General features: G+C 43.1%; 1 protein-coding gene and 1 pseudogene across 2 annotated transcripts; one reads left to right on the top strand and one right to left on the bottom strand.

Moving 5' to 3' along the window:
- Positions 1-94,696: 94,696 nt before the first annotated feature.
- On the bottom strand, positions 94,697-216,696 carry LOC147464293 (uncharacterized). Of its 2 annotated transcripts, XM_086513868.1 has the most exons (7): positions 216,515-216,688; positions 188,250-188,323; positions 114,760-114,864; positions 101,065-101,133; positions 95,243-95,396; positions 95,031-95,150; positions 94,697-94,882 (listed from the first exon to the last, which is right to left on the bottom strand). In XM_086513868.1, the coding sequence occupies exons 1-7, from the start codon at positions 216,647-216,649 to the stop codon at positions 94,835-94,837; spliced, it is 705 nt and encodes a 234-aa protein (XP_086369994.1). In that variant the 5' UTR covers positions 216,650-216,688; the 3' UTR covers positions 94,697-94,834. The 2 variants fall into 2 exon arrangements, with proteins under 2 accessions (XP_086369994.1, XP_086369997.1); XM_086513871.1 differs by lacking the exon at positions 114,760-114,864 and having other exon boundaries at positions 216,515-216,696.
- On the top strand, positions 171,749-187,144 carry LOC147464294 (uncharacterized; annotated as a pseudogene).
- Positions 216,697-279,688: the final 62,992 nt, after the last annotated feature.

Raw genomic sequence — 279,688 nt, 5'->3', positions numbered from 1 at the left:
TGTGCTTATGTATCTTGTAAACCTCTATATATGATGCAAAACCTGCCATATTCAAGAACACGATCATGGATAGGTCACAAAAAAATTAAGAGAGTTTTGATAGTAGATGGACAATATCTTATCCAAATATTGATTGAGAAAAAGGCTTAAACCAATAGTCAAAATTATGGTCAAGAGAAATAAATAAAAATCCGATAGAGTTTCAATATTAAACATACCTTATGTCAACCAAAAATTGTGATAAAGAGATGGACAAATCAAATAGAAATTTATGGTAAAAGATCCAACAAAATTTCAGTAGTATCTCATCATAGATCTCAAATTATATCAATCATAAATATTGAGCAGGTAGGGCTACAAAATTTGGGCATAAACTAAATTTAATTGAATTCATAATAATACAAGTCAACTTGGCTATTGAGCACATAACACCATCTATACATGTGCTATGGCGAGGTTGTGATAGGTGAGCCCTAGCGACCTAATTCACCTCACATTAGGTAGGTCCTCAATGACTCGGCTTTAGAAAACCTCACCATGACACAAAAGGCTATGCAAGACATGAGTCAAGATGATTGCCATATAATGCTACAATCTGCACCACACATAAATACAAGGTAGTATCCCCAAACTCGGTACATAAAACATGAGATATATAGAACAAAAGTGTTCTTAACAAGTAGTAGATGCACACAAACATATGCCAAATCAAGCAAGAAGCTAAACACTTCTAAAAGATCTGTCAAGCTCCCACCTCAACCAAACTTGGCTAAATCATGCATGAGAGGCATCACACTACCCAAAGTGCATCAAAGCTACTGTAATGCGGTATCATCGACCATAAAATGTCTAACTCGGCAACAATATCAAATAGGCCCAAAACAGCTTCAATCGACATAGTCATCTCCACAAAACTCACATTAAGAGGAAATACTCTTATACACAAGCCCAACATCTGTAAAGTATGAGCTTTGTCCTAAGGTGTGAGTCAAGGAGAGGAGAGTGGATTTATCCCACATACTGTGGAGCAAGGCTGTAGAGCTACTTAAAGCTCATTTCTTGAATGAATAAACAACAAATTCATTTTGCACTATATGCTTGTCCATGGTGAGCTTGTGCTAAGCTAAGTCAATACTCAAGATTGTGTTTATGAGTCCAAGCTAATTCTATCTTGGAACCTAATTTACTTGAGTGATAACCTTGCTTACACACTTGCACCATGTTTCTCTTACACGCACTCACACACTTGCACCATGTTTCTCTTTCATCCACCATAGCTAGCACGATCCAAGGGAGATCCCACCAAGGCGCGCACCTTTTGGCTTCGCCCGTCTGCCCGCGCTCCTGCCCGTCTGCTCACGTTCCTGCCCGCTTGCCCTCGCCTTGCCCGGCTTACCCGACGCCTGTTGGGTCCCCCCTTCCCACGGCGCTGCCTCAAGAGCCTCAAAGGCCTTCAAATTGATAAGCCTACCCCCCTCACAGGGGCGCATTCCCACGGGCCTCAAAGCTCCAAGGAAAGGCTTTTTAAGCCCCTGCTCCCACCGAACTGCAGCAAGATCCTTAAGCCTAAGGCATGCTACCGCAGCTAGCGAGCAACAGGAATTGAAGAAAAGCTAAGGGCTCTTTCTCGCAGCTGATGAGCCTTGAATACATCCTTTCCAAAAGCTGTCAAGGCTAGTCAAAGAAAATCTTCAAAGCATCACCAAGCATCCAAAGGAGCATTACCTCATTGTGAAGAGGGGCTTCACATTGAAGCAAAAATCCAAAGTACAAATTGAAATCTTGCAGCCAAGCACAACAATTTCTTGCAATGTATGTAATTATATTTGTCTACATGGATGACATTATGTGCTTTCGTAATGGGATAGACAGTGGCATTGGAGAGTCTCCAAATTGCTAAAACCTTCCATGTGTGAAGAATTTGTGACAAAGTGTATGAGAAACACCTCATGCTTGGGCTCTCGGAGAATGACCAAGATGGAAGAGAGAATTAATTTTTGCATAAACCTTTTCATAGGATATTTTAGCATATTGTTGGATGTCATTATGACGTATGGAATAAAGTCTGATTGTACCACAAAAAGGGGGACAGAAGTACTCATTCGAGGGGAGGGATGATATTTTAGTTTATGTCACACACACACACACACACACACACACACACACACACACACACACAGAGAGAGAGAGAGAGAGAGAGAGAGAGAGAGAGAGAGAGAGAGAGAGAGAGAGAGAGAGAGAGAGAGAGAGAGAGAGAGAGTGGGCTTCTCCGACATCGAGCTCTCCGGTTTTCACTTTTTTGTCATCGTCCTCTCCGACATCAGACTCTCCATCATAGATTTTCTTCAACATCACTGTTTTTGAACAGCTTTGGAGTGCTGAATATTCAGCCATAGACAGGTCCATGTATAAATGTGTGGGCAGTCTGACTAGTGGTCGGTACACACGACGAGTGGGAGGCTTGTTGCAAGCCATATGCAGGTGTTCTTTCCAAGTTATTTTCCGCTCTACATAGCTGAGAATTGAGGGCATTTATAGCCATGTTTTGCATGCGGAAGCGGTCCATGTGCGGGTTGAGATTGACACTTAGATGCATACCCATGTACATCTGTGGTAGTGGAGACATTTGAGGAGGTTTTGCAGGAATTTTGTGCATGATATTTTCAGCTTTGCCTTGCTGAAATTTTACAAATTTTGCAGCCATTTTATGCTTATGTACGACGCCCAAATGCGGCTCAAGATATAGCTAGTTTTGTACCTATGCGTATGCACATGCTTCGTGCATTGTTTGGGCACTTCTAGTGCGGCAATTGTGCAATTATCTCGTCTTTGATGATTAGATACAAGCACACTGATAGGTACATGTTTGTTGGTGCATGTGAGGGCAGCTCGTAGGCTCGCCATTGCACAACATATGATTGCGAACACTTATCCCTATGTATGATCTATGTGGATACCCAGAGAGGACAATAGCACATGCTTTGTGCGGATTTATGCCATGTATGGTCATGCGGATATAGTTAGAGCTTTTGATAGCGCCTAGGTGAGATGGCTTGTCTCCGGATCTTTTATGTTAAGATTTGGTTGTGATTTTGCTTACTTTGCAGAGGAAACTTTGTCCGATTTTCCCCATATTTCTCGCCATAAAATACGTATTTGCAAAAAATCCGTCTCTTTGATGGTTTAGTGATCGAGTGTGACTTCCACGTGCGTGCAATTTGATGGTCGGGCGTTTCTCTCACTTTGTTACTCTGTTTGATAGTTGATCTCATTTTTTGGACTTCTATTTTGGCATGCAACTCAGTTTATGCGCATAGATGTACTCTTTTCTCTGATGGTTTCAGAGATTCTTGGCAGTCATTGTGACATGGTCTTGATATGTGGTCTTTGTGGCTTCTGAGTGTGGATTGCTATTGCAGTGCTAGTCTTTCAAAGAGTTTTGTGGTGAAGGCCTTACTTCCACACTGCCATATACTACGCTTTGACAGTGATGGAGTGTTTACTCTCACTTGGACACAAGTTTTGTGTTATATCCACTCTCACGGAGGAGTGAGATTTGCGGTACGCTCGCAGTGGCTACAAGTGGATCCATCGTATGCCGATCTTGAGCCTATTGCATACAGTTTACAGGTAGTCATTGGATACAGGTTCTACAGGGACATGTACATGTTTACGTATTTTTGATAGAGCTTGGTAGAGCTATTGGTGCATTTGCCATAACATTCCCGTTGTGGTCGAGGTTCACTCCCACATTGACACATTTTTAGTGATTGAGAGTATGTGTGACAGAGAGTCATTGGAGATGGCTCATGATAGACGGAGGTCTCACAGATGTAGAGATGTTGTATGTTGGCATTGTGGCACACAAGGCACATTTGACGTCACTGTTTTAGACGTATGAGACAACGACGACAACCTATGCATGATGTAGAGAAGATTTTGACACATGCTAGAGAGGAGTCTTCTTATGCTAGTGATAGTGTTGTCACATTTACTTCTAGTGTTTCTCTTGATTTCATGTTTAGCAAAGATCTTGTAGGTCCCAGATGGCTAGTAAATGAGTCTACAACATTTCACATCACATCGTGTCGTTATTGGTTTAGCACTTTTGCTAGTGGGAGTCTTGGATATGTGCAGCTTGTTGATAGGTGAGTGTATGACATTAAGGGTGCAGGAGATGTATGCTTCTTATTACCCAATGGTACATTGTATATGCTATAACATGTGCGATATGTTTCTGAGATACTGAGACAGAGTTTGATCTTAGTCAGATGTTTCAGAGACAGTGGATGTCACGAACTGCTTTGAGAGTGGTCTTTCCAGGTACAATTGGGTTGCCTAAACCTTGTGCGAGGAGCTAGGTCCTTCATTGTCTATCCACTACAGTTTTCTTAGGTGCGAGACGACAGAGTCTCCGTGGCAACACTGACATGTGAGGAGCAACAGACGAGACGTGTCTCCTTCGCGAGCTCCAATATGCTCATAAGACAGAGCATTTAGTTGTGCAAGACATGTCAATGGACTCTGCAAAGGCAGAGATTGAGTGTGCTTGCTCTAGTGAGACAACACGTATCATCCGACTTCATCTAGACAGAGGTAGAGTGGGTTTTTTGCCTAGAGGCACAGATAGTGATGAGGAACATGGAGTTCCTTGGTATTCTCATAGAGGCTGATCAGGATTTGCGAGGACATAGGGTTGCACCTTTGGATGATAGGGACGTAGCCATCCTAGTGTCGACATTGACACATCCATGTGTGATGAGTAGTCCTGATGATGCAGTGCATGTATATAGCGCAGAGGTGGCGGGGACAACCAAGATTGCGCAGATATCGTCAGCGTTTGGGTGTCTCATATACGACTTATTAGAGTTGAGGCCCTACTTAGCAGCTGCAGTGGGAGAATTTGCAACAAGCATTATCAGTCAGTTAGTGGCTAATGCTAGCATGAAGCTTCATGGAGATCTGCAGAACATACAGAGTTTTCTACGAGACTTGCATGTAGGTTCTATAGTAGATACACACGCTCTTCTATCACTAGGGCCAATGTGGCTGCATGTAGATCATATGAGCAAGCTAGTGGGTGTAGGTTACGAGAGTCTCTCACCTATCTTTCTTGTACACTAGTAGCTTGACTAGTAGGACCCATTTATAGGCACATTTGCCTTTAAGTGGAAGATTGTTGGGGGTTAAAGGTGGCTGTGCCTTTGCCTTGTGTCGGACGTCAGTGTTCGGCCATCCACTGACTTACTAACCTATTCCTTATATACATAGTCAATAAGAAGATAGGTGATGACTGCTCCATTATCCACCCACACATTGCGTGTATTTGTCTCTCTCCCTTTCCCGTACACCTGGACGCTCTGTGCATGCGCATTCTTTAGACTTTGCCTTTGCCTTTGTCTTTGCTATCTTTGCTGCTATTGTGGCATTTTTGTCGATGGACGACCTTTGATGTTGCATTTGCTACAAAACTTATTCTTGTAGCAATCTTTAGAAAAATGCCCTAATTTTTCACTCTCATAGCACTTTTTGTTATCGTTCTACTTGATAAAGAAGCACCTAGATGATCATACGATAAAAAGCCCCTACATTGGTTGAAGTCTTCTTTGTTTGCTTTTCCTCCTCTTTAATTAATGCATTGATCACATGTTGCAAAGTGGGTGTAGGATCCTTATGTTCTAGCATTGTGACAAGATTGTCAGTAAGAGCACAACAACCTTATCTTCCTCGGAAATTTGACACTTAATGTAAGTTAATCGAGTGACGATACTCATTAACCTATTCACAAGGATTGAAATGTCCTCCCCTTGATTCATTGTTAGTTTGTAAAGGTTACTTTTAAGGCTTATCTTGCTCATTTTTTGCTTAGCACCAAATTTTTCCTCTAAAATGGTTCATGCTTGGATGGCCATGGTGCAATCAATGAAGTACACATAATTATCGTGCAGGAAGTGATAATTATGCAAAGAGTCTGTTCATCTTTGGCTTGGATTTGTGCAATATGGGCTCTGGTGATTGTACTTTCAGTTGTGGATGGTTCAACTGCTCGTGGTTTGACTACATACGATAATTGTTTGTGCATGAGGTAACCTTGCAGCTTGGTTTGCTAGGTATGAAAACACTTGCCATTAAATTTCTCAATTCTCTTTTCTCCCATAGTGCCAGTAGTAGAGGGGTCTTAACACTTGGCAGTGTGACAAGGTCAATGTCTGCCTCTTTGCAAGGAATTGTGTGAATGTGGGTGCACAAATGCGGGAACAAAAAAAATGGCCAAATGTGAAGCTACTCTTCATAAATAATTTGTGAGGTACGTCTTCACCAGTCACAATATCAAATTCACCTTGAAAAATTAGATAGTCGATCACAAATTGAAGCTCACCTTTTGAAAGTACAATCACCAGAGCCCATATTGCACAAATCCAAGCCAAAGATGAACATTTGTGCAATATGGGCTCTGATGATTGTACTTTCACCATTAGACAGTCAATCAAAAATTGAATCAAAGCAAGACAAAGAAGGATCAAGAGCACTTCTTAGCTTACACCTCAAAAAATGAAGATTTTTAGGTCAAATGGACCTTTTAGAAGAGTTCGATCTATTCACACATGGACGTCCACAGTGGTCGGTCATTGCAAAACTACTGTAAAAATAAGATAAGTGGTGCGCTTCTCACCGGCGATCATGTACACACCTATTGGACCAACAAGACCGGTCCATGACTCAATCAAATAAATAATATGCGTTTGTCGAAGATGATAGGGTGTCCGTGAGGGTTAACATGCCCCCTTCTTGATGTAGATTCCGTCCTCGAAAGCTATTGAGATGAAGCCCGTTTGTCGAGGTGGAAGAGAATCCGAGATTGAATGTTCTTAATCTTCTTCATCACTGCAAAATCAACCAGAATTGACACAGTAATTGCATTCTCATATACAATTAAAAAGCATATGCAACTGTAGGCACACATATTGATTGGTAACAGAATATTAAACAATTTATTAGTAGTAAAACATTAAATTATAATATAATCAAAGGCATGAGCAGTTGTAAAGGTAAAAAATAAACCAATGTGGGGTCACTAATTTAACAATCGAGGGGCACTAGAGGTCAACTATTAATACCATGGACAAGCCTCTTAATTTTCTCTGGTCAATAAAGTTGTTTAATCGCGAGAGCAAAGTATTTCATGTTTGAGGGCCGACTAGAGGCTTTACCTAGAAGACCTTATAGTTAAGCTACGATAAAAGGAATTACTCATGAAATCATCGCTTGACTTATTCCCTTTTCTTTGACACCCCAAAGTCTTTTCACATTGATTCAATTTTGATGTGTATGCTTATTTTGTATGCCTTGGGTTTTTTGATTTTCAAGAAAAAGCGCCCATAGTGGGAATCTCTAGGGCAAAGTCATCATCCATGAGACCATACGTGCCATTTGTGTAATCATGTAACTCTTCCTCATCATTAGAGGCACAAATGTTCACTAAGAACATCACTAGGCGTCTATAGTCATCTTGGTCAAGAGGGTAAGCTTGTGCAATCGAACAGACGTCCTCTACTAAGTATGGATCAATCGTGGTCAAGAGACGTATCAGCCATTCTAACTCCTCGAAATTCCTCTCACACACTAGCATATCTACCAAATCCCATTCACATGCAAGCACCATGTAGACTATGTGAAACACTTGTGAAAAGTAAAGAGGGTACCTCTCACCCAAGGTAGGAGTGGATGACTCTAGCGTACTAGCCATATCTGTACACATAGATAGATGATGGTTAGAGTGAAAATAGTATAAGGTCATGTAAAAAGGTCGTGACTTGTGCATAATGTGTTTTTATGATTTTGGTCATGTACTAGAACTTGTAGGTTTTCAGATTTTTGTTTGGTGGCTCTTCCTCTTTTACTTTTTATTTTTGTTTTTGTGAGTATAACGCTATATATATACATTCCCTAAGATTGGGAGATTGAGAGGTCAGGGAGGAAGGTTAAGAGGGGAGCAAGTGAATGATGGATGTCAGCAAAGACTCCCCCTTCCTTGGATAGATCATACCTTTTGGAATGATGTCATCACCTTTTGAAACCAATTGTTCCAAGTTGTTATGGGTGAAAACTTTGACCAATAGTTTTCGACCGCCCTAGGCTTTTCATCTAGTTGCAAGGGCGGTAAGGTACTCTCCCATGATTTTATTTGCAACATTGTTGTAGGTGGTGAACTTACAATGGGAGGTGCAAACTATTTCTTCGTTGTATGGATATGTACAATGGTAGGTGGAGGTTGTGTCGAAGCTTCTATTTCCATATATGAACTATATGAAGAGCAAGAAGCTTCATTTGTTTTTTCTATGGTTAAGTTGAGTGAAACAAGTCTTTCTTGCTTGGATACCCAAAATAGCCCTGGATCAGTTGTCCAGTATTCTGTGATCTTTCTCTTTCCGCGATCTTCAATTGGCTTTATCGTTACTGGATTTGACTCACATGGGTAAGGTGACAGGTAAGATCAAAATTTACATTTTGGCACCCAGATTTGATCATTTCCTTGATAGTAGCCTTGGGCTCCCAATAGTCGTTTAGGAATCCAACGCAACACTTTCTTACATTTTTAGGAGCAAGTGGGGCGTTTCTTACAAGGCTCCTATTTTTTTAGCATCAGCCATGGTCGCCAAAGAAGCTTTAGGGACTCACTTGTATGTTTTCTTAGTTATATTGCGATGGGTCTTGTGTGTCTCATTTTTTGTTTCAACTACAGAAGTTGAAGCTTTAGAGAGTTGGGCTATAGGGACATATGGTTCAACCTCCTAGACATGCAATGTTTTGGGTTTTATTTCCTCAAGAGGTAATATCTTAGGGACTATGGTTTGAGTGACAGAGCTAAGCGTTGGTTTCTACGTTGTGACACTCCCTGTCCCCCAATCAATAGTACATTTGGTCGCTATCGTCCACGTGTGTCCTAGGTTTATATTACCCTTTTCATAGTTCGAGCACGCATGACCAAAAAGTCTTGAGCTACAACCTCATTGTCATAACTAACAGAAACGTGCGAGATCTTCCAAAAATCGCACTTTTTTTCTTGTTGACACCCTTGACTTGGATAGTACTCTCAAATAGAGATGGCTTTCCCAACTGACATCACACTCCATATGACAACATATTATATTTAGCACCCGTGTTTAATAAGGCATTATATATCACTTTCCCATAGGCGCTACTTAGCTCAATAGGGTATCGTAGAGGTGTGTCAGAGTCCAACCAATCATCCTCTGTTTCAACGTGGAATGCATCTGGAGTATACTTATGGTGAGCTATCATGAAGTCTGTTGTGAGTTCCTTTATCAATCTATTTATAAAATGAGTACCATTGTTACTCACAATCTCAAAGGGACAACCAAATATTAAAATAATGTTCTCAAAGAGAAACTTGGCAGTTGACCTTGCATCAGCCTTCCGTGTCACCATGGATTTTGCCCATTTTGTCACATAGTCAGTGGCAATGATAATATATCGAGATTGAGTGTTATGAACTACTGGACTAATTGGGCCTACAAAGTCTAAACCCCATTTTTCAAATGGTTGAGTCACTTTAATAGGATGTAAGGGTATCTTATCCTTTCATTGTGTGATCTTGTAAAGTTGGCATTCATCACATCCTTTTGCAAAAAGTGATGCATCCTTGAATAAGGTAGGCCACCAATAGCCTGATTGCAGGACCTTTCTAGCAGTTAGTTCCCCTGAGAAATGTCCTCCGACTATTCCCATGTGGGCTTCTTGCAGTATGTATAAATACTCATCCTCACGAGCACAATGTCTAAGAATATTATCCTTCCTTAGCTTGTAGAGATTTCGTGTAATTAGAGAATAATGTTCACATTCCTTTAACAGTTTTTGAGCTATATCCTTATGAAGCTCTTTGGGTGGAAAACCATTAACTAGAAAGTTCACAATCTTCTCACTCCATTCAGGCATGGTCTCGACTAGAAATAGAGAAGTATCGGGCAATTCATCATCGACTCCAGTAGAGGCTTCACCATTGGGTATGCGTGACAAATGATCCACTATGACATGTTTCTTACCAGGTCTCACTACGACAGTAAAATCAAACTCAAGAAGAATAAACAACCATCATGTAATTCTTCCCGTGGAATAAGGTTTATTTACCAGATACAACAATGCTTGATGATCAACATAGAGAACAAACTTGTTGGCAAAAAGGTAGTAGCAAAATTTCTTTACTGCATAAATCATAGCTAAACCTTCCTGCTCTGTAGTAGAGTAGTTTCTCTCAGCATCATTTACTTGAGGACTTGCAAAGATAATGGGGTGGTCCAATTTATGTTCTCCTGGTTGAGCTAGAACACACGCAATACCAAAGTTTGATACATCAAAATGCACATGGAAAATTACATTCCAATCGGGTACTCATAGAATGGGAGTGCTTGTTAAGGTCTTTTTCAATGACTCATAAGCATGGTCAAATAAACCGCCCCCAACATGGCACATGAACCTTTGAACTCCTTTATAGTTTTTAGGTGGTGGCAATTCAGCAATGGCCTTAATTTTGCTCTCATCTGTGGAAATCCCATTTTTGGACTATATGCCCTAAAATGACTCCATGTTTAACCCGAAATTGGCATTTGAAAGGGTTTAAGGAGATGCGATACAATCTGCACTTCTCAAACACTTTCTGTAAGCATGATAGATGTTCTTTCCAAGAGGAATAAACACAAAGGTCATCTAAGAAAGCTTTGCAAAACTCCCTCAAATATTCTCTAAAAGCAGTGTTTATTAATCTTTGGAAGGTAGCAGGGGCATTGGTTAAGCCAAAAGCCATAACACAAAATAAAAACACTCCAAATTCAGTTACAAAAGAAGTTTTAGCTTGGTTCTCTAGTGCAATTGTGATTTGATTGTAGGCAGAGTACCCATCTAAAAAGCTATAAGCTTCCTTCCCTGCGACTCTTTCAAGCACATGTTCTGAATATGGCAAGGGGTAATGGTCCCTCCTAGTGGCGGCATTGACCTTCTTGAGATCCACACACACTCTGAGTTTCCCATTCTTTTTTGGCACAATAACTATTGGAGACACCCATTCTGAGTGCTCAATAGGGTATATGAATCCGCATTTGACAAGCTTTTCAATCTTTGCATACTTAGGATTCATTGGGTAGGGTCGTTGCTGGATTGGTCTATCCATCCTATCTATGGGAATCATGTGTTGCACCATGGAAGGTGAAACACCTTTCATATCATGATATGTCCAAGAAAATATATCCTTGAATTTCTTGAGACGTTTTTTAGTACATACTCCTCAGCTCTGTCATATCTTGGGCAATGAAAACGGGTTTGGACTCCTCACCAGGGTCTGCTAACTCTATTTCCTTAACTATTGTTGGACCATCATAGACTCCATTACTTCTATCGATAGGTGTCCTTTGTGCTTTTGTATACACAATCTTACGTTCCTTTGTGGTATAGATTAAAAATTTTCAGGTGCAGGGTGTAAGTCTGTGGGGTCTTGTTGTTCTATGGACTATGATTTCTCTTCCGCTTCCTTTTGTTGTTGGCCTAACTCTCAATTTTGTCATCTCCTTACGGTACGGCTCAACTTTGGCTTCTCTATAGCCTCTAGCTGTGTGATGTCAATGGGTTGTTGACTACACCACATAACGCTTTGAGGTATTCACCCCAATTATCTACCAGCTTACAATGAGCATCACATGCCCCTATATAATTAAGCCATTCTGTGCTAGATTTATTTTCATTTATTCTAGCACACACATTTTCTCGATAACGTTGCCTCTTATATCTCTTACTCTTCTTGTCTAATTTTCAATTACGATCGATCTCTAGTGAAGAGTCACTAGATGAATTGCTACTTGTGTCTTCTGCTCTCTTGGATAGATTGTCATCTAGGATACCACTGGGCCCTGAATGGTTTGTCCCCACATTTTCACCAAGGTTTAACTCAGATTCTTGGTCTTCAGAGTCAACCCCAATTGATGATTCTGACTCCGAATTGTGTGGGCTATGGTCTTGTGAAATGCTACTGGTTCCAATGTCAGTCAAGCCTTCATCTTGTAGGTAATGAGAAGCTATATGCATTGCTCCTATCATGTTTAAGGGTATGAATTGTGGCATTTCATCCCCCTCAGTTGTTACCCATGTCGTCCCCCTATTTCCCCAAGTGTCTATGGTTGCTGCTAGGTGGACCCCAATCCACATTGTCAGACTCAGTCATCCTAGGTAGAACATCCATATAAAGAGAATCTTCCCCAACATCAGTGTATACTGCAATGAGGCCGAGTGAATTGTGGTGTCAGAGCTATGATAAATTATAAATCTGTTTCCTAGAGGATGTGCTCGACTAGTTACAAGATCAACTTGAATGACAGAGTCTTGGAACTGTAAGTAGACATGGTTTTTAGACCAGCCATGCACCATTTTTGCTTCCCTCATGAAAGAACGTCCTAAGATCATCTCAAATGACATAGTTTACTTGGAAAAATCCTAACAATGAAGGTATTTCTTATTTTGTGTCCAAAAACCTTGATCTTGAGATCTTATAGCATGCCAATAGGCGTAACAATAGTCCCATTGGCCATGTTTACCACTATGTTTGTGGTCCCAAGGTGAGGTCTTCCCATAGTTTCCCAACGCCAACGCCACCATCAAGGATTTCCTTCACACAGTTAATCCCTTGGTAGTGATTGGTATGGTCGCATTGGATTCATCGCCTTCAAAGTATTGTCCCAACTTGTTAATAGGTATTTCAACAACAGAGTTCTCATCTAGGTTGGGTTGTGGATCTAAGTGTTCCTCCTCTATTGGCAGCTCCCTAGCTCCATCCATCTGTGAAAATTGTGGTAGCCCAACTTTTAGTTCTCCATTGAGGAAAGCTCAAAGAGCTAAGAATAGCTTGGGGTCTCCATATAATTTGGACATGATGGTGGTTCTAACTTTTAAGGCCATGAAATGCATCAATTTGTCAATATTTGATGGCACCTTTTGGGCGTCAATCCCTTGACGTGGGAAAGATGGGATCTCTATTTCTGCGATAGGGTCAGGTACTTCCTCTGTAAACATTCTCTCCAACAAGAAGTGAATACGTCCACTTTCTTCCCATGACTTTAAGTCACTTTCTTCTTAGATGACACTAGGTATAGCTAGGGGTCTATGGACTTTGTGAGGTTGCTGTTGCATAGGGAACAACGTGTCTGTAATCTGGATCTGCCTAGGTGTTGGCTCTAGATCCCTTTGGGTCTCTTCTACCAAACTCCTTAATTGCTTGACTCGCTCGATCTCCTCTATAGGGTTTGGGTAAGTTCCTATCTTCTTCTCAGGTCTTGGCCATTGTGGCTCATGACAATCTTTCTTGTTTGTTTTTTTCCTAGTGGTCATTTTAGTCTCCATGGTTTCACTTGAATCAGAATCCTCTTTAGCGTCATTCAAATATACGGGGTCGTCACCAGTCCCTATGCTGGTCTTTGAACTGGGGTCGGACTTTGCTTCTTTTTGTGATCTCTTCCTTAGTGTTTCTTTGAACTGGGGTTGGACTTCGCTTCTTTTTGTGATCTCTTCCTTAGTGTTTCTTTGAACTGGGGTTGGACTTCGCTTCTTTTTGTGATCATCGTCTTCTTCTGAGATTGGGCAATTGATGATGTGTCTCTTTCTTCAAGAATATAATTTTGGTTTTGGAGCATTAATCGTGTGAGTACATTTACTAGTACCACATGCGTAATTTGTGTTGGCTCCTTAGCAACCTCAATTAAATTCAATGGCATTATCTTTGGTGCATTTGGATTATTAGGACATTGGGAAATCAAATAATCTATGCCATATCGATTACACATGGTTATCGGCATTGTGGACATGCTTGCTTGATTGGTTTGCATTAGTGTGACATTCTTTTGTAGCCTAATAGGACACTCGGCTACACGATGTGGACCTCCACACTCATAGCGTTGAAGAGGTGGTCTCTTGACATTGTAATTAATATTTTGGCCTCTTGCAGCAAGGGCAGCTACTTGATAGACAGGTTTGACTTGTCCCCAATAGTCCTCCATGTAGGATTGTGGACTTTCTTCAAGTGCATGAATCCCATAGACAATATTAGGGTCTATATCTTCCTCACAGCCTTCCAAACAAGCAATAGATGACTCACAACCCACTTGATTCACAAAAGTGATTTTCGGATGTGGTGGTTGCGGTCCTAGCACTGAAGGTGGTAAAGGGTGTTGTTTGAACAACATTTTGGGCCCTAGGGACCATGTGTTGTGATGTTTGTTCAAGAGGTGGGGCCGACATCAATGCAGGCACTTGAGGTGTGTTTGTCCATGCTAAGGTTGGTCTATTGGCCATCGCGCGCTTAAATACTATGCAATCCTTAGTTTGATGTCCATACCTCCTACAGGCATTGCAATTCCAATTGAATTTTACTCTAAATGTAGGGCATTCATTAGTACTATGAGAACCATAGAAAACTGAGCACCATTGTTGCTCCCTTCTTGGATACATATGATTGTTTTGTGAAGCACGATTGTCTAGAAGACTCTCTTGAATAGACTTGGTGAGATTTGCTAAAGTCATCTCATATATCTTTGGCTCCTCAGCAATAGGCTTTAGGGTCATTGGCTGATGCCCCGATGCTTGCGAGCTAGTAGATTTAGGCTCAATGGACACTCTTTCTCCTTGAATCATTAAATTATCCTCCAATTGGATCGCATTGGTGGTGACTGCTTCCCAAGTGGTGATACCTCTAATGACTAGGCCATTATAGATATCCTCATGTCTTAGTCCCCTAATGAATCTATCAAGCAATTGGTTATTATTGAAGCACTCATTTGGATTACAACGAGACTTCAAATGCTTCAAGCGACTAATAAAGTCTCTCACTGACTCTCCTTCCTCTCATTGGGATTTCTGGAGCTAAGATGCTACACCCCAGAGTACTCCCTCTTGTATGTACTCTTTCAAGATCAGTCTCCTAAGAGTAGGGTAAATCATTTTTTCTTCCACCCTTAGGGTTCTATACCAATTCCTAGCCTTCCCACTTAAGGTTAGGTTCAAAGCATTACTCCTATGCAGGTCATTGTGTTCTCCTAGGGAATCACATATTTGTTCAAATACTTCGATATGATTTCTCACATCCCCGTCTCCACTAAATTTTTGTGTGAGCTTGGCTATTTGCACTGCCTTACTTCTAGGCTCTCTATCCGGCGTGTTACGCATATTGTCTGCAATGGATCGATCAATAGCTTGAGCAAAGGTTGCCAAGTCACCTAAGTGAGCAGGTATAGTGGGGACAGGAGCTCTTGAGACTGCATGTGAAATGGGGGTTGGCATTGGGCTTGGTGGATAGAAAGCCCTTGGGTTCCAAGTTTGGTACGGTGTTCTGCCATGTGGTGGCCCAAAGTTCATATGTGCAGCCCTAGGCATAACAGAACATTGGATGTGACATGCTAATGCTAACCGGTATGGTCTCATTGAAATAAGAGCTTAGGTGTTGTGGTTGTGGAGCATAAGTTGTTGAGACAATGGGAGGGTAGGAGCTACATGAGCATGAGGATCCATAGGTGCATATGATTGATACACACTTGTAGGTACTATTGCAGGCATTGGGCTACCATGTAGTGGTGCTTTACTAACAAATGAGATCCATGGAGTGTTTTTTTTCATGCTTATCACTGGGGTAGGCATGGTATCATCAAGCGAAAGATGAGCTAGACTTGGAAAGGTAAAGCTATCACTTGTGGCTCAGATTGTAGTGAGACCCCTGGTGAAACAACATATGGAGGATCCATCGGGCTTACCAAAGGAGTCTCCATTTTTGATAAAGTTGGTTGCTTAGCCCTACCTGTATCCAAGAATCTGAGGAGACCCGTCGAAGGCAGGTGGATCCCTTTGTTCTATCTCTCTAGCTCAATACACTTTAGGGTAGTGTCCTTTCGGTGTGTAGAGGTCATCCCTTGAGTTTCGTGATCATTCGACAATTGTAGGTCTTGTTTTGGAGAGCATAGCCATCACAGGTAAGATAGCTTTTGTGAATACATAGTGTGCTTTGAGTTGGTTTTCCTTGTTAGTGATTGTCCATAGAAGGTTGATTAGATGATTGACACCCATCTATTTGTTTCCATGTGCCTAGGGGTCAAGCTCCGTCCTTGGTTGACATTTTATTTGTTGGCCTAGTTCTCACTTTGCTAGCAACTACGAGCAACGAATCTTCCCGACAACATTGGTGCTGTTGTCGGGGACGAGAGCCCTAGTTAGGTGACCTTAGACTAGTCCTACGAGGTGAGAGTTTCTCTCGTTTGATGGAGTTCTGATGTTTTACTCTAGGTAGGATCCGGGAGTAGGACTCGAGATTTTAGAGAGGTTTTAGGGAGCGTGTGTCTCACCTGGGTCTTAAGTGGGTGGTAGACAGTTTTAGTTAGTTTTGTATAGTTGTGATTGTTCGTGTTTGAGTGGTTGTGGTGGAGTGAAAGTGTTTACTAGTTTGTGTGTGGCAGTAAAGTGTGTTTCTACCCACGATTGCAAAACCCCACATGATGAGTAGGAGTAGTTGTAGATAGGACTTGTGATTGTGATCTAGAGCTATCCATCATGGATATTATTTTCTTGTATGCTTGCTTGCTTAAGTAATCTCTGAAAAGTTGTTTTTTAGATATAACTTGTATTAAACAAGATTTGGTAGATATTTAAGCATGGTTGAGTGTTGCTGAGACTAAAACAACACATATACAAGAGATCTGGATGATGAATCTGCAAATTTTCATCAACAGACATCATACGTGTATGATGTCTTAGGGACTAGCAGGAGACCTAATTTGACAAAACAGACTGCACTAGAGTGCTCTAAAGGGGTGTTTAACCCTAAGTATACCTTGGGACTAAAGTTTTGACCAACATTTTGTCCCCAAAAGACAAAAGACGTGTGAAAATGGAAAAAAATAGGAAACTTGTGATTCAGTTCATATTGTTGTATTGAAAATTTGTAAGAGTGCTTTGGAAGCAGTACTAAAGACTTGGGAAAACCTGTGCTTGAGTTCTGGACCAAATCTCCCCAGCAGACATCCTCCGGTGGTGCACTATGTTATCATGTTAATGTATAACGTGAGTTCAAAAGGAGGGGTTTTAAAATGCAAAAAATTTAGGTAACTTAAAAGAGATACACTAAAATAAGGGATTTTTATATTCAAATTTTGAAAAAAATCCTAAAATAAGGGGTCATTTTATTCATTTAGAAATGTTAAAAGAAGGGTTTTTTAATACCCCAGGAACGTACGTTAAATAGGGGGGTACTGGACGGTGAACCCCCTGAGCAGACATCATATGTGTATGATGTCTCAAGAGTAGATTTGACAGCAAAAATGGGCATTTGACTTGACACCTATAGTCTGCATATTATATAGAGCACATACACCAATTTTCATCTCATTTGGGCATATCAACTGAGTATTGGGAAAGTCTTACTCATTTCGGGAAGTTTTTGGTAAAGAGTGGTAATAAGTTGCAATCTTGATATCTAAATTTTTGCGTGAGCATTTGTGCATTCTGTACACATCAAGGGCACCTAGGAAAGAAACAAAAATGCATTTTGACAACTTAGACATCATACACGTATGATGTGCGGGAGGCCAAATTTTGGGCTAAAAGGCACCTTTGTGTGAACCATTGTGTTTAAGAGCATCTAAGGAGTAAATAGGCCAAGTCCCATTGACTTTGAAGAAATTTAAGACTAATAGAGACTAAGAAACAATTTTAAGAAAATTGAATGCTTGATTTCACCATATCTACCACAATAGGTGTTGAAATTACATTATGCAAGTGGGAGTGAGTTTCTTGTGTGGTGATCCTCTGAAATGAAATTCACTCCATGGGACTAGATAGACATCATACATGTATGATGTCTCAAGGGAATATTTAGTGACGAGAACTACCAGCAGAGATTACTAAGGTGTTAAACATATCAAGGCAAGCCTAAGGACCAAGTTTCACCCAATTTGGATCAATTATGACCTAGTTAACCTCTTGGATAAGCCGGCAGCGACCAAGGACTACATAGGAGAGATTAACCTACCTACAGGGGTTAGAACTTCAAAGTGATCCTAGGTTTGGATTAAAAACATCAAGGAGATTGCATGGTTCAAGTTTTGTTTCAATTTTGAGAGACTAGACATCATACGCGTATAATGTCTATTGACCAATTTTAGAGCTCAAAGTGAGAATCCACTGCTCCAAAAGCATTTGCTGATATCCTATCATTCCATTTGTCTTATCAAATCAGGGTTGGGAGCTCATATAAGGATCTTGTCTTTTTATAAAGGAATAAGTGAGAATTAATGCTTTGACAAAGAAGTGTAGAGTCAAAGTTTTGTACAGATAGCTGGAACTAAGGATTTTGCAATTTGGTATTCTATTGAAACTGCAAATTACTCTACTAGTTTGAAAAATGACTTGGAAGCAAACGAAGACAAAGGAACAACTGCAAGAAGACTTCTAATGTAAGAGGTTGGGTTGATGGTTGTTTGTATAAATAATTTGATGAATTTGAGGTCCAGAAGGTGTATTCAAAGAGAATAGAGAGTGGTGGGAGATCAAGTTACCTTAGTTTCAACAGAAGAGAGCGTAAACCAAGCAGTCATAGATCCCTCAGAAGAGGCCAGTGATATAGACACCTCTTTTCCAAAGGATCATATCATTGGATGGCTAACCGACAACTTGGAGGTTTCCAACAACAAGGGACCATGGGGGATAGCGCCTCTCAAAAACTCTTAAACATGCCTAAATACACTGCAATTTTTCTTAAGGGAACCAATGAGACCATGGGGCCTGAAGGTATGTTGATTTTCTAGGACGTCAATGCATATGTATTGAAGAATGACCAGCAAGAGGATTATCAGTAATCACGGTAACTGAGGATGGTGATAGGCTTCACGATGAGGAGGGGAACCACTATCTCATTGTCAAAGACCCTGAAAATTACAATCAATATGGAGACAACATAGAAAAAGGGAATATGGTCATGGAGAATCAAGATATACCTCCTAAACTCTCTCTTTTCAGAGCGTACTGCTCCATTCATGACAAAAGAGTGGAGAGAATGGTGATGATTCATGAAAATATTGGGATTTATTTACAAGCACGAGAAAGGAAGAGTAACCTCTTACTACCGGTGCATGGAACCCCATGTGAATGAGTTAAGCATGGACAAAGTCTTGTACTTGTTTTCATATAAGTTGATAACAGGAAACCATATTATTTTTGTCAATAAGTACAGACGAGAATACAAGCCAATTCACCCAGACGATGTAGGGAGAGTGATAACGCCAGAATTGATGGCACAAGCTTCGATAGGGAAGAAAAAACCCATAGAAACCCCAAGAAAATCTACAAATCCCTTCTCAAATGATTACGACACCACAACACAATCAAATAAACAACCAGTGCCTAACCCTCAAAACTCACAAGCATTGCCACTATTATTTCAAGCGTGGCTTGAACAGTTTGCAACACTAGACGCGAACACAAAAGGGGGAGGACATCAAGCCGTGTCATGGCTAGAAGCACCACCAAAACCACCACTCCATTGGTAATACCAAGATGAGAGTAGGATGATGTTACCATATACACCACCAAAACCACCTCTCCATTGGTAATACCAAGATGAGAGTTGGATGATGTTACCATATACATGTGGTAGTGATGTGTGTGAACACACTAGGACTGGTGGGGCATTTTTTCCCTCTTTAGGAGGTTTTTCCCTCGAGCATTGTATAAACGCCCATCACTCTAGGGCTATCTATCTTTCCATTGCATACCAAGTAACACACTCTATATTGTGTGCCTTGAGCTTCCTTCGTCTTCTCCAAGATGTGTGTGTTTCTCTGTAACCCTAATTCCAACAATTGGTATCAGAGCAGGTTGCGTCCTCCCGGGCTTAGTCGCCAGCTGCTCCAGTGCACGCCTGCTCACTTTCTCCGATTTCAGTGAGCTTTTGCAAGCGATTGCAGGTCGACAAAAATTGCGGGGGAGCTCGTAGAGCTTAGTCTACTCAAATTTTTTAATCGGGCTCATTTCGACCTCTGTTTCCACTACAGGCAGTACTGCACAGGCTATTTCGTCATTTTGTGCAAAATTTCTGTCAGTGCCGTTTTCTGCATAACAGGTGCCTCATAGTCTTCTACGGTTTGTGCTATATAGCACGTGTTGTTCTCGTTCCATTTCTCCTATTTTTTGGTAGTTTTCACATGAGGTGCAACATTTACCATGGCTGACAACAACACAGATGTGTTCAAGATGTTTGCTGCTGAGGACAGGTTGGATGCGGACAACTACCCTATGTGGGCTTATATGATGCAACATGTTCTTGTGTCAAAGGGCATTTGGAACATAGTGAGGGGCATTGATGTACGTCCTGGTTCTGAGGATGTAGGCGATGTTGAGGATGTTGCAGGTCTTGCTGCAAGGATTGCTGCTATTAGAGTTGTTTTGCATACGGCAGAACAAGCTCGTTGGGATGTAAAGGATGCGCAGGATCATGCATTGATTGCGTTGTCTATGAAGCGCACCATTGTTCCTCACATTCGTTCAACAAAATCTGCAAAACAGGCTTGGGATATTCTAGCAGGTCTTTATGCAAGTCGCAATGAGGCTAAAATTGCTTTGCTGTGTAAAGAGCTGGAGTCAAAGATTATGCATGAGGAAGATGATATGGACACTTTCCTTGCTGGTATCAAGGATATTAATGAGAAACTTATTTCTGCAGGTGAAGTCATTTCAGACAGTTCCCTTGTGCAGACTGTTCTTGATGCCTTACCAAATTCCTACCAGATCTTTGCTAGTACTTGGAGATTGATGACCCAAGGAAATCCTGAGGTTGTCAAGTTTGATGCATTATGCACATTGCTGTTGCAAGAGTCACTTTCCAAATTTGAGTTGCACAATCTCTAACAGACTCACCATGTTTCTGTTTAAAACTGTAGATTTGAGCTACCATATTATGTTTAATCCCCGTTTTAGAACAAGCAGCTACAAATCCTTGAGCTAATGTGTTCAAGTCCATGATCAACAACCTTGGTGGAATGTTTTGGAACCGTGTCAAAGCTTTTCCTTCTAATTTCATTCCAAACCCCTCGAATTGAGTATGGAAATCGAATATACACTCTGCTCTTAGCACTTACTTAAAGCTTGCTAAGTGGTCATATGGATCCCCTGATCCACTGTATTTTCTGACTCATTTTTGAAAATCGGTTGGTATAACACGTCTGTTTGGTTCAACTCCACGTCTTCTGGGAGTTGGTCCTGTTCCGAGTCCTTCAAACCAGTCTGTCAAAAATAGTGACTCATGTAGCCCTGGACTGGCCTTAGTGTCACCCGGTTTTCTACGTGATGAGGTGGTTTCTGGTTTCTTCACATTACTCTCAGATGATCTCTCACGATGTTCGTCTCTTGGAGTGGTTTTTGGTCCTTGACCCAATATCCAATCCCGTGTGGAATACCCCTGGTATTTCGTTTGTTCTACCTCCTCATGAGTCATCATAACAAAGTTGTTGTTATAACAATCCCTAAACAAGTAAGTTGGTAGATCTGCAGATCCCTTATCTTTGATCTTGAAGATATAGATGATCTTCATGGCCGTTAATTGTCCCGGTCTAGCATGAGAAGTCCACAAAAGATCCTTTATATTTCTGTCTTCCCAACAATAGACTCCGATCCTAGGATTATGTGCACTAAGCCGTTTCAAAGGCTTCAAGTCTACTTGATCGTATCCCTCGAATTCTAGGTTAGTCATCCTTCTTTTGCTGACATATCTGGGATTGTAGTGTTTACTTCTATTCCCCATTTGTCTACCACATCAGGATTTTTGACTTGTACATATTGAGTTCCGTTTCGATCCATGTACATTTTTCCTTGTTTGTTTGTCCTCACCTCTTCTTCGGACTCAATACAATGGTCATCAATGCGAATAGCATACTCTTCGTTAGGATCCAAGTAAACCTGGACTCCATGACAGTTAGTCTTGTAAAAAGAGAGTATATGTTTATAGCGCATTGTCGTTCCGGTTTCCGAGTGAGTCAAGTAAGAAGACATTTTGGATGTTGAATCTGAAAAAGTATCTGAGACTTCTTCAGGAATTGTGTGCAAGGAATTTCCTTGATTCACACTTTCTTCGGTGGATACTCTACTGGTGTTCCCTCCTAATAGGCCTTGATTTCCTATTACACAACCAGATCTAAGGTTCATATAGACTTATGAAGCCCTGGATAGAGTACTCACCTTGGATTGACTTGTCGTCAATTTCCACTCGATTCAATTGCAACTTTCTATCAAGCCACTGATTTCTCGTCTGCAACTTGATTCCTGTACAAAATTAATCAAATCAGCTATTTTTCTATGAGGACAGTAGAGCTCTTGAGAACTCTCGTGATTGGTCTCCGTATATCACTTCAAATCGTGCTATGGAAGTCAAAATTTTGACTTTCAGATTCAGCTTAGCAAAATCAAAGGTCTAATCTGCAACCTGTAAACTGAGTGTATCTGTACCAATTTTGATCCGATTGAACCCAAAATTGTCCTGTGGCCTTATTTTATGTTGGTCTAACCCTGTATGAGCCCAAAAGTCAAAATTGAAGTCTCTGGATAGCAGAAGTAAATAATCACGATTATTTACTTTTGTCAAGTTTTTGCACTTTTTTGATAGGTTTGGTAAGTATACAACTTGTTAAAGACCTTGGACAAGTTTCAACAAGTTTGTACAAAATTTGATCAAGGTTACCCACTGTTCCGTGGCCGCAGACTCTGATTTCGAGAATCTGGCTTAAGTCTCACTTTTGTGGTTCAAATTTCACCAAAATTGATTTGTGGGGTCTACTTGATGTGCTTGACCTTGTGGTCTACTCAAATTTACAAAATCACCAAATATTGAAGCAAAAGTAAATAATCGTGATTATTTACTCCAACTATAATTTTACAAGTTTTTGCCCCAACTTTGACACAGATATGTCAAGCACCTTAAGTTAAGGTCACTGGCCAATTTGCATCAAGTTTGGACAATTTTTGGTCAAATGGTCATCAATTATAGGTCCACAGACTAACTTTGCAATTTTTGTCACAATTTTTAATCCAGTGATCCAAATCTTATCAAATTTGGTTTGTGGGCTTATTATAACATGGTAAAGCTAGTGGTATGCCAACTTGGTCAAAACAGTTCAAAAACAGGACAGAAGTAAATAATCGTGATTATTTACTTTTGCCAAAATTTTACAAGTTTTTGGTCAAGTAAGCATGTATACATGTTTATCACATCAATATAAGCCTATGGATCAATTTTTAACAAGTTTGGATAAAATTTTCCTCAATTCACACTCAAGATTTAAAAAGTCAGTACAAACTTTAGTTTTTACCCAGATTCTTGCCAGTTTAGTGATCCAGATCTCTTGGGCATTTACAAAATTTGTTTGCACACATGCAATGAGTCAATGGTATGAATCTTGGCCAATTTAGAGCAAAAGATTAATAATCGCGATTATTAACTTGAGGCTTGAAATGAGCACTTTTTTGCAATTTTCTCAAAGACGGTCTTTTTATGATGTTCTTTAAGCCTATAAATCAAGTCAAAACTTAATTTGGTCTAAACTGTCAAGAAAAAGTAAATAATCTGAGTTTTGGTCAACTTCTTGAAATTTTTACCTCGAAGTGTTTTTGAGCTTACCCACTGGTTCGGACAACTCTTAGGCTTACTTTTCAGTCGGATTGAGTGAATTCGAGTCTTTTCAAGCTATTTCTAGCCGTAGACCTGAAATTCTGCAGCTTCACATAACAACTCACACTTGATTCTTTCAGAGAGAGCAATGTTATGAAATCCACCTCGGATCCTACTTACCCTACTTCTAGTTTCTCATGCAATGGGGTTGTGGAAAGTGTCCACAAATACTCGTATTCTTGTGTTTTTTTCCGTTTTTCAGAGTCTTGATCTTAAGACTTGTCTCGTCTATCAATCATACTCCAAATCCTAATCTAAATCTATAGTCCTACAGTCGTAAAGGTACTCAGCAAGTACGATTACTTCCAAGCTACCTCTACACAGCCAAAGACGACAATCTTAAGCTATGCGGTTTCTAAAAGAAAGTTTTGAACTCTAGGCGAACCTACAGGAAGTTAAAGGACAATTGCACAAGAGGCTCATGTTTTTCCCTAGTTTAGGTCTCTTCGATCCCCGACAGCGGTGCCAAATGTGGGACGCATGTCTAACCTCACCATCTATCTTATTGCAGTATTAGCGAGAACCACGATCAATTCGTCAAACCATGGGACGAAGCTGACTCAACTAGTGCATAGAGGCTACAAGCGGTTGTCAATCTCTTGGAAAACAACTAATAACTTGCATCTAAATCAAGTTACACTCAAGTGACTGAAATCACCAAAAGCCAATCGCTCATCGGCAAGCAAATCACATCCATTACAGCATCAAATGACATCCAAACGTAACGAAACTTCTAGGACAAGTTTATAAGACCTAAGCACACCTATGGCCTCAAACTCCACTTTAGGTCAAGTTCCAAAATCGCGATTAGTAACAGCAGTGGATTTTTGACCCAGTCATTTTCGACGCAGAATGCATCTAAATGCTTAGCAATAATGCCCCAATACCCCGCCTATGCTTAGTTTTTTTTAAAAAAAGTGTAAATTCCTAGTTATGATGAAATTAGGCCACGGGTCAGCTGCGGGTTGGCGACGCCAAAAGCTACGAAATACTGTGAATGGCTTATGTCAATGAGTAGAGCTCTTACCTGCGGTTGCAATGCAACAAACGCATTCGCAATGTGACAACCGAGGAGGGAGTAGGAAGCACGAGAAGGAGAGAAGTGAGCGCCGTTAGCTCACGCTGTGTATTTCTTATCCAAAAACTTACAAAAATTGGCTTTTATACCTTAGCCAATTGGCTTTTATACCTTAGCCAAGGTTTTTGAGTGGTCAAAAGTAATAATCTGGAGTTCTACCAAAGTTGGGAATTGACTGGCTGATACAATCTGGAAGCTGGTAGCCCCGGCTCATTAATTACAAATTTTACCAAGAAAATAGGAGTTATAATATTCCCGATTTATCAAAATAATAATTGTTTTACAAGGAGAACTCCAAAAAATGGTGTCCGTGTTAGCTTGCTGCTAACAATACACTTAACAGCCTTATCATCCAATTTTCTGCGCTATGTTTGTGGCACCAAAGCATATGCCAAATAGCCAAAAACATGCCCGTGCTCAATAGAAGGCTTTATGTCATGCCATGCTTCATATGGAGTAATAGACTGCAAAGCTTTGGTAGGACACCTGTTAAGTACATAAGTGGCACACATGATGGCCTCAAGCCAAAAAGAATGCGGCAAAGCTTGACTTTTGACCATACATCGTGCCATTACCGTCAGTGACCTGTTTTTCCTCTCAGCAATACCATTTTGCTGAGGTGTATAAGGAACTGTACATTGGTGTTTTATCCCACGACTAGACAGAAATGCATTAAATTCATGAGACATATACTCCCCCCCTCGATCGAACAGAGGGTGCCCATAGTACATTTCAAGACATTTTCAGCCATAGCCAGAAATTGTTTGAAGCACATAAAAAAATCAAAATTCGCTTTAAGAGGAAATACCCATGCATGCCTGAAGTAATCATTAATGAAAGTCATGAAGTAAAGGTAATTGCCCAAGGACGGAGTTTGCATGGGCCCACAAACATCACTATGCACAAGCTGCAACCTCCATGTGGCCCGAACTGAACCATCCTTTGGAAACTTAGAACGCTGCATCTTACCCAAAATACAGCCTTCACAAACATGTTTGACAGGTGCTTCAAGAGGCGGAAAAGAAGCAACCATATCAGATTTTTGCAAATGCAGCAAACTGGCAAAATTCAGATGATCAAAACATGCATGCCAAAGTTTTGCATCTGAGATAGCCCTTAAATCTGCAACAGGATTTGCAAAATTTTGTCCACACTTGTCATATAAAGTGAGCTTATACAGCCCACGACACAAAAGGCCAGATACAACAATTTCATCACCAAAATTGAGATCATGAACTGTACATCTGTCATCCACAAATTTTTGACTACAAGTCCAAGTCTAGCAAGTGCGGATATAGACAAGAGATTCTTCTTGATCCCAGGTACGTAAAGTGCATCAACAAGTGTGAAGGAACTTCCATTTGCAGCAGTAAGCACAATCTTTCCAACTCCCTGAACCGGATAAGAGGCATTGTTGGCACAAGTGACTGAATTCCCATGAGGGACACTCGAGAGAGGTAAACAATTCACGATGTGAGGTAATGTGCTTTGTAGCACCACTGTCGAAATACCACACATGTGAATCTGCAGCAAACTGACAAGCATGCATCATGGACAACAGGATTGTAAGTGCACTCTGTGCTAAAAGCCTATTCTGCATCAACATCAGCAACACAGTCTCCTTTCACAGAAGACTTAACAATGGCTGCATTTGTAGTGGAACCAGCATTTGCAGTGGAACCACCCTCTTTCTTCTTAGCCTCTTTGGCCTTCAACTTAGGACACGACTTGATCAAGTAATCATTAGCTTTACAATAATGGCAACGCATCTTCTTTTTGCCCTTATCACCAAAATTTCCAGACAAATTGCTGCCAGCGGAAGCATTAGGAACAAAAGTTTTGCCACTTGCAGCAGAACCATAAGAAGTGGCCGCATTGCTGTTACCACCTTTTCTTTAAGAAGCAATAAAATCATGTTCAACTGCACGCTGTCTAGTTCTATTTTTGAAACAATACATTTCCAGATGCCCAGAGATGGAGATACCTGCAGAAGAACGACTTGTATCATTGTTTCTGGAGGGTCTGCTAAACAAAGAACTTCATTCTATACTCTATAGTAAAAAGCATACAACCCTAGAGGCGTGTGTGTCTGATGCTATTGACCTAGGAGACAATTGTGAGATCTTCAATGAGGATGTCCCTAAGGATAATCAAAGCGAGAAGACAACATCCACAAAACCAACACAAGTGGGAATGGCTACTGCGGCACCACTCTCAGCCATAGAAGATATGTTAAAAAGGATGAATGACATGATGAACAATATGCAAAAAGCACCTATGAGAGAACCAGGACAGTGGATACCCCCACAGGGACAACCAATTAGGCCACAAAAATGGTGTGCAATCAAGGATAAATAGACCAACCACGAGACCCACGAGTGCTACTTCAGACCAAAGTATGATGGGAATGTTCAGTACGTGCCCATGAGGCCCCATGGACAACCCATGTGTAGATATTAGCCTAATATGACCCAAGCTCAAAGACCACAAATGGGTATGGAAAGACCTCAACCTGTGTTGGGACAACAACTTCCATATCTAGGACATAATGCGGTGCCTGTAAAGTACATGCACTCAGAAGGAGTCATAGATGAATAAGCATTAATGCCTATTACACCCTATGCAGAGCCTATTCCATCTACAGTAATGGTAGAGGGAGATTGGTATAGTCCACATCCACCACCAATGGAGGAAACCATGACTTATGCTCCACCAGAGCTCGCACCAATGTACTATGTAGCTAATCAAGGTGTCAGACCTCCCATGGGAAGACCCATGATGAAGCCCATAATAGGAAACTATCATAATTGTGGTACTGATGACCATTGGAAGAACGAATGTCCAGAGCCTGACAAAAACCTCAAACCAATTGAAGCCTATTGCATACAATGTTGCAAAAAGGGAGGACACTTTTCGGAAGATTGTCCTAAGAATCCTTTGAACAAGGGAAAAAGTGCAGTAAACGTAGTCCAAGTGATGCCTAGTAGCTCATCAGAGAGTGAACTGATTGTTCCAATCAAGGTAATCACTAGAGCCCATGCAAAGAAAAAGAAACACAATTCCTCTGATGATTCGGAGAACACGAAAGTTTCTTCTCAAAGAATCAAAAGGAGCAGAAGCAAAAGATATGAGATGAGAAAACAGAAACAACGGGTTGAAAAAGAAGAGAAAGCAAAAATTCTAGCCTAGGACAAGTTGAAAGAAACTGGCAGTGAATTCAAGGAAACAACCGTGAAATCTGGAGGATCCATTCTGGTTGATAAAAATTTTGAGCCTATTAATGCTGCCTTGGAAGCCTACCAAGCAGGACTTAAAGCAGGCCAAAATATGAAAACATATGAAAAAACTATCCATCTTCAGACATGGAAGCAGCCAAGCTCGAAGCTTATCAAAACTTGGTAAGAATCACGCAAGAAATGCTGGATAAACAAAAACCCAAGCTTGAAAGTATTGCAAAACCGGAAGAGCTTGCGGTAGAAGAAACGAAAGCGAAATCCGATGTGGTGGCAGAACCCCACCTTGAAACAAATGAACCAAAGCTTATAGTGCCGGAAAACGAAGATGCCTTAGAAGGAATTCCATTCGTAGAGGAAGACTGGCCAGGACACTTATGGGAAAAAGTAAGAGAGATCAATGATGGGAGCCTAACTTTAAGGTTAGCTCCTATAGAGGAAGTTTGGTTAGATAACCTACCATCTGATATGAACATGGATTTACAATCCTTGTATGGGGATTGTGGATAGGAGGCTTCAGGAATATCTATACCAATGACATTAAAGACATTACCTTCTTACTTGGGATATAATGAAGATGAATCTATCATTTGCAAGACCACTCAAGTAAAAAGAGCCAAATAGATCCTAGAAGTAGACAACATTCACTCGATCATGTCTACACCTCTTCAATGCACTCTTACTTTGGGAAAACTGTTGAAACTCAGGCCATACTTATGGAGCGATTTACAGAAAACTCTAGAGAAGGTGGGGATAACGGGGTTAATCTCTAAGAATCTGGGCAAGTTGAAAAATGAAATGGAAAACAAAGATATTCGATCAGTTTCTATGAACAAGGTTGGAGAATATTATGAAGGGGAAGAAGGAAACACTACCCTCACAGTGAAATATAATGACATTGAAACCATGGCAATACTAGATAGTGGGGCTGGCATGGCCATAGCCACTAAAGCAGTATGAGAATCCTGGGGACAGCGAGCCATTAGATAAACGTGAATGAAATTACAGTTGGCTGACGGACACATTGAGAGACCACTAGGGCTACTAGAAAAAGTGATAGTCAACTCCTATGGAATTGAATATCAACACACTTTTGCCATAGTAGACTTTGGAAAAAAACTCAACAATGAAATCATATTGGGAAGACCTTTTATGCGACAGGTACAACTTATCCAAGATTGGGAAAACGACTATCTGTACTTGAAGCAGGTGGGATCTATCACAAGAGTCAATCTAAAAGATCACACCTATAGAGATGTCTTGAAAACACCCATCCAAGAGTTTGATTCAGTCTCTTCAGATGAAACTAAACTCCCATCTTGGTTAAACAAAGACACTCCTATTTGGATGTGCGGAGCTTCAGAAAATGGAAGCTTAAGAGGAGAGGAATGTATCCTAGAAAGGGAATGTACAGATGAAGCCTATATACCTGAACCCTTTCCAAAACATTTATTCGAACATTCGAGTGGACTCAAATCTTAGCGACAATGGATGTATGTGTGAATACGTCTATGCCTATTCAATTTTGCAATGAGGATGGCTACGACATAATTCCCATCCAAATGATGTCAATCCTTAATATTGAAAACAAAGATGAGAAAACAAAGGACTTGATGCAAGCTCAACAAGTCTTTTTTGACCTCTATTACGATGCAACTGATGAGTTAGATGAACACTCAGCTACCTCAAAAGATTCGGGGTCAGAAAAAGAGCATACGAGAGCTCAGCTACTCTTAAAGGGAGGGGAGGAAAAGTTTTTTGACTTTCCAAACCAGAAATCAAGAAGACAAAAATGGTATAGAAGAAAGAGAGACACCAAAATCGAGAAAACACGACCTATGCCATCAGTCTCCAGTAAAACACAATTCCTGATGCAGATAGATGCTAATGATTGTGTCAAGGACAAAATAACACGCAGGTATCCTTCAAACAGAAACTCAGAAATGTCTCAGACATCGAGAAAACCAAGGAAGGATACTCATAAAAATCTCAGAATAAAAAACCACTCATGACCAGAGTCGAGCGGAAAAAAAAATATCAAGAGTTGAAAAAAGCTCTAAAGGAGATATACACCACCGAAATGGAAACCACAAAAGAGGATGGTAAGGATGTAATGCATGCTCCATCCCATTACAAAAAGTATACTCTCCAAGATCGGAAAATCATAATTGAACAACCTGTTAGGGAACTACGGAAACAAGGCGAGTCTTACAAAGGACCTGAACACGCTAAAAGGGTAGACTTAGTTGAACTAGGAGAAGATCCTATACCGGCTTACATTGCAAATGACCTAACAGAAGAAGAAGAAAAGATTTTGCTGAGCTTGTTAAAGGAATACCGGGAGATATTTGCTTGGTCTTACAAGGATCTCAAGGGTGTCGATCCAAAAATCTGTCAACATACTATATCCATGAGAGACCATGCAAAACCAAGTAGACAGAGACCATACACTTATAACAAAACATTTTTCAGAAAGATCAAAGAAGAGATTGAAAAACTGAAAGAAGCCGAATTCATTTACGAAATTGAACACACAGATTGGGTGTCTCCAATTGTGGTAGTACCTAAGAAGAATGGGAAACTACGAGTGTGTGTTAATCTCAAAAAAGTGAATGCAGCTACCATTAGAGACAACTTTCCTCTTCCGATAACTTAGCATGTTTAAGAACAAGTGGGAGGAAAAGAAGCCTACAACTTCTTAGATGGTTTTTCAGGATACAACCAACTTTTGGTTGACCCAAAAGATCAACATAAAACTGCTTTTGCAACAGAATGGGGTATATTTGCCTATCGGGTTATGCCGTTTGGGCTAACTAATGCTCCAGCCACATTTCAGAGATTGATGAGACATGCTTTCAAAGAGTATCTTCGGAAATTCTTGGAAGTATACATGGATGATCTATGCGTACATTCGTCAATCCGGGCTGATCATTTTGAACACCTCAAAAAGGTATTCGAGAAATATAGACTTTATAGGATTTTCTTAAATCCTGAAAAGTGCACATTCATGGGAAGATAAGGAAAAATTCTTGGACATATAGTGTCTAAAAATGGCATAGCTACCAATATTGAAAAGATTCAAGTCATTGCTGATTTGCTGAGACCAACAACAGTCAAGGGGGTACAAGCCTTCATGGGACATTGTGGATATTACCGACGGTTCATCTACATGTACGCTATAAGTGAAAAACCCATGTATAGCTTGATTACGCACTTTGAATGGACCGAGGCATGTGAAGAATCCTTCATGAAGCTTAAGCAAGCTCTCACCTCAGCTCCAATACTGAAAGCACCCGATTGGGATAAAGTATTCCATGTACATGTAGATGCTTCAAACTTTGCTATTGGTTGTATACTAGCCCAACCAGGAGATGGAAAAATTGACTTTCCTATTTCTTATGCTATACGACAATTGAACATGGCAGAAAAGAATTACACCACCACTGAAAGATAAGGACTAGGAATGATCTATGCTGTTAAAAAGTATAGACATTACCTATTAGCCAACAAGTTTGTGTTCTTTGTGGACCACCAAGCCTTGTTATATTTGGTCCACAAGCCATGCATCACAGGAAGAAAAGTGAGATGGTTTATCATTCTTGAATTTAATTTCACCGTGTTTGTAAAAAAAGGCACTACACACCAAAGAGCAGATCATTTGTCAAGGATTGTTTCAAGGGATTCACCTAAAGGGGTAGGCGATGATCTACCAAATGCCTATTTGTTCTCCATGGAAATGATACCTAGATGGTCAGAAAACATTGTGTCATTGATGACAATAGCTCAAGTGGATTCACCACTTCCTATCACAATTGATTTAATTGAGAAATCGGCTATGTATCAATTACTAGATGGAAGGTTATATAAGAGAAATCGAGACGGGATATTGCTTTTATGCATTAACCCTGAAGAAAAGGATCAATACCTAGGTCAAGCACATGTTACCATAGTAGGACTTCACTTTACGGAAGACCAAACTATGCAATGAATCTTAAGACTTGGAGTATTTTGGCCGACTATGAGAAGAGAGTGTTAGATCTTTTGTAAAAGATTTCCCTCAGGGTCAAAACAACCACCCATTCCTCATGTAACATTATTTCAAATGTCACCTGTCCCTAAGTGGAGTAACTATCTGGTTACTTACTTATCGAACAGAACGTTTCCTGAAGATATGAGTAAACGCCGTCAAAGAGCAATTGAAACTGAAGCAAGAGACTATGCTCTTATTGGGAACCAATTGTATCGGAGAGGTAAAGATCAACATTTGCGTCTTTGTGAAAATGAACACGAGTATATTCCGATTATAGAACAAGCACATGCTGGATTAGCTGGAGGTCACTTTTCTAGTGAGACCACCGCAAGAGCAATCTTGATGGTAGGCATATGGTGGCCAACAGTTTTTGCAAATGCCAAAGAATATGTTCAAAGGTGTGATGCTTGTCAACAAGCAAAAATGCCAACACCAGTAGACAACATGCCCTTAAGACCAATGATGGAGGCTAGAGCCATCGCAAAATGGGGTATAGCTTTTGTTGGACCGATACAGCCACCTGCTTATAGAACCCAAGCTCAATATATCATTGTAGCTATGGACTATTTAACCAAGTGGGCCGAGGCTAAAGCGACTCAAAAGAATGATGCCAAAACCACTGCTGCATTCTTATATGAGTATGTATTCACAAGGTACAGACCGCCAATAGAGATTGTCAGTGATCGAGGAACTCATTTCCTCAACCAGGTAATAGGGTATTTGCTTAATGAGTTTATGGTTATCCATAACAAATTAGCTCCCTATCATCCACAAGCAAACGGACGAGATGAGCATACGAATAAAATTCTTAGCTCGGTACTGACCAAAGTGGTTAGTTCAGGAAGGACAAACTGGGAAATGAATCTCCATGCTGCTCTATGGGCTTATCGAGTTTCATTCAAAATAGCTCTAAATGCTACACCCTTTCACCTTGTTTATGGTCTTGATGCCATACTACCAATAGAGTTTCTATTGCCGACATTAAGGGTAGCACAGAATCTTGAGTGGACTGGACATGAATTGTCAGAAAGATTTGAAGATTTGAAAAAGCTAGACGAGCAAAGGCTAACTGTTGTAGCTCATATCTATGCACAAAAGCGGAAACAAAAACACTTTTTTGATTCCCACTTAATCACCAAAATCTTCAAAAAAGGAGACTTAGTTTTAGTCTATTCCTTTAAGCAACACATTTCTAAGTTTAAGAAAAAGGAAAATGGAACATTTATCACTGAAGATGTATCTCCAAGTGGAGCAGTAAAATTGTCCACCCTAGATGGTGAACGAATGGCTAATTGGATTACTGGATGTCGTTTAAAGAAATACAATTTTCCACTAACCAATGAATTGCTAGAGAGAATGCATGTAGCCAAACAAAGGAAGATCAAGCGACAACAGGTTATTGATGAAGCCCAAGAGGAAGGTAGACTTCAGGTACTCAAGCGTAAAGCTGTTCTCAAGAATCAACAGATACCGATTCCCATCAACACTTTGGAAATAGACGATCGACAATTGGAATTACCTAAAGACATAGTTTCAACAAATGACGACTGGTTAGATGGAATGGATCTGCGCATCAAAGTACAACTCAACAATCATAGCACCAATGCTTTGGTAGACACAGGAGCTAGAGTGAATGCAGTTAGTTATTCCACATACAAGAAGGCAACAAGTCAAGCATTGATTGCAAGAATAACGACAATTAAAGGATGCAACAAGAATCCAACTCTAACATTGGCATTCCTTGGATGTGTACATACAAAGCAGTACGAGATTGGGATACGAATAAGCTAAAGCTATCACTTAAAGGAGGGCAACTCATTGTTTCTATTACACCAAGCAAGGAGGAATGGAAAAGATGAAATTAGAAGACCATTCCACTAAGAAAATCTTCTCCATCTCCTCGACAATCAAATGCTACAAGTAGCATGCAAGGAGTCAGGAAAATTTGGGTACCAAAAGCACAACTTGTGGATAAACCAAATCAGATATGGGTGTCTAAAACTTCACCAAAGAAACAGAAGACGGTTTTAAGGATTTGAGCACAAAATCGAGCATCTATGAACAAGGAACCGAACATGAAAAAGGTTTGGAAGAAAAAGGAGCACTTATCTTCTCCACACACCAACGAAACCAAACAAACAGTGGCGAGTGAAGTCTCAACAGGCTCTAAAACACTATACAGCACCAAGCCAACTGAGCTACCAATGGCGAGAAAAAGCTCGACAACCGTCTAACGTGCTACCAACAGCTCAAGCAATCAGTGTGCTAAAACACCCTGATGGTACTATCAAAGAGAGAGCACATAAGCTACAAGATTTGCTCTTTGGAAGACATCAACAGCAAACCTCGACATCGAAAACCCTTGAGTTATTTACTCAAGACCCAGCTCTTGCACAGCATATTGAGTTAAATTGCATTGATCTTCATATCATGGTAGAGTCAATCATGGTGATGCATAGACACAATTGTTCAACCCATGCACGCAGTCGTCTCGGAGTACGCCATCTAGGAGGGGTGGAAGGGCACTAAGTACTAAGTAATTAAGGGCAATGTTTGAAGAGGGAGGAAAAAGTTCCATGTTAACGTGTGATTTTTTGCAAAATTACCTAATAATGGCCTTATAATTCATCAACTTGGGAAAATTCACTGAAAATATCTTCTCGATGACTGTAAATAGTGTATATACTATCAAAAAATCATAAAAAATGGTCCTTTTTTGTTGATAAGGAGGCTTAAAAATGGAGAAATCCAACAAAAAGCAATAAAGCTGTGTTTTTCAAGGTATTTTCTTAATCATTGGATTTTCACTTTACTTTTTTAATGAATTTTGCTATTTTCTTTGATTTTTTCGAATAAAAAGGTCAAAAATTAATAATAAATAGCAAGGAAGCTCAGATGGAAAAACGGAAGACACGATGGTGATCAGAAAGACAATGCGGACAAGCACAAAAATCTTCAACGAAATCAAAAGATGGAAGCGAGAAGCCTAAATTAGGCGGCCATGCCTACTTCTGCAAAATTCCCACATAATAAGCTACAGGAATCCGATTTTGGAAATTTTTGAGCCTAATATAGATTTCACGGCCTAGTAGGACTAACGGGGGAATTTGGGAAAATTTGGTTCGGGAAGTCCAGATATAGATATCCAGGGTAGGCTAAAACTACCTCATTTCCACTTGGAGCCTTTGTAGAGAGAGTTTTTCGGCTTCTTTTGCGTGTCATTTCCGGAGCCCACAGTTGACCTTTTTCAGCGCCGTGTCACACGAGACATGAGGGGTAAGTTCTTTACTCGTTAAAATGATCCATTTTGTACGGCCGGTAGATAGTCTAAAGCCCTAGAAAAAACCCTAGAAATCGAGCAGTGCACGAAGACCTACAACCTAAAACTAACCATAGCGGCCTGCCAGCCTGACCAAATCGGATGGGATTTGAACCATAGCATGCCCTAACATAATAGAACCTTTCTATACCATCAGATGATCATTCGCTGGGGTTAAGGGGGTCCCCAGTAGAGAAATTAGGGTTTTTAGAAAATGCCAGAATTCCGACCTGACTCCACATATGGCTTGCTAATGAGGTCCATATACGATGTATATGATTGGTTTGGTGAAATCCATCAAGCAAAGTGCTCGGAAAGCAGAAAACGGCTCGAAGGTTACAAAGTGTCAAATTCGACATACGAAGCCAAACTGACTCCAAATGAGCCAGAATTGAACAGATAGCTTCATGACTATGTTACGGACAAGTCCAAAGCCTCAAAGGTGATCGACCAACCCAGCAGACAGAGTAATCACAAAAAATGGTGATTTTAGAGTCGACAGAGCACAAAGTGATGCCAACATGACCAAACTTGACCAAAATCAATTTAGGACTTGTATTAGGTGTATGAAACATGTTTAGGTCAAAATTTGTGAGATTTGCAAAGTTTTTGTCAATGTTGTAAATAATCGTGATTATTTACTTTTACATGATTTTTTCTTGGAAATTGTTAATTCACCTCACCTATCATGTGTACACACCTATTACATGCCAAAAATCAAGTATGAGCCAAAATGACCATCCATTACTTGCAAAATTGTCAAAAAAGGCAAAGAAGTGTTTGCAAACCAAAATCTGGGTTATGAACAACTTTTCTTGATCCAAATCACCTCATATTTCATATCCAAGGTCTATACCATGCTTAGAACCAATCTATGCAAAAAATTGTCAATTTTGGAAGAAAAGTTAATAATCGCGATTATTTACTTTTTGGTCAAAATTGGAGAATTTGGATATTTTGTCATCATACATCCAAAGTACATGTTATGGTAAGCTCACTAGCCAATTTTGAGTCAATTTGGATTTCAAAATCTCAAATTTCCTTTATATCTACTATCAAAGTCCTAAAACCAAAATCTAGTACCATTTTCACCCTATGCATCCAAATGAGCCCATATTTCACTCAGAGCATGTAATTGGCATATACTTCAAGCCTATAAAGCCAAGTTTACAAAATTTGAAAATTTTCCTCAGTTGTAAATAATCACGATTATTTACTTTGGTTGCAAAATTTTGTTTTGACCATACAATTTTGTTCCTTGCATGATTTTATGCATCTTTGCTTGTTCAAAAATTGCTTTGAAGCAATTTGGACCAGATTATTAGCATTTCAGTCTAAAAGGACATTCCAGAGAAAAACCCAACAACTCTACTAACTTTGCACTCTATTCACTGAACAAGAGCAATGCAAGCCGCGGAGAAGGCCAAGAAGAAGCTAAACCAAAAAGAGAAACTACAAGAATTGCTTGCGTATCAACTGGACCCCGAGTCAGTCAAGGCGGCAAAAGCATCCTATCTTTCTAAAGAATAGCTGGAAGAACACCACACCATGGTCTTCACTGGCAGGTTCAAGAGTGAAGAAGGGCATCCGGTGGAGTTGCAGCTCTTGCCTAAAGAGGTCTATGATGTAGCTGCAAAGCCAGAAACCAAAGAGGCTAACCGCAGGTTGGGGCTCCGACATTTCTACGAACAAGAGCCTTGCGGAGTGGACTTTCAGAAAGCTTAACGAGCTTCTGTCCACAATCAAAGAAGACGGAACCGCCCAAATATCAGACAACCAAGGAAACAAGGTCGAGGTTGTAATTACAAAAGAAATAGTGGCATAGGCACTTAGACTGCCCACTGAAGGGATGACCATGCGGGCAAGAGACAGGAAATGGAGGAGTTAGGTGACCTCCTTACTAAATTATCTGATGCGTGCAAAGTGAAAGATGAGCAGCTGACAGAAGTGACAAAAAAACTTTATACCACCTCTCTGTCAGCTCAAAAAATTCAAGTGTAGTTAGATGTAGCCAATGCGTCTCTCCAATATTCCGAACAGAGAATCAATGATCAGGCCACTTTCTTGTGGCAAATAAGAGAAAATCCAGCCGTGGCCTGGATCAAGGGAACAAATGAAGTGTACAAGGCACTTGAAAAGAAAAACAGAGATTCAGATTTGGAGTTGAAGCTTGAACAGTCACAACGAAGAGACCTAGCACTGATGCGGGTCCAGAGAGAGGAGGAGCTCCTAAAGGAGATTGCAGAACTGAAGCGAATGAATCAACTCCTCAGAGATGGAAAGCCAAATACACCGGAAGAGGCAGGCACTTCAAAGCCGCCCCTAATTGACATCCCCTCGGTCTCATTTACTGAATTTGTCACGCAGTCTACAACAGACCCGAGTGGTGACGAAGACTTTCAAGTCCAAATCACAGATGAAGATACAGTGCCAACGGTCCAGCCGTCAAAACCTGAAGAAGACGCACTGAAGGAGAAGATCACGTTAGAGGTGGATAAGTAGTGGAAGGCCGCTATGGATTGGGAGTTGAGAGTTTTACACTCTGTCAACGTCACTCAACTCTCTCCCAATCAAATCAACGCTCAATGGCACCAACAATCCCTACCATACCCTCTCATCAAGGGAGAACTTTTACAGGTAAAAGAAAGGTTATACAAGGATATGCAAGAGGATGGCGCAGATAAAGACCACTTGAAGTGGAGGTTAAGTTGGATGAACAAGAATCCAAGATACCCGATTCTGTTCACAAGAGCACCTGCGACCTTACAGAAAGATCCAACATTCTGTCTTGTACCTAGAGTAAGGACATGGCAAGTGCATGAAGCATTGCAGAAGAAGAGGCCAACATGGATCAATTTCCCCAGGCTGCCAGCTCCAGAGAGAGGCCAAGTGACATAAGAATACATGGTGAAAACCCTAACGGGCTCCATGACATTCTTCAAAATTCTGCCAGATCTCTCCTGTGCAATGCTATATGAGATGTGCACGATGCTACTCACATGCATACAGGTTTTTAATGAGCCTGAGCAGACAGGAGCCCCATGGCTCTCATTCTTGGAAGGGAACAAAGGCCTATGCTACGATCTGAGTGGGCAACCTTCGGAACAAATCCTTTATGGATTCTATGCCAGATGCATGTTCCTGCCCTCGCATAATATGCTAACCTTTGAAGAGGCATTCTACACTGCCTTCTCCACCTGGCGAACGAAGATATTTGCACCAGTAATAAGCAACCTCACATCAAGATTTGTAGGATACTCGATCAACGGTGGAACTGGAAAACCGAGTCACCATGCAATTTTTGCAAGTGACAAAAAAAGAACGCAAAATTAGATACCAAAAAGCACTGGAAGCATTGAAAGACCGCCTCGCCCACCGTCAAACCCGAAGACTACTTCAGCCCATAAAGCTGTGTGAAGGGACAAGACAAGCGAGGAGGGGGGGAATGTTAGCAGCAAGCTAACGCGAACACCGTTTTTCGGAGTTTTCCTTGTAAAACTATTATTATTTTGATAAATCGGGAATATTGTAACTCCTATTTTCTTGGTAAACTTTGTAATTAATGAGCCGGGGCTACAAGCTTCCAGATTGTATCAGTCAGTAAATTCCCAGCTTTGGTAGAACTCCAGATTATTACTTTTGATCACTCAAAAACCTTGGCTAAGGTATAAAAGCCAACTTTTGTAAGTTTTTGGATAAGAAATACACAGCGTGAGCTAATGGCGCTCACTTCTCTCCTTCTTGCGCTTCCTACACCCTCCCCGGTTGTCACATTGCGAATGTGTTTGTTGCATTGCAACCGCAGGTAAGAGCTCTACACATTGACGTAAGCCATTCACAGTAGTTCGTAGGTTTCGGAGTCGGCGACCCGCGGACCCGCGGCCTAATTTCATCATAACTAGGAATTTACACTTTTAAAATGAAAACTAAGCACAGGAGGGGTATTGGGGCATCATTGCTAAGCATTTAGATGCATTCTGGGTCAAAAACGACTAGGTAAAAAATCCACTGCTGTTAATAATCGTGTTTTGGAACTTGACCTAAAGTGGGGTTTGAGACCATAGGCATGTGTGCTTAGGTCTTATAAACTTGTCCTAGAAGTTTTATTACATTTGGATGTCATTTGATGCTGTAACGGATGTGATTTGCTTGTCGATGAGGAATTGGCTTTTGGTGATTTCAGTCACTTGAGTGTAGCTTGAGTTAGATGCGAGTTGTTAGTTGTTTTTCAAGAGATTGACAACCTCTTGTAGCCTCTATGCACTAGTCGAGTTAGCTTTGTCCCATGGTTTGACAAATTAATCGTGGTTCTCGCTAATACTACAATAAGATAGGATCGTGAGGTTAGACATGCGTCCCACATGTATTTTTGTTGGTTATAGTGCTGAAAGAAAAGGTTATATCATCCGCAAACAAAGCGTATTCTGGTTTCATGGGATGTAGTATTTGTGGAAGATTTTGTTCATCCCTTGTTGTCATGTACTAGAGATAGTAATGTAAGCTCACAGGACATTTATGACACTTTGTTGCCTCTTTTCAGTGGTGGAAATATGAATGTAATTTCCAATGAGGCAAATGTATAGCCTATGGGGGTTTCTGAAAATGTTACAAATCAGCCTATTACTGATGCAGATGTACATGATGTACTTGATGAGAAAAGGGCTGAAAATGAGCAGGCTAGAGGTATGACAAAATGGATGGTGCACACTTTGGATGACAGTAAATTGGATGCACCTTTGTCTAGTCGTACTCGTTCAGACTCTCGCCATGCATCTTATGTATCATATTGTTATGCTTTGGATGTGTCTAGCTTACATGATGTTGAGGAGCCTCTGTCTTTTGATGAAGCATAGAATTCAGAAAATTGGATGGCTGCCATGCAATTAGAATATGATGCACTTATAGAAAATGACACATGGACTTCATGTGATTTGCCTCCTGGAAAAAAAACCATTGATACGAAGTGGGTCTACAAGTTGAAACGCAAGCCGGATGGTGAGATCGATCGCCATAAGGCTCGACTTGTTGCAACGGGTTATGCATAACAAAAAGGCATAGATTATGAAGAGACTTTTGCTCCGCTCCCACTTGTCGTATGACTACTGTGCGTTTTCTATGTGCATTGGCAGCTCATTTTGGTTGGGATGTACATCAATCAGACATTGTTATTGCTTTCTTGAATGGTGACATATTTGAGGAAGTTTATGTAATGCAGCCTCGTGGTTTTGTCATAAAAGGACAAGAGGACAAAGTGTGCAGATGTAAGAAGGCTTTGTATGGGTTGAAGCAATCTCATCGTGCTTGGTATGAGAAAGCTGACACTCATTTGGTTAAACGAGGCTTTCGTAACAGTCCAACAGAAAGCACATTGTATGTAAAGCGTGAGGGTGATGTACTTCTCATTGTGGTTCTTTATGTCAATGATTTGCTAATCACTAAACCAAATGAGAGACATATTGCTGAATTTAAGGCTGATTTGAATGCTACTTTCAAGATGAAAGATTTGGGGCTATCATTACTTGGGTATACAGTTTAAGCAGTGTGATGGTGGTATTGCCTTGTGTCAGAAAGGTTACATAGAGACATTGCTATGTAAGGTTGGACTTGAGGATTGCAAACCTATTGCCACTCCCATGGAAACAGGTTTTAAGTTGAGTCTACAACACGAGGCTAGATATTCAGTTTGCAATCTCATAGGTCATCAGATTTATGCATAGCTCAGGGTCTAAGCATTGGCAGGCTATCAAGAGGATTTTTCGCTACCTTAGTGACACTTTACATCTTGGCTTGTTTTATCCCAAGGGGGGATCATTTCCGCGAGACTTACATGTTTTTTCGGACTTAGATTGGGCTGGTTGTTTTGACACGTGAGTGTCCACAAGTGGTTTTTGTTTCATGCTTGGCAGTTCATGTATATCATGGTTGAGCAAGAAGCAACCTACTGTGGACACTTCAAGTTGTGAGGCTGAGTACAGGGCAGTCTTCACAGCTACGGTTGAGTGTGTATGGCTCAGACGCCTTATGGCTGATTTGGGTGTTGGACAGGACACTGCCAACACTATCTACACTGACAGTTAGAGCACATTGGTAGTTACGAGGAACCCAGTTTTTCATGCTCGCACAAAGCACATTGAGGTGCATTACCACTATGTCAGGGAGAGGCTCTCAGCAAGAGAGATCGGCTTGGCTTATGTACCAACACAGGACAACCTTGCAAATCTTTTCACAAGGGCATTGTCTCGTGAGAAGCTTGAAGCTTTCCGAAAAGCTTTGGGCTTACTCCCCTTTGTGGATTGATCATGTCCTCAGGGCATGTCACTTCCCTTTACTCATGTGCCAGCTCTCGTTCACCACATCACTCCAGGGGGGATTTGTTACCATATACACGTGGTAGTGATGTGTCTGAACACACTAGGACCGCCAGGGCATTTTTTCCCTCTTTAGGAGGTTTTTTCCCTCGAGCATTGTATATACGCCCATCACTCTAGGGCTATCTATATTTCCATTGCATACTAAGTAACACACTCTCTATTGTGTGCCTTGAGCTTCCTTCGTCTTCTCCAAGCTGTGTGCATTTCTCTGCAACCCTAATTCCAATAGATGAGAACATTAGATCCAATTAGGATGGAAGCATCACCACAAGAACAAGAAGAAAGAAGCCAAGCAGAAGAACTTGCCAGACCAGTCAGGAACTATGGATTAGAAGCACCCCTAGGCCAGAAAAGAGTTATAGAGGATCCTATGTTTAGGATGGTTAATCACCTGAGGATTAGACCCTCGCAGGTCCAAAAATGGGTGAACAAGAAATATTCAAGAAATAGAGACCCAAGGGACCACGTGGTAGCCTTTGTGTGTTTCATCAAGGTTGAGAAAGTACTGGACTTTTCCACATAGTTCACAAGATTTGGGTTAACCACAGAGGAGGATGCCACCACCTAGTTTGACTCAGTTGAGTGTAGAGATTTTGAATCAATGGAGGAGGTATTTGATGAGTTTATTGAAGAATTCTCTCAAAGAGGGGTAGCTCATAATACAGTCTCACAAATCCATAAGTTCAAGCAGAAAGAGGGAGAATTTGTTAGAAAGGCAGCCTTAAGGTTGAAATGCTATGTAAAATTCTACCACGTGGAAGAATTACCAACTCAATCCCAAATCACATTGGTATTTATCCAAGGACTGAGAAATGCAGATCTTTAGAAGGATTTGCATATGAAGAAGAGCTCAACTCTAAACGAGTTGACCAAGGAGGCTCTATACCTAGTATAGAAAATTGTGTTGACTACAAGGAAGGCGACTACAAAGACTTAGATGAATCATCATCATCATCATAACAAAGTGGAGCTAAGTCTATAAAGTCAGCACAAAAGAGAGCGGTAACAATGAATCAAGAGAAACTTGTTGAGGAAGTTCTCAAAAGGATAAGCCCATTTGCTAAGCCACATGCTAAGCAACCTAAGTGGTGTGCCATTGAGCCAAAAAGGAAAAATCATGTTATGGAAGAGTGTTACTACAACAAGGGGTATGTGAGAGAGAGACAGTATGCCCCACCATCCCAAGTAACACCTCCTGCTATAGGAATTTTCTAGGATCAAGAGGGGTTGAATGATCACAGCTAGTTTTAGTTATAGGGCAACAACCACCTCTTCTAGGAATGTGACCAATGGGCATCATATATATACACACTATAGAGGAATTAGAGGAACAAGCTTTAGTGCCCGTGCCTATGTATGACAAAGAGCCAAGTGAATATGGGGCTAGTTCAACATACTATCCACCCAAAGAGACAAAAGCACCTGAACCTTGGAGCATGATTGGGAATGTTGGACTACCAATAGCAACTAATGTTGTGAGAGAAGGTAGATACAATTTGGATGAACACACATTTGTGGTCATAGCCTATGGGAGGTTAACAAGACCAAGACCTACCAAAGAGCGCCTCCTAGAGCACCCTGCCAACCCTTAGGATCGTGCTACAAGTGTGGTTGTGACCACCTTATGAAATACTATCCTAACACAAAGATCATGAGAGTGAATGTGTATTGTCCAGATTGCAGATTACTCATTTGATCAACGACTGTCCAAAAAACCCAAATAAAATATTAAAAACTACATTAAACATAGTGGGGGCGATCCCATCAAGAAGCGGTTCAAAAAATGAAACAGTGATACACATACACGTCGTCACAAGAGCGCAATCTCAGCAAGCAAGGGAAGAATTTATAATTGAGGAACCTAAAACAAATATGCCTAGTTTATGAACAAAAAGGTCAATAAAACACCTGGAAATCTAGGAAGGCACGTATGAAAGCTAGAAAGAAGCCTGAACAGACAACCCTAATGGAGGAGTTAAAACAAACTAGGGATAGGTTAGAGAGATTAGAGAGTCAAACTAACCTTGAGTTGGAACTCCCTAAGACCAGAGAATCTAATAAGAAAAAGAGACCAAAGAGTGCAAGTAGCGGTTCAGAAAATGAAACGGTGATACCCATACAGGTCATCACAAGAGCGCAAGCTCAAAAAGCAAGGGAATAATTGATAATCGAGGAACCTAAAATAGATTTCCTGGTAGGGAAGAATTGATAATTGAGGAACCTAAAATAGACTTCCTGGTTATGAAAAAAAGGGTCAACAAAACACCTGGAAAGCTAGGAAGGCACGTATGAAATCTAGGAAGGAGCGTGAACAGACAACCCTAGTGGAGGAGTTAAAACAAACCAGGGATGGGTTAGAGAGATTAGATAGTCAAAATAATCTTGAGTTGGAACTACCTGAGACTAGAGAACCTAATGAGAAAACAAGACCAAAGAGTGCAAGTTTTGGAGGATCAATACTAATTGAAAAAGTGAATGAATCTCTAGATGCACTTATGAAAGCCTACGAAGCACAACTTCAGACTAAGCAAAACCAAGAACAAAAATGGATGACATATCCTTATGAAAAGTGAGAAAAGAAAAGGTTGGAGATGTGTCAAAAAATGATCCAAACTACGCAAGCTTTGCTAGAGCCACCTGCAAGTAATCTAAAGAGTTGGATCAAAATTCTAGCTCCAACATTGATAATCTCATTGAGGCATGAAACTAAAGGGACCATCGTGAATTCCACAATTGAAATAGAAAATCCCAGAGTAGTGATGCATACCATAGATCAGGCGTCTGAGGATCTCCATCCTATGATACCAGAGGCTTACAGAGAGGATGATGGCCTAGACAAGCTTTGGAGACACATACAAGAAGAAAACAATGCGAAAGAATTGAGTCAGAGAGTCAACCAAACCAGTAAGGGGAGGGTTGTTTTTCTTCCACCTATTGATGAGATCAAGGCGGGATCTGAAGCTAATCTAGACCTTTGCTCATACTGGGGGGGACAAGGGATTGATATGCTCTTTAGAGAGTCAACCTCAATCATTGAAAACCTTACCCTCATACATGGGAGAGTATGAAGCCAAATCAAATGAAAAGGCAGTGCCATCATAGATGCTCTCATAAAAAAAGGCTATGGACCCTAAAGGGTTGATATACATATTGTCTATGCTTGTGACTTACAATACTATTACACTAGCAGAGCTCCTCTGAACAAGACTAAACATGTGGGCGACTGTTGGAAAATGCTTGGAGAAATTTGAGATAAAAGATCTAACATCACAGCTTCAACCGAGAACTGGAAAAAACTCATTGAACACAAGGCATGTACATTAAACAAGGTTGGTAAGTATTTTGAGGGTGAAGATGGGAATAATATACTTCTAGTAGAATAGTGGAGCTGGTGTTGCTATCGCCACCAAGGCAGCTAGCAGATGGGTACACGAAAAAACTCCTGGGACTTCTAGAGAAAATGATTGTTACTTCTTGCGGCATTGAGTATGAGCATATCTTTGCCATAGTTGAATTTGACAAGAAGAACAACTACAACATCATACTTGGACGGCCATTTATAAGACAACTCAAGATGGTTCAAGACTGGGGATATGATCATATATACCCCAGACACATGGAAACTATGACATGCATAAACCTTAAAGACCATAGCTTCAAAGACGTGAAATGGACCTCAATGGAGGAATTTGATTCAGCTACTATAGCAGAATTGGAGCATCTAGCTTGGTTAGGCAAGCCCAAAGAGTTATGGATGTGCAGTGCATCACATTATTGTGGGAGTTTAAAACGAGAAGAGTGTATCTTGGAAAGGGTGCTTGAAGGTAAGAAATATGTTCCTGAACCTTTTCCTAAAGAAGCTCTTGAGCCATTAGAATGAACTCATATCTGAGCAACCCTAGATGTATGTTCTATTTTAGATGGCCCCACAACAAAAATTTGTGACAAAGATGGTTACGATGTGGTTCCATACTATATGGTCAGTATAGTAAATGCAAGTGATGAGACATTATCCTTAGAGGGACCCAAAGATGATCTATTGGCAAGTGCCAAAGGAGAGGGAGAAGAGTTTTATGACTCCCTATAACATTTTGAACAAGAGGATGATGCAGATAACGAATGCTCCAACAACCCAAGTGGGCAGGAAGAACGATAGCAGATGTCAGATTTTATGATTTTTCAAATAAAAACCCTAGAAGTCAAGAGCGCTACAAAAGAGCCATAGAAATAGAGGTTTGAGACTTTTTACTAATTGAACATCAACTGTATAAGAGAGGAAAGGAAAATCAACTCAGGATATGTGCGATCGAAAGCATGTATTTACGAATCCTAGAGCAGGCACATGAAGGACTCAGTGGAGGCCATTTCTCAAGGGATAAGACGGCCAAAATTGTCTTAACCGCTAGAATATGGAGGCCTACATTGCACATGGACGCTGACAAATATGTTAAGATATGTGATGCGTGTCAGCGTACCAAAGTACCAAAGTACCAATGAAAAGAGATGAGATGCCTTTAAGTCAATGATGGGATCTAGAGCTTTTGCTAAGTGGGGTATAGATTATGTGGGACTAATCTCACACCCCACTTACAGAACTCATGCCCAATATATCATTGTGGCTATAGACGATCTCACAAAGTGGGTTGAAGCTAAGGTCACACAGAAAGAAGATGCAAGGACCACTGCACATTTTCTATACAAAAATATCTTTGTTAGATATGGCTTACCCATAGAGATTGTCACTGATCATGGCACACATTTTCGTAATGAAGTTCTCAAAAATATTTTGAACGAATTCATGGTAGTTCACAGGAAGTCCGTTTCATACCACCCACAAGCTAATGGACAGGCTGAAGCTACCAAAATACGATTCTATGCACGATTTTGACCAAAAAAGTATATGACTCAAGAGCAGATTGGGACCAACAGTTACACGCCACATTGTGGGCTTATAGGGTAGTATACAAAACCTCGATTGGGAAAACACCATACAACATGGTGTTTGGCATTAATGCGATCTTGCCATTGGAGTTCTTGAATCCCACTCTCAGAGTAGCTAAACAACTTGGATGGACAAGCCATGAATTTTCTTCCAAAGTCGATGACCTTGAAAAACTAGATGAGCTTTGCTTGAAGGCCATAGCCTCTATCTATACTCAAAAAAGGCGACAAAAGGAGTAATTTTTATAAGCATGTATGCTCAAAAGAGTTTAAAATAGGAGACTATGTACTGATTTACACATTGAAACAACATGCAAAAAAACTTAAAAAGCGAGATATGGGACCTTGGTGATCACCGATACATCACCAAGTGGAGCCGTCAAGCTTGCTACATTGGAGGGTGAAGAAATGTCAAATTGGATTAGTGGTTGTCGCATTAAAAAGTATCATCTACCACTAACACACAGCATGCTTCAACAAATTCATGTATCAACGCACAACTAAAAAACAAGTAGTTCCATTTGCAACAAAAACAATCGACAAACCATTGGTAACAAACCTACAAGCTAAGGGCAACCAACACTTACGTACAATAGATAAGAAATGGCTTCCAAAGAGCAAATCAAAGGACATTACTACTGCAGAGCCAAGCAACAAGAATACTCAAGGGGTTCACTATTCAGTACCCCTCTATATAACGTGCGTTCGTAGGGTATTAAAAAAATCCCTCTTTTAACATGTATGAATGAATAAAATAACCCCTTATTTTTTCAAAATTGAATATAAAAACCCCTTATTTTATTGTATCTTTGTTAAATTTCCTAATTTTTTTGCATTGTAAAACCCCTCCAATCGAACTCACGTTATACATTAACATGATTGCATAGTGTGCCCCACGAGTGAGAATAATCCACAAATCTATTCAACAAAACCACCAAACAATGGCCACCACGGCAGTCACCAATAGCACCGAAGCAAGTTTGGGTAAAAAATAAAGCGGTTGCACAAGTTAAGATGACCCAGCAACAAGATACCTCGACAAAGACAAATGACAAACTATGACAACAAACCCGAAGGTATAATCAGGTATGGGTGCCGAAGAAATTGATTGCTGCCCAAGGTGATCAAGAGCAAATATGGATTCCAAAGTGGCACAAAAGGAACCAAAGTCATATGATCCACAACCATAGGTGCAACAAATTTGGGTACCCAAGAAATTATGAAAAGCTCAAAAGAACCAAACAATAATTTGGTACTTAAACAAAGACCAATACAAAAGCCACATGCGGATTACGGATTCAAACAAGACTTTCAACAACATTGCCAACACATACTAGAAGTACCAAAGCAACCATTGTCAATCAAACAACAAGAAGCACACTTAGAACGATTGTTATTTCACCTCTATCTTCTTGGTACTAACTTAACAGGAAACCTCAACATCGAATTCCAATAAGCACATCGCTGATACCCTCCTCTTGCACATCATTAACTTTTCTTATGCACTGACCGAGTATGCATATAGGGCCACATAACATGGCTTGCATTAGCACCAATTGGTAACCTATGCACAACACATAACCTTGAGCAATACACTGTCGTCCAGGAGGACTCCGACTACGAAGGGGGAAGGCATTCTCAATGTGAACCCAAGAATAATACTAAAAGGGCACTGTTTTCTATGATTTTGGGTTTTGATTGTGTTTGATCGAAAATATTTGGTGAACTCAAGTATATATGCCCTTATCTAATGTGATTCTATAGAGACATGAGGACAAACGCCAGTAATGAGCCTCTAAGTGTGTATATATATATGTAAAAATAGTAGTTTTCATGCGTAAAAGTGAGAAAAATGGAGCAATCAACCAAAAATATTACGGATAATTGTACATAATGGTTCATTCTATTGTTTTTTATTTAGTTTGATTTATTGGCATTTTTTGAGTTACTTTAGATATTTTCCTTTTATTTTTGCTAATTTCTTGGAAAAAATAAAGAAAAATAAAAAAAGCAGGTGAGATGGAGTCGGAACAACAAAATAAAAATATAAGAATGATCAGTAAGCAAAGAACATCATATGATGAAGTCTGGGCACAATTATGGAACAAAGTTGCGGAAGCCCAATTCGGCCAGTCTTTAGGCGAAAGGTAAATTATCCAAAAATGGGTCAAACGGAGTCCAAATGGGAAATTTTTTGAGCCTAAAGTGCATTCCATGAAAGGATAAGATCACAAGTCAAATTTCATGTCAAGTGGTTCGGGGACACCTAATATAAGATATTTTGGCCTCTCTTATTCTCTCATTTCTACTATTCACAAGTTAGAGAAAGCTAGAGAGAACTACATCGCACGGACTTTCTACGAAATTCATATGACGCACACAAGACACCAGTCAGTCCCAGATTTGGGAGGTACGATCCTCACCATGTCCTCTCCTTGCTCTACACTAACTTCATCGCGAAAACCTACGAAAACGGCAATGGGGCATCGCTGAGAAGAGACCGAAATGGGGCCGCAATGCAACAACGACTGACCCATTAGCTATGAGACTTAATAGGGGGTTAACCCTAGGCTAGAGGAACACATCTATGACCTCCTATGCTGATTTAGACCAGTCCCAAAAACCCTAGCTTCTTGGAGCCTACAAAAGATGACCCGGAAGGAAGTTGTAAGAATACTACCAAAATTCAGGAATAGGTGCTCCTCGAGGGTGCCTACAAGCATATGTAATTGGCTCTAGATTCAAATGGTAGGATTTTGTCAAAACATCAAACTAGGCTTTGGACACGCAAGGCATCATTTGGCTTTCACGGCCCGTCCGTTTGCCACCAAACTTCACGAGCATCATTGACATATCACCAACACCCAACACCTATGGTGTGTCAGAAAGAAAAATTGTCACCGACCATCTCCTCCCAAAAAGATGCTATTTGAATGACAAATTGCCAAAAGGGATATTCGTAAGGCCAAATGCTACATTGAATCCATGGGAAGGTGCCCTTTTGCATCCACAAGCATGGGAGATTGAGCTCAAGAGGAATCATCGTAGGAAGTTGTCTTCAAATGAAGAAATCCATTTCACAGACTGAAATGACGATCATAGAGTTTCTAAGCTAAACATATGACTTTTTAAGCTGAAAACTAGCAAGTAGGGCTTAGGGCACAAGCCCAAAACACCCCAAGGCATCAAATTCATTTTTTGTCAAGATAGACATCATAATTGTATGATGTCTCACAGTCAATTTTTGCACAAAAATCACTAACTTGACTTCACACATTGTACATACCCTAAACAAAAAGCACACAAGATTTCATAAGATTTGGGGCATACTAAGGTACTCAAGACCCAAAAAATGTAAAATCTCAGCCTAATCCCATAATTTGGCTTTGGACCTATCAAAAGTGCTCCAAATCAAGTGAACTTTTACACAAAGCAAGCACAAAGCCTATACATCATGTTTCAATGCTCAAATATCCAGTTTGCAAGATGAGACATCATACGTGTATGATGTCTAGATATGTCCTAGAAGGATTCTATCAACAAGGTGAATATTCAGATCTGTATAGCATGACACACACAACCTCTAAACCAAGTTTGGGCACCATTGGGCATGGTCTGATCATCATACCCATCATTTTTCTCTTCAAAGGGTAAAAACCACCTTCAATGGTCCTGGGCACATGAACCTTCATCCATATTCATTTCTAATCACACCTGAGAAATGCACACATCATCATTTAGCTACACACCAAGTTTGAGAAAAAAACAGGGTAGATATACATCATACGTGTATGATGTCTAGACCCCTAGAAATAACATGCTGTTGGGATTTTGGCAAGTCCAACACTTTGACCACATCATTCTGAGCCCATCAAATTTCCACCACATTTGGATATCATTTGACCCATAATCACCCACAAAGTAGAAATCTAGATGCACAAACCCATTCAAGCCCTTTGACACCCATTCACAAGCTCAATTTCAAATCTGAGACTATGGGCACCATGCACATGCTATACACAACTTACCCAATGAGTTTCAAGCATTTTTGCATCAACAGACATCATATGTGTATGATTTCTATTCTCTCATAACAGAAGCCAAACTCCATATTTTTCATCATGACAACATTCTCTACATAGTTTGAAGGCCATGCATTGAATTTGGACAAGTTTGGACAAGGTTGTGACCACTTGGAGTTTAGAGACTGAAAATCTTGGCCTACGACACTATCTATGGCCCCAACAACATGAACCACCTCCAAATCAACATATGAAATCATCAGAAGGTTACCCATCACCTGAGGATGCTACAGATCAAGTTTGGGCCAAAAATCTCACTAGAGACATCATACGTGTATGATGTCTCCAAATGCCAAAATAAACAATCAAGGGAGATTTCTCACATCCAATGCCATTGTCCCATTTATATCAGCCCCTAGCCCAAGTCTCATTAAGTTTTGATTCTTTCTACCCATCTAAACCCAAGTTTCAAACTATGCCTAATTTTTGGCTTCAAACACATGAGAAGAAACCTAAATCAAAGTTCTATATCACAGAAGGCTATGGCATTCTAAAATAAAGCTTTGCTATAAGTTTGAGCCCTTTTTACCAAAGAATACATCATACGCGTATGATGTATTCTTATGCCTAAAAAAGCACCTGGCAACTAACTTGACCAAATCTCTACCATCATCCCATGATTGTGAAGCAGCTACCAAGTTTCACCCCATTTGAACCTCATCTACTCAGAACAAAGCCAGAGTCCAATGTCAAAGCCTGAGAAAAGTTATAATGGTCACAATCTATCCAAATGACATCCAAATTGAAATTCATGCATATATCCATGATGTACATGCTATTAGCTATGCACATATGAAAAATCACTCAATTTTGAGCACTTAGACATCATATGCATATAATGTCTCACAACATGAATCTACACCCAAAATACACTTTTAACCACATGGATAGCACCCTTAACCACATGCGTATAACGTCTCATAGCATGAATCTACACCCAAAATACACTTTTAACCACATGAATAGCACCCTTAAGCCCTAATTAGTTTTTGTTCCAAATTTGAAGTCATTTGGATAGCTAAAAACTGAGAAAATGCCAAATTTTGTGGACAACACTAACTTTTGCACTTGGAGTGCCCGCAGGATCAATGGAAGCTAGCAAATCACTAGCAAATAAGAAGAGGTTGTCCTTGAAAGACATCATTGCAGCAGTAGAACCGTACAATATCCTTGACGAAACACTAAAATTGACCAAAGCTTCGATAGATGAAGCCACACTAGAAGTTGAAGGAATTAGACTTTACCAAGGTGCATTCAGAGATCCGCAGGGCAATACAATAGATGTGCCCATGATCCCCAGAGAGCTCAGTGAGTATGCTAGCAAGGAAGGCATCCTCAACCACCTAGAGAGGGCGAATCTGCATAAATTTTTTTGCAGCAAGACCAACAAGTGTGGATATGCAGAGGGTCTACAAGCTAGCCAGCTCCATTCAGAAAGACAAAAAAATAGTGATTACTACTCTGGATGGCCAAAAGATTGAGGTGCTAATTACCCCTCAAATCATTGCAGATGCTCTAGAACTCCACAATAAGGGCACCTCTGTCAGAAAACAAAGAGATGATGTGAAGGTCTATGCTCACAAGAAGAAAAATCCCATCTTGAAGACCTAGGATCCAAGGGCTGCAAAAGTCTTACAAGATTTACAGCTAATACTTTCATGTTTGCAGCAAACTACTACAAAAGTATACCACACCACCACATGTAGTAGCCACCACGATCACATTGGCACTAAGAAGCAGTGTGCCCAAAGATATAAACTTTGTCCAGTATCTGCATGAGCAAGTGGTTGGAATGGGAACAAATAACCGGAAGTACATTGGTGGGGCAGAAGTTCTCAGAAGGATTGCCTATGAAGCAATAGGAGAAAGAGGAAGATGGCAAAAACAACCCACACAAAATGAGTGGTTGAGATTGAAAGAGGATCTTGAAGAGACTCCAGTAGCAGTAGCCCCACCTGTCTCTACACGGCTCAAGCAAAAGTTCGAGACCGTGCAGAAGGATACATAAGAGGAGCCACCAAAGAAAAAGGGAAAAACAACCATGATCGAAGAAGAACAATTGAAAGAGACTGCTAGCCAAAAAGCCACCCGAATTGAAGGCCTTATAGGACAGTTCAAGGTAGAGAGGGCATTAAAGGGTGATTTTGAAGAATATTGGGTACCAGACCCTACAAAGGTGGGTGGTAGCTCCTCTCGACCCCTCAAAGATCAATTTGATAATTATATTAGGGCATACAAAGAGACATAGCGAGTATTAGGGAAACAAAATCTTGAGATATTCACCACTGATGGGGTGCAGACTATAAAAAAGAAATTACAAGAGCAACCTAAAGTTCAAGAAGAGAAGAAAGAGATAGATGATGTCAAGACCTAAGAACAAAGTGCAGCCCCACCAGCATCTTCCCCTGCATACATCCGACCACCAAGCCCTATACCATCAACATCTCAACAGTGGGACTTACCAAAGAAGAAAACAAAGTCTGAATTGATGCCATAACAAAAAGAAAGAGCAGAGAGATGCACCTATGAAGAAAAAGAAGGCTGAAGAAAATATTAAGGACCAACACACACAAAGGAGACCACCGGCAGTGCAGTCACCAAAACTTGAATTACAATGGTTGGTACAGATTCCACCTGTACAACAATGGAGATTGATGGACAACCCTTGGAGACCTCCTCCGGCAGGAGCATTACTAAGCATGGGACATCAAATTCCATTTTTTGGCCCACTCCCTAGACCATCTGCAAGAAGCATAGTAGTAGCTGCAAATGAATAAGATATGAGAGACGTCCATCAAATACTTGACAAGATCAAGACACTGTCTCTCACACTTGCCGAAGAAAATAGCATGCTATACACCAGAGAAGGCAATATGCAGAAAGATTATGAGAGCACCACAAGGGCTCTCCAAATAGCAAGTCAAAGAGCTGAGATGGTAGAAAAGAGAGCTTGAAACTCTCATTAAAATGCTAAGGGATGTAGAGAGTTAACGAGATACAGTAACACTATAGATGGCATAGATCTCGAGCAAAGTCAAGAGTTTATAGGAAGAAAAGGAAAGGAGAGAAGATGAGTTGGAAGCAGCAAAAGATGAAGTAATGGATCTAAAAAGCCAAATTAGAGCTCCAAGATGTGACAATCCAAAGTCTTAGAGCAACCAGAGTGCAAGAGCAGACAGCAAGGTTATACAAGCCTTAGAGGCCTAGGTTGCAGGACTTTAAATGTAATCACAACTAGAACAACGTCAAAGACTGCACATGGTAGAAGGTTCCCTAGCCGCTGAAGAGAGATTGATGGCCCGCCAACAAGATCTACAAAAAGAAAATGAACAACTCAAATTCCAATTAGAGATTTTGCAAGAGCTATTATTTGATCAAGTATAGGAGACCACAAGAAGGGATAGTCTTGCACAACAACAATTGTTGGATCTCCAACAAGAAATAGATGAGGCAAGAACACAAGAGACGAAGCAAGGGCTTGGAAGCTTGGGCATCAATGCACAAAGTGAGCCCATGGAGATCCCCAAAGGTGCAAAAGACCTACACCACCTAGAAGAACAATTACACTCACAAGGAGAAGGAGAATGACCATTGACAACAAAAGAGGAGGCATGCCTCCAGACTTTAATTGAACAACGGAGGGGGGAGTCTTAACCAGTGAACACAAGAAAAGCCCAATTTTGTATTATTTATTTTATCTAAATCAATGTAATCATTTTTTGAGACTGGATTGAATTTCTAGATTGTAATATACTAAATATACGGATTAGCCAAATCCATGGTAGAAAGTAGGAGAAAATTTTGACAAGTTAGAACCTCCAAGATTGAGGTATAAAGGCCAATTTTTGTAACTTTTGAGCTCAACTAAGTGTGCCGTGAGTTTTGTGTGGGAGAGTGAGTGATTTCCTTCTACTCTCTGTGCACGCTACAAATTCTACATTGCAAAGGAGTCTTAACCATCATGTTAGCAACAGCAAGAGCTACACGCCAACTCCAAGATTGCATGGTTTTGGTCTCTTCACGGCTCTCCCACGAGCTTTGAGGTGAGTTTTCTCTCTAACCGTGTATCCGATTAGAGATTGCTATATGTCATTGTGTTCAAAGTGAGTAGAACTACACATTATGCTTAAACACGTTTAGAATCGATGACCTGTAATTTTTGGCATGTCTTCATATATGCAATTTTTGCACCAAGTGTTTAGAGGTAGCGAGTTGGTTAGAGACTTTAAGGTAGCGTCCTTTAGGTGTGTAGAGGTCATCCCTTGAGTTTCGTGATGATTTGACAACATTAGGTCTTGTTTTAGAGAGTGTAGCTGTCGTAGATAAGATAGCTTTTGTGCATACATAGTGTGCTTTGAGTTTATTTTCCTTGTTAGTGACTGTCCATAGAAGGTTGAGTAGATGATTGACACCAATCTGTTTGTTTCCATGCACCTACGGGTCAAGCTCCATCCTTGGTTGACATCTTGTTTGCTGGCCTAGTTCTCACTTTGCTAGCAAGTGCAAGCTGCGAATCTATCCGACGACAAATCCATGAACTATAGACACAAACATAATCAATGAATCCTCTAAGACACTTCTCACAAAACAATGAGAACACCTACCTTTCTTGCATAAGCACTTGGGCCATTAGTGAGCCCAAAAAAAACACAATAGCAAAAACATCCCCAAGGAGTGATGAATGTAGTCTTCCTTTGATCATGCAATAGCAACTTGAAAATATCTTGAATATTATTAGAAATACTATAACACCCATACCCTGTAGTAAAATCCAAAACTTAATCAATGAAAGGCAACGGATAAGTGTCCTTCTTAGTGATTGTATTCAAAATCTTGTAGTCAGCACGAGCTCTCCATCAACCATCCTTCTTTGGAGTAACCACAATAGGAATTAACAATTCAACATTTCCATTAGATAAATAAAGCTTGATTCAAATAGCTTTTCTACATCCTCTCATAGTGCAACCATTTGCTTCCTGCTTCTTCCCTAGACTTCTTAGGCTTTGCCTCACTAGTTGTGCTCCTTCCTTTAGTTCAATCCTTGTCAATGGAACTCCTCATCTCTTGATATAGTTTAATAAAGAGAGTAGGATACATCTTCAAAAAACACATACACTCCTCCTCTTCACCTTTAGTAAGATCTGCACATAACACTTTTTGGATGATCTCCTCCTATATTGATGATTCAACTTTAGGCTACATTAATTCCTTTAATTTCTCAAAGTAGCTTGAAGTACCTTCATTATCCACCAAAACCTATATCCAAACCTCTTTATTTTACTTCCTTTCTTCTTCAAGAAGTAAAAAGGACACCACCCTCATTGTCAAAACTAGAGATAGTGGTGCTATCTTCATACTATGAATGTGCATCACTAGTGGACTCTTCATACTCCTCATCCTCATCCATATCTTCAATCTCCAAAAGTTTCTTACTAGCCATATCAAATGTTATTCTACCTCCTTTCCTATTATACAAGGTGATGGTACCACTCCCCCACTCTTTAATAACATCATTAGGTTTAGAGGGGCCTATTTATTTTTTATGAGATTATGGAGGTGATTAACATGCTAACAAATAGATGCATGCCATGTGTATAGTAATGATGGGTGTGTAAGAGAGCTCTAAGAGTGGTCAAAGGATACACTTTTTCCCCCAAAAGTGGGGGTGGATAACTTTATGATTTTTGGCCTTCCATAACTCCTACATATGATCTCCAGTATTAGCAAAGATTATGATCTACACATCAAGATCATTTTGTAGATATGTTAAATGATATGATTTTGCCCACTAGATTTTAAATTTCATTTTAGGGGGAAATTTGAATTCAAATAAACTAGATATTTTGCATGCTTGAATTCAATAGTTGTCCTTTGATTGACTCCATTCTCTTACTAATGTCTGTAGTTTGTAGCCATAGTCTTCCAAAAATAAGAAGGAAATCTCCAAGTCCAACAAGCATCACATGGAAATCCATAGATTTTTTCACCTCTACTTCTATATCCTTGATTTCACCTAAACATTTTAATTTTGCATGGTTGGCAAGATGGATCCTAAAACTTGAACTTCCACAAGTAACAACGCCCAATCTTCCAATATGCAAGACTATGTGATGATACAAACTTGAGATCCTTTATCAATGTAGGCCTCTTCCATAACTTGTCCTTTATGCCAGGCATCCACCACTGGACATATATCTACTAGAATATCACTAAGAGACAAAACTCCCACAAAACTATGTTTAGTCTCCTTCTCAATAGGGTTAAAAAGTGACTTCCATTGTCTTTTTGGTTTGAAAACCATATTTACAAGTTGTTGAAAGGTTACATTTTCTTCCCTTCCAATGAGATCATCCTTGAGATTATATGTTATTTGGCCTTCTTCTAGTGGGAGATCCTTCACCACAAAACACCTTTGTAATTCCTCTTCCTCTTTTCCTTGGCATCTTCACCCTCGGTCTCTTTTCCTTTCTTCTTGATTGGACTAGCACCATTATCTTCTTACTCTCTATGATCAGATGCATCATATTTTCTTCTTTTGTTTAAACTTGAATAATGCACACATGGTCACCACCTCCTACCTATGCTTGGTTCTCTTAACTGGCACCTTGCTTTCCCCTAATATCCATATCTTAATCATTTCCTCTGATTGGAGCAATTTTTGGAAGTGGATACATGTCACCTCCCATCCTTAGTGTTCTATCACATTATGTTCTAATATTACCATGCTCTCCATAATTGTAACAAGTTGGAATGAACCTCTGTCAATTGTACATTCCTTGTCCACAACCATGATTTTCAATTACAAGAGCCTCATATGGTTGACCTCCTCTACCTAGTAGTGGTTTCATACATCTACCATAAGTAACCTCATCCTTGTCCACCTTAATAACATTTACTAGAAACTCTTGCATCACATTTAGCATTTCTTGCATATTGCATTGCATTTGTTCTCCATCCATCGGCCCTTGAGCTATCTATTATCCATTTTCTCCATAAGATCAGGCATCCCTCTCATCTCCTCCTCTATCCACTTGACCGATGGCTATCCAACCATATTCATTAAGTCATTGTGGTTTCCATTCCTTCACCCCAATGATGGTTATTGCATCTTCAAATGTTTCAAGCCTCTTCAACTCCATTTTAGACTCAAGTCTTTCCTTGATTTTGGACACAAAATGATCCTTCTTCATCATAGTAGGTGGAACCTCCTCTTGCAAATTATAGTAGGTGGAACCTCCTCTTGAAAATTCCTACCTACAATGAACTACATGAGGTAATCATTCACACTTTGATTTCCTTTCTATATATGATTACATATTTCATGCGATAATACTACATTGGGTTCAACATTCCTCTATTGGCTCAAAAATGCATGCTTCACCATCTTATAAAAAAGAACAACATCTAGATTTTGAGTTGGATCTTGCTCTTCAAATGTTCACAACCATGTTCTTACTTCATCTTACTCCGTATTCCAATAATCATAGAAAACCAGCCTAGTCTTGTATGCCGCACATCAAGAAATACACTTACAATCATTCTAAGAAAGCATTTAGCATTCTCTTGGGGAAGCCCACAAAAATTTGGAACAGTTTGAGCCATAACTTTATCTCCAACTATTCAACTACAAATGTAGGAACCAAGAGTACTTTCCCTTATTAAACTAAAGTCTAATAGGTCTTTTATTTATGGTTTGGTGTTTGTAGATTTCCAGTAATTGGTCAGGGCTTGTAATGAAAAATGGGCATACCTCTTCATGGGAAGTAAGAGCGTTGTGCATGATGTCTTTTGGGGTATGTAACGATGGGGGAACAAAAAAGAATGGTCATTTTTACTATGTTTCCATGATGTTCTCTCTATTCTATGTTTTCAATTCCTGTTTAGTATATTAATTATTATGTACTAAACCACATCTATACTGCATGTCGATTTACTTCCCTAAACTTGAGAAGCATTAGGAAAAATATGAACCCTCTAGGGGCCCTTTGGGATTAAGGTTAATTAGAGGCCAACCAATGAGAAGAGGGTGGTGGACACACTCTATGCCCTCAAAAATGTAGGGGGACAAAGTAATCTTACACTTCTTAAATGGGCTCTTACCTAGTGAGAAGGTGGGGGGGGGGGGGGGGGGGGGTAGGGGGTGGGCCATATGGAACCTCCAACTTCCCTCTTTTTTGATCCGGTTATGAAAAAATCCCAAAAATTTCAATTTTTAAAAAATTTTCAAAACTCAAATTTTATCTTCGTAAAACCCCCCTAAATTTATTTTATGGTCAAAAAAGCATTTTTTGACTTCAAAAAGTCAAAACGTACACCCAAAAACCCTAAAATTCAGATTTTTTAAAAAACTTTTGAAAAATCTTTTATTACTTTCCAGAGCTCCCCCAAAAGTAGTCCTTAGGCAAAAAGTGATTTCTCTCTCTAGAACCCCTTTTTCAACCCCTCCTTGGTTGCAACCATCACACTCATCCTCTACTCCAACACTCTCTCTCTACACCATCTCCATTACTACAGCAAGGAAGCTCCTCTCTTCTCCCCTACCACCTTCCATTGCCACACCAAGCAAGGGTTATCCACCTTCTCCTTCCATTGCCACACCAAGCAAGGGTTAACCACCTTCTCCTATCACTTTATCCCACCTACATTGTAGCAAAAATCAAGGTCTTTCTCCTCCTAATTTTCTTTGCTCAACCATGGCCAACTCTACTTCGCAAAGGCGGCCAAAGGATGAGTTCACAACACTTGCATGCTACAACACTAGAGGTATAGATGATGAGTGGGTGCCACAAGAGTTCATAAAAGGTGCTTGGGTATACATGCAACCATCTGCTATTGGCCCTCATCGTGTGCGGAATCGTGCAAACTTGGATCATCATTGGAAAGGAAAGCTCCTTGGCTTCAAGAACCGCAAAGACAAGGGGACCGTAGCCATTGTGCAACATGTTTTCTCAATGTCAAGCATGCAATTGCAACAACCACCTCGATTTCCAACACATTGTAAGTACATGTTTTGAGAATACAAAGGTAGGTGTGAAATAACAGTGTAATGTTATTATGGATTCATACTTAATATTTGCCATGCATTTATAGTCATATTTCCATCCACGTTGGTGGAGGAGCAGCCACTACATAGTCTCTCCGGCACATTCAATGCTATACATGCGGATATTGGAGCAACAATGTTCGCACATCTTTGCCCAACCAAAGTGATTCAAAGAAGGATTTTCTTCTATTCTCACTCCTATATTGTGTCTACTTCTATACAAGAGTTTGGAACGTTTGAACCCATCAAAGTAACTTCCTTATTAAGTATGGAGTGGCCGGTGCCAGATTTGTGGTCAGTAGCATCTTTCAAGCAAAAGATGATAATAGATGTCCAAAACACTTTGAAATACTCTAAAGCTTCTAGGTCTGTGGGCTTGAGTTGGTGTTTGCTATTCATTGTTTTGTGCACATTTTTAAAGAGTTTGGATTTGTGGAGACTACCACAATGCTTGTATGTAAAGATGTGCATTATGAGTAATTAGGAAGGCTTTTAGAAGAGGACTCGGGTTTTGTGGAGGGCATGCACAATGGGGACCGGTACCGTTGTAAGGTTGGAGCTTCAGGTATTGGAATGCGCTATTTGAAATCTTGCACCTCCTTGTACATTCGATTTCACTATGATCGTTGGATGTGCAAGCTTGGAGTATGGACTCCCTTATATTGTGTAGACGGTGCTATGACAAGCTTTGACATTGCAGTGAAGATGTCCAACGATGCTTTGGAGGCAGTCCAAGTGAACAAGCATTGGACTCTCAGTAATGTGCGAGAACATTTGGTTATTATGGGTTTTGAGGCCCTTCAACAAGCACAATTTCGTTTACAAGGTCACAAGGTGAGAATCCTTCCACCACATTTTCAATACATCATAGTTTGTCGATCATTGGATGCTTATTGTATTGTAATGAATATCCGCAGATTGGGAAGAGAATGGAAGACAAATTGAAGGTCGAGGAGGATTGGGGGATGGATGGAACTATGCTATCGCTCTTATAACTTTGTAACTCTTGCAATTTTGAAAACGATCCCCGATGTAATCAACATGATTTGCTTCGGCAAATCATGTCTTTGAATATACTTTTTCGCATTGAGATGAGAGATCATTTTTTGGTGAAAGTGCCTCCTTTTTTTTAATGTCTTTAAAAAAGGAACCATTATAAAAGGGGGGCCTCATAACTCATTCACTATTTTCACTTTTGCAACTCTTGAGCTCCTCCACTCTCTATCTACACCCCAGGATAGACATGGACGCTTCCATAGCCTCTGCATCTGCACCCACATCCACCCCTTTGTCACGCTTCATTCTCTTCCTTGAGGACACCAAATACAAAGGGAACTTGGACCTCCACACATTTTTTACTCGTCTCCTTGACCTTGACGCCACAATTGCCCTTCACATGGATGCATTTGTGGAGATTTTTGCGTTCATGGAGGAGCACATCATAAAATATTCCGTATCTATCTCCCTACATGCAGGGATCTGGGTGGCTTGAGATCTTTTGTGCTACAGACACAAAGGTGATCGCCCATTCTCCAAGCGGTTGCAACTATTCCAAGAAATTGCTACCGACGCAGGCCATTTCTTGGACGAGCAAGCCCTAGGGGTGTCAGCACTCAAGAAGCGCAAGTTGGGGGTGGAGTACCTTTCTCGGATAGCAACATTTATCTTCTTGGTGAGCGAGGAACCTGATTTGGAGGATCTCTGCTTACCACACCTTCAGGTTGGGTCCTTTGTCAAGGACACCAAGGAGCAGGAGGTTATCCCCATGAACCTTGCAGTGGAAGGAAAGACACTTCGGCTCGAGTACCCCACGGGGCTCGAGGAAGTTGTTGAGAAATTCATAATTGTGGCTGGCCCTAGTGACACTCCAGTGCCACTACCATTGACGGATGTGGCTATCCCAGAGGTAGAAATCAACCGCTTCTCCTCAGTGGTAGTGGATGGAGAGGAATATGTGTTTATGCATGATTTAGAGAAAGCATTTGGCTTGCACATGGATGAATGCTTGAGCGTGCTATGCAACAGCATCAAATGTCCCTTAGACAATACACCAGATGCCCTAGAAAGCAAGCTCTTGCCATGTGGGGACTCTGTTGCTGACACTATTGCAGTTATATGTGCGGAGGTCTTGGCAGTAGAGCAGTTGCATGCGACTGAGGAATAATTCCAAGCCATGCAAGCCAAGGTTGAGGCTGCTAGGATGCCTATGCCATTATGCAACGTCCCATCTGATGATCCAAAGCTCGTAGCTGCGGTGCATGGGAGCATTGACTTGGATGCAAAGGGCAACAGGGAGGAGGACGACAAGGAGCAGGAGGTAAACTCTATCCTTATTTTCATGTTATTATTTTATCCTTCATTGTCTTTTTTCTCAACCTTCATATGTTTATGACAGGACGTCGTGGAGGTTGATGATTTTGCTACAAGGATGGGTGGCAAGCGGACGGGCTTTGGACCTCAGTCTTCCCTTGCGTATTACCTAGGACAACTCCCCCCTGGCAATGTGGCCATTATCCATAATGAATTTACTCCCCAAGCCCATTTTATGACTTGGTCATTGAAAGCTTTGAGCAAGTTTTTGTGTTTGAGCACCATTGCTCAAACTGCGCATCTTGTGTTCCTAGTGCGTAGATCCCTTGTATGCACAACGTTTGGCGCTGGCTTCCGTGGTAAAGTGCTTGCCGAGATAGGAATACATGCTTCCATTGGCTCAATTGATGCAAAGGCCATAGCTCAATCCCTCTTGACTGGGGAGTTGCCTTACGCGCAAGATAGGCGCCAAGAAATGGTCAAGAAAATTATGAACTCCTCAGATACATGATGTAAACTCACCTTTTTGGAAGTAATAAAAAAATTTTAGAATTGTCTCTCTAACTTGTAAATTCTTCTAAATGTGTTTTGTCAATCTTGAAAATTGTTGAAATTGGTGATATGTTTCAATAAGCTGTGTCTTTTTTGCTTGAAGTAACAACACAACGAAAGTTGGATGCACATGACACTAGGGAAAGTATAAAACACAATTGAGTGAGAAGAAGTGATTTCTCTAAAGTAATGATGCAAAACTAATTGCTTTCAGTTAATTTATGCTTTTTAAGTATCCTAAGGGGTAGAGAAGCCTACCAGGTACCAAAAAAAGGGTGGCCACAAGGGCGCGCAAATGGCCCATCCATAACTGATGGATGGGCCATTTGCGCGCCCTTGTGGCCACCCTTTTTTTGGCACATGGTAGGATTCTCTACCCCCTAGGATACTTAAAAAACATAAATTAACTCAACGGAATTGGTTTTGCATCATTACTTTAGATGGAGCCTTGTGGCCACCCTTTTTTTGGCATATGGAGCATATGTTTGCACTCAAGGACACTAGAAAAGGTGAAATCAACTTTGAATTTAAGTTTTCAAGCACATACTCTGAATTTAAGTTTTCAAGCACACTATCACCTGCTTTAGCTCTACCTAATACACCCCTGCACCAAAAGGCCCAATTACATTGGACATTTGAAAAATCTAAATTAATGTTGCATAGACACTTGGTTTCACAATATGTTAACTTTTTTGATATCCTATGGGGTAGTCAAAGCTTGAAATTGCCAAAAAAAGGGTGCCCACAAGACTTGATCTAAAGTAATGATGCAAAACCAATTGCTTTCAGTAAATTTATGTTTTTAAGTATCTTGGGGGGTAGAGAAGCCTACCAGGTGCCAAAAAAAGGGTGGCCACAAGGGTGCGCAAATGGGCCATCCAAAACTGATGGATGGGCCATTTGCGCGCCCTTATGGCCACCCTTTTTTTGGCACCTGGTAGGCTTCTCTACCCCCTAGGATACTTAAAAAACATAAATTAACTGAAAGCAATTCATTACTTCAGAGAAACCACTTCTTTTTACTACCTAATATATCCCTGCACCAAAAGGCCCAATTACATTGGACATTTGAAAAACTTTATCTAATGTTGCATCGACACCTGGTTTCACAATATGTTAACTTTTTTAATATCCTATGGGTAAACAGAACTTGAAATTGCAGAACAAAGGGTGGCCACAAGGGCCACACATGGATAATAGACACAGTAGACACAACTGTTGATCATATTGTCATTGCAAAGTCATCTCATTACAAAGATAAGGGTGTACAATACAAAAAGAGGGGTAACATCGGCTAATGCTCGAAGTCTCCTCGAAATCAACGTGCAAGCTGCATATCTTTTGGCTGTATTGTCACTCGCTTTGCATGAATGGCGCATAGATTGGTATCTTCCAACACCGAAATGATATGGGCCTCTGCAACTTCTTGAATAGCCTCCAGGGCTATTGCTTGCATTCTATACTGATTTCCATAGCTTTGAAGCACCTCCTTCACTGTGCGAGCAAAGGGGGTGCGTCGAATCAAAAGCTCTGTAGTTTTTTGGTAGTGGTGGATTTCTGCGAATGCCCTTGCTATTTTTCGGCACTGTTGCGGTTGTCTTGGGGACACTTGCACATTTGCTGGCTGGCGGCGTTTAGGCTTCTTGAAAAACTTAGACTTGCACCTGTTTACATGCTTAGGGGTTGGATCTGCAGCCTCTCTGATTCATCCTCTTCCCTTGGCTCCTGATCTTGCGCTGTGGGGAGAGCTCCCTAGCCTCGAGGCAGTGTCTTCCCCTCAACGGGCACCCGGTGTGTGTGTGTGCGGTATATTAGCTCGCAGCCATGGTGGCTCACTCTCTGATTCAATGTCTGTATGGACCACACGAGTCTTGGATGGTCCTGCTTGTGATTGGTGGCGTGACGGCTCCTCCCTATCGGACTCTGTTGTTTGCTGGGCCTCTTCTTCTCTCAGCGCTGGGCACGTTGCTTCATTATTTTTCTAGGTGTTTGTTCTTGTGGAGGTGGAGATTCAATAGCCCTCGATGACTCTCATGCCCTACTACCATGGCCACTGTCAGAAGAGTTCCTGGAATGGCCAGGTGTTCGTGGCCGTTTTCTTGTGCCTTTAAGCCATGCCAGCTTCTCACATCCTTGGAGGGTGTTTTTGTTGGCAGGCGGATGCTCTTTCGCGGTTTGTTTGGTGCGCGCCATTTTGTATGGTAAGAGCTCACCTGTTCTTAAGAAATTAGTGGTTTATGAGAGAATGCAATATTTATAAGGGCCCATTTAAAAATGGCCCTGTTCACACTAATTTTGAAAAAAAACTATTATTTTTTAAATGAACATGTCATTAAGAGTTGGACCCTGCGTTCACGTGTAGTGACTCGTACAGAATCCACTTTGATCCTTGTCGCACTCTGCATCGCCGCCATGCAGCATGCTTGGCGAGACATTGCGACATTTGCCACTTGTTGCTATGCTCTTAACGACCCTATTTTCGCACTTCAATAGCAATCTTGGATTGTTGTGCACGCTCCATTGTGAGCTTACGAGCAAATGTTGTGCGAAAAAACTAGTTGAACATCTCCTCCAAATAATTGGATTGCACCATTCCACCACCATGTCGAGTATTTTTGAAGTACACTCCCCTTGCTTGATAATGGGACTTCTCCATGCCTTGAGTGCTAAAAATTTCACCATGCGCAAACAAGATATGATGTTCACATGAGTAAACGATCCACATTATTTAATAAAAACAATCCCTTGTAATAAATTCACCATGTAACATGGCTTACCATGTCATGTGTGATGTTATTTTCACCCCAAGAAAGGGTGAAGACCTTGGTAAAATCCGCCAAGACTTCTTGAAATGATTGGCGTTGTTCTTCTGTTGTGCTGCTAAGGCCCATAATCTTGACCATTTTATCAAAATGTGCCCAAACTTGCTTGCACTTGTTTGCAAGCTCGCCATTTGAATCATTGTCAGTAGTAGCTTTGCATAACTCCTTCCAAAGCTCCCAAAGGTTACCTGATTGCTGGTTGGAGCTGTTTTGAGCAGTATATTGACTTGGCTTTCCTTGGGAAACTTTCTTCAAAAAGTGTCTAGATTTTTGTCCACTCATTGACACTTGTTGAGAAATTTCATGGGCCTCCCCTGTGTTCTTTGCAGCAACGATAGACACATTTCCACCGTGACAGCCAATGAAATTCAAGAGTACCTCCACTCTTTCGATCGCTTCCTGGGACTTTTCCAATGGTTTCATTGTGAAAGAATAGTCAATGTGGAGCTTCAATAGCCTATCAAAAATGCGCATGAAAGCGTGTAATGTACAAAAATGTACATTCGATAGAGGAAATGGAAATATTGGATTCCAAGCATGGTCCTTTTGATCACGGTCTGGGGCATTGAGCATGGGACATCTCAAAATAGACGCTTCCCATTCTCTACCTTCATCTTTGACATCACGACAATCTAACCCTTGTTCTCCATGCCCTTTCCATGGAAGCATGGAACCGACCTTTGCAGTGCTCTTATGTGATTTTTGTCCATTAGGTTTGTACCCTCGAGTGCAAAATGGACAAGGCATGAGGGAAGAAGCCCCTTGTTTGTAGACAAGCAAACACTTGATGGTCTTCAAGTCCCCACCTAAGTGCCACTCCACATCATAACTACCAAAACCCTCAACCTCCAACTTCTGACCTTCAACTTGGGAGTGTAATACTTTTGTGATCCATGGATTTCTCTCAAAAATCCATGAAAGTATTCCATTGGTCTCTTTGGGCACCTCAATAGCACCCAACCACCAAATGTCTTTCTCTGATTGCATGCTAAAAGACAGGGTGGGAGATGGCTCGACTGAATCCCTTCGCTTGGTTTGCAAAAGGGCCTCGTTCATTAAAGTGACACTTAGCCTCTCTAACCTTCATCCTTTCAATATTTGACACTCATCGAGTTTCAGCACAAAAGCAGCCTTTGTGCCAAGCACTACAAAATAAATAGTGTCAAGACCTTAAACTTCAAAGTCTATGATAAGAACAATACCAAAGAAAAAAGTAAAGTGTGTCACCTTCTTCAGGTAACTCGTAAAATCTAAGCATGGATTGTTGAAGCCTTCTAAGTTCCACAAAAATATTGTTCCACATTGTGTAAGAGAAGACTTTCTCCGACGGTCTTATGGATTGTTTCTTACCTTTTTCCCTTATCTTTGTTGCGCACGAAGCATAAAGGGAAGTTGGCATTGTGTCCTCAATGTGTAGGTATGTCCCAATGCAGGAGAACACATCTTCGTTTGTGGCCTTCTTTGCGAGGTTGACCTTGTGAGGGACGGGAAATATCTTTTCCACAATGCCATGCTCTTTGAGGGCATCCTTTAGGAGTGGAAAAATAGCCTTATAGGCTTTGGTGCTGATTCCAGCCTCACCACAAGCTTGTTGCACGTCATCATCATTAACCACATTTCTCAATTTACGCAAGTCCTTGGTGGCTGCATCCTGAATGTGATTACCTCGAGGTGATTGTAAGATAGAAAGTACATCCTGGGTATTGAGACAACTAGTGAGAAGGTTGACTCGATCATCTGGGCTTGTTCCACCGCATGCCTCCTGGATGAAGTTTCTAGCAACCAATAAAAATAAATGCCAGAAAATAGTGTGAAGTAAGAATACATCATACAAGTAAAGACCAAATCACCTTGTGGATGTCACTCGTTGTTTGAGTGCTCCTCCCGAATGTGCAAGAGTTTCAATGGATGAATACGTGCGTTTGCGTTCCCTTGCACCAAGGGGTGTTTCTTTCAAGTATGTGATGGTGTTGGCAAGCTTCTTAACGTGGGACTCCTTTTCTTGCATTTGTTGTTGAAGAGTTTCAACCACCCTCTCCAGAGAGGCAACACTCTCTTGTAATGCCGTTGTCTTGAGGTGAAGAGCTTGACATATGCAAAGAAGCACCTGCACCCATACACAACCGCTTGCAATAGCCTAACAAGCCTGCTTCTCCCCTGCCAATAAATTGAAGAAATGTCAAAAGGCTATTAAAGGATGGATGGAAACGGATTATAGGATCTTAAGGGTACAAATGGCCGTCCACTCAAATGTCAACATTGGTCTCACAAGTGGTGCGACGTTCCTGTGATGACCTTTGATCACCCTCACTACCGGTCTTCGGTGCAAAGGCTGTGGGTAAGCGAATATGTATGCTTTTAGTGTGCGGAGTACGTGGTGGTGGAAGCAAACCATTTGTGATGTCCGTGAGCACCATGGAAGCTATTGCATGAGGAAGCAAATGATGAAAAGATAGAGGAGGAGGGGTAGGGAGATTGAGGAAGATGGGAGGAGAGAAGGAGGGGGGGGGGGGGGGGGGGGGGGGGGGGGGGGGGGGGGGAGGGAGAGATTAGGGAGTAGGAGGAAGGTAGGGGCAGGGAGGGAGAGGAGAGGGAGAGAGGAGGGAGGAGGAGGAGAGAAAAAAGTGTTTTTTACTTTTTGGGGGAAAAGATTTTTGAAAAAATGGACTTTCTAAGTTTGTGGGTTAAAAAATGATTTCTGGATATGTATATATGTTGGGAGGGATTTTTAAGTAAAAATGATTCTTTTTTTTAAAGTCAAATTTTGACTCTTAGTGACCCACGTTTTTACTGATGTGGTCACACCCCTATGCTTCCTTCACTTTAAAAAAGCTAGAGAGAGAAAGTAACCCCTTAGGTCCACATCCTACATTTGTCTTAAAAAAAGGCTAGAAAAGCCTACTCAAAACTACCTTCTTCAATGCCCTTGCCCCCTTAACCCCACATAACATTATCCTTAATCCCTAAAAATTAGGATTCCTTACAAGGCCCATGCAAGGTTCATATTTCTTCTTTTTACTACAGAAAATGGTGAATTTAAGTAGTAATATGTCCTAGTAATTCCATATTGTAAAGCCCCATAACACATGGTGATCCTACTAATTGCAAAGCACATGTTTTGGGCAATGGAACTGATTGGGGATGATGGAGGCTAAACCTCATGAATTTTTGAGGGGATTTGCTAATGGGGTCACTAAAGAAGAAGAAAGGGAGGAATATAGTAGGGTCTTCTTGGGCACATATTTTGACTCGCTTCCATATGATTTAAGATTGAACATAGCCTTGAGGATACATCAGTACCAAGATAAATTATTTGACTTTTGAATGCTCCAGAGTTCTTATCCTTGTTTTGCAAAAGGAAGGTTATTCAATTTTTAAGACTCCATAGAAGAAGAAGAAGAAATGCAAGAGTGATTCAAGGGAGCAACCATCAATAACAATTGTAGAGATCAAGTGGGGAGTCAGTGGATGACATCCCTGAAGTAGCAATGGTCATAGCTTTGCCACCAGTTGTTGAGGGGATAGAGTCCATACAAGGGGGAACCTAGAACACAAAAGAGAGGAGAGTTCTTCACCTAATCCAAAAGAGCAAGGAGAAACAACACAAGCTCTTGAAACGATTATCCACCAATTGGTTGGGGTCCAGGTAGGCCACCAACTCTTGAGAGCAAGAAGACAATTACAATTCCAACGACCCCCACTCCAATTACCACCATTATCACCACTTGAAATTAAACCCATTGGGAGGTCCACTACCCCCTCAATGACCACCAATGGCTCAACTACCACCATCAAACCCTAAAGTAGGAGCAAAAAATTTTAGTGGGAAAGAATGTCAATATGCTAATAGTCATGTGGAGAAATTTAAGACTAGGTCATCTGCAAGTGAGTATGATGTGTTGCACAATAGTGCAATTAAAAAGGAGTACTTTGCAACAACACTCTAGGGAAAATCTATGACATAGCTCATGCAGTATGGCATTACAACTTTTCCAAATTATGAGGACAAGTTGAAAATATAATTTTTTGTCAGATTCAGGGCAGAAAAGACACCTGAACATGTATTGAAGAAGATCAAAAAAATCAAACAAAAGGATCTATTGGTAGAATATTACGCATAGCAATTCAAGAACTTGATGAAAAAATTCAAAGAAAATCAAAGACCATCCTAGGAGCAATTGGATGATTACGTTTATAGGGGATTGAGAAAGAAACTCAAAAGTGACGTTGCACGGCATGCACCTCTCACCCAACATCAAGACTTTGGTACATTAGTGGATACATCATTGAGGATTAAAAGAAGCTATGGGACAAGTGAGCGGAAGAAAATCAAGAAGAAGAAATCCAAGCTGCAAGATTTTGATTATGAAGAGGAGGAATCTGATGAGGATGAAAATGAAAATTCAAATATTGATTCAAATGAAGAATCAGATACTGATGAATATGAAGAAGACACATGGAATGCAAAGAAGAAAAAGAAGACAGAGAAGAAGACAAATGTCAAATCAAAGAAATAAAAGAGCAATGGAAAGAATAAAAGTGGAAAATCACATCTTGAAGATGTTTCTAGTATTAAACAACAAACCAATTAAATGGACAAGCTAAAGGAGATTCAACCTTCACCATTTGAAAATCCTTCCAAATGACCATTTTTCCAGGCATGCCAAAGACTTGGGAATGATTATGATAGTTTTTATTATAATCCTAATTTCACGGAGGTGAAAATACTTTACATTCTTTTCAGTGTGACAGAATGCATTGAGAATGAAGAAACTTTGGAGAAACCCTTGGAGGTGAAGAGCTTAGATGTCAAAGGAAAAATTGAAGGGGAAGCAAGTGGAACAAGGAAATATGCATGAAGGATCCATGGATTGAAAAGCTTAGGATAAGATCAAAATGGGGGTATTGAAAGAAATTCAATTAAACTGAGACACTTTAGAGAGTGAAAGCCCATGGTCAGTAGGGAAGAATGCAGACAATGTTGAAAGATCAACGGAAGAGAGATTCAAAAATTGGAAAACCAAATTTCTCAAAGAAAGAAGATAGATGGAAGGATTTACTTGATAAAAGACTAGTAGATGATCTCTTTGAATCTTTGTTGGAAGCACCTATTTCAATGAAGGTTGGTCAACTACTGAAATTAGTCCTTGATTTTACCCAACAATTTTTCAGGAGAGTGACAAGCCAAATCAAAGATAAGGATGAAAAACAAAAGGCGAAAGACATCCAAATTGACTTAGCTTAGATGGGTTGTGGAGCATTAGCTCCAATTGATGTAGATTATAAAGTTTTGATGATCAACATATCCATTGGCAAAGTTTATCTTTCAAGTGTATTGGTAGATGGGGGTTCAAGAGTCAACATCCTTCTTGAATCAGCTTGTAGGAAACTAAATCCAATGAAGTGGAAATCAACAACTTTCCAAGTCAAAATGGCTGACCAAAGGAAAGTCAAACATTTGCGGATTCTCAAAAATCAAACAATAAGAGTATTAGGATTGACTTTTGTGGTCAATTTTGTTATTTTGAAGTTAGAAGAGTGAACATGTTCTTATCCCCAATGATTTTGGGTAGACCATGGCCAAGAGCATCCAAGGTAAAAAAAACATATGGGATGCAGATACAATTGTGATCAAACAAAGGAAAAACAAGGTAAGGATGCAGATGGTGCCAAAGAAGAGCATTCCACCTAGATCTAGGCCTTTGGATGAAGAAGGGATCAACATGGGAGAAGCCATTGAATAAGATGAGGAGCTCCCTCAGAGAAATGAAATAGTGGTCCCAAATTTTAAAGTGGATGTGCAAAACATTGTAGATTTAGTAGAAAATCATACACAATTACTTGAATCAAACCTGAAAATGGACAGAAAGAAATCAAGCATGATAGTTAAAAAGCAAAGATTGGAAGAAGAGAGGGAAGCATCTAAGTCAATCATTCATGCATAGAAAATGTTTGAAGAACAAATGTCCAAAATCTCTAGAGTGAGAGAAGTTGAACTGGAAGACATGAATTTAGGAGATGAAGATAATCCCAAAGTAGTGATATTATCTATTGAATTGGATACCAAATTTAAAAGGGAATTTAAATCTTTGCTAATATAATTCAAGAATGTGTTTTCTTGGTCATACACTGATATGAAAGGAGCATATCCAATTGTATGCCAACACACCATTAGCTTGAAAATAGATGTAGTGCCAGTGAAGCAACAGAGATATAGGATGAACCCCAATTATTCCAAACAAGTGAAAGAAGAGACTGACAAATTTTTGGAGGTTAGTTTCATTTACCCAGTGGACAAAGTAGTATGGCTATCACCAATTGTGGTAGTCCCAAAGAAGAATGGGAAAATAAGGGTGTGTTTAGATTATAGGAAATTGAATGCTACATCTGTTATACTGACCCATTTCCTCTACCATATAATGATAAATGTTGGATGCAGTAGCTAGGGAAGCGATATATAATTCTCTTGATAGTTTTAGTGGATATAAACAGATCACTATGTGCTTGAAGGATGGAGACAAAATTGCATTTATACTAAATGGGGAGTCTATGCTTCCATAGTGAGAACTTTTCTTTGAAGAATGCACCACCTACTTTTCAAAAGTGGGTCTAGGAGGTCTTTGGTCCTTACTTGAAAACCTTCATGAAGGTATTTTTAGATGAATTCAATGTGTCAAGAAAGACAGAGGATAACTGAAGCATTTGCGATAGTGCTTTGAGAAATACAGAGAATCTAGATTAGCGTTGAACACTACAAAATGTGCCTTTGCTATGAAGAGGGGCGTTTTATTAGGACATATCATTAGTGATGAGGGAATAATAGTACTCAAGGAAATTGGAGGCCATCTTGAAGGATTTTTTGGAAATAGGGTTGTAAGGAAACACACATAGCTTGGAGAAGATGAAGAAACTCAAGGCACACAATAGAGTGTATGAATTGCTTAGTGCGCAATGGAAAGATAAGTTAGCCCTAGAGTGATGGGCGTGTATATAACGCACGAGGGTAGAAAACCTTCTAGAGAGAGAAAAATACCTCGTTTGTCCTAGGTGTGTTCACATACATCACTACCACATATACGTGGTAACAAATCTCCCTTGGAAGTGATGCGGTGAACAAGAGATCTCACATACTGTATAGGGAAGTGCGAGGCCCTGAGGACATGATCAATCTACAAAGGGGAGTAAGCCTAAAGCTTTGTGGAAAGCTTCAAACTTCTCACAAGGCAATTCCTTTGTGAAAAAATCTGCAAGGTTATCGTGTGTTGGCACATAAGCCAAGACAATCTCTCCTAATGAGAGTCACTTTGGGTGAAAGTGTGGTTTGGTGGTACAAAAAAAGGACCTATTTTACTTCTACCAATGAAAAAGTGGGGATTGGTAAAATTTTTGTAATTTAGGTCAAAACTTTTTGGACCTTGTGTTTTTAGATTCTCCTTTTGAAGATCTATGCATTGATATATAGTATGATAGGTGGTTTTTCATGTGACATGTATAAATTGTAACTCAAAGGTTTGCAAAGGTGCTGTCAAGGACAGTCCTTTTTGTTCCACCAAAGCGTGCTATTAGCCCTCTATCATATAGTGATAATACACCTCAATGTGCTTTGTGCAAGCATGAAAAGTTGGGTTCCTTGCAAGTGCCAATGCTCTCTGACTGTCAGTGTAGATGATGTTGGAAGTGTCCTGTGCAACACCCAAATTAGCCATAAGGCGTATGAGCCATACACACTCAATTGTAGCTATGAACATTGTCTTGTACTCAAAATGGCCATAGTAGGTTTCTTCTTGCTCAACCATGGTATGCATGAGCTACCACGAAAAATCCACTTGTGGATACTCACGTGTCCAATCTAAGTCCAAAAAAGCATGTAAATTTGGCAGCAATGATCTCCACTTGAGTAGTGAAAGATCCTCTTGATAACCTGCCAATGATTAGACCCTGGTCTATGCATAAATTTGTTGACCTGTGAGACTACAAAGTGAGTATCCAACCTCATATTTCATACACAAATAAGGCATTGGAAGGATCACCAACATCATGAAGACTCAATTTCAAACCTCTTTCCATGGGAGTAGCAATAGGTTTGCAATTGTCAAGTCCAAACTTACTTAGTAATGTCTCTACGTAGCTTGTTTGACACAAGGGAATACCACCATCACACTTCTTAAACTGTATGTTTTTAGGGGTACCTTCATAGCATAGCTCCAATGACCAACAATAATTGTCAATCCGAAGAGATGAGCTACCCAGCTAGGGCATGGAAACACTCACCGATTAGTGAGCTAATCGTGGCAACACGAATGGTGACTCTAAGAGGTGAGCTTCTTGGTCTATGGAGGAGCTAAGCCATGATGTCTAAAAATCTCCACATCCACTTCTTTTCCCCTCAAATCAATCCAATCACACACACTAACAATTGCAAAGATACATACATCACTAATCCTATCATGCAACACAATAATCACAAGTGTACACACATAGATCTATTAAGCATTTACTCCAATTAGACCTACATGCACACACAAAGAATAGAGAGCAATCACACAAGGATAATAGTGGAATTAATCACTAGGTTAATTATACAATCTAACTAATCAAGCATCATTAGAAATCAAAGAGAATATGAGAGAGGCACATTCAAAGAGAATTTAGCATTGATTAGTGTTAATCAAGTCACATGAGCAAGGATAAGCTTCAGGAATCCATACACACACACACACACACACACACACACACATACCCCTCATGGGATCTCACTAAAGAGTGGTCTCAACAAATGAGGCTGAGAATCCTAATTTCATTTACACACTGCTGAAAAATACCTAGGGTAAATATATGCATTGTCCGAGAACCCAAGGTTTTTAGGGCTCCACAATTTATTGAATTTGTAGCCTAGGCACATTAACTAACCTATTCTTCATATCTTGGAACTCTCATTGAGCGCATACCCCGTTACAAATATTACGATGGCTTAAAATAAATCGAGAATTTACAATGCATGGCCATTTTGGAAAAATGTAACAAATATAACTATAATATTTAATGCTTCTTTGTATTTGTCTTTGATGTTCCTTTGTAAGGCTTGGGCCTTTAGCAACTACTGTTAGCTGACATCAACTCAGTTAACATATGTCCAAGTAATGATGCAATAGCCCCAAGTCTTAGAAACTAGCATCAAATCAGCCTTGAATTTAGCAATGCCTATCTCAGTTTAGTTACAATCTAGCTAATTAAGCATCATTAGCAATCAAAGAGAGTATGAGAGATGCATAGTGAAAGAGAAATAATCATTGATTAGTGTTAATCAAATCACATGAGCAAGGAGAAGCTCAAGGACTCCATAGCCACACACCTCATGAGCTCTCACTAAAGAGTGGTCTCAACAAATGACGTTGAGAATCCTAATTCCATTTACACATTGTCTTATATACCTAGGGTAAAAATATGTATTTTTTAAGTGCCAAGGTCTTTAGGGCTCCACAACTTACTGAATCTGCAACCTAAACACACTAACTAACCTATTCTTCACAACTTGGAACTCTCATTGAGCGCGTAACCCATTAAAAATATTACAATGGCTTAAAATAAATTGAGAATTTACAATACATGGCCATTTTGAAAAAATGTAAAGAATGTGTAACTCCAATTACTACTTCTCTGTATTTGTCTTTGATGTTCCTTTGTAAGGCTTGGGCCTTAAGCTGCTTTCGCTAATTGACATCGGTTCAGCTAGCATATGCCCAAGTAATGATGCAACAACCCCAAGTCTTTGAAATAGCATTCAAATCAGCTTTGAATTTAGCAATGGCTATCTCATTCAGACCAATAATCAACAAATCATCTACATATAGAACGACGATGAGAAATACATCACCCTCACACTTTACATACAAATTTCTTTCTATTGGACTATTACAAAAGCCTTGTTTAACCAAATGAGTGCCAACTTTCTCATACCAAGCACCAGGAGACTGATTCAACTTATACAAAGCTTTCTTACATATCCACACTTTATCTTCTTGTACTTTCTTGACAAAATTGTGAGGCTATGTTACATGACTTTCTCAAATATATCACCATTCAAAAAAGCGGCAACAATTTCTAATTGATGTACATCCCATCCAAAATGAGTTGCCGCTAAACATAGAAAACAAACAGTAGTCATACGATATGTGGGAGTATAAGTCTCTTCATAATCTATGCCTTTCTGTTGTGCATAACCTTTTGCAACAACAAGCTGAGCCTTGTAGAAATCAATCTCACCATTTGGCTTATGTTTCAATTTTTAACTCCACTTTGTACCAATGGACTTTTTTCAAGGAGGCAAATCACATAAAGTCCATCTATCATTTTCTACAAGTGCAACATATTATAATTTCATGGTAGCCATCTAATTTTTTGAACTCTATGCTTCAACAAAAGACACAGGTTCCTCCGCATCACATAAAGTAGAAACATCCAAAGCATAAAAATTTGACGCATAAGATGCATGGCAAGAACCTAAATGAGTACAACTAGGCAAACGTGCATCCAGTTTACTGTCACGCAAAGTATTCACAAGCCATTTTGGCATACATGTATCTTCCTAACTTTTTGGATTTTAGATGTGCCTATCGCGTGCAATTGACAGAATTTCAACATGACACTTGGATATAGAGAAATGCCACCAAAAATTTTGTAGAGGTAGATGCTCAGTGTTCGTGCAATGCTTATAAGGTAAGGATCCACACATAGAGCTTGACAAGACAAACACAATGGTGCCCTCTAAATTCTGTTGTGACAATCGTGCGTGGTGCAGTGTGAACAATTGAAAACACAGTAGAGAAGAGATGACACTTGACGTACAGAGAAAACCTTATCCGCTCATTCGTTCATAAAAATTGATTCTACAAAAAACCTTACAATGTGGACTTTTATACCCTGGCTTCGGGTTTTATGGTTCAAAAGCTAGCTTTCCCGTAATAGCATCAAAAATTGCTTCAAAAGTACATACAGGTAGCAGATACAGGTTTTGAAAAAGATGTCACTATCAATTGGAGTTACAATTACAATTTCAAGAGTGATGAAATAGATTGGACCTTTTGTTGGAATCTTCCGATAATATGGTTCAATCAAACTCGCTTTTTATATTTAAAAAAAGTCACCGATAACTCAAATAAGTTGTTAGGGGGCCCTCCATTGTGAACTTGTCAAAGCACTTGTCAACACCGTCTATCACCTCTCACTTGTTTTTTTCCTACTTGAGGTGATTTATAGAGTCTTTAGGTTCGTTTATTGATTACAACTAACATTTTTTTCTCCAACCATGTTGTTGTAGAGCCTAGTCTCACACTTCGGAGTTAGTATTTATATTAGTAACCTCTCTGATTGTGTAGACCACACCATCAAAATGCAAGAAGAGTTTAGGGCTTAGGAACCTGATTCTGGTTGTGCAGACCTTCGTGCCATACTACAAGGGTTGCATTAATGTTTATGTTTGCTTCTAAAATTTTAATTTCATACATTTCTAGCCATGGTAGAAACAAAGCTATCACGTGCTCATCATAAGGTCATCATTGATGCTCTTGTCCTTTACCAATATCATCCTATTGAGGATCATATACGACGAGAATTTAATCCCCTTGCGTCAAAGTTTAAGGACTTCATTGTAGAGGTTGTGAGACCCTGTTTCAGCAAGCTAGAACCCTCATTTTCTTCAACATCATTTGAACAAATCCTTCTAACAAATGGAGTCATGCATGTAGAAATCAAGAAACTCTTAGGACACATTGTCATGACATTTGAGAGCATCTAGCATCCTTAGATAAAGAACGTTCTATGGATTTTAGATCAAATGAATCTTATTTCATAGCTACATTCAAATCTCAAGGACAAAAACAAACATGAAGACTTCCTCCTATTGTCCAAGTATTGAAGAGGAAGTACACATTGCTCCTGCAAATGTGCAGCCTATAGCCCAAGTTTCAGAAGCCTTGTCAGTAGTAGCTGCATCATCTACATACCCCTCTATCACAGAGGCAATTGATTTGGATGAAAGTTTGAGCCTCCCTCTCCTTCACTTGCTTGGTAAAATATCAGGTTTTCACCTATAAGATCCCCAACTTGGTGAAGTCTCAAAGGCAAGATCACAATAAGAGAAAGATTATCCATAGGCACCTCCCAAGTTTGAGATTTCACTATATACATGATGAGAAATCACCTAATCTATATCTATATAGATTAGCCTCCAAGTGTGAGTAAACTCTACACATGACAAGCAAACCTACCATGCATAGAGGGGGAGTGATCTATATCTATACATGACGAGAAATCACCTAATCTATATCTATATAGCCTCGAAGTGTGAGTAAACTCTACACATGATAATCAAACCTACCATGCATAGAGGGGGGGGGAGTGTTCTAGGTGAGGCACGATGCCAAGTCTACAAATCAAGGGAAAGGAATCTAGTTTGGTCAATGCATGAGCATGAATCCTGCAAGCTTCACGATAGATGTGTGTTGTCCAGTGCCATAGAAACCTAATTCCTACAAGTATCTCGACAACTGAATAGATTTACAAGATGTAGTAAAAGATTTGTATTCAGCCTTTGGTGAGGAACAAAAAACGTTTTTTTGCTTCTTATAGCTCCACGAAATGGCCCCAGAACATAGAAGAAAAGCATCACCACTCATGCTCTTTCTATCCATCACCAAATGTGGTGCATAATGTGAATCACTATATTCATGGAGATTGAGCATATATCCTCCATATAAAATACCTAAAGAGGGAGTACCTTTCAAGTACCTTAGTACCCTCTTGGTTGAATTCCAATGAGAGACCTTTGATGCTTGGATGTATTGAGAAAGTGACTTGACTCCAAAAAAAACGCCACAGACCTAGTGATTGTCAAGTAGATGAGAGATCCCATGAGCTGCTTATAAAGTGTAACATCATAGGGAACACCATGCCCATCCTTCGTGAGATTAAGGGTGGACTCCATGGGTGTAGAAACTAGCTTGGAGTTGCTAATGCCAAACCTATCAAGAATAGAGTGGAGGTACTCTTGTTGAGAGATAAAGATGTTTCCCTTCTTTAACCTAAAGACTTCAATGCCAAGAATGTAGTATAATTTACCAAGGTCATTCATGTCAAACTCCTTGGAGAATTTGGATTGGAAATCCTTCACTATAGCTTCATTTATTCATGTCCTAGAGCTTTACCAAGGTCATTCATCTCAAACTCCTTGGAGAGTTTGAATTGAACATCCTTCACCATAGCTTCATTTCTTCATTTCTTCCTGTCAAAATAAGATCATTCACATAGAGAATAGCTAGAACAATATCTTTGTCGTGAATCTTGTTTTAAGAGTGTGATTAGCATGGCTTCTTTGGATCCTTGGGAGTCAATTACCAATCTCTTGAATCTTGCTTCAACTCGTATAAACTCTTGTCAACTTTGCATACCAGGTCTTCTTGACCTGCAAAGAACATATCCTTTTGGGCTCTTCAAGTAGCCCATTGAAGAAAGCATTGTTAATATCCATTTTTTTAAGCTTACATCTAAAGATAGATGCTAAAGAAAGCAATGAAGTAATGGAACTCATATTGGCTACAGGAGGATATGTCTCATCATTGTCCAACCCATATTGTTAAGCAAAACCTTTGGCTACTAACCTTGCTTTGAGCCTATCAATCTTCCCTTCCTTTTTTAAGTTGAGCTTGTAAAGCCATTTTCACCCTATGTATTTATTGTTGGGAGGTAGTGGACATAACTCCCATGTCTCATTCTTGTAGAGACCTGCCATCTCCTTGTCCATGGCTTCTTACCATACTTGCCTCCTTGTATACGTAGTAGGCTCTTCATACTTCAAAATAGAGCTAACAAGTGCAATATTGCATTGCTAAAATTTTGATACATTGCCTCTTTGAGATGTCAACCTCTGAGGTTGTGCTCTAGTCCTTGAATACCTTCTAAGGGCTCCTTGACGCTCCTAATCTACTTCCACCAATTCTTATGTCCTCTTCTCTTGTATTGTTGATGGTACTTTTACCTTGACTGGTGATGGAAAGCTTGTATCTAAATCTAAATGTGGGACTGATTTGAAACTTGCATTCTTGTCAAATATGCTACTCCTTGAGATGAACAACTCCTTATTTATTGGATCATATAGCTTGTAAGCTTTTTTCACGTCACTATATCCAACAAATATGAATCTCCTCGACTTGTCAATAAGCTTCTTCCTCTTCATCAAGTGGCATATTGTGTTGATAGCTTTAGCACAATAGCTCCTTTGTCTTTGAGCATACACTAGGCTACTTCAAAGAGTGTCGTGTATTTGCTCTTTGCTACTACATTTTGATGAGGAGCATGGATGCAAGTGATTTGTCTCTTGTGCCATGCTAAAGGAGGCATTGGTTGAATTATTCGGATAAGAATCCTCCTCCATTGTGTTACCTTAGAGCTTTGAGTTTTCTACTTGTCATCTTTTTAATCATCATGTGAAAGAGCTTGAAAGCTTCAAGTCCAATACATCTTCTTCAATAAGGTATAAACAAAGGGTCAAGGATGTTGGCATGGTAGTATGCCAGCCTGGTACCTTAGCATGATTCTTTGACATCATTTTGAATAGTCATGAACTCTATATCATAAGCTATACACAATGGATGACTCTACAATAACCGCTTAGAAGACTTAACTTTGCCCTTCTTCAAGCCCCAATTACTCCACCTTCAAGCATGCATTCAAGAGCCCATCTACGTGAGGAGAGTATCTTCAACAAAGGATTTACATTGAGCCATAGAGCTCAGAGAATTGACACCATTTCCCCCCTCAATTTTGTGACCAAAATTTGTGACAAATTCTTTGTTTCTCAGATTGTGCAAGGCTAAAGGTCTCTTGCTTAGAGGTTGGATCACACAAAGACACTTGGGCTTGTGGCTAGGGGGAGACACTATTTTGGGCACACACGGAAGTGTTTGAAACGTGATGGACACACTAATTTTAGTGTCAGATGGGCTCATGGACGGACTATATCCCGTGCGGTGAGCAATCGCTTTGGGGTCCACCGAAGACGTTACATGCATGCAAGTGCCTTTTTGGAGCAATAGCTAGATGACAAAAGCCATTCAAATTGAAGTTGTGACTCTTTTGGGTCCACTAGGGCTTGTTTCTCACAAGTGATGCTGTCAGCTTCTAAAGAGTACCAAAAGCTCTTCTCTTAACCAGCAAAACCTCTCCTCTTAAGAGAAGGTTCTTGCTAGGATCCAATGCCTAAAATTTTTCTACATAAAGGCTGTTCCTACTGGGCTGAAACAAAGACTGTTTAAGGCTACTAGGATTACACAAAGATTGAAGCAAGTTATCAACCATATCAAGGAGTTTCCAATCTAATTTTCAACATTTCAATGCAAGCATTCAAAAGGACTTCGAGGAGGTTAAAACAAATCAAAGAAGGTAATAAGGGCTCGGGAAGCATTTTTTGTGGACCTGGCTTTGGAACCTTTTCACATGCATATGAGGAGGCTAACTCTAAATTTGAGTAGGATAATCACACTAAAACTCTCATATTATAACTACAAGTTTCATAATTTAAACTAGCTTGAGAACCTTCTTGCCCAAATTTGAGCCGGCCATTTTTCATTTTGAACAGGCTTTTGGATAAAGCGAACCTATCTTTTCCGAAGCCCTGGAAGATATTCCTTAGTGTGAAGAGTGACTTCACTTTGAGTGAAGAAGTACTTCATATAGGAGAAAATCAAAACTCTCTCTTTCTCTCTCTTTGCTTCGTTGACTTCCGCAAAGCATTTGACACAGTACCTAGAGAGAGACTTTTCCGATGTTTGGCTGCGCTTGGGATTGGAGAGGAGATGGCATGGGGGATCTATGCATTGTATGAGCATGTATCTGGCAGAGTGAGATGCCCGGGTGGATTATCTGACACCCTTGTGAGCACCATTGGTGTGAAACAAGGTTGCCCCCTATCACCTACACTCTTTGGTCTATACATTGACGAGATTGTAGACTTCATCTTGCACCAGGAGATCCAGCATTCCAGAGATACCTGAGCAGGCCACCACCGATGTACCACATTCTCTACCCTACATATGTTGCTTGTTTTTAGATACCCTCCCTATCATCTCATGGTGGTATCACCTTGCAGCCCCTAGTTGAGCCTGATGATGCGTGAGCACACCTCGACACGAGGACCCACACTATACATTGTACACCACATGCACCACCCTACCACACCCTCTTGCATAGTATAGGCTCATTTCAGTTTGTACCCTTTTTTTATTTTCCGATGCCTAGAGCATCAACACATGTATATGATATTGTCTCATAGGTCGAGTTCGGCCTTTCGAAGACGTTAATAAAGCTAGCTCTCTCTCTCTCTCTCTCTCTCTCTCTCTCTCTCTCTCTCTCTCTCTCTCTCTTTGTCAAATTGACTAATATCAAAAAACTTGCGATCAACACACATGTACCTAATTGTAAACCAAATTGAAATATGTCAAAATTATCAGCAAGAATGAGTGTGTACATTTGTATGGAGTCAAGACACTAGCTTGGAGAGTCCACGTGAAAAGACCACTCCAACGCACATCGCGAGTAATGGCACAAAAAACCTAAGGAAAGATTTGCCTTTCAAGGGAAGGAGCACTAATAACAAATTTTTTTCTCTACATTAGTGTTATTTAGTTTGATTTCCATTCAATCAAGCTCATGAGAAAGCTAAGCAAGGTCATCAAGAACAAAAAACTAGTGAAGTCAAAAGACAAAGATGAAGTAGAAGGGTGGACAACCAATGGTAGTGACAAAAGAAGATCTCTCTTTCTCTTGTAGTAGAGTCACATTGGGATGAGCTTAGATTAGGTTGGTTTTGACCACCAACATTATTTGAGGGGAGATATTTTTGCGAGCTCTTGAATTAAAACCTTGTTGTAGCTCTTGGATTGGAGTGATATCTATATGTTTCTCTTGGATTGGGAATGTTTTCTTGTGTAGCACGGATAGTGTGTCGTGCTCTCTACAGTGGGTGCTCCTCAGTGCAATGTGCGTGACAATCTCACTCAAAATAAACTGAAAACAAAGGAACAAATAGACAACAATTGAGCTCACAGAGACACAACAGCATACCACAACATATGACTCGACTATCTCAAAGAACTGATACAGACTCTGGCGTGGCAGCACACTCAGCTCCAGCCCAGGACTCACACGTACAATGATGTGCACGGATGGTGAAGCAGTGCTGTGTGTATAGACTCTCTACTCTAGAAGACGACACTGGATCGTATATCTAGAAGATAATCTGATGACCCAACAACTACTACTCATATGTACAACCATAGAGAGAGACATCAATGGCTCATAAATGTCATCCATCTAAATCTATCCCCAAACTGAGTGGTGGTGACCTGGCCACGATGTCCACTAGACCACCGTTCGTATCCCTGCTGTGCCACGTCACTGCCTAGCCAAGAGAGTCCGTCTAGTGTGAACCAACCTAGACTAACTGTACTAACTGTGTGTCCTGTGAAAGTGACACTGTAGTTTGCAAAGAAACCATCACTGTCATTATAAAAAACTGCCCATTCACCCAAGAGAAAGATTAGTAGCCACACCACCCGAAACATCAGTCTCTGCAAGTGGAGCCATCGAATCAATGGTGGGGCCCTGTTGTATGTGAGCTCTCATGTCTGTAAATTGGGCCCCCTGGGAAGGGACCAACCACCTACTGTTGGGCAGATGGTAGCATCTCTCCTGTAGTGTACTGAGGACGTCGAGTAACATAGCCATGGCGGTGTGCTCCAGCAATTCCGTCGCAGCAAGTCACATTCTGCATCTGAGGCAATGGTGACGACTGAAACCCTTGAGGAGGATATTGTTGTTGTAGTACTGAACTGGAGTCTGTGGGTAAAGTCCCATAAATTGCTAAGAAGGACCCGTTGCTGCATTCTGCACTAGTGTACCTGCTCGAGTCCACCCATACCCCATATCCATCATCGTAGGCTGGGTTGTCCTATTTTCATGTAAGACCAGTTCTCTAAATCCTTGTACTTGATTTTCAAGGTCACTAATCACTTGAGACTTTAACTTCAAGGTCTGCTGGAGTGCGGAAATAGTAGCATCCTAATCGTTGATGGCGCTCTCAGCAACTCACAGAGATACCTCCATAGCTACGTAAGTAGCTGCGTGACGCTGGTGTGTAGCTGCTAACCGCTCAGCTCCAAGCTCAATGGTGGCAATGGCTTGGCTGGGCTCCTGCAATATATCCTCAGATAGCCGAAAAAGTGATGTAGAGTCCGACACTGTGGAAGGTCCTGTTAACAGTGTCAGGGTGAAGAGAGCTGGCAAGTGGTACAACTGGTGGCATTGGGGTGGCAAGTGGAACTACTCGCGGTGGTGGACTGGGAGCATGCCTCTCTGGCGGAGTAGAGACGGTGGGAGTAGTTACAGCAGGACTAGGCATAGGAGAAGAAGCAACTCTCACTGGGGCTTGGGAGCTAGTCACTGTGGTGGGAGTAAAAATAGCAGCAGTAGAGAGAGGAACACACACTGTAGAAGCCACGGCTGTGACATGCATAGTGTGATATGTAGCGCCTAAACTTACCATCGAACCAGTAGCGTAAGTATACGAGGAACATCGAACAGGTTGCTTCACTCGAAGCTCCTGGCTTTCCAAAACTGGCAGTGATATTAAAGATTCTACTATGTCCTTCACTACCTTTGAACTCTTTTTCTTAGGCTTCCCAGGTAGATCCAATTTCTGTTCAATATCTTTCTCTTTTGCCTGAGAGCTTCTATGCCGCATATCCGCATCCACATCCATAGGACGAACAGACATGTTAATGACCCAGGCCAACATGGGAGCTGCAAAGCATTGGAAGCTAGATTGCATAGATTGCACCTGAGCTCTGAATCTTTTTGCCCGCGACTGTAAAGAGGTAAATAGAATTTGATGAAAGCCACACGAGATGGTGTGGATGAGGCAGTATAGGCCTTCACAGTGCGAGAATATAATAGGGACGTCATATCTGTCCTTGCTTACTTTAGCAGCTCGGACCAAAAAGTAGTACTTGAAAATGGCCAAGAGCTTTTTATTCCTTGCATAGTCAACATGAATAGTACTAAGTAGCTCTTTGCATGCCTCGATGGTCACATCTTTCGAAAGTTCTGAATAGGTTCTCGTAGCCGGTTTTACTGCAAGAAAGGTTGTCATCCCCAAAGTGTGACCAATGCGTGTAGCAGTCACTGGGTGCCCTCTTACTTTGGGAAAAAACTTGAGAATCTCATGCACCATATCCATGGGAATATCAGAAGGCAGAATGGCCTCTGCTAATGCTGACATACCTAGAGTATGTAGCTGATCTTTTGATAAAACTTCTCAAAGAGACGAATGAGGCCGCTGCTGCAGATGGAAGTTCAAAGTGAATTTGGTTTGAGTTTTGGAAGGAGGCCGAGGAATTTGATGACTCAATACCTGCGTGATGGCCTTCCTCTTCTTTTTGTTTTTCACAGCATCTTCTTGTTCATCATCTTCCTCTTCCCGTTGGCTAGAAGACTCTGAGTCAGAGTCAAAGGCAGAGCCCGAGTCAGAAGCTTTGTAATTCTCATCACTGTGATTAGTGGAGGACAGATCGGTGAGGCCATGGCTGGAGGTATCCACATCTTCTTCCTCTGCAGAACTTTGGGATGTTTTAGTTGGTCTTTGTCGAGACAAAGCTTTCTTCCTAGATTGTTTGCTTGTACCAGACATTGTGAAGTGTGCTTGAAAATTTCAAACCTGAAAAGCGTTGCGTCAGAGATTACTGAATAGTTCCTGTCCAAAAAGCTAGCTACTTGAATCAGATCAGTATAGAAGAGCAAGCTGCAAGTGCGCTCCTCATAGATGTAGCGCTCTTTGGCCAGTGTGCAGGCTGAACTCTACTCCCGGATTCCCAGATGTAGTGCTACACTTGGTTTTTTAGGGAAACAGCTTGATTACGCAGGGAAGAAGAGGCAGGCGGCAGACACAGGAGGAGGGCGATATCAGGGAGGGATAAGGCTATCGGCGAGAGGTATTAGAGAGGGGATGATATAAGGTCGAGGGAGGGTTGGTGAGGGACGAGGTTAAAATTAGGGTGGGTAGGGGAGGCGAATATTCTGGGTAGGGGTGAGGGGTATGTTGGGTAGGGGTGAGGGGGATTGGTGAGGAGCGAGGGGTATGTTGGGTAGGGGCGAGGGGGTTGGTGGGTAGGGGCGAGGGGGATATGTTAGGTAGGGGCGAGGGAAGGTGGTTAGGGGTGAGGGGGATGAAAGAGGGTAGGGGCGAGGGGGAGAATTTGGGTAGGGCGAGGGGGTTTAGGGTAGGCGAGAGGGGGTTATTCTAGGGGGTAGGGGGAAGGAGGGGTCTAGAGGGTAGGGGCGAAGGGGTGTTTTTTAGAGGGTGGGTGCGAGGGGATTAGTTTGTAGGGGCGAGGGCAGTAGTGTAGGGCGAGAGGGGGTTTATAGGGTAAGGACGAGGAGAATTAGTGAGTAGGAGCTAGGGAAAAATTAGGTGGAATTGGAGGGTAGGGTGATTTGCAGCAAAAGTACGTATGATATATAGAGCACCAGAGAGAGAGAGAGAGAGAGAGAGAGAGAGAGAGAGAGAGAGAGAGAGAGAGAGGAAAGAATTGAAGTTATAATGTGAAGGAGAGAAATGAGAAAGGGAGAAAACAGAAGTTGTAAAGTGCTGCTAGTATAAAAATTTGCATCTAGAGCAACCATTCCCAGACCTAGCAAACTTGAATGTAAGTGTAAAGCAAAGCGATGATGAGCAATGAACTAGTAAGGCAGCAGTGAAGCTACGAAAAAGAGGTGGCACCAGAAGGGCAAGGAACTAGGCAAGAAACTAGATGTGTATGTGTGAGAGCTTACCACAAGAGAGAGGGGAAGGAAGATACAATAGAGCACGTTTGAATGTATTAGGAATAATACTAAAATCAAAGATCTATTGGCGAGACCTTCAACAAATCCATGAGAAGAGAGATGCAATAGAAACAAACAGAGCAATAACATTGGATCGTAGCAGGACTCTAAAAAGCCCAATCTATCAATGAGGAGAGAAAAATTTGATGCACTCAATCAAACGAGGAGAATTTTAAAGATAACACTGATTACAACTGAGATGCGACTGACATAAGGAAGACTTGAGAATAGGGAAAGCCGGAGAGAGCTGAGGCTGGGACAGTTCAAGGTTGTTGGTGGGATGGATAAAATACCAGATTTCTAAAGAGTCAGGGAAGTGAGTGATAACACTTAATTCTTGATCCATTTACCAGTGGCAAAGGAACGCCTGCCAGAGTGACTAACTGGACAGCCCCCTGTGGCAAAATCTCTTGTACCATGAATGGCCCTTGCCAGGCTGGGACCAACTTCTTAGCTTTCTTCAGATACTTCGCTTGATAGAGTAGCACCAAGGAACCCTGCGTTATTTTCGACTTTCGGAGATGGCGATCATGCCACGCTTTGCAATGAAGTTTCTCGGCTTGGAGAGCATGTGAAGCTAACCTCTTGCTTTCTTCTAACATTGAGAGACGAGAGAGATTTGATGAAGCAATCCTTGCTGTGACACGAACACTTCCCACTCTTGTTGAACCTGAGTTGAACTCATATGGTGCAATTGCTTCTAGACCGAAAGCTAGCTAGAATGGGGTGTAGTTAGTGGTTGCCTTGAAGGAGGTGCGATAAGCCCAAATTATGTCGAGGATAGCCTGAGCCCAAGATGTTGGATGCAGGTGACAAGCTTACTTGAGAAGCGCGATTAGCACTTTGTTAGTACTCTCAACCTGCCCATTTGCTCTAGGATAGTACGAGCAAGACTTGCGACGAAAAAGCTTGTAATTCGTGAGGAGTGTGGAGATCAGGTCGTTGACAAAATGACTACCTCGATCACTGGTGACTTCCAGAGGGCACCCAAACCTACAAATAAAATTTTCATACAAAAATTTTGCGGCAGTGGCGGCTGTACAGTCGATGGTAGCCACCACTTCGGCCCACTTTGTTGCATAATCCGTTGCTACCAAGAGATACTTATGATTGCCGGGTTGAGCAGATGGAGTAACTAGACCAACAAAGTCCAAGCCCCATCGCTCAAAGGGCAACCACGCTATAGATACCTGCAGAGGGCGATTTGATTGCTTGCTAGGCTTGGGCGCACATCACTAGCAGACATCACAAATCTTGACATGAGCAATAGCATCTCTAAATATATAGGGCCCCCACAAGCCCGTCTGTAAGATTTTTGCGTCGTGATGTGACAAGGGTAGTGGCCACCTGTAGGACCACTGTGTGCACCATCCAGAATGTGGTCTACCTCATGAGGGGAGACGCACCTGCGCAACACACCATCTGGCCCAGATTTGTAAAGTTGTCCGCCAATCAAAGAGAAGGGTCTAGACTTCAACAATAGTCTTCTTTTTTGCAAGCGAGAAGCATTCTCAGGATATAGGCCAATAGAGAGCAGATGTAACACATCTCCATACCACTCTGGAGTCGTGTCGACCTTAAAGAGATAACTATCTGGAAAGTTATCATTCACCCCAATATCAGGCTCACCTGTATGTATGCGAGAGAGATGGTCGGCCATGACATGCCGCTTGCCTGGACTCAAAATTACTTCGAAATCGAATTTCTGGAATATCAGTAGCCAGCTCCAGACTCTTCCTACAACTTGGGGTTGATTCAAAAGATAGCGTAGCGCATGATGATCCGTGATGATAGTGAAGTGAACCCCTAACAAGTAATGACGAAACTTCTGTAAAGAATACACCATAGCCAACCCTTCCCTTTCTGTGGTGCTGTAGTTGCGCTCTGCTTTGGTGAGCAGGCGACTTGCATAGTGAACAGGGCGATCGAGGTTGTACTCCTTACTAGGCTGAGTCAGCACAGCCCCCACAGCTAGTTGAAAGGCATCTGTATGCACATGAAAAGGGAGAGACCAATCTGGAGCCACTAAAATAGGTGCTTCAGTGAAGCTCTTTTTGAGGTATTCAAATGCTTCAGCCTCAGGTTTTCACTATTTAAAGGGTACAGTAGCACTAGTGAGTCGGGTCAATGGTTGAGCCACCTGTGCATACATTCGTATAAACCTGCGATGATAGCCTGTGTGGCCTACAAAGCTTTGAACACCTTTCGGGTTGATGGGAGGTGGTAACTTCAAGATGGCTACGATCTTCTCTGGGTCAGGTGCTAAACCTTTGGCAAACACCACATGGTCTATAAGTGTGCCCTCAGTGACCAAAAAGTGACATTTGTTAGGATTGAGCTTTAGTCTCTGCACCTGAGGAAGACAGCAGAGAGCTGAGCGAGGTGCTCCTCTAGATTTTACACTGGGGTTGAACATTGGGCACCTAAAAAGGTTGAAAAATCGTCCATGAAGATGCGAAGATGATCCGTAAGTAACGGATAGAATATAAGATATACTGCTCAATTGAAGGAAGGTGGAGCGTTTTTCAACCCAAATGACATCCTCGTGTAGATAAAAATACCCCAGGGAGTCACAAAGGCCATTTTAAGCTGATCACCAGGATGGATGCCGAACTAATTATATCCACTGAACCCATCCATGAAACTATACAATACATGCCGTGCTACATCTTCAAGTACACGCTCAGTGAAAGGTGTGGAAAAACCATCTGGGATAGTTACCTTGTTCAGAGCGCGGTAATCTACACACACAGATTTTATTGGACTGCTTCTAGGCGCTATCACCATGGGTGATAACCATTCAGAGTGCACAAGTACAATGATCTCTGCCTCTTCCATTTTTTCGAGCTCTAACTTGACAGCCTCTGCATACTTTGGGTTGAGCTTGTAAGCTCGGCCTCTGATAGGCTTAGCCCCTTCAACCAGAGGGATAGTGTGGAGACCCAATTTTGGTCGGATCCCTTCCAAATCCTTGCAGGACCAAGCAAAAACATCCTTAAAAGAGTGTATAAAAGAAACTACCTAATTAAGTAATGCGGGATGCTCCTATAACCAAGCTGCTAAGAGGACATGCTGAGGGTTGTCAGGGTTGCCTAGGTTGACTTTTTTGACCGTGTCAGGAGGTGAAACTATGGAGGGTACTCGGAAGTTGAGAAGTGAGCAGCCTCTTGGAGCTTCAAGACATCATGTGCTAGTGTCTGATCGATTGGAAACTCTCTATACTCTTCCTATAACCATCCTGGTGGAAGCTCCTCGAAGGATAAATCTTCAGACACAGACATAGCAGAGTGCTTTTGAGGGGGCGGGACGTCCGACTTGGGAGATGTTAGAGGAAGGGGGAATCATTGGCGAGTTCATGTAGAGGAGATTTGTTCCCCCTTCGGTGATGTGTTATAGGTTCACCAAGGCTGAAGGCTTCCATCATAGGAACATTTGAATCATGGGAATGAGGGACTAACACACTTACTTCTTCGACTGACAGTGTACACTTTCTGCTGTAGGGCTTGGGACATTGGTGTCCGCCTGAGGAGCTGGGAGAGAGAGTGTTAGTGGCACAGGTGGGTTTTGATAGAGACCACATAGCATGGCATCGAGGTGGTAGCTTCTAACCATTGCAGCAGGTCTTCGTCAGACCCGGCAGGTGGGATGGACTGCTCAGGGTTGGGGTTGGACTGTACTGACAATGAGCTGTAATGAACCACTGGATCCATACCTCCTTCGAGCCGAATTGGTTGCATGGGGGAACCAGGAGTATGTATCCACATGGCGTCGTTTCCCCAATCATGAAGTGCCTTAGTATACCGCAACCATGGTCTACCAATCTGCAAAGGAAATCCTCCCTCCACCTGAGGAAGACTGACCACCACAAAATCCAAGCTAAATGTGAAGTCTTGTACCATCAGAGGCACCTTCTCTACTATGCCCACAGGGTAGACTGTTCTCTGGTCTGCCAATGTAACAGTGAATGGAGCAGGGTGGGTAGGCTGCAGACCTAAGGCCAACATAGTAAATTCTGGCATCATATTGATCCCAAATCAACCATCTACTATGACGCCTGAGAATTGATGCCCAAGAATAGTCACAGTGAGATGAGGACTTTTGTAGTCGGTGAGGGGAGCAATTGGATATGAAATCATGTAGGACTCCAAGGGCTGCACAGGTAGGTGCTCGCCATTAGGCCCTGCACCAAGGTATAGAGACTGGATGATGGAAAGGGTGTCACTTCTAAAATTTGCATCAAGTCGAAGCATATCGTACAGTGACACTTACTGAAAGGTGTTTTTTAAGATAGACTCTGCTGTAGGCTTCTCTCTGTTGATTAGATCTTGCTCTGGTATCTTAAGCTTCAGCAACTCCTCTACTCCTTGCATGAAAGCACCATCAATATCTGAAAGAAGAGAGGTAGGTTGGCTCTTAACACTACCTGCTGGTTTGTCAGCTACTAAGGGAGTTTGACACATTTGTGTGACTAGAGATGAAAAAATTGGACTGCCAGGTAGGCTGAGGCCAAGAGCAGCTCTCTGTGCCCGTGTAAGCACACCAGCCGGCTCTTCCACCTGCTTCAACCCATCGCGAGAGGCAACTACAAGAGTGGAAGGCGGGGCCTATGGAATGGCCCTTACTGTGATGAGGTTAACCTTTGGGAATGTAAACTCCTGTTGGTTTTAGCTTGTGTTTGCAGATGTGGATGCCCATTGTTTTGGGCAGTCCTTAATATAGTGATCCTTAGCTTCAGGGCAGTGTCGACAAGGAGGAGACCCTTCTGGCAACGGAGATTTGCTCTGATAATGTCCATACTCCCCGCACCTGTAGCACAAAATTGGCCTATTGGAGGGGCGAGGTGGTCTCTGCCCTTGCTGCACGGGACCGGATGCTGACGTGTAGAAGCTTTGGGGAACTGAAGGAGTACTAGCATGATAAAAGCTGGGGGATGCAAAGTTGTTGTGCATATCTTACTGCATAGGAGGAGTTATCAGCAGAGGTGGCAACGGGTTTTGATGGCCATAGGGTGAGACCATGTTGGATGCAGGTGCTAGCCCTTGTTGGAGAGAGAGACCTAAACTTTGTTGTATTTTCTGCAATCCCTTGATATAGTAGCAATACTTGTCTTCATGCCCAGATTTTTCGCAGAAGTGGCAATAAGCCCGAAGGGGACAGTCCTGTGGAGGATGTCCTGGAGAGCAACAAGAGTTGCACCATACCATAGCTTTAGTCTCCTGCTGAGCCCGAAGCTCTTGTAGCTCTCTCTTGATTTGATCCAAAGCCTCAAGATGTGGTGGTTTCTCTTGTCTAAGAGAGATTGATTTCTCTTCTTGGAGAGCGCCTTGTAGTTTTAGGGCTTCAAGTTCTTTGCGCAAAGAAGTCAATGGATCAGCAGGACTTTCCGAAAACACAGAGGGAGTCTCTATGTGAGGAGTTGGTGAACAGCTTCCTAACCCCCTCTATCCTAGTAGCAGCTGCGATGAACTCCTCCAGAGTGGCGTCGGGTCGGAGATTCTCTCGGAGTTTTTGCTGAGAAGTTTTGGGAAGCGCCTTCTCTACCCACTTCTTAACCATAAATTCACCGGGTTGCTTGGGAAGCTTGGCAACCAGAGACTTGGTTTTCGTCATAAGTTCTGCAAAAGTCTCCTCTGGCTGGAGCACCATGTTGGCCAACTCATCCAAAACCTTCTCCTGATAGTCACCTGGCTTGAATGCTGCACAGAACTGTTGTCTTAAGGCTCCCCAAGTTGCAAAATGGTTCTTTGCAAACTGGCTGTACCATTTGTCTACTAAGCCATCCAAGGTAGATGGAAAGAGTACCAAATAAGCATCCTCTCTATTAAGACCATGACCCCTATAGAGAGTCCTTGCATGGTCGTCAGCATCTTCTGAAGAGAGTCCTTTGAAGGTAGGGAACTTGATGTTCACCTTGGCCAAAACAGTTGCCAAAGCCTCCATGGCCCCTAGCTCCGGAGCCCGTTGCTCAATAGCCTGCTGTAGTAGAATAGGAGAGAGCTTTACTGGAGAAGGTGATCTGGAAGATGTCGAACCGGATGGAGGAATGGGTGATGTCGTATGTGGAGGTATGGGTGATGAGGTTGATGGACTTCTACTAGGTACCACGGGTCGGCTTCTGTTGTAATACTTCAGAGGACTCAGTAGTGCGCTTTGACGCTCGACTGACCGCCTTGTATGTGTCATGCCGCGACCACCAATCCAACCAAGCATTGGGCAAGAAAACCTTGAACTGGTTGAAGACAGGTCTAGACTCTAATAGACCACGCAAGTGACTAGATCCAGGCTGGACCAGGGACGAGAAGGCTGGACCAAGGACGAGAAGGACTAGACCAGGGACGAGGGCTGGTTGGACCAGGGCGAGAGATGACTAGGGCGAGGGAGGACTAGACCAGTTGGACCATGGCGAGAGGAGAACAGCGCAAGGCAAGGTAGGCGAACCTAGATAGACCCAACTAGCTTCAAGATTTGTACCTCACAGAGAGTGAGACTTCAGTTGAGGTCCCACCGTGATCGCCAAAATGAGAGCACCTGTAGCGCGGATAGTTTGTCGTGCTCTCTACAGTGGGTGCTCCTTAGTGCAATGTGCGTGACAATCTCACTCAAAACAGACTGAAAACAAAGGAACAAATAGACAACAACTGAGCTCACAGAGACGCAACAATAGACCACAACATATGACTCGACTATCTCAAAGAACTAATACAAACTCTGGCGTGGCAACACACTCAACTCCAACCCAAGACTCACAATACAATGGGGTGTCGAGACGTAGATGTGCACAAATGGTGAAGCAACGCTATGTGTATAGACTCTCTACTCCAAAAGACGACACTCTGATGACCCAACAACTACTACTCATATGTACAACCATAAAGAGAGCCATCAACGGCTCATAACTGTCAACCATCTAAATCTATCCCCAAACAGAGTGGTGGTGACCAGGCCACGATGTCCACTAGACCATCGTCTGTATCCCTGCTGCCACGTCACTGCCCAGCCAAGAGAGTCCGTCTAGTGTGAACCAACCTAGACTAATTGTACTAACTGTGTCCGCTGAAAGTGACACTGTAGCCTGCTACATCTTGGTTTAGAGTGTCAGAGTTGTCAATTGTCATAGTTTAAACCAAGGGGAGGAGGGTTGCGATTCATGGGTTTTAACATTTGCTTGTGTATACCACCTCTTGTCTATTGGACGCTTAGGTGGCATGGAAACATGTGGTAGAATGTGAAAAAGACACCGTAAGGATGTAGGTACTCATGAGAGCCATTTCTAAAGGATGTGGACTCACCTAAACTGAGTTAAAAGGTCCCGAAAATAACTTAAAAGAGCACCCACGAGTTCACAAGTGGATTTGAATTCATTTGAAGCTCCATATGATGTCATACATGATGATAACTGAGATGCTTACACTAGCTCTACATAATTGATGGTATTAGTAATAGCAGGAGCATGTTCCCTAATCACAAATGGTGTAGCGTAAGCTATGGTGGATGTAGTCTTAGCTTAGCCATGGTGTTAGGGTTAGGGTTAAAGTGATTAGGATTAGGGTTAGACTATGCCAAGAGAAAAAGCATTAAGGTAGAACATAGACACAATGAAGTATATCCAAAGTGCAATGATTCATTAGAAAATAGCCTCTAATATAAGGTTGATAGATGTATTTACAACCATTGGCTAGAGAGGTTGCATCCTATTTTTTATTGGACCATGTCATCATCTCATCCATCCTAGTAGACAAAGGATCTCTTCCATGCGATGCCATAAGTGTGGGCTTACCCTAACAATAATGAGCCTCTTTGTACTCGGTGAGAATCTATCTAATATTCATTTTTGTGTCTATATTTTATTCCATTTCTATTGTGCATTTAAGCTTGCAATTTAGCATGTCATTACCATGAATGGTTCTCTATTTTTTCCTCCCTAATCTCTACATATACATCACATCATAAATGATATAAACTTGAATGTAGAATCATATGAGTAAATTGTGGTAAAGAAAGACTTATAACATGGTGTTTATTGGTCCAAATTCCCTCAGCTAATCTAGTTAGCCTTTTCTAAGAAGAGTATTACTTAACAAAAAACAATTCAGTTGAGCAGTATGCTATTACAGATTTAAGTACTACTCTAGTCTTGTAATCCGGTCCACAATGTCACTCTCACAAAAGTAAAACCAACACTACTATAATGCAATATGTGCATTCTTTATGCATATGCTTACGCGAGCCAGACACCATAAGAATGTCGAGGTCTAAATTTGATATAACCGCCTTACTGTTGATTTGGTAGCCTGGTGAGTTACATAGTGTAATACATGTTTTGTGCAGTTCCTGAACAAGACACCTACCATATAGCATGCGTCTTCCGAGTTACAAACTCATTGCTTTTTGTAGGACGACCTCAATAGTTGTTGCATCCTGCATCAATTGAGCACATGGTTAGAACAAACCTCTTTGATAACAGCCAAGTACATTTAACTTTTGGTCCACAGCCAAAACCATGTTTATGGATGAAATAACCAATGGCACCAGTAGCATACACTGTGCATGCATTGAAGTTTTATACCTGCGCTCCTGAAAATGAGTAAGAGCCATTGACTATGAAGAAAGGGACAGAATCAATCTTCCTCTCAGATTTTGCGGCCCTGTCTTGCTTAATCACCTGCTGCTTTCCTTCATCAGACATCTGCAAACAAGCATAAAGAAGCATATATACGCACAAGGTCATTGTAAACCAAAACTGGTTGTGCATAACAAAGAGCTAAACAAAATATTTACAAGATACTCTCTTGCTCCAGAAAGTCCGAGCTGGTTGGCGGCGGCACACAGCACCTCCAAATCAGAAATGTTTTGACCTTCTTCATACGTCAATCTGAAGAGCTCTTGTTTTGCTTCCCCACCTTTACCAACACTGTCCGCAAGGAGCACTAACCTGGCCATTGAAAACATTCCGCATCTTCGAAATTTCTCACCTGAACAAAGTCCAGAACCATGTACATGTACAAGACTCTTAACACATCTCATAAAAAACAGCGGAGGTCTTCTTTATCTTGCTTGCTCGGCATCAGCTTGCAAGCCCTTGCACATAATTCTATTGCTGATTCCTCGCGAGGCATCCAGCCATCTCAGTAGACCCAAGTGGGTGACAGAGTGGGCGTTCTTTGAGACAGTGGGACCCCGACATGGGCACGCCAGTGTCAGCCAATTGAGGAGGCCTGACGGGTCAGTTGCTTCAGAGCCAGAGGACATGGCGTGCAGTTGCTACTGACTTTTACCGTGACCTGTTGTCAGCAGAGCCTCAATCAGAGCGTCAGGATGCATGCAAAGAGCAGGTTTGGGCACAGATGCCTTGTCTTGTGACTAAGGAGATGCGCCAGAGGCTTGAGCTACCTCTTCAGCTAGAGGAGCTCCTGACGGGTCAATTGCTTCAGAGCCAGAGGACATGGGTGCAATCGCTACTGACTTTTACCGTGACATGTTGTCAGCAGAGCCTTAGTCAGAGCGTTAGGATGCATGCAAAGAGCAGGTTTGGGCACAGATGCCTTGTCTTGTGACTAAGGAGATGCGTCAGAGGCTTGAGCTACCTCTTCAGCTAGAGGAGCTCCTAACGGGTCAATTGCTTCAGAGCTAGAGGACATGGGTGCAATCGCTACTGACTTTTTACCGTGGCGTGTTGTCAGCAGAGCCTTAGTCAGAGCGTTAGGATGCATGCAAAGAGCAGGTTTGGGCACAGATGCCTTGTCTTGTGACTAAGGAGATGCGCTAGAGGCTTGAGCTACCTCTTCAGCTAGAGGAGCTCCACACGGCCCTCAGAGCACTTCCCCATGGTAGCTATCCCAGTGAAGATGGTTTGACTCCCAGTTTTTTCTTAGAGTACTGGGACTTGCTTGGCTCAGACCTCTGCAACGCTTTTCAGTACATCTTACACACAGGAGAGATGCCTGACAGCATGAGTGAGGGCTTGATCTACCTCATTCCCAAGGAGGGTGGTTCCTTGGATGAGATTCGGCAGTGGCGTCCTATCACCATACTCAATTCAGCCTACAAAACTCTTGCCAAGGCTCTGAGTTTGAGGATTCAGCCACTTCTAGAGAGCATTATACATGGGACCCATACAGGTTTTGTAAAGGAGCACAGTATGCTTGACAGCATCTTTACTTTTTGGGAGGCATCTGCCCTCGCACGCCTCCATGGTGAGGATCCGGTGATACTTCTTCTTGATTTTGAGAAGGCCTACGATAGAGTTGACTGGGACTTTTTGGAGGGCACTCTACGCAGGATGGGCTTCTCAGTTGCTTGGATCAGAGGAGTGTCAGTTCTTTACAGACGTGCACATAGTCAGGTGCTTTTGGCAAGAGCTAGAGGAGACCGTTTCATGCTCACACGTTCGCTCCGACATGGTTTCCCTCTTCCCCTCTTCCTCTTTCTGTTCTATGTTGAGGCGATGAGCGGATTTTTGGTTTCACAACAGGTTGGTTTACGTGGCTTAGCGCTCCCTATTCGGGGAGATGAGCTACTGAATGCTGAGTTTGCAGTCGACTCAGGCTCTTGAGACATTTTGTTGTGCATCAGGTGCACTGATCAATTGGAGGAAGACAGTGGCTTTCTCGGTTGGCAGTGCTCCTACACCTGATTGGCTACCAGGTGAGGGTTTTAGATGGATCCCCCGGGGGAGTGCAGTTCAATATTTGGGTTGTTAGGTTGGCTTGGACTTGTCTCCTGAGCAGCAGATTGCTCCCCTCCTGTCCATCAAGAGGAAGCTGTTACATTGGAGCTCAGCACGACTTTCTTTGGCAGGCAGAGTTGTAGTGGCCAACCAAGTGTTGCTGGCTACTATATGGTACATTACTTCTTGTTGGATCTTTTCGAGCTCCTACATCAGCCAGGTAGAGAGGTCGATCAAGAACTTCCTTTGGTCAGGGCGCGACACATAGATAGTCTGGGGCAAAGTGGCTTGGCAGGTCATCACTCTATCTTGTTCTCGGGGGGGTTGGGAATCATAGACCCGGCACAGCAAAGCAGAGCCCTTCTTGGGAAGTTTGTTGTCAGAGGACTGCTTCCAAGGGAGAAGCCTTGGAAGGAGTTTTTGATTCAATGGCTCAGAGCTAAGATGGATTCTCACAGAGGTGCGTAGAGTTGGCTTGAGCAAGAGATTGGAGGATCGTTTTGCTCTGAGCCTGCTTCGCTACTGGGAGCAGTTGCACAGAGGCCTGGAGCAACACCAGCCCACTCGCACGAAGGAGCGCCTGAGATAGCCCCTTGTTTGGAACCCCATGGTCAACACTTAGAGAGGCCACTTGGTTGGTAGTAGACCTCATGTTTCTTGGGGTCCCATGGCAAAGGGTTGAGCACGCACTTTAGGTGAATGCCTACAGTTCTTAGGTTTGTCAAAGGAGCTTTAGAGCATCCAACTACAGGGCATGAGAAGGGTGCAAAGCATATGTCAGGACATCACAGAGGTAGTACCAGCTGAGTGGCTTACACCTCTTGAGTGAGCAGCGCCCAAATGGATGGGGGCCTTCACACGACTGGAGGTCCTTATCGTATTTCGGGCTTGCTAAGAGACTATACCCTCCATGTTTTTTCGAGCAACAGGGTGAGGGTCGATTACACAGTCTCAATAGAGGCCCCATAGGTTACAGAGTGTGGTTTCAGAGGATCCGAGTTGTGGGCATTTGTGGGAGGACTTGTGTCATAGATCCTGACCTAGCAGCTCTTCAGACAGGCCACTGGAGGCTGTGGCCTTGGGAGAGCTGTCTACTAGCACGAGTGCAGTGGGATCCTGGAGAGTGGTTTTGGAGGGACCCTTTCTCCTCAGCCGATCATCCAAGGGTCCCTTTCTTTCGGTACACTGTTCGACTGGGACGTCACATACTGCAGCACGGAGAGGCTCGTCCTGCTGCAGCACCTCATTGGCAAGAGGAGGGGCTCACAGCTGAGTTCTTGTCAGATTTTGGGCGAGGTTGTGGGACGCCAGACATCCCCAGCGAGTCACTTTGTTCCAGTGGCTGGTTGCACATCGAGCTACAGTAGTGGGGAGTTGGCTTGTACATTGTGGTCTCTCGGCGGCATGCGTTGCTTGTGACCATCCTGTGGAGATTCAGCGTCATTGTCTTTGGGAATGTCCTTTAACACAACAAGTTTGGCTTCGTGTCCTTCGGCTGATGCCAGCTCTTCCACAGCACGGCAGTACACTTGGGGGGCAGCTGCTTGGTCCATAGTTACCCGGAACGCGGAACGGGAACGGCGACGGGATCCCCGCGGAACGGGGGAACGGCTAGGGGTCCGGAACAGGAACGGCGCGGAACGGGAGGTATAAAAAACACCCAAATAGTGCATTTTTTAGCTCCTTGTGTTTAAATACAAGGAGTATTAGAGTGCTTTGACTCTAATACTCACAAAAAACTCGTTTTGAAGACCATTCAACCTTGCTATGACTAGATGATGAGAGAGAGAGAGAGAGAGAGAGAGAGAGAGAGTGAAGAGGGAGAGACTCGAGAGAGTGAGAGGGAGAGGGAGAGATTTGAGAGAGTGGGAGGGAGAGGAAGAGAGCTTGAAGGCTTGAAGCCTTCAAGCTTGAGAGAGTGAGTCTTGAGAGAGAGAGATCTTGAGAGTGTGAGAGGGAGAGAGCTTGAGCCTTGAGGATTAGCTTGTGGAGAGAAAGGGGGAGGGGGGTGCATTTTATGAGTCCTTGAGGCCTTGCACACTTCAAACAGAAGCCCAAACATTTACTTCAATTTTTGCCAAATTTGTTTGTAGCCGTTGGCCGTTCCATGGGCATTCCGGAACGTTCCGGAACGGCCGTTCCGGTTTGCACTGGCCACCCGAAACGTCAAACGTTCCGGGACGTTTCGGAACGTTCGGGAAGGGAACTGCCCCCCGGAACGCCGGAACAGAGGCTAGGGGGCGTTCCTCGGTAACTCTGGCTTGGTCCACTGTCACCGGCCCTGCATTATAGTTTGAGCTATCCTCCACCAGCAGGATGATAGTGATACAGGGGGTCGACCTACACTCTAGCCTGCTACAGAGCTTACTCCATTGGAGTGGTGCATTGAGAGAGGTGTGTTAGGAGCTCGTCTGTGGCCTGACACTCTGGTTCATCTCACGGGCCCACTGCTTCCGCATCTTTGAGGCTCGCCTTGTGCCACCAGCGGAGACTATTCGAGATTTTTGGCTGGAGCTGATTCATACTCTCAAGGGACAGTTTGAGAGACTTCAAGGCAGCTCCGACCACATGCGGGAGCGTAGAGAGGCATTCCTTCGACTTTGGCGCCCTGGGCCTTTCTTCACCATGGTCCAGGGTGTGCTCAGATGGCACTACCGTCCACCTATGTGGCTATTCCCTCCTCCCATCTCCTGATTTAGCCCTCATTGTACATATGCTGTTTTTTCATTGGGAGAGTCTCCCCTTATGATTGTTGTAGCCCTCTCTAGTAGAGGTGGTTGTAGCCCTATTGGCAGTTTCAGTAACTAATAGAAAGATCTTTTCTCGGAAAAAAAAAAGAGTCGTTTTGTGTTATTCTATAGTTATTTCATCCTTACACTGAAGTTTCTAATTAGTTAATTCAACTTTTTTCACACCTTGATGTTGTATCATCCGACTAAACCTTCAGGGAACATTTAACAAAGTAACAATCTAACGTAGTTGATGCTCGAGGGTAAGGCCTTCACTAGCTCCCAAAACCTAGGAAACCGAACAATCACTGGCCTACCAACTTTTGCCATTCTCTTAACCATGCTTCTTTTCTTCCTCTTCTTTGCAGCCCAGTAGTTTCATAGACCCGTGTTGTGAAAAGGTTAATTGAGGAATAATCGAAGCACCTTCTGCACATGGGTAGAACCAAGTCACTAGGCTCATCATTAGTGAATCTTTTAAAAGGTGGAACTCTTATTGAGCCCCAAGGGTTTGTTAGAATCACGCTTTAAACAATTATAAAGATATTTTACAATTGAATGGAACTCTTATTGAGCCCCAAGGGTTTGTTCGAATCGCACTTAAAACAATTATAAAGATATTTTACAATTGAATGGGAATTTTAATGTCCACCTTGGCCAACAACTTTAATTACTCCCATCTTCTAGCCATCTTTGCATCCTTGCTCCAATTCGCTTCTCTTCTTGTCAAAAAGTGTTGTTATACAATGTTGCTTTTACAGAGTTAACATCATAACCCGTAACATTCGCTCCACCTGATCCAAGTGCCCACCCGTGGGCACTGTTGAGAAGTTTACGTGGCTAACTTTACGGTCTTGAAAAAAATGTGAAGATCTATTTCAAGCCACATCAACATTGTAAAACTCCAGAGTTTGGAAATAAAACCACTGACCGATTGGCTTTTTAAATCACATGCAAATGGATGAATGTCCCATAAAACTTCAGCTTATCGAGTACAAATTAGAACTGACAGAATTTTTGAAGACTCAAAAGCAATATAATACGACGTATCAGATTGAATCCAAAACAAGATATACAAAATCTTATGTGTTGCAGGTTGCTTTTAATAACAAGTCCGTACCTACATTATCAATACACAACCTAAAAGCTAACATGGTATGAAGCCAAAGTTCTGTTGCCTTCCCGGACAAAGGAATATAGTCTACCTGTGAGCATGTAAAGTATTGGGCCACCACTTCCAGTCTTTGAAACGAAGCCCATCCTTTGCTCCAGACCTACAACTTGCAGCATTTGTGCTGATTCATTACTAAAGAAAGAGTCCTGACAAATTCACTAGAAATAACTCGCACAGAACACATATCCACCATGTTGCCAGAGAGAATCACATTAAAACCGTAATGAAGCAAAGAATTAAAACACTCTGCTTACCGACATTCAATACTATGTGCGCAATATGCAACAGCATGTGGCTAATGGCCAATCACTTTTTCTGTTAGATTTCAGATATGACAAAAAGCTTGGAGAGCTAAAATTTCAGCTAGGTCAAGAGCTTCAAGAGCATACAAAAAGCACCAAATGCGATATACAAGAGTTAGAATATGTGTGTTATGTATGTAACACTGCAAAGCATTCACCATCTCATAAGAGGGGACGAGCTTTTTGATGCAGAGATACAGGACTTGTAAAGGTCCCCGCACATGATCAGTACTTGTTATTCTCATGACTTCTGGTCTCTCAATCTGTGTCCACCATGCAGCTATAAGTCCAATTGCCCAAACTGTTGCTGCATACATTATGGCAGGAGCTTTGTAACAAGTAACCCCTTTGTGCGGGGCTCTTGGAAGTGTGCATGGTGGCAACGACACTCTAGCATCACTAAGGCAGCATATGCTCTAGTGAGTCTGTCTCTAGTTGCACTCGCCATCAAGAAACGGCATGGGAAGGTAATCCTAAGGCATACATAAGAGTCTACCACCTCGACCCACCCTCTAGCTAGAGTGAATAGGGTTCTACTCCTGATCTCTATGGACGTATGACAAATCAGACCCTTGGTCTTTCCAAGATTCACTGTGAGTCCTCTCTGTTGGCAAAAATTGTCTGAAGGGAATCGGAGCCCCTCCCGTGACTCGGATACCAAGAAACTATCAACAGCATATTGCATAATATGAACTCAAGTACCTGCCGCATCCATGCCCGTGCCTCTTGCTGTAGCAGGGAAAGTATGTCGTGCTCTCTACTGTGGGTGCTCCTCAGTGCAGTATGCGTGAAACCTCACTCCAACGTGAAGAAAGCACAATAGAGCAATGGAACAACAACTTAAAGACACAACAACAGACTCAGGACTCAATGGATTCGACCAACTCATGGACCCAGTACAGACTCAAGCTGGCAGCACTCTCAGCTGCAAGCCCAGGACTCACAGGGACAATGGGGGTGTCGAGGCTCCAATGTGCAAGGAGCGTGCAGATGTGTGGTGCTAGACTGAGCACACGACTCCAGACTTCCGACTCATAGAACGTCTAGAAAAACATACAATGACTAAAACAAACTGAGCAAAGGGCAGCCAACGAAAAACTCAAATATCCCTGACAGTCCAGCTGCACCTATCTCCAAATTGTGGCCGGAATGAACTGGCCACGGTGTCCTCTAGAAGATCACTCCTGCCATGTGTCACTGTCTAGACGAGAGTCCACCCACTGTGAACCCACTACCAACTCTAATGTGGTGGTACTGTAGAAATCTGCAAGAGCACTACTGTGGTATGTAAACTGGAGTGGGTGAAGAGGCTAAGAGGCTGGCATCTACTGGTGCTCTGATGATGGTGGGGGCAGATAGAATGGCGGGTACGGGGATGGACACCCTACGTATGGTGGAGGGTAGTGGGCCATACCCTGGATGAGGGTACACCAGATATGGCACACGGCCCCGTGAGCAACAGGTGAAGAAGTGTAAGGAGAAGGTGTAGGGGATGGCAGATAGCTAGGAAACCCATCATAAAGCGAAGCATAATGTGACGAGGGTGGCTAGGAGAACGAGGCGACCGATGGTCTTTCAAACTGAGATGAAGCCGACGCACGATGTCAAGACTCTGTGAGCACGGCCTTCTCTGTGCCCTGTGAACCCACTCGATTATCTATCAATGCCCGCTCCTGGATTGCCACTGCAGCAACACTAATAGTATTTAAAGTGGCAGTAGTCTTTGATGTGGCTGATTGCGAGACTGCTATGGGGTGCGTGTGGGTGCAGGAGGGACACTTTGCATACTGTCATACACCGCATGATGCAAGCCATGAGTACCCCGCAAAGTAAGCGCTACATCTACAATACTTTACAGTGCTTTTCTATCTACATCCAGAAGTCTGTTGGCCTAGGCCAAAAAGTTGACATATGGGTGGGTCACCTTTTCATGAATTAGTTGCCTCTGCAGTAGTAGGTAAGCTAGTAGTAGGGGACATTGCAGGGGCAACTGGAATGTGCGTCTGTGCGACTGAAACACGGACAATGGACGGGGTGAATGTAGAGATGTAGCTGGGCTACAGTGTCACTGTGCACAGAAAGACGGTTACAGCTCGTGGTCGTGGGTTCACACTGGGTGGACTTGACACATGGTAGGAGTGGTGGTCTAGTGACACAGTGGCCAGTTCTTCTCCGCCACAGTTTGGAGATAGGTACATCTAGACTTCAGGATATTTGAGTATCGTTGACTGCCTTTTTGTATATATGCTCATGTTTGCTTAGTCTTGGTACGCTGTTCTAGGTGGTTTTAGGAACCTCGAGTCTAGTGTCGTGTGTTCAGTCTAGCACCACAAAGCTGCACTCTCCCTGCACATTTGAGCCGAGACACCCCCATTGTACCCGTGAGTTCTGGGCTTGGAGCTGAGTGTGCTGCCAGCCAGAGTCTGTACTGGTTCACATGAGTTAGTCGGTTGAGTTACATGAGTTTGCTTTGTTGTTTGTTGCTTACGGTGTTTTCTTTCTGTTGGAGTGAGGTTTGACGCACATTGCATTGAGGAGCACCCACAATAGAGAGCACGACACACTATTCTTGCTAAAGGTGCTCTCATTTTTGGCACGCGCGGTGGGACCTCAACTAAAATCTCACTCCGCTGCAGTAATGGTCCTGGTCGAAGGTCGAACTGGTTAATTGGTTAGTCTCTCGCCCTTGGTCAGTACACCCTGGACCTCGTCCAACTTGGCCGAGCTGGTTCTCGCCTCTGTCTAGCTGGTCTACTTGGTTTTCTCTAATCTCTCCCCTTTGGTCTGTACACCCCTCGCCCTCGTCCAACTTGCTGGCTCCTGGGTTTTGGTCTAGTCTCTCACCTTTAACTTGGTCTAATCAGCTGGTCTAACAGATCAGCTCGGCTGGTTTAACTGGTTCACGGGTCTGCTCCCCTGGGTTAGTCAGCAAGCCAGAGAACCAATTTACGACTTAAGTTGCATTACGACAGCAATCATGCGAAGCTTTCAGACAAGGTGACTTCTAAGAGAAGGTTCTGGATGAGTTGGCAAACCGAGTGCTCCAGCCACATGAGACTTTTGCAGAAGTCATGACAAGAACAAAGTCTTTGGTGACAAAGCTTCTCCAACAACTAGGAGAATTCATGGTCAAGAGATGGGTGGAGAAGGCTCTTCCCAAGACTTCTCAGCAAAAACGCCGAGAGAGTCTCCGACCTGAACCATTCCGGAGGAGTTTTTCGCGGCTGCTACTAGGATAGAAGGGGCAAGGAAAGCTATTCAACGACTCTCCTCGGGTAGAGACCACCTCAGTATTTTTGGAAAGTCCTTCTAACCCTTTGACTTCTTTACGCAAGGAACTCAGAGCATTGAAGTTACTGTTGGAAGGCAGGAGCTATGGAGGATGGGACCGCATGTTGATCTGTCGTTTGTTCTTTTTAAAATATTTATCCGAACAGTGATTGGTCTTTCCACAGTGGATGCAAGGATTTTTGCTAAAACAATCCTTAGTTTGATGATTGTTGCGACCACATATTGCACAAGGTCTAGTGTTCGTAGTAGGTCTGGTTGAAGTTGAAGTTCTGGTTGAAGTTGCAGTTGAAGTGCAACCACGAGCTACATATGCAGTAGGTATAGCAAAACTAACACGTGGTACTTGTTTCTCTTCTTCTTGCAATGAGTTAACAATACCATCCAAAGAAGGTAGCGGATCCTTCTCCTTTAAAATAGTTACAATTTGACGTAATGCTATAGGTAGGCTGTTAAGGAAAACAGCTATAAGATCTTCATCTGGCACAAGGGTTTCAATATAAATCAGTTGAGAGCGGATGCTTTTCAATCTATTAGCTAAAGCTGAAATATTCTCGTCATCACGCATAGAAAGAGAATACAGCTCCATTTTAAGGCTCATTTTGGAGTATTTGGCTTTAGGACCAAACACTTTCTCTAATTCTCCCAAGCAACATTTGAAGATTGTACATCATCCAGATAATGAATAAAATCATCTTTCAAAGATGTCAAAATAATACCTAATGCTTGCTCATCCTTGCGTTGTTGCTCGACAAATAGTTCTCTCGTAACAGCAACGGATGTACCTTCTTCGTCTGTTGATAGAGGCTTGACTACGCTCCAAAGATTCTTTCGCATCATATATCCCTTCACTTTGATTTACCACGTGTAGAAGCCAGATCCATTAAATTTATCCACCTTTGATGCCATGCTTGATATGCTTTGTGATATGCCACAAAAAACCCTTGTTGATCAACCTCTCAAGCGGTGTTTTGAAGTGCTTTGGTAATCCCACCAATTAATGTGCAGATGCCGGTAAAAATTCTTCGACGCGTTGCTCTACTGTCCGTCCACACCTTGGCCATGCAGCATAATATACATGCAAAAATTGCACACAATTGAAGTCCTTGCCGTCTAGAAGCATTTCAAGATGCACAGAGATGCTCATGCAGAATTTCACCTTCTTTGTTGCCTTGGCAGACCTTCTTCACGAGCAACTTTTCGATGTGCTTGCTATTTATAGGCGCTTTGAGGTGCTTTCGTAGTGACACTCCTAAAGACAGTGTTTTGATATGCTGTATGCTAAAAGAACCTTGCTAGCTTCTTTTGCAGTATGGAGAGAGAGAACTGCCTAGAATTCAAATGCGTTTTGAGATACTTGTCGAAACTCCCGACAACGCTTCACCAACCCACCGCCTCCTACACTACCTAGGAAACGACCACTTGGCTGCGTTTCGATATGCTGCTGCGCCTGGCTCAACAACGCTGCCTGGATTTCCTGCAGTGTTTTAGAACGCCCTATGCCTAGGACTACCCACAAGCACCACAGCATGCTCTGATACCAGTTGTTGGAAGGCAGCGGCTATGGAGGATGAAGCCGAAAGGCCATGGTGACCTGCTGGCAGCGTGCAGAAGATGAAAGAGAGAGAGAGAGAGAGAGAGAGAGAGAGAGAGAGCGAGAGAGAGCGCAGCAGACTTCGACACCAAAAAAAACACACGCTATATTATTATGAAGAAAACACCTTACATATAGATGAGCTATCTTTCCCATGCAAGTTTCTAAATGAAGTGAAGTTCACCTGCATGCCTTAGGAGGAGTTTCCCATAGGCTTTGACACACAAACTAGACCCGGGCTTGAATACCCAACCGTTACAACGAGCTCTTCAAGAGGAGAGATCATTCTCTCTTCGACAGGAGAAGCGTCCACATCAAGAAGCTTTGGACCAGATCAAGCGAGAGCTAGAGGAGCTCAAGGCTCAACAAGAGTCTAAGGCTATGGTCTCGTGTAGCTCTTGGCTGTTCTTCCAGGCATCCTCCCCAGGAATGCCTGCTTGGAGCTTGCTTTCACTTCTGTGAGAAAGAGTGCTACTATCTGAAGGGATTGCGGCAATTACCACAGAGCCTCGCTCCTACAACGAGTGATGACAAAGGGTGCTACTATATGAAGGGATAGCGGCAATTACAATAGAGCCTTACTCCTACGCTTCAACACGGCTTGGCTCCTGTCTCCCCCTATGGCCATCCAAACCACATGCCACTTTTGCTCACAACCCCTCCTATGCAAGCTATGCAAGGTATGCAAAGCGCTTCCCATCTCAAAGTTTTTATCATGCTAGTGATCCCTCAGCCCCTCAGAGCTTCTACACCTCAGCTTCCACCTCCATACAGCAAGAGCAGAGACCACCTCGCCCCTCGACTCATGCATCCTATCGCCCCATTTTGTGCTACAAGTGTGGGGAATATGGGCATTACCAAAGCAATGTCCCCTGCTCGAAGAGCCTCCGTCTTGTCGTCACTGCCCTGAGGCTAAGGATCGCTACATTAAGGATTGTCCCAAGCAACGGACATCCACACTGTCAAACCCGAGTCCGAACCAACAAGAGTTCACATTTCCAAAGATCAGCCTGATAGCGGTAAGCACCATTCCTCAACCGTCATCTGCTACACATGTGGTTACCCCTAAGGATAGGCTGCAGTAAGTGGAGGAGCCCGCTGGTGTCCTCACTCGCGCACAAAGAGCATCCCTTACCCTCAACCTTCCCGAAGGTCCAACTCTTCCATCTCCACGTCCATAATCTAATCCACCTGCAACAGCTGGCAAGCCACCCACTGGTGCCAATGGCCGATCGACCTCTCTGCTATCTGATATTGATGGCGCCTTCTTGAAAGCAATGGCAGACTTGCAACAAATAAAGTCCCAGAGAAAGCCTTGCTCAAAGGAGATAAGCCTACAACAAAGACTATCTTGAAGAACACCTTTCAACTAGTGTCCCTTTACGACATGCTAAAGCTGGATGCAAATTTTCGAAGCAACACCCTTACAGTCATTCAATCTCTGTACCCCGGTGTAGGGTCCAGTGGTAGCACCTCCCAGTGCAACCCTCCGAATCCTACATGATCTCCTATCCCACTGCTCCCCTCACTGATTACAAGATTCCTCGTCTAATTGTGTCTATTCGGGGGCAATAATTTCCAGGTGTTATAGTTGATGGTGGATCTGGCATCACCCTGATGCCTGAACTCACTATGTTGGGATTAGGTCTCTAGCTTACTAGGCCTTCCCCATTCACACTGACTTTGGCCAACTAGAAAACAGTTTACCCCTTGGGCATAGTCGACAAGGTGCCTTTGGATGTGCAAGACTTCACATATAGTCTGGATTTTGTGGTGGTTCGTCTTCCTCAGGTTGAGGCCATCTTTCCTTTGCTCATTGGCAGACCATGGTTGCGACACACTAAAGCACATACTCCCAACTCCCCAATGAAACCCATTCGACTTGAAGGAGGCATGGATCCAGTAGTGCATCATAGTTCTTTGTCAGTGGAGTCCAACCCCGACCTGGGACAACCTACCCCACTTGACGAGCCACACGAAGACCTTTTAGAGTGGTTGGAAGCCACCAAGTCTATGCCTTGCTATGTGGTCTCTATTCAATCCTTGCCAGAGGATACATCCTCTTCCAAGGTTCCTCCACTAGCTGAGCCCAGTGAGCCACATCATCCAGCAACAAGTATGGCAGTCACAACGTCTGATAATTCAGTTGCCCCCTTGGTGGAAGCCCTCGGCCTTGGAGAGCCTATAATGAACCATAGAATGGGGAAGAAATCTCCTTTGAAAGAGTTCACCCACGCATCAACCCTCCAATCAGCCTCCCCAATATCCGATTCTCCGACCACGCAAAAGTTGCTTGCTGTGCCTGATGAATTACCCTTCGACGAGCTTCCACAAGGGGATGGTTGCAAGAAGAATATGCTAATTTCCACATCGATCAGACACCAGCCCATGATGTCTCGAACCTCCAAGAGGTAGCACAATCTTCATCTTCGGATGCAGCCTCGCCAGCCACACCTCCTAACCCGATTAGAGAAGTCAACCTAGGCGACCCTAACAACCCTCAGCCCATCCTTTTAGCCGCTTGGTTATGGGATCACCCCGCGCTACTCAATCAGGTAGTCTCTTTTATGCACTCTTTTAAGGATGTTTTTGCCTGATCTTACAAGGATTTGGAAGGTATCCCACCAGAACTAGGTGTCCACACTATCCCTCTCGTCGAGGAGGCTAAGCCAGTCAGAGGTTGAGCTTACAAAATCAACCCCAAGTACACAAAATCTGTCCAACTGGAGCTCAAGAAAATGCAAGAGTACATGTGAAGCACTCAGAGTGGCAATCACCCATGGTCATAGCACCCAAGAAGCAATCCAATAAAATCCGCCTGTGCGTCGACTACCGCGCTTTGAACAAGGTAACAATCCCAGATGGTTTTTCCACACCCTTCACTGAAGAAGATGTGGCGGGGCACATACTTTACAGTTTTATGGATGGGTTCAGTGGCTACAATCGGTTGCACATCCATCCTCCTGATCAGATCAAAACTGCTTTTGTGATTCCATGGGGTTTTTTCTTTCCCGAAAAAAGATCCTTCCATTAGTTAAGAAGAAACTTCCCATGGGGCTACAAACCACCTCTTCTAGAGAGGGCTACATCAAAAGCATGCATGGGAAGACTCTCCCAGTGAGAAAACAAATTATGTACAATGGGGCTAAATCACAAAATGGGAGGAGGAAGAGCCACACAGGTGGCTAGTAGTGCCATCTGGGCACACCTTGGACCATGGTAAAGAAGAACCTTGGGCGCCAAAGTCGCAGGAAAGCCTCTCTGTGCTCCTGCATGCCGTCAAAGCTGCCCTGAAGTCTCTCGAAATGACCCTGAGAGTATGGATCAACTCCAACCAAAAGTCACGAATAGTCTCCGCCGGTGGGACAAGGTGAGCCTCGAAGATGCGGAAGCAACGGGCCCGCCAAATAAACCAGAGTGTCGGGCCACATACGAGCTCCCAACACACCTCTCTTACTACACCACTCTTGGGGGGGTAAGCTTTGTAGCAGGCTGAAGTGTAGGTCGACCTCCTTGGATCACTATCATCCTGCTGGTGGAAGATAGCTCAAACTGGAGCGCAGGGCCCGTAAGGGTGGACCAGGTAACTGCACCCCAAGTGAGCTATCGCGCTCTGGAAAGAGCTGGCATCAGCCGAAGAACCCGAAGCCAAACCTGATGTGCCATGGCGCAGTCCCACAAACAGTGATGCTGGCTCTCCAAAGGATGGTCACAAGTTGCACAGGCTGCCGAAAGGCCACTATGTACCAGCCAACTCCCCACTGCTATAGTTGTGTGTGCAACTAGCCACTAGAACAAAGTGACTCACCTCGGCTTCTGGAGTCCCACAACCGCTCCCAAAAACCTAACAAGAACTCAGCTGTGAGACCCTCCTCCTGCCAATGAAGTGACCCTCCTCCTGCCAATGAAGTGCTACAGCAAAAGGAGCCTCTCTCCGTGCTGCCAGTATCTAATGCCCCAATCGAACAGTGTATCGAAAGAAAGGAATCCTAGGGAGATCGGTTGAGGAGAAGGGGTCTCTCCAAAACCACTCTCCAGGGTCCCACTGCACTCGTGTCAAATGGCAACTCTCCCAAGCCCAAAGCCTCCAGTGGCATGTCTCAAGATCTGTTGGGTCAGGATCTCTGAAATAGGTCCTCCCATATATGCCCACTACACCTATCCTCTGAAAACGGCACTCTGCAACCTGTGGAGCCTACTAAGACTATGTGTAGTCGACCCTCGCCCTGGATCTCAAAAAACATGGGGGGCATGGACTCGGAGCAAGCACCAACTGCGATGAGGACCTCCACTCGCCTGAGGGCCCCCATCCATCTGAGAGCCGCTGTCTCTAGAGGGTTGAGCCACTCAGCTAGTTCCTGGCACATGCTCTGCACCCCTCTCATGCCTCGTAGCTAGATGCTTTGTACCTCCTTCAACAAAACATGAAAATTGAAGCCAGCTGCCAAGAGTGAGGGCTGGGCCCTTTGCCATGGGACCCCAAGAAACATGAGACCTACTACCAACCAAGTGGCCTCTCTGAGTGCTAACCATGAGGTTCCAAACAATGGGTTCAAGCGCTCCTCCATGCAAGCGGGTTGGTGTTGCTCGAGGCCACTCCGTAGCTGCTCCCAAGAGCGAAGCAAGCTTGCAGCAAATCGATCCTCCAGCCTCCTGCTCATCTCTGTAAATATCCACTTGATGGAAGGGCTCCAAGGGCCTCTTGTGGGTACCCAATAAGTTGGAACAATTTATATGTACATGCCACGTCATCATTTTGTGATAACTCAATTTTGTAAAAATCTGTTTTTTTCATGCTTTTTGGTGAAAAGAGAGTCCGTTTCCTAGTTCGGGTGGATGAGGAGAAGCCATGGTTCAAGTTTTAAAAAATTTGCTTTTCTTTACTTTTTACGCTATTTTTAGCTTTTCGTGCTTTTCACCGTTTCCAAATAGCAATGTGTTTTTTAAAATTGTCTAAACCTTAAAATGATATTTTAGTCACCGTTCAGGTGAAAAACGGACGTACGGTGAAGAAACAAGATTAAACGAAATATTTACGAGAATTATTTTCGTATAAGGTCAAACACTTTCTTTTGCATGTCATGTGTGCACCCAAAGATAGGAAAAAGTTGTTTTTCACCTACATGTGAAACTATGGCATATGCTGATCAAAGTGGTGGGGCTGTTTTGCATCATGATTGGATTGATGTGGTGATGTCATACGATGTATGGATAGATGCAAATGTCTCATGTGCATGCGTGTACCCTTCTAGGTCAAAAACTAGCTCTATGTGCAAGGAGGGTGAGGTGAGGTAATAGTGCATTACTCATGCATGGTTAAACATTATCAAAATGGGATTATGAGATTATGTTTGGTCACTGGTCAAACTTCTTTTATGCATAAAAATTCGTTCTTTAAGGAGCATGTGTGTTGGCTCGGTTTGACTATAGCATATATAGTCAAAACTCCCAAGTGTGGGAGTTCGTTCAGTGAGAATTATGGTTTATGATCAAGGGGCGAGGATCCCTCATGGTTATGATTGTGCTGCCGAAATTTTCGCAGCCATGTTATGTGCTAAAGTGGTCACCCAGAGTAGGGTGGAGTGCTCACCCATGTGATGGGATTGGATTATGAAGTGGTTTTGATGGATTATGGTAAGCATGTAAGGGTAGAGACCCTATACAGTCTAACTGCTTTGAAAAGAATTGTTTGTGTATATGCAAGAGGGTATTTTGGTTCGACTCATGTATTATGTTTCTCATGACAGTGTCCACACAAGATTAAAATCATCTACATCGCCTAGCCTTAAATGAAAGGATTGATGACTGGGGGCTTTGCTGGATCAAGAGTATTGCTTAGATCTTCTTTCTTTTATTAAGCTCATCTACACGGTTAGTGCGTCGCTGGTTGAATGACTTACACGGCTAACGTGTCGGGGACCTTGCCTTGGCTTTGCCTAAACACCCGCTGTAGCACCAAAGAGGCGTGGCGCCTAAAGTGGTATGGTTGGTGTTGATTTCTTACTACCTGCTGGTATTTCTAATCCTTTCAAAGGCCTAGCCGCCTCAATTTATGTCTGGCTCAGGTAAGTTGGAGATGTTCTAACGCACTCCCGACAAAGTGAAATTCTCTATATCCATTATAGGAGCGGATGTGGATGGGTGGACTAGTCAATCCCACACAAGGTCCAATGCTTCTACTTAGTCATATACAATTTTAAAGTTATGGTATACCCAAATTTTGTCATTGCATTAATTCATGGTTTGCCTGTTTCATTTAAATGGGGTATATAAAGACTCTCTTTAGTCATTCTCTTGTGTCTCTATGCACTCTATTTCACCCTCCACTCTCTCATATTGTACTTCATTTTCTTTTGTACACAGACACTATATTAGATCCCCCAAGATTGTATTACTTTGGTCTCATACGTCATTTTGGCCTCTTGAAGACGTTTAATATAGCATTTCATTTCATTTCACTTCTCTCTCTCTCTCTCTCTCTCTCTCTCTCTCTCTCTCTCTCTCTCTCTCTCTCTCTCTCTGCCTTCCCGCTTCCTACAATGCGGTGTACACATATATTCACCCTCCACTTGGTCATTTTCTTGAGTACGCTTTCATTTATACACTTTACGGGTAGCACTAGTCGCTAGGTACCTCTGGATGAAGTCCGGCTCATGGCTTAAACTCCATGCTAGGTCGGACACTAAGCAATCAATACAAATGCTTCCACAAATCTAATGTATATTGAAATTGTATGAAAGTGTAAATTTTATGATTCTCGCATAGACCCCTAGGGAGGGGTATCCCTCACTAGCGGAGCCGAAGGCGGACTGTACTCGACTAGCTAGACCGAACCAGTTAGACTTACTAACTAGACCAGGGCGAGGTACTAAGCACTAGACCAGGGCGAGGGATTAGGCTAAACCAGTTAGATCAGCTAAACCAAGCTGGACAAAGGAGGTGTACGAGACCAGGAAAGAGACTAACTAGTTAGACCTTCAACCATGTACCACATCGAAGTAAGATTTCAATTGAGGTCGCACCGGGCGTGCCAAAAATGAGAGCACCTGTAGGTAGCAGGGAAAGTGTGTCGTGCTCTTCATGTGGATGCTCCACAGTGCAATATGCGTGAAACCTCACTCCAACAGAAAGAAAACACAACACAACAATGGAAGAAGCAACTCAGAGACACAACAACAGACTCGGGACTACTCGACTAACTCATGGATCTAGTACAGACTCTGGCTGGCAACACACTCAGCTCCAAGCCCAAGAATCACTAGTACAATGGGGGTGTCAAGGCTCCAATGTGCAGGGAGAGTGCAGATGTGTGGTGCTAGACTAAGCACACGACTCCAGACTTCGTCTGGAAAAACAAACTGAGCATATGTACAGCCATAAAGGGCAACCAACGGATAACTCAAATATCCATGACAATCCAGCTGCACCTATCTCCAAACTGTGGCGGGGATGAACTGGCCACAGTGTCCTCTAGACCACCACTATTGCCACGTGTCACTGTCTAGACAAGAGTCCACCCAGTGTGAACCCACGACCAACGGTAATTGTCTTTCTTGTACAAGTGACATTGTAGCCCGCCGGCTACACTTGCATAAAGAATGTACTCTAATATCTCGTCGATGTGAATGCCAAATAGAGTTAGTGAGAGTGGGCACCCTTGATTCACACCAATAGTGCGAGCAATGGGCTCTGAGCTGCCTACTTGGCTTGTCACCTGCTTGTAGAGAGAGTAGATCCCCCAAATCATCTCTCATGACACACCACGTATCATGTAGGCGCGGGAACTTGGAAGAGCGTGTCACATGGGACTATGTCAAAGGCTTTACAGAAATCCACAAAGCAGTAGAACTATATGGTGGCATGTGGGGTGAATGTAGGTGATATGTGTGGTGGGGGTGTGTTGTCATAGGAGCGAGAGATGCCTTGCTGCTGTACTCGCTTTACCAGCACATATGGGTTGTCTTTCTCTAGACAAAAGAGAATCCTTTTGACCCGTTGTTGCAATCTCTTTACTGGGTTGTCTTCCTCGAATCCTTGAGTTTCTTCTAAATAACCCTCACATACTCTCAGTCCTCCACCATTCAAATTTCAGAGTTTCTCGCAAAGATTTGAAGGACCCCTGAAAGGTGACCGTTAACAAGACATCCCACTGCCCGCTGCTTGCGTCTACCCAAATTACAAAAAACAATCAATTCGCCAACACGTATAAAACCTTCACCAGGATCAATTGTGCAGATACAAAACAAAAGCACACTGTTAATAAAAATGATACAAAGTTTGTGTCTAGCTTGTAGCAAAGGTATGTGCAGGCAGGTGTGCTGGTTTTGAATTACCTGTAAGTAAAATGTTGCAATACAAGCAAACCAGATAAAGCACATATTGAAGTATTTTGCAGAATGAAAGAAATTCATTTTTTTCACGCGTGATTATGCAATTGTCAGATCCATTTGAGAAAGTTGTTGTGTTTAAAGCATTTCCATTATCGCATGCTTTAGCATGATGCTAAGAAAACATCCAACAGGGTTGTACTCAAGAACATCACCTCCTTAGTGACGATGTCCAACCATCAGAACCCCATCTGCGCTTGTTATAAGCCAAGTACTCCTCACCTGAACTTGTGGTATTGATGTCAATCATGTACGGATGCCTGTAACGATAAAGTTTCAGGCCTGAACTCAGAAGAAGGCAAGTTTTTAAGCTCATTCCAGAACATAGCCATTACAAACAGACCGACAGCTATGTTGATGCTACAAACAGGAAAATATGCGATGATGGCTTGTATTTTAATGATGCAGACCTTATATTGCAATCGGTTAGAGAAAATGGCCAACAGGAATCATCTCGCATGAATTGAAAGGTACAAGGGAGGTGGAGTCGTGAAGTAACGCTCAACGGTCGCTCGCTGCTGCTGCCCGCACCCCCCCTCGCCATCGCTGCCCCCCCCCCCCCCCCCCCCATTGCTGCCCTCCCCCCCCGCCCTCGCGTAACCCCTCCGCTCTTCCTCCTGCACGCAGCCCACCTGCCCACCCCCTGTGCGCTCTGCCCTGCCCACTGCCCCACCCGCTACCCAATGCCTGCCCCTCCCGCTGCCCATCGCCAGCCCCACCCGCTTCCTGTTCACCGCCCGCCCATCCCCCGTCCCTGCCCTGTCCGCCCGCCAGCCCACTACACTGCCCCACCCGCCTGCCTGCACATTGCCATTAGCCCACTGCCCAGCCAGCCTGCACTTTACCATTAACCACTCCTGCTTGTCGGGCCTCGCCAGCACCCTCGGCGTGCTTGGTCCAGCGGGAGCTTCCCCCCTCGTCGACGCTTCTCCGCCTTTTCTCCACCGCCTTTTCTCCACAGCAGCAGACACAAATGGAGGCTCAAGCTCCGCCACGGAGGAACTCCAATGAAGTCCCCTCGCCTGACCCCGCTAAGCCCACCATTCCACTTGCTCTTTCATCGACAGAGCAAGCGAGCCTAGCCGCAGAGGTGGAACGCCTGCAGGCGATCTCCGTCAACTTCAAGATTCTCGGCACCAGACCCAGCAGAGGAGAGCTGCGTGATCTTCTCCAGGCACGCCTTCTCGCAGAGGTGGGCAAGATCTTGGACGTTCAATCCCTCGGACACGGCTACTATCAGATAGAGTTTGAGACCTCCGAGATGGCATCCAAGGTCATCGCGATGAGCCCCTTGGCCATCCGAGCAGTTCGAGCCCACTTTGGACAGTGGAGACATGGTTTTGACCCAGCTTCAGATGTTTGGTAGAATGGGCAGACCTTCCCATCTCCGTCTGCTTTCCTGGTTTGAGGAGGGAGTACTTACCACTTTTGTCCAGGATAGGCTCAGAGATTGGGACAGTCCTGGAGACACCTCGCACGGCAACCTCAGTAGCTGCCAAGGTGGCCGGCATTAACTCAGTACGTGTTCTGGTTAGGGACACCCACACTCTCCCCAAGGTCATCCTACTTCCTCGAGTGAGTGGGGGTTGGTTCAGATAGAGCGTGGAGTATTCGGGCCTCTCGAATCAGTGTTTCATTTGTCGGCAGATGGGCCATCTTGCGAAGGCCTGTCCACGGAGGAGACCCCGACCCACACCACAGGCCAGCATCAGCAGGCAGAGTCATAGAGTACGCAGACAGAGCCACCCTCCGAGCCTGGGGTTCAAGCGGAGGACGGCTGGCAGCAGGTTCGTGGTCGACGTCGACAGGGACCACCGCGCTAGCCTGGCACTCTGAGTGGTCCTCAGGCTCTTGCCCAACAGCAGTGGGTTCCCACTGGTAACCGCTTCGACCCTGTTCAGCAAGACGAGGTTCCTACTCCACAGCCTCCACCTCAGCCTCACCCTCAACAGTCCCTCCTTCCCCCCTCTTCCGTCCCCCTCCCCCCTCCTCCCTCTATCTCTCCATCTCTCCCTCCTACCTTTGTCGATCCCCCTCTCCCCCTTCTTCCCTTGCTCCCTCACTCCCTCCCGCTCCAATCCCGCAACCGTCCCACGGGGCAGGGCCTTCTTCAACTGCTAGGAGATCTCTTGGCAGCGCCTTTGCCACGAGTCGCTTAGCGAGAGAGGGATAGCCTTTCTTGCGACCCCCTATTTTGGTGTAGACGTCTCCCTTTGCAACAGTTCCTTGTGGTCTGATGAGCTTCGACATTCGTCGCTGTTGGGATTTCTTTGCCTACAACTTTGCACGGTTTCTCGGCGACCCCTCACCATACCTTGAGGAAACCTGCTTCAGAGTTCACGTACTGTTCCTTACAACTAGGGGGATAGAGGCTTTGGACTCAGCGGTTGGCTTCCCTTTTCCCCTATGTGGCAGGGACCAAGCTAAGTGGACTATAGACTCAGTGTTGGAGTGGTTGCAAACACATGCCCTAGAGTTCTCTCATCACATGGGAGACCTAGGGGTTACAGACTTGCTTCAGACTCTTTGGCCATTGGCCAAGTTCTTTGTGACACCTCCAGACGCAGCAAGATGTAGACACATTGTGGTTCACTTTTTTCCTGACACGCAGAGCCCGCCATGATATGTACACATATATGAGGACTCTTGGACAAAGGAGGTTGCTTTACGCACGACTCGGTCTACTTGGGCTTGGGCTAGACACTCTTTGCAGTCACGCCTATCTCGAGGACGCTCGGATGCGGATTACTCCCCATCCAAGCCAACCTCAAAGATAGCACGGTTAGCTGTTGCAACAACATCAATTCTCTCTCGCTCCAGGGATTAGGTGGGCACCAGTTTCAGCGTTAGAGGGGCCGACTGCATCAAGAGCTTCAGCCATGCCTTGTGGGAGGAGAGATTGACCTTCTTATGCTACAGGAGCATCATCTGTGTGAGAGCCACATTAGACGTTGTGAAAAGCTTTTGCATAGACGATATGAGACTTTTTGGTCAGCTGCATTTGGACCTGGAGGCATCTAGGGCAGGGTATGTATGACTATTGCGGATTCTTTGCAGCCGGCCATTGTGGGCAGAGGGATTATTGTGCCAGGCAGAGCTCAATGGATCACTATGTAGGTTAAGGGTTGTCTCGTGGGCTTCCTGAACATCCATGCGCCCTATGTGGCGAGTGTACATGCAGAGTTTTGGTCTCAGATTGTTGAGTCTCTGCCGCAGACAGAGCAATGGTGCATAGGGGGTGCCTTCAACATGTTGAAGGAACCCTCTGACAGGATTGGTGGTGGCCATACTACTATGCATGAAGTTGAGCTGGCAGCTTCGGAGAGGTTATGTATGATTGCGTGTTTCAGATGTGTGGTAGCATTCCAGCTTTGTGAGGCCCCCAGACAGCTTGGCCTTCTCTCGTTCAGACCGCAGAGTGGGAGGCGTGAATCTATCTCGGACAGCTTGCTTCTACACTACTGACCACTTCTGTGACTTGGGTGGGACAGTTGGCATTCTGACATGGACTTCCTTTTTGGACCATGCTCCAATGATCCTTACAGTGACTGATAGGCACAGGAGGGGGAGCACGATGCTTCACATCCCAGAGAGGGTCTTGCTGGACTAAGTGCTTCATGAGCTAGTGGAAGCTCTTTGGACAGAGAGCTTAGACATGCAGGATTCTCCTGCTAACAGAGTGGCCTCAGACTTGCTCAGCTTAGTCGACTCTTCCTTATGGAGTCTTCGGCTCGCTTGGCTGCAACGAGAGAGGAGCAGCGTCTCCGACGGGGCGTTGCCTCCTTGGAGAGGATGCAGGAGCAGCATCCAAACAGCCATTGGTTGGAGGAGCAATTACAGCAGGCTCGCCAGGAGATCGTCAGCACAGAGGAGAGGCACCATGAGTTTCCTTTCCATCGACAGGCATCTCAATGGACCCAGGTGGGTGTCACTCTAGGTGGGTGACAGAGTGACAGGCGCTTTCTTTCAAGCAGTGGGACCTCGGCATACACATGCCAAGGTCAGTCAGTCGGCGAGGCCCGACGGGTCAGTTGCTTCAGAGCCAGAGGACATGCATACAATTGCTACTGACTTCTACCGTGATTTGCTATCTGCAGAGCCTCAGTCAGAGCGTCAGGATGCATGCAGAGAGCAAGTGTGGGCACAGATGCCTTGTCTTGTGACTGAGGAGATGCGCCAGAGGCTTGAGTTCCATCTTCAGCTTGAGGAGCTACACACGTCTCTTAGAGCACTCCCCCGTGGTAGCTGTCCAGGTGAGGATGGCTTGACTCCCAGCTTTTTCTTGGAGTACTGGGACTTGCTTGGCCCAGATCTTTGTAGTGCTTTTCAGTGTATTTTGCACACAGGAGTGATGCCTGACAGCATGAGTGAGGGCCTAATCTACCTCATTCCCAAGGAGGGTGGCTCCTTGGATGAGATTCGACAGTGGCACCCCATCACCATCCTCAACTCAGCCTACAAAATTCTTGCCAAGGCTCTGAGTTTGAGGATTCAGCCACTTTTAGAGAGCCTTATACATGGGACTCAGACAGGTTTTGTCAAGGAACGCAGTATCCTTGACAACATCTTTACTTTTTGGGAGGCTTCTGCCCTAGCACGGCTCCGTGGTGAGGACCTTGTGATTCTTCTTCTCGATTTTGAGAAGGCCTATGACCGAGTTGACTGGGACTTTCTAGAGGGCAGGATGGGCTTCTCAGATGCTTGGATCAGAGGAGTGTCAACTTTGTACAGACGGGCACACAATCACGTACTTTTGTCAGGAGATAGAGGTGATCGTTTCATGCTCACACGTTCGGTCAGACAAGGGTGCCCTCTTGCCCCCTTCCTATTTCTGTTCTATGCTGAGGCGATGAGCATGTTTTTGGTTTCAAAGCAGGTTGGTTTACGTGGCTTAGCGCTCCCTATTTGGGGAGAAGAGCTATTGGACGCTGAGTTTACAAGCGACCCAGCCTTGTACTTGGATGGCGAGGAGGCCAACCTTCACGGGTGTGAGCAGGCTCTTGAGACCTTTTGTTGTGCATATGGCGCACTGATCAACTGGAGAAAGACAGTGGCTTTCTCGGTTGGTGCTCCTACGCCTTTTTGGATGCTAGGTGAGGGTTTCAGGTGGATTCCCCTAGGGACTGCAGTTCAATACTTGGGCTGTCAGGTAGGTTTGGACTTGTCTCCCGAGCAGCAGATTGCTCCCCTCCTCCTGGAGGAAGTTGTTACATTGGAGCTCCGCACGACTTTCTCTCGCAAGCACAGTTGTAGTGGCCAGCCAGGTGTTGTTGGCTACTATGTGGTACATCACTTCTTGTTGGATCTTCTCGAGTTCTTGTATCAGCCAGGTAGAGAGGCTGATCAGGAACTTCCTTTGGTCAGGGCGTGACACTCAAATAGCCCGGGCCAAAGTGGCATGGCAGGTCATCACTCTTCCTTGTTCTCAGGGAGGGTTGGGGATCATAGACCGAGCACAGCAGAGCAGAGGCCTTCTTGGGAAGTTTATCGTCAGAGGACTTCTTCCAGGTGAGGAGCCCTGAAAGGAGTTCTTGCTTCAACGGCTTAGTGCTAGGGTGCCTCAGACGAGAGGCCCCTGGCGACCCTTGACTAGATGGATTTTCACAGAGATGCGCAGAGTTGGCTTGAGCAGGAGACTGGAGGACCCCTTCGCTGTGAGTCTAATCCGATCTTCGGAGCAACTGCGAAAGGCCTGGAGCAACGTCGGCCTACTTGCCATACTACTATACGCCAGGAACAGTTTTATACGCCAGGAACAGTGTTCGGGGGTGCTCAAACGATGATGCCTAACCCCATGTATGGTGTCACGGGCATGCTACCAGGGTTTCAGAGCACTCAGGGCCAATTTGGGATGCCACAGGCAAATTTTGGTATGGCTGGAATTACAAATCAGCAGCCAAATATGGCATTTCCAGGTCAACTTAATTGCGGTCAGGGAACACAGATGAACCCTAACAGTGTTCCCATGTTTCAGTCACTTCCATATGACAATTTAACGCCGCTGGAGAGGCCAACTCCGTACAAAGAAGGTGGCAAAGGTGTGACATTCACGACCTTTACAGGGTTTGATGACAAGAAGAAGGCTCTCTCATTCCTCCAGCAGTTTGACAAGGCCTATGCTGGGGGAAACTTTACAGAGGCTTCAAAGGTCCGCAAGGCAGCCACTTTCTTGACAGGGAATGCGGGACAATGGTGGACAACTTTATTGCTTCAAGGGCAAGCTCCGTCCACATGGATTTACTTCAAGCAGATTTTTGCAGCAGCATGGTTATCTGATGACTTTGAAGCAGATGTCATGACAGAATGGCACCAGCTTAATGCTGCCACTTGCAGAAATCTGGATGATTACAATCGGAAGTTTTGGAAAGCTCTACTTCCAGTAACTTCCTATAGGTTTGTGCCATTGACATAACAGATTGAAAAATACTGTTGTGGCCTACCTAAAGGATTGAGAAAGTACTGTACGAAGACAAAAGTCACTACTTTGACGCAACGCATCGAGGTAGCAAACACTGGCAATGGTTTGCTCAAGGGAGAAGATTGTGAATTTAACACTGGCGTCAAGGCAGGATCAGGCAAGAAAAATTCATCCAAGAAGCACGTTCCCAATGAGGCTCCTAAAGGGACTCAGGAGTCAGCCAACGCAGGGAAAGATAAAGCTACGGCTGAATCAGAAAAGGGACCAACGAAGAAATGGGAAAGACGTTTTCCTCGCAAGTCTGAAGAGCAAAACAAGGTCCTGAGGACAGAGAACAAATGCTTTATATGTGAGCAGCCTGGCCACATTGCTTACAATTGTCCTACAAAGAAAAGGCCAGCTGATTCTGATGACAAGGAAGACAAGAAAGGAAAGAAGCCCATGGCTGGTCTAGTGCCAGATATGGTGGGCGACAAGCCAAATTCAGATGCAAGTGAGCTTTGCAGAGCATGGGGAAAGGTCAGGGATCAAACAGTGCTTATCTTCTTTGATCCAGGTGCCAAAGACAACTTCATTTCCCCAGAATTGGCTTCAAAGTTGGGAATCAGACCTAAAGAGATGGGGTATACAGCAGAGGCAGGTTTGGCATGTCCTGGCCATACAGAGGCTGTGACACCCATCATTGGAAAATTGCGCCTACATATCCAGTCCTATGTAGATGCTGAAGAATTTTACATCATGCCGCTGGACGGATGTGATGTGTTGTTAGGTATTCCTTGGTTGTTTCGTGTACAGGGAATCTTGGATGCCTACAACAAAAAGATCACTGTACAGAGCAGGGGAAAGACTCACATTCTGGATGTAAAGCTTAAAGGGGAGTCTATTCCCACTGTATCAGCTTCTGCTATTACTTCTGTAATGAAAAAGCATCTTTCTGCGTACTTGGTTTTTGCACGTGAAGTGTCAGATTGTGATGAATCAAATTTATCTGTGCTAGATAAAGAAAGGTCAATGTTTTTACAACAGTATAGTGACTGCTTTTCCGATTCATTACCGTCTCAATTACCACCAGAGAGACCCGAGGACCATGCGATAGATTTGGTGCCAGGCGGTAGCCCACCAAATAAGCCTCCGTACAGGGTTAGTGCGGCTCAGCAGAAAGAGATAATGGGCCAAGTACAGGACTTGTTAGAAAAGGGGCTGATTCAGCCCAGTTCATCTCCATTCTGTTCTCCAGTGTTGTTGGTGCAGAAAAAGGATGGCTCATGGCGTATGTGCATCGACTACCGTGCACTGAACAAGAATACCATCAAGAATAGGTTCCCTATACCTAGAATTGATGATATTATGGACAAATTAGAAGGAGCAGCTATGTTTAGCAGGATAGATCTACAGAGTGGGTACCATCAGATCCGCATTAGATCAGAGGATGTGCACAAGACTGCTTTTAGAACGACGTTTGGCCTTTACGAATTTTTAGTGATGCCCTTTGGTCTTACAAATGCTCCTGCTACGTTCAATAGGATGATGGACAGAATTTTCCGTCCACACCAGCAGTTTGTTGGTACATTCTTTGATGACATGATAGTCTACTCAAAGAATGAAGAGGAGCATAGGCATCACTTGGCCATTGTGTTCAAAGAGCTACGCAGTCATAGGTTTCTCATCAATGCAAAGAAAAGTGAGTTTTTTCTAGAAGAGATCCACTTTCTGGGACACATTGTCTCAAAGGATGGTGTCAGAATGGATCCTGCAAAAGTTGAAGCTATCAAGTCATGGCCAGATTTGAAGACGGTGCATGATGTTCGAAGCTTCTTGGGACTATGCTCCTATTACAGAAGGTTTATCCGAAATTTCGCTGAGATTGCTTCACCTTTACATGCTCTTCAAAAGAAGACAGTCACCTTTAGATGGACACACAAAGAGATTTCAGCTTTTAATCTCTTAAAGGAAAAGATGACTTCAGATCCAGTCATTGTGTTGCCAGATCTTAGGAAGTCATTTGTGGTCCAGTGTGATGCCTGCGGTAGTAGCATTGGTGCAGTGCTAATGCAAGATGGCAGGGTAGTAGCCTATGAGAGCAGAATTTTGCAAGGGCCAGAGATGACCATGCAGGTCTATGAGAAAGAGTTACTCGCTGTGATTCATGCGCTCCTAAGTTGGAAAACACTACCTGCTAGGTGCAGACTTTGTTGTCCAAACGGACCATCAGACCTTGCGATACTTCTTGACACAGACAAAGTTATCTGAGAAGCATATGCGATGGGCAAATATCTTGTCCATGTTCCATTTTCAGATTGTGCATGTGGAAGGCAAGATGAACGTTGTGGCTGATGCCTTGTCAAGGAAGCCACAAATTTCAGCTGTGTCAATTCCTTATCATGAACTTGATGATATGAGAGAACAGTATGCAAATGATGAAGATTTTGCAAGGGTCTTCGAGCAGCTAATGCAAGGACAACGTCATGAACACTATCTTCTCAAAGATGGGTTCATGATGATGCATGGCAGATTGTGTGTCACAAAGCCATTGCGAAGCAAAGTTATGGAAGAGAGTCATGTCCCACCGTATGCAGGGCATCGTGGTATCGATGCTACAGTTAAAGCGGTTGAGACATTCTTCTATTGGCCTACATTGAGAAGAGATGTGGATGTCTTTGTGCGAGAATGCCTAATTTGCCAGAAGGTAAAGTTTAACAGGCAAAAGGCACCAGGGCTATTGCAACCACTACCTATTCTAGATAAACCATGGGAAAGTATTGCTATGGACTTTATATTTGATCTTCCAAGAACGCAGACAGGAAACGATGGTATTTGGACCATCATTTGCAGATTTAGCAAACAGGCTCATTTTATTCCTGTCAGGAAGAAGATAAAGCCAGATCAGATGGCACGTTTGTTTATGAGTAATATTTTCAAGTATCATGGCATGCCACAGTCGATTGTTAGCGACCGTGATCCACGCATGACAAGTTTGTTCTGGAGAGGCTTGTTTGAGAATATGGGCACAACGCTCAAATTCTCTTCGTCATTTCATCCTCAGACAGATGGGCAGTCAGAAGAGGCAAATTCTACTGTCCTAGATCTGCTGAAGTGTTATGTGTCAAAGCATAAAGGAAAGTGGGAGCAGTATTTGCCATTAGTGGAGTATGCCTACAATAATACTGTGCATTCATCAACTGGCAAGGCACCTTTTGAGATAGTTGAAGGTGGCAAGAAAGTTCCTCCCATACTGCATACAAAGGACAAGATATTTGAAGCAGATAAGCATGTTCAGGACATGGATGAAATGTACAAGAAGGTCAAAGTGGCCTTAGAGAAGACTCAGGCAAACCAAAAGAAAGCAGCTGATCGTCACCGTCGTGAAGTGGTATATTCACTTGGTGATTGGGTGCTTCTACGCTTTGAAAAGGCAAGGTTAAAGAAGATGAAGGGCAAAGAAAGACTGTTTCCAAAGCTCAGCATGCGTTACTATGGGCCTTTTCAAGTATGCGACATAATCAGTGATGTTGCATATAGGCTGAAATTGCCTGACAGTTGGAAGATTCACAATGCGTTTCATGTGAGTCTTCTAAGACCCTATGTGGGTGATGTGCCAGAAGATACGCCAGCTGAAGATCAGCCCGAAGTCAAGGAACTTGACGAGATCTTGGTCCCGGAACAGATTTTGGCACACAAAGAAAGGAAAGTGAAAGGCAAGGTTGCTAGGCGTTACTTGGTAAAGTTCAGAAACTATCCACCAATGGATGCTAAGTGGATGGAAGAAGGTGAACTTGCAGAGTCACCAACTGTGTTATCACTTTACCTTGAAGCCTTCGGTTTGCAACCTACCTTGACCCCATGAGTTTCAGAGCTACATGGATTGTCAGTGTGACAATGGCTTCTGAAACAAATGATGTACATGGTATTTAAAGTGAGCTCAAATGAAATACCTGTTACATGAATGTTAGAGCTTTACAGATTGTCAGTTTGGCAATTGCTCTTATGGAATGTCCAAAAGTTTGGTTAGTGCTATAGAAGTGAGTATTTCTTGTCAGTTTGTCAAGGATACAGTAGTTGCTTCTATTAAAGAGTACATGTGTAACTGCATTCTTAAACTGTCGGTTTGGGTATGCTCGAAAGTGTTACGGGATCCAACGTGTACTATAAGACAGTGGCAAAATGTGCAGCTACCATTTTGTCATTGGAAAGTTAGTGACTCAAAGCAATGGCAGAGTGCGCAGCTACCACTATGTCATTGGGACAGGGTTCACGCGCAGGCAATACATGTGTCGACGAGGTGTTGAATACACCAGGGTTGACAATGAGCATGTATGTGTCGTATATGTGTCGACAGGTGTTGAATACATCAGTGTTGACTAGGAGCATGTACGACATAGATGCAAACGAGGACGTTTGAGATTTCAAGAGGGGGGTATGTCACCGGCGTGTGACTACTATCTATCCTTTTTGTTGATTTCTTTCTTATTATTTATTTACTTTCACTTTTTGGAAACACCCCTCGGGAAATCTAACTGTCCTGCATTGCATAGCTAGTGTGGAACTGTCCAGAGGGAGTCCAGGCCTGAGGGCAAGAGAGCACTAAGGTTGGACAAGGACTATGGTTAGCCAAGTGGGGTCATTGACTAGCCAAAGTGGAATCCTTTGCTACAGAGGCTACATTTCAGTTCTGGATGTGGCCGCAATGTACAAAGAGGGTCGGATGACCTAGAAAGATACAATGGCAGCATCTCCTAAAATTTAGGGAACTGCTATTTTGGGACCTGAAAATGTGTTGGCGTCATTACCTCCGGAATGACAAGGGGAACATTTTCTTGCTCTGCTGCAAAGTCAACTGACGCACCAGTTGAGATATTTTTAGCTGGGAATGCCCAAAGTCGGAAAATGTGCCATGTGGCACTCTGTGAGCATTCTGCTACTCCTGGCCAGAGAGGGGGCGCCTAAAATAAAAGAGGAGGCTGATTTTCAGATTTTCTCACAGGTTAAGAGCTATGGAGTGCTTGCTTTCCCTCTTATGCACAGTGCGGTGCCAGGAGTGATGCCCTGCACGCTACGCACTGCCCTCTCTCTCCCCTTTGGCAGTATGTTATGCCCCTCTAGTGGGCTCTTCATTTGACCAATGTACAGTTGTGTGGGTTCATGCGCGATTGCCGAGGCAAGAGCCTCTTGCACAGGTACTGGATTAGCTAGCAGCTAATCCCCCCGCAGGTACAGGGGAATTCGGAGAGGTTTCATGCCAGAAATCTCGTCCGATTCAAAGGGCAAGTAGCCCTACAGGTGCGGGAGCTCGAGGACTTGCTACGGATGCGACCGGCACGCGAAACGGAGCCCGAAACAGTAAATTACAGCCTGCTGTGTATTTTTGCAGGTCTAGGGTTTTGGCCCTAAACGGACCCTAATACCCCCAGGAGGTTCGGGGACGCAAGGGGACCGCTGTACAGGCGATCTGGCGCATTTTCGGGGCTGAAAACAGAAAATTCAGCGTGCTGCAGATTCTCGCCAGGTCTTGCAAAGTGCCCGTATGCGTCGGGAAAGTCACTCAATGCGTGGGAATACTAACTGTGAAGGGTCCTAGTACAGTTATGCTGCCGAAATCGGGCCGGAACAGTTGAAATTCAGCCAAGTTTGTGCGGGGCAGCTTGTAGGGATCCACAGCGTTTATTCCCTCTTTGGAAGAATAAAGAAATACCGAAAGGGGCGCCTAAGCTAGGGGCCAATCTGATGTCGGTCTTCTCATACAGGTGCATTCTAGCATCTGTATCTCATTCCCCTCTCTTGTGTCACTATAGCGCAGGTATAATAGACGACTAATAATGGGTGAAAGCTAAATCAAGGTTTGAAGTAAAGTCTACCGCCCTTTTTGGATTGAACGGGCCGGTTACACTGGCAGCGCAGAGAGAGGCTCGTTCTATTGCAGCACCTCATTGGCAGGAGGAGGATCTCACAACTGAGTTCCTGGCAGCTTTTTGGGAGAGGTTGTGGGACTCCAGACAGCAGAGGCGAGTCACTTTGTTCCAGTGGCTGGTTGCACACCAAGCTACAGCAATTGGGAGCTGGCTTGTACATAGTGGTCTCTCGACCGCATGTGTAGCTTGTGGCCATCTTGTGGAGAGTCAGCGTCACTGTCTTTGGGACTGTCCTTTGGCACAGCAGGTATGGCTTCGTGTTCTTTGACTAATGTCGGCTCTTTCCACAGCTCGGCTGTACACATGGGGAGCAGCTGGTTGGTCTACTCTCACGGGCCCGGCACTTCAGTTTGAGCTATCCTCCACCAGCAGGATGATAGTGATGCAAGGGGGTCAACCTACACTCCAGCCTGCTACAGAGCTTACTCCACAAGAGTGGTGCAGTGCGAGAGAGGAGTGTTGGGAGCTCATTAGTGGCCTGACACTCTGGTTCATATGGCGGGCCCGCTGCTTCTGCATCTTTGAGGCTCGCTCTGTACCACCAGCAGAGACTGTTTGGGATCGTTGGCTAGAGCTGATCCATACTCTCAGAGGACAATTTGAGAGACTGCAGGAAAGCTCTAACCGCATGCCGGAACGTAGAGAGGCTTTCCTTCGACTCTGGCGTCCTAGGGCTTTCTTCATCACGGTCCATAGTGCATTACCGTCCACCTGTGTGGCTCTTCCCTCCTCCCATCTCTTGATTTAGCCTCATTGTACATATGCTGTTTTTTCATTGGGAGAGTCTCCATCATGATTGTTGTAGCCCTCTCTTGCAGAGGTGGTTGTAGCCCTATGGGCAGTTTTCATTAACTAATAGAAGGATCTTTTTCTCGGGAAACAAAAAAGGGAGGTGGAGTCGTAGCTACACACAACATAACCACGGGATATCGCACAAGACGGGTACAAAAAATGCAAAAAAGGGGGGCTGTACTGCCAGCAAATGGACCCAACTATAAACAGGCCCTTCATCATGTCTGAATGAAGGCCATGTATGACCTGTACTCTGTCAAACTTCCTCAAGCCACTCAAACTGCCCGTAAAGATTGTGAAGGTGCTCAACCCAACTGCCTTTGTTAAGGAGGGCACCGGTCTTCAAAGACTCGTGTACATCAAGCTCCTTGAAAGAACCAATCAGCCGCTTATCAAATTCCATCAGAGGGAGATTCCTGCAGACATGGCAAGCTATGGAATTGACCTACTGCAAAAATCCTCTTTTGACAAACTTGAATCAGTTAAACCGCTATCTCCAAGCCACCACCTCACATGTAGATTCCATCACTTGACCGATGTAAAGCCATTCAATCTCAAGCCTTTACCATCCTGCTGTGGGAGGTTCAAAAGCAATCGATACTTATACTCACTCTCTGAAAAACAAAGCGAAAGAAAGAGGCTGGCAGACCCCCACAAAATGCAAGCCAAACCCAAATTACAGCTCCTCCATCTCTATGCAATCATAGCCACATAGCCACCTTCCCTGGAAGTTAAAGCACCCCAAAATCTAATCCAGGGGTATAGAATGGAGCATTTGAAGATGCCAACGCTACCCTGAGGCAGATGTGGTCCTCTGCCCATTTTCAATCCCGCAGCTCAGTGTGAAAACAGCCCGTAGGGCGGTAGGCTTTGGCTTTCACCCGAAATTCTTTACTTTAGACACACACAAAGAGAACGTGGAAAGGTAACCTGCGACGGGAATGAACACTTAAGCACACACACGGCTCGGAAGCTAGAATGCTCCGAGCAGACGCCGACAACCTGTAGTCCCCAAAAGTGGCGCCCTTTTCGGTATTCCTTTATACTTTAAGAGGGTAAATTACAAAGTAGAGTCCTGGGAATTCTTTACCTGTATCCAACTAGATATCACTTGTTTTGGCAAAATTTCAGCAACATAACAGCCCCAAAACTTGCCCGAAACCAATTTCCCTGCGGGAACTCACTTCCATCGTCCACTAGCATAAACCCTCTGATTTCTACCCAAAAACAGTAAATTCAGCACGTTGTATTTACTGGTTGTTGCCCTGTTTTAAGCCCTAAACAGTCCCCGAACTGTCCTCTAACAGTGGGGCACTGTTCCCAAAGGTTCTATGTCCGTATGGTTGAAAAACAGTCAAAATTCAGCGCATAACCAGCGTTGAAAACGCACCTGTAGGTACGGTCAGGTTATCAACCTCACCGGTGCCCGCTTTTGGAGTAGCAGTTAGCTACTCCTGTTCCTGCTCAGAGAGGCTCTTGCCTCAGCAAAAACGCATGTAACCACACAACTGTACATGAGTCAAATGAAGAGCCCTCTTGTGGGGCATCACATTACTGCACATAGGGAAGAGAGAGAGCAGTGTGAGGTGTGCAGGACATAACTCCTTGCACCACACTCTACATCAGAGGGAAAGCTTGCAGTCAATAGCTCTTAACCTGTGAGACAGCTTGCACAATGAGGCCTCCCAGCTATAAATCGAGCGCTCCCTTTTGCTGCATGATGAAAGTCCACCAAAAGGTGGCACTTGGCACATCTACTCGCATTTTCCCGTTTTGGGCTTTCCGCTTAAAAATCTCCCAACTAGTTGCCTAGTTGACATTGCAGTAGAATTCTAAAATGTTCCCCTTGTCATTCCGGAGGTAATGACGCGAATAGATTTCATGGCCCAAAATAGCAATTTCATAATTTTTAGGAGATGCTTCCGTTGGGCTCCCACTGGTCTTCTGACCATCTATCCCCATTCGGACCGCATCCAAAAATGCAATGTGGCCCAACTATTGAGTACTTTTCTTTGGTGACCCCACCTTGGCTTTGTGCCTTTATTGAGTTCACCTCCTAGTATCCACCAACTTGCTAAGCACGACGGGGAGACCTACATGATCTTGAACTGAGCCTAGACATCCTCTTCCTATACGAATTCCAATGCTGACCAACTTCCCATCTGCGAGTGAAACTACCGTTCACATTGGCCATACAATGTCCGACCATTTGCAACTTCAAAAAGAGGGTCTCAAAAATAAAACAAAAATAATTGGAAAGAAACCAACAACTAAGGTTAGCAGTTGCCACGTCCTCGTGACATACCCCCCTCTTGAAATCACAAATGTCCTCGATTGCATACCATAAATACACGCCACTGATGATCTTGTGTTGTGAGCACTCTTTTATCATCGCATATATCCGCAAGAAAGGTTGTAACACGTAGATACAAATGACTTAATGAGACCTTCATACTTTTGTCATTTCCATCTATTACACCAAATTCATATGTACATTTGATGTACTAGCTCTATCATTACCCCTCCTTTGCACACGTAGGGTTGGGGCATAAGTAGGTTGCAACCCAAAGGCTTCAAGGTAAAGCTGCAATACAATTGGTGACTCTGAGAGTTCATGCTCTTCCATCCACTTTGCATCCATAGGCGGATAATTCTTAAACTTCACCAAATAACGTCTTGCATCCTTACGTGCCAAAACTTGCTCAAGTACCAGGATCTCATCAAGTTCCTCAACTTCTGGCTGATCCTCATGTTGCATATCTTCTGGCACATCACCCAAGAAGAGTCTTAAAAGACTCACGTGAAACGCATTATGAATCTTCCACGCATCAGGCAATTTCAGCCTGTAAGCCACATCGCTGATCTTGTCAAGCACTTGAAAAGGCCCATAATAACACATGCTGAGCTTAGGAAACAGTTGTTCCTTGCCCTTCATCTTCTCGACCCTTGCCTTTTTGAACCTTAACAGAACCCAATCACCACGTGATAACAGCAATTCACGACGGTGACGATCAACAGCCTTTTTCTATTTTGCCTAAGTCTTCTCCTAGGCAGCTTTAGATTTCTTATACATTTCATCCATGTTTTCAACATATCGATCTGCCTCGAAAATCTTGTCCTTTGTATGCAAAATGGGAGGAATCTTTTTGCCGCCTTCAACAATCTCAAAAGGTGCCTTGCCCGTCGACGAATGCACCGTATTATTGTATGCATACTCAAGCATAGGCAAATACTGTTCCCACTTGCCCTTATTATCTGACACACAACATTTCAACAGATCCAAGACAATAGAATTAGCCTCTTCTCACTGCCCATCAGTTCGTGGATGAAACGAAGAAGAGAACTTGAGCGTAGTGCCCATGTTCTCAAACAATCTTCTCCATAACAAACTGGTCATGCGAGGATCACGATCACTGACAATCGATTGTGGCATACCATGGTACTTAAACACATTGTACATGAACAAGCATGCCATTGGATCAGATTTCATCTTCTTCCTGACAGGGATAAAATGGGCCTCCTTGCTGAACCTGCAAATAATGGTCCATATACCATCATTTCCTGTTGGAGTTCTTGGAAGATCAAAGATAAAGTCCATAGCAATGCTTTCCCATGGCTTATCCGGAATCGATAGTGGTTGTAACAACCCTGGTGCCTTTTGCCTGTCAAACTTGACCTTTTGGCAAACTATGCATGCTCGCACAAAGGCATCCACATCTCTCTTCAAGGTAGGCCAATAGAAGAATGTCTCTACCGCTAACTGTCCCATCAATGCCACGATGCCCTGCATACGGTGGGACATGACGCTCTTCCATGACCTTATGTCGCAGTGGCCTAATGACACAGAGGAGGAAGTGCTCGTGATGTTGCCCCTCTTGTAACTGTTCAAAGATCCTTGCAAAATCTTTATCAACAGTATACTGCTCCTTCACGTCATCTAGCTCATGATGATAAGGAATTAACACAGCTAAAATTTGTGGCTTTCTTGATAACGCATCAGCCACGACATTCTTCTTGCCTTCCACATGCATAGTCTGGAAGTGGAACATAGAAAGAATGTGTGCCCATCGCATATGCTTTTCAAATAACTTTGACTATGTCAAGAAGTATCACAAGGTCAAATGGTATGTTTGAACAACAAAATCAATATCTATGACGTAGTGCTTCCAGCTAGAAAGCGCATGAATCATGGCCAAGAGCTCTTTCTCACAGACTTGCAAAATTGTAGCACCCTCTAAACGATCAAGAATATTATCAATCCTAGGAATAGGAAACCTATTCTTGATAGTATTCTTATTCAACGCACGGTAATCAATACATATGCGCCATGAGCAATCCTTTTTCTGCATATAGGAGAATTGGGGAGCAAAACGGTAAAGAACTAAGCTGAATCAGCCTCTTCTCTAATAACTCCTCAACCTGGTCCATAATCTCTTTCTGTTGCGGGGCACTAACCCTGTAGAGAGGTCTCTTTGGTGGGCTACACCCTAGCACCAAATCTATCCGATGATCCTCAAGTCTCTCTGGCGGAAATTGCGACGGTAATGAATCACAAAAACAGTTACTAAACTCTTACAAAAATGTTGACCTTTCTTTATCTAGCACAGATAAGTTTAATTGACTTTATGTGCAGACGTAGCTTTCCATTAATGGGAGTAACACACTTTGAGTGGCCAGGACATGCCAACCTTGCCTCTATCGTGTACCCCATCTCTTTAGCTCTGATGCCCAGCTTCATAGCTAACTCTGGTGCGATAAAGTTTGCTTTGGCACCTAGATCAAAGAAGATGAGTGCCATCTAATCTCTAACTTTACCCCATGCTCTGCATAACTCATTGGCATCTGTACTGGGACTGTCACCCACCATATCTGGCACCAAACCTACCGTGGGTTTAGGCTTCTTGCCATTTTGGTTCTCTTTATCATCTGAGCCAGCTCCTTTATGGACAATTTGTAGCAAAGTGACCAAGTTGCTCGCATATAAAGCATTTATTTTCAACCATTAGGACCTTCTTTTCCTTGAGTGTTCTTTGCCTACGCTCCAGAAGTCCCGGATGAATCCTTATCTTTGGTGGCCTTTTCGGACCCCGGTGACACTTCAGGAGCCGTTTTCACAAAAGGCTTCTTCCTTTAAATTTTTCTTCTGCTACCCTCCTTTTTCGTTGCTCAGAAATCCACTGTCCTCTCCTTTCAACAAGGCAAGACCAGTGTTAGCAACTTCCATGAGCTCGATGAGGGTAGCCACTCTGTTCTTGGTACAGTAGTCCCGAAGCCCTTTAGGCAACCCACAACAATACTTCTCTATCTGCTCTGTCAATGACACAAATTTGCAGGAGGTTACTGAAAGTAATCCTTTGCAAAACCTTCGACTGTACTCCTGTAGGCTCTTGCAAGCAACCGTAGTGAGTTGGTGCCAATCTGTCATGACGTCGGCTTCAAATTCATTTGACAGCCAAGCAGATGCAAACATTTGTTTGAAGTAGACCCAAGTGGCGAGTGCCTGTCCTTGCAATAATAGTTTGTCCACCATGTAAGCGCATTGTCCTTCAAGCAAGTGGCAGCCTTTCTGACCTTAGAAGCCTCTATAAAATTCCCTCCTGCATACGCTCTATCAAACTGCTAGAGGAAAGTGAGAGCCTTTGCCTTATCCTCGAAGCCGCTGAAAGTGCTAAACTTTATAGTTGCACCACTTTCTTTGTAAGCTTTCGGCTTTTCCAGTGTCCCCAAATTGTCATAAGGAATTGTCTACAACATGGGCACTGTAGTAGGATCATCGGCACATCTTGGCCATTGACATTTTGCATCATAGGTGCCATATCTGGCTGCTGTCTAGAAAAACCAGCCATGCCAAAATTACCATGTGGCACCCCAAATTCGTCCTGGGTGCTCTGAAAACCTTGCTGCATTGCCGATGCTACCATACATGGGGTTTGGCATCATGCCTTGCATACCCCCAAACACTGTTCTAGGCATGTACAACTGACTTCCAGGCGCATAACCAGCCTTACTCTGGAACACAGATCCACCCCCGAAATACCCAAGATGTACCGTGGGTGGTGAAAAAACAGGATGCATTGCCTGGTAACCAGTTTCCTGTCCATTCAAGACAGCATGCGGACTCTGAAAGGTGGCGGGCTGAACTGGCATAGCTTGTGAAATAGGCATCCTAACCACCTGTTCAAGGACGGGAGGAACCTATTTTAGAGCCCCTGACTCCGCAACATGCGACTGTTCCCTATCCTGTTGAGACGCATGAAGTACTTGGGCTTGAGCCTCAACAGCTCTGTTCACGGTGTAGGTTTCCTATTTTGTTGTGGCACTGGTGGCGCTTGCAAGAACTCCATAAACCTTGGGATCTACACCAATTGCGAAAACACATTCACCGCAGCAACTAATTGAGTCCTAAACGCATCATCCTCAAGTTGCCTAATCATAAAGCCATGTACTGCAAGGAAATTCACATCAACAACAAGTACAGACAGGCGTGGCCCTGAGCTCTCGCCAATCTCGAACACCATAGGAATTTCCTGTCTGTCCTTCGAAGAGGAACCCTCTTGCATAATGCCCTTTCCTTTGTCGGCCATAGTGTAATCCCGTGTTCCTGGACTCTGTGTCTTTACCCAAAACAACCGAGGCTCACTTCTTGAGGAAAAAGAGATTGATGTCCCGGCAACGGACCCTTGAAAACGGCCCGTAGGGCGGTAGGCTTTGGCTTTCACCCGAAATTCTTTACTTTAGACACACACAGAGAGAACGTGCAAAGGTAACCTGCGACGGTAATGAACACTTAAGCACACACATGTCTCGGAAGCTAGAATGCTCCGAGCAGACGCCGGCAACCTGTAGGCCCCAAAATTGGCACCCCTTTTGATACTTCTTTATATTTTAAGAGGATAAATTACAAAGTAGAGTCCTGGGAATTCTTTACCTATATCCAGCTAGATACCACTTGTTTTGGCAAAATTTCGGTAACATAACAGTCCCAAAACTTGCCCGAAACCAATTTCACTGCTGGAACTCACTTCCATAGTCCACTAGCATAAACCCTCTGAGTTCTACCCAAAAACAGTAAATTCAGCACGCTGTATTTACTGGTTTTTGCCCTGTTTTAGGGCCTAAACAGTCCCCGAACTCTCCTCTAACAGTGGGCACTATTCCCAAAGGTTTTGGTGTCCGTATGGTTGAAAAACAATCAAAATTTAGCGCATAACCAGCGCTGAAAACGCACCTATACGGTGAGGTTATCACCCTCACCGGTGCCTGCTTTTGGAGTAGCAGTTAGCTACTCCTGTTCCTGCTCAGAGAGACTCTTGCCTCAGCAAAAACGCATGTAACCACACACTTGTACATGAGTCAAATGAAGAGCCCTCTTGTGGGGCATCACATTACTGCATGTAGGGAAAAGAGAGAGCAGTGTGAGGTGTGCAAGACATGACTTCTTGCACCACACTGTACATGAGAGGAAAAGCTTGCAATCAATAGCTCTTAACTTGTGAACAGCTTGCAAAATGAGGCCTCCCAGCTAGAAATCGAGCGCTCCCTATTGTTGCATGAGGAAAGTCCACCAAGAGGTGGCATGTAACAGACTTGGACACTCCAAGTCAAGAATCAATCGCGACAGCACCAAATAACCACTTCAAAACAATTCACAGATCACAATAGATTTGCACTGGCCCAGCGGAGTTCCGTGCCTAGAGATATTGGCCCCAAAGACTCGCGCCCCTTTCGGTATTTCTTTATGTATTAAAATCAATGTCAGAGTACAAAGAGCGGTTAGGGTTTCACTCTCAAACTCTGCGTCCAGATGCTCCGAGAAGTGAGGCCCTCACTGCATATTTAAATGTTACAAGGGATGCCCAAAAGCAGAGCCCCAAAAGATTGAAAGGAAAAGCAGATTCTCTCTCTCTCTCAATCAGAGTAAAAATAAAGCATATTCTCTCTTTATCTCTCTTCCAATTTCATTGCAAAGCCAAAAAGCAGGGATTTGCGTCGCTAAAAAAAACCAATATATATATTTTTATTTATTTATTTTTTATTTTTATTTTTATTTTTTTCCACCTCCGCGATTTCCGGAAAGTAGGGTTTCTAGCAAAAATTAAGGTTTGTAGGAATTTTAGGGTTTCTGCTGTCGGTAGCCACGTCATCACTTTGTGACATACCCCCCTCTTGAAAGCATTGTAATCGACCGCGATTACACCTACAAAACCGACAAAAGCCATAAACCGTCTTAGCAGGCACTGACTATTAGTACCTACGTACTAGGGACACACATCTAGCACATGTACCAAATCGACAGTCACATCACAGGACATCACATGACATTCAACATTCATTCGGATCTTAGACCATGATTTATCGGTAACGTAGCTAGCAATCACATCTAGGTCCCAATCGGGACCTCATCGATGTCCGATTGACTAACCCATATTGCAACCATGTCTATTCGAGATCAATCAGACCAAAATGCTGCAATCATTTCATCTATCAATTCCTACACTCAAAAGAAGTCAAGAACAAATCAGTATCATTATCAGGAATTCCATTTCATAAAGTCATCCAGCAGAATACTGTCAGCTCTCAGTATCCTTGAAGCTCAAAGAGACATCGGTGACTTTAGTATCAAAATCAAGGCATCTGTTGACAAAGGAGTGGAGTGACTCCCCTCTTGTGCATCCCACTGCACCAGATCTTCGGCCAAGCTGAATTCTGGGTTCCTTATGGAGTAGACTATGCTAAACCAAAGCATCGAGGTAAAATTTCACAATCTGAGGAGTATCGGCTAGGTCCTCCTCCTCCATCAACTTTACATCAAATGCAGGAACGTTCTTGAACTTAACCAAGAACTGCCTTCCGACTTTACCTTTCTTCGTATCCCTATGTGCCAAAATCTGTTCAAGAACAAGGGTCTCCTCGTTTCTTCCACTTCAGGTTGCTCATCAAGCTCCCCATCATCAGGCACATCACCCTTAAAAGGTTTCAAGAGACCCACATGGAATGCATTGTGAATACTCCAAGTATCTGGCAGTTTCAATCGGAAGGAGACATCATTTATCTTTTCAGTAATCTGGAAAGGTCCGTAGTATCGCATACTAAGCTTTGGAAAAAGCCTCTTCTTTCCCTTTTCCTTTCTTAGGCGTGCCTTCTCAAAACGTAAGAGCACCCAATCATCCTCCTTCATATTCAGTCGCGACGATGGCGATCCGCTGCCTTTTTCTGTCGTTCTTGAGACTTCTGCAAAGTCTCGCGAACCTTGGCAAAAGCCGTATCCAAATCTCGCGAATATTCGTCCGCTTCAAATATCTAATCTTTCGTGCTCAGGAAGGATAGAACCTTCACAACACTTTCAACAATCTCAAATGGTGTCTTCCCAGTCGAAGAGTGTATCTTGTTATTGTAGGCAAATTCCACCAAAGGTAAGTTCTTTCCCATTGAGTCTTTTGATCCGAGATACAAGACTTCAATAAATCTAAAACCATTGAATTGGCAATCTCAGATTGCCTGTCAGTCTGCAAGTGGAACGATGACGACAACTGCAACTGTGTGCCAATGTTCTCCCAAATTGCCTTCCAAAACAAACTCATAAATCTGGGGTCTCTATCGGAGACAATCGTCTCAGACATGCCACGTTATCGAAAAATCATCGTGACCATTCTGTGTTCTCGGGAGATCAAAAATGAAATCCATTTCAATATTTTCCCAGGGGCGGGTGGGTATGGGTAAAGGCTGTAACAATTCCTGTGCCTTATGCCTGTCAAACTTGACCTTCTGGCATACTGCGCACAAACTCTTCCACATCCTTTTTGAGCCTCGGCCAATAGAAGTATCTCTCTACCCCCTTCATGGTGGTAGCAATGCCGCGGTGACCCGTAAAAGGTGGACAATGGCATTCAGTCATAACCTTTTCCCTCAACGGCTGTGTAACGCACAACATGGTTTTTCTCATCAAGTAGCCTTCCCAAAGGGAGTATCCGGCTACTCTCTCCCCATCCCGTATCCGTGTGAAAATAAATCTGCAAAATCTGTATCTTTCTCATAAATCTGTGCTGTCATTTCCGGCCTAGAGAACAATCGGCTCTCGTAAGCAATGACATGGCCTGCATTAAGACCGCACCCAAACTATGACCACAAGCATCACAAAATACTTCAAATGACTTCTGCAAGTCCGGCAAAGTCAAATCTGGTCCTGTAGTCAATTTCTCTTTCAATGTTTGAAAGGCAGTCACCTCTGTGGATCCCCACGAGAAAGGGACTCCTTTTTGTATCAAGAATATGCAAAGGGGAAGCAACCTCTGCAAACTTTCGAATGAACCGTCTGTAGGACGAACACAGTCCCAAGAAGCTTTCAACTTCATGGACATTCTTCAAATCGGGCCAATCACGGATAGTGTCTACCTTGGCCGGATCCATTTGCACTCCTGTTGCTGAGACAAAGTGTCCCAAAAAAATGTATCTCTAAAGCACATGATCTCTGTGTTCTGCTTCATTCTTGGAGAAAACAATGGTATCATCAAAGAAAGTGCCAACAAATAGCCTGTACTCTTGAAAAATCATGTCCATCATCCGGATTCAATGTCGCACGAGCATTGGTTAAGCCAAAAGGCATCACCAAAAACTCAAATAATCCAAAAAGTAATCGGGAAGGCTGTCTTGTAGACATCCCCCGTCGCAATTCGGATCTGATGATATCCACTCTTCAGATCCATCCTGCTAAAGCACGAGGATCCCTGTAACCTGTCGAGTATATCCTCGATCCTAGGAATCGGAAATCTGTTCTTGATGGTGATTTTGTTGAGAGCTCTATAATCGATGCACATTCTCCAAAATCCGTCTTTCTTCAAATCCAGCAACAATGGAGAGCAGTACGGTGAAGTACTAGGCTGGACAAGACCCTTTCCAAGAGGTCTTTCACTTGGTTCATAATCTTTTCAGTCTGTACTCGGCTCACACAGTAAGGTGGCCGGTTCGGTGATGTGCTTCTAGGTATCAGGTCAATGGTCTGATCTTCAGGCCCTCTAAAAAGCAATCGGCATGAGTGTGGAGAAAAATCTTGGCATTCTTTTGATCAGGTCAAAACATATTCAACCTTTATCCATCGTTCAGTTCTCTCCCAAATGAATGAGTAAAGAAACTTAGGTTCATCGAGTACAATTCTCTGAGCCCTTCATTTATCAAAGTCGCTTTCTCGGCCCGGTAGTCAACCACGGCGTAGTTCTTGTGGTGCCAAGGGATCCTGAGTAGAACGTCACTCGCGTGCCCTGAACACCCCTGTCATTGCAAACGAAGTTTGCCAATGCTCGGTGTAATGGCAACATCCCATCCGGGTGCCAGCCGAACTACCTCCGCCTGTGGCGTCAGTCTGTCGGGCGTAATTCCAAATCGAGCCGCCAATTCGAAGTGAAAAGAAGTTGGCCTTGGCTCCTTCAAAAGAGCTTTCTGATCCTTCACTTTGCCCCAAAAGCGGCAAAGTTTGTACTTTCATTCATTAGATTCGGTGCAGGTCCCACGCCATGTGATACCAGTTCTGCTTTTCTATCTGCCTGTTCTGCCACATTTCTCAGCTGCGCTCGAACTCTCAAGCCTGTCGTCGTCCTTATCATTCTGTTCTTTCTATGCCTTTTTAGGGCACTTCGTGGAGATATGTCCATGTTTCCCGCCTACAAAGCACTTCCCCTCTCTGAAGAAGCGAGCTCTCTCCTCAAGAGTAAGCTTGGGTCGTGCATCCTTTTCTCTGGGTTGCTCTTTTTCTTTCTACTTTCATTCCTAGAAGTCTGTTCGGCTCGCTGTGTCATGGCCTCATCTGTGGGGTAGCTCAGACTGCCGGAGTGAATAGCAAAGCCCCGCTTCGCATGACTCATCAACTCTTGAATAGAAGCTGACTTCTGTTCCAAGCAGTGATCTCGGATCTTAGTAGGTAGACCCAAGGTAAACCGCTCAATCTATTCTTTTAACGAGATCTTCCTGAATGAAGAGGCGGGTAGAAAAGATCTCCAGAATCTTTCACAGTAAGCATTGATTGTATCTTTCTTGGTCATCCGAGGATGGTTCCAAGCAGCTCGTACATCTCGTTCATATTCTTGTATCAACCAAGAAGAAATAAAAAGCTTCTTAAATTGCAGCCATTTAACTGGCGCAGTCTTGTTTAAAAGAAGCGTGGACCACCAAGTACGAGTATTCCCCTTAGAGTAAGAGGCAGCTCTCCGAATCTTGGAGTGCTCTGAATAGCGTCCTCCCGCGAAAGCGATGTCAAACTGTTGTACAAAAGACAAAGCCTTCGAAGCTTCTGAGTATCCTAAAAAAGTATTAAACTTGATCGAGTGGCCACCTTCCTTAAACTCTCGGACTTTCTTGCTTTTATCTTCGAGAAAGTCATACAGGTTGGCTTTGTAAAAATTCTTCTTGTTCGCATAAAAGTTTCCGTCATCCGAATATGAGCTGTCTGTAGACGAGTCCGCAAGAGAACTGTCAGTCTCTGGGCGAGATTTAGCCTTCTTTGCCTTTTTCTTGCCCTTTCCGAAGCTTTGTTTCTTGCTTCGCTTTTTACATTTTCTATCTTCTTCGCTCGAATCTGAAGAGCTAGAAGAACTGTCAGAAGAAGAAGAAGAAGAAGAAGAAGAAGAAGAAGAAGAACCGGGCACTCCTTCAAATCGAACACGCTTCTTCCGTTTCTTTGCTTTGTCAAAGTCGACTGACGACCCAAATATCTTGGGAAGTCAGTGCTTTTCTTTTGCTTTTTGCCGTGCTTTTTGGCTTTCTTTTGCGCGTCAAAAAAGCTGAGCAATCCATCAACCACCTCTTGTAATTCCTTCTCTGAGTACTGTTTGTGATCAGAAGGTTTCTTGAGAGCGGGTTTCAGGGGTGGTGTAGTGGTTTTTTGCCACTGCGCATGTACTTCCTGAAAATAAAAGCAGGGATTTGCGTCGCTCAAAAAAACAACAAAAAAGAATATTTTTTTTTCCACCTCTATGGTTTCCGGAAATTAGGGTTTTTGGCAGAAATTAGGGTTTACAGGAATTTTAGGGTTTCTGCTGTCTGTAGCCACGTCATCACTTTGTGACATGGCACTTGGCACATTTACTCGCATTTTCCTGTTTTGGGCTTTCCGCTTAAAAATCTCTCAACTGGTTACCCAGTTGACTTTGCAGTAGAGTTCTAAAATGTTCCCCTTGTCATTCCGGAGGTAATGACGCGAACAGATTTCATGGCCCAAAATAGCAGTTTCCTAATTTTTAGGAGATGCTTCCGTTAGGCTCCCACTGGTCTTCTGACCATCTATCCCCATTTGGACCACATCCAAAAATGCAATGTGGCCCAACTGTCGAATACTTTCCTTTGGTGACCCCACCTTGACTTTGTGCCTTTATTGAGTTCACTTCCTAGTATCCACCAACTTACGAAGTGCGACGGGGGGACCTACATGATCTTGAACTAAGCCTAGATATCCTTTTACTATATGAATTCCAGTGCCGACCAACTTCCCATCTGAGGGTGAAACTACTGTTCACATTGGCCATACAATGTACGACCATTTGCAACTTCAAAAAGAGGATCTCAAAAATAAAACAAAAATCATTGGAAAGAAACCAACAACTAAGGTTAGCAGTTGCCACGTCCTCGTGACACAGTATGCATAAATAAGGGTAGGTTTAGCCTGTAAAGAGGGGCAAAAAAATCCATCAAAACCACACACAAATTACTAGGCCACATGCAAGAGGCCACTTCTTTCAAGCCCAAAACTAGCCTCATTAAGCTGCATTAGCCAGCTCAAGGTCCACCCTTCAGTTTAACAAACTGCCAAAAACCTCAGAGCTTAGAGCAGTACGTGAAGTTTTCTGCCTCAGCCCACTCGAGCACAAGGGGTGATGTGTTGCTTCTCCTCCTACCCAATACAATCGCATACTCATCACTATCCTCTTTATCGGCACTATCTGAACAAGTCCCCCATCATTGCAAGCAACCTCAAAAACAGCCCCAGGGTGTAGCTTATAGAAACAAAAACACCATGGCCAATGAGCAATCCCATGCGCACTGAGGAGAACAAGACTTCTCTTTAGGGTTTGCCACTTATCTAAGTGACCTCTTTCATTTCCTCAATGAGCACAACAGTATGTCATTGGAGCTATCCGAAACCAAGCTAAGTCCATCAATGTACGATTTGGGCCTATGAACCTACCTCCACCACCCTAGAATAAGCATGTGCACAACAATAGGCTAAACTTGAGAATTCCATACAACAAACTGATAGAGGCAATCCTATATTGAGATTGGGGATCTTAGAGCTGATCACAAGCCCTTTGGAAAACAACTAACAAGTGTTTGTTTGAACAAGGCCTCATGACAAGGAGGTTTGATGCTAGAGTGCTTTTATTTGAGACTGCCATTCATGATACTATGTAAAAAAACGCTAGCCTAGAGATGTTGAAACGGATGTTTCTTCAAGGTTCCACGCTCATCGCTTAGGGAAGAGACCTGTTAGCAAAGACAATAGGGCTCCGAGCAAGAGGACAGGTAGGGCTTCAGCAACAATCTTGTACTATGTATCATATCTTTACAACTTTACCTTGCGGACACTTAGAGAGCACGTGAAGGGCAAGCATTTGATAGAGATTGACTGCCTCGAAGATTACAGCCGATTGGACTACCATCCATCATTTCAGAATGATCTACACACGCTGCATATACAATCATCTGATTTGGAGAGGAATCAGGTTATTAAATCTGATCTGATGCGCGATTACATGAGGCAGACAAAGATAAGTTCTACAAAGATCATTTTCTTACACATTACAGAGCACAGGCTCATCAAACATCAGGGTATTTGGACTCTTGAGAATACATGTCAGATGTATTCTCCTCATGACATGTCACGAGCAGCATTGGCTAGCTTAGAGTATCCTCACATAAACTCAAGGTCAAGACTAGGTGGGCAGCTAGCATTCCCAAACAAGACAGGACTTGCTGATTGTGCAAAGTAGAACTACAGATGAAGGAGCATGTTTTATATAGATACCTGTATACCACAAGATCAGATGGAGATATCATTGCCTCTTCAAGAAGGGCTTTGGACCGATCAGTTGCATCATGACATTTGAGGATCAGAGATGCCTCAGCCTCTTCTCGTTAGAGATGCACAGGCATCGGGACAGTCTTATAGCTACCATGAAGGCGCAACCACAACGACGTCGAGTTAGACAGAGACAACAGACCGCGACGACAATTGATCTGTCAGAGCCATGGCCAGCTAGAGCGATGCCTACTCAAGGTTTCACCTGAAGAGGAGCATAGGAGGCTCGGGCCTGATGGAGACTATGCTTGCTTGGCTCATGGTTGGACTCTCTGATGGGCAGCAGAGATTAATACTAGATACACAGCATAGGGAGAGGAGAGGTATTGCTAGACCCCTTTCTCAATTCAACTCAGAGCAGCCATTGCACCCTCTCCCATGTATTTAAACCTTAACCCTAGCATTTCCTCAAAAGGGGAGTAGTTTCTTCCATAGAAAAAACATTGCACACCTATCACATGCAAGGGTCAGAATGCATTTTGGAAGCCTCTATGTATCCACACTTTCAGCTGAGTACATCAGAGATTTATATGCGCTATCATCCAGTTTTCTTCACTGTTGTCATCTACTAGGATTTCTTTGTAGTTCATGCATGATACTATATATTAGTCCTGAATATTTGTACAACCAGGTCGTGACATTGTAGAATGTTAGGAAGTCTATTCCTTCTCCAATTATTGTATATTGTTTGTCTCATACGTCGGCATGGCCTTTCACAAATGTTAATCCTCTCTCTCTCTCTCTCTCTCTCTCTCTCTCTCTCTCTCTCTCTCTCTCTCTCTCTCTCTCTCATCAAGCGCAGTTTCAAGAGCCCCGCACGAAGGGGTGGCTATTCGACACATTAGTCACCCCAGCCCTGATGTATGCAGCAGCAGTGTCGGCACCCGGATTGACAGATAGCCAGTTTTTGACACGGATTGAGAGACCACAGATCTATATGATTTCTTGCATGTTTCTAGGCAAACACACAGTGCCACTGGACATCATCAGGGCAGAGCTTGCCACCCGTTCCATGGTAGTGGAGGCACTCTTCTAGACGGTCTGCTTCATCCGGAGAGTGAGCAAGCTCCCGATCGACAGACTCACACGGCAAGCATTTTAGTTAACCATACAAATATCAGAGGCTGGATACGACAGAGCATGGTACACACAGATTAGAGCATGGTTCGCAACACACGGCTTTGACTTGGAGAGTTTGTCACCTTTCCAGTGATAGCCGTTTTTTGGCTATCCGTATTTGCCATAGTGAGCTATCTCACTCTACCAAAATCACTTTAACACTATGGTTATCCTCACCTGTTCATATGTACATATGTGTGTGTGTAGTATGCGACCTATTATTCCATGAAAGAAACCTCAACTAATTAGTTACCTAGTTAGGGAGATAAAAAATATATAGATAACTATTACGGCCAAGTTTGTACATAATTTTCACCTAATTTTGACATAAATATAGTGTGTGTTTATGTAAGTATTTTAAAAATTTGTGTATATATCTATATTGAAGTGTGGGTTTTTAACGAGTCTACGTACGTCATTTTTTACAATTTTACCTATATAATAATTGTTATTTTTTCTTGTGCATACATGTTTATACTTGTATGGAAAGATTGCAAATAATAATATCAAAATGGCTATAACTTAGTCTTGGTGAAACCAGAGTTACCCGGAACGCGGAACGGGAACGGCGACGGGCCTCCCTGCGGAACGGGGGAACGGGAATGGGCCCGGAACGGAAACGGCGCGGAACGGCAGGCTAAAAAAACACCCAAATATTATTTTTTTTAGCGTTATGTGTTTGAATACAAGTAGTATTAGAGTCCTTTGACTCTAATACCCACAAAAAACACGATTCGAAGACCATTTAACCTTATTATGACTTGATTGGGATGTGAGGCGCCCAGAGTACATAGCCAGATGAACAACAATGAGCAAACACAATTTCCATAGTACATACACAATGCTCTCAAATAATTGCAAGAGTAGTAGTCAGAGATAACACTTTGGAATTAATTATGGCTAACATAGTAACAAGCCTCAAGGGCCGCCAGCGGCCAAGGTGCTACAAAAAAACCCAAGGGGGGCAAAGTTCAAACCAGACTTCAGTGACCACAATACCAAAAGACTCAAGGTGACAAATACCATAAAGATACTAGTAGCTACAAATGGCAAAGAGGGCAAGGCTCAAGCAGCCATACAAAAAGGTAAGGATAAATGGCAAAGACTCAAGACTCAAGAGCCACTAGCCTGAGAGGCCTCCCAATCCGTAGTAGCCGGCTGTAAATCATGCACATCCTCCCATTCCTCATCATCAAGGTCTAGGTCCGGCTCGATCTCAGCCACAGATGAAGTACCTGGTGTTGGTGGAGGTGCATCTCCATCCGCCTGAGAAGCCTCTTGCTCCATCTCCCACTGTGTAAAAGGATCTATCTGTTTGTCTATACTCTTGCAAAGCATTTTCAAATTTGCGCTGACGAAGACAAGATCATTAGCCTTCTCCACTCCAAGCCGATTCCTCTTCTTGGAAGCAATGTGGCTAAAGGTACTCCACAATTGCTCCAAGCATGAGGTACTAACTGACTGGCTGAGAATACGGATCGCCAATCTCTGAAGCTCAGGGCCATCATAGCCATAGTCCTCCCACCAAAGCACTGAACCTATTTTCCTGCGATCAATCTGAGCATCTGGACTGCTAAATGACCCCCGCATCTCTCTGTATTGTCTCAGCTGATCTCTGACAATGCGTCGCCCATCTCTGTCTAGAACCATCTTGTTTAAGATCTCTGTAAATTGGTTCATGACTTCCCTATCTGTCTCTTGCCCTGCACCTTGGAACTCTGGATCCACCATGTACGTTGCCCCATGTAAAGGAGAGGCATATGAATTCCACCTCGAGCTGCAAAGCGCATGGATCTCCTCATATCGCTCTGCGTTCGGCTCAAGCTGTGCAAGCTGCTCAATCATGCGGTCCATTGTCTCATAAATCTTGCCAATGCAAGGATCCATGCCATCCAGAACTCGAAGCAAATGAACCACCGGTTTTACCTGTGCATCTAGACTCTTGAGCTCCTTCCAGAACTCAAGATCCTCTGCCTTATCCTTGCACAAAATCCCTGCAACTGTCTTTGCATAGGGGGAGGTGGTGAACTCATCACTGATGAAGACCTGTCGGACCGCATTTTGACATTCAGACAGCCTGCGTACAAGAAGAAAGTTGAATGCGAAGCGGGTATCTGAATACTTTAGAAGCACTTTGCCGCCCGACCTCTTGAGGTACTCACTCCGAACCAAGTTGTGATTGTTGATGAAAGTAACCATCTTCACTGCATCAGCAATGACTGGAGCAATCCAGTCTAGCTTGCCGATGTCTTTTAGAAGGTTGTTCAAGCAGTGTGCCATGCAAAAGCATACTGTCACATGCGGATAGTGGCCCTCTATGATAGCTGCTGCTGCCCTGTTTGATGCCTCCCCATCTGTGACAAAGGCCACCACGTGTTGCTCACCGATGGTTTCTATGGCCGCTGTCCACTCTGCAGAGAGGACATCGGCGGACTTGCCACCCTCAGTGGCATCATGAGAGTGCACAAAGTACATCTCTCCACTGGAGTATGCGACGAGACCATGGATAGATCTCTTCCTTGTATCGCTCCACCCGTCGGCAATGAGGGAAACGCCATGTTTTGCCCAAAGACGCTGAATGTTGAGGGTTGCTTGCTCCACAATAGCCTTCTCTCGATCGAGCAAGGTGGTTCGGAGAGCCTCTGAAGATGGCGGCACATAGCCGGTGCCATACTCACCAATCCGTTGCACCATGACTTTCAATACTCCGACCTATTTCGATCAAACATAGAAGAGGTTAGTATCAAAAAAAGTGGAACCGACGATAACGAAAGAAATGAGAGAGAAGATTGATAAATCATAAAACAATGAACATACCTCGCTGCGACAAATGGGATATGGTCGTGATAGAAGAATCGGGCCACGGCCGCATCCACCTCTTCCTTCTTCTTTGGGTCCCAAGAGGTGGCAAGGGTCTTTTGGCGACGAATTGGACCTTGTGAAGATGCACCAACACCTACACCGGGTAGAGAGGAAGAAGGGAAAATGAGGGTCTTTGGATCAATACCTTTGCGTGCCGGCTTGGCTTTATGGTTAAATTGCCGATCCTTTTCCTCGAGCTCCTTCCTCTTCTCGATGGTTACGTTGGCACAAAATTTCACCTCATGTCCCGGCACTCGAAGAAAGTGTGCCCTCACTTTGTCATGCCCCCCTTTCCGTGTGTAAGAGCATAGCTTGCATCCCCATGCACGAGAACCTCCCGCCGCCGACAAGGTGCCCTCCGAGGTCACTTCATTCCACCACGACCATTCCTTCGCCTTTTGAGTGTTGCCCGCATGAACGGAGGGGGTTGAACGAGAAGAAGAGGCCATGGATTATCCGTGAAAGAGAGAGAGCTTGATCTTTGAGGATTTGAGAGAGAGAGATAGCTTGAGAGAGGGCTTGAGAGAGAGAGGCTTGATTCCGTTCTTGCTTGAGGCTTGAGCAATGAGAAGTTGAGATAGAGAGCTTGAGACTCGAGAGAGAGGCTTCACCTCTTGGAAGTTGAGACCGAGAGAGAGTTTGACCCTTGAGCCTTGAGGGTTAGCCCAAGAGAGAGAGAGGTTATGGCTTGAGAGCTAGAGGCTAGGCCCCTATGGCTTGAGAGTCGAGACTCGAGAGTTGAGAGCAAGGGAGAGATGGCCCCCTTCAAACTTCCTTGATGCTTTGGTGAAGAATGGGGAAGGGGGGATTTATATAGGGCTGTAAAATTTAAATGGCCGTTGGCTGCCCAAATCTCCCAAACAGCTATATTTTTAAAAGTTGAAAAACTGTCCGTTGTTGCCGTTCCGGCCGTTCCGCCCGTTCCGCCCCGTTCCAGCCGGTCCGTTCCGGTGATGGCCTACCTGTCGGAACGGCAGTCCGTTCCGACGCGTTCCCTGAATTTTTGACCGGCCGGAACGCCGTTCCGGCGTTCCAAGGCCCCATATAGGCGTTCCCCGGTAACTATGGGTGAAACTCCACCCCAACACAAATCACAAAAACTAATTTTATTTGTATGAGTATATTTTCACTAATGTGATTTTTTCCTTTCTACAATTCTTCTTTTTACTCTCATAAATTATAACAAAAAAAGTTATTCGTCTTTTTATGGTAGCTTCATAATGAGTGAGATACTTTTCTAAATTGATCTCTTTATTAGTTTTATACCTATATTATTTTTATTTTATTTTTTCACATATACATATTTTTAGACCACTCAATGTTTAATTTCCTAAGTTGTATTATTCACTTATATCATGAGTTCAGCAATATCTTCACTTATAGACCCACAAAATAAGGTCAAGGATATGTAGCATGCATGCATGCATTATGGAGGGCTCACTCTTAGAGGCATTCAAAAGAATCATTTAAAGAGAGACCCCACAAAGATTTTGTGCAGTGAAAAAAGAGAGTCGGTTTTGCAGAATTTTTAGCGTCCACTTTTTCTCCGAATTTGAAAAAGTAATAGAAACAAGAATTGTAACTCATAAGCTAAACTTTTGTCTCAAGTTTTTTCATAATTTTTTGAGCTACAAACTATGAGATATGATTTAATTGATAGATCCCATCTACCCATGCCATGCAGCTACACTCACTCTTCCACTTTATCATTTTCCTCTTTCACACACACTTCTCCACTCATCATCCCATCTCTCTCATCTCTTCTCTCTACAGCATACTCACCTTCTTCTCAACTTTGAAGAATAAGAGAAACCATGCTGAACTCATGCCTCTTACACACTTCTATTTCAAAATTGACCTACTCTCATTTTTTTCCTTCCAAATTATCAATTTCTATCAAAAATTCCACAAAATTCAGTGTCTTCTTTTAAAGAACAACATCATGGTGATGGTTTACTCATCTTTAATCACCTTGGCTTCCAAGAAAGGTCAAGAATGGAGAGCAACCGTGCCGTTGAAGTTAGTGAACCGTCATCAAACGTCAAAAATTGGCGTACTGAAACTTCTTGGAGCATCAACATTGTAAGAAATTCATCTTTTCTTACTTCTCAAACATTTATCTTTCTTATTTGTATCCTACATAGATCCGGTCATTGTAAATATTTAAATCCATTTGTAAATCGTTAAAAAGTACCCTAATTGTACTAATCTACTAACCCTACTATGTAAAGTCCTATCCCCACCACCTTCTTGATAATTCTAAGCAAAAAAATAGATAAAATGTTGAAAATCTAACCCAATCATGGTTAAAGGAGTAACCTTGGTCTTCAAAAATGTTATAAAAAGAGGATGCAGCTAGCACAAAAGGATACAAGCCATAAGCAAGAGCATCATAATATAACTTTAGAAGCCAAGATCAATCTCTTGAAAAGGAGCTCTTGAGTAAAATCTCATTAGCTTATATGCATGCATGTGTTGCACTTAAGGGTTTGATTAACAAGGGAGTTTTATGCCACTGTAAGAGAGAGTGATCATTCAACAGAGAGTGGAAACCTTCGTTTCTCCTACCAATTGTAAGCATAATATTTTGTTCAATCAATGAGGTGGATTTGGACTAAGCATGGCTACCTGGTCTCTCGTTCAACATGAAATAATAAAGAACAATGATGTAAGTCTTTCGGTGTTTCTTTTAATTTAGGTTTTATATAGTTTGTTTGTGGTGTGTTGTGATTGATTTGGCCATAAATCCCGCATGTTGTGAGAAGGTGACATAGTGGAAACGACTCCTTTGGCTTTAAAACGATGATTAGGGTGGATTGTCTTGTGATATGTTGTGGTGTATTTTACTCAAACTATGTTGAACAAAATGCTAACTTCACTTTGTTTGGTTATGACATAATGAGATTAGCATTTTGTTCAACATAGTTTGAGTAAAATACACAACACATCATAAGACAAGCCACCTTAATCATTGTCTTAAGGTCAGAGGAGTCCTCTCCACTCTGTCATCCTCTCACAGCATGTGGGATTTATGGTCAAATCAACCACAACATACCACAAACAAACTATATAGAACTTAAGTTGAAAAACACCAAGAGACTTATGATCATTGTTCTCCACGACTTCAGAACAAGAGACAAAGTAGGTATGCTTAGTCCAAATCCACCTCCTTGATTCAACAAAATATTGTACTTACAATTGGTAGGAGAAATAAAGGCTTCCCACTCTCTATTGAATGATTACTCTCTTTTACAATGGCATAAAACTTCCTTGTTAATCACACCCCTAACTGCAACACATGCATGCGCATAAGCTAATGAGATTTCACTCAAGAGCTCTTTCTCTAAAATTAAGCTTGGCTTTTAAAGTTATAGTATGGTGCTCTTGATTATGGCTTGTATCTCTTTGTGCTAGCTACACTCTTCTTTTATAACATTTTTTAAAACCAGGATTACTTTTCTATGCGTGGTTAGGTTAGATTTTCAGCATGTTATTTATTTTCTTGTTTAGAATTATGAAGAAGGTGCTTGGGATAGAGAATAAAAGAGAAAAGAGAGAAATAGAGGTGATACGACTTTACATAGTAAGATTAGCGTTAGTAGATTAGTAAAATTAGAATACTTTTCATTGATTTACAAATAAATTTAAATATTTACAATGATAATATCCATGTAAGATACAAATAAAAAAGATAAATGCTTGAGAGGTAATAAAATATGGATTTCTTACAATGTTGATGCTCCAAGAAGTTTGAGTAGAACAATTTTTTACGCTTGTTGACGGTCTATTAACTTTGACGGCACGGTTGCTCTCCATTCTTGACCTTTTTTTGAGGCAAAGATAATTAAAAATGAGTAAGCCATCACCATGATGTTCTTTAAGAGAAGATGTTAATTTAGAAAAAAAATTGATAGAAATTGATCATTTGGAGAATAAAAAATGAGACTAAGAGATCAATTTTGGAATAAGCATCTGTAAAAGGCATGAGTTCAACATGGTTTCTCTTATTCTTCAAAGTAGAAGAGACATGGTGCAGAGAGGAGAGGTAAGAGAGATCGAAATCATGAGTGGAGAATTGTGTGTGAAAGAGGAAAATGATAAAGTGGAAGAAGTGTGGCAGAATGGCATAGACAGACTGAAATCCACCAATTCAATTATATCTCACAGCGCATAGCTCCAAAAATTATGAAAAACTTTGAGACAAGTTTAGTTCACGAGCTAGAATTCTTGTCTTTGTTACTTTTCCAGATTCAGAGAAAAAGTGGACGCTAAAAATTCTGCAAAACCGACTGTCTTCTTTCACTCCATAGAGTCTTTATGGAGTCTCTCTTTGGATGATTCTTTTGAATGCTTCCAAGAGTGAGCCCTCTATAATGCATGCATGCATGTCGCATATCTTTGACCTTATTTTGTGGATCTATAAGTGAAGATATTGTTAAACTCATGATATAAGTGAATAATACAACTTACAACATCAAATATTGAGACGTTTAAAAATATATACATGTGAAAATAAAATAAAAAACAACATAGGTAGAAAAAAATAAAGAGGTCAATTTATCTCTCATTATGAGGCTACCATAAAAAGCTTAAAAAATTTTGCGTTTTAATTTATGAAAGTAAAAAAGAGAATAATTGTAGAAAGAGAAAAATCACAATAGCGAAAATCTACTTATACAAATAAAATAAGTTTTTGTAATTTGTGTTGGGATGGAGTTCCACCAAGGCATAGCCATTTTCGTATTATTATTTGCAATTTTTCCATACAAGTATCCACATGTATGTACAAGAAAAAATAGCAAATTATTATGTAGGATAAAATTATAAAAATTAACGTACGTAGGCTCCATAAAAACCCACAATTCAATATAGGTATATACATAAATTTGTAAAATACTTACATAAACACATACTATATTTATGTCAAAATTAGGGTAAAATATTATGTACAAACTTGATTGTAATACTTATCTATATATTTTTTGTCTCTCCTAACTAAATAACTAGTTAATTGAGATTTCTTCCATGGAATAATAGGTTGCATAACACACACATATATACATATGAACAGGTGAGGATAGCCATAGTGTTAAAGTGATTTTGGTAGGGTGAGGTAGCTCACTATGAAAGGTACAAATAGCCGAAAAACGGCTATCATTAGCCCCTCCCTAGGTAATAGTACATTTATGTACCATTTATCCGATCGCACATGTAGATCTTATAACGTCTGTCTTTGTCTACTTTCATCTTTCTTGAAGGACCTTTGCTATATGATTAGAAAGCCTTGTATACTATGGAAGGTTCTCTCCAGAGCCAATCGTGTGATGTAATGAAGTGGCTAAGTGAACCTCCTCTATTAAAAAAAGTTTCCATAAGCACCCCCCAGGATCAAAGATCTTAGAATTTATTTCCCAACAAGAGATGTATAGTATTGAATCACTTACTGAATTCGGTTGAAGAAACTTGTAGCTCTCATTGCTATCCATCATTGCTTCCACCACTATGAATATGATATAAAAGATAGGCTGCTCTTCCTTCGGTGTAAAGTTCATGTATCTACTACGATCTTCAAGAGCTTGTATGAGCAAATCTCTGAACTCTAGCTTATAAAAGTCATTCAACATGGATAGGCTCATCAAATCAAAAATTCTCTGACCTTCATAATTTAGGAAAGCTTGACCCGTGCTCCCAGCTACTATCTGAAAGTGTTGCCAAAATTTTGTCACATAAGTAGACAATAAACTAAGGTTTCTATTGCTTCCAACACCCTGGAAAAGAATGGGTGATGGCATGTGGGTGTTATGATGCTTTCTCTATGAACTTGACGGTGACAAGCGTCTAAGGGAAGTGATCCTTCCTACGCATCATGATGAAGCCGAAAATTTACAGCAATGACATTTCTTTAGTGCAGTCCTAAGGCCTTGGCAACATCTCTAGTGTTTATTTGATCATCACCACCACCCACTCCATTTAGGCATGCCATGATAGTAGCCCGTTTTAAAAAAAAACTCATTATTTGAATGGGGTGTCTTCACCTCAGATAGTGTATGACGAATGTTAGAGAAAATGACTCTCTCAACTATCTCCAACCTGTGTTCCAAAACTGAGAACGTTGGAAGGAGTTGTTGTAGAATCCTCATTTGAAGAGTCCCGGAAAGCCCATTTGTTTGTTTGCGCCAGCACTTAGCAATTGCCCTACAAATTTTCTTTGCCTCTCGCTCATCAATGTCATCATCCTCACGCGTTTGTGCCATCCTCTTCTCAATGCTTCTTTGTTCCCTCTTCTTTGCAGCCCAATAGTTTCATAGACCAGACAGAAGATACCCCGGGATGTGTTGTGTAATAAACATTGGAGGAAGATGAGTGCTTATACTATCATTTTGAACACTAAGATTTCATGTAGTTGCAAAACTGAAAACGTTGAAAGGAGTTGCTGTAGAATCCTCATTTGAAGAGGCTCCGAAAGCCCGTTTGTTTGTTTGCGCCAGCACTTAGCAATTGCCCTGCAAATTTTCTTTGTCTCTCGCTCATCAATGTCATCATCCTTACGCATTTGTTTCCTCTTCTTTGCAGCCCAGTAGTTTCGTAGACCAGGCAGAAGATACTCCGGGATATGTTGTGTAACAAACACTGGAGGAAGATGAGTGCTTGTATTGCCATTCTGAACACTATAAGGTTTCATGTAGAACAAGTTATAATGCTGGTGATATAGCATAGAAGACCATCAAATCTCAAAATGCATTTGACAACTTCCCAATGCGCTTTGCCAGGATTCGACATGTATCAACTAACAACTCCCACTGCATAAGCAATGTCGGGACGAGTGCCAACCATAGCATACATAAGAGAACCACAAGCTGATGCATAAGAGATTCCCTTCATTGCTTTCAATGCCACCTCATCCTTTAGGCAATCTGTTTTTCTAAGCTTAGTGTATGGAGGTAAAGGTACTCCAAAAGGCTTAGCATCAGCCATATTAAACCTGTCAAGTACTCTCGCAATATACCTTTCTTGAGATAAAAACAGCAATTTCAGCTTTCTATCTCTTTTAATACGCATGCCCAAAATATGCTCTGCATCACCCAAATCCTTCATAGCAAACGTTGAATTTAGCTTACGTTTCAGAGCATCAAGACTAGTCTTATGTTTCCCGGCAAGCAGCATGTTATCAACATAGAGAACAAGTATGATGGGACTACCATCTTCATCCCTTTTTGTATACAAACAATGATCTACATGGCTGCGTTTAAAAGCCTTGAGACAGCATAAAAGTGTCAAACTTCTTATACCACTGCCGTGATGATTGTCTCAAACCATACAGAGCCCTTTCAATTTGCATACAAGTTCCTCACATGTAGGAACTACAAAACCTTCAGGTTGTTTCATGTATATGTCCTCTTCAATGTCACCATGCAAAAACGTTGTCTTTACATCCATTTGATTCAATTCCAAATCAAGCACCGCAACGAGAGCAAAAAGGACACCTAAAGTTGTAAGCTTTACAACGGGAGAAAAGATTTCTTGAAAATCAATTCCTTCTTTCTGTGCATATCCTTTTGCAACCAATATTGCCTTGTACTTGGGTTTTTCATCCACAATCTTAATCTTGTATACCCATTTGTTAGGAAGAGCCTTTCTCCCTTTAGGCAATGGCACAAGATCCCAAGTATCATTTGCATACAAGGATTTCATTTCCTCTTGCATTGCAAGCTCCCACTTACTGCTTGACTCACATGTCTTTGCCTCTTTATACTCTCATCTGTCAACATAATGTAATGCAAAGAGGGATCATATCTACTCACAGTCCGTCTTGGACGAGTAGACCGCCTCACCCAATGATCCATATTATCCGGTAATGGGTCTGCATCACGTGGCATAATAAAATCATCAACAATGGACTGTTGTACATCATTTTCAGCATTGTTTCGTGGCTGCAAATGCCCTTCAGGAGCCTCAATTTGCTGTCCAACATCATCTGGCTCAAACACCACTGGATCATCTACATTTTCAGCCATATGTAGTGCATCCTGAGGGTCAAAAATAGGCCTAACAGGTGGCTGGTCATGCTGAAATTTGACCCTTTTATGGTCATGCTTTGAGGCACAATTGTTTTGAAGCAGCCTTGCCTCATTAAAAACAACATCCCGGCTGCGTACAACCTTTTTGAGCTGAGGTAACCAAATCCTGTAACCCATTTCGCCTTCTTCACCATATCCCATGAAAAGGCCTTTAATGGATTTAGCATCTAGTTTACTCCTCAACGCAAGTCTAACATGCACAAAAGCCTCGCAACCAAAAATACGTAAGTGATCATATGAATCAGGCTTGCCAGACCAAACCTCTTCAGGGATGTCACCTTTCAAAGACATGTGAGGGGATTGATTGCATATATGCACTGCAGTTTTCAAAGCTTCTCCCCAAAATCCATGAGAGAGATTAGGTGTGGACAGCATGCATCTCACCCTCTCACAAAGTGTCCTATTGAATCTTTCAGCCACACCATTAGAAGAGGGGCTGTATGGCACAGTAAGCTCCCTCTGAATGCCCAAATTTTCACAAAATTTGTTAAATTCAACACTTGTGAACGCCCCCCATTGTCCGTACGCAAGCATTTCAGCTTTCTACCTGTTTGGGTGGTCACAAATGCATGAAATTTCTTAAACGCAGCAAAGGTTTCATCCTTAGATTTAAGCAAATAAACCCAAATTTTCCTAGAATGATCATCTACAAAGGAGACAAAATAGCATGCACCTCCCATAGACTTAGTAGGCATGCTACATACATCAGAATGTACAAGATCAAGCACACAAGATTTACGAGACACCAGAGTAATAAGAACGCTTTACTTGCTTGCCATATTGACATTCATTACAAAAGTCAAGCTTTGTGCCTTTAGCATCAAGCTTGTTCAAAGTACAAAGTTTAGAAAGGCCCTTTTGGCTCATATGGCCAAGCCTCTTGTACCACAACTCCATGTGAGAGGTAATTTCAGCCAATGCAATAAACTTGCCCAACACGGCCTTTCCATGCATGCAGTAAAGTGTCCCTTTCTTTGTGCCCTTTATAATCAGCCTTGAGCCTTTAGTCATTTTCCATGATCCTCTCTCAAACAAGATGTTGTAACCATGCATATCCATCTGACCAACAGAAAGCAGACTCTTCTTGATTCCCCACAGATATCTAACATCATGCAAGACAAGCTCATTTGTGCCATCTATGGAGAGATGTACAGTGCCAATACCCGCAATGGAACATGCATGATTGTTTCCACGATATACATAGCCACGCTTACCTGCATCAAAAGTAGAGAAACACTCCTTGATAAGACTCACATGAAATGAAGCACCAGAATCAACAATCCAAGTCTGGGATAATGCATCATTGACAGTCAACAAAGCATCAATAAGATCACTCTTGGTGGTCTGCATGTCCTGTGAATGAACATTAAGAGAGACATCAATGTCATAAGCATCATCATCCGACAAAGTGGCACACAAGACACATTGGCCTTCTCTTTGTCCTCTGAGCTATCCTGTGCATCTGTCTTGACTTCCTTTTTCTCTTTCTTTTTGTCTCCGCCATTCTTTTTCCGTTCTAACTCGGCTTTGTAGTACCTACAATCGGGTTTCTTGTGACCGTTCCTGCCACCCTAATAGCAAGTCACATCACCCTTGCCTTTGTTGGCATTTCTCCTTTCCTTACGCTTACTCTTACTTACTCCTTTGTGCATAGACATTCTTCTTCTCTGTCCTGCCTCTAACCATGTTGGCGGAGCTGCCTCCCTCTCCACTTGCTTTCCTCCTGATTTCCTCATTCAAGATAGAACCCCTAACACCATTAAAGGTCAAATTGGGGTTATTCGACAATGAAACCACCAATGTTTCCCATGACTCAGGTAAGGTCATAAGCAAGAAGATAGCTTTCAGCTTATCATCAAAAGGAGGCAAGCCTGAATCCTGTAAAACTGCGACAAAGTACCTGCGAACAACGACAAGTGCTCTGCAGCGCTCTTGGACTCATCTAGTTGCATGCCAACAAGTTTTCGCATCAAATGCACTTGGTTGACAGGCGTTGTATTCTCATACATTCCCTTTAACTTCTCCCACACATCAAAAGCAGTTGTGAGACCTTTCACATCAATGACTGTCTCATCGGTCATGGCCATTTTAATGTATGTAACAGCCTTCCTGTTCAGGCTAAACAAATGGTCATACATAGCCAAAATTTATCAAACGTGCGTAGATTGCATCAATTTACACTTTCTCCAATGTAGTCGCATCATAAAGACACTTGTAAAAACCTGCGTAAATCTGAAATTTGCTGAAAACACCTGTTGTTCAACAATTTCAGTGTTTTCGGGTAGCGGAGACTTAGCAAAAGTGTTCCCACACCTTAATACATCATTTGCAAAACCTATATTTTGCTGTCATAACCTGTAATTTGCTGGTTTTGACCTAATTTAAGCCTGTTTTAGGTCAATTTGACTTACCGGGAGCTCTCTAGTGTCCGGGGACGAGTCCAGTGGCGATGAAATTGCAAAATCTCGCGTGAAAGTTGACCTCCTTGGCTGAAAATCAGCGTTTGCATGTTTGGGAGCAAACCCTAATTGGGCTCTGATACCAGTTGATGAGCGCGCGGCGGGGTGTGCAAGTGATAGAGCACGCGAAGATGTGGAGGCCTTGAGGCTTGAAGCGGAGGCACTGTGCTGCAGAAGGGAAGCGCTAGCAGAATGAAGAGGGAGAGAGAGAGAGAGAGCTCTCACGTTTTTGGGGAAAACTCAATAAGTGAGTTGTTTTCCCACTTCTATTATAAGTGACCTTTAAAAGATGTGTCCAGGTTCAATATGAACCTAGACAAAGTATAAAAATATACAAAAAGGGGTTATTTAGGCCTTTAACCCAACAATTGCTTTCATGTGTATGATAGTCCATTATAGTTTGTTGTACTTTCAAGTGCTTCTGAGTCTTGGAATGCTTCCAACTGCCTCCAAGAGGACGCTTTCATGTGTATGATAGTCCATTATAGTTTGTTGTACTTTCAAGTGCTTCTGAGTCTTGGAGTGCTTCCAATTGCCTCCAAGAGAACCCAGATGCTTATTAGTCCATTACAATATTTTATCAATCTTATGGTTTTTGATAGAGCTTTTCAATGCTTGTCCGTGCATCAAAGTGCTTGACCTTGTTCTATGGTGCTTGAGAGATGGTTTGTAGATGTTTACATATATATGTCTCTCAGGGCGCTTTATGGTTCTTGAGAGGTTTATAAGTATGTACATGTGTCTCTAAGAGCTTGTAAGTGCTTTCGAGTGCCTCTAAGTGCTTTAAGTATATTCGTATTTCAGAATGCTTCTAAGTGCTTTCCACATATGTCAAGTGCTTCAAAGTGCTTATAAATGCTTCTGTGTGCTCTCAAGTGCTTATTAAGGCTTGCTTCAGCATACTTATGAGTGCTTTCAAGAGGTCATAAGTGATCCCAGGTGCTTCAGAGTACTTGTATGTGCTCATGGGTGATTATGAGTCGGTCAAGTGCTTTAAAATGCTTCAGACAACTTCCACGTGCTTTGTAGTGCACTCCAAGTGTTTTCTAGTGCTTCCAAGTGATTCTAATTACTTTCAAGTGCTTGTGAAAGACTCTATGTGCTTCTAAGTGCCTTTGAGAGCTTGTAAGTGCTTTTGAGTACCTCAGAGTGCTTTAAGTATATTAGTATTTCAGAATGCTTCTTAGTGCTTTCCACATCTGTCAAGTGCTTCAAAATGCTTATAAATGCTTCTGAGTGCTCTCAAGTGCTTCCAAAGGCTTGCTTCAAAATACTAATGAGTGCTTTCAAGAGGTCACGAGTGATCCCAGGTGCTTCAGAGTGCTTGTCTGTGCTCATGGGTGATTCTGAGACGGTCAAGTGCTTCAGAGTGCTTTAGACTGCTTCCACGTGATTTGTAGTGCAATTCAAGTGTTTTCTAGTGCTTCCAAGTGATTCTTATTACTTTCAAGTACTTGTGAGTGAGACTATGTGCTTCTAAGTGCCTTTGAGTGCTTTGTAAGTGACCCTATGTGCTTCTTAGTGCCTTTGAGTGCTTGTAAGTGACTCTAGGTCCTTTAGCAAGACTCTAAGTGCTTTAGAGTGCTTCTATGAGTGATTTTGAGTAATTTGAAGTGCTTTGAAGTGCTTCCATGTGCTTCCAAGTGCTACCAATTAGTTTTATGTTCTTGTGATTGACTTTGTGTGCTTTGATGCGCTTCTGAGGGCTTTCACTTACTTCCAAAAGCATGTCAGCGCTACCCAGATGTGTCTTACTATGTTTGTAGAGAGACTTCTACATGCGGTTCTAGGAGGCTCATCCTAGCATTAGGATCTTCCTCATATGCTTTGAGGGTCTGAAGCCATACTTCGTACGCAAGCTAAAGAACCGCAACACTTACTGTTGTAAATACCATGTTCAGCTTGTCTATCTTAAGGAATCCTTCAATCAGATGCGCTAGGGAAGATGTGGGCTACATGGAAAGTCGTGCTTTTGTAGGCGTCTTGTTTGCAGCCCCCATGGTGAAACAGTGCAGTACATAGCATGAAGTGCCACATTTCCAAGTTTAACATACCTATGGGAGTCTGTATTGTGCTCAAAGCCCATTGACTGTGCTTATCACAGTAGATTTTTTTTTTTGGGAACATGCAAACATTGTGGTATTAAAAGGCTCTCATTGTGTCCAGGTGAACGGAGTGATGGCATCTCTTTGATGACTGTGAAGCTTTTTGAGGATGTTCCTATACAAGAAGTGGACAAGACAAATACAAGAGAAGCTCGAAAAGACCTCATGATTCCCCAGATCAATTTAATGAGTTTCATTTCCTTGCTTCAAAGCAAATTGGGGAACTTTATCAAACACAACTACAAGTACAGATGGCAAGCTCAGCAGTTCAAGGAGTGTTTGGATACTTTACTGACGACGTAGTGGTGTCGGTAGTGGATTTTGCAGAGAATAACTCGTTCACGGTGCAGAATGAGATTCAATCAATGCATTGGTATTCAACTCAGGTCACAATTTTGGTTCACATTTCATAAGACGACTCACTTCTACATTTCTCATGACAAGATGCATGACACTTTGTTTGTGCGGCATTGTTTTCTGTTACACAATGACTGGCTGAAATGTCAAGGCTATAGTGTCAAGAGACACTAGGTTTGGTCTGATGGTGCTGCTTCATAGTTCAAAGCAAGACGCCCATTTTATTTTGTAGCCCGCTACTTCAATATGACTGGCATCGATACGATGCACAATTTCTTTGCTTCTGGCCATGGGAAGGGTGAACACGATTGAGCTGGTGTAGTGCTAAAAACAACACTCATACATAAGCAGCTAAAACATGACGGATGGGTGTTGCATAACGATACTGTGGCCGCATTCCTCGATGCAACCCTTCGGAAACAAGAACCGCAAACAATCAAGAAAGTTGATCGTTTATTCTGGGAGGTCAAGCTTGGTGATGTAGACAGAGACACAGAGTGGGATTGCATGCAAATCATACAGTCTCGATCTTTTCATTGTGTCAATGGCTATAGCCAAACAAATATGTACGAGCTAAGGTGTAGACTATTGTCTTGCTTTTGCCATGCGTGCATGAAAGGTTAATGGAGGAGATGCGCAAACAAAGACCATGTGGAGGGGTGGGAGCACTTGCAAATACAACCCATAGTCAAGGATGAAAACGATAGTGTAGCATCCAGCAATGATGAGGATGAATATGCCCCAATATACGTTGGCCATCACGACGACCTCAGCGATACTTTGATGGTTGGCCAGAACTTTGCAATGGCTACAGAGCAGCCAAACGTAGACTTCTACATCCTCAAGTGCACTAACACAAAGCGCTTGACTAAGAGCTGTGAAAGGGATGAATGGCACAACCATATTAGGAACAAATCATTTGTTGTTGAGGAACTATTTTATGACAAGGTAAATGGACGAGACGATACTTACGTGCTTTTGGACAACAAGCCCACTGCTCTTATCTACTCCCACCTAGTGCGATGCATCAGATTCCCAATGTGCCCAGTGGAAGAGAAGCCTAATATATATGGACTGTCAACTGATGTATTTGAAAAATCTATAATAGCATGCCCCTAGAGGGGAACTTGTAAGCTTTATCTATGTGATCAGTCATAGGCTCTCTACTAAACCACTTTTTAGAGACTTTCCACCACTTTCCACCACTTTAGATCCACTTGTCAAGCACTAAGCTAGTACTTGTTAGGTACTTTCCACCACTTTCCAGCACTAGATCCACTTGACAGGCACTGAGCTAGCACTTGTTCGGGATTTTCAACCACTTTCCAGCACTTTAGATCCACTTGACAGGCATTGGGCTAGCACTTGTTAGGGACTTTCCACCACTTTAGATCCACTTGACAAGCACTGGGCTAGCACTTGTTACGTACTAAGAGATTTCCACCACTTTCCAGTACTTTTGAACCACTTGACAGGCACTGGACTAGCACTTGTTGAGGACTTCCCAACACTTTTGATCCACTTGACAGACACTGGTTAGCACTTGCTAGGGACTTTCAACCACTTTCCAGTACTTCAGATCCACTTGACAGGCATTGGGCTAGCACTTGTTGGGTATTTTCAACCACTTTTCAGCACTTAAGATCCACTTAATAGGCACTGGGCTAGCTTTTGTTAGGGACTTTCTGCCAATTTCCAGCACTTTAGATCCACTTGATAGGCCTTGGGCCATGACCAACTCAAACAACTATACCACTTGTTAGGGAGTCTCCACCACTTTCCAAGACTTTATACTTACTTGATAGGCATTGGGCCAACACCAACTCAAAGAATTTGAAACCACTAAACCACTTGTTAAGGACTATCCACGACTTTAGATTCTTTTTCATAGGCACTAGGCTAGCACTTATTAGGGACTCTTTAACACTTTAGATCCGCTTGTTAGGCACAAGGCCAACACCAACTTTAAAAACTTCAAACCATTGTACCACTTGTTAGAGACTTTTACCACTTTCCAGCACATTAGATCCACTTAATAGACTTTTACCACTTTCCAGCATTGTACCACTTGTTAGAGACTTTTACCACTTTCCAGCACGTTAGATCCACTTAATAGACACTGAACCAACACCAATGCAAAGAAATTCAAAGCACTAAATCACTTGTTAAAGACATTCCACCGTTTGCCAGCACTTTAGATCCACTTGATAGGCACTGGGCAACACCAATTCAAAGCATTTCAAACCACTTAGCAAAGACTTAGGCACAAAGACATGCACATTATTACCACTTGACCACGTGGCCATTGACAATTTTCAGAGCACTTGGCCAGCACTTCAGAGCACCTTAAGATAAAAATCAGATAGGCATCGACACAAGCATTCGTGTATATTACATACCAATTACATCGTGTATATTCGACACAAAAGCATTTGTGTATATGTATGAACAGTTTTACATACATTATGACACAGAGACAATAACTAGCTACACAGGGTGTCTATTATGGCCACTTTTGACTGCCTGACATATCTTCGACAAGTCTGGACTATCAATTCCTTCCTTGCGATGTACATTTTCAGTGACATTGTCCCAATTCCATTGTGCAAACGTCTCGTTCCTTGCATCAAATGGACAGTCACTGACAGCTTTCACTGTCAGCACTTTCAACCCACTCGTAAACAAACGCCACCACATCCTCTTTCACAAACTTCTCCCACTGCCTCTCGTCTTGATTCTCCAAGCCAGCCAAAATGACATAGCATGCAGGATCATTGAAGTACATTTTATACAAAGAATCATCTAGCACTAATGTGTTTGACTTATTGAACCTAGGGAAAAGATACCAAAAGGTTTCTAACTTTTTCAAGTACATTGGCCTTAGAGGGTCATCAAACTTCCAACTGCTAGCATGGCAAGCACCATGTGAGAGCCAGCCACTTAGGCATCTTTTGGCATGGTTCAGGCACTTGTCAAGAGCTTTTTCTAAGTTCTTGTGAGTGCGCGAGGTCCACAGAAACAACTCTGCTACCTGACTCAATGCAAGTACCTCGTCTGTGGATGGTTGGGGTTTTGAGCCAACCATGTGAATTTTAACTACATAACACATGAAATGGTCAAAACACTTGAAATTAAGACACTGCACAGAAACTGAGAAAGCGCACTTATATACTATATCAATGATTGACAATACGATAGCATGGTAAAAAAAAAGCTACAAGAAGCTTTAGCTTCTTGCATGCTCGGGTTTTGGATGGAAGTATGGTAGTACTTTTTTGGGATTGCGGACCTGCCCATCCTCCACCTGCTTTTTTTTCCCTTTTACGCAGCTCCCCAGCAACAAATTGGAGCGTTGCTTCCATTTCGGGCTCCAACGACACTTCTTCGTCAAACGGCACACCCTGATTTGCATTGCTTGGCTCTACAGTTAGAGCATGAATAGGTTCTTCAGTTTTCATGGAAGAACACAGCCCAACAGCAGCAACCTCGCCCTTCCCAATATCAATACCTTGATTTGCCATAATAAAGCATGTAAAAAGATCAAGTAGTGAATAATGATCATAATGATCTCTCTAAGCATGGATCACAAATGCGCGGATAACCTGTAGACAAAAAGAAACCTAACCTTGGGTAGAGCCCTCTAAGTTCTTGTACTTCCTCAGCATGGCATCCAGGTCAAAGAGCTCATCTACATTATGTGAATGATGTGGAAGCGCTTCTAAGATCTTCAAAGCACTCTGAGGCAATGTAAAGCATTTCTATGCACTTCCAAACTCGTTAAAGCACTTTAAAGTGCTTAGATTTTTTACGAGGTGCCTCAAAAAGCTGTGTAGTTCTTGAATTTGCAATTCTAAGCACTTCTAGGCACTTAGCAATACTTTAGAGTACTTTGAGCCATTTTAAAGTGCTTAAAAATGCTTCAAAGTGCATGGAAGTGCTTTAGAGTGCATGACTACTGATAAAAATCCAAGTAAATCACTTAGATGCTAACACTTTTAAGCACTTCTAAGCAGTGAAGCACTATACAGCATTTATAAGCACTTTGAAGCACCTGTAGGAACTTTTTAGCACTTCTTTGTATTTGAAAGTACTTCTAAGCATTTCCAAAGTACTTGAAAGTGCTTGGAAGTGTTTACAAGTGCTTCAAAGTGCTTGAATATTGATAAAAACCCTTGTAGATCACTTAGATTCTTACACTTGTTGCGACCACTTCCAAGCATTTTATGGCATCTTTCAGCTCTAAATTGCTTCAAAGTGCTTTACAAGGACACTTTGAAGCATTTTAGAGCAGTTAAAAGTGCCCTCAAGTGCTTAGAAGTCCTTACAAGCTTTAATAAGCACTTCTAAGCACTATGAGGGTTTTCAAAGTGTTTAGGGTGCTTCAAAATGCCCTTTTTAAGCACTTAGAAGCACTTTAGAGCAGTTAAATGTACCCTTAAGTGCTTAGAATAGCTTACAAGATTTAATAAGCACTTTGAAGCACTTCTAAGGACTTGAGGACACTTTGAAACACTTATTAGCACTTTGAGAGTTTTTAAAGTGTTTAGAAGTGTGCTTCAAAGTGCCCTTGCGTAAGGTCCTCTTCTTAGCCCTTAATCTTGACGGCATATCTAACCCGTCGACTTTTCGAATACGATCAAGTAAATTTAGGCGATAGTTAAGCACCCTAGCTACCCACGAGACACTTTCGGTTTTCACCATGGGAACATGGACATAACCAATGCAAAGCTACCCACGACACTTTCGGTTTTCACCATGGGAACGTGAATATAACCACTGCATGGGATATTAGTTTTATCTCAAAGAAACAAAAAAATTGCATAAAAAAACAAAGAAAGAATAAGGGTAAGGTGAAAAAGTAACTTGTTGCATAAGCCACTTGTTGGAAAAGTAACTTCTTGCATAAGCCACTTGTTGAAAAAGTAGCTTGTTCCATAAGTAGCTTGTTGGAGAAGCTTTGAAAAAGAAGAAAGGATATCAAGACATGCAAAAGTAACTTATCAAGATAAGTTAAGGGCCTTATCAAAATAAGCTTAAAAGGACGCCTCCCTACTCATTAAACACTTCTCTTCACATTTTTGAGAGTGCAAACTTGATAGTGAGCTATGAAAGCCAAAGCTAATCCTCCTTCACACACCCCCTTACATACACCTTTCTTCTCAAGAAAATCAATGTCCATAATTATAATCAAAATAACCATTACACTCTCCATCTTCTCTCTCCTAACCTTCAAGCTTTTCATAGCTTGAATCTTTTTAACCTCTCTTTTCCCATAGCCAAATGGATGATCTTCAAGCAAAGTGAAGCGGGAAAGAACCAGCCACGTCAACACACTTCGCCGTTACTCTTCCAAAGCAAGGAGAAGACGCTACCATATACACACTAAGGTAAAGTTATCTTGTTATTTCTCATTCTTGAAAGAGATTTACTTTCATGTTTACTTAAATTTTTGCTTAAGCTCTTCAATTTTCATAAGCAATCCTTTTTTTCTTAGGAGAAAGACATAACTTCTATGTTGATTGTATATGTGCGAGGTTTTGTTTAGTAAAGTAAATTATGTTAATACTTAATTTTTTCAAGGAAAAGTTGAGGTTTTGAAAGTTAATTTAGCATAATCAAAGGAAGTTAACTGAAAAAGAGGATTTTCCATGAAGTCATTCCCTCTTTTCTCTCTTACCAGATAGAAAGTTCCGAAACCATAAGCTTCTTCTAGCTACATAATTAATCCTCTCCACGGTAGCAAAGGTATGCCTAAATCCCTTCTTAAAAGAGAAATTGTTAATCCTTCATACACTATTACTTGAGCATGGCGGCAAAGCTTGACTTTTGACCATACATCGTGCCATTTCCGTAAGTGATCTGTTTTTCCTCTCAGCAACACCATTTTGCTAAGGTGTATAAGACACTGTACATTAGTGTTTTATCCCACGACTAGCCAGAAATGCAATAAATTCATGAGACATATACTCCCCCCCTCAATCGGAAGGGAGGGTGCCCATAGTACATTTCGATACATTTTCAACCATAGCCAAAAATTGTTTGAAGCACATAAAAACTTTGGACTTCGCTTTAAGCAGAAATACCCATGTATGCCTGGAGTAATCATCAATAAAAGTCACAAAGTAAAGGTAATTTCCGAAGGACGGAGTTTGCATGGGCCCACAAACATCACTATGCACAAGCTGCAACCTACACGTGGCCCTAACTGAACCATCCTTTGGAAACTTCGAACGCTGCATCTTACCCAAAATACAACCTTCACAAACATGTTTGACAGGTGATTCAAGCTAGAAGGATCTAGAAGATTCTAGAAGTTTCTAGAAACATGGAGAAGATTCAATAGAACATTCCAAAAGAATCTAGAAGTTTTTGGAAAGCTCTAGAAAGTTGAAGAAGGATCTAGAAGGTTCTAGAAGAACTAGAAGGATCAAGAAGTTTCTAGAAGCTTGGAGAAGATTCCAGAAGAATCTAGAAGTTTCTGGAAAGCTCTAGAAAGTTGAAGAAGGATCTAGAAGGTTCTAGAGAATTCTAACCTCCTCAAGAAGAACCTAGAAAGTCCTAACCTCCTCAGAGTAACCTCCTCAAGCACTACCATAAATAGGGGTCTTGGGCCACAAGCCCCTCGGTCTTGCCAACACCAGTTGTGAGCCTCCTATGAGAAAATCCCTCTTCTAGTTCTTATGTTCAGGTCTTGTCCTTGCAATCAAGCCTTGTCTTGTACTCAAGTCATGGAACGACCTGATAAATGCACATTTACAAGGGTATGCAACAGTTTGCATGCTACTTTCAAATGCTTGAAATGTATTCTTGGTTCGACGCGATTGGAATACTCTTTTCTAGTATCATAGTATTACCTTGGGAAGGTGCATTTATCAAACGGTTCGGTGGATGGGCGGATTTCGGAGGGTTAATTGTTGGCCGGAAAGTTGAACCCAATTTTATGTTACGGGGAAAACGGGGTTCCGATCTACGGAGCGGGAGAACAACTTGGGATCGAGGAATTCGTGTAGATTATAAATACACTCACCTTAGGGGAACGCATTGACGACTGTGCTCGGTCATAACCGGGAAAAAAGCGTCAGTGACCTTGAACCAAGGGTGAATTAGAGAACTCCCACCAGTTGACCTTGGAAGGTTAAGTTCAAAGTTAGCCTGATGACTTCGATTGGTAAATTGGACCTGTAAGCAAAGGTTCTTCGGGGCTAAGGGATCCAGATTCAATATGAGAGAAAGTGAATGTTATCACCCCCCTTGAGTTAGCATCGAAGAGCAAGAAGAGTCCTGTCTTGGTGTCAGTCTCAAGCGGGAGGGTTGTCGGAGATCACAGTGTATCCATTTGGAGATGGTACAGTCGGTGGTCCCCGAGCATGGCCCTCACACCTTGTTAAGCACTTTAGAGCAGTTAAATATCCCCTCAAGTGCTTAGAAGTGCTTGCAAGCTTTAATAAGCTCTTTGAAGCACTTTGAGGCTTTTCAAAGTGTTTAGAAGTGTGCTTCAAAGTGATTAGAATTGCTTAACTATTGATGAAAATTCATATTTTCAGCATTTGATGACACATCACTCAGGCTCCGCACCCTTGTGAGTACTCCGATCTCAGCTCCTATTGGGAGAACAAGAGCTGCATTCTCTATTGGAGCTGCATTTTGTGCCCGCAGCTCTACTCTCATTCGCTCCGTCTCCGCAATAATTGGAGCACAAGCACTCTGGCTGCCTTCGTTCCCCAGCCATAAATCACGCTTCTCAACCAAGACGACCTTAGCGGAGGCAACCTTGGCTTCAGCTTTATTGGCTTGGCGGTCAAGGTCATCTGCAATCCGCTCAACCCACTCTATGTACACGGGCTCGGATTAGACCTCAGAATGCTTCGACAAGAGGTTGGACCCAATAGCTCCGTAGGAGTCTACACCAAAATCCCTTTGTCCTCGTAATATAGACACACCGTAATCACACTTGAACTTCATCACCTTTCTATTCAAGCCCCCCCTTTGCGACTTCACATTCTCCAATACCATTCCGTCAGCAACTGCCTATGCAATTCTGTGACCTTCAGGAGCTGCTTTGGCAGCAGCAAGCACTCTGGCTGTCTTCGTTACCCAGCAATAAATCACGCTTCTCAACCAAGATGACCTTAGCGGAGGCATCCCTGGCTTCAGCTCTATTGGCTTGGCGGTCAAGGTCATCTGCAATTCGCTCAGCCCACTCTATGTACACGGGCTGGGATTAGACCTCAAAATGCTTCGACGGGAGGTTGGACACAGTAGCTCCGTAGGAGTCTACACCAAATTCCCTTTGTCCTCGTAATATAGACACACGTAATCAGACTTGAACTTCATCACCTTTCTATTCAAGCCCCCCTTTTGCGACTTCACATTCTCCAATACCATTCCACCCGCAACTGCCCATGCAATTCTATGGCCTTCAGGAGCTGCTTTGGCAGCAGCACAATTTTCATAGGCAAACCCCCTAGCAAACTTTGTCATGAGTTTATCGTTGGAGGGGGCGGTCTGGTACACTTTCTGGTAGAGAAGGCGAAAATCGTCGTAGAGATTGTTATGAACATGCTAAGGAAGACGGAGGACCTTCGTCTTCTTCTTCTCAAGACCTTGAACAAGGTCAACCACTGGTCAGGTGGCATGTCACGTGGCGCACTTCACTTGCGCCACGTGGACATGCTTCTGCCATAGTCTAGCATCAGTCATAGCCTAGCTTAGGATTGAGCCTGGCACCTTTGTGAGCCTCTAGCAGGACGTGCATGTCCAGGCCGGTCGCACTTGCATACCCTCTCTTGCACTGAACAGTTATCCCATCATGAGCATTTTTAAGAGCATAGAACCCCTTTTTTCCAAATTACACAATTTTCACTTATTTATTGATAAGTGACTTTTGTTGGAAAGTAGGTAGGGCAAATTGCTAAGGAAACTATAAAAGAAACCCATTGGGCACTTAAGTAGAAGGAGGAGGCAGTAGAAGGTGGTGCACCAAGTGTTGCACCCCGCAGGTTGTCAGGTGCAGCGGAAGAGAACAACGATTTGCTCGGATCTAGTACTCCGCACACAAACACAAGGAACACTTTACTTCACTTGAAGAACTGAACTGAACTAAAAGAAAGAGAGACGAGGGAGAGAAAAGAGATGTCAGGTCCCAACCCTAAAGGGCCCCCTTGCTCTGTTGCCAGAGCAAGTACTTTCTTTATTCTTGCACAATGTTACTACCATGATGCTGATGATAAGGGTATTGATGCTACTGATGCTGAAGGGTATTGATGCTATTGAGGTACTGAAGAGGTCTATGTCGAAGACAAAGATGTCGACGACGGGTTCTGTGTCGAAGACGGTGATGGCAATGACGGAAACTGTTAGTCTATGTCGATGATGACAACGATGGTGATTGTGACGATAACGACGATGGTGTCGTAATCAAGTCCGGCACTGCAATGATGATGCGAAGGTGTCGTCGTCAAGATAAGGATCTGCAATGACGATGGCGATGGTGTCGTCGTCAAGATAGGGACTTCGACGACAATGACGATGGCGACAACGACGAAGGAGTTGATGACGACGGCGTCAAGGCTGAAAACTGAAAACGCTAGGTGTTCTGCAGGGGATCTGCTACTGCGGCGATACTGCAACCTGGATCTCCAACCGCTTCGCCAGGCTAGGACTGAAATGCAAAAACGTTGGCTGATCTGGATGAAATCTGAAAACGCTGGCTGATCTGCTGAATTCTGAAAACGCTAGGCTGATCTGGTACTAGATGGGAAATCTGGCGAGAATCTGCAACCTGGTGGGAGCGGGTTCTCGCGAGGCTAAGGCTTAAAACTGAAAAGGATGGGCTATCTGCTGAAAACTGAAAACGATGGGCTGATCTCGGTCTTCTTCTTCTTGAGAAAACGCTAGGGCTCTTGCTGAGGTGTTGCCTGCCTGCTGGGTGCTTGCCTCCTTGTGTCCCTGCTTCTACTGAGTGCCCAATGGGTTTCATTTATAGGAATTATCTGCTAGGTAGGGCTTCCCAACAAACTTACAAAAAGAATTCCAAAAGTCACTTTTAATAAAATGACTTATAAGAGGTGGTTCACGCGGTAAAATGCCTGCATGATGAAATGATTGCTCTTGTGCAAGAGAGGGTATGCAACTATGACCGGCCTGGACATGCACGTCCTGCTAGAGGCTCACAAAGTGCCAAGCTAGGTCCTACACTAAGACTCACGCTAGACTATGGCAGAAGCGTGTCCACGTGGCGCAAGTGAAGTGCGAACGTGGCATCCCCCCCGTTAAAAGTGAGGCACAATTGCCGAACTTCTATCTGTACTTCTAATGCTGACCCGATGAATGCTTCTGATGTAGTGGATGCACAAACCAATCCAGATTCCTCCGAAACCAAGGACTGATGGTATTGCGAGTACTGCAAGTGTTGTGGGTACTGCAGGCGATGCAAATACCATGTAAGGGTCACTGTCCAGCCTTACTACAATTGCCGAATATCAGCCTGGGCTCTATACCAGATAGTGCCGACTCTACTTGCTGTAGCAAGAGCTATTCCCCAAACACTGACTGTGGTGAAAACATTACCGGTGCTGATAGACTGAAGTTTGGTTCCAGAGTCCTTTCCAAAGGTTCAATGCCGAGGGAAATGGATGCACATTACATGCGAATGCGAATGGAGAAGAGGTAAGGGGTCCTCTCTCCAACTCCTTCCATATCCGCATACAAAGCTAGGAGATCTTGGTACTCAAGATCTAGGTTTTTGTGTATCCGATGTCGATCTTCCTTCAAAGGCATGGCAATGAAGATGGGGTCTCGTAAGTCCATGGTCGGGACTCGATCTATCTCTTGGAAAATCGCTCGCTGCTGCTACTCCCTCGTTCCTGCACTACCTCGCCATCACCAACCCAGCCCTGAGTGAATCTATCTCGGATAGATCACTTCTACACTAGTGACCACTTCTATGACTTGGGTGGGACACTTTTCATTCTAGCTGGGACTTCTTTTTCATACCATGCACCAATGATCCTCACAGTGACAGATACACAGAGGAAGGGGAGCTCGATGCTACGCATCCGTAAGAGGGCTTCCTCGACTTTGCGCTCAGAGAGCGAGTGGTGGCTCTTTGGATAGAGGGCTTAGACATGCAGGACTCTCCTGCAGACAGAGTGGCCTCTGGACTTGCTCAGCTTAGTCGGCTATTTCTCCAGTGTAAGAAATAAAGGCTAAGTGTCTTATGGCCAGCCAGACGGGTGTGAACACCCTCTAGGTCACTTACTCACTTATTCTTTTAATGAAAACAAAAAATAAGCCCAATACACAATCGTGGGCTAAACTAACGATCTCTCTCTCTCTGTGCTCTTCTTCCTGCGCTCCTTCCTCCTCTCTCTCTCTCCTGCTTCCATCGCCCCCTCTTGCAACACCTTGAGCACCTCCTCCTTCTCCAACAACTGGTATCAGAGCACGGGCAACAACCTTCTCTCGCGACACGAGAGCTGAAAACTCTTTTCTCTGTTGCATTTCAGCTTCCCCATCGTTTGCGCTCAAGTTCTGTCGTGGAGGACTCATCTTGTCGCGAAGAACAGTGCCCATTCGTCAAAGTTGACAATTAGGATTTCAGGTTCAGTGCACAACAAAGGGGTTTTGCTGAATTTAAGGTGTTTTGACCTCCCAAAGTCAAAACATTAGCTTTACGGGTGAAACAGGTTGCTTACAGGTCAGATTCGCAGGTGTTTTAGGTGGACAGGTCTGAAATTCAGCAAAACAGTGAATTACAAGTCTGAATTTTGGTTAATTTCAGCGAAGTTCGGGGCTGATTTGATGTATTTCACCTTGTGGACACATTATGCAAGGTTTTTGCAGTGAATGTACGCCAATTTGGGCGAATTCTGAGGAGTTTTGAAGTTCTGAATTTTCAGGACAGCAGGGTTTATTAGCTGATTTTGCACTCATCTCGGCATGTTTAGCCTTGAGAAACAAGTGCGTTTGCATTTGTCTTTGTTGCAATGGCTTCCAGCAGTGAAAGTGGCAATTTGCTGCACATCAAGAAGCTTGAGGGTGCGCATAACTATGTGTAACAGACTTGGTCACTCCAAGTCAAGAATCAACCGCGACAGCACCAAATAACAACTTCAAAACAATTCACAGATCCCAATAGATTTGCACTGGCCCGGCGGAGTTCCATGCCTAGAGATATTGGCCCCAAAGACTGGCGCCCCTTTCGGTATTTCTTTTTATATTAATCAATCATCAAAGTACAAGAGAGCGGTAGGGTTTCACTCTCAGACTCTGTGTCCAGATGCTCTGAGAAGTGAGGCCCTCACCACTAATTTAAAGGTTACAAGGGATGCCCAAAAGCAGAGCCCCAAAAGCTTTTAAAATCAAAAGCATCAGTTCTCTCGCTCTCTTAGAGAGTCTTTTCTCTTTTTTTTTTTTTTAAAAGGCAAAAGCAAAATTCGCGTCGCTCATCATTTTCCAATTTTTTTAAATTTTTTTTTTTAATAATCCGCCTTTGCGATTTCCGGAATTTAGGGTTTTTGGCAAAAATTAGGGTTTGCAGGAATTTTAGGGTTTCTGCTGTCTGCCACGTCATCACTTTGTGATATACCCCCCTCTTGAAAGCATTGTAATCGACCGCGATTACGCCTGCAAAACCGACAAAAGCCATAAACCGTCTTAGCAGACACTGACTGTTAGTACCTACGTACTAGGAACGCACATCTAGCACTTGTACAAAATCGACAGTCACATCACACCACATCACAGGACATCACCAGACATCACAGGATATCACATGACATTCAACATTCATTCGGATCTTAGACCATGATTTATCGGCAATGTAGCTAGCAATCACATCTAGGTCCAATCGGGACCTCATCGATGTCCGATTGGCTAACCCCTATTGCAACCATGTCTATTCGAGATCAATCAGACCAAAATGCTGCAGTCATTTCGGCTATCAATTCCTGCACTCACAAGAAGTCAAGAACAAATCAGTATCATAATCAGGAATTCCATTTCATAAAGTCATCCAGCAAAATACTGTCAGCTCTCAGTATCCCTGAAGCTCAAAGAGACATTAGTGACTTTAGTATCAAAATCGAGGCATCTGTTGACAAAGGAGTGGAGTGACTCCCCTCTTGTGCATCCCACTGCACCAGATCTTCGGCCAAGCTGAGTTTCTGGGTTCCGTTTGGAGTAGACTATGCTAAACCAAAACATCGAGGTAAAGTTTTACAATCCGAGAAGTATCTGCTAGGTCCTCCTCCTCCATCCACTTCGCATCAAATGCAGGAAAGTTCTTGAACTAAACCAAGAACCGCCTTCGGACTTTACCTTTCTTCGTATCATTATGTGCCAAAATCTGTTCAGGAACAAGGATCTCCTCGTTGTCTTCCACTTTGGGTTGCTCATCAGGCTCCCCATCATCAGGCACATCACCCTTAACAGGGTTCAAGAGACTCACATGCAATGCATTGTGAATCCTCCAAGTATCTGGCAGTTCCAATCGGAAGGAGACATCATTTATCTTGTCAGTAATATGGAAAGGTCCGTAGTATCACATACTAAGCTTTGGAAAAAGCCTCTCCTTTCCCTGTTTCTTTCTTAGGCATGCCTTCTCAAAAGTAAGAGCACCCAATCATCCTCCTTCAGTTTCCAGTCGCGACGATGGCGATCCGCCGCCTTTTTCTGTCGTTCTTGAGACTCCTGCAAAGTCTCGCGAACCTTGGCAAAAGCCGTATCCAAACCTCGCGAATATTCATCCGCTTCAAATTTCTAATCTTTCGTGCTCAGGAAGGATGGAACCTTCGCAGCAGTTTCAACAATCTCTCATGGCGTCTTCCCCGTCGAAGAGTGTATCGTGTTATTGTAGGCAAATTCCACCAAAGGTAAGTTCTTTTCCCATTGAGTCTTCTGATGCGAGATACAAGACTTCAATAAATCTAAAATCACTGAATTAGCAATCTCAGATTGCCCGTCAGTCTGCAAGTGAAACGATGACGAGAACTGCAACCGCGTGCCAATGTTCTCCCAAATTGCCTTCCAAAACAAACTCATAAATCTGGGGTCTCTGTCAGAGACAATCGTCTCAGACGTGCCATGTAATCGGAAAATCATCGTGATCATTCTGTATTCTAGAGAGATCAAAAAAATGAAATCCATTTCAATATTTTCCGAGGGGTGGGTGGGTATGGGTAAAGGCTCTAACAATCCCTGTGCCTTATGCCTGTCAAACTTGAACTCCTGGCATACCAAGCAACTGCGCACGAACTCTTCCACATCCTCCTGAGTTTCCGCCAAAAGAAATCTCTCTCTACCCCTTTGATGGTGGTAGCAATGCCGCGGTGACCCGTAAAAGGTGGACAGTGGCAATCAGTCATAACCTTTTCCCTCAACGGCTGTGTAACGCACAACATAGTCTTTTTCATCAAGTAGCCTTCCCGAAGGGAGTATCCAGCTACTGTCTCCCCATCCCGTATCCGTGTGAAAATATCTACAAAATCTGTATCTGTGGCACACTGATCGACCATATCCTCGAAGCTCCTATGATGTATCGCGGAAATAGCCAGAACCAACGGTTTCCGAGACAAAGCATCTGCCACCACATTCTTCTGACCCTGCACATGGACAATCTGGAAGTGGAACTGTGACAAGATATTCACCCACCGCATCTGCTTTTCCGAAAGCTGCTTCTGTGACAAGAAGTAGCGCAAACTCTGATGGTCTGTAAAGACAGTAAAATCCGCTCCGAGTAGGTAATGCCGCCACTGAGTAAGAGCATGGATAACCGCCAAAAGCTCTTTCTCATAAATCTGTGCTGTCATCTCCGGCCTAGAGAACAAACGACTCTCGTAAGCTATGACATGGCCTTCTTGCATCAAGACCGCACCCAGACTACGACCACAAGCATCACAAAATACTTCAAATGACTTCTGCAAGTCCGGCAAAGTCAAATCTCGTCCTGTAGTGAATTTCTCTTTCAATGTCTGAAAGGCAGTCACCTCTGTGGGTTCCCACGAAAAAGGTACTCCTTTCTGTGTACAGGTATGCAAAGGGGAAGCAACCTCTGCAAACTTTCGTATGAACCGCCTGTAGTACGAACACAGTCCCAAGAAGCTTTTAACTTCAAGGACATTCCTCAAATCGGGCCAATCACGGATAGTCTCTATCTTGGCCGGGTCCATTTGCACTCCTGCTGCTGACACAATGTGTCCGAAGAAGTGTATCCATGGTAGGAAAAATTCACTTTTCTTAGCATTAATCACTAATGTGTGATCTCGTAATGCCTGAAAGACTTGAAGCAGATGATCTCTGTGTTCTGCCTCATTCTTGGAGAAAACAATGATGTCGTCAAAGAAAGTGCCAAAAAAAAAAAAATAGCCTGTACTCTCGAAAAATCCTGTCCATCATCCGGTTAAATGTCGCAGGAGCATTGGTTAAGCCAAAAGGCATCACCAAAAACTCAAATAACCCAAAAGTCGTCCGAAAAGCTGTCTCCTGGCGCTATCCTGATCTGATGATATCCACTCTTCAAGTCAATCCTGCTAAAGCACGAGGATCCCTGTAACCTGTCGAGTATATCATCGATCCTAGGAATCGGAAATCTGTTCTTGATGGTGATTTCGTTGAGAGTGCTATAATCGATGCACATTCTCCAAGATCCGTCTTTCTTCAAAACCAACAACACTGGAGAGCAATACGGTGAAGTACTAGGCTGGACAAGACCCTTTTCCAAGAGGTCTTTCACTGAGTTCATAATCTTTTCATTCTGTACTCGGCTCACACGATAAGGTGGCCGATTCGGTGGCGTGCTTCCAGATATCAGATCACTGGTATGATCTTCAAGCTCTCTCAAAAGCAATCGGCATAAGCGTTGAGAAAAAAAAATAAAAATCTTGGCGTTCTTTTCTTCAGGTCAAAACATATTCAACCTTTATCCATCGTTCAGTTCTCCCAAAAGAATGAGTAAGAAAACTGAAGTTCATCAAGTATAATCTCTAAGCCCTTCATTTATCAAAGTCGCTTTCTCGGCCCGGTAGTCAACCACGGCATAGTTCTTGTGGTACCAAGGGATCCCGAGTAGAACGTCACTCGCGTGCCCTGAACACCCCTGTCTTTGCAAATGAAGTTTGCCAATGCTCAGTGTAATGGCAACATCCCATCCGGATGCCAGTCGAACTACCTTCGCCTGTGGCGTCAGTCTGTCGGGCGTAGTTCCAAATCGAGCCGCCAATTCCAAGTGAAAAGAAGTTGGCCTTGGCTCCTTCAACAGAGCTTCTTGATCCTTCACTTTGCCCCGAAAGCGGCAAAGTTTGTACTTTCATTCATTAGATTCGGTGCAAGTCCCACGCCATGTGGTACCAGTTCTGCTTTTCTATCTGCCTTTTCTGACACATTCCTCAGCTGCTCTCGAACTCTCAGACCTGTCGTCGTCTTTATCATTTTGTTCTTTTTGTGCCTTATCAGGGCACTTTGCGGAAATATGTCCATGTTCCCCGCATCCAAAGCACTTCCCCTCTCTGATGAAGCGAGCTCTCTCCTCAGGAGTAAGCTTAGGTCGTGCATCCTTTTTTTTCTCTGGGTTGCTCTTTTTCATTCTACTTTCATTCCCAGAAGTCTGTTCGGCTCGTTGTGTCATGGCCTCATCTGTGGGGTAGGTCAGACTGCCAGAGTGAATGGCAAAGCCCCGCTTCGCATGACTCATCAACTCCTGAATAGAAGCTGACTTCTGTTCCAAGCAGTGATCTCGGATCTCTGTAGGTAGACCCAAGGTAAACCGCTCAATCTGTTCTCTGAACGAGATCTTCTTGAATGAAGAGGTGGGTAGAAAAGAGCTCCAGAATCTTTCACAATAAGAATTCACTGTATCGCTCTTGGTCATCCGGAGATGGTTCCAAGCAGCTCGTATATCTCGCTCAAACTCTTGAGTCAACCAAGAAGAAATAAAAAGCCTCTTGAATTTCAGCCATGTAACTGGCACAGTCTTGCTTAATAGAAGCGTGGACCACCAAGTACGAGCATTCCCCTTAAAGTAAGAGGTAGCTCTCCGAATCTTGGAGTGCTCTGAATAGCGTCCTCCCGCGAAAGTGATGTCAAACTGCTGTATAAAAGACAAAGCCTTCGAAGGATCTGAGTATCCTGAAAAGTATCAAACTTGATCGAGTGGCCACCTTCCTTAAACTCTCGGACTTTCTTGCTTTTATCTTCGAGAAAGTCATACTGGTTGGCTTTGTAAAAATTCTTCTTGTTCGCATAAAACTTTCCGTCATCGGAACCTGAGCTGTCTGTAGACGAGTCCTCAGTAGAACTGTGAGTCTCTGGGCGAGATTTAGCCTTCTTTGCCTTTCTCTTGCCCTTTCCAAAGCGTTGCTTCTTGCTTCGCTTTTTACCTTTTTTGTCTTCTTCGCTCGAATCCGAGGAGCTAGAAGAATTGTCAGAAGAAGAAGAAGAAGAACTGGGTAGGTCTTCAAACTTGACGCGCTTCTTCAATTTCTTTGCCTTGTCAAATGTCGACCGACGACCTAAATATCCCGGGAAGTCAGTGCCTTTGTTCTGCTTTTTGCCGTGCTTTTTGGCTTTCTTTTGCGTGTCAAAAAGCTGAGCAATCCGTGCATCAACCACGTTCTCCAGTTCCTTCTCCGTATATTTCTTGGAGGCAGAAGGTTTCTTGAGAGCGGGTTTCGGGAGTGGTGTTGTGGTTCTCTGCCACTCCATCTGTACCTCCTCCAAAGAGGTCTGGTTCATATATTTTGCCATCTTCGGGTCCTTGGCAAAATTGAGCATCATCATTGTTGCATCGCTGATCAACTGGCGACGCTCTCTCTCTCGCCGCTCCGCCTAAGTAGGCCAAGGCGGGCCATACTCTCTGCCTGAATCTTCGTTGTGATCCCAGCCCGCATCTCCAGATGCAGAGGGAGTCGACTGATCATTGCCTGAAGCCATAGGTGCCACGGAAAAAAAATTCGGAGATCGGATTTCCCGTAGAAGAGAAATCGGCCGTGCTCTGATACCACTGTAACAGACTTGGTCACTCCAAGTCAAGAATCAACCGCGACAGCACCAAATAACCACTTCAAAACAATTCACAGATCACAATAGATTTGCACTGGCCCGGCGGAGTTCCGTGCCTAGAGATATTGGCCCCAAAGACTGGCGCCCCTTTCGGTATTTCTTTTTATATTAATCAATCATCAAAGTACAAGAGAGCGGTAGGGTTTCACTCTCAGACTCTGCGTCCAAATGCTCTGAGAAGTGAGGCCCTCACCACTAATTTAAAGGTTACAAGGGATGCCCAAAAGCAGAGCCCCAAAAGCTTTTAAAATCAAAAGCATCAGTTCTCTCTCTCTCTTAGAGAGTCTTTTCTCTTTTTTTTATAAAAAAAAAAGCAAAAGCAAAATTCGCGTCGCTCATCATTTTCCTTTTTTTTTTTTAATTTTTAATAATCCGCCTCCGCGATTTCCGGAATTTAGGGTTTTTGGCAAAAATTAGGGTTTGCAAGAATTTTAGGGTTTCTGCTGTCCGCCACGTCATCACTTTGTGATACTATGCCATTCGGAAGAAGCAATGCTACAATGTGATGTTGCAAAAGAAACGGGCGAAGCCCATCAAGACAGAGGGTCAGAAGCCTGCAAACAAGGCAGGTGAGGAATGGAAAGAGGTGGACGAGTTGGCTCGCTCCACCATTATGCGTTCTATGTCTAACAGTTTGCTTTTCAATGTAGAGAATGAGGACACTGCATGGGACATGTGGAAGAGATTAGAGGATCTCTATGCACAGCAGAGCGCAGCTAGTAGAGTTTACTAGCTTAAGAAGCTTATGGATCTCCACATGAAGGAGGGTACGCAAATGTCGGTACATCTCAATGAGTTCAACTCAATTTTCAGCCAGCTGACGAACTTGAAATTTGAGATTGATGAGGTGTTCAAAGCTACTTTTCTGCTATGCACATTGCCTGAAAGCTGGGATACTTTCCGGACAGCTTTGAGCAATACCAACACTACGTTGTCTTACACGGATGTAGAGAGTTCTCTTCTTATGGAAGAGATGAACAGGAAGAACAATGCTTTGGTGACTACTTCTAATGCATTACATATGAGGGGTAGATCCCAACAAAGGGAGAAGAATGATGGAAAAGGCAAAGGGCATAGCAAGTCCCGTAATAAAAAGGATGTGGAGTGCCATCATTTGGCAAAAAGGGCCACTATAAACGGGAATGTTATGCGTGGAAGAAATTGAAGAACAAAGAGGCAGATGCTGATGCAAAAGACACTGGGAAAGCCAAGAAGAGCTCAGTTGTGATTGAAGAGGCAAATGTTGCCTCTAATTATGACAGTGAGAATAGCAATAATGTGCTTAATGCATCTTCCTTGGATGCAAAAACTCTTGTCTTGGGCTCTGATGAGCATATGCACCTATGGATACTTGACTCAGATGCTTCTTTTCATGTAACTTCACACAGAGAATATTTCTCTAATTACAGGGGTGGCAATCGTGGTAAAGTGCATTTGGGTGATGACTTTGCATGCGATATAGCAGGCATTGGTAGTGTGCATTGGCCTTTTGCAGATGGTATGACTTTTGTGTTGCAAAATGTGCGACATGTGCCACAGTTAAAAAAGAGTCTCATTAGCACTGGTGCATTGGATGATGTTGGCTGTCACACCACCTTTGGTGATAGCAAATGGAAAATATGCAAGGGTGCCAGGATTGTTGCTAAAGGTTCCAAGAGTGACACTTTGTATCCTTTGTATGTTTCTAGTGCTTGTGACCATGTTGTCGCCGTAACCGAGCAGCCGAGTGTTTCTTTGTGGCATGGCCGGTTGGGACACATGAGTAAAAAGGGAATGGAAACTCTTTCTCGTTGTGGTTATTTGCTGTGTTTGAAGTTTGCTGATTTTTCACATTGTGAACATTGTATTTTTGGCAGGCACGCTCAAACACCGCATAAAAGGGTTCTTTCTTCCAAGTCTTTACAGTTAGACTTAGTACATTCTGATGTATGTGAGATGCCACAGTTATCGTTAGGGGGAAAGAAATATTCATTGATGATGCGACCCGCAAGGTGTGTATATATCCAATTTGCTTAAAGAATGATGTATTGGATACATTTAAGAAGTTTCTTGAATATGTTGAGAACCAAACTGGCAAGAAACTCAGGTCTTTGCGCTCGGATAATGGGGGAGAATATGTGTCAAAAGCCTTCAAGGACTTTTGTGACGTTAAGGCCATTAAAAGAGAGCTCACGGCTCCTTCTAACCCTTCCCAGAATGGAGTTGCAGAAAGATTGAATAGGACTATTCAAGAGAAAGTCCGTTGTATGCTGTCACATGCTGCGTTACCCCACAGTTTTTGGGCAGAGGCTGTTAGTACAGCCGTTCACTTGATTAACACGTCACCAAGTAAGACTTTGGGTGGGAGAGTGCCTGAGGAGGTGTGGTCCGGCAAGCCACCCTCATATGCACATTTGAGAGTGTTTGGTTGCGAGGCTTATGTTCACATCCGGAGTGAATTACGCACCAAGCTTGACCCCAAGTCTTGTAAATGTATTTTCCTAGGATACGGTGAGGATGGTGAAATGGGGTATAGGTTATGGGATCCTGCAATGAGAAAGGTTAGCAGCAATGATGTCATCTTCAATGAGAAATGCATGCATAAAGAGCCCATTAGGACCGAGGAAGTCAAGAGGGTTGTTTTTTTGGAAGATGTACCTTATGGACAGCCAAGAATGCCCAATGTACAGCAGCGTTTTGAACCTGAAAATGGTGCTGAAAATCAGCAAGAAGGTGTTGAAAATCAGCCCAATGAAGTTGCCATTGATGCACCACAAGTTGAGGAGCAGGAGGATGCACAAAATCAGTCATTCAATGCAATGCAACCGGTAGAACAGCCTGCTGAATTTTTTTTTTCCCCGAGAAAAAGATCCTTCTATTAGTTAATGAAACTGCCCATAGGGCTACAACCTCCTCTACAAAAGAGGGCTACAACAAGCATGATGAGGAGACTCTCCCAATGAAAAAACAACATATGTACAATGAGGCTAAATCAAGAGATGAGAGGAGAAAAAAGCCACACATGTGAACGGTAGTGCCATCTAAGCACACCCTGGACCATGGTGAAAAAAAGGCCAAGGACGCCAAAGTCGAAGGAAAGCCTGTCTACGCTCCCACATGCAGTCGAAACTGCCCTGAAGTCTCTCGAACTGTCCTCTGAGAATATGGATCAGCTCTAGCCAAAGATCCCGAAAACTCTCTGTTGGTGGTACAAGGCGAACCTCGAAGATGCGGAAGCAACGGGCTCGTCAAATGAACCAGAGTGTCAGGCCACTGATGAGCTCCCAACACTCCTCTCTCTCACTGCACCACTCCTGTGGAGTAAGCTCTGTAGCAGGCTGGTGTGTAGGTCAACCCCCTTGCATCACTACCATCCTGCTGGTGGAAGATAGCTCAAACTGAAGTGCCGGGCCCGTGAGAGTGGACCAAGAAGCTGCCCCCCAAGTGTACTGCCGAGCCGTGGAAAGGGTTGGCATCAACCGAAGGACACGAAGCCACACCTCTTGTGCCAAAGGACAGTCCCAAAGATAGTGACACTGAATCTCCACAAGATGGTCACAAGCTGCACATGCGGCTGAGAGACCACTATGTACAAGCCAGCTTCCAACTGCTGTAGCTCTGTGTGCAACCAGCCACTGGAACAAAGTGACTTGTCTCGGCTGTCTGGAGACCCACAACCTCTCCCAAAAAGCTGCCAAGAACTCAGCTGTGAGACCCTCCTCCTGCCAATGAGGTGCTGCAGCAAGACGAGCCTCTCTCTGCGCTGCCAGTATGTGACGTCCCAATCGAACAGTGTATTGAAAGAAAGGGACACCTGGATGGTCTGTAGAGGAGAAAGGGTCCCTCCACAGCCACTCTCTAGTATCCCACTGTACTCGTGCCAGTGGACAGCTCTCCCAAGCCCACAGTCTCCAGTGGCCAGTCTCAAGAGCTGCTGGGACGGGATCTATGACACAAGTCCTCCCACAGATACCCACCACACTAGTCCTCTGAAAACAGCAGTCTGCCACCTACGGGGCCTCTACTGCAACTCGATGTAAGCGTCCCTCACCCTGTAGCTCGAAAAACAGGGAGGGTATAGTCTCTGAGCAAAAGCCCGAACTGAGATGAGAACCTCCAGTCGTGTGAAGGTCTCCATCCATCTAGCCGCTGCTGACTCAAGAGGTGTGAGCCACTCAACTGGTACTGCCTCTGATGTCCTCACACATGGCTCCACACCCCTCTCATGCCCTGTAGCTGAATGCCCTAAAGCTCCTCTGACAAGCCTGAGAACTATAACCAGTCACCTAGAGAGCGTGTTGGACCCTCTGCCATGGAACCCCAAGAAATATGAGGCCGACTACCAACCAAGTGGCCTCTCTGAGTGCTAACCATGGGGTCCTCCATGCAAGTAGACTGACGCTGCTCCAGGCCTCGCCGCAATTGCTCTCAGGATCGGAGCAGACTCACAGCGAAGCGGTCCTCCAGTCTCCTGCTCAAGCCAACTTTGCGCATCTCTGTGAAAATCCATCGAGTCGAGGGTCACCATGGGCCTCCAGCCTGAGGCACCTTAGCACTAAGCCGCTGAAGCAAGAACTCCTTCCAGGGCTCCTCACCTGGAAGAAGTCCTCTGACGATGAACTTCCCAAGAAGGCCTCTGCTCTGCTGTGCTCGGTCTATGATCCCCAACCCTCCCTGAGAACAAGGAAGAGCGATGACCTACCATGCCACTCTGGCCCGGGCTATCTGAGTGTCACGCCCTGACCAAAGGAAGTTCCTGATCAGCCTTTCTACCTGGCTAATACAAGAACTCGAGAAGATCCAATAAGAAGTGATGTACCACATAGTAGCCAACAACACCTGGTTGGCCACTACAACTTTGCCTACCAAAGAAAGTCGTGCGGAGCTCCAATGTAACAACTTCCTCCTGATAGACAGGAGGAGGGAAGAAATCTACTGCTCGGGAGACAAGTCCAAACCAACCTGACACCCCAAGTACCGAACTGCAGTCCCTGGGGGAATCCCCTTGAAACCCTCATCTGGCATCCAATCAGGTGGAGGAGCACTACCAACCGAGAAAGCCACTGTCTTTCTCTAGTTGATCAGTGCGCCAGATGCACAACAGAAAGTCTTAAGAGCCTGCTCACACCTGTGAAGGTTGGCCTCCTGGCCCTCCGAGTACAAGGCTGAGTCATCTGCAAACTCAGCGTCCAGTAGCTCATCACCCCGAATAGGGAGCCTTAAGCCACGTAAACCAACCTGCTGTCGTGAAACCAAAAAACCTGCTCATCGCCTCAGCATCGAACACAAAGAGAAAGGAGGCAACAGGGCGGCCCTGTCTGACCGAACGTGAGAGCATGAAACGATCACCTCTAACTCCTGCTAAAAGCACCTGATTGTGTGCCCGTCTGTACAAAGTTGACACCCCTCTGATCCAAGCATCTGAGAAGCCCATCCCGCGTAGAGTGCCCTCCAAAAAATCCCAGTCAACTCTGTCGTAGGCCTTCTCAAAATCGAGAAGAAGAATCACCAAGTCCTCACCACGGAGCCGCGCAAGGGCAGAAGCCTCCCAAAAAGTAAAGATGTTGTCAAGGATACTACGCTCCTTGACAAAACCTATCTAAGTTCCATGTATAAGGCTCTCTAGAAGTGGCTGAATCCTCAAACTCAGAGCCTTGACAAGAATTTTGTAGGCTGAGTTGAGGATGGTGATGGGGCGCCACTGTCGAATCTCATCCAAGGAGCCACCCTCCTTGGGAATGAGGTAAATCAGGCCCTCACTCATGCTGTCGGGCATCTCACCTATGTGCAGGATGTATTGAAAAGCACTCAAAGATTTGAGCCAAGCAAGTCCGAGTACCCCAAGAAAAAGTTGGGAGTCAAGCCATCCTCACCTGGACAGCTACCACGGGGGAGTGCACTAAGAGCCGTGTGCAGCTCCTCTAGCTGTAGAGGCGGCTCAAGCCTGTGACGCATCTCCTCAGTCACAAGACAAGGCATCTGTGCCCACACCTGCTCTCTGCATGCATCTTGACGCTCTGACTAGGGCTCTGCACACAGTAAATCACGGTAGAAGTCAGTAGCAACTGCACGCATGTCCTCTGGCTCTGAAGCAACTGACTCATTGGGCCTCCTCAACTAACTGACCTTGGCATGCGTATGCCGAGGTCCCACTGCCTCAAAGAAAGCATCTATCACTCTATCACCCATCTAGGTCCACTGAGATGCCTGTCGATGGAAAGCAAACTCATGGCGCCTCTCCTCTGTGCTGACGAGCTCCTGGAGAGCCTGCTGTAACTGCTCCTCCAACCAAGGACTGTTTGGATGTTGCTCCTGCATCCTCTGCAAGGAAGCAACGCCCCGTTGAAGGCGTTGCTGCTCCTCTCTAACTACAGCCAGGCGAGCAGAAGACTCCTGAAGAAAGAGCCGACAGTTGAGCAAGTCCTGAGGCCACTCTGTCAGCAGGAGAATCCTGTAAGTCTAAGCTCTCTGTCCAAAGAGCCTCCACTCGCTCTCTGAGTGCAGAGTCCAGCAAGACCCTCTCTGGGATGCGTAGAATCGTGCTCCCCCTCCTCTGCCTATCAGTCACTGTAAGCATCATTGGTGCATGGTCAAAAAAGGAGGTCCCAGCCAAAATGCCAACAGTCCCACCCAAGTCACAAAAGTGATCACTACTGTAGAAGCGATCTATCCGAGATAGATTCACTCCTCCCACTCGACGGTCCGAACGAGAGAAGGCTAGGTTGTCAGGCGGCCTCACAAAGCTAGAATGCTGCCACACATCTGAAACCCGCGGAGTCATACATAACCTCTCCCAAGCTACCAACTCATCTCCATGCACAGTAGCATGGCTACCTCCAACCCTGTCATCTGGGTCCTCCAACATGTTGAAGTCTCCCCCAATGCACCAATGCTCTACCTGCGGCAGAGACTCTGCAATGTGAGCCCAAAACTCTGCACGTGCGCTCGCCACATTGGGCGTGTAGATGTTCAGGAAGCCCATCAGGCAGCCCTGAACCTGTATAGTAATCCACTGAGCCCTGCCTGGCACAATAATCCCCTTGCCCACAATGGCCTGCTGCAAAGAGTCCGCAATGGTCATACATACCCCACCCTGGATGCCTCCAAGTCCAAAAGCAGCTGACCAAAAAGTCTCATAGCGACCACGCAAAATCTGACCACATCGCCGAATGCGTCTCTCACAAAGATGATGCTCCTGTAGCATAAGAATGTCAATCTCACCACCCACAAGGCATCTCTGCACCTCCTAACACAGCCGACCTCTCTGACGCTGAATCTCGAGCCCTCCTAATCCCTGCACATTCCATGAGATGATCCTCATGGAGTCGGTGAGAGAAAACAGATGTTGCCACAGCAGCCAACCTAGTTATATTTGAGGCCGGTTTGGATGGGAAGTAATCCGCATCCGAACGACCTCTAGACAAGCGCGCAAGAAGTGACTGTCCCACCCAAGCCCAAGCCGAGCGTGCAACCAGAAAGGGTTACATCCTCTGTCCAAGAATCCTCATGCACAAAAACATAACACGGAGGGCACTGAGTGTTAGCAAACAAATGCACCACAATGTGCCTGCAACCCACTGTATCTGGAGGTGTCACGCTAAACTTGGCAAGAGACCAAATTGTTTGTACCAGATCTGTCATTGCTAAGTCCCCTGTGTGGTGTGAGAACACAATAGCCTGGGTCTGGAACCAGTCCAGGGCTGTGTGCTCGGTCCACTCTGTGATATCTCTCCCACACAACGGAAAGGAGAAACCCACCGCTGTGTCCGGGGCCTCACTGCCTCTAGCTGCAAGAAGAGGACGTGGACTCGAAAGCTGGCCTCCTCCAAGTCGGGAGAGGAATCACCCAGAAACCGAGGGGGAGGGACGATAGAGGGAGTGCGAGGCAGAGGCGGACGGGCACGAGGTTGGGGTAATTGAGCGCGGGGCTGAGGCGGGCAAGCTGCGCACTGGGAGAAACTACGTGTGGAGCAGGCAGCGGGCAGCGCGAGGGAGGAGGGGGGAGGTGCGAGCGATGGCGAGGGGAGGGTTGCAGGTGCGTGCGGCGCAGGGGGTGTGTGCGCAGCAGCGAGCTCGAAAACCCAAGGTACCGAACAGCCCGCTGATTTTGAGGATGCGCAGGCTGAAAAATCCACCTGCCATGGATCATTGGGTGCGTAGATCTACTCGGGAGACTAGGCCTCCTGATAGATATGTCCCTTCCATGGACTATGTGATGCTTACTGACTGTGGGGAGCCGTCTTGTTATAAAGAGGCTATTGGTAGAACGGACAGTAAGAAATGGTACAAAGCAATGCTATCTGAGATGGATTCCCTAGAGAAAACCATACATGGGACTTGGTAGATTTGCCAAAAGGGGCAAAAGCATTGCCATGTAAATGGGTCTACAAAGTTGCAAAAGGGTATAAGCAGAAGCATGGTGTTGATTTTGATGAGATTTTCTCTCCTGTACTAAAGCTTACTACGTTGCGGATCGTTTTAGCCTTGGTTGCTGCTCTAGATATAGAATTAAGGCAAATGAATGTAAAAACAGCTTTTTTACATGGTATTTTGCGTGAGATCATATATATGATGCAACTTGAACGTTTTGTGGTCAAGGGAAAGGAGAAGAAAGTATGTAGACTCAATAAAAGCTTGTATGGATTGAAACAATCTCCGTGTGCATGGTATCACAAGTTTGATACTTTTATGAGATCTCAAGGGTACAAAAGAAGTAATGCAGATCACTGTTTATATACAAAAAAGGCAAGTGATGGAAGCCTCCTATTGCTTACCTTGTATGTAGATGACATGCTTCTTGCGGGTAAAAACGTCAAAGAGCTTGATGCATTACAAAACAGCTTACGCTTTTTCACCAGGAGGGTGAGTGGTCTTGTGGCAAGAAACCTGTATCCCGGCTATAGTGTTCCATGTTACAGTTGGAGGACCACGTGGGGCTAGCCTAGTCTTGGACGGCACTTTATAGGTGGGCTACTCCTGGTCCTAGACAGCACTTTACAGCAAGCACTTGGCGGGGAGACAGTTGTGTGATAGCCAAACCACCTCCCGCCTGGAGGGTTCTCCACCACAGTAGTGTACTCAGCTTATCCCTTCCTTATATATTCTGCTTCTGTATAAACTTTCAAAGCGTTTGTCTCTAAGGGCTTATACTTTATGCGAGTCATCAGTCTATGCCCATAGGAGTCTATCGATTTATCTTTGTCATGGGGGTGTAGAGGCTCAATCCATGCATGGAGTGTGCAGGTGTGACTGACTCATTGTACCAGGTTCGTCCTCAGTCTGGAGCTGAGAGTGCTGCTAGCCAGGTTATTGTAGTTGATACATTGGGAGTAGTGGAGCTCAGCTGAGTTTTGGGTCTTATTCTAGTGTGTCATTATTGTTCTCCATTGTCGTGCTAGTTGTGCTCTGTTTACTGCGTGTATGGTTCACTGAGGGAGAGACTTCGTGCACGATGCACTGAGGCACCCACATTCACTAAGAGCACATAGAGCATGTTATACGTTTCTTTTACATCTGGCCAGTTACAAAATGACTTCAAAACATGTCCATCAGATATTTGTGAACTTGGTTCACATACGACAAACATATGCATTATCATGCCCACTTATGCGACAACTTGAAGTACCTTTTTCATTGTGGTTCTTTCCAAACAATTTGAAGACGTATGAAGAAAGTTTACAAACATATTCCAATAATGTGGCATTCCAATTTCCCTTCCTTTGATTCGAGCTTGTTCTTCCTGTTCCCTTGTGACTACACTCCGTGCATAAAGATGGATGAAATAGAATTGATTTAGCGATGCAAAGACTTGCCACAGCACCAAAGGAATAGCAAACCAAATGCTCAAGAAATAGGCGCATGATCAAAGAGAATATAATGAAAACAGTTCTGGTTAAGGAAACCCATCCATTGGCATAAGAGAAATCGAAGAGCTCTAGCAGTCTTTCCAAGAGATACCAGGACCTTGTAATCTATAAAAAAATGCCATATGCCACCCACAAATACATAAAAAGTTGGAACTATAATCATACCATAACGGAGTAATGGCAATAAATCGATAAGGCCATGCGAATTAGAATACACATAAAATCATGTGAGAAAAGGTCAACAAGTCAAGAAACTAGAAAATTCAATATAAAGAGCAAGGGCCTCAAGTTACACAACAGCAAAAAAACCTCCAAAATTAACCTCGACACTCTTTCATACGTGAAGATGTAGGAGCTTCAATCTAACACACATAGGTTAATGCAAGAAGCAAAACCTCTTGCCATGAATCTGCACCAGATTGAGTTTTCCAGTCACTTTTAAGTTGTGTTTCGAAAAAAATACAGCACAAACATATAATCTAAACAACCTCAACATCATTGCAAAAAAGCACACTGTTGGATTATGAAGGCAACAAAAGCACCTGAGATTCTTGAAGACTTGTGTAGAGAAAAATCTTGAACATACCAGTGCACTACAACTTGTGTTTGCTGATGGATTGCATCTAGATTCAAGTTCTGAATTGCCTTGTCTAAGCGTGCCTATTTCAGAAAACAGAAAACAAATAAATCAAGAAAACATGCCAAAAAACAAAGGTCAGAACCATAATTTCTGCTTTCATGATCCTGAGGCTTGAATATCTTCTTTCAGGATTGATATAGCCTAGCAGAACATTACATGCATTGTGCAATTTCCCCTCTCCCTTGGAATTGATTAAGTGTATGAGTCTCTCTCTCTCTCTCTCTCTCTCTCTCTCTCTCTCTCTCTCTCTCTCTCTCAGCACTTCTATCCTTTTTTGGATATCCAGAGGATACTCAAATGTTGTACTACATTTTACACCACCCCCCATTAGCACAAGATGGAGCTAACTAGATTGATGCATTTGCATGGTTGTACTATCCCCAGCAATACTCACAAGGGACGCATTCCAGGACGGGGGACGGGGGACGGGGCTCAAATGGATTTTTAGTGTAAAAAAGAGGGCGGGACGGCAAAAGGGGACGGAAAAGTGGGGACGGGAAGCCCGGAAAAGGGCGTTCCCTATGACTATGCCCTTAGCATATAGACATGCACATATCCCTAGTACTAGAGCTCCACCCATCCCCATAGATCTCATCACCCACCTGACGTCCTTCTGTCACTGGCATATGACTACTATCTATCCTTTTTGTTGATTTCTTTCTTATTATTTATTTATTTTCACTTTTTGGAAACACCGCTCTAGAAATCTAACTGCCCTGCGTTGCATAGCTAGTGTGAAACTGTTTAGAGGGTGTCCAAGCTTGAGGGCAAGAGAGCACTAAGGTTGGACAAGGACTATGGTTAGCCAAAGTGGGGTCATTGACTAGCCAAAGTGGAATCCTTTGCTACATAGGCTACATTTCAGTTCTTGGTGTGGCTGCAGTGTACAAAGAGGGTCAGATGACCTAGAAAGATACAATGGCAGCATCTCCTAAAATTTAGGGAACTGCTATTTTGGACCTTAAAATGTGTTCGCGTCATTAGCTCTGGGATGACAAGAGGAACATTTTATTGCTCTGCTGCAAAGTCAACTGATGCACCAGTTGAGATATTTTTAGCTGGGAATGCCCAAAGTCGCAAAGTGTGCCATGTGGCACTCCGTGAGCATTCTGCTACTCTTGGCCAGAGAGGGGGCGCCTAAAATGAGAGAGGAGACTCATTTGCAGCTTTGTCACAGGTTAAGAGCTATGGAGTGCTTCCTTTCCCTCTTATGTACAGTACGGTGCCAGGAGTGATGCCCTGCACGCTACGCATTGCTCTCTCTCTCCCCTATGAGCAGTATGTTATGCCCATCTAGTGGGCTTTTCATTTGACCAATGTACAGTTATGTGGGTTCATGCGCGATTGCCGAGGAAAGAGCCTCTTGCACAGGTACTGGATTAGCTAGCGGCTAATCCCCCGCAGGTACAGGTGAATTCGGAGAGGTTTCACGTGCGAAATCCCGTTCGATTCAAAGGGCAAGTAGCCCTACAAGTGCGGGAGCTCGAGGACTTGCTACGGATGCGACCGGCACGCGAAATGGAGCCCGAAACAGTGAATTATAGCCTGCTGTGTATTTTTGCAGGTTTAGGGTTTCGGCGCTAAACGGACCCTAATATCCCCAGGAGGTTCGGAGACGCGGGGGGACCGCTGTACAGGTGATCTGGCACATTTTCGGGGCAGAAAACAGAGAATTCAGCGTGCTGCAAATTCTCACCAGGTTTTGCAAAGTGTCCGTATGCGTAGAGAAAGTCATCTGATGCATGGGGATACTGACTGTGAAGGGTCCTAGTACAGTTATGCTGCCGAAATCGGGCCAGAATAGATGAAATTCAGCCCAGATTGTGCGGGGCAGCTTGTAGGGAACCACAGCTTTTATTCCCTCTTTTAAAGAATAAAGAAATACCGAAAGGGGCGCCTATTTAGGGGCCAATCTGGTGTCGGTCTTCTCATACAGGTGCAATCTAGCAACCTGTATCCCTTTCCCCTTTGTTGTGTCTTGAAAGTACAGGTAAAGTGGGCGACAAATTAAATGGGTGAAAGCAAATAAAGTTTAAGTCTAAGGTTTACAACACTTTTTGGATCATACAGGCCGGTTTCATGGTTCCATCGCCGGGATTAAATCACTTTTTCCCATAGAAGTGAGCCTTGGTCAGTTTGGGTTTGAAGACACAGGGGATCATAGACCAGACACAAGGAATTGCAATTATGGCTGACAGACCAGATGATGTGACTGAAGAGGTTTCCTCTTCGCAGGATCAACAGACACATGAAGTGGGTGAGTCTTCAAGACCACCACAGACGGATGATGATATATTCAGGACCCGGTTGGTTACTGTTGTGACTATGTTCACACAGGTAATGCAGAACCTGAGGTTTTTAGCCTTTCTGCAACCTCCTCTTCCGTCTCAGCAAGTTGGGTCACTGGATCATATTCAAAAGCCTGTTAAGGCTCAAGCACAGGTGATTCATACTGCAGGGACTATGCCGATGACGACGACGGTGATGACAACGACGACTTGATGGCTGAAATCTGAGATCTTCTAATTGCTGAATTTCGGCACTGTTTCGGTGGCTGAAAATGACTGTTTTGGCTACGTTTTTATGGGCGAAAATCGGGGATCTTCTGCAACCAATGGGGGCTGAATCTTCTACTGTACCATAGGCTGAAAACGCTGTGGTTCTAATGCGGTAAGGGCTGAAAAACACTAACGCTGGGCTGCCTCTGTCTCTAGCAGAACGTTAGTGCTGATCTGGTGCTGAAGTCAAAAACGCTGATGGGCTGATTTGGGAAAACGCTAGCAAAGCTGATGAATCTGCTAGCGATGGCAATAATCTGCAAACGCTAGGGTGCTGGTGGTGTTGACGATCAAGGCAATGCTGAAAACGCCAGATCTTGGAGGTAGGCGAGGATGGGATCTGCAAAAACGCCAAGGGGTCTTGATGGTCCTTGATGGGTTCTGCTGAGAAGTTGCCTGTTGAGGGGGAAGCTCCTACTGCCTTTTCTGCTATTTTAGTGCTAACTTGGGTTTGCTTATATATTAACTTATCAAAATTGCCCTACCTACTTTTGTTGGAAAGTCACTTAAAAATAATAAGTGAAAATACCAAAAATAGGGAAAATAGGCTAAATGCACTAGAAAATTCCCCTAACTGATTCTAATGGATTCTGATGGGAATTCTGATCATCATGCTGTGTGCAACCAGAGGATATGCATCTACACTAAGTGACTGGGCATGCACGGTCTACGAATAGACTCACAAAAGTGCCAGATCACTTCTAATCTAGACTTGACTGGACTGACTAAACCATGATCATGCTGTAGCTTGTCCACGGACACATAGGGTTGGATGTGTCACGTGACATCTTATGTTCACAAGGAACTTTGGTTCTTGTGGGTCTTGGTTCTTGGGTTCTTGAGGGTCTAGAGGTTCTTGAGTTCTTGAGGTTCTTGAGGTTCTTCTTTCGCTTGCAATTTGTGTTAGAGAAGGATCTTCTCTTCACCCGAGTTCTTCTCTTTTCCGCGGGCGCACCCCTTGGCGGCCTTGCGCTCACACCAAGGTTGCTTTTTCCCACCTCACCTCGATTGGCCGGCCGCTAAGTGCACGGTCCGCTCTCAATGAGTGAAAAGAGGCACAAGGGGAGGCTAGACAAGCCCTTCTTTCTTGGGTTTCTTGTCACTCTTCAAAAACACGACTAGGAATCGACACGCCCAAGAGGACTTGGGTTACGTGCGATCGCAACAAGCAAAAAAAATTCTTGTGGTTCTTTCTTTCAGTGATACAAAACACTGTCAAAGCTCTAATACCAATGTAAGGTGCAGCAGAAGTGAATGTTGAACTTTGCTCAAGATGAGTGCTCCGAACTCTGCTCAAGGGTTCCTTTTCCTTATGGCAGAGAGAGCCTTCCGTTCCTTTAGTGAGAGAGTGCAATGGACACAAACAAAGTGGTGAACACTGTGAATGAAGGTGCCGAGACTGAGAAATAGAGAGAGAAGAATACGACACCAGAATGTTGTCAAACCCTCCTCCGAAGGCCCCAGTCTCTATGGCGAGAGCAATCTACTATTGATTGCGCAAATCTCTACAATGCTTGGACTTGCCGACGATGTCGACAACGATTAGGACGATGACGAGACGGGCTGAAATCTAAAAACGCTAAGGGCTGAAATCTGCAAATCTTTATCTGTTGAATTCTGACTCTGTGTCAATGGCGATCGAAGGCAACGACGCGACGACGACGCGCTGAAAACGCAGATGCTGAAATCTGCGTTTTCCGGGTTGAATCTGCAAACTTCGATGGATCTGGCCGTGCAGCGAGAATCTGCTGCGGGAAGGTGAGATCTGCGAAGTTCGGGACTTCCACTACGGTATCTGACTGCTGAAAACTGAAAACCCTAATGCTTCTATGGTCCTATCGCGATGAATCTGCAAAACGCTGAGTGGTCAGGCTGATCCAAAAACGCTAGGGGCTGATCTGGGTCCTTGATGCAAAAACGCTAGGCTTCTGCTGTTCTGCTACTGCCGGGATTGATCTGCAATGCAAAAACGCGAGGGCTTGGTGCTGGTTGAAAACGGTGGGCTTTTGCTGATGAAAAACGTCAGGCTTGCTGTTGGAGGGGATCCTATTGAGAAGGTGCTCAACGTACAATATGTCATGCCTACTAAAAGGGATCACATAACAACTCTGACTAAAATACAGGAAACGATCACGAATGAAACACTCGGACAATATGTGCGTACTAATCATGCGAACACATAATACTTCCTGTGAGGGTTCTTTGGACCTATGCTTGAGAGCCAAGATCGCTTCTTCCTGAAGGGGTGCTTTGGACCTAGGCTTGAGAGCCAAGATCGATCCTTCGTGATCGATCAAATCTACAACGAGGTTAGCTTCGCTAGAAAAAGTATCAACTAACACATCATCCTTGTGAACAATCTCATCATCTTCATGCAACTCATCATGCTTGTCAGAAATCACATCTTGATCATGCAAATCATCATGCTCATCATTATCATTCAAATCATCATGCTTATCATTGTCATTCAAATCATCATCATGCAAATCATGTGTATCATGCTTTGGAGAAGAAGAGATTGAGAGAGTCTCCGTCTCCTGAATCTCTTGCATATGTGCCTGCACTTGAGAAAAGAGTCGCAAGAACTCTTTCATGTGTTGGTCGCTCTTTTCTTTTATGGCTTTGTTCTCGCGATCAAATTCGGCTTGTCTTGCTTTGTTCTCGCGATCAAATTTTGCTTGACTTTCTTTGTCTTCCAAACGTGCTTGCTCGTGCTCACGCTCTATGGCTGCCATTCCTTCTTTGTATTCACGATCTATGGCTGCCCTTCGTTCTTCGTAGGCCTTTCTTTCTGTTTTTCTTTCTTCGCGTTCTAACTGTCTTTCCATAAACAATTGCTCCAACTTCTCCATAGGAGTCAGTGCAATCCTTGGTGTAGATGGGGAAGGGTCGAAAAAACCTCCTGGTGGGGAAAATTCTTCTACGCCTCTCTCATGCTCATCACCTGTATGCGAAGTATCCATTCCGCTTCGGGTGATGACCATCCACTGACGTCATGGGTTCTTGTGGATTCTTGTGGTCTTGGGTTCTTAAGTTCACGAGGAACTTGGGTTCTTGCGGGTCTTGGTTCTTGGGGTTCTTGAGTTCTTGAGGTTCTTGAGATTCTTCTTTCGCTTGCAAACCCTGTTTGAGAAGGATCTTCTCTTTACCCGAGTTCTGTTCTTTTCCGCGGGTGCATCCCTTGGCGGCCTTGCGCTCACACCAAGGTTGCTTTTTCCCACCTCACGTCGATTGGCCGGCCGCTAAGTGCACGGTCCGCTCTCAATGAGTGAAAAGAGACACAAGGGGACGCTGGACAAGCCCTTCTTTCTTGGGATTCCTGTCACTCTTCAAAAACACGACTAGGAATCAACACGCCCAAGCGAACTTGGGTTCGTGCGACCGCAACAAGCAAAAAAAAACTTGTGATTCTTGTGGTTCTTTCCTTGAGTGATACAGAACACTGCCAAAGCTCTGATACCAATATAAGGTGCAGCGGAATGAATGTTTGCGCTTTGCTCAAGATGAGTGCTCCGAACTGTGCTCAAGGTTCCTTTTGTTCTTATGGAACAGAGAGCCTTCTGTTCTTAATGAGAGAGTGCTATGATCACAAACAAAGTGGATGGACATTGTTCGTGAAAGTGTATGAGACTGAGAGATAGAGAGAGAAGAGAGATACGACACCAGAGACGTTGTAAAACACTCCTCCGAAGGCCCTACTCTCGTCGGCGAGAGTGGTCTACTTATGATTGCACAAACTGGTACAAACAGTATGCATGAGACTGATGCAAGTCTAGGCTATGTCGGCGATGACGACAGGGATCACGACACCGATATAAGACTGAAATCTGCAATCTTTTATCTGCTGTCCAAAAATGCTATGGGCTGAAATCTGCTAATCTTCTATCTGTTGAATTCCGACTCTATGTCGATGACAACGATGCGACGACGAAGCGCTGAAAACGCAGATGCTGAAATCTGCATTTTCCGGGCTGAAACTGTAAACCTTGCGGAAACTGACCATGCGGCGAGGAACTACTGCGGGAAGGTGAGATCTGCGAGGTTCGAGACTTTATCTGCGGGTGCTAACTGCTAAAAACTGAAAACGCTGATGTTCCTTGCTGTTCCGTCACGGTAAAGCTGCAAAACGCCGGGGCTGATCTGCAAACCAAAAACGCTAGGGCTGAAATTCTGCTGCTGTTGTCGCCGGTTGCTCTGCAATATGCAAAACGCTAGGCTGATCAGAGGTTCTGTCGTCGCCGGAATCTGCAAAAGCAAATCGCTGGCTGATCTGGTGATGAAAACGCTAGGTCTTGGCTCTGCTCCAAAAACGCTAGGTCTCTTGGGGGGGGGTCTGCTGAGAAGTTGCCTGTTGAGCGTGGAGCTCCTGCTGCCTCTTCTGCCATTTAGTGCTAGTCTAGGTTTGCTTATATACAAACTTACTCAATTTGCCCTACCTACTTTCCAACAAAAGTCACTTAAAAATAATAAGTAAAAAATGTCAAAATAGGTAAAATAGACTAAATGCACTGGAAAATTCCCCTGAAGGATTCTGATGGATTCTGATGGGAATGCTTATGATCATGTTGTGTGCAACCAGAGGATATGCATCTACACTAAGTGACTGGGCATGCACGGTCTACGAATAGACTCACAAAAGTGCCAAATCACTTCTAAATCTAGACTGATTGGACTGACTGAACCCTGATCATGCTGCAGCTTGTCCATGGACACACAGGGCTGGATGTGTCACGTGACAGCTTTTCTTTATTTTCGTTCCTCAGCCGCCAAGAGCGATTGCTCACGCTCGCGATCCAAGGACGCCTGTCGTTTTTTGCGGTCCCGTTCCATGGATTCCTATCCTTCTTGGCGCTTACGCTCCAAGGTATCGCCTCGCACTTCTTCATGTAACATCATGTCCATCATCAATTTGACCAAAGGTTCCATAGGATTTGATGCAATCCTTGGCGTAGATGGGGAAGGGGGAGGGTCGAAAAAACCTCCTGGTGAGGAAAATTCTTCTTCGCCACTTCAATGCTCATCTCCTCCATGCGAAGTATCCATTCAGCTTAGGGTGATGACCATACACTGAAGTCTGAGGTTCTTAAGTTCACGAGGAACTTGGGTTCTTGTGGTTCTTGAGGGTCTTGAGGTTCTTGAGGTTACGGAGTCTTGAGGTTCTTGAGGTTCTTCTTTCGCTTGCAATCTCTGTTAGAGAAGGATCTTCTCTTACCCGAGCTCTTCTCTTTCCCGCGGGCGCACCCCTTGGCGGTCTTGCGCTCACACCAAGGTTGCTTTTTCCCACCTCACATCAATTGGCCGGTCGGTAAGTGCACGGTCCTCTCTCAATGAGTGAAAAGAGGCACAAGGGGAGGCTGGACAAGCCCTTCTTTCTTGGGTTTCCTGTCACTCTTCAAAACACAATTAGGAATCGACACGCCCAAGAGGACTTGGGTAACGTGCGATCGCAGCAAGCAAAAAAAATTCTTGTGGTTCTTTCCTTGAGTGATACAGAACACTGTCAAAGCTCTGATACCAATGTAAGATGCAGGGGAAGTGAATGTTGAACTTTGCTCAAGATGAGTGCTCCGAACTGTGCTCAAGGTTTCTTTTACTTACGGAAGGGAGAGCCTTCCGTTCCTTTAGTGAGAGAGTGTAAGTGATCACAAACAAAGTGGCAAACACTGTGAATGAAGGTGCTGAGACTGAGAGATAGAGAGAGAAGAATACGACACCAGAATGTTGTCAAACCCTCCTCCGAAGGCCCCACTCTCTATGGCGAGAGCGGTCTACTATTGATTGCACAAATCTCTACAATGCAATGGACTTGCCGACGATGTCGAGGATGATGGGGACACAAGGGGACCACTGTAGAGGTGATCTGTTGCATTTTCAGGGCAGAAAACAGAGAATTCAGCGTGTTGCAGATTCTCGCCAGGTTTTGCAAAGTGTTCATATGCGTCGGGAAAGTCATCTACTGCGTGGGGATACTGACTGTGAAGCGTCCTAGTACAGTTATGCTGTCGAAATCGGGCCAGAACATGTGTTTCTCAACCTGGATTATGCGGGGTAGCTCGTAGGAGATCACAGGTTTTATTCCCACTGTTAAAGAATAAAGAAATACCGAAAGGGGCGCCAATTTTGGGGCCTATAGGTTGTCGGTGTCTGCTCGGAGCATTCAAGCTTCCGAGCCGTATGTGTGCTTAAGTGTTAATTCCCGTCACAGATTTCCTTTGCACGTTCTCTCTGTGTGTGTCTAAAGTAAAGAATTTCGGGTGAAAGCCAACGCCTACCGCCCCACGGGCCGGTTTCAACATTCCATTGCCGGGATATCAATCACTTCTTCCTCAAAGAGTGAGCCTCGGTTGTTTTTGAGTAAAGACACAGAGCGCAGGAACGCGGGGTTACACTATGGCCGACAAAGGGAAGGGCATTATGGAAGAGGGTTCGTCTTCAAAGGACAGACAGGAAATCCCTATGGTTTTCGAGATTGGCGAGAGCTCACGGCCACGTCAGTCTGTACCTCTTGTTAATGTGAATGTCCCTCCAATAGTACAGGGCTTTATGACTGAGCAACTTGAGGATGATGCGTTCATGACTCAGATAGTTGCCGCGGTGAATGTCTTTTCGCAACTGGTGCAGAATCCAAGGTTTATGGAGTTCTTGCAAGCGCCACCAGTGCAACAGCAAATAGGCAACGTACATCGCGTACAAAGCTTGTCGAGGCTCCAGCCCAAGTACTTCATGCGACTCAGCAGGAAAGGGAACACTCGCATGTTGCAGAGTCGGGGGCTCCAAAACAGGTTCCTCTCGTGCTTGAACAGGTCGGGCTCATGTTCCACAGGTTATGCCAGTTCAGCCCGCCACCTTTCAAAGCCCGCATGCTATCTTGAATGCACAAGGAACTGGATACCAGGCAATGCACCCAGTTTTTCCACCACCCACGGTACATCCTGGGTATTTCGGGGGTGGATCAGTGTTCCAAAGTATGGCTGGTTATGCGCCTGAAAGTCAGCCGTACATGCCAGGAACAGTGTTTGGGGGTATGCAAGGCATGATGCCAAACCCCATGTATGGTAGTATCGGCATGCAGCAAGGTTTTCAGTGGAACCAGGGCCACTTTGGGGTGCCACAGGGTCATTTTGGCATGGTTGGTTTTTCTGGACAGCAACCAGACATCGCACCTTTGACGCAAAATATTAATAGCCAAGATGTGCCGATCATGCCTACTACAGTGCCCATGTTGCAGACCATTCCTTATCACAACTTGGGGGCAGAGAAGCCGAAAGCTTACAAAGAAGGTGGTGCAGCTGTAAAGTTCAGTACTTTCAGTGGCTTTGAGAATAAAGCAAAGGCTCTCACTTTCCTCCACCAGTTTGATACAGCTTATGCAAGAGGGAATTTTACAGAGGCCTCGAAAGTCAAGAAAGTTGCCACTTTCTTAAAGGACAATGCGCTTACATGGTGGACGACATTGTTAATGCAAGGGCAGGCACCCGCCACTTGGGTTTACTTCAAGCAAATGTTTGCATCTGCTTGGCTGTCAAATGAATTTGAAGCGGACGTCATGACAGATTGGCACCAGCTTACTTCAGCTTCATGCAAGAGCTTGCTGGAGTACAATCGGAGGTTTTGTAAAGCGTTACTCTCAGTGACCTCCTACAGATTTGTGCCATTGACAGAGCAGATAGAGAAGTATTGTTGTGGGCTGCCTAAAGGGCTTCGTGATTACTGTACCAAGAACAGAGTGGCTACCCTCACTCAGCTTATGGAAGTTGCTAACATTGGTCTTGCCTTGTTGAAAGGAGAGGACAGTGGGTTTCCAAGCAACGAGAAAGGAGGGCAGCAAAAGAAAAATTCAGCGAAGAAGCCCTTTGTGAAAACGGCTCCTGATGCGTCACAGGGGTCACAAAAGGCCACCAAAGACAAGGATTCAGCTGGGACTTCTGGAGCGCAGGCAAAGAAACAGAAAAGGAAGCCTTTTGTGCGCAAGTCGCTCGAGGAAAAGAAGGTCCTAATGACTGAAAACAAATGCTTTATATGCGAGCAGCCTGGTCACTTTGCTACCAATTGTCCACAAAGGAAAAGACCAGCTGACTCAGATGATAAAGAAGACCAGAAAGGCAAGAAGCCTAAACCCACGGCAGGTTTGGTGCTAGACATGGTGGGTGACAGGCCCAGTACAGATGCCAGTGAGTTATGCAGGACATGGGGTAAAGTTAGGGATCAGACGGCACTCATCTTCTTTGATCCAGGTGCCAAAGCCACCTTTATCTCACCAAAGTTAGCTATGAAGCTGGACATCAGAGCTGAAGAGATGGGGTACACAGCACAGGCAGGGTTGACATGTCCTGGCCACTTAGAGTGTGTTACTCCCACATTGGAAAGCTGCGTCTGCATATCCAGTCATATGTGGACACAGAAGAGTTCTACATCATGCCGCTAGAAGGATGTGACGCCTTGTTGGGGATCCCGTGGATGTTTCGAGTGCATGGAGTCTTGGATGCCTACAACAAAAAGATCATTGTACAGCATAGGGGCAAAACTCACATCTTGGATGTAAAGCTAAAAGGAGAGTTAGTCCCTATTGTATCTACTTCTGCTATCACTTCTGTAATAAAGAATCATCTTTCTGTGTACTTGATTTTTGCACGTGATGTCGCAGATAGTGATCGATCAAATTTATCTGTGTTAGATAAAGAAAGGTAAGCATTTTTGCAAAAGTTTAGTGACTGTTTTTCTGATTCATTACCGTCGCCATTGCCGCCAGAGAGACCTGAGGCATAGTTACCGGGGAACGCCCCCTAGCCCCCGTTCCGGCGTTCCGGGGGGCAGTTCCCTTCCCGAACGTTCCGGAACGTCCCGGAATGTCTGACGTTCCGGGTGGCCAATGCAAACCGGAACGGCCGTTCCGGAACGTTCCGAAACGCCCCCGGACCGTTCCGGAATGCCCCTGGAACGGCCAACGGCTACAAACAAATTTGGCAAAAATTGAAAAAGCTGAAGTAAATGTTTGGGCTTCTTTTGAAAGTGTGCAAGGCCTCAAGGACTCATAAAACGCACCCCCCTCCCCCTTTCTCTTCACAAGCTAATCCTCAAGGCTCAAGCTCTCTCCCTCTCACTCTCAAGATCTCTCCCTCTCAAGACTCACTCTCTCAAGGCTCAAGGCTTCAAGCCTTCAAGCTCTCTTCCTCTCCCTCCCACTCTCTCAAATCTCTCCCTCTCCATCTCACTCTCTCTCTCTCTCTCTCTCTCTCTCTCTCTCTCTCTCTCTCTCTCTCTCTCTCTCTCTCTCTCATCATCTAGTCATAGCAAGGTTGAATGGTCTTCAAAACGAGTTTTTTGTGAGTATTAGAGTCAAAGCACTCTAATACTCCTTGTATTTAAACACAAGGAGCTAAAAATTGCACTATTTGGGTGTTTTTTATACCTCCCGTTCCGCGGCGTTCCCGTTCCGGACCCCTAGCCGTTCCCCCGTTCCGCGGGGATCCCGTTGCCGTTCCCGTTCCGCGTTCCGGGTAACTATGACCTGAGGACCATCGGATAGATTTGGAGCCAAGGTGTAGCCCACCAAATAGACCTCCCTACAAGGTTAGTGCAGCGCAGCAGAAAGAGATTATGGGTCAGGTTGAGGAATTATTAGAGAAGGGCTGATTCAGCCTAGTTCTTCACACTTTTGCTCCCCAGTGCTCCTAGTGCAGAAGAAGGATGGCTCATGGCGCATGTGTATTGATTACCATGCGTTGAATAAGAATACCATCAAGAATAGGTTTCCTATTCCTAGAATTGATAATATTCTCGATCATTTAGAGGGTGCTGCAATTTTCAGCAGGATAGACCTTAAGAGTGGGTACCATCAGGTTCGTATAAGGCCAGAGGATGTGCACAAGACTACGTTTAGAACGACATTTGGTCTTTATGAGTTTCTAGTGATGCCGTTTGGGCTAACGAATGCTCCTGCCACGTTCAACAGAATGATGGACCGGATTTTCCGCTCGCATCAATAGTTTTTTGGGACGTTTTTCAATGACATGATAGTGTATTCGAAGAATGAAAGGAGCATAGGCGTCACTTGACCATTGTGTTCGAAGAGCTGCGCAGTCACAGGTTACTTATCAATCCTAAGAAAAGTGAATTCTTCCTGGAAGAGATCCACTTTCTTGGCCACATAGTCTCAAAGGATGGTGTCAGAATGGATCCCGCAAAGGTCGAAGCTATTAAGACATGGCCAGACTTGAAGACTGTACACAATGTCAGAAGCTTCTTGGGATTATGTTCCTTCTATAGAAGGTTTATCAGGAATTTTGTAGAGATAGCATCGCCTCTTCACACTTTGCAAAAGAAAGAGGTCACTTTCAGATGGACCCAAAAAGAGATTTCAGCTTTTAGTCTCTTAAAGGAAAAGTTGACTTCAGATCCAGTAATTGTTCTGTCAGATCTCAGGAAGTCATTTGTGGTCCAGTGTGACGCGTGTGGCAGTAGCATCGGAGCAGTGCTAATGCAAGATGGACGGGTAGTAGCTTATGAAAGCCGAATTTTGCAAGGGCCAGACAGGACTATGCAAGTCTATGAGAAAGAGCTCTTGGCCGTGATTCATGCGCTTTCTAGCTGAAAGCACTAATTCTTAGGTGCTGATTTTGTTGTCCAAACAGATCATCAGACCTTGCGATACTTCTTGACACAGTCAAAGTTATCCGAAAAGCATATGCGATGGGCAAACATTCTTTCCATGTTCCACTTTCAGATTATGCATGTGGAAGGCAAGAAGAATGTTGTGGCTGATGCGTTATCAAGAAAGCCACAAATTTTAGCTGTGTCAATTCCTTATCATCATGAGCTAGATGATGTGAAGGAGCAGTATATTGTTGATAAAGATTTTGCAAGGATCTTTGAACAGTTATAAGAGGGGCAACATCACGAGCACTACCTCCTCAGAGATGGTTTTATGATGATGCATGGCAGACTTTGTGTCACTAGGCCACTGCGACATAAGGTCATGGAAGAGAGTCATGTCCCACCTTATGCAGGGCATCGTGGCATTGATGCGATAATTAAAGCGGTAGAGACATTCTTCTATTGGCCTACCTTGAGGAGAGATGTGGATGCCTTTGTGCTTCCAAGAACGCCCCAACAGGGAATGATGGTATATGGACCATTATTTGCAGGTTCAACAAGCAGGCCCATTTTATCCCTGTCAGGAAGAAGATAAAATCTGATCAGATGGCACGTTTGTTTATGTACAATGTGTTTAAGTACCATGGTATGCCACAATCGATTATCAGTGATCGTGATCCTCCCATGACCAGTTTGTTTTGGAGAGAATTGTTTGAGAAGAACATGGGCACTACGCTGAAGTTCTCGCCTTCGTTTCATCCACAAACTGATGGACAGTCAGAAGAGCCTACTTAGATTTGCTGAAATGCTATGTGTCAGATAATAAAGGCAAGTGGGAACAGTATTTGCCTATACTAGAGTATGCGTACAATAATACAGTGCATTCACCTACTGGCAAAGCACCTTTTGAGATTGTTGAAGGCGGCAAAAAGGCTCCTCCCATTTTGCATACAAAGAACAAAATCTTTGAGGAAGATCGATATGTTGAGAACATGGATGAAATGTACAAGAAAATCAAAATTGCCTTGGAGAAGACTCAGGCAAAACAGAAAAAGGCTGTTGATCGTCACCGTCGTGAATTGTTCTTATCACCTCGTGATTGAAATCTGTTAAGGTTCCAAAAGGCAAGGTTAAAGAAAATGAAGGGCAAGGAATGGCTGTTTCCTAAGCTCAGTACGCGAAACTATGTGCCTTTTCAAGTGCTTGACAAGATCAGCGATGTGGCTTACAGGCTGAAATTGCCTGATGCGTGGAAGATTCATAATGCGTTTCACGTGAGTCTTCTAAGACCCTTCGTGGGTGATGTGCCAGAAGATATGCTAGATGAGGATCAGCCAGAAGTTGAGGAACTTGATGAGATCCTAGTACCTGAGCAAGTTTTGGCACATAAGGACAGGAAAGTTAAAGGACAGGTTGCAAGACGTTATTTGGTGAAGTTCAAGAACTATCCGCCTATGGATGCAAAGTGGATGGAAGAGCATGAACTGTCAGAGTCACCAAATGTATTGCAGCTTTACCTTGAAGCCTTTGGGTTACAACCTACCTATGCCCCAACCCAACGTGTGCAAAGGAGGGGTAATGATAGAGCTAGTACATCAAATGTACATATGAATTCAGTGTAATAGATGGAAATGACAAAAGTATGAAGGTCTCATTAAGTCATTTGTATGTATGTGTTACGACCTTTCTTGCGGATACATGCGATGATAAAAGAGCGTTGACAGCACAAGATCATTGGTGGCGTGTATTTATGGTATGCAATTGAGGACGTTTACGATTTCAAGAGGGGGGTATGTCACGGGGACGTGGCAACTGTTAACTATGTCACGAGGACGTGGCAACTGCTAACTTTAGTTGTTGGTTTCTTTCCAATGATTTTTTTTTTTTTTTGAGACCCTCTTTTTGAAGTAGCAAACGGTCGGACATTGTATGGCCAATGTGAACGGCAGTTTCACCCGCAGACGGGAAGTGATCGGCACTGGAATTTGTATAGTAAGAGAATGTCTAGGCTCAGAGCAAGATCATATAGGTCCCCCCGTCGCACTTAGCAAGTTGGTGGTACTAGGAAGTGAACTCAATAAAGACACAAAGTCAGACTACATTGCACTTTTGGATGCGGTTCCAATGAGGATAGATGGTCAGATGACCAGTGGGAGCCCAACAGAATCATTTCCTAAAATTTAGGGAACTGCTATTTTGGGCCGTGAAATGTGTTCGCATCATTACCTCCGGTATGACCAGGGGAACATTTTACAACTCTGCCGCGAAGTCAACTGGGCAACCAGTCGAGAGATTTTTAAGCGGCAAACCCGAAACGGGAAAATGCTTGTTAATGCGCCAAGTGGCAGATTCTCATGGAGTTGCCTCTTACAGAAAAATGGGCGCTGAATTTTATGCTGGGAGAGGCCTCATTTTGGTTTTTGCCACAGGTTAAGAGCTAGGAGTGCTTCCTTTCCCTCTATGTATAGTGTGGTGCCAGGAGTGATGCCCTGCACGCTACACACTGCTTCTCTCTCCCTTACGTGCAGTTATGTGATGCCCCACAAGAGGGCTTTTCATTTGACTGATGTACAATTGTGTGGGTTCATGCGCGATTGCGGCGGCAAGAGCCTCTTGCACAGGTACTGGGTTAGCTAGTGGCTAATCCCCCGCAGGTACAGGTGAATTCGGAGAGGCTTCACGTTAGAAATCTCGTCCGATTCAAAGGTCAAGTAGCCCTACAGGTGCGGGAGCTTGAGGTCTTGCTACAGATGCGACCAGTACGCGGAACGGAGCCCAAAACAGGGAATTACAGCCTGCTGTGTATTTTTGCAGGTTTAGGGTTTCGGCCCTAAACGGTCCCTAATACCCCTAGGAGGTTCGGGGACGCGAGGGGACCGCTGTAGAGGTGATCTGGCGCATTTTCGGGGGAGAAAACAGGGAATTTCAGCGTGCTGCAGATTCTCGCGAGGTTTTGCAAAGTGTCCGTATGCGTCGAGAAAGTCATCTATTGCGTGGGGATACTCACAGTGAAGCGCCCTAGTACAGTTATGCTGCCGAAATCGGGCCAGAACAGGTGTTTCTCAGCCTGGATTATGCGGGGCAGCTCGTAGGAGATCACAGGTTTTATTCCCTCTGTTAAAGAATAAAGAAATACCGAAAGGGGCGCCAATTTTGGGGCCTACAGGTTATCGGTGTCTGCTCGGAGCATTCTAGCTTCCGAGCCGTGTGTGTGCTCAAGTGTTAATTCTTGTCATAGGTTTCCTTTGCACGTTCTCTCTGTGTGTATCTAAAGTAAAGAATTTCGGGTGAAAGCCAACGCCTACACTTGCTAGACCTGGTCTTGTTGTGAAATTTGTGGATGACATATGTACAGTCCATGATCTGAGTTTTAGTGATGAAATTGTTGCATCAGGCATTTTATGCCGTGGGCTGTATAAGCTCACTTTGCATGACAAGTATGGGCAGAATTTTGCAAATGCAGTTGTGGATTCAAAGGCTGTTGTAGATGCAACAAAACTTTTGGCATGAACGTTTTCGACATCGAAATTTAACCAATTTGCTACGTTTGCAGAAATCTGATATGGTTGCTTCTTTGCTGCTTCTGGAAGCACCTGTTAAGCGTGTTTGTGAAGGCTGTATTTTGGGTAAGATGCAACGTTCAAAGTTTCCAAAGGATGGTTCAGTTAGGGCTACATGCAGGTTGCACCTTGTGCATAGCGATGTTTGTGGGCCCATGCAAACACTGTCCTTGGGCCATTACCTTTACTTCATGACTTTCATTGATGATTACTCCAGGCATGCATGGCTGTATCTGCTTAAAAGCGAAGTCCGAAGTGTTTTATGTGCTTCAAACAATTTCTGGCTATGGCTGAAAATGTCTCAAAATATACTATGGACATACCCTCCATTCCGATCGAGAGGGAGAGTATATGTCTCATGAATTTAATGCATTTTTGGCTAGTCGTGGGATAAAACACCAATGTACAATGCTGTATACACCTCAGCAAAATGGTGTGCTGAGAGGAAAAACGGGTCACTTACGGAAATGGCACGATGTATGGTCAAAAGTCAAGCTTTGCCGCATTTTGTGGCTTGAGGCTATCATGTATGCCACTTATGTACTAAACATGTGTCCTACTAAAGCTTTGCAATCTATGACACCATATGAAGCATGGCATGATAGAAAGCCATCTATTGATCACATGCCCGTTTTTGGTTATTTGTGCCACAAACGCGACGCAGAAAATTGGATGATAAGGCTGTCAAACGCATTTTTGTTGGTTATACTACTGAAAGCAAAGATTACAGGTTATATCATCCGCAAACAAAGCGTATCTTGGTTTCACGGGATGTGTTTGTGGAAGGTTTTGTTCAACCCTTGCTGTCATGTACTAGAGACAGTAATGTAAGCTCACTTGGACATTTATGACAGTTTGTTGCCTCTTTTCAATGGTGGAAGTTCAAATGTAAATTCAAATGAGGCAAATCTACAGCCTATGGAGGTTTCTAAAAATGTTACAAATCAGCCTATTACTGATGCAAATGTACATGATGTACTTGATGAGGAAAGGGCTGAGAATGAGCAGGCTTGAGGTATGCCAAAATGGTTGGTGCATACTTTGCGTGACAGTAAATTGGATGCACCTTTGTCTAGTCGTACTCGTTTATGTTCTCGCCATGTGCATCTTATGCATCAAATTGTTACGCTTTGGCTGTGTCTAGCTTATGTGATGTTGAGGAACCTCTGTCTTTTGATGAAGCACATGTTAGGTGCAGTGGAATGAATGTTTGCGCTTTGCTCAAGATGAGTGCTCCGAACTGTGCTCAAGGTTCCTTTTGTTCTTATGGAAGGTAGAGCCTTCCGTTCTTAATGAGAGAATGCTATGATCACAAAAAGTGAATGGACACTGTGCGTGCAAGTGTATGAGACTGAGAGATAGAGAGAGAAGAGAGATACGACACCAGAGACGTTGTAAAACCCTCCTCCGAAGGCCCCACTCTCGCCGGCGAGAGTGGTCTACTTATGATTGCACAATCTGGTACAAACTGAATGCATAGGACTGATGCAAGCCTAGGCTATGTCGGTGATGACGACGGGGACGACGAGACCGACCTAAGGGCTGAAATCTGCAAACTTGTATCTGCTGTCCAAAAACGCTATGGGCTGAAATCGGCGGCTAGTCGTAAAACACTAATTCTGGGACTGTTTCTGTGGGTCTTTGACGCTGAAAATCTGCAGGTTTAGGGCTGAAAACTGATGGTCTATCCAGGCTGAATCTGCTACTCTTTTAGGGCTAAATCTGCAGAGAAAAGAATCGCAAGAACTCTTGCTCACGCTCTATGGCTGTCTTTCTTTTTGCTTCTCTTTCTGCTTTGCTTTGTGCGTGTCTGCGATCCATTTCTGCTTTTCTTTCTTTGCATTCACGATCAAATTCTGCCATTCTTTCTGCATTTCTTGCTTCGCGCTCTAGCTTCCTTTCCATAAACATCTGGTCCAACTCCTCCATAGGAGTTAGTGCAATCCTTGGCGTAGATGGCGAAGGGGGAGGGTCGGAAAAATCTCTTGGTGGGGAGAACTCTTCGTCGCCTCTCATGCTCATCACCTGTATGCGAAGTATCCATTCCGCTTCAGGTGATGACCATGCACTATGATCTTTGGTTCTTAAGTTCACGAGGAACTTTGGTTCTTGAGAGTCTTGGGTTCTTGGGTTCTTGAGGGTCTTGAGGGTCTTGAGGTTCTTGAGGTTCTTGAGGTTTTCTATCGCTTGCAATCTGTGTTTGAGAAGGATCTTCTCTTCACCCGAGTTCTACTTCTTTCCGCGGGCGCACCCCTTCGCGGCCTTGCGCTCACACCAAGGTTGCTTTTTCCCGCCTCACGTCGATTGGCCGGCCGCTAAGTGCACGGTCCGCTCTCGATGAGTGAAAAGAGACACAAGGGGAGGCTGGACAAGCCCTTCTTTCTTGGGATTCCTGTCACTCTTCAAAAACACGACTAGGAATCAACACGCCCAAGCGAACTTGGGTTCGTGCGACCGCAACAAGAAAAAAAAAATTATGTGGTTCTTGTGGTTCTTTCCTTGAGTGATACAGAACACTGCCAAAGCTCTGATACCAATTAGGTGCAGCGGAATGAATGTTTGTGCTTTGCTCAAGATGAGTGCTCCGAACTGTGCTCAAGGTTCCTTTTGTTCTTATGGAAGGTAGAGCCTTCTGTTCTTAATGAGAGAATGCTATGATCACAAACAAAGTGAATGGACACTGTGCGTGCAAGTGTATGAGACTGAGAGATAGAGAGAGAAGAGAGATACGACACCAGAGACGTTGTAAAACCCTCCTCCGAAGGCCCCACTCTCGTCGGCGAGAGTGGTCTACTTATGATTGCACAATCTGGTACAAACTGAATGCATAGGACTAATGCAAGTCTAGGCTATGTCGGCGATGACGATGAGGACGACGAGACCGACTTAAGGGCTGAAATCTGCAATCTTGTATCTGCTGTCCAAAAACACTATGGGCTGAAATCTGCGGCTAGTCGTAAAACGCTGATTCTGGGACTGTTTCTGCGGGTCTTTGACGCTGAAAATCTGCAGGTTTAGGGCTGAAAACTGAGGTTTCTTTAGGCTGAAAACTGATGGTCTATCCGCGCTGAATCTGCTACTCTTTTAGGGCTAAATCTGCAAGTACTTCATTGTTGAAAAATGCTGCAAACTGAGGTCATAAATGCTGCAAATCTGCAATCGTTGGGACATTCAAAAACGCTAGGCTGATGTGTTCCAAAAACGCTAGGGAAGGTCTTCGAAAGACGCTAGCTGATGGGGAGTTCCTGTGGCGATGGATGCTGATGCAAAAACGCCAGGCTTGGGCTTACTTGCGGTGAGGATCTGCTGATGCAAAAAACACTAGCTTGTTGTGGATGAAGGAAACGCTAGGGGATGCTGCTTCTTCTTGCTTGGTGGGGGAAACCGCCAAGGTCTTGTTGAGAAGTTGCCTGCTGAGCTTGGCTCCTATTGCCTCTTCTGCCATTTAGTGCTAGTCTAGGTTTGCTTATATACAAACTTAGCAAAATTGCCCTACCTACTTTTCAACAAAAGTCACTTAAAAATAATAAGTGAAAAATGTCAAAAATAGGTAAAATAGGCTAAATGCACTGGAAAATTCCCCTTAAGGATTTTGATGGGAATGCTTATGATCATGTTGTGTGCAACCATAGGATATGCATCTACACTAAGTGACTGGGCATGCACGGTCTACGATAGACTCACAAAAGTGCCAGATCACTTCTAATCTAGACTGACTGGACTGATGGAAACCTGTTATGCTGTAGCTTGTCCACGGACACATAGGGTTGGATGTGTCACGTGACAGCACAAAATTCAAAAAATTGGATGGTTGCCATGCAATCAAAATGTGATGCACTTATAGAAAATGACACATGGACTTTATGTGATTTGCCTCCTGGCAAAAAGGCCATTAGTACCAAGTGGGTTTACAAGTTGAAACGCCAGCCGGATAGTGAGATTGATCGCTATAAGGCTCGACTTGTTGCAAAAGATTATGTACAACAGAAAGGCATAGATTATGAAGAGACTTTTGCTCCCACTTGTCGTATGACTACTTGCGTTTTCTATGTGCATTGGGAGCTCATTTCGGTTGGGATGTACATCAGTTAGACATTGTTAATACTTTCTTGAATGGTGACATATTTGAGGAAGTTTATGTAACGCAACCTTGCGGTTTTGTCAAGAAAGAACAAGAGGATAAAGTGTGGCATGTGCAAATGTAAGAAAGCTTTGTATGGGTTGAAGCAATCTCCTCGTGCTTGGTATAAGAAAGTTGATACTCATTTGGTCAAACGAGGCTTTCTTAACAATCCAACAAAAAGCACTTTGTATGTAAAGCGTGAGGGTGATGTACTTCTCATTTTCGTTCTCTATGTGGATGATTTCCTTATCACTGGACCAAATGAGAGACATATTGTTGGATTTAAGGCTGATTTGAATGCTACTTTCAAGATGAAAGATTTGGGGTTGTTGCATCATTAATTGGGCATACAGTTTAAGCAGTGTGGTGGTGGTTTTTCCTTGTGTCAAACAAGTTACTTAGAGACATTGCTATGTAAGTTTGAACTTGAGGATTGCAGACCTATTGCCACTCCTATGGAAACAGGTTTGAATTGAGTCTTCATGATACCGATGATCCTACCGATGTCACTCTTAACGAAACTGTTGTTGGATGCCTTATTTATGTATGCAACACAAGGCCGGATATTCAGTTTGCACTCTCACAGATCAGCAGATATATGCATAGCCCAGGGTCTAAGCATTGGCAAGCTATCAAGAGGATTTTTCGCTACTTGAGTGGCACTTTACATCTAGGCTTGTTTTATCCCAAGGGGAGATCATTGCTGCCAGAGTTACATGCTTTTTCGGACTCAAATTGGGCTAGTTGTTTTGACACGCAAGTGTCCACAAGTGGTTTTTGTTGCATGCTCGGTACTGTGACCTCATCTAATTGTGAGGCTCAGTACAGGGCAATCTTCACAGCTATGGTTGAGTGTGGATGGCTCCGACGCCTTATGGCTGATTTGGGTGTTGGACAGGACATTGCCAACACCATCTACACTGACAGTCAGAGCGCATTGGCAGTTGAAAGGAACCCACTTTTTCATGCTCGCACAAAGCACATTAGGTGCATTACCACTATGTTAGGGAGAGGCTCTCAACAAGAGAGATCAACTTGGCTTATGTGCCAACACAAGACAACCTTGCTGTCGCATGCACATCTAACCCTACATGTACGTGGACAAGCTACTTCATGACATGGGTTCAGTTCAATTTAGTCAGCCTAGCTTAGGAAGTGTTCTGGCACTTTTGTGAGTCTGTTCACAAACCGCGCATGTCCAGACACTTGGAGTAGATGCATATCCTCTGGTTGCACACGGCATGATCATCAGATTTTCATCAAAACCCATCAGGAGCATTTTTACAGTGCATGGACCTATTTTCCCTATTTTAGCCAATTTTCACTTATTATTTTTAAGTGACTTTTGTTGGGAAACTGGGTAGGGCAATTTAGCAAGCCAATATATAAGAAACCCTAGCGCTAGCACTTTCTGGCAGAAGAGGCAGCAGGGACCTGTGTCCAACAGTGCACCTTCTCAAGCAAGACCCCGACAGTCAACCTAGCATTTTCAGCCATCACCAAGAACCGGCGTTTTCATACAATTGCAGATCAGCCCAGCCTTTTGCAACTTGCAGAGCAACCTGGCGACAGTAGAGCACAACAGTTCAGCTAGCGTTTTTGCATCAGGACAGCAAGAGGCCTAGCGTTTTGCATCAGCAGGACAACCTTAGCGTTTTGCAGTTTCTCCGACACCGTACCGCAGTTCCCAAACCTCGCAGATCTCACCTTCCCACAGCAGATCCTCGTCGCACGGTCAGATCCACCGAAGTTTGCATATTCAGCCCGGAAAACGCAGATTTCAGCGTCTGCGTTTTCAACGCATCGTCGTTGCATTGTCGTCATCGCCATCGTCACCAACATAGAGTCAGAATTCAACAAATAAAGATTTGCAGATTTCAGCCCTTAACGTTTTCAGATTTCAGCCCGTCTCATCGTCGTCCTCGTCGTCATCGACATCGTCGGCAAGTCCATAGCATTGTAGAGATTTGTGCAATCAATAGTAGACCGCTCTCGCCATAGAGAGTGGGGCCCTCGGAGGAGGGTTTGACAACATTCTGGTGTCGAATTCTTCTCTCTCTATCTCTCAGTCTCGGCACCTTCATTCACAGTGTTTATCCACTTTGTTTGTGATCACTTGCACTCTCTCACTAAAGGAACGGAAGGCTCTCCCTTCGGTAAGTAAAAAGAACCTTGAGCACAGTTCGGAGCACTCATCTTGAGCAAAGTTCATCATTCACATCCGCTGCACCTTACATTGGTATCGGAGCTTTGACAGTGTTCTGTATAACTCAAGGAAAGAACCACAAGAACCACATTTTTTTTTTTGCTTGTTGCGGTCGCACATAACCCAAGTCCACTTGGGCGTGTCGATTCCTAATCGTGTTTTTGAAGAGTGACAAGAAACCCAAGAAAGAAGGGCTTGTCCAGCCTCCCCTTGTTTCTCTCTTCACTCATTGAGAGCGGACAGTGCACTTAGCGGCCGGCCAATCTACGTGAGGTGGGAAAAAGCAACCTTGGTGTGAGCGCAAGGCCGCAAAGGGGTGCGCCCGCAGGAAAGAGACAAGCTCGGGTGAAGAGAAGATCCTTCTCTAACAGAGATTGCAAGCGAAAGAAGAACCTCAAGACTCCAAAACCTCAAGAACCTCAAGACTCAAGAACCCAAGACCCACAAGAACCCAAGTTCCTTGTGAACTTAAGAACCCAAGACTTCAGTGTATGGTCATTACCCGAAGCGGAATGGATACTTCGCATGGAGGCGATGAGCATGGCAGTGGCGAAGAAGAATTTCCCACACCAGGAGGTTTTTTTTACCCTCCCCCTTCCCCATCTACGCCAAGGATTGCACCAAATCCTATGGAGGCTTTGGTCAAGATGATGATGGACAGCAAGTTAGAACACGGAGCAAGAAAAGCAAAAAGAAAGGCAGAATTTGATTGTGAACACGAAGCAAGAAAAGCAGAAAGAAAGGCAGAATTAGATCGTAAACACAAAGAAAGAATGGCACCCATAAAGCATGAGCACGAAGAAAGAAAAGCAGAATGGGATCGCGAGCACAAAGAAAGAAAAGCCGAATTGGATCGCAAGCGCGAAGCAAGACGGTTAGCCTTAGAGCATGAGCACAAGCAAGCGCGCTTGGTGGCCGCACAGAGAGACCAACAAAGGCAACAGTTGGTCCTACTATTTTCTAATGTGCAGGCACAGATTGAAAAGAAACAGGAGAAGGAGACTCTCTGAGCCTTGTCTTCTTCAAAGCACGACACACATGATTTGCTTGATAATGATAAGCATGATGATTTGCATGATCAAGATGTGATTATTCACGAGCATGATGATTTGCTTGATCAAGATGTTATTATTCACGAGCATGATGATTTCCATGATGAAGATGTGATTGTTCACAAGAATAATGGTTTCGTGGATACTTTGTCTGGTGAAGCTAACCTCATCGCAGATTCAATCAATCACGAAGAACCGATCTTGGCTCTCGAGTAAAGGTCCAAAGAACCCCCACAAGAAGTATTCTATGTTCGAATAATTAATCAACACGCATTGTTCGAGTTTTCATTCGTGATGCTTTCTTGTATTTTAGTCACCGTCCTTGTGTGATCCCTTTTCATAGGCATGACATATTGCACGATGAACACGATTCACTCATGAATGAGCACGGATATATACGGATTACTCATGAAAAAATGAAATGTTTGCACCCAAGGAATTCACATTCCATGTCTCTTCCTTGGCATGACACAGTTTTAGAAAGAGCACAAGAAGGATTGCGCATCAAGCATCGGCATTTCCATTGTGTTTTGCCACAGTTGATTGATTTAGATCAGAAAGTCAAGATTCAACCCCATTGTTTGCGTGCGTTTGATTGACGGTTTGGCACTCCATCTCTATGTTCATCTTCATTGCATGCACAGTCTTTTCGAAGGAATAGTATTTTTCCAGTCACTTTACATGGAATGTGTATGTTCATGTTTTTGTGTTGGAAGTGGTTTCAGGAATTTTCATCCTCGGAGATTCTTGAAGAAGGTAGACGCATGACTATCGACGAAGTTGAAGCATTGCAAGAGCCACAGATGACTTTGTGTCGCTTTCGGCGCGGCCCAAAGAAGCAAGCGTTGCAGACCTTTATGAAGTTCAAGTATCGCATGACCCACGCATCAGAGTGGACAGACGAAGAGTCCTTTTCAAGATTCCAGACGCTGTTGGCGATCTCCCTAGACGCCATACACTTCGGTACCAGTACCTCACATAGAAAAGGAGGGGATGACACGTGCACCCTATGAATACGCAGACAAGCTACTTCATGACATGGATTTAGTTCCGTTTAGTCAGCGTAGCTTAGGAAGTGTTCTGGCACTTTTGTAAGTCTATTCGCAGACCGTGCATGACCAGACACTTAGAGTAGATGCATATCCTCTAGTTGCACACAGCATGATCATCATATTTCCATCAAAACCCATCCAGAGCATTTTTACAGTGCATGGACCTATTTTCCCTATTTAACCAATTTTCACTTATTATTTTTATCACCAAGAACTAGCGTTTTCATGCAATTGCAGATCAGCCCAGCGTTTTGCAACTTGCAGAGCAACCTGGCGACAGCAGAGCACAGAAGCTCACCTAGAGTTTTTGCATCATGACAGCAAGAGGCCTAGCATTTTGCATCAGCGGGACAACCTTAGCGTTTTGCAGTTTCTCCGCGACACGACCAACAGATAGCACCAGCGTTTTCAGTTTTCAACATTCAGACACCGTACCGCAGCCCCCAAACCTCGCAGATCTCACCTTCCCGCAGCAGATCCTCGCCGCACGGTCAAATTCACCAAAGTTTGCAGATTCAGCCCGGAAACGCAGATTTCAGCATCTACATTTTCAGTGCGTCGTCGTTGCATCATCGTCATTGCCGTCGTCGCCGACATAGAGTCAGAATTCAACAGATAAAGATTTGCAGATTTCAACCCTTAGCGTTTTCAGGTTTCAGCCTGTCTCGTCGTCGACATCGTCGGCAAGTCCATAGCATTGTAGAGATTTGTGCAATCAATAGTAGACCACTCTCGCCATAGAGAGTGGGGCCTTCAGAGGAGGGTTTGACAACATTCTGGTGTTGTATTCTTCTCTCTCTCTCTCTCTCAGTGTCAGCACCTTCATTCACAGTGTTTATCCACTTTGTTTGTGATCACTTGCACTCTCTCACTAAAGGAACGGAAGGCTCTCTCTTCCATAAGTAAAAGGAACCTTGAGCACAGTTCGGAGCACTCATCTTGAGCAAAGTTCATCATTCACATCCGATGCACCTTACACTTTCAGATCTATTCACAAAGGCTTTGTCTCATGAGAAGTTCGAAGCTTTCCGCAATGGGCTTACTCCCCTTTGTGGACTGATCATGTTTTCAGGGCATGGTACTTCCCTATACTCTATGTGCGAGCTCTCGTTCACCGCATCACTCCCAAGGGGAATTTGTTACCATATACATTTGAGAGTGATGTGTGTGAACACACTTAGGACCGTCGGGGCATTTTTTCCCTCACTAGAAGGTTTTTTCCCCCGTGCATTGTATATACGCCCATCACTCCAAGGCTAACTTATCTTTCCATTGCACACTAAGTAATACACTCTTTGTTGTGTGCTTTGAGCTTCCTTCATCTTCTCCAAGCTGTGCACGTTTTCCTACAACCCTATTTCCAACATTAATGAGTCTTGATAGAGAAGTGTCACCAACTCTCTTTGGTCTATGCACTGATCAATTGGAACAAATGTGTCACCTGGACATCTAACCCTATGTGCATGTGGACAAGCTAATTCCTACATCAAGCTAATTCCTACGTCTAGGATTTAGGACAACCTAGGAAGTGTTTTGGCACCCTTGTGAGCCTGTACACAAGACGTGCATGTCCAGGCACTTTAGCGTAGTTGCATACTCTCTGATTACACATGAGCACAGCCAGTTTCGTAGGTGTAGGCACTAGGGAGTGTTTCCATAGTATAGCATCAGTTTCCAAGCCTGCATACAAAGCACCTCTTGTCAGTGGGTTATTAACTCATTAATACGTGACATATACAGCATTATTTTAAAAACTTAATATGTAAATTCGTGGGGCTCCATCAGAGACTCTGCTCGACCCAACATCATTTACCTATAAAGGTGACCCCCAGGGTCACCATTCTCATCAAAAGTCAGTACCCTCAATACCCTATGGGCAGCCATCCCATCAGTACTACCCTCAACCATGGCATTTTTCCAGCATCACCTCAGTACCACTAGCATTTTCTCATCAGCAAGTCGCCCCCAAGTAGCAGATGCACTAGCATTTCCAGATTGCAGATCAGCTCTGGCGTTTTTGCACCTTTCAGCACTCCATTACCAAATCAGCCATAATGAAAACAGATTTCAGCCTTAGCCCTCAGATCAGCCAACGCTTTCAGATTTCAGCCCATTTCTGTCATCATCATCAGCACCCTCAACATCGGCCATAACAAATCTGCCCATAGCCTCGTCAGTTTGCAAACCCCTCCCTTATATAGGGGTGATAGCAATCTGCTCGGCCTCCTCCAAATATCCACGACCCATAAACTAGGGAATATGAAACAAAACAGATAATAAATAGGGCAGATGTGTAGCGGACAAAGTCTAGTGAATCCCCAAAACACCACAATCTCACAATTCCGGGCAAAGCCACAAAGAAGCCCTCACTCACTACAATAAGAAACCCAGAAGATGACCTCCAAAACTTTAACATCCCCTTTGGAATCTCGGGTGCACAACACGACCAGGGATACGGACGGGGGTCTCGAAAAGCGAAGAAGGAATTTGACAAGTCCCCACTCCACCACTACATCAAGCACACCACCACTCAAGAGAATTTCGCAAAAGACAATCATGTCCACAATCCTAATTTGCGTGCGCTTTCTATCAAAGAATGTCAACACTGACACTGAGAGATGAAGGCGGGGAGCGAATGGGATTAGATACCCCTGTCCTAGCCGTAAACGATGGAGACTATCAAAGTGGTCTCTGGTGGCATTACTTCTTTAGAAATACCATTGAGGATTGCAATACGTAGAACAGATGTGGTCTAAAGCACACTTGACAAATCAACCATCATCTTCAAATGAAATTCTCTTGTGTTCTAACATACGTCTACAACTGCAATTGCAACCTTCAAGCTTTTACTCCAGCTAAACTTTTCAATTCTCCATTTACATAGCTTAACCATTTTGGAGTTGTATTTTGACTGTTATTAGATAAAATGTGTGCTGGGTACCTTTCTGGGCTCAGTCACGCGCTTCTTATTCGTGCATTCCTCTGTGTGTGTGTGTGTGTGTGTGTGTGTGTGTGTGTGTGTGTGTGTGAGAGAGAGAGAGAGAGAGAGAGAGAGAGAGACGCCAACCTTGCCGACATAGCACCAGGGACAGGCCAAGTCACTCCAAGCATCTACACGGATTATCGCAGGCACAGCCATGTTTGTCTTATGCGGATTGCTAATTTTCAGATGCGCATTTGAATAGTATGGTTTAAGAGTCATGGCCCATGGGCATGAGGTTATTTGGTTGGCGTCCTCCAAAGGAAGACAAAGGTAGGATTCGCTTCGCAATGGTGTTGTCAACCGCCTTTGCCACGTAGCAAAAAATGAGGCACGAGTGGGAGTTCTATCCCTGTCGTAACTTGTCTTGGAGCTGTAAACGAGTGGACGTTCTGCAACTTGACTTGCAAAGGGAAAGAGTAGAACAAGGGATTTCCGCAACTTGACTTGCAAAGGGAAAGAGTAGAACAAGGGGTTTTCCAACTCTATCAATTTTAGTAGAGTTGAGAAGGTGGACTTCTAACTATGGCGAAGTTGCACCAACTTTGTCACTCTCTGTTAGGGTTTAGGTTAACTGGCTGGACAACCATCACACTGGCCGTACTAACTTTATCTATTCTTTTGATCATATAGAACAATAAGGAGTAGTGAGGCAAGCGAGCTCACCAACACTTTGTGTCTGCTCTTCTTCTCCCACACTTTGCACACATCCCACACTCTTTAAGTGCTCCACAACGAGGTTGAACGGTAGTATCCGCAACACAACGTACGTCCAGAACGTAAAACCATCACTGCAAATTCACATGGCACGCCCTTAAACATGTGCCAATGAGTATGTAAGCAAAAGCACCAAACCAACTCCTTGTGGGAAGTAAAAGGCTCTCAGTAAAGCACAAGCACTCTCAAGTGCTAGTCATGCATAAACCATATGCATCCAAAACTCCCACTGAAACTGTAACGGTTGTCACTGTCAAAGATGCTCGCAGATCTGTTGTGTCCAGAGAACATGTGACTGTCCTTGCGAGTATAAAAATTGTATTCTAGAGCTGTCTTTGAGAAGCCATGAATGGCTATGCATGAGCAATCAAAGAAAATCAATCTCAAACCACAAATAACATACATCAATGTCAAAAATGCATATGGCAATCCAAATCTGCTCTCAAAAAACGCATAGAGCTACTACTAATGGCAATTTGTAACATGTATCCCACTCTCGACAAGTTGTCTCTCTGTCTCGTTCTCTACAATGCCAGAGAACATGTGAAAATTTGTATTCGATGTCAATGACGATTCCAAGTGTCACTCCTCTATGGAAGAGGCATGTTAACCCTCGTGGCTCACGGACACCCTATCGCCTACGACGGACACCGTAACCGTATTACTTATTTAAGTAGAGTCAGGCACCGGGCTTGTCGGTCCAATAGGGAAAGGTAGAGTGATCGCCGATGAGAGGCGCACTCTAACACGAACATGCTAGGGTTAGTTGGCTAAGCATGGGCGCCCAAGTGTGAATGGGGTGAGCTCACATAAAAGCCAATTAAACCTAAAATTGAGTCATTCTCTCATTGTGCAATAGAAGCTGCTCTTGCTCTATCTCCACCTTCTCCTTCACCATCTCCTTGTGTGTGTGCGTGTGTGTGTGAGAGAGAGAGAGTGTGAGAGTGTGTGTGCGATCGAGCGTTGCGGCGGCACGACGGCGGCGAGGCGGTTGAGCGCGGCGTAGCGGCGTCTCCCTCTTCTTCGCGGCGCGGGAATCCTTCATTCGCAACTACGCAGGAAGGTGAGTGACACACCGTTCTTCCTTGTGAGCTTGTCTGTTGTATGGCTGTGTGCTAAGAGCCTTTGTGGCTCGCACACGGCGCGTAGCAAGTCCCTAGCCTTGACATTTTTGGCGCCGCTGCCGGGGAACTGCTGCGCGTGAAGCTCCAATGGCGACTTGTAAATTGTATTGAAGTTATTTTTTATGCAGGAAAGGCTCGGCTTAAGTTTGATTATTGTTGTCTGCATTCAAGTTTTTTGTGTTCTGTTAAGGTCTGTTTTGCTAGTTCTATTAAGTTCAGATTTCAGCTTACACAGTTAGCATTTCTTGCGTTTTTGCATTTTTTGCATTTTCTGTGTTTTCACTGCACAGTTCTGTCAAGTTTCAATTTCTGTGTTTTCTGTGTTTTCTGGTTTGTGCACAGTTAGGCGCACAGTTAGTTAATTAAGCAGGTTAGTAATTAGGTGAACCACTGATTAGCAGGTCAGTAGGTAGGTGGGACAGTAAATAGTTAGGTGAGGTCAACACGCACCAAAACGCATACCAAATAATATCTCAAAAAAAAAAGTAAAAATATAAAAATAAAAAAAATTGAAAAAAAAATTGTTTTCGAAAAAAATAAATAAATAAATAATTTTTGAAAAATAAAAACGTGAGTTATAAAAACGGCCGGGTTGGTTTGTATAAAAGTTAGATAGGGATCGGGATCATTTCCCCAAGCCCAAGCCCAAGCCCAGGCCCAGGCCTCAATCTTCAGTCCTATAATATATACTAGACTCACTCTTATATATATACCCTACCTCCTCAAGAGGGAATGAGAGCATGTGGGACAAGTCCTCCACTCTCCTCCCTTCTCTTCCCACTTGCACCCTTAGACTTGCTATTTGGAGCCTAGTTTCCCAGCTAGGAAAAGACTGTTTCGGGCTTTTCTGGAGCAAAATAGAACCAAACGGTGGGCTGTAAAGCACAGCGCGTCCCTCCTAGCGATACGCTCGTTTCGAGCTATCACACGGCCCATTCCACGACACGCTCTAAAAAATCTAGCAAAAAAAACAAACAAAAAACACGCTAAAAACTAGTCACAAGGCCTCCTAGAGCAGCTTTTTGACACCTTAGGGTATCAAAAGCACATGCATTTACGCTCTGGGCGGGTGCTAGAACACGAGCATATTGAGGGTGCCTCTGTTCATACGAACACCCATTACCCATCCACGATAGGCTCTAGACCCTCAGCGGGGACACAAGGTAGCACCACCCAAAACCCTAAAATAGCCGCTAGTGATTCCTCCTCCGACTCAGAAATCATGGAAGCATACCCTACCCAAAACACTGAGAGAGAAGGCCATGCACCTCCCGAAGCTCCACAGCCTAGTACTAGTATGTTTAGCCGTTTCATGGAAACATTAGGTAGAGCTACTCGCTCGGAACCTGATGCAAATGAAGCACACGAAGGGGGTGGAGAAGTGGACTCTCCTTTCACATCGCACGTGGACCCCACACCCCCAAAGAGTGTCCATGTGGATATCCTGCCAACTTCTTACAAAGAAGGCTCTGTTGAGCTGCCTCCTTCAGAAGTTCCCTCTAGAGTACCGTTGGTGACAAGTAAAACCACGGGGAGCAACATTGCTTCTACCTCACAAGAAACCGTTAACACGTCGACTCTAGAAGGATTGTTCATTAATGATCATTGGACATACGACCTCCACACTGAGGTGTTGACAGATCTACACTCTGGCCACGCCTACCATGTAGGATGGATAGAGATTGTACAATCCACCTTTAGTGCCACGAGCATCGAAGATCAACAGAAAATGATCTGTAATGTTATCCATGGCATTACTCAATCAGAAAGGCAAAACCGAGGGGTAAATATACTCTCAACTGGCCCCATGAGATTTCTGGATACGAGCAAGGCTCAACAGCCTACTCTATCACAAATGGAGACTCCTCTAATGAGCCCCATGGACCCATCTTACGTCATTTCACCTGGGGTCTCTATGCAATCTGAGCCTCCGAGCGACAACTTTAGCTTCCCTAACTTGGCTCAACCCTCTATTAAGGAAAACACAGTGCTCACTCCAGGGATAAGCCTGACAGAGAATGTACCGATGACATCTACGATTAGTGTAGTGCCACTACCTAGTGTCGTAGTACCTAATATGGGGCCTCGACCGTATGTGCCTCTAGCCCCTTATGCACACATGGCCCCCACACCTCCAATTGTACCACTTTTTTATGCTCCTCGAGTGCCGCTCCCTAGCCCTTATCCGAGTGGACCTATGCCCGGTTATGTTCCATATCCTGCATCATCCACACATATGCCAAGACCGGTACCCGTCCCTCTCCCACATATGATTCCAAGAGTATCTCCACCGACCTTGCCTCCTCACATAGGTGACTTGGCAGCGTTTGCTCAAACCATAGGTCGATCTATCGCGGAAAATATGCGTCATGCATCTGATAGAGAGCCTTGAAGTAAGGCAGTACAAATTGCCAAACTCACGCAAAAATTCAATGGGGACGAAGATGCTAGAAAACACATTGAAGTGTTTGAACAAGTATGTGATTCCTTAGGGGAACGCAACGAACTACATAAGTGCAATGCCTTAAGCTTGACATTAAGTGGGAAGGCTAGAGATTGGTATAGAACCCTAAGGGTGGACGAGAAAACAATCTACCCTACCCTTCGAAGGTTGTTTCTAAAGGAGTACATACGAGAAGGTGTGCTTTGGGGTGTAGCATCTCAGCTACAGAAGGCCGAACGTAAGGAAGGAGAGTCAGTAAGGGACTTCATTAGTCGTCTAAAGCACTTAAACTCTCGCTGCCCTGTAAATGAGCGCTTCAACAATAACCAACTGCTTGATCGATTCATTCGAGGGTTGAGGAATGAAGGAATCTATAATGGACTAGTGATTAGAGGTATCACAACCTGGGAAGATGTCACTGCCAATGCAATCCAATTAGAGGACAACTTGATGATAGCAGGCATGAGGGTGTCTACTGACACGAGATCCACTAGTTCACAAGCCATTGAGTATGAACCCGTGACTGCAAAGCCCATTGCCAATGAGCCAAAGGTATTTGAGACATTCTTGACAGACCTCACCAAGGCAATCCAAGAGTCTCTTAAGGATAATCGACCCCCTCAAAATAGTCACATGTATCCAAGAAGGGAGCAACAATGGTGTTCCATTTGCTTAGGTCCACATAGCACTAGTGAGTGCCCTACGTTTAGAGTAAAATTTAATGGAACTTGCAACGCATGTGGTAGGTATGGTCACCAAGCTAAGGATTGTTTAATGATCAAACGTATGATGGCAAATAGACCACCTGTAGCCTGGGCGGATGCACCTCGAGCTCCTGTATTGATGCCTGCTCCACCTGTTGAGCAACTACCGCAACACATGGTCCCTAGATCTCAAAATGTTGTACAAGCTACACCGCTACCACCTCCTGTGCTAGGACCGCAGCCCCCGCATCCAAGAGTCGCCCCTATGAACCAAGTGGGTTGCGAGCCATCTAATGCTTATGTAGATGGCTGTGAGGAGGAAATAGACACTAGTATTGCCTACGGACTTGATACATTGGAAGAGTGTCCTATATACTACATGGAAGATTGTTGGGGGCAAGTCAAGCCGGTTTATCAAGCTGCTGCTCTCGCATCCAGAGGTCAAAATATCAACACCCAGGCTAGGAGGCCACCTCTTCAATGCTACGAGTGTGGTGGACCACATCGGGCAGCGGAGTGCCCTATTAGGCTGCAAAAGAATGCTGCACAGATGCAAATGAATCAAGGGAGCACGTCTGCAATGCCAATACTCACATGTAATCGTTGTGGCATAGATCACTTGATTGCCCAATGCCCCTATAACCCAAATGCGCCTAAAATCACACCCCTAATTTGGTCGAAATTGCTAGTGTGACATCGCCAATACCACCCGTCGCACCCGCTTATGCGATTACACGGTCCATGCTTCAAGGGCCAGGCCATATCCTCGAAGAGAGAGATACCGCGTCAGTTATCCAAGCAAAGAAAAAGAAGACACGAAGGAAGAGGTCGCAGAATACGGGAAATTCAAAGCCAAGTTCCAAAACAAACATAGGAACAGGAGATGATCCCGTGTATATGAATGACCTCGAGGATGATTCAGATTCAATCGAGACAATGGAGACTAGAACCAATACCACAAAGGGAAAGACCGACAAAGAAAACCGTAACATGGAACCAAATGAAAACCGAATAAGAGAAAACCATAAAGAGCCTCTGAAAACACCACAAGTGTTTCCAAATCCAATCCAAGACCCCCAAGATAAACCGCAGGGGCAAAAAGGGAAGAATCGTAAAAAGAAGATTGGGACGTACCCAAACCCAGTAGACGAGATTGAGCAGGTGAAACATCTAAGAGGTTTAGTGGAGGAGACTCAAGGGAAACTAGAACCAGAACCCATGCATGTCAAAATTCATGACACAGTGTTTCCCACGCAAGTTCATCCACCCCACATGAACCATAGACCGTTAGCCATATCTAGTATCATCCAAGAAGGGAGTGAGGACGGGACATCAGAAAGTGATCATACACCTTTCTTGTTGGAAAGGATGTTTAACGAAGGAATACCCGATCCCATTGAGGAATATGAGATTCCATCCTCACCAGTTCCTAGTCAAGGACCTACACCTTGCAAAATGCCAATGAATGTTGCCAAACTAGTGGACTTTATGTCTTCTGAGGTCCGAACCATGATCATAGCAAAGCTGTATGGAGATCCTGAGTTATTCCTTGCACTTCGAGCATTCCTTAACGGAGAGCTACGAACAGGATTACCGCAGTTTGCGCAACCAAATAGGCCTGACTCGATTATGATTGATGAGGAAAATCATGTGCAATCACTTGACTTAGATGGACACGAGTCTGTGATCGAGGTACCCATTAACGAATTAGGGCAGTATTTTGAAGGCGACGAGTCTAATGCGACCCTACCCATCACTACCAAGGGATTAACTATAAAGGGAATTCTTGATGGTGGTGCGGGAGTTAGCATCGTTACAAAAGATTGTTGGGAATCCATGGGAAAACCCCGCCTCAGTGTTACTAACATTGTGGTAAAGATGGCAAATGGTACCATAGCCAAACCTATGGGGATGCTCAAGGATCTTAAGATCAAAGTTCTAGGACACAAGGTACGACATACGTTCATTGTAATGGATTTCTCTAAACACCTTATGTCATATGAAATTATTTTAGGACGACCATTCATGAGGGAAGCACAAATGGTTCACGATTGGTCTAAAAATCATGTCTATTTGCAATTCCAAGACTCTGTCCTTAGAGTGGATTTGGTGACTGGTAAGGTACACCCCTTAGGGAGTAAAACCATTATTGATCATCGCTCTGACACCACCGTTCACTCGGCCCCACTACAATATTGTTACACTTGTAAGAAGGATACAGACATTGGCCAAGATTCTCCTTACATGGATGTGTTACCGGGTATGACGGAATCAGACAACGTAGACTGGGTACACCTAGCTGCAACCATAGATACCTGGGGAAATAGAGGAACCACTTGGGTCACACCAGAGGGGGAAGAGGTACCACAAATTGCACCTCTGAACATGATAAGTGCCATACATGCATCTTCTAAGGGCAAGGCAATTGTGGACCAATCTGACAGTGACACCGATAGCTCAATAGAAGACTTTAACCAACACAACTCAGACACTCACTTCCAGAGTGAAACGGATTCGGAATCTCATGAATTAAAGAGTGGAGCAAGTTCAGAGACAAAACATTCGGAAGGACCGAGCACATCAACCCATGATAGCTCCTCCGAGAGTGAAGAGGACACCAACGAGAACTCCTTTAGTGAGCCAGATCTAAATGCAAATCAAAAGCAGGTCTCAAATAAGAAAAAGAAAAACCTTAAGAGGCGTCGATATCGAGCCAATGTACGTGCTAGGATAAAAAAGAAGAGATCCTCAGCAGAATGGCTCAGTTATATAGGAGCATGTGATGCGCATCGAAAATTGGTAGACAATTGGGGTGAATATCTCCAAAATGTTATGTGGTGTAGACCACGACCCCATGACATAGCCCAATTAGAGATCATAGACAAGCCAAAGTTGAGCCGCACTGCAAGGAAGCGTCAAAACCAAGAGTTAGCTCGACAACACAAGAAAGCAGAAATGGAAGCACAAACCAAAGCACAACCAGAATCCACAGACGTGCATCCTGCACCAGAACATTTCAAATCTTACACCACAGGGGAAGCAAAGGTTGTGTACACAAAAGCCCAAAGAATACCTATCGATGGGAATAATGGAATCTATGATGGTCCGGCAATAGTTAAAGAAATAGAATTAGCCGACCTCGGTGAAGAATCAAAACCTGCTTTTATTGCCCAAGACCTCACAGAAGTTGAAGAGGCGGTCCTCAAAGAGCTTCTCAAGGAATTCAAGGACATATTCGCTTGGACATACCATGATATGAAAGGTGTTCCACCTTCTGTGGTCCAACATACAATCCCTATGATTAGCACTGCGAAGCCCGTACAACAAAGACCCTACCCGATGAATCCTAAGTACGCAAAGATCATTCAAGAAGAACTAGAAAAGCTTATCAAATGTGGGTTCATATATCCTATTGAACACTCTGAATGGGTGTCTCCAATAGTTATCGTGCCAAAAAAGAATGGGAAACTCAGGGTGTGCGTGGACCTCAAAAAAGTTAATGCAGCTACTAGAAGAGACCATTACCCCCTACCATATTCCGAACATGTACTCGAAAGAGTTGCAGGCAAGGAAGATTATAGCTTTCTAGATGGGTACTCAGACTACAACCAAATCACGATAGCGCTAGAGGACCAAGCTAAAACTGCCTTCGTCACGGAATTTGGCGTGTTTGCATTTCGTGTGATGGCTTTTGGCTTAACAAAGGCCCCTGCTACATTCCAACGATTAATAAACACTGCTTTTAAAGAATATTTGAGAGAGTTTTGTGAAGCTTTCTTAGACGACCTTTGTGTTTACTCTTCTTGGAAAGAACATCTATCATGTTTGCGGAAGGTGTTTGAAAAGTGTAGGTTATATCGTATCTCATTGAATCCGTTCAAATGCCAATTTTGGGTCAAGCATGGAGTTATTTTAGGGCATATAGTATCCAAGAATGGTATCTCAACCGATGAGAGCAAAATTAAAGTGATTCTAGAGTTACCACCACCAACCAATTACAAGGGAGTTCAAAGGTTCATGGGACACGTGGGTTATTATCGACGGTTTATTTTATTTTTCGCTGAGATAGCACGTCCTTTGTACAAGCTTCTCATTGAATTTAAATGGACTGAAGAGTGTGACCAGGCCTATGAACAATTGAAGAAAACACTAGCAAGTGCTCCGATTTTAAGGACACCTAACTGGGATGTCATTTTCCATGTGCATATTGATGCATCAAACTTTGCTAGTGGGTGTGTTCTCACTCAACCAGGAGAACATAAATTGGACTATCCCATTAGCTTTGCAAGCCGTCAATTGAACGATGCTGAAAGGAACTACACCACTACAGAGCGAGAAGGTTTGGCAATGGTTTATGCAGTAAAGAAATTTCGCTACTACCTTCTGGAAAAAAAGTTTGTATTTTATGTGGATCATCAAGCGTTGCTGTATCTGGTAAACAAGCCATGCTCCACAGGAAGAATCACACGATGGTTGTTAATTCTTCTGGAGTTTGATTTCACGATTGTAGTGAGACCCGGTAAAAGGCACGTCATGGCTGATCATTTGTCTCGCATACCCAATGGTGAAGCCCCTACAGGAGTTGATGATGAATTACCCGATACTTCCCTATTCATAGTTGAGACTATGCCTGAATGAAGTGAGAACATTGTTAACTTTTTAGTTAATGGTTTTCCACCCAAGGAACTTCGTAAGGATATCGCTCGAAGGCTAGTAAAAGAATGTGAACCCTATTGTTTGATTGCCGGAACTCTGTATAGATTAGGCAAGGACGATATTCTTAGGCGTTGTGCCCGCGAGGATGAATATTTGTATATCTTGCAAGAAGCACATATGGGCATAGCAGGAGGACATTTTTCAGGAGACCTGACTGCTAGAAAGGTTCTGCAATCAGGCTATTGGTGGCCAACTTTATTTAAGGATGCATCACTTTTTACAAAAGGGTGTGATGAGTGCCAACGTTACAAGACCACACAGCGCAAAGACAGAATGCCCTTACATCCTATTAAAGTAACCCAACCATTTGAAAAATGGGGCTTAGACTTTGTAGGTCCAATTAGTCCCGCAGCTCGCAACACTCAATCTCGATATATTCTAGTTGCTACGGACTATGTAACAAAGTGGGCTGAAGCTAAGGCTTCACAAAAAGCTGACGCAAGGACAACAACTAAGTTTCTTTTTGAGAACATTATCACAAGATTTGGTTGCCCTTTTGAAATTGTTAGTGATAATGGTACCCATTTTATAAATGAGGTAATAAGAGAGCTTACCACGACCTTTATGATATCCCACCATAAGTCTACACCTTATTACCCGCAAGCTAATGGACAAGCCGAGAGCACCAACAAGACTCTAATCTCTATTTTAACCAAGACGGTAGAAGCTCATCGCACTGATTGGGATTTGAAGTTGACATCTGCTCTATGGGCTTATCGTACTGCTTATAAAGTGGCTATTAATTGTACGCCATTCAAAATGGTATACGGCCAAGAAGCGGTTATGCCTTGGGAGTTTGTCATTCCTAGTCTTAGGGTAGCTTCGCAAGAAGGATGGAATGGTAACCCCTTAACCGAGCGTTTGTATATCTTAGAAAAACTAGACGAAGAGAGACAGTTGGCTGTGCAAAATGCTCTTGTGGAAAAGGATAGGAGAAAGAAGTGGTTTGATCGCCATGTGAAGGACAAGGACATCAAAGTTGGTGATAAAGTCCTTATGTATGGAGTACGTAAAGAGAAGAAAAAGTTGAAATATGCTGGTAAAGGACCATATAGAGTATGTGAAATTACCCCACAAAGTACCCTTCGTGTGGAAACTCTTGATGGAGTTGAAACCATTGGATTCCTCAATGGGAGTAAATTCAAAAGATATTATGATCCTTTAAGCCAAGAAGAACTACGGGCCATTCATCAAAAGAAGGCCGCCAAAGCACAAACCGAGTTAAACAAGATACAAGCTCAAGCTGAGGCTAAGGAGCGACAACAACGTATAAGACAAAAACGAGAGGCTAACCTTGGAGTCACAAATGCATTCCACGTGGAAATCGAAGAGGATGGGTTGGACTTTGACACACCTCTACGATACCCTATTGAGTTAAATAGTGCCTATGGAAAAGTGCTATATAACGCCTTATTGGACACAGGTGCTAAATATAATCTGCTATCCTATGAGGTGTGGTGTCAGTTAGGGAAGCCACCTCTATCTGAGAGTATTATCCAAGTCAAGGGTGTCAACAAGAAAAAAACTACGGTTTTTGGAATCTGGCACACTTCTGTCAGTTATGACAATGGAATTGTAGCTCAAGACTTTTTGGTCATGCCTACTGGAACTATGGAGGGTAATATAAACCTAGGCCGCACGTGGATGATAGCCACCAAATGCACTATTGATTGGGGGACTGGGGGTGTTACAACGCAAAAACCAACTCTTAGCCCTACCACTCAAGCCATAGTCCCTGAGATATTGCCTAAGGAAATAAAACCCAAGACATTGCATGTCCAGGAGGTTGAACCATACGTCCCCATAGCCCAACTCTCTAGAGCTTCAACTGATGTAGTTGAAAGAAAGCTTGAGACACACAAGAACCATCCTAATATAACAGAGAAAACATACAAGTGGGTCCCTAAAGCCTCTGTAGTGAGCATGGTTGATGCAAAAAAACGGAAACCTCGTAAGAACCGTCCCACTCACTCCAAGAAATGTAAAGAAACGTTGCGTTGGATTCCTAAACGACTATTGGAAGCCCAAGGATACTATGAAGGAAATGATCAAATCTGGGTGCCCAAACGTAAAGTGTACTCTTACCAGTCACCTGGCCCATGTAAACCCAATCCTGTGGCTCCAAAACAAATTGAAAATCGCGGAAAGGAAAAAATCATGGAATGTTACACACCCGCTCTAGAGCTAGTTTGGGTACCAAAGAAAGAACGATTTGTTCCACCTAGCTCAGGAACAGGGAAATCAAATGAAGCTTCTTGCTCTTCATGTAGTTCCTATACGCAAATAGAAGCTTCGACACAACCTCCACCTACCACTGTACATATCCATACAAGCACGAAAGAGTTTGCACCTCCCGGGGTAAGTTCACCACCTACAACAACGTTGCAAATAAAATCATGGGAGAGTACCTTACCACCCTTGCAACTAGATGAAACGCATAGGGCGGTCGAAAACTATTGGTTAAAACCTTCACCCATAACAACTTGGAACAATTGGTTTCAAAAGGTGACGACCTCGTTCCAAAAGGTATGATCTACCCAAGGAAGGGGAGTGTTTGCTAACATCAATCATTCACTCGCTCCCCTCTCAACCTTCCTCCCTGACCTCTCAATTCCAATCTTAGGGAATGTATATATATAGCCTTATACTCACAAAAAGCAAAAATAGTAAAGAGCAAGAGCGACTAGCAACGAGAGAGCACCCTATCAGATCTTACATATAAGTCCAAATTCACCGTGTCAATTCAAGCAACACACAAAAACAACTCTTATGTTTTAAAGGCCTAACCAAATCTATCTGTCTTGTCAGAAATGGCTACTTCACCAGAGGCATGCACTTCTATTTTTGATGAAAGGTACCCTTTGTCTTTTCCTCAAGTGTTCTACGTATGCTACCCTTTACTTTCTTGCGAATGGGATTTGATAGAGAGCCTTGCATGTGAGAGAAATTTTGAGGAGTTAGAATGGCTGATACGTCTATGGCTAACTAGTGATCCCTACCCAGTAGCGAATGTGTCTCCAATGGCACATGCTTATTCTTTTGCACAAGATGAGTATCCACGCATCGTGAGGTTCTTGATTAGCATGCTTGCACAAGAGGATGATGAAGAGGAACTAATAGAGACCGAGGAAGACTATGGTCTCACGGACAACGATTTTATTTATCTAGATGATGAGGATAGAGGCCTAGCCTTAGGGTGGCCACCCGGTTTATATAATATCCTCTTTCCTTGATTCTAAAAGGGGTGACAGATAGGTAGGTTAGGGGTCTAGATTGTGTTTTGAGTTTGTTTTTTAGGAGTTTTAATTTTTCACACTGACATGCCTCCTAGAGGTATAGTGCCTATTTTTGGATGTGTTAGGTAGGACTTATATGGATCTCCATCCACATGGCTGAGGACATCTGCTTCAACGAAATGAGCCACTCCATACCTCCAGGTGTACTACTTTCCATGATTCATGTTGGTGGATATGTTTAATTGCTAATAATGATTTTTCATTCTTTGTTTGAGTGCAATAGTTATGATTGTTATCTGCCATTATAGATGTATAAATTTGTCTTTGCTTAAGTTGATTGAACTCCAATTTAATCTTATGGATGAGCCTGGAGATTAGGAGACCGTGACTTTAGGTTAACTCATTTACTTGACCACTAGGCCTAGCTAATAAAATTATCCGAGTATTTGAGACCTTAGGAATGTTTTAGGCAGAGAAAGGCTTGCTCACTTAAACAACAAAAAACACTAGTGCGAATACCAAGGAAATGGAAGCAAAAAAAAAAAAAAAAAACCATAAGTGCCACAAATGAAAAATCTTACGCTGGAAGAGAAATCCTGGCTGGAATTGGTACTTCACTCACATGTATTGTCTATGGTACTAGAGCCCTAGAGGTTCCCTGTGTGGGCGCTTTTCCTTGAGAAGCAAAAAACCCCGGACATACAAAATAAGCACACACGTCACATGATTGTGACCCAAAGTAAAAAAGTAGTTTAAAAAAAATAAAAATAAAAAAAATTAAAAGACTTCCATTGAGCTTACAGTTAACATTTCAAGCTTTTGTTTGCAGTTGTGAGAGCGAGTTGGCTAATCAAAGCTGAAAAGCATAATTAGGGAATCTTGCATTTAGATAATCTTCTTAGCTTAGCTAGTACTAGAGTAGTTGTTTTAACCTTAGTCATAGCTAACTAATTGATAGACTCACCCATAAGCTCAAAACTCTTGATATTTACTCAAAGTGCAATTTATTTGTCCTTAATGGAAGTCTAACATTTCATAAATCTTGCATTTACTCATTTCCACATGTACTTTACATTCCCCTCATGATTTATGGCAATATAATTCCGCTTGCTAAAACAGTGACTTTGCCTTGCAGATTCAAATCTAGATGCTCTACAACATGGACATACCAAGCTTCAACTCAATAGCCTCCGAGGACGGAATCTACATCAGGAAGGGGGGCAATGTTAACCCTCGTGGCTCACGGACACCCTATCGCCTACGACGGACACCGTAACCGTATTATTTATTTAAGTAGAGTCAGGCACCGGGCTTGTCGGTCCAATAGGGAAAGGTAGAGTGATCGCCGATGAGAGGCGCACTCTAACACGAACATGCTAGGGTTAGTTGGCTAAGCATGGGCGCCCAAGTGTGAATGGGGTGAGCTCACATAAAAGCCAATTAAACCTAAAATTGAGTCATTCTCTCATTGTGCAATAGAAGCTGCTCTTGCTCCATCTCCACCTTCTCCTTCACCATCTCCTTGTGTGTGTGCGTGTGTGTGTGAGAGTGTGTGTGCGATCGAGCGTTGCGGCGGCACGACGGCGGCGAGGCGGTTGAGCGCGGCGTAGCGGTGTCTCCCTCTTCTTCGCGGCGCGGGAATGCTTCATTCGCAACTGTGCAGGAAGGTGAGTGACACACCGTTCTTCCTTGTGAGCTTGTCTGTTGTATGACTGTGTGCTAGGAGCCTTTGTGGCTCGCACACGGCGCATAACAAGTCCCTAGCCTTGACAAGGCATCTCACCCGTGCACGTCGATGTCAAGGAAAAAACCGATGCCGCAAGACAAGAAAACAAGTCGTCGATGCCAAGGAAACCGGATGTCGATGCGGAGGATCTTGGTGCTCATGCTATGGCGACCATTCATCTGCACCTTGGTGAGTCTATTTTCTTTAACATTATGGACAAGGCTACTGCAAAGAAATTATGCTCAACATGGGATGGCAAGGGTGCCTCCAGCAAAGTTTTTCTCATGAAGAATCTTATGTATCTTAGCATGAAAGAAGGTAGCAGTGTCAATTCACACTTCATCAAGTTTAACAGTGTGTTTACTCGATTGACATCAAAGGAGCTTAATTTCGATGATGAAATGAAAGCTATTTTCTTGCTATGTTCTTTGCCTGCATAATGGGATACATTTAACACTGCCATTAGTAACTCCTTCCCTAAGAACTAGTACCATATACATGTGGTATTGATGTGTGTGAACACACTTAGGACCGCCGAGGCATTTTTTCCCTCACTAGGAGGTTTTTTCCCCTGTGCATTGTGTATAAGCTCACTCTGTATGACAAGTGTGGGCATAATTTTTCAAATCCAGTTGTGGATTCTAAGGCTATTTCAGATGCAAAACTTTAGCATGCACGTTTTGGACATTTGAATTTTGTCAGTTTGTTGCGTTTGCAAAAATCTAATATGGTTGCTTCTGTGCCACCTCTTGAAGCACCTATCAAACATGTTTGCGAAGGTTGTATTTTGGGTAAGATGCAACATTCAAAGTTTCCAAAGGATGCGGTTTAGTAAGGGCCACATGCATGTTGCAGCTTGTGCATAGTGATTAATTTGTGGGCCCATGCAAACTCCGTCCTTGGGCAATTACCTTTACTTCGTGACTTTCATTGATGATTACTCTAGGGATGCATGGGTCTATCTGCTTAAAGCTAAGTTTGAAGTGTTTATGTGCTTCAAACAATTTATGGCTATGGCTAAAAATGTCTTGAAATGTACAATGGGAACCCTTTGTTCCAATCGAGGGGAGTATATGTCTCATGAATTTAATGCATTTCTGGCTAGTCGTGGGATAAAACACCAATGTACAATGCCTTATATGCCTCAGCAAAATGGTGTTGTGGAGAAGAAAACAAGTCACTTACAGAAATGGAACGATGTATGGTCAAAAGTCAAGCTTTGCCGCATTTCTTTTGGCTTGAGGCCATCATGTGTGCCACTTATATACTAAACATGTGTCCTACAAAAGCCTTGCAGTCTATCACTCCATATGAAGCATGGTCTTTTATTGAGCACATGCATCTTTTTGGATGTTTGGGATATTCTTTGGTGCCACAAACGTAGTGAAAAAAACTGGACAATAAGGCTGTCAAATGTCATAAAATATAATATCTAACTTTACCAAATGATTTTCTCATATTAAACTGATCATTTAATGTGGGAGAATAAACAAGAACAAGAGTTAGAATAGAGACATGTGCTTCTAGACCTATCTCAACACGGGACCAAAAGGAGAGATGGTTGCATCTCAATAGGGGTCCAAAAGGAGATGGTCTATCAAAGACCAATGTACAATAAGTGCTTCTAAACTTACCTCAGTAGGGGACCAAGAGGAGAGATGGTTACATCTCAATAGGGGTCCAAAAGGAGGTAGTCTATCAAAGAGCAATGTGCATCTAGTGGAGCTTAAAAGACCTTAGGGTTAGCTTCATTAAAGACCTCCAATGGTTAGTGTTAAAAGTCCTTTGACCTTAGGCAAGCTAGGGTTGAGCTTGAGGTGGGAACCCAACCTAAACTTACCGTTGACCTTAGGCAACAAGCTAGGGCTGAGCTTGAGGTGGGAACCCGACCTAAACTTGCCTTTGACCTTAGGCAAGCTAGGGCTGAGCTTGAGGTGGGAACTCCACCTAAGGTGCTTGTTATGCTTGAGTGACTAAGGTGCTTGTTATGCTTGAGTGACTAAGGTACTTGAGGTACTTGTCATACTTAATGAGGAAGGTGCTTGAGAAGCTTCCTATGCATGGGGGGTAAGATGCTTGAGTCAAAAAGAGACCCTACACACTTAATGAGGAAGTTTCTTGAGAAGCTTCCTATGCATAAAAGTCCCAAAGATAGGGTAATCTTTGACCTAACCTTCCACTCACCCAAGGGACACCCCTTTTCTAAAAGGGCACATGGGACACATGTCAAACTCTCACTAAGCTTAACCACATGGTGTGCTTGAATGCTATTGGTTGGGCTAAAAAGGGGTCCAATGAGCTTCTACTTTCATCCAACAAATACATAGATATTTTCAAGCTCTCTCTCTCTCTTAGGAGTAAGGAGGACACTTGTCAAAAGACTACCCATGTACTTGAATGCATGCAGCATGTGATTGACTAGAGGGAGTGGGATCCAATGAGCTTGCAGCATGTGGAAAATTTAGCCCCAAGCAAGCAAGGGGGGTTCTAGGGGGATATGTTGTGGATTCATTCTCACTTGGTGAAAGTTGAGGAACTCCACCTCCTCCTCCAAGCTTGTGAGAAGTAAGAGCCTACACCAACACTCTTGGCTATGGAATGCAAATCCAACCAAGAGCCATGCTTCAATGCATAAGCTTGCCATCTTTTCCATCTTCATTAACTATGCTATTATGTATGTTAGCAAGAAGAGTGATGATAAGTGAGGAACTATTTTTTTCTCCTATGGAATGTTTCTTCTTCCTCTTCCCTACCCTCATTCCCCGCTAGCTCTCTCCACCTTCGAAGGTGTTTGAGGCCTTGAAACCGAGGCTTGGGATAGTTAATGCTTTCTACAATTTTATGTTATGCTTGTGATTCATGAAGCTTTCCATCTTCATTGCATCACATAGGTCACAAGGAACACAAAGATTGTATTGTACCAAGTCTCTCTTGATGGGAGAAACTATAATACAAATGCCTATTGGAGGGGGGACCGGCTCCATATGAATCCCGTCCTCAACTATTGTCATGTTCTCTAAACTCTCTCTCTCTCTTGCAAAAGTATTGTTCATGCCAAGTTAGCTAAGTACCATGTTTATGTTTCTACCATCAACTAAGTTCACCCGCTATGCTCACAAAGTATACTCTCAAAAGTGCTTCACCTAATTTCCTAATTCCACTACTCTCAAAGTTCATAGGCCATTTTCATTACATTTGTATCCAAGCGTTTGGTTTCTCTTTTCTTTCTTAAGAAGAGGGGTCCTTAAGTAGCCTATTAATGGTTGATTTTGTTAATTATATTAGGGTAAGTGGGACTGGGATCTATTATCAATTTTGTTGAGCCCACTATGTGGGCTATGGTGCACACCTCGGGAGCTTTGGTCTTAATAATGGAGTCTTTTTAGACTTGCCTACGGCTTTACCATTATTGAGCCATAAGAAGTCCGAAAGAAGCTATCCCTTGGCAACTTTGCTATGTTAGACCCACTCCACTACTCTCTATACTTAACCAAATTGAGCCGTGGGTGTAGATACTTAAGTGCCTATTTTTCAAAGGCTAGGAGGAGTAGCAACGAAGGTTTTGAATTGCCAAAGCATACACTAAGTAAACGCCTAAGTTTAATTAACATGGCCGACAATAACCAAGAGAGTAGAATGAACATTGACAACTTTGATTTTGCACATGAAGGTGTTAATGATGATGCGCCCATGTTTGTTAATTATCTTGTTACTAGGTTGCAACAAGCTATGGGCAACCCCTCTTTGCAAGCCGAAGTTACTCAACAACTTCGTGCTTATGGGATTTCCTTTCCTCTCAAAGAGGAGAGAGAGCTTAGGAGGCCTCTTGGTGAGATCCCAAAAGAAGACTTTCTCCCATACGAGAAGAAGAATCCAAAGAACGAGAAAGTAATGACTCCCTAAGTTCTTCAAAAGATGTGGCTCCATGAAGATGGCGGTCTAGACGATTGCCAACTCCTCCCAAGAGGAAATGGTTAACCCATAGTTCTTCTCCTCGTCACTCCAAAAGGGAAGGGAGGAACCAAAGGAAGAAAAGGGCAAAAAAGAGGTCACCCTATTCTCCTTCTTCTTCACCTTCCTCCTCTATCGATGAAAGCTATGGCTATTCTCTTAGAGAATACAAGAGGGGAGGACATCGCAAATCTTACCCTGCATGGCGAAGGTCACAAAAGCTAAACAAGTTTAAAGAGGGAGGAAAGAGTATCTCTTTTCTCACCTACGATGGCGCCTTTGGTGCTACCGATAAAGTATTGGCCTTCATCCAACAATTTAATGTGGCCTTTGGAGACAAGGGCTTCACGGAGTCCTCCAGGCTACACCATGTAGTTATGCACTTCCAAAAATCGGCTCGTCAATGGTGGGCTAGCCTTCATGGCAATGGTGAAGCCCCAAAGACATGGAAAACTCTACGAGTTTCCATCATGAAGCAATTCCTTGCAAGTGATGCAAATGACAAAGTGCTTATCAAATGGTGAAGTTTAAAGCTTCTCTCTCATGAGTCTATCCACAAATATGTGGACAAGTTTTGGGCTTTACATCTCAAGGCTACTAGGCTTTCAGAAGATAGACTTTGTCGAGAAAAAGCAACAATTCTGTGCGGGATTACCCAAAGAGATGGCCGAGTATGTCAACTCTCAACGGCCTGGTTCTATCACCAAAGTAATCCACCACACCATGGTTGCTTTGCGCATCAATTTCCAACAAGGGGCTAGATGGAATGTCAAGCCCATGGAAAATAAAGACAAAAGTGATGCCAAGGGAAAAACCAATGCCCAAAATTCTTACCAAGGCTATTCCAACAACAATCGGTCCAAGGAGAAGGGAGTTTACAAAGGTAAATATAAACTCTCTCCTAAAGAGCTAGAATCTTTTCGTAAGGAACACAATTGTTTTAAGTGTGGGGAGCAAGGCCATGGTTATCGTCCTTGCCCCAAGAGAATTACCCGCCATAAGACTCCTACAGCCTCTATATTTGAAGCTCCAAAAGAGGATGCTCATTGCCAAGGATTTCTCCTTTCCTATGCTTAGGGCAAGATTCAAGAGCATGATGCCTTTATTTTGTTTGACCCTGTTTCAACTCACAACTTATATCCACGGAGTTGCCCACCAAGCTAGGCATACAAGCCCACAAGATGGGAGATACATTGAAATCTGATGGAGCTATCAAGGGACAAGACCTCTCAATTACTCCCTTAATTGAAAAATTGAGGCTTCATGTCCAAAACTATGTGGACAAAAAGAATTTCTTCATCTCCCCTCTCAAACATGAGAATGTTAATCGTTGGGACACCATGGTTTAACTGCATGGCTTCCAACATGAATTTCCTTGATAGGAGAATCTACTTCACCTACTACAGGGAAAAGAGCATGTACATAGATGCTAATGAGTTGGGGAACACCATACCCTTGCAATAAAAGGAATCAAAAGGAATTAGAGTTGTCTAATTTCCTAAATGGATCCCAAGATGTTTTCATTGATGACATCCCTAGTGAGCTACTTCTAAAATGAGGGATGATGACCATGCAATTGAGCTCCTACCAGGAAGCTCACTGCCTAACGAGCCTCCTTATCGAGTTTCACAAGCTCAACAAGAGGATATCATGAGGCAAGAGCATGAATTTGTGGAAAAAGGGATGGTGAGGTCTAGCTCCTCTCCATTTTGTTCCCCATTGCTTTTAGTGCAAAAGAAAGACAACACATATCACATGTGTATTGACTATAGAGCACTAAATAAGATCACTATCAAAACTAGATTTCCCGTGTCGCGGGTAGAAGATCTATTTGATAATTTACAAGTTTTGGCCTAACAAATGCTCCAGACACATTCAAACTCATGATGGACAAAAATCTTCAGGCCATCCAAATTCTCTTGAAGAGTACGAGCGACACCTCCAGGTAACCTTTCAAGTTGTGAGAGAGAATAAGCTTTTCATTAATCAAAAGAAAAGTGAATTTTTTCTACAAGAGATAGGTCACATTATCTCTAATGATGGCACCTGTATGGATCCAACAAAGTTAGAAATAATAAAAGGATGGCCTAATCCAAGGAATCTACATGAGGTACGAAGCTTCATACGTATGTGTGCATACTATAGATGCTTCATAGAAAAAATTCTTGCTAATAGCAGGCCCATTACATGACTTAACAAAAAGAAACATTAAGTATTAATGGACTACAAAAGTGCAAGAAGCTTTTGAGAAGCTTAAGGAGAATCTTATCTCTCAACATGTGCTCACACTATAAGATCTCTCAAAGCCATTTGAGGTCCAATGTGAAGGCTTGTGGTAATTGCCTTGGAGCTATTTTGCTTCAAGAAGGGCATGCCATAGCATATGAGAATCAAAGACTCAACTTCGATAAGTGAGTATGGGGCAAATACGAAAAAGAGCTACTAGCTATTCTATATGCCATAAACACGTGGAAACACTGTCTCTTGGGGATTCCATTCATCCTAAGAATGGATCACAAAGCCTCAAGAACTTCATGACGCAAACCAAGCTCTTCGACAAACAAATGAGGTGGAAAATTTTTCTTTTGCAATTTAAATTTCATATTGCTCACATGTTGGCAAGCACAATCAAGTGGTTGATGCACTTTCACAACGACCAAGGGTAAATGTGGTGTCTATAGCAACTCACAATGATCTATCTTTTGTGATAGATGAGTATGCTACTGACCAAGACTTTAAGTATGTAATTATAGCCTTTGCAATAGGGAAGAAAAAAGAACCATTCACCTTGAAGGATGGTTATCTTCCAAACGGCAATAGGCTATGTGTTAATCCCCCATACAATATGAAAGTCATATATGAATCCCATACTTCTCCTTCTGCGGGGCAAAGAGGGATTCCATAGTCTACTCTTCAAGAAGTAGAAATGTATTTCTGTTGGTCTACCATGAAAAGTAAACATACAAAAGTATGTTTCAAAATGCGTGGTATACCAAAAGCTGAAAATTGATCAAGGGAAGCAACTTGGATTGTTTCAGTCAACAGGCTTAACAAGAAAACACACTCTATGCATGTCAAAAAGACCACATCAAATGGCAACCCTCTTCAGATCTCAAATTTTCAAGCATCATGGATTTCCAACATCCATAGTGTCGGACAAATATCCTAGAATGACCAGTAATTTCTAGACGGGTCTCTTTTGGAATCTAATAAGTAGATTAAATTTCTCTTTTGGCCTATCATCCACAAATGGATGACCAAAGGTGAAATAACTAATCTAATGATTCTTGAATCTACTAAAAGCCTATGTCATGGAAGTAGATCAACTTTCTCGATGATAGAAGTACCTACCTCTTATAGAGTATGCGTACAATGACATTGTACATACCACCTTTCGAGGTTAAAGAGGGAAGATCCAAAAGTCCCTTACTACTTCAAGTACATGGGAAGATCTTCGCTGCTGATGAATATAGCTGAGACCTACAAGAATCTTTTCCAAAGATTAAAGGGTTATATCCATCTCATAAGAAAAGCAAAAAGGGTTGTTGCCACTAAGCACAAAAGAGCCTTAGCCTTTAAGGAAAATGATTGGGTCTTGCTAAAGTTTCTCAAGGCTCATCTAAGGCATACTATGGGCAAGAGTCCTTGTTAACCCTCACGGCTCATGGACACCCTATCACCTACGACGGGCGTTGTAACCTACGGCGGACATTGTATTATTTATTTGGTAGAGTCAGGTACCGGGCTTGTCGGTCCAATAGGAAAAGGGTAAGAGTGATCGCCGATGAGAGACGCACTCTAACTAGAACATTCAAGGGATTAGTTGGCTAAGCATGGGCACCCAAGTGTGAATGGGGCGAGCTCATATGAAAGTCAACTAAACCTAAAATTCACTCATTCTCTCATTTGTGCAATTGAAGAGTGCTCTTGCTCCATCTCCATCTTCTTCTTCTTCATCTCCTTGTGTGTGTGTGAGAGAGAGAGTGAGAGAGGGGGAGAGAGGGAGTGTGTGTGCGATCGAGCATTACGAAGGCACGACGGCGGCGAAGCGGTTGAGCGCGGCGTAGCGGCGTCTCCCTCTTCTTCGCGGCGAGGAATCCTTCACGACAGGAAGCATAGAGCGGTGAGTGACACACCAACGCCATCTTTGAGCTTGCTAGTTTAGGCTTGTTGTGTGCTTGGAGCCATTTGTGGCTTGCACGCGGTGTATCGGCAAGTTCCTTGCATTGACACGTGCGACATACGCGCACATTTTTGGCGCCGCTGTCGGGGAATGCCATACACTAAGTTTGAATGGCACTCTGTGCTTCTTTCGTGGTGCAATTTTAATTGTAGGAAGGGTAGGGAAGGAGTGTGTGTGTGTTGAGAAGAAGGATTTGGTGTTGTACTGTGTATTTTTTTTGTTAATGGAGTTTTCAAAGGTACTGTGTTTATTTTCTGTGTATTAAGGTTGTTAGTTTTCTTTGTTAATGGAGTTTTCAAAGGTCCTGTGTTTATTCTCTGTGTACTAAGGTTGTTAGTTTTCTGTGTACAGTAAGTAGGAAGTAGATATGTGAGAGTTAATAGAGTGTGTTAGTGTGTAACAGTAGGTGTATTAGTTAGAAGTAGGTAGATAGAGTGTGTGTGTGTGCTCTCGCGCAGGCCGCGGCGACCTTATCCTTTATAAAAAATTTTAAAAAATAAAATTAAAAATTAAAGGTAGGACCGGGATCGGGAATATCTCCCAGACCCAAGCCCAAGCTCACGCTCAGGCCTAGGCCTCAGTCGCCTTTTAAAAAAACAAATTTTAGCTTCACACGTAGCTAAAAATCGATTTTTTGAGGACCAACGGAACGTCAGATGCCTGAAAATTGTGCTGTAAAGCACATAGCGACCCTCTAAGTGATACGCTCATTTCGAACTATCACACACTTTAATCAAAAAAATCAAACATTAAAAAACGTAAAAAACACGAGTGAAAACGGACGCTTAAAAAAGGTAAGCGGTTAGCCTTCGAGGTTATTCGTCGACGTTTGTAGGGTGCCAAAGGCACATGCATCTGCCCTCTGGTCGTGTGCTAGAGACGGAGCAACTAGAGAGTCTTTTGACTTACGCGAGTTCTCAATATCCACCTACTTTAGGTTCTGGACCCTCGGCGGGGACACAAGGTAGTATAAACCAAGACCCGAACATAGCGGCTAGTGACTCTTCCTTTGACTACGACGTCATGGAGGGTTTCCCAATGCCTAATCCCGATAGCTCGAGCCAAGACATGCATGCCATGGGTCCTCGATCCGGGTCGAGCGTGCTTAGCCGCCTGAAGGAAACCTTTAGTAGAGCCACTCGCTCTGAGCATGGAGCTAATGATGTAAATGAGGGGGGTAGGGAAGTAAATTCTCCATTTGTGACAAACGTAGACCCTATACCATTAGAGAATGTGCACGTGAATACTTCATTCACTGTACCTCCTGACTCTTCAGAGTTATTTCCCTCCGAGGTCATATTACCTCCGTAAAGCTAAAAAGGAATCCACACTTCCCACTGTTCAAGAATCACCTGATGAACCACTTCAAGTCCGATCCTAGGAGAGTACCTTACCACCCTTGCAACTTGATGAGGCACCTAAGGTAAGAGAAAACTACTGGCAAAAATCCTCACCTATTACCAACTGGAACGATTGGTTTCAAAGGGTGACGAGCTCATTTCAAACGGTATGATCTACCCAAGGAAGGGGGGAGTGTTTGCTGACAGTCATCATAACTTAACTTAATGTAGCTTTACCTAACCTAATGTAATAAAACCTAACGTAACTAAACCTAACGTAGATTAACTTAACCTAACCTAACATATAAGATAACTTAATATAACTTAACGTAGCTTAATTTAACCTAACCTAATATAACTTAACTTAACGTAGCTTAACTTAATCTAACCTAACGTATAACCTAGCTTAACCTAACCTAACGTATAACCTAATATAATTACGTAGCTTAACTTAACGTAACCTAACCTAATCTAACTTAACTTATAACCTAAACTTAATGTCAAACATAAACCCCATCAACTACATAATTTGGAAAATGACATAATTCAATAATTTTTTTTTTCAAAACAAATATTTTTCATAAACTTAAACAATTTTTTTTCATAATTGAAAATAAAATTTCACATAACAAATCCTAATTTCGTTTAAAACATTGAAAGTTTAAAGCATTCAAAGTTTAAAGCATGAAAGTTTATTTTCTTAATATACAAAGTAATTTAAATAAACTTAATATGCATTTAAAAGTTTGAGCACTCACATTTGTCCTATTTGAGCAATGAAAGTTGTTGTAAAAATCCTGGAACCTGTAAAAACGCACGTAAAACACAAAGGTAAACCCTAAACCCTAAATCTACAAGTAAACATGAAAACAATCTTACCTTAGTGTTATGCGCAAACCCACAAGCAAAATTAGCACCCTCTGACGGCGTGTATCGCAGCAGATATGTGAAGAGAGATGGTGAAGAAGAGAGCTTGAGATGTGGAGCAAGAATTAGGAGAAATGCACAGAGAAAGCCTGCGGTTTTGGTTTTTGCAGGTATTGACAGTACAACTATGGGTACAGTCGTCGGAACAGTCATCGAAAGGGGCGTCGGAATGCGCATTCACGCTGTTGTTGAAAGACGTGCCGGAAGAGGCATCGAAAATTTGAAAATGAATTTTAAAAAAAAACCTTAGCTCCCTCCATAAATACGCACACATATACCGACGCCCACCAGCGATGCCGGTAATGTGGCACTGGAATTCAAGTGACCTCTTGTAGTAAAAACATTCCAAAAAAAAGTATCAAACCTAAGCGGGATCACTTTGAGGCCTGCCCCTACATTGATCACCATGCTTTAAGGAGGAGGTTTGCGAATATCCCAACAAATGCACACTTTATTTTCCGTTGTCCCTAACTTCCTATGTGTAGGTACGAACAAAGGGATACCCAAGGTACTAGCAAGGTCTCCGAGGTTGTCCCACGACTAGACTGGCAAGCTGACAAAATCCACCCATACTAGGCACAGATCCTTGAAGGCCTAAGGCGATTCGAAGCCCGTGTTCTATGGTAGTACGCACACTAGGGAGCGTTCGAGGTATAACAGGCTTTTGGCTAGGATCTTGTCAATCACCCCGGGGTCATTGAACCTAATAGTGAAGAAGCCTTTGGTCAGATATTGGATGTACTCAATCGCTCTACCCTGGTTAAGAACTGTTGGACTTGAGATCCATCTGATGAGCTCTATTTGTGAAGGTATTATGCCCATAAAGCCCAATACTAACAACAAACTGGCCACTGCCACCAGTTGCTTTTCTATTATTGCCGTTGGGACCAACACTGTGCGGGCATTATCCACTTCCACCACCTGTGGAAGACTTTTTTTTAAGACTTGGAAGGCCTTCTCCCCAATTGTTGGGACATGGTGAGCTTCACCACCCCTCACACCTTTCGCTTGTCTCTTGAGGTGGCCCTCTTGAAGAACCTTGTCGCTTTCAATTGCACCTTCCTTATGTCCAAAGTGCAGGGTCTCACACTGTGAATCTCTGGGCGACCTCCGATTTTCGGCCACCCCCTCGGCATACGACGGCTAGGACGCGTCCACCATTGCACTGGCTCCAAGCAAACCCTGTAGTCGTGATGCACGGCAAAAGTTTCGCTCTCACGGGTGCTGGAATTTCTGCACGCCGAAGATGAACACGACCATGCCGGGCTGTTGTGCTAGCACTTAGCGTCGAAAATAACTTAAGATGATAAACGCCGAATATGGATGATTAACGCCTAAGATAGTGTAGAGAAAAGAACGCTGAAGATAAGCGATCCTAGGTATGAACACCTGATCTCAAGGTGGCAAAGAGAGGCCCGTTTTCAGTCGAGCGCAGAGACACTCAACTGCCGAACACCGTAAGGAATTCTTTGAACTTCGCAATCAGTTGGACATAGTGCGCCCCCAATTGGGCAGTCGAAGGCAACTACCAAACAACAAGCCTGCAGCTCTAGCCGGTGCATGCACTGCCCTCAACCTTCAGCATCTCCAATGCAGACACAGCCCTCGCCATATTTTTCATTATAATTATATTCTTTTAGATTGCCAACGTGAACCTCCGCCTTGTTACCTTGTTTTGAATAATGTCTACTTAAACATGAAGATTTTTTTGAAAGTTTTTTTTTTGTGTGGACAATAGATACTTTGATTCTGTGGGCTCTTATCCTTGGGTGGATCAACAGACTTAAAGTGGTAGCTTAAGTTACACATGGTCCTGCACAAGAAGTTACATTTTGTTTACACTCACATTACTTTCTTGCATCGTGTGCTTGTAGTTCAATTTTGCATACCTATTCATTGATATTGTCAAGTACACAAGTGTGAATTGAGTGCGGATTGAGACTAGACCAAAGTGAGCGTGCCCTTCTAAGATATATATTTTATATTATTAAGATACGCTTACAAGATTTTTCACACCTAAGCTTGTCTGACCACACCACACCTCCCCCCTTGGGATAAAAAGATGAGCATCTTTATATAAATTTTGAACTGCATAAGGACTTGAATCCACTCAATCAACTCCAACGCAAGGAGAGTGATCATACAACAACTTAGGACTTTGGGATTGAGCTAGGGACTATACTCGACAAGACTCAAGAGAGAAATCACCATCATGCCAAGACATGGATGTAATGGGAGTGGAGCAGGGCAACTACTTCCTCTTGCACACCACTGCAAGGGATGGAGCCACTCACTCGTGCATCATACAATAGGTCACTATCCCACAGTAGAGGGACCACGCAAGGAACAAGAAGATAGGGGTTGCATCATAATGGCAAGAGATGATCTTGTGTGTGATGATCCTTTATTCAACAAAAACTATTGCTTCCACAGGCTTAAGCTAAAAACACTAGTATTAAACACATGCCCAAAGAGAGAGGGCATCTCTGAACCAAAGCTATAGAAACTCCTGCCTTTTCAAACTCTAATATTAAAAACTTCTTGCAAGAGCTGGAGCACAAATGCTAGACACCAAGCAGAGAGATTCCAAGAGATAACAAATTGGTCCCCCAAACTCTTGTTGTTGGGACTGCAGCAGAATTCAGTGCACTTTCTTGAACATGAAAATTTTGGTTGGGACTTCCTCGACTAGTTTTGCTGTTATACTTTTCATCATGTTCATTAGTCCTGACAATTAAACTTCTTCCTTGCACACAAAAGGGATTCCTGGTGAATTGAGGTCGGCAGAAATTGAGATGGAGGAACGATTTTTTTCTATCAAGCTTTATCAACATGGGTTCAATAAGAGGGATTGTTTTATTTCATATTTTCTCATATTTTCACATCAGATCAGTGTTGAAAAAATGATCTTGAAAAAACATTGACACATTGAATAGAAAAAGGATGCTTTTTATTGGCGAAAAATTCACAGCTAGGGGGTTTTATAAATAGCCTTTCAATGCACGAGATATGTAGGTTTTACATACGGTGACCCCTTGAGTGTAGAGGCCATGCTACCCCTAATGGTTCTCACTTTCCTATCCTCACAAGAAATAGTCAAGAAAGCTGAAAAAATGATGGAGAAAATGACTAAACCTATTGTTCATGACAAGAAAGAGGAATCCACTAACCACGAAGAGGGTTCAATCTTGATTGTGACAAGTTGTCTGAGCCAATCAACGCTACATTAGAAACACTAGTAAGGCCGGCAGCCTTCGGTGGTCTCTCTCTCTCTCTCTCTCTCTCCCCCTTTGCTGCGTTGACTGCATGTGTCATTGGGTTGTAGGGGACGCTAGCTGGATCAAGCTCTTGCGGACATGTGACTGAGGGGAGGGGCCAGAATCCCTTACCCCATTATTATTAGTATAGATATAGATATAGATTATCGTATTATCCGCCTGTGTAGTCGGACTACATGGGACACTCGCTAGATTAAGATCCTACTGACATGTGGCCGAGGGAGGGGTTGGAATCCCTTCCCTCATTATTATTAGTATAGACTTAGATATGGATGTTATTCATGCGAGTGTCTCCATTGGGCATCCCGCCAAATTTGGCCATGGAAAATGGCTAGACAAATTGGTTGGACATTACTTAGCAGCAATTCCTACCCACATATACAACAACATCTTCTCCCATGCTTCTTTTATAGGGGAGTGTGTATGCATGAAACCCACTTGAGTTTTGAAAGAAGCCATCCACAATGAACATACAACTGCTACCTTATTAGTACCTCATTGAGAGATTTGGCTGACCTCCGAAACAATGCTATGAGATACTCTATGTCCACTACCTTCAGTGATTTCCCACAGGACATCTTGTCATCCTTAACTTTGTATGATCAACTACATTGTACCCATCACTCTAGATTTGTAGCATGTTGTCGTTGCCCACCAGTTGCTCACCGCGTGTGCACTATCATTCCGAGACAAAAATGATATGGAGATTATGTAGACGTTCAGTGGATTTTCCCCGGACATCATTGGCCCGTTTCTGTATGGTTGCAACAGAGGTGGCAGAGTGCTACGCTTTGGGACTATAGGTTCTAGTAATTGGGCTTCGCTGCAAGAGCACGACTATGCTGGCGAAAAAGAGTGAGGACGGCGGTTGCAAGTAAGAAGCCATTGCTGCAAAACTAGAAAGCAGCGGAGTTCTTCGTGCTCATGTTTTGTGTGTGTGGCGCACTGCTTGAGTTCCTTCTCTCTCTCTCTCACACACACACACACACATACACTCATCTCTGGTCACATAGAGTCTCTCTCTCTCTCTCTCTCTCTCTCTCTCACGCGCACACACACACACACACACATCCATTTTCAATTGCCAATCATTATAAAATTATTCTAAAATATAAGTGTTCAAATTTCATGCACTTCTATCAGGGTGCATCGTGCGGTAGTGTTTGGGAAAAAATAATTTCACAAACATGCAAATTTTCTTTTAGCGAATATTCAAAGAGGAATTTTTAAAAAAGTAACGGATATTTTTTACAAGTTAACTCTAGTGGATTTTCACCTTCCTCCTTGTCCCGTCCAGTGTTCGAGAAAAATGTGTCTTAGCTTAGTATCTGGCAGTTTTCAATTTCAAAAATATCGGTTTGAGGCAAGGGAAAACTTAGAAAGTCCACCCAAAATACAAAAAAATAGTGTAAAACCCCCAAAAAATAATCCTATTTTATAAAATTTCCTCTTGGAAAATTCAAAGAAAGGAATTTTGTATGTTTGGAAAAATGATTTTCCCCGAACACTGGTCCCCTCCCTTCAAAGCCGATTATTTTGATTTTTTAATCAGCTCAAGTCTAAGTTGAGGCACACTTTTCCCGAACACTGGGCCGACTCACATTGATCAGTATTTCTCAATGCGACCACTGCAGTGTATTCAATCATCTCTTCTCTAACGTAGGCTCACAGCTCGCCCGCCTTAGGCTAAATTGGAGCTAGTCTACATAGGGGGCAATGCTCATTGCTCAATGCTTGTGCACTGTGGAAAGGACGTTGGCGATGATGACAGTCCAAAACACTGCCCATTGCCACTGTCCCCAGTGTCCACACCTCTCAATGGCCCAATCGTGTCCTTTCACACTCACTGTCCCACAGTGGACCACACAGACGCACTCACAACACAAGCGCGACAACTTACCACCTCACAAAATCCAAATCAATCATTTTCTCAAGCATACAAAATTCCTTTCCTTGTATTTTCCAAGAGGAAATTTTAGAAAATTACGTTATTTTTTTGGATTTTTGCACTATTTTTCTCTATTTCGGGGCGGAAGTTCTCCTTTTCCCCTTGCCCTGAACCGGCAAATATGCCCCGATATTAAGCTGAGATGCATTTTTTCCAAAAATTGGGACTCCAAGCGACACAACTATGGGGGCTCTGAGCCTCCCTCTCTCTCTCTCTCTCTCTCTCTCTCTCATATCATGCAGTCTCCCGTGCTGCACACACAAGTTAAAGCTCTCTCTCTCTCTCTCTCTCTCTCTCTCTCTCTCTCTCTCTCTATAAGCAACGAAGAGGACAAGGAGGGGTAGCATGTATGGTTAAGAAAGGATTGGAAGCTTTTGTATCAATTGTGAAAGATGACAAATACAAACGTTATGTATGGCTGAAAATTATGTCACCAAAAAGATCACCCAGTTTTGTAGCCAGTTGCTACATTCCTCATCATGATTCTCCCTTTTATACTTGCATGGATAGAGATCAGCCATTTTTTGATTTAGAAGAGGACATTGCTTATTTCAAAGGCAAAGGTGATGTTATTGTAATTGGGGATATGAATGCTCGCACAAAAACATTGCAACATGATACTCAACAATTTGATATGCCATACATTTCAAGGGATTTGGAGGAAGTTCACTTGTATGATCGTTCTTCAATGGATGAGAAAGAGCCGGATCACTATGGAAAGTTACTTTTACACATGTGTAGTAGCACGGGTATGCTCATTGCCAATGGTGTATCTTTGTGGAGTGGAATCAATGGATTTACATGTAGGAGACATAATGGGGATAGTGTGATTGACTATATACTACTCTCTGAAACCATCATGTATCGCATAAAGAGTTTTATGTTTGGCCAATGGACCTCGGGATCCGACCATCGCACCTTATGTATTGACCTTTCATGTGGAGAAGCCACTAAGCATGATAATCTCAGCCAAATGAAAGAGAAATTATCACTATGTATGGATTTCAAACGGGTACCAATGTACATTGAAATGGTTGAGAAAAAATTATGGATGAAGAAGCTTCGATATGATGCACCATTGGAAACTAAATGGGAAGCTTTCAAGAAAGTTATTTGTTCTTGTGCAAAGAATCTCCATGGTATCAACAAAGATAGATCACGCAAAAGGTGGTTTGATAAAGAATGCCAAGATGCTCGGAAGTCCTTGATAAAGCTTGATGCAACTATGGATAATGACAACTATTTACGTCATTTGCATACATACAAGGCATTGATCCAAAAGAGGAAATCCATATACCGAGCAAAAAAAACCGAGCGTGCCATTTTTCCGAGCAAAAGTGAAGAGAATTGTAACACAAATTGCTTTTTTGATTAAGCCCTACCATAATGTCAAATTCAAGAAGTAAAAAAAAAAAAGGTCAATCCATAGAGGAAAGAAAACTCTGGCACATGAAGGTGATCGCTGCTAAAGTTGTATTTGATTAAGTAACATAAGTTATCAAAACTCCAAGCACTGGAAATTGTAGGGAATCCAAATTGCAAGAAATCTCGCTAGGTTGCCTTGCAACACAAATCCTTTTTTTTGTAGCATCTCAACCTCCCATGAAATCAGACACACTATGTCAAGCCCTATTACACAGCCCTACCACATGCGCTCGTTGACCTGATGCTCATGTGGGGAGAGAGAGAGAGAGAGAGAGAGAGAGAGAGAGAGAGAGAGAGAGAGAGAGAGAGAGAGAGAGAGAGAGAGAGAGAGAGAGAGAGAGAGAGAGAGAGATAGATAGATTTTATTATCGTCCTCGGAGGTCAAATATGACCTATGGGACCAAAGTTACATGTGATGTAGTATGTGTATGGCTGATGAGTGACTCTCGATGCTCCAAAATTGTAGTGATGAGAGAGAGAGAGAGAGAGAGAGAGAGAGAGAGAGAGAGAGAGAGAGAGAGAGAGAGAGAGAGAGAGAGAGAGAGAGAGAGAGAGAAATTTTCCCAAGAGACTCCGATTAAAAATATTTGCTTGAGAGATATGGCATGCAAAACCATGTGGCCTGCTCCCCCCCCTTCCACTAATGTTTTATTTTTCCGACGCTTCTCTTTTTCACTTGGAACTAATGCACGATTTTTTCAATTTCTTCCAACCGGTCCCCCCTAGTTGTATGACAGAGCCTGCTACTGCTATTGAAGCACAAGTACTCTCGAGGCGGAAATCAAGGACTCGTTCCTGAGCAAGCGAGCATCAGTCACATAGCTAGAGTCTCCACTGATTGAGGCTATGGTCATGTGAGGCTTAGTTATCAATTATTTGAACTGATAACTAAGGGCGGTTACAGACTGCCGAAGCCTCTGCCCATCCGCTTAGGGGATGGGTGGGGAGGCTTTACAAACTAATATGCCCAAGTCGCAATAGATTAATAAAAGCGACTGCCACGTGCACGAAAGACAACATGGCCCATTGGTTGCGCCCTTTGTCTTCTCTGGTGGGGCCTGAGAGGTTCAACCCCTGCCCGTGTATGGGCGGGGGAGTTTGCGTGTCCACGGAGTTGTCTAGCGCGCATTTAACGGAGCCTATAGTTTTTTGGCAGCTGGCGGCCAGGTCAACTCACGTACCTGCCGCCCAAGTATGGGCAGCCGGTCTGTAACCACCCTAAGCCCCATTCTCGGTCACACCACAAAAGAGAATTAAATGAATTGCCACCCTTTGTAACTATGCCGATATTGGCATAGTTGTGAAGTTCAAGGCATAGTTGGGACGATGAATGGATACTAAGCAGTGTGTGACCATGCAAGAGGCTTAGTAATTTCTTATATGATGTATCTCGGACTAGTTGGCATAGTTATCTATAACTAATAACTAAGCCTCGTGGGTCGACCATAGCCTAAGAGAGAATGGTTGTTCATAGTGGAGCAAGTGGGCGTAGTGCAGCTAGAGAAGCTACTACAACCCGGCTTTCAATCAGGAAGGACACTACTAAAATTACATCGAACAAGTGACACTCGAGCTCCTGGTTCGAAATGCAATGTTAGGAAAATAAAACTAGAGTCCAATGTATGTAACCGGCTAAAATCGTAAAATCATGATAAGATTTTGAGCTTGCCTTGAAGAAAACCAGGAAATATACCCAAGTTTTAGTGAAAATACCGGCAAGAGCTTCAAATTTTGACCTAAAATCCGGAAAATTTTGAAGTTTGCCATTATTTCCTTTGGTTAGGGAAAATGTATTTTTCTAGCCCTGGCCCGGCTTGGAGAATAATGTCCGTCCGAGCAAGCCTGCAGTTACAATTCAAGCCTGCCAGATCATCTGCAGCGGACAGTCGATCAGCAGCTCCTGCATCACAATCCATGGGCGCAAAATAAGGAGGATCCAGCCTTCTTAACTACATTCCCACTGAAACTATAATGCATGCAGAGAGTTGCTAGCGGGGGTTTTTTGCAAGGGAAGGTAGAGAGCCAACGGTGGAGAAAGTTGGCCGACGAGCAGCACAAGGTCACGCGTGGGCTTGGCCTCTGCTCGGCCCAGTTTTGCTGTCAACAACTGAGTGATATATGGAAAGGGGGGGGGGGGGGGGGGAGGGAGAGAAGGGGACAGCACCGGATGCCCATTCAATATCAAACAAGCATCCAGAATCTATCCCGCGTTGGCACAAAAGTGGCCTGAATTTCTCTATGCACGGTTGTTCGTTTAGTATTAGCTACGTGCAGAATGGGTCGATTTCCTCATGAGATAACGTTTCAAATCTCTGGACTCTACTGTAATACATTGCGCGCCGACGCAGTATGTTGACGGGCCAAGAACGGGTAAACGGGTCTATGGTCCTTTCTATGAGACATGATCTCACAAGGCTTTGAACTCTACTGCTTGCCCTTCCGCGCTGCCGCGGCATGCTGAAGGGGCAAGAATGTATGATTTTTTTTAATGACAAATGATATTCTCACAAGGCTTCGGACTCTGCTGCTCGCCCTTCCGCATCGGCACGGCATGTTGAAGGGCCAAGAACGTATGCTTTTTTTAATGAGAAATGATATTCTCACAAGGCTCCGGACTCTGTAGCTTGCCCTTCCGCATCGGCGCGGCATGCTGAAGGGCCAAGAATGGGTAAACGGATTTCTGCTTTTTTTAAATGAGACATGATCTCACAGGGCTTCAGACTCTACTGCTTGCCCTTCCGCGTCGGCGCGGCATGTTGAAGGGCCAAGGACAGGTGTAGACATTCAACGGGGATCGCATTCTTTTTAACTTTTGCAGCGGCTTCACACGGTGTGGGGAAAACGTATGAAAAGCAAGATATAGAGGGGGGCACAACAGCGACCACTTCCGTCTCCCTTTCTCTCATTACGACTTGGCCCTACTCATTACCTATCACGCGTCTTTGCAAACTGTTGAGCTTGCAAAGAAAACTTAGCATCAAGTGGGACATTGCCTCAATCAGTACCGCATCGGTGCGGGAGAGTTAAGTGCAAGAAACTGATTATCTACAAACAAAAGATTTATACAAATTTTTTTTGAGACGTGGCTCTAATCCATACCGCGTCGGCACGGATAGGTAAGTTCAATGTCCCGTTCTGTTATAATGACCTCTTGAACTGCTAGACCGTTCTTGCATTTATGGCCTTGTTTACATTTCAAGTGCCATAAAGTTTCAAGAGTAAAGATCCGTTTTCAGGATGGGACGTGCCCAAAATGCTTTCTACATCATTAATCCAATAGGGACATGGCCAGAGTCCATACCACGATTGACGTGGGACATTTAGATCCAGAGATAGTGTTGTGATGCCGAAGTGTAGTGTGCTTGCCACTATAACGTTGGGACCTACCCCTAACTAGTACCTCGTCATCGGCACAGGAGGGTAAAGGTTAGAAAACCTTAGGTTTATTAAAATTGATAGTGTGTATTAAACAAATTAGTGAAAGCATTGAACGACTGGGGAAATGTAACCTTCATGCCACTCTTGCTTCTGTATTAGAATTAAACATGCAAACAACACCGACCCAACATTCAAATTTAGAATAGAAGTGTGTATATTAACCAAAGTGGCTTCATTGATGAAGTCATCAATTAAATGAATAAAATTAGCAATGCCTTTGAAGCAAAGAAGAAAAGTACGCATCAACTTGGACTTAGCCCTACTTAGTACGCATGGGTGGGAGGCATAAGGGGTAAAAAACATGCAATTTGTTGAGCTTGCAAAGCAAAATTAGAATTACATGGGACATTGCCTCAATCAACTGCTGTCATAATGTGCCACTCCTAAAAAATATGTGCACATGAAAATGGGAGAATAATTCGTTAAGGGTGGGGCATCAGAGAGGTTAATAGGTAGATCTGTGCAAAATGAAGAGTTCATGTCTTAGCCTAAGATATACAAATAATGTTATGGCTATGCATTAATTGATTATATCACCATCATAGATCTATCCTTCCTATCATTGACACGTTACTTTTTTGAGTGTCTTCCCTTACTTACATTTTGCTTTTGCAAGTTATTTATGTTCATTGTAATATTTTAGACCTTTAGCTATTGTGATTTTCAATGATTTTGGAAAAACTATTTTTGAGGTCGGTTGATATACTTTGATGTGTTAATTTTTGCTTCATATATTGAAGTGCATAATTGATAGTATTCATTGAGGTGGAGGCCAAAAGGATAGTGCGCGAGATATCAATTCCCAACATTAGCTATCATGAACATTATAAAGCAACACAAACTAAAAAAAAAAAGGACTTCAAGACTAGAGGCAAAATGAGTACCTTTTCATGGATTTTTCTTGCTTGAATTGATATATATATATATATATATTTATTTATTTATTTCTTTATTTATTTATATCCCTAGTTGACAAGAACTAAAGTTACAGAGGGATCGCTTTGATCGCATGCAATGCCACACTTTACTCTTCCTAGTCATGTAGTTTATCCCCACGCATGTAACTCTCTCTCTCTCTCTCTCTCTCTCTCTCTCTCTCTCTTTGTGGGGGTTGAATATGCAGGGATGAAGCTCTTTTCAATAGAAACAAAATAAAAACCTCTCTCCGAATGCAACCATATATAATTTTTCCTTGCTCATAGAAGATTCTATAATAGCTACACTTGTAGGGAAACCAATCTCTTCCTTTTTGGCCTCTTTTGTCGGTACAATGTTCAAACCTATGATAAACCATGTTGGAGATATGCCTTTATCAATGAGAAGTGTGATTCATGCTAAAGTATCATATTTTGTACTTGATCAAAATAAATGAGAGAATTGCTTTGTTGCTAAGAAATGATGATAGTTAATGTTCACTAAAGTGTTACTCTTGACTTGGATGTGGCTCTTGCTACTACTGTGAGGTTGGATGATTGTCTAGCCATAATGCTCTTTGTTTTATGCAAATATTTTCTTCTCCTATACTCTCTCTCTCTCTCTCTCTCTCTCTCTCTCTCTCTCTCTCTTCTTGTTTTTCAAGTAAAAGACATGCTTTTATCAATGACGAGTCTGATTCATGGTAAAGTATCATGTTTTGTACTTGATGATACTAAGTGAGGGAATTAAATTATTGTTAAGAAATGATGTTAGTGCTCACTAAAGTGTTCAAGAAAACATCAAAAAGAAAACTTGGATATCCATGTAACAAATAATTCCTTCTCCTATGCTCTCTCTCTCTCTCTCTCTCTCTCTCTCTCTCTCTACTTTGATTTGATTTCACTCGGTTTTTGCGTTCGCTCGATAAAGTTTGCTCGGTGCTTGGTAAGACTCATTCAAAAGAAGAGAAGAAGATGGGAAGTAAAGCAATAACTTTTTCACGTCAAAGAAAAGGCACATGCATGTGGAAGATTTTGGAGAAACTTGAGGGGCAAGCAGGTTGAGAATTTTGGTAACTTGAGTCTTGTGGATATGTACACACATTGTAGGCAATTATATGAGCAAGAAAATGCTTAAAAGATACCATTTTATGGTTCACTCCCATGTATGCCCTCTTTTTTTACTATTGAGGATGTATACGGTGGGCTTGAAAAGTTGGCCACTCGCAAAGTGGGAGATCTTCAAGGTATCAAGCCGGAGATGATCAAATGGACATGAGATTTTACCCATGAATGGATGTGTGATATGTTCAATTTTGCACTTCAACATGGTATGCCTTATGATTGGAGTACTAATTGGGTTAAGCCTTTGCACAAAGGAGGGGATGTAAAGAATGTAAACAACTACCAGACTTTAATGATTGGGTCTCTTATGGCAAAGTTTTTTGGGTGCATAATGGAGATGAAATTGAGTGATTGGGCTGAAGATAATGACAAGCGTGCAAAGGGACAAGCAGGTTTTCGTCGATGCCATAGCACCACTGATCATCTTGTTACTCTTCATGTTCTCATGGAGAAAAGTCGGTTGAAAGGCAAGCGATTATATTGTTGTTTTGTGGACTTTAAGAAAGCCTTTGATATGATTCCATGTAACAGTTTGTGAAGAAGGATGGAAGAACTCCAAGTGCCAAGTGAGTTTATGCTTGCGGTTTCTCGAATCTATGAGAAGGTGATTTGTCAATTGCACATGGGAAGAGAAATTTCAAAAATGTTTGTAAGCACTATTGGGGTTAAACAAGGATCTCCGTTGTCACCAACTCTCTTTGGTCTATGTATCGATCAACTGGAACAAATGTACTTGACTTTATGCAAGAAGAAGGCATTGAAGAGGTCACTATTTGCAATGCGGTAGTCATGCTTTTGTTGTATGCGGATGATGTAGTGCTTCTAGCACACACTTTAGAAGATGCACAAAAGCTTATGGTTGTCCTTGAGAACTTTTTCTTGCATAGTGGGCTGATTGTGAACGAATCCAAGACAAAGGTTATGCTTGTGAAAACCAACCATAAGGAGAAGCCATGCATTGTGTACAACAATGAGACACTTGAAGTTGTTGAGAGTGTTAAGTACCTTGGCCTTGAGGTTCCGTCCAATCACAAGTGGCATGAATGTGCTATGTGTAGTTTGGAAGCGGGAAAGAGAGCATTTTATGCATTTGAGAATATGTGTAATGCGGGAAACATCAAGTGTTGGGTTCCCAAGAAGTATCTTTTTGATGCATTGGTTGACACCGGTTCTTTTTTATGGAGTTGAAGTTTGGGGCGGGAGCATCTCAAAGTCTACTTGGAAAGAGTTTGAGAATGTCCAAAAGCGTTTTCTTACAAACTTTCTCAAAGTAAAGACACAAACACCATATATGCTCCTACTTCTTGAGTCAGGATGTCGACCAATTGAGGTTATGGGCATGGAAAGGGTTGTGGAGTACATGATAAAGATGCGTCAAACCCCTCACATCGACTTCCTACAATTGCATGGGAAGCAAACAAAAAAGTTGAAAAGACGTATAAAAGCAAGATCTTGAGCACGGGATGGATGCAAGACATAAAGAAGTGGTTTGGGAGATGGGATGCATTACACTTGCTACATGATGCTTCAATTGACTCCCAAGTGAAGGAAGCTTTTCTACAACACCAATGTATTATGGATTGGGAGAAATCCGGTGGGTCACGCTTCATACATTACACCACCCATGTTGCCCCCAACTACAAAACCATGTTCTTTGTTGAAAGAGGAAACCGTACTCACACTTACATGCTTGATCCTATCCCCTTGTCGGCGATACGCACTATTGCAGCCATTCGGCTTAGCTCCCATTTCCTTCGATGCAAGATAGGGCGTTGGGGCAATGGAGAAGAGTAAAATCGATTGTGCACTTTATGCTCACTGCAAGTTTGAGAGTATGAGTACCACACACTACTAGAGTGCTCAGCTTTTGGTCACATCCGAACTTGCTTCTCTCACATTTTCAGCCATAGCTTAGACCTACACACTTTCCTCTCCCAGCCAAAGTGTGGACTCTCCATTGCGACTCTCATCACCACAATTTTGGAGCATCAAGAGTCACTCATCAGCCATACACACACTACATCACATGTAACTTTGGTCCCATAGGTCTTATTTGACCTCCGAGGACGATAATAAAATCTCTCTCTCTCTCTCTCTCTCTCTCTCTCTCTCTCTCTCTCTCTCTCTCTCTCTCTCTCTCTATCTCTATCTCTCTCTCTCTCCCCCCCCCTTCCCCCCTACTGCACGTGCGCACTACACATTGTCTCATGCTTGCTACCGGCCACTTTGCACTGTCCGCATGCATCGCTAGGCTCCAAGGGACACTGATCGGATCAATCTCTTGCTGACATGTGGCTGTGGGAGGGGGCCGAAATCCCTTCCCCCATGCCTCCTTTATAGGGGAGTGTGTATGCATGAAACCCACATGAGTTTAGAAAGAAGCCACTCAAAATGAACATATAACTGCTACCGTATTAGTACCTCATAGAGAGATTTGGCTGACCTTAGAAACAACGCTATGAGATACTCTATGTCCACTGCCTTCAGTGATTTCCCATAGGACATCTTGTCATCCTTAACTTTTTTTAATCAACTACATTGAACCCATCACTCTAGACTTGTAGCATGTTGTCATTTCCCACAAATTGCTCATCGTGTGTGCACTATCATTCCCACTGTCCGAGACAAAAATGACATGGACATTGTGTAGACGTTCAATGGATTTTGCTCATACATCATTGGACATCATTGGCTCGGTTCTGGATTGTGGCAACAGAGGTTGCAAAGTGCTAAGCTTTGGGAGTAGAGGCTCTAGTAATGGGGCTTTGCTGCAAGAGCACGAATATGCTGGTGGAAAAGAGTGAGGACGGTGGTTGCAAGTAAGAAGCCATTGTTGCAAAAGTAGAAAGAAGAGGAGTCCCCCATGCTGATGTTTTGTGTGTGTGCGTGCAAGCACTGCTTGAGTTCCTTCTCTCTCTCTCTCACACACACACAAACATACTCTCATCTCTGGTCACATAGAGTGCATCTCTCTCTTTCTGTGTGTGTGTGTGTGTGTGTGTGCGCGCGCTCACACTCTAAGAGTCCAATGGTGGATCTCTCTCTCTCTCTCTCTCTCTCTCTCTCTCTCTCACACACACACACACACACACACACACACACACACACACACACTCTAAGAGTCTAATGGTGGATCTCTCTCTCTCTCTCTCTCTCTCTCTCTCTCTCTCTCTCTCTCACACACACACACACACACACACACACACACACACACACACACACACACACACACACCCGTTGTCAAATATAAGTGTTCAAACTGCATGCGCTTCTATCAGGGTGCGTCGTGTGGTAGTGTTTGAGAAAAAACAATTTCACAAACATGAAAATTTGCTTTTAGCGAAAATTCAAAGAGAAATTGTTTTAAAAGTAACGGGTACTTTTTACAATTTGACTCTAGCGGATTTTCTCCTTCCTCCCCTGAGTCCCCTCCATTGTTCCGAAAAAATGTGACTTAGCTTAATATCTTGTCGTTTTCATTTTCAAAGTGCCGGTTTAGGGCAAGAGAAAAAGAAGAAATTCTGCCCATAATACAAAAAAATAGTGTAAAAACCGCAAAAATAAACCTATTTTATAAAATTTCCTCTTGGCAAATTCAAGGAAAGGAATTTTGTACGTTTGGGAAAATGATTTTTCCCAAAAAATGGTCCCCTCCCTTCAAAACCAATTGTTTTAAATTTTTTAATCGGCTCAAGGCTAAGCTGAGGCACATTTTTTTCGAACACTGGTCTGACTCACATTGGTCAGTATTTTTCGATGCCACCAGTGCGGTGTATTCAGTCCTCTCTCTCTCTCTCTCTCTCTCTCTAACGTACGCTCGCGGCCCATCTGCCTGCCTCTGAGTTGCTAAGTAGGCCTAGGCTAGATTGGAGGTAGCCTACAGCGGGCGCAATGCTCATTGCTCAATGCTTGTGCATTGTGGAAAGAGTAGGGGATTTGAGGAAGCTTTATGAGGGAGCTTTTGAGGAATCTTTTCTCAAAAAACTCAACAAATGATTATTTTTTTTGAAAAAGCTTTCTCTATGCTTGTTTTAGTGTGTTGAGGCAAAAAGACGAAAAAGCTCTCTCTCTCTCTCTCTCTCTCTCTCTCTCTGCACTACGTAGAACCTACTTAGGACAACCATAGTGATTAATTATGCTCACAAAACAACCAAATTCAGCATCAGGCACCCAAGAAACCAAAAACAGACAAGTTTGTACACCCTCTTTCACTATACATGATCTGTTCTACAACAACAAGCAAAATCCATCTTTACAAGTATTTTGTGAGCAAACAAAACAAATTTATTTATTCTTAGACTTTTCAAATACGTGTATACAATGACTGAACACAAACAACATTGTCTACAAAATGTTTCAGTGTGTTGAGGCAAAAAGACGGAAAAGCTCTCTTTTTGCTCTACGTAGCACCTACTTAGAACCACCATAGTAATTAATTATGGTCACAAAACAGCCAAAATTAGCATCAGCTACCCAAGGAAAAAAATAGACAAGTTTGTACACCCTCTTTCATTGGACATGATTTGTTCTACAACAACAGGCAAAAAAGAAATCTTTACAAGTATTTGCGAGCAAATTAAACACATTTATTAATTTTTAGACTTTTCAAAGCATGCGTTTACAATGGCTAACCACAAACAACACTGTCTACAAAATGTGAGGTATCTTGTTGCTAGTTTACTCTATGAGATGGGCTGGTGGATCCAGTTCCACAATGTTTGGATGCGGCTCCACAAGAGATGTTGCCTTCAAGGAACGCTCGACTTCATTTTCTACTCTCTTGTCTCGCTCTTGAATCTCTCTTACGCGATGTGCTTGCATCTCCAATACCTTGTTCAGTCTGTTGGAGACATCCTCATTGCTCTCAAACATTGTCATCATGCGGCCCATTTGGCTACCCATTAAGGCCAATGCACCACAATCACCCTCATATTGAATGAAATCGTCGTTCTCATTGGTGTATTGTGCAAGCAACTGCCAAAGGAACCAATGCCCACGTTCCATACCCCCTACACAACAAATTTTTGTCAAAGGATTTAGTAACAGGACTTACAACAACTATACTTAGAGCCAAAAAGGGACAGACTGTACCTCGCATTGGTATACCATCCTCCTCCCGTGTCCAATCATCTTCCTGCAGAGAATTATACCAAGTGTTGATGGCTGGGTCAACAGCACGACATAACTCAATTTTTGTATCAAAGTCTTATCTTCTGAGAGTTATGAAATGCTACGGATTATGGTCATAAACATCATTTGTAATAAGTAGGTAGTTTAGTTGCAGCTGGGGTGCAATGGCACTTCCAGATTGTACATACAAAGCCATTTGACCCCTTAAACTCTAACTTTTGGTTAACCTAATGTATCCTTAGTATATAAGGTACCTAGGTCATTTTGTAAAGAGAACTTTTATCATAATCAAGTTTTAAGCTGCCATCAACTGTGTGTGAGAGAGGAAGAGAGAGAGTGTGTGAGCTTCATTCTGGTGCTACTCCCCGCTTGTTCATCACATTGTAGATCCGACTGTACCATTGTGCTATCCTCAACAAGAGCTACTCAACAATGCCAAGCATTCCTTGTGGAACAGAGCGAACGCTCTCGGGCATCTACGAGCTATTTGCGGCTGTAAGTATATCAAACGATGTCTGTTTTCTACCTGCAAGTAGTCGTTAGAATCGTAGCAACATAAGCTACGCATAGGTACTCATAGATTTCAGTTTCGGGCACTTCCAAAATACTTCTCTATCTTTATACACATTTTTCGCAGATGGGTTTAGAGCGAGGATTTTGAGTGTAGAGGCTTAGGGACAGGTGTATCCTAGTGAGGGGATGGTTTTCTATTAAGTTTCATACGATTTTGGTATGATTTGATGGGTTTTCTTCCATTTTTGTGTATGTGGGTAGGTGGTGTAGTTGAGAGCAGTTAGATTCTAGGTTGCGGTTTAGTTGCCTTCTAGAGTGTTATGTGTGTAGGATGGTCTCAGCCTAACAAGCTAAAGAGATTTCCTCCGTGTCTCTATCGTGTCATCTGTGTCCTCGATTGACATTATGTTGATCTAGGTTGTATTGCATGCACTTTATGGGTGGTGTGATTCGCTCCCGCGACATTGGCGCCGTTGACAGGGATACAAGGACTTAGGTAGATATTCCTACTAACACTTGTGTGATTGTTGCTTGCTTTAGTTTTGGCTAAAGAAAGCATTTTTCTTAAGTGGATCCGGAAGAGGTTATTCCGAGATCAAGTGGATAGCCAGGAAGCGTGTGTCTTGCCGAGGGTCTATGACTAGGTAGATTTAGTTAGGATTTATAGCCTAATAGTAGTTGTTGTGGTGGTTGAGTGGTTTTTGAGGTGATAAAAACGTTTGCTAGTCTGTGTGTGGCATTGAAGCGTTTTTCTAATCATAGATGCAAAACCCCATATGATTTGTAGGAGTAGCTTTAGGTAAGAGGTCTGATTCTGATCTAGAGCTATTCATCAATGATTTATTTGCTAAAGTGCTTGTTTGTATTCATGATCTCTGAAAAGTATGCTTTTGAGGAAAAAATGCAATAAAAAGAGTTCTGTTGACATTTTTGCATGATTGATTGGTGTTGAGCATATAAGAGGGCATATGCAAGGGTACTGTATACAAAATCTGAAATTCTGTAAACTTGGACATTATACATGTATAATGTCGCAAGGGGCATCTGGAGACCAAATCTGAAAAATTTGACTCCACCAGTGTGTTCAGAAGGGGGGTTTTACCCTAAGTATACATTGAAACTAGAGTTTTGACTCTTGCCCCCAAAAGACAAAAGTTAGGGTTTTACCCTAAGTATACATTGAAACTAGAGTTTTGACGAACTCTTGACACCCAAAAGACAACAGACGATGTTTGAAACGGAAAATAGAGAAACCTGAGATTTTTTGCATGAAAATTGGTAGAAGTGCTTGAGATATAGTGCCAGAGACTTGGGGATGCTTGTGAATGAATTCTATCCAAAAATTCATAAGCATACATTATACGCGTATGATGTCTGAGGGGTGATTCTGGCATCAATTTTTGAACTTTTGACATTATACCTATCTTCTGTATGTTGTTTTGAGCATATACACCAAATTTCATGTCATTTGGGCTTATAGATTGAAAACTAAGGGCATTTTACTCTTTCGAGGGATTTCCTTGTAAAACTGATGATTTTGTGCAATTCTGACATCCAAACTTTGTTGTGAGCACATATTCTTGATCTACACACTAAGGGGCACCTCTGATAGAAACAAAACTAAAATCTAAGTAAAAAGACATTATACTGTCTCAAGGCTAGATCTGAGGTCAAAAGTTACATATGATTGTACCCTTGTGATCTATAGCATTTAGGAAGCATATAGGCCAAATTTCAACAAATTTGGATCATATTTGGGCTTGCAAAAACCATAACATGCATCTAAGCAAGTGATTGCTTGTATTGGTCATAACTTGCTCAATAAGTGTTGAAATTCAATTCAGAAACGGTTGCCAGTGTTGTGAGGAACCTTTGGAGTAAAACGCACTTCATTTTGACCAGTTAGACATCATACGCGTATGATGTCTAAAGGGCACTTTTAGAGACCAAAATTTAAATCTGATCATAACAAGGTGTTAAGGACAACAAAACAAGCTTAGAAATCAAATTTGGGCCAGATCTGAGCACATAGACATGATACGTGATAATGTCTCAAGGCCATATCTGAAAGTCAAATTTCACTTTTGACCACATAGGGGGTTGGGAAATGATATGTTAAGATTCCTTGCAAAATTTCATCTCATTTGGACTTTTGCAATTAAAGGGATTTTTGCAGATACAGGAAGGCAAACGTAAAAAAGTGCTTATTTTGAGCAAAAGTTAGAGCAATTTTGGTGAATAGCACTTGAAACAGCACTCAAAATAGTTTCAGGATCAAGGATTTTTGCTTGTATCTTGACCAAATATGACCCAAATTTGTTGAAAGTTGGTCACTAGGCTTACTTTATGCTCGCAAACACTTTTGCGAGCATAAAATGACTCAACTTACTTTATGCTCGCAAACACTTCTAGGATTAATTTTGACCTCTACTTTGGCATTTGAGACATTATACACGTATAATGTCTATGTGCTCAGATTTTGACAAAATTTGGTATGTGAGCTCTCCTTGATGTCCTCTACCCACTGCAAGTTCCAGTTTGTGAATTTGACCTTTATTTTGACACTTGAGACATTATACGCATATAAAGTCTTTTGTGGCAGAATGAGGTGACTTTTGTTCCACTGATTCCTTATCAATCAAGAAACTCTCAACAAGTTTCAGAATTCAATTTGGACATTTTTTGAGCAAGTTAAGACCAATACAAGCCTGAATCTGCAGTTTCTTATCTTTTTCTCTTTGCAAGCACAAATGAGCACCAAATTCTATGAAATTTTGGCAAGGGACTTCTTTTATGCTCTAGGACATTGAGGTATGCTCAAATGTCCGTTTTGACCCAAATATGGTCTATGAGACTTTATACACGTATAAAGTCTACTGGCTCAGCATTCACTTAGATTTCTACCCAAGGTACCTCTTGATGCATACAACAAGAATATGTGATTACAACAAATTTTGGATGTCAAAATTAAGAGGTATGGCAAGCCAAGTTAAAAGTGCTAAGATACCAATCTATCCACATTTTAACACATACCCTCACAATGCACTAGAAAGAGGTGGACATTTGGTCAATGAAGGACCACAGATACCTCCACCAAACACGAGAATTCCTACAAGAATTCCAAAGAGGGAGCCATCTAGATTCCCTTCTAGAGCGATAACGAGAGATGAAATGATCACAGAGATTGCAGACATGTCTTCTCAAGTGAATCTGCCTAATGGACCATGGTTGTACCCAGATGCAACCATAGAACATGACTTTTATAGAGGTGGAATTACAGTCACAACAGGACCATATGTACCATCACCGCCCCCTATAACCTACTCCTATCCAAATCAGAGCACAACCTTGAGAAGTTATGATACTGAGAATGAAAGTGACACATCTTCTCAAAGGAGCGATTCACCAAGAACCCAACCCACAATAAAGCCAGAGGTATCTAGTGAGCAATTGAAGCTTATAGAAGGATTAGCTCAGAGACTTGCTCCTCTAGTTAAATCTAACCTCCAAGAACCTCTATGGTGCAAAATTGAGAGAAAATGGACAAACCATACGAGGGAAGAGTGTTAATACAGCATGGAATATGCTAAGGAGAGGTATGTACAACCTGTTCTAGTAGCACCTACTCCACTAGATATGCGATGGAAAATGCATCGGGTCCAGTAGGAATTGCAAGGCCACAGTTTGTCTTCGGACAACAACCTCCACTACCAGGTGCTAGAATGCCTGTAGACATGAGATACACATAGATGATTGAAGAATCTAATAAGCAAGTGCTAGTACCAGCTACCATGTATTATAACAACCAAAGGGGGTACTGCCCTTTGAAGCAACAGAAGATGAGAGAAACACATGGAATGGTGAGGCTAGTACAACCTCCACCTCTTACGTTTCGACCTGAAGAAAGAAGATACGAGATGGATGAAAGGACATTGCGATTCATTGCTAATAGAGGCTTAGCAAGGTCAAAGCCTGTTTACAGCCAAGAGGAATTGAAAGAAGAAGCTCCTCAACTAGAGCCAGATTGTCACAAAAGCCATGACAACCACTTGATCAAACAATGTCTTTAGACGAAGATCACTCAAGTGAATGCTTATTGTCTAGAATGTGGTGTCATTCACTTGATCCCCAACTATCCAAAAAATCCAAACCAAGTCAGAAAGATTACAACGAATGTCTTAGGGATTGTTTAGCTACCCATTAGCTCGAAAAATGAAAACGTTGTACTAGTTCAAGTAGTTACGAGAGTGCAAACTCAAAAGGAAGCTGAGAACCGAGAGATAGAGAAAATGGAAATTGACGCGATTGTAGAGACGTGTAAGCCAAAGACCGACTCACTTAGTCAAAAAACCAAGAGCAAATAGAACAGCCGGAAAGCTAGAAAGGCTAGGATGAAAGCTCGTAGGGAACGAGAGCAAAAATCCCTAGATGAGAAGCTTACCCAATCTGAAGAGAAGATAAGACAACATGAGGAAAGGATTGCACCTTCTCTTATAGAAGCGACTCAACCTCCAGAAGAACCATCCACAGATGAAAAATCGAGAAGTGCTAGTTCGGGAGGATCAGTGTTGGTAGAGAAGGTTAATGAGCATTTAGACGCCCTCTTGAAAGCCCATGAAACACGGCTCAAAAACAACCAAACCCGAGAACAGAGATGGATGACATATCCATATGCAGAACTAGAAAAGGACAGGCTTGAAATGTGCAAGAAAATGATTAAAAAAGCCCAAGTTTTACTAGAACCACAAGTTGAAAAACTTGAGAGTGTGATCCCTGTCCCACCTACACCAGTAATCCCACCAAACAAGGAACCATCCTATACGGGAGTGTACAAGGAAAAGTCAGATGTTATTGCAGTCCCATCACAGAGACTGTCTCCCAACAAGGTCATAGACTCAAAATGGTTGATAGACATTTTGTCGACACCAGTCACATGTACAATACCGTTAGCCAAGTTGCTCAGAATAAGACCAAACATGTGGGCTACTGTGGGAAAACGCCTAGAGAAGGATCAAAGAGCTTGTAAGTCCTCAGCTAAACACTCGGCCAGTGCCACTAAACAAGGTAGCAGAGTATTATGAGGGAGAAGATGGGAACGCCACTCTTCATGTGGAATTTCAAGGTGTAAAAACCACGGCAATCCTTGACAGAGCGGAGCCGGTGTTTCCATCGCAACAGAAGAGGTCTGGAAAAAATGGGGAAAACCAGCAGTGAGGGCTACAAGGATGAAACTGTAGCTTGTAGATGAACACATGGAAAGGTCCATAGGACTGTTAGAAAAAGTAGTTGTTACTTCTTCTGGCATTGAATATGATCAAACCTTTGCTATTGTTGACTTTGGCAAGAAGAACAACTATGATATCATTCTAGGAAGACCATTTATGAGACAACTAAAAATGGTCTAAGATTGGGGATATGACTATATCTACTTGAGACATATGGAAACCACAACAAGGATAAAATTAAAGGACCATAGTTATAGGGATGTGATGAGAACACTTATGGAAGAGTTTGATTCTGCTATTGTAGCAGGATCAGAACTTCTAGCATGGTTCGGTAAGCCTAAAGAGTTTTGGATGTGCGGAGCTTTGCAACGTGGAAGCTCAAAGCGATAGGAAGGCATCCTAGAAAGGGCCACTGAAGGTGAGGATTATATCCCAGAACCATTTCCTGAGGAAGAATAAGAGCCACTTGAATGGGAACACATCTTGGCTACTCTAGGTATGTGCGCTATTCATTACAGGACAACAACGAAGTTTTGTGATGAAAATGGCTATGATGTCATTCCTTAATGTGAAGTGAGGGTGATCCAAGAAAAAGAAGACAAAGAAGAAGACAAGTTCTATGACTCGGTAGAACACTTGGAGCTTCAAGAAGATGCAAACAACGGAAATTTGGATGACACAGCAGGTGACATAAACAAAACTTTAACAAATGCACGGTTTTATGATTGTCCAAATCAAAAACCCAGGAACCAATGTCACCAATACAAGAACAAAGTGCATCAAGAGTGGATTCCAAAATCCTCAATGAAAATGCAATTGCAACAAGCACCCTCATGCGTGGCTCCTATACGAAAGAAAAGACTCATCCAAGAAGAGCACAACCATGTCAACGAGATATCTATGGTCTAATTAAGTGCATAGAAAATTCATCCCAGAAAAAACAAACAAAGAACAAACAGACAGCAACTTTCCATAACCAGCCAAACCATAAAGGGAAAGTGTTAGAATGCAACCTTGCAGAGGATAGCAGTGATAGTGATGATTCTTATGAAATTCCTTACCAAAAACTCAGGTCATCACCATCACTAGCAACTTCAGTAACAACCAAGGAAGGCCAAAAGCAAAGAGCAACAAGTCAGAACCAAAAAGTTCGACAAATCTGGATACCAAAGAGCCAGATTGTCCAAAAGCAGGTATGGATCAAGAAGACCAAGATCTTTGATGAAAAATCATAAGATCCAAAACCAAAGGAAAAATAGTCGAAGCCTGCAAGAACATCTAGGAAAAACACAAAGTCGCAAGCTTTTGCAAATCAGGTTTGGGTTTCAAAGAAGTTGATTCAAGCACAAAGAGGTCAGGAATTCATTTGGATTCCAAAGCAGTTAGAGCATCAACTCCCAAAGTATGAATCTCGTCGCCAACAAAGTGTACAAGAGCTGAAGCAAAGACCGGTGAAGACTCACACAGAGACAAGGTGGATCCCAAATAAGTCCTTTCAAACACAAACAAAGCAGGGACAAGTATGGGTTCTCAAATGAGCAGCATCAACAAAACAACCAATAATCACAAAGAAGTGGGTCCCAAATATAACCAATAAAACTATTGTCACTACACCGCCGCTTGAATTCTTTCAATTCCTCTTATGGTTACAATACAATTAGAAGAGAACCCACTCTGAGGTACAATGCCAAATACGACCACCAACCACAAGGCTAAAATGGATTCCAAAGAAGGATCAAACAGATGAGTAAGCCTTCAAAAAATCTCTACAACCTTCAATCAAGAAAAATGGCACATGAGCTTCAAATACCAGCACATTGATTAGAATAGGAAGCCTCGTCAGCCAATGCCAATAAGGTTGCTGATACCCACATCTTGCATAGAATTAATATTTTCCATGCATTGACTGTGTATGCATAATATGGCTACATTGCAAGGCCTACATAGGCACAATTTTTTATTTCCCAAGCACAACACATACCCTTGGTGATACCCTGTCGTCAAGGAGGACTCCAAATGGGAGGGGGGGAGGCATTCTAAATGTGGACCTAATATATGAATATTAGAGGGCAATGTTTTGTGAATTGTATTGAATTTTTGCGTTCGATATTGTGATGATTTTTTGACAAAATTCAAAGTATATGCCCTCATATTAGAGTTACAAGAGGACTAAGGGTAAAAAATCTATATATGAGCCCCTAGGGACATGTATACAGTGGTCATAGCGTTTAGAATTCTATTAGCTTGATTTTTCTTTTTTAGTTGAGTTCATTTTTGGTTTTCTGTAGTCATTTTTTGAGATTTTCTTGAGAAAAATAGGAAAAAAATCCATAATCCAGATGAAGAAAGGACTGAAGAGATGTCGAGCCGTACAAAGCAAAGAAGGTCCAAGAAAATGACTACACTTCACAAAGCATGTCTCAAAAGCCATACACACAATGGGTAATGCCAGAGGTAAGAAAGAATGTTGATCAGCCTTCGACAACAACATAAGGCCAAACATAACTGAGAATGGTCATAAAACTTCAGGATGGAGTACAAGGACAAAGAAAGTTGGTGATCGACTAAACAAAAGCACCCATCAACTGTAGAGTTGCCATCAGATACTTCACATGACGTCAAGGCCGTATACAGGAAGTAGATCTTTATATTATAATCTTCTATCTTGTATGTGACTTAATGAAGCCTAACAAACAAAACGAACTAACAGTACTCACAAGAACAAAATGGGCTATAATGACAATTCAGTCATCTATCATTATAGATGTCTGCAATAGCCACAAGGGATCAAGCCAAATTCTAGTCTTTATCATTGGTTCTACATGTGTTTGGTAGCCAGAAGGTGCCAGAGATGCCCATCATCCTTTCTCGAGACTGGAATAAAAAAAGTTAGCTTATAAAGCCAAATCAAGCCAAACTTTTTCAGGAGGCTATGAATAGAGGTTACAAGCTAAGGGTTGGAAAGAAAAAGTATAACTCTTAGCAAAAAATGATTTTTTTTTTCCAAATTTGAAGCCATGATAGTCATCTACATACCCTGTACATCATGTATATGAATTTTGGGGACAAATGGACAATGATAGCTCATAGATGATCATCTATCGCAAATGATGTTGGATAAAGCCCTTTTGATGCAAGTTACTAACTTGGGGTTTGTCAGTCTTTGATTAAGTCATGTATCACGTAGAAGCAGTATAATGATTTACAAAGAACACAAAAGCTAATAGTGGCAAATGCGACTTTGATCACCTTGATGCAGGAACAAAGGAGTCACCAACAAAGAAGAACACACACAAATGGTAGACAAACCAACCTTTGCAGGGTTACATATCTTGTCCTTGATGAGACGGAAAAAAAATGCTAGAAATGGGTTTTGAACCTCAAGTCAAAAAAATTATCTCCCAGATTCGACCTGACAGACAGAGTTTCTATTGAAGTGCAACTCGGCCTAAAGAAGTTGAAGGTTTAGCCATACAATTTCTACAAAATCCTTACAAAGTTTTCATTGGTTCACAAGATTTGGAAGCCAATCACTCAATACTATAGATTGTAGAAGTTGTTTCTGAGAATCACAAATACTCATAATTGATAGATTTGATGGAGCAAGTGATAAATGGAGCTTTCTCTATCCATGATGATAAGAGTCAAGCTGAACGAGATTGGGTTCTTTAAGAACTTAGATCTGGCAATAGACATATAATGACAGAAACAGATGATGCAGCTTAGAGCATGGATGTGAAGGACAAAAAGTTCTTCATTAAGTATGATTTTCTTGAATCATGTAAAGACTGTACATCGGATTGGACAAACAAGACAAGCTCATGCAAAGGCTACAGCCTATACTTTCTTTACATCAGCAAAACAACAACAAAGACCGCATCGATATCGACAACCAGGTCATGTCAGGGACGACATGAACATGGAGAGGGGGAATGTTGACGGCTGGGTCAACATCACGGCATAACTCAATTTTTGTACCAAAGTCTTATCTTCCGAGAGTTATGAAATGCTATGGAATATGGTCATAAACATCATTTGTAATAAGTAGGTAGTTTAGTTGCAAAAGCCGGGGTGTAATGGCACTTCCAGATTGTACATACAAATCCATTTGACCCCTCAAACTCTATTTTTTGGTTAACCTAATATATCCTTAGTATATAAGGTACCTAGGTCATTTTGTAAAGATAACTTTTATCATAATCAAGTTTTAAGTTGCCATCAACTGTGTGTGAGAGAGGAAGAGAGAGAGTGTGTGAGCTTCATCCTGGCACTACTCCCCGCTCGTTCATCACATTGTAGATCCGACTGCACCATTGCACTAGCCTCGGCAAGAGCTACACGACAATGCCAAGCATCCTTGCGGAACAAAGCAAACGCACTCGTGCATCTACGAGCTATTTGCAGCTGTAAGTATATCAAACGATGTCTGTTTTTTGCCTGCAAGTAGTCGTTAGAATCGTAGTGACATAAGCTATGCATAGGTACTCATAGATTTCAAATTTGGGTACTTTGTCTTGCATTGAGATCAACAAGGATTGATTCCATACTTTATAGTACATGATAGATCAAAACAACATACCTCCACCAATCATCTCCTAAAGATGGATCAACAATGGCCAACGCATGTTTTGTTATTTTTTTGGACGGTGCATCTGTTTCAAAGAATGCCTTTTTGTAATTGCTTTGAAACTCTAAAGGAAGCATTCTATCCTTCTCGACGATGATCTTTTTCAATGCAAGAGTGTATTTTTCTTGCATGCATTTATTACTCAAAAATACATGTTGCAAGATGCAATATCTATCGCAAACTTGTGTTAAAAAACCGCAATGGCACTCACAAGATGTAGTAGTTGTGACATTAGAGCCACATGCATAGTACACCATGCTTCTCTCCCTACGCTCTTGTCAATGTCTGCTTGCATCCAACTGTAGACCACATATGGAAATTTCTCCATGATTGCCTCCTTCGAAGCAAGCCCATTGCCCACACCATCCATAACATATTAGTGTAAGATGTTGCCACATATCCCATCTCATTCAATCTACATTGGATCAACAATCATAGGATGACAGTATTATTTGATTATAAAGGCAACTTTTGATTTGAACATGCCTTAAGGTACTTACTTGTTTATACGCATCACTATGCTCAACATGTCAGTCTCATTTGTAGAGTCTACCGCCACAAGCTCGACACAAACCCTTGGATGCAAATCGATATCTTTCTCGTAGGCTATGCCTGCAATCACAAGAAAGTTTACTCCCCAATTCACCCTAAAACACGCATTCAAGTTAACCACATAGAAAACCAAATCCACTCTGTTTAAGAACTTCCATCCAAGCGGCTAACCTATGGTTCCCATCCCATGTATATAGCATTTTTCCACAAAGGTCACCCCAACATGTATCTTTGATTTCAGCCTCAAACTCTTCATTGACCATTCACCACAATGGATCCCATGTTTGAATGATTGCATCGTCAACATCCACGCTAGGATGGCCCAGTGCATCAATAGAGCATATGAAGGATCCCTTGGACTCATAATAGCCCTCCAACAAAAAGGTATCTACTAGTGGCTGAAATGCTTGGAATCCCAGCTTATTTGTCTTGTTTTCTCAAGTTTTAGCAATCGGCAAAGAGGGCCCATGGCAACAGAGTTTCATGCTCTACCTACAACAACCAAATTATGTCCAAAACCTCAATCCGCATAAGTCGCTGCATAATTTCAATACAAATGTTTACAATCACCTTTAAATTCCCAAGATGCTTGGACAACATACCCTGTCGTATAGTGACATCCTTGTTAATGGGAAATTCCCCCTCGGAATTTGCCCTTGCTATCATGTAAGCCTCCATCTCTTTGTCATCGATATCCTCATCCGAGCTGACATCTCTCACAAACCCAGAGGATGTCCCTTCACTGCCTTTTTAGATTTTTCCACCATTGAAACAGGTGGAGATGGGACAACACTAACTAGTTGGATACTAGTGTAGTGGCTGCCAGTAACTGATGGTGACATTTTTGTTCGTTCTATCCTTGCAGTCTTGGTGACCCGCTATTTAACAAAATACAAAGCAAAGATCACTCAACAAGTTAACCCATTCCAGATTTACACACAACACTCTCCACTTAGAGGATATCGATGACAAGCCTTTAGAAAAATGAAACCGAAAATTACCAATTCACTTCTAGGCCATGCAATAAAACATTTCACCACCTTCTTCAAAGTAGTCATCTCCTCATTCCCAGAAGGGACATAAGGCAAAGGAGCGTCTTTCCCTTCATACAGCTCAAGCATATCAACAAAAAAGCATCCAACCGGCAATCTGCTTCCATGAAGGTTGGCCAAATTTGAAGTCTTGTCTATTTGCCAATAACTTCTCCATTGTAAATAAATTTGACAGTAGCAACAACATCACTTTTTTTGGCCAACTTCTACTTAGACGTTAATGCAAAGATAGACAACTCTGCAATTTCAACCAAAAGAAAAAACCTTGATTATCTCTAGTATATGATGGGCTCTCTCGCTCTCTTTCTTCCTCAAGCTCAACCTTAATGTAGAGCTTTAAAAAAGAAGAGAGCGGGAGCGCTAAGAAAAGAAAAAGAGAGATATAAAAGGACATCTAGACAAGAGTGTGATAGAGGTAGGTAGAGAGTCTTTGAATATAAACACATGCTCTAGTACACAAGGTGAGTATTACCTTACAAAGCGTTGTTCATAAACTATAATCGTAACTTAAGAGTCTTTCCTGCGACATTGATGTTTTTATAGGCATATTCCCTAACTCTATCTCAATCATCTCTAGTATATCTCTCCCTACCTAAGTTCACAATTCTTCAATTGTCAAAATAGCTCGGGGGTGCACTATGTAATCATATTAATGTATAACGTGAGTTTGAAAGGAGGGGTCTTAAAATGCAAAAATTTAAGGTAATTTAATAGCGATACATTAAAATAATGAATTTTTATATTCAATTTTAAAAAAAAATCTTAAAATAAGGGGTCATTTTATTCATTCAGACATGTTAAAAGAGGGGTTTTTTTAATACCCCACGAACGCACATTATATAGGTGGGTACTGAATGGTGAACCCACCGAGCAAAAAAGTGTCTAGCTTCTTTCTTCTCTATACAAATCCATCTTTTTCCATCTCATCAAAACAACCTGAGGCTAAGACATACTCATTGTACTTAGCATAACCTAAGATCATTGTACTCCAAGTTATAAGGTCTTGTGCCGGTAATCTCTGTGAAAGACAATATTTGCATCTTCAAGGCTTCCACAGTTGGCATACATGTCAATAAGCGTATTTCCAATGCTTGTTTCCATGTCATAGCCATTCTCAATAGTTAGAGAATGTATCTATCTTCCTCGTTCAAGAGCAGTAACACTGGAGCATAATTTCAGAAAGAGCATAAACATGACCTTGTTCATAAAAGATAATAGGGCCTCCTTGGCATGTCCATTGTTAAAATAAATTACTATTAGTGAATCCTTGATTCATTTTCCCTCCCTCCCTCTTTCACCCGGTCAATACATACATACACAAAGTGAGATGTTAACATAAGCATTCTCTCTCTCTCTCTCTCTCTCTCTCTCTCTCTCTCTTACTTTCATACTATCGCCATCAAGCTCATCATGTATAGCACTCGACATACATGATAAGCTTGATGGCGATAGTCTGAAAGTGTGTGTGTGTGTGTGTGTGTGTGTGTGTGTGTGTGTGTGTGTGAGAGAGAGAGAGAGAGAGAGAGAGAGAGAGAGAGAGAGAGAGAGAGAGAGAGAGAGAGGGGGGGGGGGGGGGGGGGGGGGGAGAGAACTTGGTGAAAGAGGGAGGGAGGGACACTTTCAAAAGCTAGCAATGGATCATTAATTTATTTTACAAAAATCATGTTTTACCTTCTCTTGCAACTCTTAAAAACCTTATGGTCATCCCCTATTTATAGGAAAAAGATCAATTCCACACATACTCCCTTCACTCCCTCTCTCTCTCCCACTTTCCCTCTATCTCCCTCATGCAAGACATGTATGGTGAGCGCTAGATGAGGGAGATAGAGGGAAAGCGGGAGAGAGAGAGAGAGAGAGGGAGATAGAGGGAAAGTGGGAGAGAGAGAGGGCGTGAAGGGATAAGCTAGGTGAAATAAGGAGGGATATGGGATGAATTCATAGGGTTTGTTTGAGATCTTACCTTGGAATTAGTCCGTGCATGTCCTTTCTTTCACAAGGTGCATGTCCAAGCTCCAAGAATCGCAAGTGCTAGCGCTCAACAGATGGGGTTGTATTCCAGATTGATGCACTTATTATGCAACAGTCTTGTTTTTCCCTCTTGTAACTCTTAAAAACCTTACGGTCATCCCCTATTAGTAGGAAATTTTTCTAGCCAAATATCAATTCCACACATACTCCCTTTACTCTCTCTCTCTCTCTCTCTCTCTCTCTCTCTCTCTCTCTCTCTCTCTCTCTCTCATGCTTTCCCTCTATCTCCCTCGTGCAAGACATGTATGGTGAGCGTAGTAGCACTCACCATACATGCCTTGCACGAGGGAGATAGAGGGATGCATGAGAGAGATAGGGAGTGAAGGGATAAGCCAAGTGAAAGAAGAGGGAGATAGGGTGAATTTATAGGGTCTGTTTGGATTCTTACCTAGGAATCAGTTCATGCCTGTCCTTGCTTTCACGAGGTGCATGTCCAAGCTCCAAGAATCCCAAGCGCTAGCGCTCAGCAATTGGGGTTGTATTCCAGATTGATGCATCCAGCTCTCACCAGGCAAGAAAGTGTATGAGAGAGATAGTGAGAGGATATCTAATGATTGCCAACAAGCAACTAAGCTCTTTCTCTATCAACAACAAGATTCCTCTCTCTCCTTTCCTGGCTCCAATATAACCAAGCGCTAGCACCCTAATTTCTGTGGTGATAGGTACTAAGCGATTGATAGGTACTATTTAAGTTGGGATTGATAGGCCTAATTTCTGTGGTGATTGATAGGTACTAAGCGATTGATAGGTACTATTTAAGACTATGAAGGAGTCAGATCCAAGAAAATAGAGGCCCTTGAGGGGTCTCTAGTACCTCTATTCGCTTGGTTTTAACCTCATGATGCCCTTGACTTAAGATATAGCATTTTTAAGCCCACAAAGGCATCTCGAACGTCCAAAAACCTTAGGATATCATTTTAAAACGTTGAAATCTGATGTCTCTAGCTCAAGATATAACATTTTTAAGCCTAGGGCCTCATGAGGTAAGTACCAAACAAATAGAGGCCCTTGAGAGCCATCAAGGGCCTCTACTCGCTTGGTATTGGGGTCTCAAGGGCCTTTATTCGCTTGGTATTAGGCTTAAAAATGCTATTTCTTGAGATATGATGCACCTCATAAGGCCCAAGGCTTAAAAATGCTATATCTTGAGATATGATGCTCTAGTTCAAGATATAGCATTTTTAAGCCTAGGGCTTCATCAGGTCAGTACCAAGCAAATAGAGGCCCTTGAGGGGTCTCAAGGGCCTCTATTCGTTTGGTACTGACTTCATGAGGCCGTAGGCTTAAAAATGCGATATCTTGAGCTAGAGACGTCAGATTTCAGTGTTCTAAAGTGCTATCCTAAGGTTTTTGGACGTTCTAAATGCATCCGTGGTATTATTTTTGTATTTGAAAACATCTCTTATGTGTTTTGTCTCATCTTTCTCTCATGGCACATCACATCACTCATTAAGATTCACAGACATGCATTTTTGAGGAACTTAAGTTGGACTCTCGAAAAGCATTTTGTACGAGCATGCATTTAAGTGATCGACCAAACTTTTACGTATGTACTATGAGAAATAGAATTCCAAAAAACTACTTTTGTATTTTCAAAATTACCTCTCTCTATGATGAGTTGGCGTTTCTTATAGGGCCCAAAATTGAGTCCAAGTTTCTCCGAATGCTTTACTTCCTCACGTGAGCCTTGCTTTAATGAGTTGGCCGGCACAATTTTAAAAGAAGAAAAATAATATCAAGAAAATATAAAACTCTCTCTCTGTCTCTCTCTCTCTCTGTCTCCATAAAATTCATCACTTGCCTTAGCGCTGAATTTGATGGAGAGAGAGAGAGAGAGAGAGAGAGAGAGAGAGAGAGAGAGAGAGAGAGAGAGAGAGAGAGTGAGAGTTTTATATTTGCTTGAGATTATTCTAAAGAGAGAGAGTTTTATATTTACTTGAGTTTGATGGGGAGAGAGATAGTTTTATATTTAAAGATGCTTATTAGTAGGAAGCTTAGGATGATCTCATACACAACATAAATCCACTAAGAGGGATTCATAGGATGATCTTAGGCTTACAACATGAATCTTAAGATGGTGTTAAAAGATAATAGGCCACTAAGACGGCACTGTAAGGGCATAGAAAACGTATTTCATGTTGCCTTTCATTCAATAGGTCACTCCGAAGGCACTATAAGGGCATTGAAAAGATCTGCATATTGCCTTTCATTCAATAGCTATAGTTAGTTACTTTTTGGCAAGTTTAATGTCACAAATTGCATAGCCAAAAACAGCAATTATTCCTAGAATAAATGAGGCGATTCATTTCCAAAACTTAAATAACCAACTAAAATCGTACTTTAAGCATCTTGTACTGATAGATAATCATGTGAACAATTAAAAGCTTCAATAATGATTAGGGTTATCATGGGAATTTTGGACAATTTGAAGGTTATTTTGGGAATTTGAAGATCATTTTGGTAATATGTCTATTCGAGGAGTGTTTTGAGAATTTTCACAAATTAGAGGCAGAGACAATCAATTTCTCTTGTTGGAATACCTTGATTATCTCTCTCTGTCCATCATGCAAAGTGTTGGGATAAAGGCGCTATGTCTTTTGCTCGCCTGGACGTTCAGTGTCCAATCGCCCGCCCACATACGTACATACCCTTATTCTTCATTACATATGAGAATAAGGATCTCCTCATCTTTATTCTTGTGAGTGATACCAGTGGGAGGACTTGGATGAGCTTACACGCTCGTTACACCTAGGTGAGTCTGTCTATTCCATTGGTTTGGATGCATGTACAACTAGAGAGTTATGGAAAAGATTGTGCAATGCTTTTGGCACAAATGAGTCTAGAGAGATGCCTACAGTCAAAGGACGATCTTGCAAACACAGAGATGTTGTGTATTGGCATTGTTGTCATACAGGGCATGTACGTAGACGTTGTTTTCAGCACAGAGATAGCACAAGAGGGATGCTATCACTTCGGATGATGTGGGAGCAGATGTAGCGTATGTGGCTACGCATAACGGAGATGTTGATTTTGCTTCAATCTTTACTCTTGACTTTCTTATGTCGGTTTTTGACGACTCATTACTTTCGCATTGGATACTAGAGAGAGTGTTAGATTTCATGTCATGACGAGTCGTGAGTGGTTTAGCACGTATGCTAGTGGTATGCTTGGACCTGTGTGTCTAGATGATGGTTCAGTGCATGACATAGTCAAATGCAAGAGATGTTAGACTTTGTGCATGCAGAGTTAGAGCAGGTCTGCTCCCTAGAGACATAGACAAAGCTGACAGATATGGAGTTTTTTGACATACTCATGTTAGAGGTTGATGAGTTGGTGCCACGATGTACAGTTTTGCCTATGGGTGAGAGGGACATAGCTTCCCTAGTGTCGGTGTTGACACATCCATACGCTATGGGTAGTCCTGATGATGCAGTTTTTGCAGATAGCATGGGGGAGGCGAGTACAGCCAGTCTTGCGCAGATTTTGTCAGCGTTCGGGCGTCTCATGTTCGACTTGTTACTGTCAAGGCTCAACCTAGTAGTTGCAGTGGGAGAATTTGCAGCAGGGATTGTCAGTCGTACGATGGCTGACACTAGCATGACGCTTCGTGGAGCTTTGTAGACCATACAGAGTTATATGCGGGTTTTACATGCAGGCTCTAGCATGGGTACGGACACTAGCCTACCACCAGAGCCGATACGACTGCGTGTAGATTGACAGAGTGAGCTAGTGGGTGTAGGTTGAGAGAGTCTCTCACCTATTTTCTTGTACATACTAGTAGTTTAGCTAGTAGGCCTCACTTATTGGCACATCGCCTTTAAGTGGGAGATTGCTAGGGTAAAGGTGCTACGCCTTTTGCCCGCCCGGAAGTTCAATGTCCGGCCACCCGCCTAAATGTGTACATACCCTTATTCTTCTTTACATATGAGAATAAGGAGCTCCTCATCTTTAGTTTTGTGAGGTTGCTCCACCCACACCGGCTTGGCTCTTCCCCCTTCCCCGCATGCACCGCACCGCGCACGCACGCAGGCATCCGCGCACACGCTTTATCACTCAATAATGAATTGAGAGATTTTCTTAATATCTTAATTTACTAATAAATATAGGGCCAGATGGTAGATTGTATTGTATAGAGATAGGGATAAATTTATTGAAAGGTATTGATCAAGAGAGTATATTGTAAAGAGAAATATATAGGGCGATATCGACAAGTATGAGTGTTAGATACATAGATTTAGGGTAGAAGATAGTGAGAGGTAGAAGAGATTGACAGACAAAGTGTCACAAAGGCCATGATGGTTGTAGTAGAAGGAGAATAGTTAATGATAGTCAGAGTGAGATAAAATTTAGGAGATTGAGGTTAACAGAGTAGGAAGGAGGAAAATAATGATTAAGATATGGATGGGGGTAGACTAACTTATATGTATAGATGAGTAATTGATACCATTTTGGTAAGCGATTTCCACATCTAAATTCGGGTATGATAGATAGAGCTTCTCACTCTTTGTTTCAATAACTCGAATGCCTATAAATATACGGCATGCATGGGGAAAACTTGAACATTGACAGAAATCCATTTGCATATACTAGATTTAATGTGCAGTGGCTTCATCCTCTTCTTCCAAGGTGAGTTTTGTTTTCTAATACTGTTAGCAAGTATGAGAATTTCCTCAACACCGAAAGTAGCAATAGTGGAGTTGTCTGACAGCTTCATTGAAGAACAAGGAGAAATTTCATCCGGTAAGACTAAAGATTCCTTTTTTCCCTGTAACGAAGGAATGGTAGGCATATCATGAGAGAAAGATACCGAAAACAAAGAAAGAAGGGTAGATTATGGTCAGGCAAAAAAAACAAAGAGTACATTAGAGTATATTGCATTAAATAGTCACAGGTACCCCAAGTTAAGCCTAATGATCTCCAGATGTTCAATTAAGAAGCGTGTTGACGAAGGTCCTCAAATATACAATGGGGACTTCATTTATGAGCTAGACGTTGTGCCAGATGGCATTCCCAAAATGTTGGGGATGGAACAAAAGTATGATGGACATTTTGTTTTACGCCTATCCATTCTAGAATGAGGTATCCAGCTTTGATCAAGAGAAATAAATGTGGTGGTCATTTGTAAGAATAGTTCATGCTCGATAAATGCAATGAACGGGTTTCCAAACGAGACTTCTTGGACGGGGAAATCGCTAACATCAATTGCTTCAATAGGCATGTTTAGCTTAGAAAATGGAACTCCGTGTTGCTTTCATTGTGGTAATTGGGCAATTCTTCTTCGGGAGTGTCCAAGTACTGTCTATTACTTGCTAAAGCTGATTACAATTGGACCCGGTTATTTATCCACCTTGAAAGGCATAATCATCCCGTGGCAAAGGGAGTTCTGCGATTATCAATTAGACAAACTAGAGAGCTTGTGTCACGTGTGTTGTCTAAAATGCCAATGACTGGCCCTAGGCATTTGCAGTTAAATCTTGCAAAGCAAATGGTTATGGGGGCAGAGGTCCGAGAAAATGGGGAGCAACTGAATAGCAATGAGCTCCTCTCTGTTCTAGAGGAGATGCAACAACCATTAATTCATACACAAAGGTATTGAATTGTTGTTTGAAAAATTTAACAGTTTTGTTCCCTCTACGATTTCTTACCTGCATCTTTATTGTTTGTAACTCAGATTCAAACATTGGATGCGAGAAGCTACAACTGCACATATTGGTGTTGGTGTAGAGTCCCAATTGATTCGGCTGAAAAACAATTGCAGCTACAAGTATTTCCACGGTTTGCTTTTTCCAAGACAATCCACAGATCATAACCAAAGATGTCATGTGTTCAAAATGTCAGCTAATGGCCCAGGTATTAGTGTAGAACTTGAAAATAGAATGCGGCAAGATGATGGTGGAGACCTCCGAAGAAGCTGGGTTTGCTTTGATCACGTACGTAGAGTAGCAGGGTGGACAACAATGGTAGCCTATGTTGATGACCCAGTGTAAGATTTGATGCCTTCTTCTTTTGCTTTTGGTCATGGAAATGGTTAATCAATGCACTTTACAGGATCCAAGAAATGCAGACAATAGCGATCTGCAAGATAAAAGAAGAAGACACACAGGCACAAACCATGTTTTGGGAAATGATGAATTCCGTACTTTTGGAAAGTGGACACCTTCCAACAAATTTTAGAGGTTTCATGGAAAATGAAGTTGGGGCAAATTGGAGAGCTATTAGGACTGTATTCAATGAAGGGCCTGACAATATTATGGAGGGAAGAGAATGTTTTTGCTTGTTTCATTGGGAAAAAAGTTTGAACATTCACACCATGCAATACATGCATAAACATTTTCAGGATGAACACAATTGTCTATGTGAACTTTGGTGATGTGCAAGGAGCAAGGAGGAGGCAACAAGCTTGTGCAGGACTATATGAGCTTGATGGGCAACTGGAAAAGTCTCTGGCAGTAACTTGTCGTCGCAGATGGATTGTTGGCTCAGTTGGTGGCACGTGCGTTACCCTCGCTGGTGAAAGCACTTTGCTGGGGTAAAACTGTGTGGGATGCTATCTTAGTGGCCTGTACACTTATTTGCTTCAATCCATTTGCAGAATTTTTTAATGTTGCAAGAAGTAGATGATTTGTCATACATTCCAACTACAAACCTTGCAGAAACAAAGCATGCAGTTTTAGCGAGAACCACGATTAAATTGTCAATCCATGGGACGAAGATGACTCAACTAGTGCATAGAGGATACAAGAGGTTGTCAATCTCTCGAAAAACAACTAACAACTTGCATCTAACTCAAGCTACACTCAAGTGACTGAAAACACCAAAAGCCAATCGCTCATCGGCAAATAAATCACATCTGTTACAGCATCAAATGACATCCAAACGTAACGAAACTTGTAGGACAAGTTTATAAGACCTAAGCACACATGCTTATGGTCTCAAATC

The sequence above is a fragment of the Adiantum capillus-veneris genome, chromosome 1 (assembly GCF_014529385.1).
Source record: "Adiantum capillus-veneris isolate H3 chromosome 1, ASM1452938v2, whole genome shotgun sequence".
Classification (NCBI taxonomy): Eukaryota; Viridiplantae; Streptophyta; class Polypodiopsida; order Polypodiales; family Pteridaceae; genus Adiantum; species Adiantum capillus-veneris.
The sequence above is the reverse complement of the archived record's forward strand: the minus strand, read 5'-3'. Positions and strand labels throughout refer to the sequence as shown.

Excerpts from the sequence above, each read along its gene's own strand:
- LOC147464293 (XM_086513868.1), bottom strand. The coding sequence starts at position 216,649 with ATGACTCTTAAACCATACTATTCAAATGCGCATCTGAAAATTAGCAAT. Across the intron at positions 188,324-216,514 it reads CCTGGTGCTATGTCGGCAAG|GCACGCTTAGACAAGGCAAT; the intron begins GTTGGCGTCTCT and ends TTTCTGAAATAG. Across the intron at positions 95,151-95,242 it reads CTGGAGCAAGAGAGTATCTT|ATGTCTGATGAAGGAAAGCA; the intron begins GTAAATATTTTG and ends GCTTGTTTGCAG.